The 288,358-nt window shown below is 45.2% G+C and overlaps 2 protein-coding genes across 3 annotated transcripts; one reads left to right on the plus strand and one right to left on the minus strand.

Annotated features, from left to right (window-relative positions):
* The first annotated feature begins 68,104 nt into the window (after nt 1-68,104).
* Nucleotides 68,105-183,056, plus strand: CHRFAM7A (CHRNA7 (exons 5-10) and FAM7A (exons A-E) fusion). 2 transcript variants are annotated; one of them, XM_053364980.1, is made up of 10 exons: nt 68,105-68,159; nt 74,119-74,258; nt 121,225-121,269; nt 133,353-133,462; nt 166,334-166,413; nt 168,617-168,784; nt 172,147-172,341; nt 178,907-178,993; nt 180,018-180,127; nt 182,286-183,056. In XM_053364980.1, the coding sequence occupies exons 1-10, from the start codon at nt 68,105-68,107 to the stop codon at nt 182,802-182,804; spliced, it is 1,509 nt and encodes a 502-aa protein (XP_053220955.1). In that variant the 3' UTR covers nt 182,805-183,056. The 2 variants fall into 2 exon arrangements, with proteins under 2 accessions (XP_053220955.1, XP_053220956.1); XM_053364981.1 differs by lacking the exons at nt 68,105-68,159; nt 74,119-74,258; nt 121,225-121,269; nt 133,353-133,462 and adding an exon at nt 139,483-139,551.
* Nucleotides 183,057-220,943: 37,887 nt separating this feature from the next.
* LOC128401664 (histone H2A.Z-like) lies at nt 220,944-221,600 on the minus strand. Its single transcript, XM_053364989.1, has one exon. It carries the CDS (start codon nt 221,485-221,487, stop codon nt 221,101-221,103), a length of 387 nt encoding a protein of 128 aa, XP_053220964.1. The 5' UTR covers nt 221,488-221,600; the 3' UTR covers nt 220,944-221,100.
* Between the last annotated feature and the right edge of the window lie 66,758 nt (nt 221,601-288,358).

The following is a 288,358-nucleotide window of genomic DNA, read 5'->3' on the forward strand; positions in this document are numbered from 1 at the left end:
TGAGTCAATGTTGCATTAACACCAAAGAACACGAAATGAAATAAGCGAAATCCAAGATTCTTCTTTCTATGCAGATAGAACCCAAAACAACCTGTTTTTCGTTGTTTTGGCTTATTGCACCGCTTTGCTATTTGTGGGGGAATGAACACCGAAAGAACAATTCAAGCTTATTCGTCCTCTTTCTATTGAGATGGAACCAAAACTCATATGCTTAATTTGGGCTGATAACAAACATTTCACTCTGCGATTTTTGGGTGAATGTGCATTCTAACCCCAAAAACAACAATTTGTAATAAGCACAAACAGAGCTTTATCATCTTTTCCTGTAAATGGAACCCAAAACGCCTTTTTGCTTTGGTTGCAGGTGATTCTGGTGCACATCCAAAAAACACCATGCGAATTGAAAGAAGCCCTATCGAAGCTTATTCGTCTTTTTCCTACGCATATGGAAGCAAAAAGACGCTGTTTTGTTTTTTGGTCTCATTACATCCACTTTGCGATTTCTGAGTCAATGTTGCATTAACACCGAAGAAGACGATGTGAAATAAGCGAAACCCAAGATTCTTCTTTCTATGTAGATGGAACCTAAAACAACCTTTGGCTGATTACACTTCGCTTTGCTATTTGTGGATGAATGATCACCGAAAGAAAAATGAAAACTTACTCGTCCTCTTTCTATTGCGATGGAAGCCAAACACCTATGCTTTATTTGAGCTGATAACAAACATTTCACTTTGTGATTTTTGGGTCAATGTGCATTCTAACCCGAAAAACAACAATTAGAAATAGGCCCACTCAGAGCTTTATCATCTTCCTTTTATACAGATGGAACCCAAAACGCCTTTTTGCTTTGGTTGGGGGCGATTCTGGTGCACACGCAAAAAAACGCATGAGAGTTGAAATAAGTCCAATCAAAGCTTATTCGTCTTCTTTCTATGCATATGGAAGGGAAAAGACGGTGTTTTGTTATTTTGGTCTCATTACATCCACTTTGCGATTTCTGAGTCAATGTTGCATTAACACCAAAGAACACGATGTGAAATAAGCGAAACCCAAGATTCTTCTTTCTATGTCGTGGGAACCCAAAAGCACCTGTTTTGCCTTGTTTAGACTTATTACACTTAGCTTTGCTATTTGTGGGTGAACGAACAACGAAAGAAAAATCAACGCTTATTCATCCTCTTTCTATTGACATGGAACCAAAACACCTATACTTGATTTAGACTGATAACAAACATTTCACTGCGATTTTTGGGTGAATGTGCATTCTAACCCCCAAAACAACAATTTGTAATAAGCCCAATCAGAGCTTTAACATCTTCTTTTTATGTAGATGGAGCCCAAAACTCCTTTTTGCTTAGGTTGGGGGCGATGCTGGTGCACACCCAAAAAACACCATGCGAATTGAAAGAAGCCCAATCAAAGCTTATCCGTCTTCTTCCTACGCATATGGAAGCAAAAAGACGCTGTTTTGTTATTTTGGTCTCAGTACATCCACTTTGCGATTTCTGAGTCAATGTTGCATTAACACCAAAAAACACGAATTGCAATAAGCGAAATCCAAGATTCTTCTTTCTATGTAAATGGAACCCAAAACAAACTTTGGCTTATTACACTTCGCTTTGCTATTTGTGGATGAATGAACACTGAAAGAAAAATCAAAGCTTATTCGTCCTCTTTCTATTGCGATGGAAGCCAAACACCTATGCTTTATTTGAGCTGATAACAAACATTTCACTTTGTGATTTTTGGGTGAATGTGCATTCTAATGCAAAGCACCTTTTTGCTTGGGTTGGGGGCGATTCTGGTGCACACCCAAAAAAACCCATGAGAGTTGAAATAAGTCCAATCAAAGCTTTTTCCTCTTCTTTCTACGCATATGGAAGGGAAAAGACGCTGTTTTGTTATTTTGGTCTCATTACATCCACTTTGCGATTTCTGAGTCAATGTTGCATTAACACCAAAAAACCCGAATTGAAATAAGCGAAATCCAAGATTCTTCTTTCTCTGGAGATGGAACCCAAAACAACTTTTGGCTTATTACACCGCTTTGCTATTTGTGGGTGAATGAACACTGAAAGAACAAGGTTATTCGCCCTCTTTCTATTGAGATGGAACCAAAACACCTATACTTGATTTGGGCTAACAAACATTTCACGGCGATTTTTGAGTGAATGTGCATTCCAACCCCAAAAACAACAATTTGTAATAAGCACAAACAGAGCTTTATCATCTTTTCCTGTAAATGGAACCCAAAACGCCTTTTTGCTTTGGTTGCAGGTGATTCTGGTGCACATCCAAAAAACACCATGCGAATTGAAAGAAGCCCTATCGAAGCTTATTCGTCTATTTCCTGCGCATATGGAAGCAAAAAGACGCTGTTTTGTTATTTTGGTCTCATTACATCCACTTTGCGATTTCTGAGTCAATGTTGCATTAAGACCAAAAAACACGAAATGAAATAAGCGAAATCCAAGATTCTTCTTTCTATGCAGATAGAACCCAAAACAACCTGTTTTTCGTTGTTTTGGCTTATTGCACCGCTTTGCTATTTGTGGGGGAATGAACACCGAAAGAACAATTCAAGCTTATTCGTCCTCTTTCTATTGAGATGGAACCAAAACTCATATGCTTAATTTGGGCTGATAACAAACATTTCACTCTGCGATTTTTGGGTGAATGTGCATTCTAACCCCAAAAACAACAATTTGTAATAAGCACAAACAGAGCTTTATCATCTTTTCCTGTAAATGGAACCCAAAACGCCTTTTTGCTTTGGTTGCAGGTGATTCTGGTGCACATCCAAAAAACACCATGCGAATTGAAAGAAGCCCTATCGAAGCTTATTCGTCTTTTTCCTACGCATATGGAAGCAAAAAGACGCTGTTTTGTTTTTTGGTCTCAGTACATCCACTTTGCGATTTCTGAGTCAATGTTGCATTAACACCGAAGAAGACGATGTGAAATAAGCGAAACCCAAGATTCTTCTTTCTATGTAGATGGAACCTAAAACAACCTTTGGCTGATTACACTTCGCTTTGCTATTTGTGGATGAATGATCACCGAAAGAAAAATGAAAACTTACTCGTCCTCTTTCTATTGCGATGGAAGCCAAACACCTATGCTTTATTTGAGCTGATAACAAACATTTCACTTTGTGATTTTTGGGTCAATGTGCATTCTAACCCGAAAAACAACAATTAGAAATAGGCCCACTCAGAGCTTTATCATCTTCCTTTTATACAGATGGAACCCAAAACGCCTTTTTGCTTTGGTTGGGGGCGATTCTGGTGCACACGCAAAAAAACGCATGAGAGTTGAAATAAGTCCAATCAAAGCTTATTCGTCTTCTTTCTATGCATATGGAAGCGAAAAGACGATGTTTTGTTATTTTGGTCTCATTACATCCACTTTGCGATTTCTGAGTCAATGTTGCATTAACACCAAAGAACACGATGTGAAATAAGCGAAACCCAAGATTCTTCTTTCTATGTCGTGGGAACCCAAAAGCACCTGTTTTGCCTTGTTTAGACTTATTACACTTAGCTTTGCTATTTGTGGGTGAACGAACAACGAAAGAAAAATCAACGCTTATTCATCCTCTTTCTATTGACATGGAACCAAAACACCTATACTTGATTTAGACTGATAACAAACATTTCACTGCGATTTTTGGGTGAATGTGCATTCTAACCCCCAAAACAACAATTTGTAATAAGCCCAATCAGAGCTTTAACATCTTCTTTTTATGTAGATGGAGCCCAAAACTCCTTTTTGCTTAGGTTGGGGGCGATGCTGGTGCACACCCAAAAAACACCATGCGAATTGAAAGAAGCCCAATTAAAGCTTATCCGTCTTCTTCCTACGCATATGGAAGCAAAAAGACGCTGTTTTGTTATTTTGGTCTCAGTACATCCACTTTGCGATTTCTGAGTCAATGTTGCATTAACACCAAAAAACACGAATTGCAATAAGCGAAATCCAAGATTCTTCTTTCTATGTAAATGGAACCCAAAACAAACTTTGGCTTATTACACTTCGCTTTGCTATTTGTGGATGAATGAACACCGAAAGAAAAATGAAAACTTACTCGTCCTATTTCTATTGCGATGGAAGCCAAACACCTATGCTTTATTTGAGCTGATAACAAACATTTCACTTTGTGATTTTTGGGTCAATGTGCATTTCTAACCCGAAAAACAACAATTAGAAATAGGCCCACTCAGAGCTTTATCATCTTCCTTTTATACAGATGGAACCTGTCAGCGCTGCCCAAGGTCCCAGCTCACACAAGACCAATGCTGCTTCTTGCTCAAGTTAAAAAGTCTTTATTGAAGTTCAGTCTCATTTCCAGACGTGCAGCGCGCAACGCTACATCTATCCATCAGACCGTAGAAGTCCCATCTGAATCTCCTCCCCCCTGACACCAGCTTAAGATTCTAGCCTTACTCCACCTCTTCCTCTGTTCCTTCTTTCTCTGGGTCCTTCTGCTAGTCGGAGTCTCAGCCCTCCGAGATTCTTCTGACGCTGATTCTCCCGACTCCTCCCCCCCTCTCTTTCGGGCTTTAGGACCTGGCTCCCAATCCGGGTTTTCTGCTGTCCCGCGCTCCTCCACATTTGAACTTGGCGCGCGCGCGCAGCCTCCCACTTTCCTTCTGACCGTTACACTTGTGTCACTGCTCCCCCTTTCGGGGAGGCTAGCTGGACCTGGCCTTCCCTCCGTCTCCCCACTCCCCGATGGAGGAGAAGCTGGTCCTGACTCACGTGACTCTTCCCCCCCACTGTGCTCTGGCGGGTGAACTGGCCCTACTCCTCCGCTACTCTTTTGGGACTCCCCTCTGGTTCCTTGTTTATGGATCGTCCCTCCTGGGATTCGCCTCGCCCTTACCATAGGCGCCCCCTCCTGGGAATCTTCTGATTCGCTGGAGAAGCTCATGGAATCTCTCGGTCCACTGTCATATTCCCCTACGCTCCCCTCTGATTCCTCTCCTCCGCTCTCTATTCGCTCTCTCCCCTGCTCTTCTGCTCCTGAGCCTCTGACATCCACCCCCCTCGAAGCCCCCCCTTCCCCCCTCCCCCTCTTCGGGTGTGGGTTCCAGGTGCTCCAGCGCTGGGGGTGTGAGTGCTGGCTTCTGTTCTTTCCCCCTGGTGTGCAACCGGCCAGCGGGATCAGGCCCCCCCACGATGGGTTCGTCGACGTCGACTTCCTCTGCTTCCATTTCTCTGCTGTCGTGCTCAAAACCAAGATCCTCCCCCCACACGTCCATGTCCACTTCTCCACCCGGTCCCTCGGGTGAGGCTGTGTGCAAGGGCCCCCTCAGCAGTTCCCTGCTCCACCCCACTTCTGGTTGAGTGTCCCACCAATAGGAGCGGTCCGTGGCAAACCCCGAGAGCGACCCCTCCGGGGAGCTCATCCCCGGCGTCGGCTCCTCGTCTGAGGAGAAACCTCGGAACGTGCTGGCTGACAGTGTGGGTGTGAAAAGCCAGTCGTCGAAATACTCCGCCGGCATGGGTCTGTGTGGGAAGATCGAATGGAACTCGTCTTTGAGATAGTGCTCCTTCACGGCGTAGCACGGCACCCACTCGTTGGCGCTGGCCGGAGTACCCTCCCTGGCGAGGAGATATTCAACTCCCTCTTCCCCCCATCTGGAGTCCAAAATCTCTGTGACCTCGTTGAGTGGCGTCGCCCTCTGTGGTCCCTCCCCTGTTGGCGATGGGCTACTTGGAGCTGGTGCGGTCCCTGGCGCCTGAAACCTGTGGGGCGCCTTGTAAGGCGTGAGCACTGACCTGTGAAAGACTGGGTGCATTCTGGAGCCCTCTGGGAGTGTCAACCGGTAGGCCACTGGATTGATTTGTGCCGCGACCTGGTAAGTTCCCAGCTGCTTGTGTCCTAGCTTCTTCTTAGCTAGCGTTCTGGCCGGCACTGCCTGAGCTGCTAACCAAACCCAGTCCCCTACCTGTATGTCTTCCCCAACCCTCCTGTGCCTGTCTGCCTGCATCTTGTAGGCGTGTTTCGCGAGTTCCAAGTGCCTTCGGAGTTGCTCATGGACCTCCTGTAACTCTGCGGCTAAGTGCTCTGCCCCCCGTGGCTCCCCCTCTGCCTCGGTCTCCAACCCCGGGAAGGTTCTGGGGTGGCGCCCATTGTTGGCGAAGAACGGTGTCACCCCTGTCGACCCATGCTTCGTGTTGTTGTAGGCAAACTCGGCTAGCGGTAGGTAGTCCACCCAGGTCGAGGGCTGTTGATTGGCGTAGCATCGCAGGTACTGCTGCATGATGGCGTTGACCCTCTCCGCTTGTCCGTTGGTCTGCGGGTGTCGTGCCGACGCTAAGTTGATCTTGACGTTCAGGATGCCCAGCAGCTTCTGCCAGAAGCTCGAGATGAATTGGCGACCCCGGTCGGACAGGATGGACCGTGAACTTTGAACACGTGGTCTATGAACAGCTTGGCGGTCTGTTCCGCTGTGGCCACCTTCGCCCAAGGAATGAAGTGCGCCATCTTGGTGAACAGGTCTACGACCACGAGTACCGCTGTTTTGCCTCGCGAGCTGGGCAGATCTGTGACAAAGTCCAGGGCCACTTTCTCCCACGGCTCGAGCGGCGTCTGCAGCGGTTCCAGCAGACCCGCCGGCTTCCTGTGTACTGGCTTGGCCCTTTGGCAGGTGTCACACCTGGAAACGTAATCCGCAACTTCTCCCCGCACCTTGGGCCACCAAAAGTCCCTGGTGACTAATTCCGCCGTCTTGTCCTTGCCGAAGTGCCCAGCGCTGGGCGCGTCGTGCAGCTGCTGCAAGACTCTCGCGCGAAGGTCGTCTCCCGGTACGTAGAGAGCCCCTTTGCGGAGGAGTAGTCCGTCGCGTATCTGGAACTCGTCGTCCCTCGCTGTGCCGTTTCGCACCTCCTCCATCTTGGTTTGCGCAAACGAATCCGCCTGTAGCGCGCGACGGACTGCGTCCAGGTCCACTGCGGCTGAAGCGCACGCCCACACCTCTGGTGCGAAAATGTGTTTGGCCGCTGCCGGTGCCGCTTCCTCGAGATACTGCGGCTTCCTGGATAGCACATCCGCCATGACGTTGCTGTCTCCCGGGATGTATTCTATCCGGAAATCGAAATCTGCAAAGAACTCCGCCCAGCGGATGTGTCTCTGGTTCAGGAACTTCGCCGTGCGCCAGTACTCCAGGTTCTTGTGGTCCGTGCGAACCTGCACTGTGTGTCTGGCTCCGACGAGGAAGTGCCGCCACGCCTTGAAAGCTGCATGAATGGCCAGCAACTCCCTGTCCCAGATGGTGTAGTTCTGCTCCGACGTGCTGAGCTTCCTGGAGTAGAATGCGCACGGTCTCCAGTCCCCTTGCGGATCTTGCTGCAACAGGACCGCCCCCACCGCTCTGTCCGAGGCGTCCGTTTCAACCCTCATCGGTTTGCTGGGGTTTACGTGTAGCAGCTGTTCTTTGGACGCGAAGAGACGCTTGAGCCTCCGAAAGGACTGCTCCGCCTGGTCCGTCCAGGTGAACTTCTTCTTCTTGGAGCTGAGGGTGTCCGTGATGGCCGCCGTCTCCTTCGCAAACCCCTTGATGAACTTGCGATAAAAGTTGGCGAAACCGACGAACTTCTGGACCTCCTTCCGGTTGCGCGGGCTCTTCCAGTCCAACACTGAGCGGACCTTGGCGCTGTCCATGGCAAGTCCCTTGTCGGACAGCTTGTAGCCCAGGAAATCCACCTCTGTCGTGTCGAACTGGCACTTCTCCAGTTTGGCGTAAAGTCTGTGCTCCCGTAGTCTCTGCAGGACCTCCTTGACGTCCTCCTCGTGCGCCTCCTGCGAGTCCGAAAAGATCAGGATATCATCTAAGAAGCAGACGCACTTCTTGTAGAGGAGTCCCGCTAGCACGTGGTGCATGAAAGCTTGGAAACAATGGGAGCCATTTTGGAGACCAAACGGCATGACTCTGTATTCATAGGTTCCTAAAGGCATAAACATGGCTGTCTTCCACTCGTCTCCCTCCCGCATGCGTATAAGGTTGTAGGCCCCTTGTAGATCCAACTTGGTGAAGATCCGTCCCTTCCTCACCGTCGCGAGCAGGTCGTCAATTTTGGGCATGGGGAATGCTGTGGGCTTTGTCCTGGAATTGATGATTCTATAATCCACTATGAGCCTCCGTTCGGGCGTGTCTCTCTTCTTCACGAAAAATACGGGACTGCCCCCCACTGCTTTGGATTCCCGGATGAATCCCCGCTTCAAATTGCGATCTATGAACTCCCTGAGTTCTTGCATTTCGTCTTCAGACATGGAGTACAGTCTCCTAGTCGGCAGCGTCGCCCCCGGCAGGAGGTCAATCTTGCAGTCGTAGGGTCTGTGGGGAGGCAGCTTGTCTGCTTCCTTCTCGCAGAAGACTTCCAAAAAGGCCTTGTACTTGTTGGGCACCGCTTGCACCATGCCTAGGTGTAGCTGCGGTGCGTCCTCTTGCCCCTCTTCTTCCTGGCAGGTCTGGATGCAGTGCGCTGCGCAGTAGGAAGAGCAGAAGGTCAATTGCCGCTGGTACCACGCTAATGCCGGGCTGTGCCTATCCAGCCAACTCATGCCCAACACTATGGGCGTGTCCGACAGGTGGGTGACGTTGAAACTGATGACTTCACGGTGGTTCCCAATTTGCATCACCAGAGGCGGTGTCTGCTGTACCACCTCTCCTCCCAGTATCTTCCTGCCATCTACCGTGACAACATTTAGGGGCGTCGTGGCTGGCAGGAGTGCTATGCGATGCTGCTTGACGAAGTCCACTCCTACAAAGTATGCCTTGCTACCAGAGTCAATGGTAATAGGGACCTCCAGGGTGAGCCCATCGGGCAGCTGGAGCGATGCAGTGAGTTGCACCACTGGTTTGGGTGGGAGGGGGTCTGTGGGCTGCAAAATCTCTGGGGACTGCTTCACTGACTCGCCTGGTTGAGCCCCAGTGCCTCTGTCTCCAACCAGGCTTCGTCGTTTCCCTGCTGCTGTTCCCCCTGCTGAATTGCTCCTTTTACAGTTGCTGAGGCTGCAGTGTGCTTCTGGAGCCTCTGGGGACACTCTTTGGCCATGTGCAGTGCACTGTCGCAGATGTAACACTTCCTGCTCCCTCTAGGAGCCTTCGCCTTGACTGCTCCTGGTGTTTGGGCTCTGCTTGCTGTCTGAGCCCTTGCACCTCCAATCTCCATGGGCTCCTCTCCCCTCCCCAGCGGGAGCGTTGATTGAGCACGCTCTGTCTCTCTGGGTAGGAAGGGAGTTGTTCTAACTGACGTGTGTGCTCTTCGTCCCTCCTCCCTGCTCCACGGGCGTTCTTCCAGGCGCACCCCAATTGCGAGCGCCCTTTGGACTACTTCTGAGGTATTTTGGGGTCTCTCCCCCCTCGCCAGCTCATCTTTCACGGCTCCATTCAGCCCCTCCCAGAACAGATCCCTGACGGCAGCTGAGTCCTTCTGCCAGCCCAGCACATTTACTAACCCAAAAAAGCGGGAATGATACTGGCGCACCGTCACTTTTCCTTGCCGCAATCCATGCATTTCCCTTCTAGCGACATCCACATCCACCGTTGATTTAAAGCAAGCGTCCATGGCTTCAATAAAGGCGCTTGAATCTTTGAGGGCGGGGTCATTTTCGCGTAACAAGGTTCGCAGCCACGACTTAGCTTCCCCATGCAGATGAGTGATTATGAAACCCACTTTCTCCTCCTCATCCCTAAAGTCTTTCCGATGCCATTTGAGTGCGAAAACTACTTCTGCTCTGAAGTTAGGGTACTGCTGCAGGTTCCCGTCAAAATGGGTCACAATACTCGCCCCCCTTTTCCCGAGGCCAACTCCCTCCGGCTTGGCTCCCAGCTGCCCCTCCTTTCCCCATCTGTCCCACCTGGCTTGGAGATCCTGGCAGAGCGCAGCTGTTTCTCCTTCCTTTTTCTTAGACGCAGCCAATTCTGCGTAGAGCGTTGAGACCGCTTCCTGCAGTTGCTTGACTTTCTCCTCTGTAGTCATCTTTGCCTATCTTCGTGAGCTTGCAGAGTTTTTTGGGAGATGGGACTTACTGTCAGCGCTGCCCAAGGTCCCAGCTCACACAAGACCAACGCTGCTTCTTCCTCAAGTTAGAAAGTCTTTATTGAAGTTCAGTTTCATTTCCAGACGCGCAGCGCGCAACGCTACGTCTATGCCTCAGACCGTAGAAGTCCCATCTGAATCTCCTCCCCCCTGACACCAGCTTAAGATTCTAGCCTTACTCCACCTCTACCTCTGTTCCTTCTTTCTCTGGGTCCTCCTGCTAGTCGGAGTCTCAGCCCTCCGAGATTCTTCTGACGCTGAGTCCGCCGACTCTTCTCCCCCCCTCCTTCGGGCCTTAGGACCTGGCTCCCAATCCGGGTTTTCTGCTGTCCCGCGCTCCTCCACATTTGAACTTGGCGCACGCGCGCAGCCTCCCACTTTCCTTCTGACCGTTACACTTGTGTCACTGCTCCCTCTTTCGGGGAGGCTAGCTGGACCTGGCCTTCCCTCCGTTTCCCCACTTCCTGATGGGGGCGTGGTCACCCCTGACTCATCTTCTCTCCCCGCTGGAGGAGAAGCTGGTCCTGACTCATGTGACTCTTCCCCCCCACTGTGCTCTGGTGGGGGGACTGGTCCTGATCCTCCGCTACTCCCTTGGGAGTCCCCTCTGGTCCCTTGTTTATGGAACGTCCCCCCTGGGACTCCCCTCGCCCTTACCATAGGCGCCCCCTCCTGGGAATCTCCTGATTCGCTGGAGAAGCTCATGGAATCTCTCGGGTCACTGTCATATTCCCCTACGCTCCCCTCTGATTCCTCTCCTCCGCTCTCTATTTGCTCTCTCCCCTGCTCTTTGAGACGTAGTGCTGCACGCTGCAGCTGTGGAAGTGAAACTGAACTTCAATAAAGACTTTTATACTAAACCACGAAGCAGCGTTGGTCTTCTGTGAGCTGGGACCTCGGGCAGCGCTGACAGTAAGCTCCGTCTCCTAAAAGTATTCCACCCTCGCAGCGTGAGTTGGCGCAGCAAAGGGTAACACTTGGTGTTTTGCAAGCTCACGAAGATAGGCAAAGATGACTACAGAGGAGAAGGTGACACAACTGCAGGATGCAGTCTCGACGCTTTATGCAGCATCCAAGAAAAGAGAAGAAGCAGCAGCAGCGCTCTGCCGGGATCTGCAGACCAGGTGGGACCGTTGGGACAAGGAGGGGTTGTCAGGACCCAAGCCGGAGGGAGTTGGCCTCGGGAAGAGGGGGGCCAGCATAGTAGCCCACTTCGACGGGAACCTGCAGCAGTATCCTAACTTCAGAGCAGACATAGTTTTCGCGCTCAATTTGCTTCGGAAGGACTTTAGAGATGAGGAGGAGAAAGTGGGCTTCATAATAACTCATCTGCATGGGGAAGCTAAATCGTGGCTGCACACTTTATGGCGCGAAAATGATCCCGCCCTCCAAGATTCAAAAGCATTTATCGAAGCTATGGACGCTTGTTTTAAATCAACGGTAGATGTGGACGTGGCCAGGAGGGGCTGAATGGGGCCATGAAAGATGAGCTGGCAAGGGGAGAGAGACCCAAAAGCACCACAGAAGTAGTCCAAAGAGTGCTCGCAATAGGGGTGCGCCTAGAAGACCGCCCTTGGAGCAGGGAGGAGGGACGTAGGGCAAACACACTAGCCAGAACAACTCCCTTCCTACCCAGAGAGACAGAGCGCGCTTAATCCACGCCTCCGCTGGGGAGGGGAGAAGAGCCGATGGAGATAGGTGGTGCCAGGGCTCAGACAGCAAGGAGAGCCCAAACACCAGGAGCAGTCAAGACGAAGGCTCCTAGAGGGAGCAGGAAGTGTTACATCTGCGACAGTGCACTGCACATGGCCAAAGAGTGTCCCCAGAGGCTCCAGAAGCACACTGCAGCCTCAGCAACAGTAAGGGGAGCACTTCAGCAAGGGGAACAGCTGCAGGGAAACGACGGAGCCTGGTTGGAAGCAGAAGCACTGGGGCTCAACCAGGCGAGTCAGTGAAGCAGTCCCCAGAGATTTTGCAGCCCACAGACCCCCTCCCACCCAAACCAGTGGTGCAACTCACAGCATCTCTCCAGCTGCCCAATGGGCTCCTCCTGGAGGTCCCTATTACCATTGACTCTGGTAGCAAGGCATACTTTGTAGGAGTGGACTTCATCAAGCAGCATCGCATAGCACTCCTGCCAGCCACGATGCCCCTGAACGTCGTCACGGTCGATGGCAGGAAGATACTGGGAGGAGAGGTGGTACAGCAAACACCGCCTATGGTGATGCAAATTGGAAATCACCGCGAAGTCATCAGCTTCAACGTCACCCACCTGTCAGACATGCCCATAGTGTTGGGCATGAGTTGGCTGGATAGGCACAGCCCGGCATTAGCATGGTACCAGCGGCAATTAACCTTCTGCTCTTCCTACTGCGCAGAACACTGCGTCCGGACCCGCCAGGAAGAAGAGGGACAGGGGGATGAACCACAACTACACCTGGGCATGGTGCAGGCGGTACCCAACAAGTACAAGGCCTTTTTGGAGGTTTTCTGTGAGAAGGAAGCGGACAAGCTGCCTCCCCACAGGCCCTACGACTGCAAGATTGACCTCCTGCCGGGGGCGACTCTGCCGACTGGAAGACTGTACTCCATGTCTGAAGACGAAATGCAAGAACTCAGGGAGTTCATAGATCACAACTTGAAGCGGGGATTCATCCGGGAATCCAAAGCAGTGGGGGGCAGTCCCGTGTTTTTCGTGAAGAAGAAAGACACGCCCCAACGGAGGCTGGTAGTTGATTACAGAATCATCAATTCCAGGACAAAGCCCACAGCATTCCCCATGCCCAAGATCGACGACCTGCTCGCGACGGTGAGGAAGGGACGAATCTTCACCAAGTTGGATCTACGAGGGGCGTACAACCTTATACGCATGCGGGAGGGCGATGAGTGGAAGACGGCCAAGTTTACGCCTTTAGGCACCTATGAATATCGAGTTATGCCGTTTGGTCTGCAGAATGGCTCCCATTGTTTCCAAGCCTTCATGCACCACGTGTTAGCGGGACTCCTCTACAAGAAGTGCGTCTGCTTCCTAGACGACATCCTGATCTTCTCGGAATTGCAGGAGGCTCACGAGGGGGACGTCAAGGAGGTCCTGCAGAGACTACGGGAGCACAGACTTTACGCCAAACTGGAGAAGTGCCAGTTCGACATGACAGAGGTGGATTTCCTGGGCTACAAGCTGTCCGACAAGGGACTCGCCATGGACAGCACCAAAGTCCGCTCGGTGTTGGACTGGAAGAGCCTGCGCAATCGGAAGGAGGTCCAGAAGTTCCTCAGCTTCACCAACTTTTATCGCAAGTTCATCAAGGGATTCGCGATGGAGACGGCGGCCATCACGGACACCCTCAGCTCCAAGAAGAAGAAGTTCACCTGGACTGACCAGGCGGAGCAGTCCTTTCGGAGACTCAAGCGTCTCTTCGCGTCCGAAGAACAGCTGCTACACGTAAACCCCAGGAAACCAATGAGGGTTGAAACGGACGCCTCGGACAGAGCGGTGGGGGTGGTCCTGTTGCAGCAAGATCCGCAAGGTGACTGCAGGCCATGCACATTCTACTCCAGGAAACTCAGCAAGTCGGAACAGAACTACACCATCTGGGACAGGGAGTTGCTGGCCATTCATGCAGCCTTCAAGGCGTGGCGGCACTTCCTCATCGGAGCCAGACACACAGTGCAGGTCCGCATGGACCATAAGAACCTGGAGTACTGGCGCACGGCGAAGTTCCTGAACTAGAGACACATCCGCTGGGCGGAGTTCTTTGCGGATTTCGATTTCCGGATAGAATACATCCCGGGAGACAACAACGTCATGGCGGATGCACTATCCCGGAAGCCGCAGTATCTCGAGGAAGCGGCACCGGTGGCAGCCAAACACATTTTCGCACCAAAAGCGTGGGCGTGCGCTTCAGCCACCGTGGACCTGGACGCGGTGCGTCGCGCGCTGCAGGCGGATTCGTTCGCACAATCCAAGATGGAGGAGGTGCGAAGAGGCACAGCGAATGACGACGAGTTCCAGATACGCGACGGACTGCTCATCCGTAAAGGGGCTCTCTACGTACCGGGAGACGACCTCCGCGCGAAAGTCCTGCAGCAGTTACACGGCGCGCCCAGCGCTGGGCACTTTGGCAAGGACAAGACGGCGGAATTAGTAACCAGAAACTTTTGGTGGCGCAAGATGAGGGGAGAAGTCGCGGATTACGTCTCTAGGTGTGACACATGCCAAAGGGCCAAACCAGTACACAGGAAGCCGGCGGGACTGCTGGAACCGCTACAGACGCCGCTCGAGCCGTGGGAGAAAGTGGCCCTGGACTTTGTCACAGATCTGCCCAGCTCGCGAGGCAAAACAGCGGTACTCGTGGTCGTAGACCTGTTCACCAAGATGGCGCACTTCATTCCTTGGGCGAAGGTGGCCACAGCGGAACAGACCGCCAAGCTGTTCATAGACCACGTGTTCAAAGTTCACGGTCCATCCTGTCCGACCGGGGTCGCCAATTCATCTCGAGCTTCTGGCAGAAGCTGCTGGGCATCCTGAACGTCAAGATCAACTTAGCATCGGCACGACACCCGCAGACCAACGGACAAGCGGAGAGGGTCAACGCCATCATGCAGCAGTACCTGCGATGCTACGCGAATCAACAGCCCTCGACCTGGGTGGACTACCTACCGCTAGCCGAGTTTGCCTACAACAACACGAAGCATGGGTCTACAGGGGTGACACCGTTCTTCGCCAACAATGGGCGGCATCCCAGAACCTTCCCGGGGTTAGAGACGAAGGGGGAGGGGGAGCCACGGGGAGCAGAGCACTTAGCAGCAGATTTACAGGAGGTCCACGAGCAACTCCGAAGGCACTTGGAACTAGCAAAACACGCCTACAAAATGCAGGCAGACAGGCACAGGAGAGTCGGGGAAGACATCCAGGCGGGGGACTGGGTCTGGTTAGCAGCCCAGGCAGTGCCGGCCAGAACGTTAGCTAAGAAGAAGCTCAGACAGAAGCAGCTGGGGCCTTACCAAGTCGCGGCACAAATCAATCCAGTGGCCTTCCGGTTGACACTCCCGGAGGGCTCCAGAATGCACCCGGTCTTTCATAGGTCAGTGCTCACACCCTACAAGGAATCCCACAGGTTTCAGGCGCCAGGGAACGCACCAGACCCACTCAGCAAATCACCAACAGGGGAGGGGTCACCGAGGGCGGCGCCACTCAACGAGGTCACGGAGATTTTAGACTCGAGATGGGGGGAAGAGGGAGTTGAATATCTCCTCGCCAGGGAATGTACCCCGGCCAGCGCCAACAGGTGGGTACCATACTATGCCGTGGAGGAGCACTACCTCAAAGACTAGTTCCATGCACTCTTCCCACACAGACCTATGCCGGCAGATTATTTCGACGACTGTCTTTTCACACCCACACTTTCAGCCAGTACGTTCCAGGGGTTCTCATCAGCTGAGGAAACGGCACCAGAAACAAGCTCCCCGGAGGGATCACTCTTGGGGTTTGTCACAGACCGCTCTTATTGGTGGGACAATCTACCGGAGGTGGGGTGGAGCAGGGAACTGCTGAGGGGGCCCTTACACGCAGCATCACCCGAGGTAACAGGGGGAGGGAAGGACATGGACGTGTTGGGGGAGGATCCTGGGTTCGAGCACAACTGCAGAGAGATGGAAGCAGAGGAGATCGACGTCGACGAGCCCATTGCAGGCGGGCCGGATCCCGCTGGCCGGCTGCACACCAGGGGGAAAGAACGGTATCCCGCACTCACCCCCACAGCACTGGAGCACCAGGAACCCGCACCCGAAGAGGGGGAGGGGGGAAGGGGGGGCTTCGAGGGGGGGATGGATGTCAGGGGCTCAGGAGCAGAAGCACAGGGGAGAGAGGAAATGGAGAGCGAAGGGGAAGAATCTGAGGGCAGCGTAGGGGAGTATGACAGTGACCCGAGAGATTCCATGAGCTTCTCCAGTGAATCAGAAGATTCCCAGAAGGGGGCGCCGATGGTCAGGGCAAGGGGGGTCCCAGGGGGGACGCACCAGAAACAAAGGGCCAGCGGGGACTCCCAAATCAGCAGCGGGAGATCAGGACCAGCTTCCCCAACAGAGCGTAGTGGGGGGGAAGAGTCCCATGTGTCAGGACCAGCGTCTCCTCCAGCGGGGAGAGAAGATGAGTCAGGGCTGACCACGCCTCTATCGGAGAGTGGGGGAACGGAGGGGAGGTCAGGTCCAGCTAGCCTCCCCGAAGGGGGAAGAAGTGACAGGAGCAGTGAAATGGTCAGGAGGAAAGTTGCTGGCTGGGCGCGCGCGCCAAGTTCAAATGTACAGGCGCGCGGGACAGCAGAAAACCCGGATTGGGAACCAGGTCCTAAAGCCCGCCGGAGGGAGGGGGAAGATTCAGGGGACTCAGCGTCAGAAGAGTCTAGGAAGGGCGAGACCCCGACGGACAGGCGGAACCAGAGGAGGAAAGAGCAAAGGAAGGGGTGGAGCAAGGCTAGAGTCTTAAACTGGTGTCTGGGGGGAGGAGATTCAGACGGAGTTTCAGCGGTCTAGAGTTTGAGACGTAGAGCTGCACGCTGCGGCTGTGAAAGCGAAACTGAACTTCAATAAAGACTTTCGTACATAACAACGAACCGGTGTTGGTCCTTTGTGAGCTGGGATCTCGGGCAGCTCTGACAGTGTTTTTTGGTGTTAATGCAACATTGACTCAGAAATCGCAAAGTGGATGTAATGAGACCAAAATAACATAACAGCGTCTTTTCGCTTCCATATGCATAGAAAGAAGACGAATAAGCTTTGATTGGGCTTCTTTCAATTCGCATGGTGTTTTTTGGGTGTGCACCAGCATCGCCCCCAACCTAAGCAAAAAGGAGTTTTGGGTTCCATCTACATAAAAAGAAGATGTTAAAGCTCTGATTGGGCTTATTACAAATTGTTATTTTTGGGGTTAGATTGCACATTCACCCAAAAATCGGAGTGAAATGTTTGTTATCAGCCTAAATCAAGTATAGGTGTTTTGGTTCCATGTCAATAGAAAGAGGACAAATAAGCTTGGATTGTTCTTTCGGTGTTCGGTCATCCACAAATAGCAAAGCGAAGTGTAATAAACCAAAGGTTGTTTTGGGTTCCATATACATAGAAAGAAGAATCTTGGATTTCGCTTATTTCAATTCGTGTTTTTTGGTGTTAATGCAACATTGACTCCGAAATCGCAAAGTGGATGTAATGAGACCAAAATAACAAAACATCGTCTTTTTGCTTCCATATGCATAGAAAGAAGACGAATAAGCCACAAATAGCAAAGCGAAGTGTAATAAGTCTAAACAAGGCAAAACAGGTGGTTTTCGGTACCCACGACATAGAAAGAAGAATCTTGGGTTTCGCTTATTTCACATCGTGTTCTTTGGTGTTAATGCAACATTGACTCAGAAATCGCAAAGTGGATGTAATGAGACCAAAATTACAAAACAGCGTCTTTTCGCTTCCATATGCGTAGGAAGAAGACGAATAAGCTTTGATTGGGCTTCTTTCAATTCGCATGGTGTTTTTTGGGTGTGCACCAGCATCGCGCCCAACCTAAGCAAAAAGGAGTTTTGGGTTCCATCTACATAAAAAGAAGATGTTAAAGCTCTGATTGGGCTTATTACAAATTGTTGTTTTTGGGGTTAGATTGCACATTCACCCAAAAATCGCAGTGAAATGTTTGTTCCATGTCAATAGAAAGAGGACAAATAAGCTTGGATTGTTCTTTCGGTGTTCGTTCACCCACAAATAGCAAAGCGAAGTGTAATAAGTCTAAACAAGGCAAAACAGGTGGTTTTGGGTTCCCACGACATACAAAGAAGAATCTTGGGTTTCGCTTATTTCACATTGTGTTCTTTGGTGTTAATGCAACATTGACTCAGAAATCGCAAAGTGGATGTAATGAGACCAAAATAACAAAACAGAGTCTTTTTACTTCCATATGCGTAGAAAGAGGACGAATAAGCTTGGATTGTTCTTTCGGTGTTCATTCACCCACAAATAGCAAAGCGGTGCAATAAGCCAAAACAAAGAAAAACAGGTTGTTTTGGGTTCTATCTGCATAGAAGGAAACAAACAAACACGAATTGAAATAAGCGAAATCCAAGATTCTTCTTTCTTTGTAGATGGAACCCAAAACAACCTTTGCCTTATTACACTTCGCTTTGCTATTTGTGGATGAATGAACACCGAAAGAACAATCCAAGCTTATTTGTCCTCTTTCTATTGACATGGAACCAAAACACCTATACTTGATTTAGGCTGATAACAAACATTTCACTGTGATTTTTGGGTGAATGTGCATTCTAATGCCAAAAACAACAATTGGAAATAAGCCCACTGTCAGAGCTGCCCGAGGTCCCAGCTCACAAAGGACCAACGCCGTTTCGTTGTTAAGTACGAAAGTCTTTATTGAAGTTCAGTTCCACTTTCACAGCCGCAGCGTGCAGCTCTACGTCTCAAACTCTAGACCGCCGAAGCTCCGTCTGAATCTCCTCCCCCCAGACACCAGTTTAAGACTCTAGCCTTGCTCCACCTCTTCCTTTGCTCTCTCCTCCTCTGGTTCCGCCTGTCCGTCGGGGTCTCGCCCTTCCTAGACTCTTCTGACGCTGAGTCCCCTGAATCTTCCCCCTCCCTCCGGCGGGCTTTAGGACCTGGTTCCCAATCCGGGTTTTCTGCTGTCCCGCGCGCCTGTACATTTGAACTTGGCGCGCGCGCCCAGCCAGCAACTTTCCTCCTGACCATTTCACTGCTGCTGTCACTGCTTCCCCCTTCGGGGAGGCTAGCTGTAACTGACCTCCCCTCCGTTCCCCCACTCTCCGATGGAGGCGTGGTCAGCCCTGACTCATCTTCTCTCCCCGCTGGAGGAGACGCTGGTCCTGACACATGGGACTCTTCCCCCCCACTAAGCTCTCGTGGGGAAGCTGGTCCTGATCTCCAGCTGCTGCTTTGGGAGTCCCCGCTGGCCCCTTGTTTCTGGTGCTTCCCCCCTGGGACCCCCCTTGCCCTGACCATCGGCGCCCCCTTCTGGGAATCTTCTGATTCGCTGGAGAAGCTCATGGAATCTCTCGGGTCACTGTCATACTCCCCTTCGCTGCCCTCAGATTCTTCCCCTTCGCTCTCCATTTCCTCTCTCCCTTGTGCTTCTGCTCCTGAGCCCCTGACAACGCTGTTTTGTTATTTTGGTCTCATTACATCCACTTTGCGATTTCTGAGTCAATGTTGCATTAACACCAAAGAACACGATGTGAAATAAGCGAAACCCAAGTTTCTTCTTTCTATGTCGTGGGAACCCAAAAGCACCTGTTTTGCCTTGTTTAGACTTATTACACTTAGCTTTGCTATTTGTGGGTGAACGAACACCGAAAGAACAATCCAAGCTTATTTGTCCTCTTTCTATTGACATGGGACCAAAACACCTATACTTGATTTAGGCTGATAACAAACATTTCACTGCAATTTTTGTGTGGAATGTGCAATCTAACCCCAAAAACAACAATTTGTAATAAGCCCAATCAGAGCTTTAACATCTTCTTTTTATGTAGATGGAACCCAAAACTCCTTTTTGCTTAGGTTGGGGGCGATGCTGGTGCACACCCAAAAAACACCATGCGAATTGAACAAAGCCCAATCAAAGCTTATTCGTCTTCTTCCTACGCATATGGAAGCGAAAAGACGCTGTTTTGTTATTTTGGTCTCATTACATCCACTTTGCGATTTCTGAGTCAATGTTGCATTAACACCAAAGAACACAATGTGAAATAAGCGAAACCCAAGATTCTTCTTTCTATGTCGTGGGAACCCAAAACCACCTGTTTTGCCTTGTTTAGACTTATTACACTTCGCTTTGCTATCTGTGGGTGAACGAACACCGAAAGAACAATCCAAACTTATTTGTCCTCTTTCTATTGACATGGAACCAAAACACCTATACTTGATTTAGGCTGATAACAAACATTTCACTGCAATTTTTGTGTGAATGTGCAATCTAACCCCAAAAACAACAATTTGTAATAAGCCCAATCAGAGCTTTAACATCTTCTTTTTATGTAGATGGAACCCAAAACTCCTTTTTGCGTGGGTTGGGGGCGATGCTGGTGCACACCCAAAAAACACCATGCGAATTGAACAAAGCCCAATCAAAGCTTATTCGTCTTCTTCCTACGCATATGGAAGCGAAAAGACGCTGTTTTGTTATTTTGGTCTCATTACATCCACTTTGCGATTTCTGAGTCAATGTTGCATTAACACCAAAAAACACGAATTGAAATAAGCGAAATCCAAGATTCTTCTTTCTATGCAGATAGAACCCAAAACAACCTGTTTTTCTTTGATTTGGCTTATTGCACCGCTTTGCTATTTGTGGGTGAATGAACACCGAAAGAACAATCCAAGCTTATTCGTCCTCTTTCTACGCATATGGAAGCAAAAAGACGCTGTTTTGTTATTTTGGTCTCATTACATCCACTTTGCGATTTCTGAGTCAATGTTGCATTAACACCAAAGAACACAATGTGAAATAAGCGAAACCCAAGATTCTTCTTTCTATGTCATGGGAACCCAAAACCACCTGTTTTGCCTTGTTTAGACTTATTACACTTCGCTTTGCTATCTGTGGGTGAACGAACACCGAAAGAACAATCCAAGCTTATTTGTCCTCTTTCTATTGACATGGAACCAAAACACCTATACTTGATTTAGACTGATAACAAACATTTCACTGCAATTTTTGTGTGAATGTGCAATCTAACCCCCAAAACAACAATTTGTAATAAGCCCAATCAGAGCTTTAACATCTTCTTTTTATGTAGATGGAACCCAAAACTCCTTTTTGCGTGGGTTGGGGGCGATGCTGGTGCACACCCAAAAAACACCATGCGAATTGAACGAAGCCCAATCAAAGCTTATTCATCTTCTTCCTACGCATATGGAAGCGAAAAGACGCTGTTTTGTTATTTTGGTCTCATTACATCCACTTTGCGATTTCTGAGTCAATGTTGCATTAACACCAAAAAACACGAATTGAAATAAGCGAAATCCAAGATTCTTCTTTCTATGTAAATGGAACCCAAAACAAACTTTGGCTGATTACACTTCGCTTTGCTATTTGTGGATGAATGAACACCGAAAGAAAAATCAAAGCTTATTCGTCCTCTTTCTATTGCGATGGAAGCCAAACACCTATGCTTTATTTGAGCTGATAACAAACATTTCACTTTTTGATTTTTGGGTGAATGTGCATTCTAATGCCAAAAACAACAATTGGAAATAAGCCCACTCAGAGCTTTATCATCTTCTTTTTATACAGATGGAACCCAAAACGCCTTTTTGCTTTGGTTGGGGGCGATTCTGGTGCACACGCAAAAAAACGCATGAGAGTTGAAATAAGTCCAATCAAAGCTTATTCGTCTTCTTTCTATGCATATGGAAGCGAAAAGACGGTGTTTTGTTATTTTGGTCTCATTACATCCACTTTGCGATTTCTGAGTCAATGTTGCATTAACACCAAAGAACACGATGTGAAATAAGCTGTCAGAGCTGCCCGAGGTCCCAGCTCACAAAGGACCAACGCCACTTCGTTGTTAAGTACGAAAGTCTTTATTGAAGTTCAGTTTCACTTTCACAGCCGCAGCGTGCAGCCCTACGTCTCAAACTCTAGACCGCTGAAGCTCCGTCTGAATCTCCTCCCCCCTGACACCAGTTTAAGACTCTAGCCTTGCTCCACCTCTTCCTTTGTTCTTTCCTCCTTTGGGTCCGCCTGTCCGACGGGGTCTCGCCCTTCCTAGACTCTTCTGACGCTGAGTCCCCTGAATCTTCCCCCTCCCTCCGGCGGGCTTTAGGACCTGGTTCCCAATCTGGGTTTCCTGCTGCCCTGCGCGCCTGTACGTTTGAACTTGGCGCGCGCGCCCAGCCTGCCACCTTCCTTCTGACCGTTACACTGCTGCTGTCACTGCTCCCCCCTTTGGGGAGGCTAGCTGGAACTGACCTCCCCTCCGTTCCCCCACTTTCCGATGGAGGCGTGGTCAGCCCTGACTCATCTTCTCTCCCCGCTGGAGGAGACGCTGGTCCTGACACATGTGACTCTTCCCCCCCCACTACGCTCTGGTGGGGAAGCTGGTCCTGATCTCCTGCTGCTCCCTTGGGAGTCCCCGCTGGCCCCTTGTTTCTGGTGCGTCCCCCCTGGGACCCCCCTTGCCATGACCATCGGCGCCCCCTTCTGGGAATCTTCTGATTCGCTGGAGAAGCTCATGGAATCTCTCGGGTCACTGTCATACTCCCCTACGCTGCCCTCGGATTCCTCCCCTTCGCTCTCCATTTCCTCTTTCCCCTGTGCTTCTGCTCCTGAGCCCCTGACATCCATCCCCCCTCGAAGCCCCCCTTCCCCCTCCCCCTCTTCGGGTGTGGGTTCCGGGCGCTCCAGTGCTGTGGGTGTGAGTGCGGGATACTGTTCTCTCCCCCTAGTGTGCAGCCGGCCAGCGGGATCTGGACCGCCCGCGATGGGCTCGTCGACGTCAATTTCCTCTGCTTCCATCTCTCTGCTGTCTTGCTCGAACCCAGGATCCTCCCCCAACACGTCCATGTCCTTCCCTCCCCCTGGTACCTCGGGTGAGGCTGCGTGTAAGGGCCCCCTCAGCAGTTCCCTGCTCCACCCCACCTCCGGTTGATTGTCCCACCAATAGGAGCGGTCTGTGACAAACCCCGAGAGCGACCCCTCCGGGGAGCTTGTTTCTGGCGTCGGCTCCTCAGCTGATGAGAAACCCTGGAACGTACTGGCTGAAAGTGTGGGTGTGAAAAGACAGTCGTCGAAATACTCCGCCGGCATGGGCCTGTGTGGGAAGATTGAATGGAACTCGTCTTTGAGGTAGTGCTCCTCCACCTGTTGGCGGTGGCCGGGGTACCTTCCCTGGCGAGGAGATATTCAACTCCCTCTTCCCCCCATCTCGAGTCCAAAATCTCTGTGACCTCGTTGAGAGGCGCCTGAAACCTGTGGGGTGCCTTGTAGGGTGTGAGCACTGACCTGTGAAAGACTGGGTGCATTCTGGAGCCCTCCGGGAGTGTCAACCGGTAGGCCACTGGATTGATTTGTGCCGCGACCTGGTAAGGTCCCAGCTGCTTGTGTCCTAGCTTCTTCTTAGCTAGCGTTCTGGCCGGCACTGCCTGAGCTGCTAACCAAACCCAGTCCCCTACCTGTATGTCTTCCCCAACCCTCCTGTGCCTGTCTGCCTGCATCTTGTAGGCGTGTTTCGCGAGTTCCAAGTGCCTTCGGAGTTGCTCATGGACCTCCTGTAACTCTGCGGCTAAGTGCTCTGCCCCCCGTGGCTCCCCCTCTGCCTCGGTCTCCAACCCCGGGAAGGTTCTGGGGTGGCGCCCATTGTTGGCGAAGAACGGTGTCACCCCTGTCGACCCATGCTTCGTGTTGTTGTAGGCAAACTCGGCTAGCGGTAGGTAGTCCACCCAGGTCGAGGGCTGTTGATTGGCGTAGCATCGCAGGTACTGCTGCATGATGGCGTTGACCCTCTCCGCTTGTCCGTTGGTCTGCGGGTGTCGTGCCGACGCTAAGTTGATCTTGACGTTCAGGATGCCCAGCAGCTTCTGCCAGAAGCTCGAGATGAATTGGCGACCCCGGTCGGACAGGATGGACCGTGAACTTTGAACACGTGGTCTATGAACAGCTTGGCGGTCTGTTCCGCTGTGGCCACCTTCGCCCAAGGAATGAAGTGCGCCATCTTGGTGAACAGGTCTACGACCACGAGTACCGCTGTTTTGCCTCGCGAGCTGGGCAGATCTGTGACAAAGTCCAGGGCCACTTTCTCCCACGGCTCGAGCGGCGTCTGCAGCAGTTCCAGCAGACCCGCCGGCTTCCTGTGTACTGGTTTGGCCCTTTGGCAGGTGTCACACCTGGAGACGTAATCCGCGACTTCTCCCCTCACCTTGGGCCACCAAAAGTCCCTGGTGACTAATTCCGCCGTCTTGTCCTTGCTGAAGTGCCCAGCGCTGGGCGCGCCGTGTAACTGCTGCAGGACTTTCGCGCGGAGGTCGTCTCCTGGTACGTAGAGAGCCCCTTTACGGATGAGCAGTCCGTCACATATCTGGAACTTGTCGTCCTTCGCTGTGCCGCTTCGCACCTCCTCCATCTTGGATTGTGCAAACGAATCTGTCTGCAGCGCGCGACGCACCGCGTCCAGGTCCACGGCGGCTGAAGCGCACGCCCACGCTTTCGGTGCGAAAATGTGTTTGGCCACCACCGATGCCGCTTCCTCGAGATACTGCGGCTTCCTGGATAGTGCATCCGCCATGACGTTGTTGTCTCCCGGGATGTATTCTATCCGGAAATCGAAATCCGCAAAGAAATCCGCCCAGCGGATGTGTCTCTGGTTCAGGAACCGCGCCGTGCGCCAGTACTCCAGATTCTTATGGTCCGTGCGGACCTGCACTGTGTGTCTGGCTCCGACGAGGAGGTGCCGCCACGCCTTGAAGGCTGCATGAATGGCCAGCAACTCCCTGTCCCAGATGGTGTAGTTCTTTTCCGACTTGCTGAGTTTCCTGGAGTAGAATGCGCATGGCCTCCAGTCCCCTTGCGGATCTTGCTGCAACAGGACCGTCCCCATCGCTCTGTCCGAGGCGTCCGTTTCAACCCTCATTGGTTTGCTGGGGTTTACGTGTAGCAGCTGTTCTTCGGACGCGAAGAGACGCTTGAGCCTCCGAAAGGACTGCTCCGCCTGGTCCGTCCAGGTGAACTTCTTCTTCTTGGAGCTGAGGGTGTCCGTGATGGCCGCCGTCTCCTTCGCGAACCCCTTGATGAACTTGCGATAAAAGTTGGCGAAGCCGACGAACTTCTGGACCTCCTTCCGGTTGCGCGGGCTCTTCCAGTCCAACACCGAGCAGACCTTGGCGCTGTCCATGGCGAGTCCCTTGTCGGACAGCTTGTAGCCCAGGAAATCCACCTCCGTCATGTCGAACTGGCACTTCTCCAGTTTGGCGTAAAGTCTGTGCTCCCGTAGTCTCTGCAGGACCTCCTTGACGTCCTCCTCGTGAGTCTCCTGCGATTCCGAGAAGATCAGGATGTCGTCTAAGAAGCAGACGCACTTCTTGTAGAGGAGTCCCGCTAACACGTGGTGCATGAAGGCTTGGAAACAATGGGAGCCATTTTGCAGACCAAACGGCATGACTCGATATTCATAGGTGCCTAAAGGTGTAAACATGGCTGTCTTCCACTCATCGCCCTCCCGCATGCGTATAAGGTTGTACGCCCCTCGTAGATCCAACTTGGTGAAGATCCGTCCCTTCCTCACCGTCACGAGCAGGTCATCGATCTTGGGCATGGGGAATGCTGTGGGCTTTGTCCTGGAATTGATGATTCTATAATCCACTACGAGCCTCCGTTCGGGCGTGTCCTTCTTCTTCATGAAAAACACGGGACTGCCCCCCACTGCTTTGGATTCCTGGATGAATCCCCGCTTCAAGTTGTGATCTATGAACTGTTCGGTGATTTATTTGTAGCTTTACCAGCCCCCGTGGGGTCCACACGCTTCCTCTGGGCGACTCTGCTCTCCCGGGGCTCCTCCGATTTCAGCAGAGTGTGAACACAGCGGAACTGAAGCAGTTGCCATGTGTGCGTAATAAATCAGGCTTAACGCACGGTGTCTTCTTTATCTTTAAGTCTTTATTCCCGTAGCAAAACAAACATCATAACTTTCCCGGTGACAGAGCACACATGTTTGCTCCTCTCTTGCACCGGAGCATAACACACACTGAGAGAAACACAGTAAAACACTCCCCTCAGTATTCTAAACCACGCCTCAGAATGTGAGACGTCACCCAGAACTTCTTAACCCTGTGAGTTCTGATTCTCTCCACACCCCCTCTCGAATCACTTTCTGAGAGGAGTTGTGAACACACATTTACAAACCTCTGAGTGTTCAACACCTTCCCTACTGCCTTTCGCTCCTTCCTGGCATTAATGTCAGGCACCTGTTGAACCTCCTCACAAATCTCAGGTTCGCACTGTGCGAAACCAACCCACGCATTTGTGACCTGAAACCTCTCAGGTGGAATTCCCTTTGTTGCCCGAGATGACCGCCTGGGCACAAACTGGGGTGCTCCTTCTGACCCACTGGGGCCAGCAAGTGCGTCTTCTTCATCAGACGATTCCCCCTCTGACTTGACACGTCTGTGAGCTTTCTCCATTATGCGAACAGGAGATGAGGGCTCACTCTTGGACACTCTTTTAACAACCTGTGGAGACGCCCTACTCTGTTCAGGGACTTGGTCCCCACCAGCAGGTTCAGGCTCTGGCTCTCCCTCCTCCTCAGAGTCAGACAGACAATCTGAGTGAACGTCAGGGCTCGCTTTGCGCCTTGCCCAACCATCCTGCTCATAGAACTCAGCCTGTTTACTGATCAGAAGCTTGGTCTGATTACCTTCTGGATATGCAAACCTCCATCCCTTTGTCGCAGGTTCATACCCACAGAAGATCATTTCCTGGTACCTTGGGCCACCCTCCTGCTGCTGAAACTTTGGTACAGGCACCAAGGCTCTTGCACCGAACGCACGGAGGAAATGCAGCTGCGGCTTCCTTCCGTGAAGCAGGAAATACGGGGTGTCACCTACCACTGCATTGTAACACCTGTTCATCGTGAAATTGGCCGTCTTGACCGCCTCCCCCCAAAAACTTTGAGGCAAACCAGAGTCACACAGTAGAATCTCTGTTGCTTGAACCAGAGCTTTACTCCTAAGCTCTGCCACGCCACTCTCCTGAGGAGAAGTCACCTTGTGACGTATCCCTCTCTGGCGAAAGAAACTCTTTAGAGCAGACCCAGTGACCTCTGAACCTCGGTCACACTTGAACCCCTGCACCTTGTTGGAGAACCGTAGTTCCACCTCAGCAACCCAATCTTTGAGCAGTTGCGTTGCCTCCTCCTTCGTTCTCAGTGTGAACGCCCATGAGTTGTGCGTAAAATCATCTGTCAGCACCAGCACCCACCTGGCCTTGCCCAGACTTGGCTGTGGCATACCAAAAAGGTCTGCATGTACAAGCTCGAAAGTCTTTGTGGTTACTCTCTCCACCCTGGGATAACTATATCCTTTGTTCTTGGCTTTTCTGCAAGCCCTGCAATTCAAAGGTTCACCACATTCTCTTACCCTGCACCCTTTGGTGCACTCTGATAACATCTGAATGTCTTCACAGGAACCATGTGACATTCTCTTGTGCCACACGCAAGCACACGAAACATGAGTGTGATCAGTGGCTTTCCCAGCATTCCCCTCACCCTCCAGAGGTGTTTCCAGAACAAAGAGGTTGTTCTGATTTCTCTCAACACATACTAGCTGCTTCCCCCCTCTGGAAATTGTACAGACATTCTTCTCAAAACCAACCATATATCCCTCCTGTAAGAGGCACGGTACAGATAAAAGACAATGTTTTATCCCCGGCGACACGTAGACTTCCAGCTGCGCCTGCAAGAAAGAAACAAACATGTTTCCCACATTAGTTACACGTCTCTGTGATCCATCAGCAAAACAAACTGTTTTCCCAGCTGAAACAGCTCTGCAGTTCCTTATCTTGACACCAGGTGTCTCTGCGACCAAATGAGCATTAGCAGCAGAGTCCACAACCCAACACAGCACTCTCTCCTCACTGGAGTTGTCCTTCTTTGTTGCCTTAGCAACAGACTTCCCGCTGCCCCTGCCCTTGGGGCCGTTGCAGGTGTTCTCCAAAACTGCCATTGAAGCAGTCAGCTGATAAGCGTCTTCTTCCCCCTCTGAAGCACGTCGCATTCTTTGCGCTTTCCCACGCCTGCCTCCTCTGCTGGACTGGTTGCCATGGAAACCTGGCTGGTTCCCATGGGAAGCGACCTTGGAAACATCCTGCCCTGTCTCCCTTGCTCTCTGTGGGCAGTTGCCACGCAGATGGTCAGGGGAATTGCAAACAAAACAATGCTGAGTGGAAAACTTTGCAAACTTGCCTTTGGTCTTCTCTGCCCCCCCAACCTTGCCAGCAGCGCTCCTTGAGGCTTTGCTGCTTCTGGGGACGTGGCCTTTGGCTTCTGCTGTGGTTACTCTGCAAACCCTCTCCAGCTCCTGCCAAACAGCCTGGGCACTCTCAAGACCCTTGGAATGGCCTGCCTGGCCTGCACCCCCACTCCCAGGTGCATAGTTTCCAGTGGAACAGCTGGCCACTGCTTCTCTCTTTTCTTCTCTCAGCCGCTCTCCAGCACACAGCCCATCATTTAAACGTGTGGAAGCATTGCAACAGCCTCCCAACACAGTCCCAGCCCCCTCTGGGCTTTCTGGGCATCCCTCAGCCTCTCCTGGGCTTGGTGCTTCCTCTGAGCAGCACTCAGCCCCCTCTGGTCTGGCTCCCACTGTCTGCCACGCGACCCAGGGCTTGCTCCCGTCCACCTTTTCAAAAGGGACTGCGTACGATTCATGGCTGTCTGCCATCTTCTCCCCCGGGGCCCAGCTTACTTACAGTAACAGCAGTAGCTTCTTCTCGCACCCGGGTCAAGCGCAGGTCTTCCCAGCGAGCCCTCTGCCTCAAAGTAGGCACAGCTCCAGCTGGCTTTGGCTGCAGTCTTGCGTCTTCTGCGTTTCCCCAGCGTCTCTTCGGCTGGCCGCACCACACACACCGGCACGAACTTGGCTTATCTCTGCTTCAAAGCGTTTGCTGATAACCCCATAACCTGTTCGGTGATTTATTTGTAGCTTTACCAGCCCCCGGGGGGTCCACACGCTTCCTCTGGGCGACTCTGCTCTCCCGGGGCTCCTCCGATTTCAGCAGAGTGTGAACACAGCGGAACAGAAGCAGTTGCCGTGTGTGCGTAATAAATCAGGCTTAACGCACGGTGTCTTCTTTATCTTTAAGTCTTTATTCCCGTAGCAAAACAAACATCATAACTTTCCCGGTGACAGAGCACACATGTTTGCTCCTCTCTTGCACCGGAGCATAACACACGCTGAGAGAAACACAGTAAAACACTCCCCTCAGTATTCTAAACCACGCCTCAGAATGTGAGACGTCACTCAGAACTTCTTAACCCTGTGAGTTCTGATTCTCTCCACATGAACTCCCTGAGTTCTTGCATTTCGTCTTCAGACATGGAATACAGTTTTCCAGTCGGCAGCGTCGCCCCCGGCAGGAGGTCAATCTTGCAGTCGTAGGGCCTGTGGGGAGGCAGCTTGTCCGCTTCCTTCTCGCAGAAAACCTCCAAAAAGGCCTTGTACTTGTTGGGTACCGCCTGCACCATGCCTAGGTGTAGCTGCGGTTCATCCCCTTGCCCCTCTTCTTCCTGGCGGGTCCGGACGCAGTGTTCTGCGCAGTAGAAAGAGCAGAAGGTCAATTGCCGCTGGTACCATGCTAATGCCGGGCTGTGCCTATCCAGCCAACTCATGCCCAACACTATGGGCATGTCTGACAGGTGGGTGACGTTGAAGCTGATGACCTCGCGATGGTTTCCAATTTGCATCACCAGAGGCGGTGTTTGCTGTACCACCTCTCCTCCCAGTATCTTCCTGCCATCGACCGTGACGACGTTGAGGGGCATCGTGGCTGGTAGGAGTGCTATGCGATGCTGCTTGACGAAGTCCACTCCTACAAAGTCTGCATTGCTACCAGAGTCAATGGTAATAGGGACTTCCAGGATGAGCCCATCGGGCAGCTGGAGCGATGCTGTGAGTTGCACCACTGGTTTGGGTGGGAGGGGGTCTGTGGGCTGCAAAATCTCTGGGGACTGCTTCACTGACTCGCCTGGTTGAGCCCCAGTGCTTCTGCTTCCAACCAGGCTCCGTCGTTTCCCTGCAGCTGTTCCCCTTGCTGAAGTGCTCCCCTTACTGTTGCTGAGGCTGCAGTGTGCTTCTTGATCCTCTGGGGACACTCTTTGGCCATGTGCTGTGCACTGTCGCAGATGTAACCCTTCCTGCTCCCTCTAGGAGCCTTCGCCTTGACTGCTCCTGGTGTTTGGGCTCTGCTTGCTGTCTGAGCCCTGGCACCACCTATCTCCATCGGCTCTTCTCCCCTCCCCAGTGGAGGCGTGGATTGCGCGCGCTCTGTCTCTCTGGGTAGGAAGGGAGTTGTTCTGGCTAGTGTGTTTGCCCTACGTCCCTCCTCCCTGCTCCAAGGGCGGTCTTCCAGGCGCACCCCTATTGCGAGCGCCCTCTGGACGACTTCTGTGGTGCTTTTAGGTCTTTCTCCCCTTGCCAGCTCATCTTTCACGGCCCCATTTAGCCCCTCCCAGAACAGATCCCTGACGGCAGCGGAGTCCTTCTGCCAGCCCAGCACGTTTACTAACGCAAAAAAGCGGGAGTGATATTGTCGCATCGTGGCTTTCCCTTGCCTCAGCCCATGCATTTCCCTCCTGGCCACATCCACATCTACCGTTGATTTAAAACAAGCGTCCATAGCTTCGATAAATGCGTTTGAATCTTGGAGGGCGGGATCATTTTCGCGCCATAAAGTGCGCAGCCACGATTTAGCTTCCCCATGCAGATGAGTTATTATGAAGCCTACTTTCTCCTCCTCATCTCTAAAGTCTTTCCGAAGCAAATTGAGCGCGAAAACTATGTCGGCTCTGAAGTTAGGATACTGCTGCAGGTTCCCGTCGAAGTGGGCTACTATGCTGCCCCCCCTCTTCCCGAGGCCAACTCCCTCCGGCTTGGGTCCTGGCAGCCCCTCCTTGCCCCAACGGTCCCACCTGGTCTGCAGATCCCGGCAGAGCGCTACTGCTTCTTCTTCTCTTTTCCTGGATGCTTCTACTTCTGCGTAAAGCGTCGTGACTGCATTTTGCAGTTCTGTCACCTTCTCCTCTGTAGTCATCTTTGCCTATCTTCGTGAGCTCGCAAAACACCAAGTTTTGCCCCTCGCTGCGCCAACTCACGCTGCGAGGGTTGAATACTTTAGTGAGACGGAGCTTACTGTCAGAGCTGCCCGAGGTCCCAGCTCACAAAGGACCAACGCCACTTCGTTGTTAAGTATAAAAGTCTTTATTGAAGTTCAGTTTCACTTTCACAGCCGCTGAAGCTCTAGACCGCTGAAGCTCCGTCTGAATCTCCTCCCCCCTGACACCAGTTTAAGACTCTAGCCTTGCTCCACCTCTTCCTTTGTTCTTTCCTCCTCTGGGTCCGCCTGTCCGACGGGGTCTCGCCCTTCCTAGAGTCTTCTGACGCTGAGTCCCCTGAATCTTCCCCCTCCCTCCGGCGGGCTTTAGGACCTGGTTCCCAATCCGGGTTTCCTGCTGTCCCGCGCGCCTGTACGTTTGAACTTGGCGCGCGCGCCCAGCCTGCCACCTTCCTTCTGACCGTTACACTGCTGCTGTCACTGCTCCCCCCTTCGGGGAGGCTAGCTGGAACTGACCTCCCCTCCGTTTCCCCACTTTCCAATGGAGGCGTGGTCAGCCCTGACTCATATTCTCTCCCCGCTGGAGGAGACGCTGGTCCTGACACATGGGACTCTTCCCCCCCACTACGCTCTGGTGGGGAAGCTGGTCCTGATCCCCCGCTGCTGCTTTGGGACTCCCCGCTGGCCCCTTGTTTCTGGTGCTTTCCCCCTGGGACCCCCCTTGCCCTGACCATCGGCGCCCCCTTCTGGGAATCTTCTGATTCGCTGGAGAAGCTCATGGAATCTCTTGGGTCACTGTCATACTCCCTCGGATTCTTCCCCTTCGCTCTCCATTTCCTCTCTCCCCTGTGCTTCTGCTCCTGAGCCCCTGACATAAGCGAAACCCTAGATTCTTCTTTCTATGTCGTGGGAACCCAAAACCACCTGTTTTGCCTTGTTTAGACTTATTACACTTCGCTTTGCTATTTGTGGGTGAACGAACAACGAAAGAAAAATCAACGCTTATTCATTCTCTTTCTATTGAGATGGAACCAAAACACCTATTCTTGATTTGGGCTAATAACATATATTTCAGTTTGATTTTTGGGTGAATGTGCATTCTAACCCAAAAAACAACAATTGGAAATAAGCCGAATCAGAGCTTTATCATCTTCCTTTTATGTAGATGGTACACAAAGCACCTTTTTGCTTGGGTTGGGGGCGATTCTGGTGCACACCCAAAAAAACCCATGAGAGTTGAAATAAGTCCAATCAAAGCTTATTCGTCTTCTTTCTATGCATATGGAAGGGTAAAGACGGTGTTTTGTTATTTTGGTCTCATTACATCCACTTTGCGATTTCTGAGTCAATGTTGCATTAACACCAAAAAACACGAATTGAAATAAGCGAAATCCAAGATTCTTCTTTCTATGTATATGGGACCCAAAACAACCTTTGGTTTATTACACTTCACTTTGGTATTTGTGGATGAATGAACACCGAAAGAACAATCCAAGCTTATTTGTCCTCTTTCTATTGACATGGAACCAAAACACCTATACTTGATTTAGGCTGATAACAAACATTTCACTGCGATTTTTGGGTGAATGTGCATTCTAACCCCAAAAACAACAATTTGGAATAAGCCCAATCAGAGCTTTAACATCTTCTTTTTATGTAGATGGAACCCAAAACTCCTTTTTGCTTAGGTTGGGGGCGATGCTGGTGCACACCCAAAAAACACCATGCGAATTGAATGAAGCCCAATCAAAGCTTATTCGTCTTCTTCCTACGCATATGGAAGCAAAAAGACGCTGTTTTGTTATTTTGGTCTCATTACATCCACTTTGCGATTTCTGAGTCAGTGTTGCATTAACACCAAAAAACACGAATTGAAATAAGCGAAATCCAAGATTCTTCTTTCTATGCAGATAGAACCCAAAACAACCTGTTTTTCTTTGATTTGGCTTATTGCACCACTTTGCTATTTGTGGGTGAACGAACAACGAAAGAAACCTATATTTCAGTTTGATTTTTGGGTGAATGTGCATTCTAACCCCCCAAAAAACAATTTGTATTAAGCACAAACAGACCTTTATCTTCTTTTTCTGTATATGGAACCCAAAACGCCTTTTTGCTTTGGTTGCAGGTGATTCTGGTGCACACCCAAAAAACACCATGCGAATTGAAATAAGCCCAATCAAAGCTTATTCGTCTTCTTTCTACACATATGGAAGCGAAAAGACGGTGTTTTGTTATTTTGGTATCGTTACATACACTTCGCGATTTCAGGGTCAATGTGCATTTACACCAAAGAAAACGACTTGAAATAAGCGACATCCAAGATTCTTCTTTCTATGTAGATAGAACCCAAAACAACCTGTTTTGCTTTGTTTTGGCTCATTACACTTCGCCTTTCTATTTGTGGGTGAACACCGAAAGAACAATCCAAGCTTATTCGTCCTCTTTCTCTTGAGATGGAACCAAAACTCCTATGCTTAATTTGGGCTGATAACAAACCTTTCACTCTGCGATTTTTGGGTAAATGTGCATTCTAACCCGAAAAACAACAATTGGAAATAAGCCCAATCAGAGCTTTATCATCTTCTTTTTATGTAGATGGAACCCAAAACTCCTTTTTGCTTTGGTTGGGGGCAATGCTGGTGCACACCCAAAAAACACCATGCGAATTGAAAGAAGCCCAATCAAAGCTTATTCGTCTTCTTTCTACGCATATGGAAGCAAGAAGACGCTGTTTTGTTATTTTGGTCTCATTACATCCACTTTGCGATTTCTGAGTCAATGTTGCATTAACACCAAAAAACACGAATTGAAAAAAGCGAAATCCAAGATTCTTTTTCTATGTAGATGGAACCCAAAACAACCTGTTCTTCTTGTTTTGGCTTATTACACTTCCCTTTGCTATTTGTGGGTGAATGAACACCGAAAGAACAATCCAAGCTTATTCGTCCTCTTTCTATTGAAATGGAACCAAAACTCCTATGCTTAATTTGGGCTGACAACAAACATTTCATTGAGGCTCTGCAACTACTAAAGAACCTTGAACTCGACCTCCCACCGGAATGGCAACCGACAAACCCACCAAGTGACAGCCCCAACCACGAGGAAACAACAGCAAACAACTGGACGACGGTACAGAAGAAAAAGAAACAACAGGAGCGGCACAACAATGCAAACCAATACAGGCAAGCATCATGCTCAGAACCGTCCCGCCGGCCATACGACACAAGAAACCAGACCAAGATTAACCAAACCAATTCATCGCAGATGGACAACCCTACAACAACAACAACCCCAGCTGAATGAAGCAACCAGGGAAAAACCACAAACTGAAGGATTGGTGATTTCCCCCCTCCCCCTCCCCCCCAAAACATAGATTTAGTTAACACCATCAACATCCCCCCCAGCCCCGCACCCCCACAGAAATCCCCACCCCAACACCAGTCCAGACGACCTCAACCACATTCCCCATCACCCACACCTTCAACATCCTCATACTCCATACTAAGGAAAAACAACTCCAACCTTAATAACACAACCCACAATCAGGCTAAAATCTGATACCCAACCAGCACTATGGTGGCACCAGAGCATACCAGCACCCACATCCCCACCCCAACACACCAACAATGTTGCTCATAACATTGGCAACATTGCTTATGAACCTTATACCTGACAGCGACGTTACAAAGTCACTTCACACTGTCTCGCTGATCACCCCCTATCGCAGACAACAGGGGGGGATGGCCTGTCCTTGAACATGGCCTTCCACACCAGCTGAGACCTAGGACCAACCGGCTAAATGCCAGATGGCCCAAAATACCCCAAACAAACACCTATATGACTACATATAGGAAACTCCCTACAACTTACCCCCTACTCTTTAACCCAAATCTCACTCTAATCCCACTAGCCCCCCACCCACCACACCCTAGGTCAGCGCAACCCCACTGGTTCTTTAAACAACACGAAGAGAGAGACACAAGACAACCCGAATGGGTTGGCAGGGAATCGCCCCACATAATAGATAAGCAAGATGGCTAACCTAAAAGCAATCACATTAAAAGTGAGGGGGCTGGGAAACCCCATCAAAAGAAAACGCATCACCTCATACATAAACACCATGAAACCACACATCACCTTCCTACAAGAAATACACAACCCACCCAAAGGCAGCAAACTCCTGAGCGACCCCCGCTTCAGTCAACAGTGGGTCGCACAAGGTTCAGGGAAAGCTCGTGGTGTAGCCATAATACTCAGTAGAGATCTGAACTTCACTGCCACAACAGTCCTCAAGGACAAAAAAGGCAGATTCATTTTCGCTAAAGGGACAGTAGATGGCAAAATCAAACTGACAATCGGCTCCATATATGCCCCAAACATGAAACAACTAGAATTCTTCCAGAAGACACTAAACAAATTCCTCTCCTTCTCTGAAGGGGAAGCAATCCTAGGAGGGGACCTCAATCTAAATATGAAAGGTATATCCCTGAAAGATATCCACCCCACAACCCCATGGGCAACCTTCCTCCGAAGGAAACCCCCAACAACTAGGAACTCTTACAAGTTACTAAAAATGCTAAAAAACAGGGGTCTCTACGACATTTGGGGTGAGCAAAACCCGGGAGACATCAGCCATACATTCCAATCGGGACGCCATGATACAGTGTCCAGACTGGACAGCATTCTACTCACACAGGGTCTGATCCCCTCAGTAGAATCAACAAACATAGGTAACATTAAAATCACAGATCACGCCCCAGTAGAAGTCATCGTTAAAATAGGAGAAGGAACACAAACCACCCCATCATGGTCCTTCAGTCCCATCCTAACTACAAACAAACAAATTAGAGAGAGTCTCACAAAAACCCTCCAAAACTACTTCAAGGAAAATGATGTAAACAATATAACAACCCCCCTCCTATGGGACGCAATGAAAGCGGTCACCAGAGGAGCTTGCATAAAAGAGAAAACATTCCTTAAAAAACAAACCTCCTCAAAAATTAGCAAAATAGAACAAGACATCACAGCCCTCTCATCACGCTACAAACAAACAGGATCTAAAAAACTCCTCAAACTTATAGAACAAAAAAAGGAGAGAACTAGACTCCCTAGAAATTAACAAAACAATGATCAACATTCTATACTCTAAACAACGTTTCTACGAATATGGAGGGAAAAACTCCAGATTACTAGCAAATAGATGTAGGAAAAAAGCACTCAAAACAAGAATACACTGCATCACCAAAAAAGACGGCAACATAACATTCTCCCCGAAGAAATAACCTCAGAATTTGCAGAATTCTACTCCAACCTATACACCTCCCATAACCCACCAGAGAAGGAAATCAGAACATTTCTAGCAGGACTGACCATGCCTACCCTAACTGATGAGGAACAGGAATTCATGGACAGCCCTATCACCCCAGAGGAAATAGATGCGGTCCTCAAAAACCTGAAACCACACAAAGCCCCAGGCCCAGATGGCTTCACAGCAGAATTCTATAGGAAATTCAAAGAACCCTTGATGCCCTACATGACCCGCCTATTCAATGACATCATAAAAGGGGGCCCCATCCCCCAAACCTGGACCCACTCCAAAATAGTCTCCATCCCAAAACCACTAAAAGATAGCCTTAAAGTAGGACTTCTGGGACGCCGCGGTCACAGACAAGGAGCGCGAGGCTGCTCTCCGGAGGGGTCTCGAACAACTTGGAGGTCTAGAGGGGTCACGAAGGCTCCGTGAACCCCGAAACCTCAGGAGGATTATTCTGAGGGGCAAACTCCCAGCGAAGCTGTGTGTGCTCGCCCGTGTTATTGCCGTTTAACAGGGCTGGAGCCGCAGCGTGAAGGGGAAGCAACAGACTCCATGTTGTGAAGCCTCAGGCTCCGTGTGAAAAGCGGCGGATCTCCAACAACAGCTGAAAAGCCGGGAAACTGCTACTAAGGATTGCGCAGAAAACATCGAAAAAATAACGAAAAATAATCGAGTTAAGGTTAAAGGAAATTTAACGGAAGAACCCAGCTTAAAAGAAATTTGTGGTGAAAGGAGAAGGAATCTACTGCTGGCGGTAAGAATAAAATGGAGTATAGCGACAGGCTGGGAGTGGAAAAGCATGAAGGCAAGAAAGTAGCCGCTAAGTGGGTGTGAAGGAAAGACCTCAGACACTAAGTAGAAAGAGTCGGAGGCAAAGCAACAGCGAAACCTCTTAATGGACTAGAAAGAAGGGAAAGAAATTCCTTTGTTGCATCGAGGTCGGAGATTACTATAGTAACGAACGGTGGGGGGTCTATAGATGGTCCGGCGTCCTTTTTGTATGCAACTTCCTGGAGTGCAGCATTTAAGAACAGAATGCAACGCTTTATTTTAAGTTCTGGTGTTAAACATATTTGAATTAAGGATAGAGACTGGCACGCACTTAACTTAATAAAAGGTTGGGAAAATTTGAGTGACAATAGAAGGACTGGAGAAGTGAAAAAACCTCTGAGGAGACTGAGGAGAAAAAGTGAACTGTTTGGGAATATTTGCTTCGTCATTTTCCTCTGCTTCATCTCCATCTCCCCGTCTTAAAGAGATACACTTCAATTAACAAACAGTATACTCCTCATAAGACTTTAAAGAATTAACCACGTGTCTTCATATATGCACCATGCAAAACTCTTAGAACTTGGATGTTGAAGCGTTTCCACATCGCTCCTTTCAATATTTTACTAAGTTACCTTCTGCAGTATTTGAGAGACATTGGCATTATCACTCACATATTTTGGGCTTTTAATTTGATTTTTCTCTATTGGTATTTTGCCTTCCCTTATTGGTTATGATATCTCTGTTGGTGGGGATACGGGCTATACCTTGTTGAAGAAATATAGGGAAGGCCAGTGATAACGGGAGAAACTGAGAAAGTTAATAATTTGTGTGGGTGAACCAAAGAAGGAAGAATATTAAATATACAAAATGAAAAAGGGGGTGGGAACGCCAGCTGAAAGAAGGCCATCTAGACAAGAAGAGGGGAAGGAGGGGAAAGAAATTAAAGACTATGATAGTTTGATGGCCGAAATAAGGAAAGAATTTAAAAATAATGAACATTACATTGAGAAAAAACTATTAGAAGTACAGGACACTCTGGACAAGAAATTGGAAAGGGTGGTGGGTGAACTGACAGGAAAAGTTAAAGATCTTTCAGCAAAAACTAAGGTACTTGAGGACTCAATGAAAAGGGTGCAAAAAGATACGAAAGACAGTAAGAAGGAGGTGGACAGGATTAGAATAGAAGTTAAAGAGATAGGAAAGATACAGGAAGAACTGCTGGACAACATGGCTATGACACAGATGAGACAAAGTCAGTCTAATCTGAAATTCAGAGGAATACCGGAGAATTTAAATGAAGACATTAGATCTATAATGGTCAAAGAGTTAGCAATCTGGTTAGATAAGAAGGAAGAAGAGATAAATTACTCTTTAGTAAATATCTTTCGGATAAGATCAAAATCAACTAAAGTCAAAGGAAAAAAATTGCCAGGGGATGTGATAGCCATGTTTAACTCGCTGGAAATAAGAAATGAAATATTGAAACAGAATTACAGCAAAAGGCTATATATTGAAGGAAACTCAATTATCATATTTAAAGAGATCCCTTCGAGATTTCTTAGAAGGAGAGATGCTTATAAAAAATTAACTAGTCAGTTGAAGAAAAACGGGATCCTATATAGATGGGAGTTTCCGGAAGGCATTTCATTCTATTTCAAGGAAAAAAGATTTAAACTGTCAACCACCTCAGAACTTGAAAAATTTGAAAGGAGATACGAGAAGGATTTCGGAAAGATAGTGGGGGGGGAGGAGACGGAGGAGCGGCAGGGGGAGGGGACGAGGGGGAGGGGTCGGAAGAAGAAGAAAGAGGGTTAAATCTAACAGAAGAAAGGGAAGAAGTAGAGAAAGAAGACAAGGAAAAGTAGTTCGCATACAGATTCTGATAACTTATAAACACTTTATAACAGATGGCTTTAAAAATTCTGACCTGGAACGTGAATGGATTGAACAATAAAAATAAAAGGAATCAGATTGCTCATACGTTATTGAAAAAGAACCTTGACCTAATCTGTCTACAAGAGACCCATGTAATGAATAAACACAGGAGAATTTTGAGTAATAAGAGATTAGGGATGGATTTTGTGACCGCTGATAGGGTTAAGAAAAGAGGTGTGGTATTATATATAAAAGAAAAATTTGATCCTGAGTTATTGTATAAAGATGATCAAGGGAGAGTGATTGTAGTACAGATGGTGTTTCAAGGAGAAAAAATAATTGTGGTTGGAATATATGCACCTAATGATAAAAAGTCAGCTTTTTTCTCTGAACTAGGTGATAAGTTAATGGAATGGATGGATCATAAAATGATATTAATGGGTGACTTCAACGGTGTGGTATCACCAAAATTGGACAAGTCAATAAAAAAGGAAGAGACTAAGGAAGGGAAATTACCCCGATCCTTTTTCGAGCTAGTCAACAATATAGAATTAATTGACGCTTGGAGATTTAAAAATCCCACTACAAAACAGTATACGTTTTTCTCAAACCCTAATCAGAGCTGGGGGAGAATAGATAGTATTTGGATATCGAAGGAATTGACGCAGAATTTAAGCAAATGTGAAATTCTAGCACAAACTATTTCTGATCATAATTCGGTATTTATGGAGATAAAAGGTAAAGACACTAGAGTAGGTAGATGGAGAATGAATGAATCTCTATTTAATGACCAAAGAATAGTAACTAAAGCTAAGGAAACAATTGAAGAGTACTTTAAATGGAATTTAAATGGGGAAACAGCTTTAGAGGTAGTGTGGGATGCAGGAAAGGCAGTCATGAGGGGCTTCCTGATCCAGAAAAACAGTCAATTAAGAAAAGAAAAAGAGAAAAAGAAAGAGCAGATTCTAAGTCAGATTATGGAAAATGAAAGAAAATTAACTATAAATCCCGGTGATGAGAATGTAAAACAAAACATAAAGATATTACAAGCCAAATTTTTAGCAATAACCAACCAGGAAATTGAATGGAAAATAAAAATGATGAAACAGAAGAATTTTGAATCAGCCAATAGGATAGGGAAATATTTGGCATGGCAAATAAGAGAAAGAAGGAAACAAAACATGATTAGTAAGATAAAGGATGGAGAAAGGATTGTAGAAGAACCAAAAGAAATAAAAAGGATTTTCCAGAAGTATTATAAAGATTTATATAAAAGAGGCAAAGAAACAGATTACGAAATAGACTGCTTTATGCAAGAACATCAGATGCTACAGATCTCAAAAGAAGAAAAAGAGTCATTAGATCAGACTATTACACAAGAAGAGATAAAGAGGGCTATAAAAAGGATGAAAATTGGAAAAGCGCCGGGGCCGGATGGCTTATCGGCTAAGTATTACAAGACACTAAGCGATCAAATATCCCCAATTCTATGTGAAGTGATGAATGGTATCTTAAAAGAGGGGAGGGTCCCGAACACCTGGAAGGAAGCATATATTACTTTGATCCCTAAAAAAGAGGTCGATATGTTAGAGCTGAAGAATTATAGACCAATTTCGTTATTAAACAACGATTACAAGCTGTTCGCAGATGTAATGGCAGAAAGATTAAAAAAGGTATTAAATAATAGAATCCATAAAGACCAAACGGGCTTTCTTCCAGGGAGACAATTGAGGGACAATGTAAGAAATGTGATAAATATTATTGAATATCTGGATACGAGAATAGATAAACAGGCCGCCCTGGTATTTATAGATGCCGAAAAGGCATTTGATAATGTTTCATGGGGGTTTATGAGGAAACGTTTGAAAATGATGGGGATGGGAGAAAAATTTAGAAAAGGTATTGAAGCAATCTACCATGAACAAAAGGCAAAACTCATAATAAATAATACTACGTCAGAATCATTTGATATACTTAAAGGGACTAGGCAAGGCTGTCCTCTGTCTCCTTTATTATTTATAATAGTATTGGAAATATTTAATAAGAGATTAAGGGAAACAACAGAGATTAAAGGAGTCAGAGTAGGAAAGAAGGAACATAAAATAAAAGCTTTTGCCGATGATATCGTATTAACACTGGAAGATCCAAAACATAGTGTAAAAGAAGCTTTAAAAAAATTTGAAGAGTTTGGTGCAGTGTCAGGACTTAAGATTAATAAGAACAAAACTAAAATGCTGGTTAAAAATTTGACAAAGGAAGAAATGCTAGATCTAGAGCAAAGGACGGGACTTATGACAGCTAAGAAAGTGAAATACCTTGGAGTATGGATTACGGCAAAGAATATTAATCTATATAAAGATAATTATAAGGTCACTTGGAGAAATATTAAGAAAGATCTTGAAATCTGGGGGAGAATGAGGCTATCCTTCTTGGGGAGGATAGCAGTGGTGAAAATGATTGTTCTGCCCAGAATGCTGTTTTTATTTCAAACTATACCCGTACTCAAAGGTTTAAGGCAATGCAAAGAATGGCAGAGAGCCCTGGGGAAATACATTTGGCAGGGAAAAAGACCGCGAATAAAAATGAAAATTTTGGTTGATAGAAAGGAAAGAGGGGGCTTTGCTCTACCGGAGTTGAGCATATATTATGAAGCGGCTTGTCTACTGTGGCTAAGAGATTGGATTAGATTGGAAAATAGAGATATATTGGATCTGGAGGGTTTCGATAATAGGTACGGGTGGCACTCGTACCTATGGTACGAAAAGGTGAAGGTGCACAAGGGCTTTCTAAATCATATTTTCAGGGGACCAATATTTCAAGTATGGGAGAGAAATAAAAATTTACTGGAAAGGAAGACTCCCTGGTGGATCTCACCAATAGAGGTGTTAACTATCAAGAAATCTAATATGGAAGAAAAAAATGCCACCTATGAAGATCTCATAAGTAAAACAGAACAAGGTATTAAACTTAGACCGTATGAAGAAATAAAAGACTCACTTACTGGTTGGCTGCAATACCACCAGGTGAATGATTTGTTAAAAGAAGATAAAAAGAAGGCAGGTTTTGAGGATAAAAAATCTAAGTTTAATGTGGAGGTTGTTGAAGGCAAGAGTAAAATATTGTCTAGAATATATGATATATTACTTGAGTGGTATACAAAAGACGAGGAGGTGAAGGAGGCAATGACCAAATGGGCGATAGATTTCGGGTATAATATTGAATTTGAAAGATGGCTGGAATTATGGAATAAAAATATAAAGTTTACAGCGTGTACGGCACTGAGGGAAAACGTATGGAAAATGATATATAGGTGGTACCATACACCGGTGAAATTGGCCAAAATGTATAGATTAAAGAACAAAAGCTGCTGGAAATGTGGTGAGGCGGAGGGCGATCTCTATCATCTATGGTGGTCATGTAATAAAGTGAAAGGCTTTTGGGAACAAATTTATAATGAGCTTAAAAAAATTTTCAAATATACTTTTCCCAAAAGACCCGAAGCCTTTTTGTTAGGAATTTTGGGTAAAGAAATTAAAAAAGAAGATAAGATAATATTCCTCTATGCCACTACAGCCGCAAGAATTATGTTGGCTCAAAACTGGAAAACGGAAGTTATACCTAATATAAATGAATGGCAGCTTAAAATGGTAAATTATGCAGAGCTTGCCAGGATAACAGGAAGAATACGAGATCAAGATGAACAGGAATTTCATAAAAATTGGAATAAATATTGGAAATATATTGGAAATAATTTGTAGATGATATTAGCGGGGATGGAGTAACACTAACAGCAGTTAATATATAAGATTAAAAACAAAGTACGTGATTATAGAATTTTTATTCGATACTTACCAAAAGGGTAGAGGGGAGTCCAAAGGTTTTTGTTTGTTTGTTTAGGGAAGGGATATAATAAACTATGTAAATGAAAGATATGTACATTTATATATATATTGTAATATTTATTGGCATGTTTATTTGTGTACATTACATTTATAAGAAACTGTTTATTTACAAAATTTGAATAAAAATGTATTAAAAAAAAAAAAAGATAGCCTTAAAGTAGAATCATACCGCCCAATCTCATTAATAAACCAAGACTACAAGATATTCACATCAATCTTGGCCAACCGCCTAAAAATCTTCCTACACAAGTTAATAGCCCCAGACCAGACTGGCTTTGTCCCTGGCCGCAATATAACAGACCCCATCAGGAAACTACTGAACCTGATCGAACACAGCAAGGCAACCAAACTCCCATTGACAATTATGTCCCTAGACATCCTCAAAGCCTTTGATTGCTTGGAGTGGAAATACATATTAGCAGTACTAACTAACATGAAATTTGGCCCCAACTTCCTACAAATCCTCAAACAAATATACTCCCAAGCCTCAGCAAAATGCAGAACTAACAATATGTATTCTAATACTATAGCTATCCAAAGAGGCACGAAACAAGGATGCCCACTGTCTCCCTTCTTATTTATCCTGGCTCTGGAACCCCTAGCAATCCGCATCCGAGCAGCCACAGACATCAAGGGAGTGGAAATAAAAGGCAGAACCTATAAATTAGGGCTCTTTGCAGATGACCTAATGGTCACAACACCAGACCCCATAAGCACAGCAACCTCCCTAATCAGAGAACTCAACACATTTGCAATGGTGTTGGGCCTACAGGTAAATTTTACAAAGTCAGAAGCTATGTGCTTCAACACCCCTCCTTACACCCAAAAAGAACTCATGAAGGTCACCAAAATAAAACTTTGCCACACCAAGTTCAGATACCTAGGGGTACAAATAACCAGAAACCTCAATAAATTGTACCTCCACAACTACAAGCCCCTGTGGTGACAAATTAACAAAGACCTAAAGAGATGGAATAACATGAATTTCACTCTCTCAGACAAAATAGCCATGATCAAAATGATCACACTCCCAAAACTAACCTACCTATTCCAAACCCTCCCAACCTGGATCCCCTCAACCCAACTTCGCAGTTGGCAGAGAAAACTACACTCTTTCATCTTCTCACATAAAAAACCAAGAATAAGCCCCAAATACCTGCACCTCCCCACCTCAGAAGGAGGATGGGGAATCCCCAACATAGAAGCATATTACCAACCAAATACGCCATATAATCCCATATATACTAGAAGATGAGACAAAACAATGGGTACACCTAGAGAGGGACACAATTGAAAACACCTGCACCACAACATACCCACTCCTCCCAAACAAACTAAAGAAAATTCCCACAACACTTAACAGGTACACACAGACCATGCTCAAAGCATGGAAAACACAAATAGGCAAACTATCCCCAACCCCATCCCCACTAATCCCCCTGGCGTACCACCCATTATTCCACCATGCAGCACAAAACCTCCAGATAAAAACCTGGCGAAGCAAAGGCTTATATCGCCTAATAGACTTTTATAAAAATAACAAATCCTTGTCAACACAAGAAATACAAGACAAACTAGAAGACACCCAAATGACCTGGTTAACACAACACCAACTACATGCCCTCTTAAACAACCCAACAGTAAAATCAGCAGCAACTAGGCCCCTGACAACCTTCGAAAACCTCCTCCTAACAACAAAGGGAAACGGTAAAGGGACGGTATCCGCAATATACAAAATACTACTCCAAAACCCCGCAAATCCCCTAGACGCAATCAAAAAATAATGGGAGAATGACATAGGCTATGAGATTAACCCCACTCAATGGACCAGAATGTGGTCTAAACCCCCCTTTAAATCCATATCAACGAAAAGAAAAGAACTCACACTGAAACTCACCTACAGGTGGTACCTAACACCAAGGAAACTAGCGCTAATACACCCAGGAACCTCACCAAAATTCTGGAGAGGGTGCACCTCCACAGGCACATACCTCCACATGTGGTGGGAGTGTCCCAAAATCCAACTGTTCTGGACAACAGCCATACAAGAAATATGTAAAATAACTAAGGAAGTAATAGACATCACCCCAGAATTGGCCCTACTAAACATCTTCCAAGACAACAATGCCCATTTACACCACAAAGAACTCATAACCCACCTGATCTCAGCAGCCAGAAACACCATAACCAGACACTGGAGAGACCTGTCAGGAGTAAGCATGGACCAATGGTACCAAATAGTATGGGAAACAGCCCTACTAGAAAAATTAACTAATAAACTGAAACTGACACGGGGACAAACAGAAGACACCTTCACCCCGGTTTGGCTCCCCTTTATCACATACACAGCCCAAGAGGACAATAATCCACCAACAGCATACAAATCAATATGGCTAACCTGATCCAAAACACCCACCCACCTCACTCACACACGAAAACAAAGATCACCACAGCCAATCACAATCACACCCTAGGCCACCCCAAAGGAACACAAGTGAACAACACAAGCACGCTGACACCAAACTACATACATTAGGCATAATAGAAACACCGCTACCCGACCCCACCCCCATCCACCTCCCCTCCCTCCACCCCCCTTTCTTTTTTTCTTTTTTTTCTTCTCTCCCTAATGCCTCAACAAATGAAACGGATTTGTAAAAATGTTACATGGAAAAAAAATACGAGGCATTACACTTACACTGTAAAACAAGAAAACCCTTAATAAAATATTTTAAAAAGTATAATTTGGCAAAATATTTGGACTTTATGTTATATATTTGTATAATTTGGAATATTTAATGTGATTTGATTAGATTGTTAAAATGGAAAACTTAATAAAAAATATTATATAAAAAAGAGAGAAGTGGACGTGCTTCTGGTCAACTCAGAGGAAGACCAGGCTGTTCTGAGGCCCCCAGGGCTTCGCTAGCAGAATGCTAATCTAATCAGTGGAAAAAAATATAACTACAGGTACCTGACAATGATACATTGGAAAAGCATGGAAGTTGATGCACCTCCAAATGCTTGAATTATCTCTTGCTTCTAGACTAATTAAAAGTATCACACTGAGCCCTTGACCCCTGCTTGACAGAGGAGGCTGGCAGCGCTTTGTGACACGGCAAGGGGGAGAGTCTAGGAGGCAGATCTTGAGCTACCTTCATTCTCTGTTGCCTGTGCCTGCTGAGTCTGTGCCTACATTGTCTCTAGTATTTCTTGCCTTTTGAAGATCCCCAGTTAAAATGTTGATGGTCTAAGTTGCTACAGTTGGCACCGTCAGCAGGCGGCTTCTTGCCCCAGTCCTTGGAAAGCAGGAGTGGGAAATGGCTACATGTAAAAATGAAAGAGTCACAGTCATTTTCCTGCCCACTTTGTCTGTGGCTGCACTGGAATGTCACCCCCAAAGTGTTGTGCCAGGGATATGTGACCCTTGGGCTGAAAAACGACCTTCAGCTCTGACAGCTGGAAGTGGAAGCATCATTCAAAAAGAGCAGCACAGCTGTTTTGATTTTCTGGAAGCTGAACTCCACTGTTGTTGGGTTTTTTAAAAGCTGACTTTCAGTCTAAATATGGTGTTCAGCCTGTGGATGTTCGGCTTGGATGAACAACCGATAAATAACAATAGATGCAAAGCCAGAAAGAACCAGGTGAACACCAAATGTCACACTAGGGGGCAGCACTGAACCATGGATTCTTCCTTCACCTCCTGCTGCTTGTTGAGGGTCTTGTAGTTTTGGTTTGAAGGATCACAATGGAAATATTAGTATATCTCACAGCTACGGCATAATAATTTCCAACATTGTGGGATGCAGATGATGAAAGCACCTGTGTGTCTTTAGGGGCTGGCTCAATCTTCCTCCTGATTCAGGTATTTTTCTTTCCCCAAACTGTGTTTATGTGCCCCTCTCTCCCTCCCTCCCTCCCTCCCTCCCTCCCTCCCTCTCCACACACATATACAAGAGAAAATATAATTCAACTCCAATCACACAGTTTCAGATGAAAGTATCTGAAAGGCTGTAGTCATGCCAAGGACAAATTTTCCTTTTCGGCCTTTTAAAGACTACATTGCAAAACACCCTTAGAAACTTAGGGAGCTGCCTTATAGTGAGTGAGACCAACGGTCATAGGAGCCTGCCCTGCCAGTGGCCTGCCTAGCTCATTACTGCACACAATGGCAGGCAGTGGCTCTGCAGGGTTGCAGACCAGGGGACTCTCTAAGCCTTACCTGCAGAGGCCAGTAACCAGGTCTGTCACCTTCTGCATGCCGAGAAGTTGCCCACCCGTGGGCTACAACCCTTTCCCTTAAAAAAAGTCAAATGTGAGCAGAGTGATGGAGGTAACTTCTACCTTGTCCAAGTAGGCACCTTCCTTCCTTCCTTCCTTCCTTCCTTCCTTCCTTCCTTCCTTCCTTCCTTCCTTCCTTCCTTCCTTCTGCAACTGAACACATGGGATCTGCTGTCTAGTTTGGGGCTGAATATGCAGCTTTCCCCCCTTCAAACCCACATGGGAGTTCAGTGCATAAACAGTAGTCAATACAATCCTTCTTGGGAATTTTTTCGTTTATCCAGAAGGATTATATCCACAATGGTATGCTGAAAGTGAGCAAAAAACACGAGAGGAATTGTCATACTACAAGGCAGTTATTGGACTACAGCTCCCACCCCCCGACTCTTGGCAATAGGAACTTGGGCTGATGGAACTTTAGGGCTGCAAAGGTTGAAGGATGACATCCTATACAAACTTGCCTGGGGCCAAACACATTCAGACATTCTTCTGGCTTACACTGTGCACAGGCTTACAGTGGAGCCTCCTTTCTTCTCTTCGTGCATGCCTTTGAAGGGAAGAGTGGGTCAACTGTGACCTGTGTTTGCTGATGGGGTCAGATTCAGGGAGTTGGACAGCGCCTTGTAAGCCATCTACCCCAAAGACATGTTCAACACAGGAAATCCAGAATCATGGCATTGTGGAAGTACAGATATGCTGGATGGGATGCTTGCACTCTGAATGCTATACGTAGGGCTGCCTCTGAAGATGGTTTGGAAAATTCAGCTTGTGCAGAATTTGGCAGCCAGATTGCTCATTGGGGCAAGCCAGTTTGGGCACATTACACTGATCCTGGTCTGACTGCACTGGCTACCAATTAGTTTCTGGGCCCAATTCCAAGTGATGGTTTTAACGTATAAAGCTTTAAATGTCTCAGGACTGCAATACCTCGACAGCCTCCCTGCATATGAACCCTGCAAGCATCTTCTGAGGCCATGCTTTGTGTGCCTCTTCATTGAAAGGTCCAGAGGGTGGCAACATGAGAACGGGGCCTTTTCTGCAGTGACTCCCTGTCTGTGGAATGCTCTCTCACTGGCAGCTTCTTTACGTATCTTTACATGGTAGGCAAAACGTTTCTCTATAACCAGGCCTTTGGTTGATTGACATTCCGTGGCCTTTAAAAAATATGTGTGTGTGTGACTTCCGGGACGCCGCGGTCACGGGAAGGAGCGCGAGGTTGCCCTCCGGGGGGTCTCGAACAACACGGAGGTCTAGAGGGGTCACAAAGGCTCCGTGAACCCCGAAACCTCAGGAGGATTATTCTGGGGGACAAGTACCCAGCGACGCTGCTTGGGCTCGCCTGTATGGTCGGCGTTTAACAGGTTTGGAGCTGCAGCAGGAAGGGGAAGCAACAGACTTCGTGTTGTGAAGCCTCAGGCTCCACGTGAAAAGCGGTGAACCTCCGACAACAGTAAAAGAAAAAGCTGGGAAATAGCTAAAACTATCAAGTAGATAATAGACAGAAAGTTTAATTGAAGAACCCAGCTGAAAAAGAACGGTATGGGGAGAAGGAGAAGGAATCCACCCCGGCGGTAAGAGCAAAATGGAGTATAGCGGATGACTGTTGGAGAGAGAAAGTAAGATAGTTGCCGCTAAGTGGGTGTAGAGGAGAGACCTCAGATACAAAGTTTAAACTACAAGAAGTCTGAGGCAATGTAAGATTGAAAATATTTTTGGACTAGAGTGAAGTGAAAGGAATATTTCTGTCCCACTTGGTCGGAGAGTGCTGTGTCAGCGAACGGCTTGTGATATATTGGCGGATTTTCTCTCTTTTTTTTTTTTACACTTAATTCTATGCCTGGTGTACTGGAATGGGGACTGATTTAATTAGTATATAAATAAGGACTTCTACCCTTCTCTTTGCCCATGTTTGAACAAAAGGGAGACTTTGGATATATATAGGTCAGTTAAACGATTGAAAACTGGACTGATAACAGGAGGAGGGGAGACGTGGAGAGGCAGCGTTTTTTCCGGCGAGGCTGGGGAGAAAAGTGAACGGCTTGGAGAAACTAAGAACGAAAAAAGCAAAAATACAACGGGCGTATGTACCGCCATTTCCCTCCTTGCCTCCTCCTGTTTTAATGAGATATATTCTATCATTTAAGTGGATGAAGCGGGTGAAGATGGAGGCTATGCTTTAGATTGAACCATAGCGGAAAGAGATTGGGAACTTTCGGAAAGAAAGGAAAATTATTAAGACTGTTTGCCAGAATTTTCTGCTTTATATGGAAGCCTTCTTTATTGTGGAGTGCTCCTCCATTCGGCCCCACCTTGCTCTCCTGGGTTCGTTCTCGGACTGAGACCCACCCCATACTTTCTGCAGAGGTTCAGAGAATTACTACGTGACTTTATCTATATACCCTTGTGACTTTGGTGGCTACTTTTCTTTATATTTTTATCTATTCCCCACTCCCTATTAACGTGCTCTACTTCCCACCCCCGTTTCCCTCTAATAGTGTGACTATTAATATTTAACGAGATCAACTGCTTGGCTCTGTGTGGAGGGAGACTTCTTGTTGAGGAGTCTTACAGAAGAGAAAAGGAATAAGAGGCGCCACCGTGTGGGAAGAAAGGAAACTGCATAGGAAGAAACCAACGGGAGGAACAGAGGAATCCAGCAGTTTATTATAGTGACTATTGGGGGGAGGAGTTTTTAATAACTAACTAATATAAGTTGACATACAAAATGAAAAAAGGGGTGGGAACTCCAGTAGAAAGGAGGCCAGCTAGACAAGAAGAGGGGAAGGAGGGGAAAGAAATTAAGGACTATGACAGCTTGATGGCTGAAATAAGGAAAGAATTCAAACATAATGAACAATATATTGAGATAAAGTTATTGGAAGTGCAGGATACATTGGATAGGAGATTAGAGGGGGTGGTGGGAGAACTGACAGGAAAAGTTAAAGATTTATCGGTAAGAACCAAAGTTACTGAGGATTCTTTGAAAAGGGTGCAAAAGGACATGAAAGACAGTAAAAAGGAATTGGACATGGTTAAAATAGAAGTCAAGGAGATAGGCAAGGTACAGGAAGAATTGTTGGACAGTATGGCTATGACTCAGATGAGACAGAATCAGTCTAACCTGAAATTTAGAGGGATTCCAGAGGAGTCAAATGAGAATATAAGGTCTAAAATGGTTAAAGAGTTGGCAATTTGGTTAGATAGGAAGGAAGAAGAGATAAGATTTTCTTTAGCAAATATTTTTCGGATAAAAACAAAATCGGCTAAAGCTAAAGGGAAAAAATTGCCAGGAGATGTAATAGCCATGTTCAACTCGCTGGAAATGAGGAATGAAATATTGAAACAGAATTATAGCAAAAGGTTATGTATCGGAGGAAACCCGATCATCATATTTAAAGAGATACCTGTGAGATTTCTTCGAAGGAGGGAGGTGTATAAAAAATTAACCAATCAATTGAAGAAAAAGGGGATCTTATATAGATGGGAATTTCCGGAAGGAATTTCATTCTATTTCAAGGATAAAAGATTTAAACTGTCCAGTCCTTCAGAACTTGAAAAATTTGCAAGAAGATACGAGAAAGAACTTGGAAGGTTGGCAGGGGGGAGGAGGTGGGGGAGCGACCAGGGGAGGGGGGAGGGGCGGGGGGAGCGAAGAGGAAGAGACAGAGATAATTTCAACGGAAGAAGGAGAAGGGGAAGAGAAGGAAGACACAGAACAGTAGCCCTAGCTTAGATTTGAGAACTTACTAATTGTATATAATCGATGGCGTTAAAAATACTGTCTTGGAATGTTAACGGGCTTAACAATAAAAATAAGAGGAACCTAAACCTAATCTGTCTACAAGAGACTCATGTAACAAGAAAGCATAAGAGAATTCTGAGTAATAAGAAATTAGGGTTGGATTTTGTAGCATCGGATAAGGTTAAGAAAAGAGGTGTGGTATTATACATAAAAGAAAAATTTGACCCAAAATTGCTGTATAAAGATGAACAAGGGAGAATGATAGTAGTACAGATCGTATTTCAAGGAACAAAAATAATTGTGGCCGGAATATATGCACCTAATGATAAAAAATCGGCTTTCTTTTCTGAATTAGGTAATAAGCTATTAGAGTGGATGGACCAAAAAATGATATTGATGGGTGATTTTAACGGAGTGGTGTCTCCAAATTTGGATAGGTCAACAAAAAAGCAAGAGATAAAGGAAGGCAAGTTACCTCGAACGTTTTTTGATTTGGTTGATAATATGGGGCTAATTGACGCCTGGCGGTTTAAAAACCCCACTACAAAACATTACACCTTTTTCTCAAATCCAAACAAGAGTTGGGGGAGAATAGATAACACCTGGATCTCGAAGGAATTGATACAGAGTTTAACTAAATCTGAAATTCTCCCACAAACTTTATCTGATCACAATCCGGTATTTATAGAGATAAAGGGTAAAGATGTTAGAGTAGTTAGATGGAGAATGAACGAATATATATTTAACAATCAAAAGATAGTAAGTGAGGCAAAAGAAACAATTGAAGAATATTTCAAGTGGAACCTTGATAAAGAAACAGCCTTAGAAACGGTGTGGGACGCACGAAAAGCCGTTATGAGGGGCTTCCTTATCCAGAAAAATTGCTATTTAAGAAAAGAAAAAGAGAAAAAGAAAGAGGAGATTTTAATACAGCTTATGGACCGACATACAAACGGTATCTGTACGTCGAGCACCCCCAGTACCTTCGCTAGCATCAGGTCAGGGGAGTGTTCCACCTACATCAAAAAATGACCCGGATTTGACTGAAGACCCGGCCGGACATATAAATCAAATGGTTTCATTGGCGACCTTTAGACCTCGCGGTGGGGCAGTCTCAGCTAATCCTGTGGAGTCTCCTACTGAAGTGGCTACCCTTGGGCTAGCCAGCGGGAGACCCGCTTTGTTGCCCCAGTCTGAACACCCCACTACCAACTTCAAGATTAGGTACCTCCAGCAGGTGCCTGCCACGCAAAGTAAAATAACTGACTTTTTTGTGGGGTCTGCCCCGCCTCCAAAGGACCCACTTCTCTCCCTGAAATGACAGCGAATTGAACACAACAGGAACTCCCCCCTATCAGTCCTCAGCTGGAACATTGCGGGCTGGAGGGGAAAAAAACATGAGCCAGAATTCTTGGAGTATATCAACCGGTTTCATATCATCTTGTTCCAAGAATCGTGGGAAGTAGAGAAAATTGTCCTAAATGGCTTTGAGCTTCTAGAACTCCCTGCCTGCCCCTCCCTGAAAGGAGGCCGCCCTAAAGGGGGCCTAATAATAGGCATCTCCCTCAACCTGCATTCTAAATTTACTCTAGTACAGGCCTTGCCTCCCTACGCCCTTACCGGGCTGATTGCGGGGGAAAAGATCTCGCTCCTAGTTACAAATGTCTATTTGCCACCTGGGGGTTCTTCCTTCGAACTGGGCTCTAAATGGGGCTCGCTAGAAGAGCATTTGCTCTCATGCTATGTTAAGTTTCCTAACACCCCGGCCATAATAGGTGGAGATTTTAATGCCTGTACAGCAGCAAACTGGGACTCGCTGACCAAAGCCAAATGGTGGGTTACCCCAAACCTTGATAATTATGACCTGGAACACATCATGAAGAGAACTTCTAAAGACCACAGAGTAAATGAGGCTGGAGTACTCCTCTATCAAATGGCCATCCGTTTGAATTTGGTCCCCTTAAATGGCACATGCCTCCCCGACATTCCAGGGGATTTCACTCACCTGTGCGTTAAATCAAACAGCGTCCTCGATTACTTGTTGGTCTCTAGGGATCTACTTAAGTGTATTTCCACTTTTAAGATCGAGAATGTACAATTTAGTGATCATCTTCCCCTTGTTGCTAAGCTTTCCCTGAACTGGCAGCTGGAGGCTCATAGACATCCGACTCAGATAGTAACCAACGAATCTCTCCAAGTAAGAGGAATCAAATGGTCGGAGACACAGGCCCAAAGGTACCTGGAATTCTTTCAAAAAGAAATCCTCGGGCCCCATCCCAACATAGGCGAGCATAGCACAGTGTTGAAGCGCTTCCACCATCATATGACTGATCTTACGTCCTTCTTCAGGTTACCACCCAAAAATTTAAATCGAAACAAGTATACTTACGGTGCCCCCTGGTATAATTCTCAGTGCAAACAAGCAAGACAGCGCCTCCGTGCTATATATAATGTATACAAGACCTCCAATGCATCTACTCTGCCAGCTAGCTATGCACATGCCAAGCAAGTTTACAAATGCACGCAGAAAATTGCCAAGCGTGAGTGGCAACATAATCGTTGGCAGGCTTTGATCACTGCTTCAAAACCACACAGATCCAGGGAATTCTGGTCTTTGATTAACAGAAGGGGGAGGAATTCCCCAAGAGCAGTCATCTCTGCACCGACATGGGAACTGTTCCTGAAGAGATGCTTCTCACAGGCAGATGCTCCCTCCGACCATCTGATGCACCTGTTTACCCACCTACCTATTTGGCCTCCCACCGATCCTGACGAAATAGCCATGTTAATAGCTCAGCTGAAACCGGGCAAGGCCCCCGGGCCCGACCTGATCCCTGCTGAAGCCATCAAACTACACCCAAAATGGTGGGCCGGCATCTTGGCCAAAACCTTTGATGCAATCAATGCTTCCGGTCTCATCCCCAAAACATGGAAGGAGGCCATAATAGTACCAATTCATAAAAAAGGTTCTCCAACGGAGCCGGAAAACTACCGTAACATCAGCCTCCTTTCGATCATAGGGAAAATTTATGCCAGCTTTTTGCTGACTAAATTATTGCGATGGGTAGACGAGACTAACCAGATTGGTCACGAACAAGCGGGGTTCAGAACTAAACGCTCTACAATCGATCATGCGATAGTTCTTTATCACCTGGCACGGAAGTACTCCTCCCCTCCCCGGGGCTACCTCTGTGCCGCCTTCTTAGATCTAAAGGCAGCCTTTGATAGCGTTCCTAGAAATATTCTTTGGGAGAAACTTGCGAAACAGGGCATTGATAGAAGACTTTTATGGCTCATAAGCCAGCTCCACGAAGGTACCCTTGCCAGAGTGAGACTCACTCCTGCGGGCGACCTCACAAATTCGATACCAATAAACAAGGGAGTGCGCCAAGGATGCATATTGGCTCCCTGCCTATTCAACCTATTTATCAGTGACATGTGAGCACCCCTAGTTAACTCATCTCCAAGTATACACGCGCCTAGACTAGCGGATTACCGCTGTCCACTCCTCTTATATGCGGACGACGCGGTAATTCTATCTTATACACGTGTTGGACTAACCAGAGCTCTGAAGATCTTTGCCACGTATTGTCAACTCAATCAATTAACCATCAACCATGCTAAGTCCAAGATTCTGATTTTCTCCAGAAGCCGGAGATTATACAAATGGAAGCTTGGTGGAGCAAAAATAGAGCAAGTCCTAAAATTTCAATACCTAGGAGTTATTTTTCAATACAATTTGGGGTGGAAAGCTCAAATTCAACACCTACTTAACAAGACCAAAACCTTGTCATATGCGCTCCTCCGATTCTTCTTTTCAGACGGAGCTTTGCATGTTCCCTCGGCCCTAAAGGTGTTCAAGGCAAAAGTGGTTGCCGTGCTTGCTTATGCTGCCCCGCTCTGGGCCGTGATGACAGATCTTGCTCCCCTTGAGACTCTGCAAAGCCAATTCCTACGTCGGCTCCTAATGCTCCCCCTGTGCGTAAGCAACGCAGCCATGCGACTAGAATTGAAGATCGCATCCTTAGAAACTTGTCTGTGGAAGCAAGTCTTCAATTACTGGTTATCATTGTGGCATAGATTACCAAACCATTACCTTGTCCAATGCTTATGGCGAGATGAATTCTCTAGCCTTTGGACTAGTAGAATTCATGCCAAACTCCTGAGTTATGGAATCTCTCCCTCAGATTCCCTAAAACTAGACCAAATCACTGCTCAAAGACTGATCCGCCAAAGACTGGATGACATCGACTTACAGCGAAATTATATGCTGGGGGGAGGTGTTTGCTCGCCCCAGAACATTGGTATCACTTTAACTTACTGCGTTCCATCATACCTCTCCTCCCTTTCGACTGTTGCCCATAGACTGGCCTTCACCAAAGCGAGGTTTAATGTTTTTCCCTCCAATGTCCTGAGACATAGATTCTCAAAGGGCCAAGCCCCCGCCGTGTGCGAATGTGATAAGGTGACGCCGGAGTCGCTCCAGCACATTATGTTCTTTTGCCCCTTGTTCAATGCGCCACGGGCAAATTTGTTGGGATCAATCATTCAGAAACTAGAGGGTACCCCACCAAAATTCCACCTTGCCCAAATCTTGCAGGACAAGGATACCCACACGACCCTGAAGGTGGCTAGATTCCTGGTCGCTGTCCTTTCCCAAAAGCGACGACAAGGAGCACTACAAGCTAATTAAGGCGTAGTATGCCTTTCCATCTTATAGTATTTTATTGTTATAGTGGTGTTTTAGCGACTGTTCTTTGTTTTTGTTTTTTGTTTTCTCTTTCTTTTCCCCTACGGCATAAGCTGTCACTTATGTGTTGTTTTTACCTGTATGGGCCTATGGCCGTAATAAATGATATCTATCTATCTACAGCTTATGGAGAACGAAAGACAGTTAGCTATCAAACCAGGTGAGGAGACAATACAACAAAATTTAAAGATACTGCAATCCCAATTTTCTATGATAGTTGATCAAGAGATTGAGTGGAAAATTAAAAGGATGAAGCAAAAGGATTTTGAATCAGCCAATAAAATAGGAAAATATCTGGCGTGGCAAATAAGAGAAAGGAAAAAACAAAATACGATCTGTAAAATAAGGGATGGAGAAAGGATAGTAGAAGAGCCAAAAGAGATAAAGAGGATATTTCAGAAGTATTATAAAGATTTATATAAAAGAGGCAAGGAAACAGATTATGAAATAGAGCGTTATTTGGAAGAGCACCATTTACAACAGATTGTCACTGAAGAAAAAGAATTATTAGACCAGATGATTACAGAAGACGAGATAAAGAAAGCAATAAAAAAGATGAAAATTGGGAAGGCGCCGGGGCCAGATGGCTTACCAGCAAAGTATTATAAAACATTAAGTGACCAACTATGCCCAATTCTATGTGAAGTGATGAATAATGTTTTAAAAGAAGGGAGGATTCCGAATACCTGGAAGGAAGCTTATATTACATTAATTCCTAAAAAAGATGTGGACACCTTAGAAGTGAAGAACTATAGGCCGATTTCGTTACTAAATAATGATTATAAACTATTTGCGGATATATTGGCAGAGAGATTAAAAAGAGTATTAAACAATAGAATTCACAAAGATCAAACGAGCTTCCTTCCAGGGAGACAATTAAAGGACAATGTAAGAAATGTGATAGACATCATTGAATATTTGGAAACCAGAATAGACAAACAGGCGGCCTTAATATTCATCGATGCTGAGAAGGCATTTGTCAGCGCTGCCCAAGGTCCCAGCTCACACAAGACCAACGCTGCTTCTTGCTCAAGTTCAAAAGTCTTTATTGAAGTTCAGTCTCATTTCCAGACGTGCAGCGCGCAACGCTACATCTATCCGTCAGATCATAGAAGTCCCATCTGAATCTCCGCCCCCCTGACGCCAGCTTAAGATTCTAGCTTTACTCCACCTCTTCCTCTGTTCCTTCTTTCTCTGGGTCCTTCTGCTAGTCGGAGTCTCTGCCCTCCGAGATTCTTCTGACGCTGATTCTCCCGACTCCTCCTCCCCCCTCTTTCGGGCTTTAGGACCTGGCTCCCAATCCGGGTTTTCTGCTGTCCCGCGCTCCTCCACATTTGAACTTGGCGCGCGCGCGCAGCCTCCCACTTTCCTTCTGACCGTTACACTTGTGTCACTGCTCCCCCTTTCGGGGAGGCTAGCTGGACCTGCCCTTCCCTCCGTCTCCCCACTCCCCGATGGAGGAGACGCTGGTCCTGACTCCCATGCCTCTTCTCCCCCACTGTGCTCTGGTGGGGGAACTGGCCCTACTTCTCCGCTACTCCTTTGGGACTCCCCTCTGGTTCCCTGTTTATGGATCGTCCCCTCTGGGATTCGCCTCGCCCTTACCATAGGCGCCCCCTCCTGGGAATCTTCTGATTCGCTGGAGAAGCTCATGGAATCTCTCGGTCCACTGTCATATTCCCCTACGCTCCCCTCTGATTCCTCTCCTCCGCTCTCTATTTGCTCTCTCCCCTGCTCTTCTGCTCCTGAGCCTCTGACATCCATCCCCCCCTCGAAGCCCCCCCTTCCCCCCTCCCCCTCTTCGGGTGTGGGTTCCAGGTGCTCCAGCGCTGGGGGTGTGAGTGCTGGCTTCCGTTCTCTCTCCCTGGTGTGCAACCGTCCAGCGGGATCAGGCCCCCCCACGATGGGTTCGTCGACGTCGACTTCCTCTGCTTTCATTTCTCTGCTGTCGTGCTCAAAACCAAGATCCTCCCCCCACACGTCCATGTCCTCCTCTCCCCCCGGTCCCTCGGGTGAGGCTGTGTGCAAGGGCCCCCTCAGCAGTTCCCTGCTCCACCCCACTTCTGGTTGAGTGTCCCACCAATAGGAGCGGTCCGTGGCAAACCCCGAGAGCGACCCCTCCGGGGAGCTCATCCCCGGCGTCGGCTCCTCATCTGAGGAGAAACCTTGGAACGTGCTGGCTGACAGTGTGGGTGTGAAAAGCCAGTCGTCAAAATACTCCGCCGGCATGGGTCTGTGTGGGAAGATCGAATGGAACTCGTCTTTGAGATAGTGCTCCTCCACGGCGTAGCACGGCACCCACTCGTTGGCGCTGGCCGGAGTACCCTCCCTGGCGAGGAGATATTCAACTCCCTCTTCCCCCCATCTGGAGTCCAAAATCTCTGTGACCTCGTTGAGTGGCGTCGCCCTCTGTGGTCCCTCCCCTGCTGGAGATGGGACTTACTGTCAGCGCTGCCCAAGGTCCCAGCTCACACAAGACCAACGCTGCTTCTTGCTCAAGTTCAAAAGTCTTTATTGAAGTTCAGTCTCATTTCCAGACGTGCAGCGCGCAACGCTACATCTATCCGTCAGATCATAGAAGTCCCATCTGAATCTCCGCCCCCCTGACGCCAGCTTAAGATTCTAGCTTTACTCCACCTCTTCCTCTGTTCCTTCTTTCTCTGGGTCCTTCTGCTAGTCGGAGTCTCTGCCCTCCGAGATTCTTCTGACGCTGATTCTCCCGACTCCTCCTCCCCCCTCTTCCGGGCTTTAGGACCTGGCTCCCAATCCGGGTTTTCTGCTGTCCCGCGCTCCTCCACATTTGAACTTGGCGCGCGCGCGCAGCCTCCCACTTTCCTTCTGACCGTTACACTTGTGTCACTGCTCCCCCTTTCGGGGAGGCTAGCTGGACCTGCCCTTCCCTCCGTCTCCCCACTCCCCGATGGAGGAGACGCTGGTCCTGACTCCCATGCCTCTTCTCCCCCACTGTGCTCTGGTGGGGGAACTGGCCCTACTTCTCCGCTACTCCTTTGGGACTCCCCTCTGGTTCCCTGTTTATGGATCGTCCCCTCTGGGATTCGCCTCGCCCTTACCATAGGCGCCCCCTCCTGGGAATCTTCTGATTCGCTGGAGAAGCTCATGGAATCTCTCGGTCCACTGTCATATTCCCCTACGCTCCCCTCTGATTCCTCTCCTCCGCTCTCTATTTGCTCTCTCCCCTGCTCTTCTGCTCCTGAGCCTCTGACAGCATTCGATAATGTTTCTTGGCGCTTTCTGATGGAAAACTTGAAAAGGATGGGGATGGGAGAAAGATTTAGAAAAGGCATAGAGGCTATTTATCATGAGCAAAGGGCAAAACTTGTAATTAATAATACTACATCAGAATTTTTTGACATAGCTAAAGGGACCAGACAAGGTTGTCCCTTGTCCCCTCTACTATTTATCTCAGTATTGGAAGTATTTACTAAGAGGTTGAGGGATACAGCAGAGGTTATTGGAGTTAAAGTGGGAACTAAGGAACATAAAATTAAAGCTTTTGCTGATGATATTGTATTAACATTAGAAAATCCAAAGTATAGCGTAAAAGAAGCCCTACAAAAATTTGAAGAGTTTGGTGCTGTCTCAGGTCTTAAGATTAATAAGAATAAGACTAAAATGCTGACTAAAAATTTAACCAAAGAAGATATTGTGGATTTAGAACAAAAAACAGGAATTACGACAGCAAAGAAGGTGAAGTACCTTGGAGTGTGGATTACGGCAAAAAATATTAACTTATATAAAGATAACTATGAGGTCACCTGGAAGAACATTAAGAAAGACCTTGAAATTTGGGAGAGGATGAGGTTATCTTTTATGGGGAGGATTGCGGTTATCAAATTGAATGTTCTGCCTAGGATGCTATTTTTATTTCAAACCATTCCGGTACTTAAAGGTCTAAAACAGTGCAGAGAATGGCAAAGAGCCCTGGCGAGATATATCTGGCAGGGAAAAAGGCCACGAATAAAAATGAAAATACTGGTAGATAGAAAAGAAAGAGGGGGCTTCTCCCTACCGGATTTAAGTTTATATTATGAGGCGGCGTGTCTATTGTGGTTGAAAGATTGGATAAGGTTAGAAAATAGAGACATTTTGGATTTGGAAGGCTTCGATAACAGGTACGGGTGGCACTCGTACCTGTGGTATGAAAAGGTGAAAGTGCATAGAGGCTTTCTAAATCATATTTTCAGAGGACCATTATTTCAAGCATGGGAAAGGAATAAAAATTTACTGGAAAGGAAGACACCCTGGTGGATTTCACCAGTAGAGGTGTTAACGGTTAAAAAAATTAATATGGAAGGGAAGAATGCCACGTATGAAGAACTAATAAGAAAAACGGGCCAAGGTATAAAACTTAGACCATATGAAGAGATTAAAAGCTTACTTACCGGGTGGTTGCAATACCACCAGGTAAATGATTTGTTGAAAGAAGATAAAAAGAAATCAGGATTTGAAGATAAAAAATCTAAATTTAATGTCGAAGTTGTGGAAAGCAAGAACAAAACATTGTCAAGAATCTACGATATCTTATTAGAGTGGTATACAAAAGATGAGGAGGTGAAGGAGACCATGATTAAATGGGCAGTAGATATTGGTCATAACATCGAATTTGAGAGGTGGCAGGAATTATGGAATGTTAATATGAAGTTCACGGCATGTACGGCATTAAAGGAAAACATCTGGAAAATGATATATAGGTGGTACCACACGCCAGTGAAATTGGCTAAGATCTATAGGTTAAAGAACAAAAGATGTTGGAAATGTGGAGAGGTAGATGGTGATTTCTACCATATGTGGTGGTTATGCAGCAAAGTAAAAGGATTTTGGGAATCGATTTACAATGAACTTAAAAAAATCTTTAGATATACGTTTCCCAAAAAGCCTGAAGCTTTTCTGCTAGGAATGACGGGGAAAGAAATCAAAAAAGAAGATAAGGTACTATTCCTATATGCTACAACAGCCGCAAGAATCATGTTAGCGCAAAATTGGAAAACGGAGGTTATACCTAACATAAGAGATTGGCAGGTTAAATTGACAAATTATGCCGAACTTGCTAGAATAACGGGAAGAATAAGAGATCAAGATGAACAGAAATTTCATGACAACTGGGTTAAATATGGGACGTATATTGGAATCAAATTTTAAAAGACACTGACAGGATTGGAATAAATCTAACAGTAATGGGTTATTTTTTAGAAGAGATAAAATACGTGCTTACAGAGTTTACTTGATTCTTACCAAAGGAGTGGAGGGGAGTCCAAGGCTCGGCAGAGCCTAAAATTATACTTATGATTTATGGATTGGTCATATTATGTGCAATCTTTATTTTGGATTTTGTATATGTTTATATGTATATAGGTATAATATCAATAAAAATTTAACGTGGAAAAAAAAACAATAAAAAATATGTGTGTGTGTAGGGAGGTTATTTGTTTTTCGTTTTATTATGCATTTTGTGTTCTCATTTTGTATTTTTATGTTGTGAACACTGGGCATGCTGTCTGTGGCTAATGGGAATTGGGAGTCCAGCCACATCATAGAGCATCCTCCTATGACTACTTGTTCCATAAAAGAACTCACCGTAATGCAATCTCAATTAAACCATGAAAATAAACTCTCAGCTCTTGATCAACTGATTCTAAATTTTGGCAAACTCGGTACTAAGAAAGAAAATTAACTATCAACTCTTGATCTACTGATTCTAAATTTTGGCAAACTCTGTACTAAGAAAGAAAAACGCAGGGAAGTTGCAGCCTCATTAAGGAGATGGGAATAGCAAAATGACCTAGCAGTCTCAATTATTTTGGTTAGTCTTTCAGACACCCAAACAGCTCAGCTCTGCAGCCCTTTCAGCAAGCAGTCCATATGCCCATGCCCTGCCTCTGGGCCCATAACCAGATGTTAGACCTTCTTTGCCAACTGAGTTTGTGCAGCGACTGGGGTGATGGAATAAAAACTTGCCCGTAATATCTTTGCTTATCTTTATTTTTAAATAATAATCAAACAGCTGGAAAACACCCCTTCTCACCACCTTTCCTCAACAGTATTCTATAACAGCACACACTACACCACTTGATCAACTTAAATACAGTTTTCAAATAATCAATTACCCTATCACATCGCTGCATTTGGTGCAGCAGGTAAACTCCCCCTGCTAATTAGTTAAATTGTTAAGATACCTCAGGTGTGCTGAATTGCCAAAAGCTCACAGATGTCCTGCCATGCAGGTTATAATTACAAGCACAGACCTTGGAGTAGAACCATTGACTTCATTAATATAAAAAACACCCAACAGTTTCTACTCCTACACACACACACCAGCAAGCTAGAGGCATCATCACATTCCAGGGATACATTGCTGCCAGAGAAAAGTCCTTGAAGGACTGGTGAGGAGCTGCCATGATAGAGGGCCTGATAGAGAGTCCCACTCCATGAGAACAAAGCTAGAGAAGAGGAAACAAGATGTACTGCTCAATGATAATAGTAAGACTTGAATTCTCTAACGACAAAGCCTCAGAAAGCTCCTCTATTCTATTTTTCTTATCTAAATATATGCATTTTTAAAAGGTACACTGTGACTTATTCAGAATTAGGCATGATAGTTGATAAATTGTAATGCTTAATTTATTGTATTATTCAGTGCAAACCCAAGGTGGTTATCACCGATGGAAGCGAAGGCTCAGAAAAAACTCAATATGGAGGCCAAATGGCTGAAATATTGGGAGATTTTGGAACAAGAAGGTGACAAATTGAAATTGCAGAGTTTTGAGAAATTAAAAGATAAAGTGCGAGACTGGCTTCATTATTATCAAATAAGGGAGGCTTACAATATGGATAAAAAAATTGGCTTCCAGGTGGAAAAATCAAAATTGGAAACAGAACTGTTAGATCCCAAAACTAAGATACTATCAAGAATGTATAACTTGCTGTTGAAATGGAAAATGCAGGATGAAACGGTTAAATCTGCTATGATTAAATGGGCACAAGATGTTGGACATGACATAATGTTTGCTGACTGGGAACAGTTGTGGACCACAGGTATGGAATTCACGGCATGTAATGCCTTAAGAGAGAATATTATGAAAATGATATACAGGTGGTACATGACACCAGTCAAGCTTGCAAAAATTTATCATTTGTCTGATAATAAATGTTGGAAATGCAAAGAGAATGAAGGTACATTCTTTCACCTTTGGTGGACGTGCCCAAGGATTAAGGCTTTCTGGGAGATGATCTATAATGAAATGAAAAAGGTATTTAAATATACCTTCCTGAAGAAACCAGAGGCCTTTCTCCTGGGCATGGTGGGCCAATTGGTGCCAAAGAAGGATAGAACTTTCTTTATGTACGCTGCAACAGCAGCAAGAATACTCATCGCAAAGTATTGGAAGACACAAGATCTACCCACCCTGGAAGAATGGCAGATGAAAGTGATAGACTATATGGAACTGGCGGAAATGACTGGCAGAATCCGAGACCAGGGAGAAGTCGGTGGAAGAAGATTGGAAGAAATTCAAAGACTATTTGCGGAAACATTGTAAAATTAATGAATGTTAAAATGATGTCGGATTGAAATGAAGCGGCCTTAGCAACAAGGTTAATAAGAATATGTAAAAATGGATTGATAACGGATGAAAATTTAAAGTTATAATATGTTGAGATATAGAATTAAGATAAAAAGAAAGAGGGTAAGGATTTGCTGAATTAACCATGTGAACGGGAATACAAAAAAGGGAGGTGTGAGGAGGTCGGGGAAATAAGTAAACGAAATCTAAGATATGAAAAGATTGATTTGTTTTTAACTATTTTCTATTTATTTTTTCTGTATTTTGCATTTTTTCCCTATGTATTTTTGTACTTTTTGTATCTTTCCTTTTTTTTCTTTTTTATTCTGTAACTTTCTTCTTTTTGTAAAACTTTAATAAATATCTTTTTTAAAAATTAAAAATATTGTATTATTCAGTGCAGAACTATTTACTTCCTGCCACATACAGAAACACTATGTGCATATATACAGAGAGAGAGAAAGAAAGAGAAAGAAAGAAATCTGGATCCACTCTCACAAGGGAATCTAAAACCAAGGCTATGAAAGTGCATTCATAATCTACTTTTCTGCAATTACTTAAGAAGCTACACTGGGGGAGAGGAAAATAGTCAGCACCCCCAATCAGAAATCTCAAGTAATACCACCAGTATTACAATGAATGTGTGTGTTTACATTTCAATTTGTTTTCCGGTTAAAAGCATGTAAGAACCATTTGAATCCTCTTACACTTTTTCCCAATCCGTCTTTCCCAAGAGTGCTTTCGAACTGCTAGGTGGGCGGGCAGGAGCTGGGACCGAAAGACGGGAGCTCACCCCGCCGCGGGGATTCGAACCACCGACCATACGATCAGCAAGTCCTAGGCACTGAGGTTTTACCCACAGCCCCACCCGCGTCGCTTCTTATGACCTTAGAGTTAGTTAAATGTAGTAATCAGGAGGCCTCTTAGCCAATCCACATCTTCTTGACTTCTTCCAGTCTCCTGTGGGAAATGTTTAGAAAGATAATCAATTGGGGAAGATCTTTGGGTTTTTTTGTCAGAAAGCTCCTTAATAATTCATAGAAAACTTTTGACTTTTTTTTTTTTGCTTCCAACAGTTACCACTATTGTTTTTTTTAAACCTTGCATGCTTGCATGCTATACCATGTTACCTTGTAAATATTGTTTGATATTTCTAAGCAAGCAATATTTTTCTTAATACTTTTCAAAGTAATTTGAATAATGCTTAATGTCTGTGCAATTCCTGTCATGACCCATAGGAAAATCCAGGTGTATATCACATTCTGATGAATTTTTTTTATTTTTTTTTATTTTTTTTTAAATATATTTATTGAAGTTTTCAAAAAAATAAAAAAGAAAGACAAAAAAGAAAAAAAAGAAAGAAGAAAAAAAAAGAAAAAGAAAAAGCAACAATTGAAAAATTTTACATTACTTGCTTTCCATACCCAAATTCCTTGACTTCCCCACACCTGCCCTTCTTGTATTCCAATTCCAATTTTTAGCTCAGCAAACTTTTGTCCCCACACTTTACCTTGTTTTCTCTGATTCATTTTAATTAACCAATTTTAACTTATAAACCTCAATCTTTATATTTCAAAACTTATTCTTAAAATACTTTTCCTAAATTCGCCCCATCAATTTAATTAACCCATTTTAACTTAAAAACCTCAATCTTTATACATCAACACTTATTCTTAACAATCTTTTTCTAAGGTCGGCCCCAAATCCCTTCCCCAAAATCCCCATTTTTATGTTAGTGGCAAAACCAACTTAATTAAAACAAAATATATTTGTACACCCTTTGGATTCCCGAAGCTCTACCACCCCCTTTCCCGATTTCGAACCACAACCAAAGTCCATCAGTCCATCTGCGATCAGCCTGGCGACCTCACATCCGAGGCACTTAACTCTCTCTCAATTTCTCTCTGCCGGTTTTTTTGATAGTCCTTTATTTTAAATTCCGAATCTCGAAGAGGCTCTGTTCCAATAAGGTCCATATTTCTTCCAGCCAGACCTCCATATTTAACAATGGAGCCGAAATCTTGTTTCTTACTTCTCATAAATCCAAATGTCCCAAAGGCTCCAAATTCCACATTAGCCAAATTTGTATTCCATATGTCTTCAGATCTCCATATGAGGAGATCTCTCCAATTTCCATTCTTCACTTCAAACCAAATTTTCATCATCCTGTTCTTATTTTCCTTTGTGTCCAACTTAACAGGCCTCTGGCTCTCCTTGATCATCTGCGACATCACAGCACCTCCATCTTTTTCCTTCAGATCTTCATGTTCCTCTTTAAACACATCCTCAGATGACTCAAATTCCTTTTCTTGTTTGGCTGTAAGGGTTTTTAGATCAATAACAACACTTCCCTGTTCATCTACAGGAACTTGAATCATATCTCTTCCAGGCTCAGCAACTTTATTTACTGTTCCCTTCATTATTGTGACATTCACAGTCAAAACATTCATCTGTTCCTGCAGTTTTCCCAGGAGCGAGAAGGTCTTTTCCAGTTCAGCCAGTATTTTTCCACTTACAGCCATTTTTGTAATGTCCTGAACCCCCTCTAGAGGGATTCTAGTTACTTAATGTCTTCCAATTCCCACCCAAAAGCCAAGTTAACCTTTCCTTCTTTATTTTAACAATTTGTTGCCAAATTGTAGCGAATATAACCAGCAAAGTCAGCAAAAACAGAGTTTCCCTTTTCTTCCAACTCTGACAGCTAGTTTGACAGCTGTCAAAGTCTTTATACCTCTTCCGCAGGCTCTCTCACCGATCGCTCCCGGGTCTTGGGGGAGGGGTGAATTCCGTTCTCAATGTTAGCTCTTATCCTCCAGCACAATCACTTAAATTGCCCCAACGTAAAGTTAATTGCTTTTCTCCACAAAGAAGAAAGGTATTCTCACAACCTTAGTAATAAAATCCTTGCTTTACGATGTTTACAAGACGGGTAGGCGGACTTCCTTTTAACACCTTGCCCGTTCGTGCCTAATTCCCAAAGATAAAATTTCCCTTTTAAGTCCAATTACCGTGTTACTCACGGGTCGTTACTTTTAATCCGAATGTTCAAAGGAAGAAGTTAGCGCTCTCCGTCCATGGCATGCGGCTTCACTCAGCAGGGGAAGCAGTCGAACTCACAGCACCACGCCGCTCTCCGTCCCCCGTTCCAGAGCCTTTAAAAAGGCTCCTTTGCGGGTCGGGGGGGCGCAAATGGTGCCCGCTGAGTCACCAAGTCCACAGGCTTCAGCGCCTGTGGTTTCTAAGGGTCCCCGCGTCGCCGCCGTGGCAGAACCCGACCCCTGTTGAGCCGATTCCCTCCGGAGCTCGGAGGGAATCCGCCATTAGACGATGGCGCCAACCCGGAAGTCCCTCTGATGAATTTTATTAATGAAATTTATACACTGCTTGATTGTAAAAAAGCAGTTTACAAAAAAACAAAACAATAAAATTATCAGTTAAAACACCTCTTTAAAACACTCAAAAGAGAAAATCAGCAATAAACTTAAAACAAATTAGAACATACATCAGGGGGTTTTTTTAGCCGGCACTGCAAAGGGTAGAGTGAAGATGCCTGTCTGGTGTTAAGAGACAGGGATGGTGGGATGTTTTAGAACATATGTGAGTAGTCTTTAGAAACATTTTTTTCCTGAAGAACTCAAGTAGCCTACAGACTGAATGCCCAGAAGCAGATTTTAATGAGGTGAATGGATCTTATTATTTGTATGTTTCAAACAGATGTTATACATGCATATAGTTTTATTGTTTTTTTAGCAAGTTTTTAGCAAGTCTTGTTTTTAATCAGTAAGCCACCTTGAGTCCCATCAGAGGAAAAGGTTGGGCATAAATAAATAAATAATCATAACCTTACCACCAAGTAAGTGAGCATCTTGAGTAGCTACTCTAACAAAAACTTCACCTGTCTATTTGTGGAGCCTGCATGCCAAAGGGCACAATAAACTCTTTCCTTTGAAGAAAAGAAAAGTTGCAGATTTATATTGTCAACATGGTTATAATGAAGTAGCCAGCGGGTGTTGAGTCCCAGTTACGTACGTTCAGGACTGCAGCCTTAAAGTGTCCGTGTGAGTTACAATTTAATTTTGAATTTATTTTATAGCAGATCTTTACATCGTGCAGCACACCGCACCAAGAGCGCCTCCAACGCTGTGAGAAGCTCCTCTCCATCGCTACGAAGCTGCCTCCGCGCAGCTCTGACAACCGGATCCTCGATGCCCATTTACGTTTACTCGGAAGCCGCTGTCACATTAACGGGACTCCAGATGGGCGTGCAATCGGATCTCAGGCTGAAAAGGAATGCGCCGAAGTCCTGCCAGTCTCCCTTGCACGCTGGCTCGGGAGGAAGCCCTAAACACATCCAACGGCTTCCTCCCCGCAGCGCCTCCCCCCCGGGAAGCGTGCGCCTGCCATGTGCGCCTGGCTCCGCTCTAGGTTGGGACCGACCTAGGTGGGCAGGCAGGCAGGCAGGCAAACGCCGCTACGGAAGCGCCGCCAACTCCCCCAGGCAGACTCTGGAGCGGGAAGGGACTGAGCCGGAGCCAAGCTGAGAAAGAGGGAGGGACGAGAGAGGAGGAGGCGGGGGCCAGCCTGGGCGCTCCCCCTATAAAGGCGGCTCTGCCCGGGCTGGGTGCTGCATTCTTGCCTGTCGCTGCTGCAGGATCAACCTCCTTCTGGCAACGGATGGTCCTCGCCGGTGAATCTACTCGCAAGGAGGGAAACCCGTCACGTGGGGAGAGGAGGGGGTGGTCGCGGAGGAAAGAAAGCAGAGCCAGGCGATTGGCATTCCTGCGCCGCGGCTGAGCCGGCAGCTGGCGGAGGAGAGAAGCGGAGATCAGCCCCGAGAGGAGGAGCCTCCATCTAGCCCGGCGCCGCCAGCGCGGGGCTCCACGGCCCGCCGCCTGCCAGGCATCCCCGAGCTTCCCGCCGGCCGCCTGCCCTTCCTCGCGCGGAAGCGCCGCCGCTTCCAGACCGCGGGAGACCCAGCTTGGGCTGCCGGGGCTGCGAGGATGGGGACCCGGGAGCTGTCCGTGGTGCTGATCCTCGCCGGGGGACTCGTGCACGGTGAGCCGCTGCCTCCGAGCGAGGAGCCGTCCTTGGTGCTGAAGGAGAGTTTGCTGGGGTGGCTTAGGAGTGTCCGGACCAGGACTTTTGGTCTGGACCGCACAGGTCTCACAGGCATTGCTCGCCCCCCCCCCCACATCGCCAAACACATGCATTCTGTCTTAGTTTGGATGATCTAGTCTGGATAGAGAGGAAGTTTCCTCTGAGCTTGAGGGAGCATTTCCACCTCCTGATATTTCCCCTGCATATTGGTATTTGTGTGGCTTCCAGAGAAGAGGGCGTACTTTGATGATATTTATGTTATTTATGTATGGTGTGTATTTTAAGACCCTTAGAGCCTGCCTTTTAATAGGGTTTTTGGTGTGGAGAACCCCTCCCTCCCTGAAAAACCTCCATAGTAATGATGTAAGTAATATGCTAAAGTAAAGAAAGAATCACAAAAAGAATATACTAGCCAAACAAGGACAAAGTATGGATTGCTTTCAGCATGCGTGATTTTGGACCTGCTCTGCATGTCTCTCTGGATAAAGCCTGGAATTGGCTCACCTGATCATTGCAGGGTATCAGGAAGGTGCTCAAGATAGTGGGCACCAGCAGGTAAGGTGAAAGATTTGTATTATCAACTCCTAATTCAGCTTGAAGATCATTAGGCGGTTGGGAACATGAGAGCCTAAAAGGACAAGAGTCTTTTGGCACTTTAAAGAACAACACATTTATGATGCCATAAAATTCCATGGACGAGTCCACCTTGTCAGGCTATCTTTATTGCAATTATAGCATTTATATCCCAGCCTTTCCTCCAAGGAGCTCATTATGGTGTACATGGTTCTTCCTCCTCCTTGCTGAATCCCCACAACAACCCTCTCAGGTTAGGCTGAGAGGAGCAGTGACTGACCAAGGCCCCTCAATGTACTTATGACTGAATGGTTGGAACCCTGGTCTCCCAGGTCCTAGGCCAATACTTTAACTGCTTCATCACACATGGTATTAAGTGTATATAAGCACTGAGTGTACATACACATGGCATTAGAGGTGGGTGGGTGATTGTAAACAGGGAGTTCAGAGGGAAATTGACTGCAGAAAAGTATAGGCAGTGATAATCATGTAACTAACAGAAGTAAGTCACTAAAGCTTTTCAGCATTTCAAAGTTATGTTCTAATATGGCTTTTTGTAACATTCTCAGTGATTTAGCCCCCCCCCCAATAGATTAAGGGCTACAGCAAAGCATTTTAAGTCCCATTGATTTTCCTTGGAGAGATTTGAGGATGCACTAACCTCTCCTGAAGTACTTGAGTTTGCATCAAGCCCAAGGTGTACAAATCTTGGCTTCATCAAATAGATACAAAGCCTGAAATCCAGTGCTTGAGAGTAAAGTTCTGTTGAATTCAGTGGGACTTAGTTATTTCCACACAGGTTGTAGTTGTGCTGTGAAGCTGAAAAACTAACTTAAGAGGAAGCCTGATTGAACTTGATAGGGGTTACTTCTGAGTAGACATACAAAAGATTGCACTGTTAGTGCAACTGTGTGAAAATGAATTAGGAAGACTAATTCCCTTTTTAAAAAGTATCCTTCAAAAGTTGAATTTCCACAAAGATACAGTTGGTCCATTCTTAGCATTTCTGTGAAGTTTAACATAAATGAAATGTATTATTAGAATAATAGATTCATAGAATTATAGAGCTGAAAGGAACCATGAGGTCATCTAGTCCAGCCCCTTGCAATGCAGGAATCTTTTTATCCAATGTGGGGCTTGAACCCAGAACCCTGAGATTAGGAGTCTCATGCTCTATCAACTGAGCTATGTTCATTTATATGGTTGTGTTTGTGTGTGTGTTTGGTGAAACTATATAAAGACACCAATACTTCAAGAGGAAACTTTGAAAATGTGGACATTAAAAAGAAAAAAGAAAAAAGAATGCTGAAAAGTTTGCCAGTTTTCAAATTTGTGTGAATCTTCATTTCAGTTCCTATCCTCACAGCAGCTTTTGATGCTCCTGCTGTACAATTTTTAAAAAAGGTGAGCACATGAAGTGTTCTGGGAAAGGATTCTCCCGTCAGATAACCAGTGACCAAGCAGCGCACCCAACCCCCTAAATAACTGCAAGACGGTTGTGGGGAATCCTCACTCCCCCTGTCTAAATTATTCATACACCCATTTGGGACCAAATCAACCTTCCTCATTGAAATGTTTCAATTTTGACTCAAAGCCCTTGAATGAGGGTCTAATTCTGACATGATATTTCCACATATGCAGATCCTTATCAAAATGCATGCATTTGTGTGTACATGGTTATGCTAGTGTGCATTTGTGACATGTGCAGGTGAGTTGATGTGGGATTGATGTTGTTATTTTCTATAATAGCCCCATCAATGAATATGACATTTGGTAGAAGTCATAAAATCAAATACAATCTGAATTTCAGAAACAGAGGGAAATAATTAAGGGAAGGAGGAAGGATGGGGAAGAGAAGGAGATGGAGATACAAGAACAGCAGCACTTTCTAACATATGCATTGGGATGACAAATAAAATGTGTGGTCCCTCATATTTTTCCTCCCCATCCCTTTTTTGTGTGTGTCATGCCCTTAGAGTGTAAGCTTGTGGGCAAGAACACTCTTACTTTAATTGATCATATCTAATCTGCTCTGATGGGACGCGGGTGGCGCTGTGGGTAAAAGCCTCAGCGCCTAGGGCTTGCCGATCGAAAGGTCAGCGGTTCGAATCCCCGCGGTGGGGTGCGCTCCCATTGCTCGGTCCCAGCACCTGCCAACCTAGCAGTTCGAAAGCACCTCCGGGTGCAAGTAGATAAATAGGGACTGCTTACTAGCTGGAAGGTAAACGGCGTTTCCGTGTGCGGCTCTGGCTCGCCAGAGCAGCGATGTCACGCTGGCCACGTGACCCGGAAGTGTCTCCGGACAGCGCTGGCCCCCGGCCTCTTGAGTGAGATGGGCGCACAACCCTAGAGTCTGCCAAGACTGGCCCGTACGGGTAGGGGTACCTTTAATCTGCTCTGAGAGCTTTTTCAGCAGAGGAGTACAAGGCTCTAAATAAATAAACAAACATTACAAAATGCATAAGTCAATGCATATACAGGAACACAATGTGAGGAATGACACCAGTTTGCCAAAGCTATCTTCTTAAGTAGAGAAATGTCAAATTGGTGAAAAGGCTAGTATCCAATGGTAGCCAAAAACCCTGAGCAGAGAGAGATCCGTTGCATCACTTGCCTTCATTCAAGCTACCAATGACAAGGAATGTTTGTAGTTACAGCAAGGTGTGCTTTAGAACTTCTTATAAATGCCAATCCCCCAAGTGGGCTTGCTCTAAGCGCAATTTTTTCTAACCAATCAGCTTTGAGCAGATATTGGTCATGCTATGGAGTTCCCAGTGAGAAACTCAATAGCAATCCCAGTGGGCTTGTTATCATAGTTGATCAGCTGATTGGCATTTCCAGCAAGCCTGCTTTGGGCAAGCATTAGCTGAGCTACAAAGTTTTCATTGGGAACTCTATAGCACAGCAGATCAAGTTTTTGGCTCTTCTAGCAAGGCCGCTTTGGGCAGGCACCAGCTGTGCTATGAAGTTCCCAGTTCCAGCCTGTTTGCAGTTGCCTCCAGCCAGCTGACTGGCACTGACTGCAAGCATTCCTCGCCAAGGAACAGTTGGGAACATTATAAGAAAATAGAAAGGGCCTGCTAGATCAGGCCAATGTCCCATCGAGTCCAGCATCCTGTTCTCACAGTGGCCAACCAGATGCCCCAGTGGGAAACCCACAAGCAGAACCTGAGCACAAGAGCAGCTCTCCTCTCCTGTGGTTGCCAGCAACAGCTATTCAGAAGCCTTGCTGCCTCCAGCTGTGGGGGTAGAGCAGGGCCATCATGGTGAGTAGCCAATTCTCCTCTAAAGCCATCCAAGTTGGTGGCCATCACTGCCTTCTGTGGGAGAGAGTTCCATAGTTTAACTATGTACTGTGTGAATAAGTACTTGCTTTTATTTGTCCTGAACATTCTTCCTCAGAAGCCACATCACCACCTGATGCACACTTGATGACACATATGAAGTCAGGTGTGAGGGGCAAGTAGGTGTGCTTTTGGGGGAAATTGACTTATTGGCCAAATTTGGAGCCCCACCAGGCCCAATTTAGCCTGTGGGGTGGATGTTCCCCACTTCTTCTGCAAGGGAAGTAATCAGGAGGAGTGTCTCCCACTGTTCAGAGGATGTACATGGAGAAAGCACTTGAGAAGAGATGGCTATGTTGTTTGGACACCGAAACTTCTTCTCACAACTGTAATCCTGTACAGACACAATGCATGCTAATAACCTTCACTTGGTCCAAAATGCAGTGTCCAGATTACTGGCAGTGGTTGCATTCAGAACTCTTATAACCCCCATTTTAAAACTGCTGCATTGGCTGCCAGTTGGTTTCCAGCCCCAATTTAAGGTGCTCATGCTAGTGCTTACAGCCCAAAGTCACTTGGGCCCCAAATACCTGAAAGGTTGCCTCCTTCCCTAGAGGCCTTCTTGGGTGCAGAGATCATCAGAGAGGCCTCTTGGCAGAAGTGCTGGTGGTGGTCCAGGAGATGGGGCATTCTCTGCTGCAGCCCTTAATTGCAGGATTCCTTTCCCATAATGATTGTGATTTCCCCCTGGGAGCTTATAGGGAAGGGCTGGTAATAACTCAGGTTAATAACAACAGCTGCAGCAGCAACCCAGAGAAGTGAGCTTTGCAGGGTCTACAGCAGCAGCAACTGACCACCTAAATATTTAGTATCATGTGCACTTGTGAGATCTGGCTCTGTTTCCTTTCCCCTGAATAATGTACACTTTGTCCAGACCCTACTGGATGGATTTATAGAAGCCAGGATGATTTTTTAAATGGATCTTGACAGGTCATTTTGACTCTAGCCAACCTCCCACTCCCACTCTTGTCTAGGGCTCTTTTTGCTGGTAATTCCCAAATTATCTCTGGCTGAAGGCATACTTTGTGTTCCCTGGTCATCCCCACTGGACCTCAGTGGTGTAGTTGAGCTTGGCTGCAGGAATAAGAAATCTCTCTCTCTCTCCCCCCCCCCTCTCTCTGTGTGTGTGTGTTGGAGTCTTCTTCATCTTTTTAAAGCCATGGCATCTCATCCAACCCTCATCCTTGATACAACTCTCAATTAAATGAAGCTTTGCGCCTTTCCAAAGATGCCTGATTTAGAAGGGCCAAGGAAGTGATCTGGTCCTAGGCCAATCTCTCTCTCTCTCTCTCTCTCTCTCTCTCTCTCTCTCTCTCTCTCTCTCTCTCTCTCTGCTTTGAACTAAAGCAAAATTAAAAGTCCACATCCAGATTCTGCACCAAGAAAAGAAGAATTCTGCAATCAAGATGAATGATTAAAACTGAGCAAAGTTGCATATTTCTTTCATTTTTTTGATAATCAGATTTTTTACTACTTTGGGAAAACTGCCAAGATCAGGCGAAGAGACAGAGATGGGGCACTGCTCCAAAGATGACTAGTGAGCTTTGGAACTGAGCAGGGATTTGAATTCAAGTCTCCCTATTCATTTTAATCACTATACCACACTGTGTCTTATTACTCTCACAGGGCAGATGCCAGGCTAGACTGAGAAGCAGTGGATTGCCTAAGGCAGTCTTTGCCAACTCTGGCAGCCTCCATTTGTTTTGCCTGCACTGGGGCTGATGGGAATTGTGGTTCAAAACACCATGGTGGAAGCACACCTGACATTACCTACAGAGTGCTTTGTGGAGTTGAGATTTAAATGGAGCCTTTCTGGCTCAAGGGTTGCACTCTGAGCGCTTGCCTGTCACCAGATCTCAGTAAGATTTTTCAGTAGAATGACAGTTTAGCTGTTTGGCTCTACCCACTGCTGATTTGAGCAGAGTTTTGAGCCTGTCAATGACATTGAGTTGACAGTGACATTTTTGTAAACTCCTCTCTATTTGCCTCTGTTTCTCCAGTGTCCCTGCAGGGAGAGTACCAGAGGAAACTCTACAAGGAACTCCTGAAGAATTACAACCCTTTGGAAAGGCCTGTGGCCAATGACTCCCAGCCGCTCACTGTCTCCTTCAGCCTCAGCCTCAGGCAAATCATGGATGTGGTAAGTCTTTTCATTTGTATAATCCAGATCTCAGTAACTGATAAGGTCTTATGTAGTAGCAGGTTCACTGGCAAACACTGGAACCAATTTCAGGGGGCTGCGGGTGCTTTGGCATCCACAATAATACATTTGTGGGACTGGGGCAACACAAAGTCAATGGGCAAAATTGAAGCCCTTCATTGCAGGGTTGAGATATTACCTGCAATGCAACTGGTCAGTTAGTTAAGTATTTTTATGTATTTACTTGATTTAGTTGCCCCCCCGCCCCCTGGCTACACCCATGCCACCTTATGAAATGCATTGGGCCGTAATAAATTGTCCATTGTACACCTTTAGAGTAAGATTACCAGTTTTTTTTCCAAATAATCTGGGGACGCTTTTTTTTAAAAAAAAAAGAGAGAAAAAAGTTATTTTTAAAAAGTTTTTTTTTAAAAAAAGAAGTAATATCTTCTGTTCTGTGGTCTCCTCTGTCGCGTGGCCTTCCTCTGGGCCCCGGCCTGCTCTCTTGGAGTACTAGCCACTGTGGAGTAGGCTTGGGTTGGGCTTGGGCTCAGCCATGTGTCCTTGCCCTCCCAGTGCTCTCCAATCTCTCCTCCTCAGTGGCGGCAGTGGCGCGGCGAGGTCGGGGCTCTCCTCTTTTTTCTCCTTCCTCTTTCTCTCTCTTCCTTCTCCTTCTCTTCTCCTCCTCTCTGCGTCGGCTCTGGGGTTTTCCTGGTCCCAGAGCACCACTGGGCAGCTCAATTTGGGTCATGGGGTGTGTGTGTGTGAGCAGTTCCCCCCAGTTGACGCACAAGGCGTCCCCAGGTTCCTGTCAGCAGTGGCAGTAGCAGCGGCAGTCTCAGCAGCCCAGAGCCAGCCTGGTAGTGCAGTTGGCTCTGGCTGGCTTCAGGGGCTGCTCACTGCCATGGTGCCCGCCATTTTGCCTTGCCGGAAGTCTCCATATGATGTGTCTTGTGCCGTTGAACCAACCACAACATTTATTCCCTATTAATAAATCTACAACACTTAAAATATAAATCCAGGTACATTAAATGAAATCTGGGGACGGATTTTGTCCGGGGACAGATTTGTAAATCCAGGGGCTGTCCCCGGGAAACAGGGACATCTGGTAACCATACTTTAGAGGCCTCCTCTCTCCTCCATTTCTGGTTTATGACTTTAAATAAGACTGTTAAAACGTTGCATTTCCATCCTCTGGCTTCTGCTCTATATATTCCATAGCAAATACTCTTGTGCTTTAATAGCAAGGCAATAAACTTTCTGTTATTTATAGGATGGATTAAGCTATTTTGCTCCTTTAAGTAGAATATTTTGTGGGTGGGGGGAACAATCTAAGAAAAATGATTAGAGTTATGTAGCTGTTTTTGTTGTCTAAAGCTGTGAAATTGTTTTTTCAGACACTTTGGGGAAAAACACTCCTGAAGTTTTTCCTCCCGGTGTGACACTAATAGAAATTCTGCAGTTGATCTGCTTGATGTGTGAATGACCAACAGGCAAGGGCAACGTCTGGTGATTCCTTATTCCTGGGTATATCAGACATAGGATTGCAAAATTTAACAATAGCCACAGTAGATGGAAATCAAGGGCAGGTTGTCAGCTGATTAGGATAACACTCTGCACCCACTTATTTATCTGGAGAATTTTTATTCAACCACCATTCCGTTGTCAAAATAATGCTCAATTTGGCTCACGTCATATTTAAACCCCCTGAAAGGCACCTAAGTTTCATGAAATCCATTAACAATGGCATCTTTTGCATACTAAATTGAGCAGGTGGCCAAGCATCAGGGATGCAGGAAGCTGTGGCCATCCAAATGTCAGACTCCAACTCCCATCAGCCCCACAAGCATGACCAATGACTAGGGATGATGGGACCAATAGTTCAACATTTTCCCCATCCCAGCCATGCACAGGGGTAGTAACAAATACATTTTTAAAAGTGCCACAGGGTTCTGTATTGGGCCCGTTGTTGTTTAACGTCTTTATAAACAACTTAGGTGAAGGGATTGAGGGGATGCTCATCAAATTTGCAGATGACACCAAACTGGAAGGGGTAGCTAATGCCACAGAAGACAGAATAAGGATACAAAATGACCGGAACAGATTGGAGAACTAGGCACAAGCTAACAAAATGAATTTCAATAGGGACAAATGTAAGGTTCTGCACTTAGGCAGGAAGAACCAGATGCACAAATATAAAATGGGGGACAGTTGGCTTGCTAGCAGTACATGTGAAAAGGATCTAGGGGTCTTAGTGAACCACAAGCTGGAACATGAGTCAACAGTGTGGTGAAGCAGCAGCAGCAGCAGCAGCAGCAGCAGCAGCAGCAGCAAAACAAACAAACAAACAAACAAACAAGCACTAATGCTATTCTAGGCTGCATCAGATCAAGGGAAGTAATAGTCTCACTCTATTCTGCCTTGGTCAGACCACATCTGGAATACTGTGCCCAATTCTGCGCACCACAGTTTAAGAAGGATGTTAACAAGCTGTAACGTGTGCAGAGTAACGTAATCAAGAGGATCAATTGTCTGGAAACTAAGCCTTATGAGGAAAGGTTGAGGGAGCTGTGTATGTTTAGCCTGGAAGATATGATTGCTACCTTAAAATATCTCAAGGGCTGTCACGTGGAAGATGGAGCAAGATATTTTTTTTTAATGCTCTGATGGGTGGGACTTGAACCAATGGCTTCAAGTTACCAGAAAGGAGATTCTGACTAAACATCAGGAAGAACTTTCTGGTGGTAAGAGCTGTTTGACAGTGGAATTCTCTCCCTTGGGAGGTTGTGGGCTCTCTTTTCCTAGAGGTTTTTAAGCAGAGGTTGGCTGGCCATCTATCATGGATGCTTCAGCTGATATTCCTGCATTGCAAGGGGCAGGACTAGACGACCTTTAGGATCCTTTCGAAGTCTTCAATTCTATGATTCTAAAGACAAGTTTTAGGAATAAATTGAAGTGGAATGTAGCAGTCCCCAATAATTCACCATTTAAGATCCCCCAAAGTAGAATCCACTGCTAGCCATAAACTTCCGAATTACTTTATCTCTCTTCTTTGCATACTTAGAAGGAATCATTGACTAGATTATTTGAGGTATTGCATGCCTCCTCTGACATGGATCCTGCTCCATTGCTCATCTGGTTCTCTCATAGCAAATGTCCTTTGGCCTTCTCATTCCTTCATCCCCTTGCTTGTTAATTCACAGCTGGATGTGCCAGGCATTCACATGGATGAGAATGGCTTCTGTGGGAAAAATGCCCCTCTTCAAAAGGAGAAGAAAATATGGGAAAGCAAACTGTTGCTAAAGTAGCAGGCACATTTGGCAGTGGAACCCAGAAGATAAATAAGCTGCTTATCAAAACTCTGCAGCCTCTCCTACTTACAGTAGCCTTAGGAGAAGCTCATCAAATCAACATTGTTCTTTTAATTGTTTGAGTTTTGTAAGCAGATTGGAGTGGGGGGGACCTATCCTTCCTATCTGTAAAGGGAATTGGGGGTTGCTTGTGCGTAAAGGGTGCTGCAGCTCTAGGCAACCTTGCCTGGCTAAACCTTTCCCTGGCTGGACAGCCTTTTCTCCATGGCTGTGTCAGTCACTGGCAGAATCCGTCAGTGGGCGTTTTCTGAACTTCTTCCAGCATAAAAATTCCTTCACCCCAAGTCTCCGCCTAGCCTCTCTGCGCGGAAGTCTCCTGCGCAGAGTGGGCGTGCCCAACGGAGGTCCTGGGCTCTCCCCGCTGCTCTCTGTGGAAGAGTCTCGGAGCCCTCCCTCCGCAGTCTCCCCTTGCTTCCTGGTGTCCCTCCTATTTCCTTCCTCAAAGGAAGCTTGCTCTCTCTCCCTGCTGGTCCCTTCTCCTGCATCGTTAGGGAGCCTTACCTCCACTCTAGGCTCCGATGGCAGTTCCCTGACACTATCCACCATTCTATTTTGAGATTTTTCCCTTGTGAAACCTCAATCCTCCTCAATTTGCCACCACACCAGGATGAAGACTCAAGACAATGAAATGTAGGTATTTTATTAAAATTTAACAACTTGAGGACCTGCAAAACAAAATCGATTAGCCAAATTCAATCAATGTAACCAAATCAAATTTGTGCAGGTAGTTTTTAATAGATGGGGGTAATTCAACCCACATCACCTGTGCAAGTTAAGAGCTACAGTTGGGGTATATGAGCCCACCAGGCACATCATGTCTCCCTTGGCCAACATTCACCCCATGTGTCTGCCTGGTCAGAGGGCACCCCTCCCCAGCACCTGGGGAGCAACAGCAACTAAGAGATACCCACACCCCAACACTACCTCAGGTAGGAGATTAATCTTTCCTAGTCTACATGCCAATTAGTGTGGAGGAGGCAAACAAGAGAAGACCCAAAGCCGCTCAGGATCTCCCCTCCCTTAAATCCACTACTCAGCCCCTTGGAAACAGACAACTTGCCTTAAGGTCCACACTGCAAAATGGGTGTCAAATTAAGAAGAAGATAGAGTACAGGTGGAGCAGGCTTAAATCCCCTGCCCTGCCTCTCCCCATTCGGCAAAATTGCCATCAGGCAATAACTGTCTCCATCTTGTCTTGTCATCTTCCAGGAGAGGATGGGTGCGGAAAATTTGCACCCCCCAATGGTGGAATGGCATTCTTAGGAGGCAAGTTGAGATTTATCAGTTTTGTTGTTGTTTTTAAAATTCAAACATATTTCTAACTAATGGTCCATCCCAAGCAGTTAAATATTCTACAGGCACAGCTTTTTATAAAACATTATCAATACAATTTGGAATAAAGGCACTTTCCCCCTCATCCCTCATGGGAAGGATCACAGGGTTGTTTTATTCTGGAATGAAATTTATCAGGAGTTATCAAAGAATACTAAACACATACTCCCACCTAGTGGTGGGAGGAAAAAATCCTTAAATAAGAGACACGGGGGAATGATTAATGGACTTCAATGTCTGTACACTAATGCGCAAAGCATGGGAAATAAACAAGATGAGCTTGAGCTCTTGGTACAGCAAACTAAATATGACATAATAGGCATCACTGAAACCTGGTGGGATAAGTCCCACGATTGGAATGTAATAATGGAGGGATACAATCTATTTCAGAGAAACAGACCAGACAAGAAAGGAGGAGGAGTGGTGTTATATGTCAGGGATGTGTATATCTGTGAAGAGATCCAAGATTTAGAACCTCAAAGCCAAAGCGACAGCATTTGGGTCAAAATTAAGGGAGAGAAGAATAACAGTGACCTCATTGTGGGAGTTTACTATAGATCCCCAAGCCAAACGGAGGACATAGATGATGCCTTCCTGGAACAGATGGCCAAGCATGCAAAAGGAAGGGAGATAGTAGTAATGGGGGACTTCAATTACCCGGATATTTGTTGGATGTCAAACTCAGCCGAGAGCATAAGGTCAAACAGATTCCTCACTGGCCTTGCAGACAACTTCATTGTCCAGAAAGTGGGAGAAGCAACAAGAGGAACAGCCATTTTAGATCTGGTCCTAACCAATGTTGATGACCTGGTTAGTGGGGTAGAAGTGGAAGGATCATTAGGCGCGAGTGTTCATGCTCTTCTGAAGTTTACTATACAGCGGAAAGGAGCAGCCAAGCATACTAGGACTCAATTTCTTGACTTTAAGAAAGCCGACTTCATAAAACTTAGGGAAGTGCTGGGTGAGATCCCATGGACAGTAATACTAAAAGGAAAGGGAGTTCATGATGGCTGGGAGTTTGTTAAGAGGGAGATAGTAAAAGCACAACTTCAGGCAATACCAATGAGATGGAAACATGGAAGGTGCCTAAAGAAGCCAGGGTGGCTATCTAAAGAACTTTTAACTGAGTTAAGATTTAAAAAGGATGTGTACAAAAAATGGAAAAGGGGGGAAACCACCAAAGAGGAATTCAAACAAATAGCCAGCACGTGTAGACACAAAGCCAGAAAAGCTAAAGCACAGAATGAACTCAGGCTTGCTAGAGAGGTTAAACGCAACAAAAAAGGCTTTTATGGGTATGTTCGTAGCAAAAGGAAGAACAAAGAAACAGTGGGGTCACTCAGAGGAGAAGATGGTGAAATGCAAACAGGGGACACAGAAAGGGCTGAACTCCTCAATGCCTTCTTTGCCTCAGTCTTCTCCGATAAAGAAAACAATGCCCGACCTGAAGAATTTGGAGCAAATGATTCAGCAGAGGAAACATAGCCCAGAATAACTAAGGAGATAGTACAAGAATACTTGGCTAGTCTAGATGTATTCAAGTCTCCAGGGCCAGATGAACTGCATCCAAGAGTAATAAAAGAACTGGCAGATGTGATCTCAGAACCACTGGCAGTCATCTTTGAGAATTCCTGGAGAACAGGCGAAGTCCCGGCAGACTGGAGGTTGTCCCTATTTTCAAAAAGGGGAAAAGAGAGGACCCAAATAATTACCGCCCAGTCAGTCTGACATCAATACCAGGGAAGATTCTGGAGCAGATCATTAAGCAAACAGTCTGTGAGCACCTAGAAAGGAATGCTGTGATCACCAATAGTCAGCATGGATTTCTGAAAAATAAGTCATGTCACACTAAACTGATCTCGTTTTTTGACAGAATTACAAGCCTGGTAGATGAAGGGAACGCAGTGGATGTAGCCTACCTTGATCTCAGCAAGGCATTTGACAAGGTGCCCCATGATATTCTTGTAAAGAAGCTGGTAAAATGCGGTCTTGACTATGCTACCACTCAGTGGATTTGTAACTGGCTGACTGACCGAACCCAAAGGGTGCTCATCAATGGTTCCTCTTCATCCTGGAGAAGAGTGACTAGTGGGGTGCCACAGGGTTCTGTCTTGGGCCCGGTCTTATTCAACATCTTTATCAACGACTTGGATGATGGACTCAAGGGCATCCTGATCAAATTTGCAGATGACACCAAACTGGGAGGGGTGGCTAACACCCCAGAGGACAGGATCACACTTCAAAACGACCTTGACAGATTAGAGAACTGGGCCAAAACAAACAAGATGAATTTTAACAGGGAGAAATGTAAAGTATTGCACTTGGGCAAAAAAAATGAGAGGCACAAATACAAGATGGGTGACACCTGGCTTGAGAGCACTACATGTGAAAAGGATCTAGGAGTCTTGGTTGACCACAAACTTGACATGAGCCAACAGTGTGACGCAGCAGCTAAAAAAGCCAGTGCAATTCTGGGCTGCATCAATAGGAGTATAGCATCTAGATCAAGGGAAGTAATAGTGCCACTGTATTCTGCTCTGGTCAGACCTCACCTGGAGTACTGTGTCCAGTTCTGGGCACCACAGTTCAAGAAGGACACTGACAAACTGGAACGTGTCCAGAGGAGGGTAACCAAAATGGTCAAAGGCCTGGAAACAATGCATTATGAGGAACGGCTAAGGGAGCTGGGCATGTTTAGCCTGGAGAAGAGGAGGTTAAGGGGTGATATGATAGCTATGTTCAAATATATAAAAGGAGAGAGAAAGGTTGTTTTCTGCTGCTCCAGAGAAGCGGACACGGAGCAATGGATCCAAACTACAAGAAAGAAGATTCCACCTAAACATTAGAAAGAACTTCCTGACAGTAAGAGCTGTTCGACAGTGGAATTTGCTGCCAAGGAGTGTGGTGGAGTCTCCTTCTTTGGAGGTCTTTAAGCAGAGGCTTGACAACCATATGTCAGGAGTGCTCTGATGGTGTTTCCTGCTTGGCAGGGGGTTGGACTCGATGGCCCTTGTGGTCTCTTCCAACTCTATGATTCTATGATTCTACATACTCAAATTTATTCCCAGTTTTCCCTACTAAATATGTGGATGTGTACTTTGAAGATATTTTGCCAAAAGGAACTTTTGACATGGATGCTGCCAGGAATTCTGTAGCACAGCAGTGTAAGCCATTTTAAAAATTTGACTATATCCTTATGCTATAAAAATACCTGAAATTTGGTTATTGCAGAAAAAAGTAACACATAAGTTACTCGCCTCTAAGGGACAGGAAGATCCTGTTCAATTGCATTCAGTATGGGGAGTTTTTTAGTTCATATAGTGTTCAGATTTGCAGGTATCTCTCTCCGTGCCACCTAGAGAAATATGGTTGTCAATATTTTAGGTTGGATGTTTAGGTTTTGCACACCCCGCCTTTAGTTGGATGTATTATTGAGATTTTTTTTATTGTTTACCTGCCCCTGAGGTTCTATAATAATTGGAAAACTTATAAATACATATTAAAGAATAATAATACTAATACAAAAACTTGCATTCAAGATACAACTTAGACTTGATATAGCAGAAGACCCAAGACAAGGGTCACCCATGAGGTTTTTCCTTGGTTTTGCTAATTTGCAGCTCACATGGCTAGGGCTGGCCCTGTCATTAGGCTGAGTGAGGCAGGGGCCTCGAGTGGCAGATGCTAGGGATTGTGGCAGGAGCCTAATTCAGCCTTACTTCACATGGACTAGCCTGCTCTGTGCTCCTTAAGCTAGCCACACAGGGTGCTGTTGCTCACCTGCCCTCAGAAGGCCAAACATGTCCTGATGGTTCCTGAGAGGGGATCTCCGCGCAGTGTGGGTACAGTGGCGGTGCCAGTCCAATGCTCCTGCTGCCACACCTGCACCATGCTGAGGTTGCTGTACCTCGCCTTCTCCCTCTCCAGAACTGGCAGTGATGTTCAGCATTGGTACTCAGAAAGCCATTCATGTGAAGAGAACATATTTTGTGCCACCCAGCTGATGGAGAGGTTTCTGGGCACCATTGTCATTTGTTTACCCCACCCCCTTAATCCAGAATAAAGAGCACTGGGATGTGAAAAAATAAGAATAATAAGAATAATTTTATTATTTATACCATGCCCATCTGGCTGGTTTGCTCCAGCCTCTCTGGATAGCTTCCAACACATATAAAATCATAAAATCAAATCATGTTGCAACATTTGGGACTTTTTAGTTTAGAGGAAAAGGCAAGTAAGAGGCAATATGCTAGAAGTTTATAAAATTATGCAAGGCATAAAGAAAGTGGATATAGAAAAGTTTCTCTCTCATGACACTAGAACTTGGGGATATCCAATGAAGCTAAAGGTTGGAAGATTCAGGATAGATGGAAGAAAATATTTTTTCACGCAGTACATAGTTAAACTGTGGAACTCCCGTGGGAGGCAGTGCTGGCCACTAACCTGGATGGCTACAGAAGTGGAAAGGGCAAATTCATGGCAGAGAGGGCTATCACAAGCTACGAACCACGATGTCAATGGCTCTGCCTCCAGGGTTGCAGGGAGTAATGCTTTGAATGCCACTTGTTGGAAAGCACGCAAGGGAAGGGTGCCTCTGTGCTCAAATCCTGCCTGCTCCCCCCCCCCGGGATCTGGTTGGCCACTGAGAGAACAGGAGGCCCTGCTAGATGGGCCACTGAGCTCTTTTTATTGAGAAATAACACAATAGTCTTAAATGGTCATCTTTGAAAAGCATTCGTAAATTGTATATGTCACTTTAATTGGAAATGTTTGAAGCAGAAACAAATGGAGCATTCCTTTTTAAAGAAAACACACACATCCTTTCAATCTGATTATAATTATTCCATGTATCAAGATTTCATCCTAACAGAAACACGTGACCTTTAAAACAGGTTACAACCACTCCATGTATCAAAGTTTCATCTCACTTCCTTCCTTAACAGCATAAAATTCTTGGTCAACAAATCATCTGTTTTATGCAAAATATTGATCCCTGAGAATTTTACAGCTTCTTGATCCATGTAAAAATAATAATGGCAAAACTTCACAGAGCTGGCTTCATCACCTGAATCATATTCCACCCATTATTACTGTATTTTCAGTATTTATCAGCTAACCAGGTACTGCTGCATAATTCTTGGCTGGTAATTTTAAAACCCCATAAAGTAAGTAAATGTGTTGTAACCGAGGGGTTGGCATTTGCATATCTGATCCTTAAGCCTTTTATGCTCTGGCACCTTTATTAGAACCACCTTTCATTCAGCATCATGTTTTGCACATCTGATTGACACTTGTGGGAAACAGGACAGTGGATGGGATGCATTCCTGGCTGGATCCAGCAGGACTCCTTTTCTATCCTTCTTAGCCTTAAGACAGGAATGGGCCCTCCATGCATCAAGGAAGAATACACTGAGCACTGCTTCTCTATCCCCTCCCACCCCCGTCTGTGAAAGACGAGGAAGCTGTGCAGTGCTTGGCTCTGGACAGGGGCAGGATATGTAGGACTCAGAGTGTTGTAGCCAATGTGAGGGAGTGGTCAGGCCAGGGTGTATAACTCCCACCCCAAATCACTTTGCTCTTTGGAATTTGAGCTCTGCTTCTGGCCTTCTGCCCAGATTACATGGCAAGGTTACTTGGTCCTGAAAAGGTCCAGGAGGGTGGCTGGCTTTGGGTGTCTCCCAAATTAGCCACTGGGGGTGGGGTGGATGGAGCTCTTTCTTGTTGCTGCTCACCTTACACCAGGGGCAGGGAACCCTTTTCAGCCCAAGGGCCACATTCCCTTCTGGACAACATTCTGGGGGCCACAGGCCATTGGTGGGCAGCACCAGAGGCAAAACTAGGCAGAGCAAGAGTGGCATTTTTAGCCTCTGCCCACAGGCCTCTTACTGCATGTGCTTGCACACATCTCTATGCTCGCCAGCATCCGAGGACTCTGCTTGAATGGAGTTTAAATGGTTGTCACTTGCACTGGGACCTCATGGATTATTTTATTATTTCAAATAATAAAATAAAACAATAAGGATGCATTCCAGCCTATTAAAAACTCTCATCTGCAGTGCAAGACAGGGCTGGGGAGTCGTGGGGCTTGGGAGGGAGCTTAGCTCAGGAAGTCTGAAGGGCTTGACCAAGAGGCCTGGAGGGCTGCCTTTGGCCAGTGGGCCGAGGTTCCACCTCCCTCTGCCTTCATACTGTATGTTTAAGGGGGATTAGAGATTAATGATGGGGGGGGGGACTAAATAGACAAGGGCCTTGACCACAACTGGCAGGCATTTCTTGTTCACTGAGGCAAAGCAGTTTGAGCATCTCACACGGATCCTGGCTCAACAGCACTGCTGCCAATTAGTTTCTGGGCCCAATTCAAAGTGCTAGTTTTGACCTATAAAGCTTTAAATGGCTCAGGACTGCATACTTGAAGGACCATATGAACCAACCCAGCCCTGAGATCATCCTCCAAGGGCCTTCCTTGTGTTCCCCCTCCATGAGAGGTCTGGAGGGTGGCAACACGAGAGCAGGGCCTTTTCCTATGGTGGCTCCCTGTTTGTGGAATGCTCTCTCCAATGGAGATTCGCCTGGCACCTTCATTATACATCTTTATGTGCCAACCAGTCTTTGGGCTGATTAATGTTCTATGTCCTTTTAAATGTGTTTGTGAAGGGAGCGGTGTTTCTTGGTTTGTTTTGTGCTTGTTTTTATTATGTATTTTGGGTTTTTATTTTGTATTTTTATGCTGTGAACAACCCTGAGATCTTTTGGTAAAGGGCAGTATAAGTAAGTAAGTAAGGACGCGGGTTGCGCTGTGGTCTAAACCACTGAGCCTAAGGCTTGCCGATCAGAAGGTTGGTGGTTCAAATCCCCATGACGGGGTGAGCTCCCGTTGCTCGGTTTCTACTCCTGCCAACCTAGCCGTTCAAAAGCACGTCAAAGTGCAAGTAGATAAATAGATACCACTCCGGCAGGAAGGTAAACGGCGTTTCCGTGCTCTGCTCTGGTTTGCCAGAAGCGGCTTAGTCATGCTGGCCACATAACCCGGAAGCTGTACGCCAGCTCCCTTGGCCAGTAAAGCGAGATGAGCGCCGCAACCCCAGAGTCGGCCACGACTGGATCTAACGGTCAGGGGTCCCCTTAACTTTAAGTAAGTAAGTCAATAAAAGAATAAATTGTGAGGAACTAAGTTGCAGTTAAGTCACTGATGAACACTCAAAAGCACCAGGATGGTGAGCAGGGAGTCTCCAAGTCGCTTATCTAGGGTCTGATACTTGGAGGCAGGGAAAGGGACCCACAGCCAGAGTTTTGGGGCTAGTGTGTGTGAGCTCTGTGAGGCATCCTTCAACCCAGCCAGAAGAAGGGGAGCCAGATGGGACAGAAGCAGTTAGTATATTGCTTTCAGCTCAGAATGGCATCAGACTTGCAGAGGTGACTCCTGTTTTGGGTAGGTTCCCACACACTGTTTGAATAGGAGTAGAGGAGCATAGAAAGATGCCTTAGACCAAGTCAGATTCACGGTCTATCTAACTCAGTATTGTCAGTGCTGAGTGGCAGCAGATATCCAGAGTTTGAGACTGCAGACACATCAGAACCTACCTGGAAATGCCAGAGACTGAACCCAGGAGCTTTTTAATGCAAACCAGGTGCCCTGCCACTGACTGATTGCCTTTTCCAAATCATTGCATATCTCCATGCTTTGTAAATATAATTGTGTTCCTAGTTTGTCTTATAGCAAGTGTCTCACCTCTTTATTAAGAGTGTAGGTGCAAATACTAGATTCCAGGGGTAAAAACAAATTATTATTATTTATTAAATTTGTATACTGCCCCATACCTGCAGGTCCCAGGGCGGTTACAACATGAAATCACAATATAAAAACAGAAAATACATAATAAAAAAACAAACAATCCAATAACCTGCCCCCGCCCCAACATATTTTCAAATCAGCCAAAGGCCTGGTTGCAGAGGTGTTTTTCCTGATACCCTAAAATATATAATGAAGGTGCCAGGTGAATCTCCCTGGAGAGAGCATTCCACAAATGAGGAGCCCCTGAAGAAAAGGCCTGTTCTCATGTTGCCACCCTGTGGACCTCTTGTGGAGGAGACACATGAAGAAGGGCCTCCGAGGATGATCTCAGGGTCCAGTACATATGAAAAAGAAAGGTTGGGCAAGTGCTTTCACACCCCACTCAAGCATTTTGAGAAACATCTGGCTGGTCAATGTAGCAAGTAGGATGTTGGAACAAGTGACTCTTCAGTTTTATCCTGCAAGCAACTTCCTGTGCCCTTGAAAAGGCCCACTTCTTCCTTTGTACTTAGACCTGGGTTTCATTGACCCCTTATAAAATTGTCAGTGACCATTACACAAAAACCTAGAAATGCAAAAGAAAAAAGTCAAGAAATATAAATATATAATAAACATTTATTAATAGTCAATTGCCATTATGACAAATCATAAAATGTAAAACCAACCAACCAACCAACCAACCAACCAACCAACAAACAAACAGGGATTTTGTTGTATTGTGGAATCAACTTGTTAAACATAGACACATCAGTGACAAGGCTGATGTACCCTGTAAATGTCCATGCCTTTCATTTCTGAGGCTCATAGTTTATTTTATTTTATTTTTTACATTATACCTAGTAAACTCCTTTCTCACCTCCTTTTGACACCTAGGATTTTATTCCCGCCCTGTGCGGTCCCATCAGCCCCAGCAGGGTTAATGACAACCACTTTGGGAAATCCTGCCTGTACTGCAAATGAAGCCAACAGAAACTGGATCACTCTGGCAGGAGGATCTTAAATGTGGTCAGTGTAACTGAGGACACAATTCCCTCCAGTAGCTCATCAGAGCTATTCAAAATGTAAAAAATTAGGTGGACATTGTGAATCAATTACTTTGATTGTTTTTTTAATGGGATAAAGCTGACTTTGTTAGCAAAGGGGCTATTTTCACAATTTCCAAATAATTATTTCTGTTGCTAATAATCCTTAATGGTAAAGGTATGATCTGCAGCAAATCTGCAAATGATCAGGCTACAAAGTTCTCTAGTTGTACATTTCCTAAGCAGGTACAGAGGCACATTGTACAGATTGTACATGACTGATTGCCATAGGCTACTGGGGCCAGATCATAAAACTTCCCCATTTAACACTAGAACTCTTACTAAAACAACAGAATCAGCAAATCCACATGCCATGGAATAGTTATGGTCACCATTAAGCAGCTAATGCTTAACAGAATTACTGCTCTGTGTGTAATTTTTATGCCTCGGGCATGCATGGTTCAAGTGTCCCTTGCTCATGTCAGTTCCGTTTTATATAAGTTTTTTTGGGGATTAAATATATCCAATTGCAAAGGAATAGCAGAGTGGGCTACCACATCAGAAACTAAGTGGAGGGCAGCTGCTAATTAGCATGCAACATTTACACATTATTTCCATGTATGGGGTGAGTTGCAATCTGGACATTGCTGGGGAGTAAGACTATTATACTGGGGAGTACTATTTCCCAGTGACTGATGCTGGGAAATAGTAATTGTGGCAAAAAAGGCAGAGGAGGAGGAGAGCTGTCCCCTTGCAAACTGGGTAGAAAAAACACACATTTATGGCCGTTTTGATTTAGGAAAAAGACAAGGGGGCTATAGACAGAAGCTTCTAAAATGGCACATGTGGTGGACGTGAGTGGGGATAAGTTTTGTTCTCTCTCTCTCAGCTCATGAGAACTCAAGGTCACCAGACGAAATTGGTCCTCCCTAGATTCAGTACAGAGAAAAAAGGACTCCTTTGCACAACGTGCCATTAACTTGTGGAGCTTGTTTCCACAAGATGTAGCAATGATGGCCACTGGCTTAGATGGATTTAAAAGGGACTTGGACAACTTCACGGAGGAGAAGTCTTTTGGCAGCAGCCTGAGTTTCCATGTTCAGATGCAGTGTGTCATTGAATACTCATTTTTGGGAAGCAACAGTGGGCAGAGTTGGAGCCTTTGTGTCCCACTAGAAAATAAGTGGAACAGAAATCTAAAACAAAAGGGATCCCTTACGGTCCAGTGTCCAGACTCACAAATCTTAGCATTGGATTAAGAGGGATCTGTGGACCCTAAGACATAGACATACACGCATTCCCCCCACCTTAGGATGCAGCCACTTGGGGAGCCTTTTGCATCAACGACAACGGAGACAACCCCCACATTTAGTATTACTATGCTTCCTCTAGCTTCTGCCTTCTAAATGACTTCCTGCCTACATAATCCCCCTCATCCCCAATTACACCACCATGACATTTCCAGATATGTCAGATCTATTTCCACAACCAAAGTGTTTCTCCCATAAATGGGGACACTCCTGCAGGAATACTGTTAGCATTACAATTGTAATTTTAACTGTTTGAACTTTTGGTACGGTTCTGCTCAATGCTCAGCTCCCCCTGCTCTGGACACTCTGTTCTCTTGCATGCCAGCCTCTGTCCAGAGTCCTGAAGTTACCTGCGCCACTTGAAACTTCTGACTGATGCTGTAGACTCACTGCTAGTTTCTGACTGTTTCATAGGGATGGAGGAGAATTTCATTCAACCCACATTTAAAATGAACTAAGCTAATTTGCAATTTCCAATCCTATTTGCAAATCAGAACACAGTATTGATCAGATTACTCATATAATACTCATATAATATAATTTGCAGTGCTGTTTCAGGTTTGTTTTCAAGTTTCTAAAATGCATATATAAATGTATATATTCTACAGTGTAAATGTATTTTAGGAGACTAAAATACATGCACAATACATATTGTAGATGGAAATGACATGCGAAATGTGTCTATTCAGAAAAATTCATACAAAAATGTGACCTTTTAAAGGAAAGATAAACAATTTAAATGTGAAAGTACAATGTTTTTCTAAAAAAACTGCAGAAAACGGGGTAGGTTGAGCTCTGCATTCCTATCATGAAACAGGAGTCTGGACAATTTCTAAAGTTCTGTCTTTGCTGCTGGGAAGTTTTTCTTCTGTGGGCTTTGACACTAAACAAGAAAAGATCTAACCTAAAGTGGGTTTTTTAAAACAACAACAACAACAACAACAACAACAGGATGGTGGTAATATTTTTTGAGGCAGGCATGTATGGAGGAGTTTGTGAAAATAACTCTCAATTCTTCTTTTCTTACTGCATTTTTAGTGGATGTTCCTTCTGACAAAGTGATCGATCAGCTTCCTTAACACTCTGGACAAATGCACTGCAGGACATGTTTATCTCCAGAGCAGCTTAACAATCTTTTTATAGGTTTGTTCTTTGCGTAGAACTGTTTTCTAGCATTACTTAGCTCTGAAGCCTCAGGAAGATTCCCAGGGAATCTTCCATCATGCTGTATGAGAACAAAATCCTTGTTCAGATTGATGAGATAATTGCGCTGCTAAAAGGCACCAGTTAAATGTAGCCCAAGCAGGTAATGGAAGGATGATGAATGGAGGGCAGGCAAACAATCACTGACTGACAGAACAGGGATGCTACCTCCTGGATTTGCTTTTCTGGGCATGCAGCCACCTTTGGTTAGCTGTGCAAAATTTGATGGCTCTTGTCCAGGTACTTAAAAGATCTGAGGTCACAGATCCATGATACAAATTTGCATGAGATATACATGCAAATTTAGGCTGACTTTCAGAGGGGGAGAAGCCAAACTCTCAGGGGTTAATTAGCCTCTGGGCAGTTTAAGTTGTCAGGTGGGTGGGATCTCACTGGCACTGTATTTTGCAGGGCACCCAGCTGCCCTGTAAGCAAATTAAATAAATACCTAAATAATAATAAAACAGTTAGGTTTAAAAAGGAAAGAAAGAAAATGGGGGAGAGGCAGGAGATCTGGGACCCAATACAAAGGTTTTGGAGTAGAGTCCCCTTGGGTTGTGTGCCTAGAAACGTCTTACCACTCTGAAAGCTAAAACTGTCGACAGAGCTGTGTGTATTCTTATTGCTATTAAAAGTAAAAAGGTAAAAGGTAAAGGATGGTTTACCTTTTGGTTAAGTCCAGTCAGATTTGACTATGGGGTATGTTGCTCATCTCCACTTTCTGGCCAAGGAAGCCGGCGTTTGTCCACAGACAGCCTTCTGGGTCATGTGGTCAGCATGACTAAACTGCTTCTGATGCAACAGGACACTGTGATGGAAACCAGAGTGCACAGAAATGGCATTTATCTTCCAGCCACAGCAGCACCTATTTATCTACTTGCACTGGTGTGCTTTTGAACTGCTAGGTTAGCAGGAGCTGGGACAGAGCAATGGGAGATCACCCCGTCGTGGGGATTCAAACTGCTGAGCATCTGATTGGCAAGCCCAAGTGGTTTAGACCACAGCACCACCTGCCACCCTCAATTAGTGTTATAAAACATGTTTAAAGTCTATACAATTTTGTAAGCACTGGACAGGAATTATAAAGGAAGAGAGTCTGGAGGTTTGTGGTCTAATGAAATATGACACAAAAGGAAAAAGGGATGTGAAGAATCATAGAATCATAGAATCATAGAGTTGGAAGAAACCACAAGGGCCATCGAGTCCAACCCCCTGCCAAGCAGGAAACACCATCAGAGCACTCCTGACATATGGTTGTCAAGCCACTGCTTAAAGACCTCCAAAGAAGGAGACTCCACCACATTCCTTGGCAGCAAATTCCACTGTCGAACAGCTCTTACTGTCAGGAAGTTCTTCCTAATGTTTAGGTGGAATCTTCTTTCTTGTAGTTTGGAACCATTGCTTCGTGTCCGCTTCTCTGGAGCAGCAGAAAACAACCTTTCTCCCTCCTCTATGTGACATCCTTTTATATATTTGAACATGGCTATCATATCACCCCTTAACCTCCTCTTCTCCAGGCTAAACATGCCCAGCTCCCTTAGCCGTTCCTCATAATGCATTGTTTCCAGGCCTTTGACCATTTTGGTTGCCCTCCTCTGGACACGTTCCAGTTTGTCAGTCTCCTTCTTGAACTGTGGTGCGCAGAACTGGACACAGTACTCCAGGTGAGGTCTGACCAGAGCAGAATACAGTGGCACTATTACTTCCCTTGATCTAGATGCTATACTCCTATTGATGCAGCCCAGAATTGCACTGGCTTTTTTAGCTGCTGCGTCACACTGTTGGCTCATGTCAAGTTTGTGGTCAACCAAGACTCCTAGATCCTTTTCACATGTAGTGCTCTCAAGCCAGGTGTCACCCATCTTGTATTTGTGCCTCTCATTTTTTTTGCCCAAGTGCAATACTTTACATTTCTCCCTGTTAAAATTCATCTTGTTTGTTTTGGCCCAGTTCTCTAATCTGTCAAGGTCGTTTTGAAGTGTGATCCTGTCCTCTGGGGTGTTAGCCACCCCTCCCAGTTTGGTGTCATCTGCAAATTTGATCAGGATGCCCTTGAGTCCATCATCCAAGTCGTTGATAAAAATGTTGAATAAGACCGGGCCCAAGACAGAATCCTGTGGCACCCTGTGGCACTCTTCTCCAGGATGAAGAGGAACCATTGATGAGCACCCTTTGGGTTCAGTCAGTCAGCCAGTTACAAATCCACTGAGTGGTAGCATAGTCAAGACCGCATTTTACCAGCTTCTTTACAAGAATATCATGGGGAACCTTGTCAAATGCCTTGCTGAAATCAAGGTAGGCTACATCCACTGCGTTCCCTTCATCTACCAGGCTTGTAATTCTGTCAAAAAACGAGATCAGGTTAGTCTGACATGACTTATTTTTCAGAAATCCATGCTGACTATTGGTGATCACAGCATTCCTTTCTAGGTGCTCACAGACTGTTTGCTTAATGATCTGCTCCAGAATTTTCCCTGGTATTGATGTCAGACTGACTGGGCGGTAATTATTTGGGTCCTCTCTTTTCCCCTTTTTGAAAATAGGGACAACATTTGCCCTCCTCCAGTCTGCTGGGACTTCACCTGTTCTCCAGGAATTCTCAAAGATGACTGCCAGTGGTTCTGAGATCATATCTGCCAGTTCTTTTAATACTCTTGGATGCAGTTCATCTGGCCCTGGAGACTTGAATACATCTAGACTAGCCAAGTATTCTTGTACTATCTCCTTAGTTATTCTGGGCTGTGTTTCCTCTGCTGAATCATTTGCTCCAAATTCTTCAGGTCGGGCATTGTTTTCTTTATCGGAGAAGACTGAGGCAAAGAAGGCATTGAGGAGTTCAGCCCTTTCTGTGTCCCCTGTTTGCATTTCACCATCTTCTCCTCTGAGTGACCCCACTATTTCTTTGTTCTTCCTTTTGCTACGAACATACCCATAAAAGCCTTTTTTGTTGCTTTTAACCTCTCTAGCAAGCCTGAGTTCATTCTGTGCTTTAGCTTTTCTGACTTTGTGTCTACACAAAGAAAAGGAGAAAAGGAAAAAGAGCAAACTTAGCAGAGGACTCTTAGTTACACTTAGCACTCCATGAGAGGGGGGGTCTTGTCCAGCCCAGGACCTCCAGACACACTGCCCAGGCTTGTGCCTTCGGGAGGTCACTTTGCTGCTGCTAATGCAGCAGTTTGACTTCACCCCCCCAAGGTTCACTCCATTGTCTCTTGAGGCGGACAAATGCCAGCAATGGATGGCTCCCATTTAAAAACCTACCAGTATGTTTCTAAGCATCATTAAAAGTACTAGTTAAGACCTACCATATATCAGCAGTGGGGAACCTCCAACCCACAGACCTAATTCAGCCCACCAACCTCCTGCCAGGTCTATGGTTAAGCCACACCCACCTGCTGTAAACCTGACATCACTGTTGATGTCACATTTTATGTTAGGTGTGGAGCAGGTAAAGACACAACAGAGCCAAAAGTGGGGTTTGAAAGCAAAAAACAACCAGTGGATCATTAGAGTTTCTGAGCACAGTGCTATGCAAGCCCTGACCATCAGCTGACCTTTCACTGGTGAAAATCTTTTCAATCAGGTCTTTGCCCCCAAAGCTGACATTACAGCCATTGTAAATGTGTTGCCCATCCTGCTCCATAGTAGCAGGAGATTGCAGGAGGACACTGAGTTCCTTGAGGTCAATCAGCAGCTTGCAGGTGTATATAAGGACTCCATTTCAGCTAGCTGCTCGCTGGAACAACTTTGGAGCTCTGTGTTCCTGGAGCTCTGTCTGAACCCCACAGAAACCACATCTTTCATCACACCCCTGTTGGACCTTGCCTTGCATTTCCACACCACAGAACAGGAAACAAATTATGCTTTGATATGCTCCGTGCTCACTCTGGATGCACACAGACACACAGATATATGTCATGTACACCATCCATCTACACATCTGCAAGAGCAAGACTTATGTATGAAGCACACCATGCTCTTTACAGGAGTCTTCTCAACTTGGTACCCTCAAGATGTTGTAGATTGCAACTTCCACCATGCCTGACCATTGACCATGATGAGTGCAGCTGATGGGAGTTGTAGTTAGCAGCATCTGGAAGGAACAAGGCTGTGAAGGGCTGCTTTATATAGTATTATACATGCACATCTGCTTTGCAAAACATTCTTTGCAACTTCTAAAAAATGTTATTAATACCCATACACTTATAGTTATTTGAAACTTCCTGACTTCAAAATGAAAATATGAGTTTAGCTTTCAATACTAACTTTCAATTTATGTGTGGAAGTGCAAATACAGTTTCCACAGATACTGCCTGACTATTTTATTTACCTAATAAGCAAGATAATTTGCCTTGCAGCAATAAAAAAGATACATTAGTATGTAGCAGATCAAACCTTTATTATTTGTTTAAAATGTATAAACTATGGTCTTCGAGAGAATGTGGGAAATTTTCAAACACTGGAGATCTGTAGACTTTGACTATCTGAACTTCCTTAAAATCTTCTGAGCAGTGCTTGGCAGTGCATGCAGGGCTGTGGGGGGGGGAGGGGGGATCAGCCATGACAATGTTGCTCTGCTTTGTGAGACAACAACATTGGCACAGATTTTCATATTCAAATGCAGACATGAAATATGCAAATATGTCTAGGAGACATTGTTGACCTGCTTTCATATGATTTTTTAAAACAATATTTTAGAGATGGCTATTGAAAACTTTTGTTTATTGTGCAAAAGTTGTTGTGTCTTTAGCAGCTTTTAAAATTCAGTTCATTTTGCAAAACCCTTCCAAGTTAAGGAAAGTCATTCGAGTTTCCTTGCAGAACTTGTAACAAGGGTTTCTGCCTGCTGCCTCCCACTCCTGACTAGTAGAAAAGCCTTATTTGCATATGTCTCACACAGCCTGACACCTTCCAGATGTCTCCACTCTGGAATGAAAGTCTGACCTAGAAGGAGCAAAACCTGTCATTTTTTTAAGGCAAGGAAGCAGCTTCAAAGCTTAGCTGATGCATTCTTGCAAACATGTAGCTGGAAATGTTCCTGTTTGTTTCTGGTTGTGAGGAAGGGAGGGGTTTCAAGGTTTTGCCACAAGTCTCCATGCAGTCCCACTTCTCTTCCTTAGATGGTGTCATTTCCCCCTGCAGAATCACAGGCTTGACTCTGAAAAGAGGTTCTATTTGGCTGCCATCTTAATAACCATTGATTAAACATCTCTTCCATGCTGTACGTACATGGGGGGGGGGGTTAGACAGATATGTCAGTTTCAAGTTCCTATTTTTTCCAGTCATGAGTTCAATTTACCCCATTTCCACATTGGTCAGAGATTTGGGGTTTTAGGTGTGTATCAAAAATCATGGGGTGTATTGGGTGTTAGGGGAGGGGTAGCACCTCTGGTGGGGGACACATTGTGCACCTTCTGGGATAGTTTGCCCATCTTTGGTTGGCACCCTGCACTCATCTCTCACCTGTGGCTCCTGGAAGCTGCCAGCATGTGACAGCAGCCACACCTCGGAATGGCTTTGACTGGCTGGCTAAACCTGGTGAAGGTAGCCAATGGGTCTCAAACCCTCGGTGAGTTAGGGACTACCCCAGCATGTGAAGACAGGCTCCAGTGGATGGAGTGGATGAGACCAAGAGTGGGTCAAGAAGACAGTTTCTGCAGGTGCTACAGAGGGACATGGGCAGATGGGGCTTGTCAACCTGGAAAGGTACCTCATCTAGGAGAAGGAAAATTCTGATCATAAACCTCCACTGCCTGCAAGATATCTTTGGGAAAAGAAAAGGCTAAGGAGTAAACCCTACACAAATCTGGAGTGGAGTCCCCAAGAAGTTTGGATAGCTCCTTGTATACATCCTTCTGGCAACTCTTGCAGCCAAGCTGGTGCCAAACATACTGCTCTGCTTTCCTTTAGACCACATCAGCAAGGCCAAGAGGGTGGTCTTATTGTCTGGGCAACCAAGGACCTCCAGACACACTGTCCAGACTTGCATCCTGAGGAAGTCACTTTGGTGCTGCTAACACAGCAATTTGACTTCATCTCCCTGAGGCATACTCTATTGTCTCTGAAGGCAGATGGATATCAACAACAACAACAAAAATACATATTTATGGGTGCATTTCTGCTAATATGCACATTTTTTTTAAAAAAAGGGGAACAGCACTGCAAATGTCAGAAAAATGCAATGAAATAGAACTGCAGTTCAAGAAGTGCAAATTAGCTTGGGTGCAAATTAAAGCAGGGGACAAATATCTTCCCCCTCCTCAGTCATACCCTACCTCATGTGTGGAGAACCTATGCTGAACTACAACTCCCATCATCCTTGGCTACTGGGCATGCTTATTGAGGCTGATGGGAGTTGCAGATCAGCAACATCTGTGAGTTTTCTAGATCTGCCCTAGTCAATACTTTTCAGTGAACTCCTGTGGGTTTTTAAAAACTTAGGGGATCATTGATAAGAAGACAAATAATAGTCAGCAAATAAAGGTTGTTCACTATCTTCCCCTTGAATAGCAGTAGCTTCTAAATAGAGGGTACATTCTAGGGCACACACAATTTTCAGCACATTTCCCAACAAACCTGACTGGGATCCACTGAACTGATCCCACACTCTAGAACAGGACTGCCATTGTGATAAATCCCATATAGCTTTCTTCACCTCTTGGGTGGGCGCCATTGCCATTATAAGAGAAAAGGGGTGGTATTCATGGTGAGTTCCAGCACCTCTTTTTCTAGAAAAATAACACTGATTATAAGAAGAGCCTTCTGCGTCAGACCAAAGATAAATCTTGTCCATCATTCTGCTCTCACAGTGACCAATCAGATGCCTAGAACTTGAGTACGATATTGCACTCCTCACTTACAGTTCCCCAGCCATTGGTATTCAGAGGCATACAGTGGTGGTATCATGGCTAATCCTATTTTAAATTCATCCAAATTGGTGGCCATCACTGCCTCATGTGGGAGCAGATTCCCACTAGAATTGGCTGCATGAAGTAACACTTTAATGCGTCTGTCCTGAATCTTCCAACATCTGCCAGATGTTGTTGGACTCCAGCTCAAATAATTTCTGACCATTGGCTCTGCTTGCCAGGGCTGATGGGAGTTGGACTCCAACTCAAAAGCATCATGTTGGCTACCTTTACTCTGGCGGATATCCCAAAATTCATTGTAATGCACAGAAGCATCCTCAAAGCAGAGGAATACCTTGAAGAAAAATGGATACAGAATGCATTCCTTAAGGGTATTCAGTAGCTGAGTAAACATCAGTCACCTCAGGTACAAGCCAGAACAGGATCAGCAAACTTTTTCAGCAGGGGACCAGTCCACTGTCCCTCAGACCTTGTGGTGGGGGTCAGACTATATTTTGGAAAAAAAAATGAACGAATTCCTATGCCCCACAAATAACCCAGAGATGCATTTTAAATAAAAGCACACATTCTACTCATGGAAAAACTATTGGAGGGGGAGTTCCAGCCGGTGGCAGAGGACAGAGTGACTCCAGCAGACATAGGTGTAAAAACCCAAACTAAAGCAAAGACTTTATTACAAAACAATAAACACAAACTCTGGTGGGTGTTATTCCTGCAGGCAGGCTACAAAACTCAGCTTTTTTCTTTTATAGCAACGGCCAGTTGCAGCCAATTAATCCCAGAAACTTCTTAAAGGTATACACACATGTTTCTGTGCCGAATGTCCCCTAACAAAAACATGCTGATTCCCAGACCATCCGTGGGCTGGATTTAGAAGGCGATTGGGCCAGATCCAGCCCCTGGGCATTAGTTTGCCTACTCATGAGCCAGAGGAACCTCCACTAGGAACCAATAAATGAACATTTTATATCTAAAGATGCTGAGAATAATTAAACTGAAAGTACACAGAAAAAGCAGATAAGAGATAATGAACTGATTAACCTCCTGGTTTTAAGCACGATAACGTTCAAGTAAGTAACAGTAGCTCTCTATATGAGGTGAGACAGAGCCACTGTACCATTGGCAGCCTGCCATTTTCTTAATACTCAAATGAAACATCTCACACTGCTCTCATTATGGGATGTTGTTTTGGAGGCTAGAAGGCTCCCTCTAAGAAGCCTGCATATGGTTATTTATTGGTGCATTTACATCTAACCCTACTGAGCTCAGAGTGGCATTTTATTTTCATTACACCCATCCAGGAAGCAGGTTTATATGATATAGGGTGGCTAAAGATGGACATTAACCAAGTCAGTGTGGTAGTGAAGGTAGTGAGATAGGGAACCTTTGGCTCTCCAGATAGTGTTGGACTACAATTGCCATTACGTTGACCATTGGTCATACTGGGTGGGCACTGCAGGGCTACAGGTTCTCCATTCTTGTTATACTGAATCAAAATAGGAACCTGAGCGGCTTGCATTGTCCCCCACCCTCCACTAGGACTCAAAGAGCACACAAACAAGCTGAGGAAGGACCTGATTTTCCAGTCAGTGGAAGCTAAATTGGTACAGTGCTGATTGGTTGGCCCCTTGTGTCAATCATGAAGCTACCTTGCCTCATTCTCAGAGTTGGACTCTGCTCAGTGCTAATTGGCTAGTCCTTGTGTCAATTATTATGTGGGCTGTTCACAGTGCTATCTGGCTGGTCCTTGTATCAACTGTGAAGCTACCTCTCCTTCTCAGAGCAGGGCTATGCATAACACTGATTGGTTAGCCATTATGTCAGTCTTAAAGCCAACATCCATCCTTGTCAGAGCACTTTTCCAAGTGTTACAAAATAGAGAAGGGAAGGCTTCCTATTTCCTGTGCACCAGGGGATGGGTGCCTCTTCCAACACTGTGGAGAGAGACAGATGGAGATAATCAGAAAAGGATGGGGGAATTGCATTTTCTGAATTCCTCTTCGGTTGGAGGAGGAACCTGGTTCTCACCTGTAGTTTGCCTGGTGGTCTGGCACTCGCTTGCTCCCCTATGGAATGTGAGGGCGGCTGCTGCGACCCCTCAATCCCGTTCTTGGAAGCACAGGCTATTCTGATAATTGGGTTTTTTAAATTGGGCACTGTGGTCTAAACCACAGAGCCTAGGGCTTGCCGATCAGAAGGTTGGCAGTTCAAATCCCCGCAACGGGGTGAGCTCCCATTATTCGGTCCCTGCTCCTGCCAACCTAGCAGTTTGAAAGCATGTCAAAGTGCAAGTTGATAAATAGGTATCGTTCTGGCGGGAAGGTAAATGGCGTTTCCGTGCGCTGCTCTGGTTCGCCAGACGCGGCTTAGTCATGCTGGCCACATGACCCGGAAGCTGTACACCGGCTCCCTTGGCCAATAAAGCGAGATGAGTGCTGCAACCCCAAAGTCGTCTGCGACTGGACTTAACAGTCAGGGGTCCCTTTACCTTTACAGGTGTGTGCTAGAGACAGTGAGATAAGAAACTGCAAAAATGAACCAAGCCACAAGGATTAAAAAAGTTTGGATTGAGAGGGGTTTTCATTCAGTGAACGAGACGATGGGAGGAGGGGAGCCTACAGTTTGCTTATATCAAAGATTTTCTCTACATTTATGATACAGCAACTCTCCCTGGAATACAAGTTCTTTTAAAAAATATCTATACAAGTGAGGAAGGAAGAAATTGGAATAGAATATGGAATTTAACAAAACTGGAACTATGTCTGTGAGAGAAAGGAACTGAGAGGGAAGGGGGGGGGGGACACTACGCTTTGAAAATATGGAGCAAGGTCCTCCCTAACCTCCATTATCCACAAAGGAATGTGTTTGAGATAAGGACAATTGGCCATAAATCAGCGGTAAGCAAGAAATGTGTCTATCAGCTGCAGGAGTAGAAGCTTTTGGATTAACTATTTGCAATCTGAATTCAGACCATTCTTCCTATGCTGGAAATATGGCGAAGATGGCTTGTTTATTAGAAGCCAAATCATGGGACGAAGTGATGCAGTGACTTTTGGAAACTGCGAGATAACTGCTTTTCCCGAGGCATGACGGGAACCATCAACAGTTGTAGGAATGAAGAATATAACACAATGGACGGGAAAACATCAAGGGGGGGGGAACTGTCACACACAGAAAAGAATAAGGATTACATTTAGAGTTCCTCACCTGAAACTTTATAAATTACCTATTATACCAACATGAATGAAATCACAAGATTGCAGCTGTTATATAAAGGATTATTATATCTGAATGGAATGGAATGAAAATTATTAAGATTTTGGAACCCCACAAAAATGCATAATAAGTACAGTGGTACCTCAGGTTACATACGCTTCAGGTTACATACGCTTCAGGTTACAGACTCTGCTAACCCAGAAATAGTGCTTCAGGTTAAGAACTTTGCTTCAGGATGAGAACAGAAATTGTGCTCTGGCGGCACGGCAACAGCAGGAGGCCCCATTAGCTAAAGTGGTGCTTCAGGTTAAGAACAGTTTCAGGTTAAGAACGGACCTCCGGAACGAATTAAGTACTTAACCTGAGGTACCACTGTAATCAAATCTAGCACGCAGGGAGGCCAGTTTGATTAAATTATATAATTTGACATTGGACTAATTGGCATTAATAATTGCATCAATTGGATAAAATTGGTACTGTTATAATGAGGCTGATATTGGAACAATATTGGAAAATCAATAAAAACATATTTTAGAAAATGAAATAGAGAAGGGAAGCTTTCTTTAAATGTGCTAAACAAATGGAAAGTGATATGATACAGGTTTTTGGGGAAGAAAAACTCTGTCCAAAAGTAAAGCCAGAAACACAGGGACACCAGCACAGGCATGAACAGAAATCTCACACCCAGCCTTCCAGAAGCAGCTCCTGTTTGCTTACCCATTTCAGAGAACAGCCACGCTTGCCACATGGAAGTTGTGCCCACCCCATTTCCTAAGGGCGTGTGTTGCTTGTTGGATCAACCACACCTGGAATACTGTGTCCAGTATTTAAGAAGGATATTGAGAAGCTGGAATGTGCCCAGAGCAAGACCACCAAGTTGATTAAGGGTCTGGAAACCAAGCCTTATGAAGAACAGTTGAAGGAGCTGGGTGTGTTTAGCCTAGAAAAGAGGAGACTGTGAGGAGATATGGTAAGTGGAGGTTGGGTGGCCATCTGTCATGTATAATCTAGTTGAGATTCCTGCACTACACAGGGTTGGACTAGATGAGCCTTAGGGATTCTATGATTCTAATAATCTGCTTTTGATCAATTTAATTCCACCGATCCTTTTAAGCAGTGCTGTTGCCTTAATCATTTTATCTTCTGCTTGTAGCATTTTGGGTGTGACTGCAGCCTCATGCTGGCCATTCATTATCAGACCACCTTAAGGTGCTTTTTTTAATATATATATATATATATATATATATATATATATATATATATATAATCTGACCAGATTGGGACACTTGATTCTGGAGGGAGAGAGTCAAAATGCAATACTACATAGGTTTACTGCGCTCAATAGGACTTGCTCCTGGGTAAGAGTGCATAGAACTGCAGCCTTAAACAAATGCACAGCTTTTCTCTCCCCCCACCATTGAAATCAGTGAGACTTAAGAACATAAGAATCTGCAGGATCAGGCCAATGACCTATCTGGACCAGCACCCTGTTCTCACAATGGCCAACCAGATGCCTGTGGGAAACCCGCAAGCAGGACTTGACCACAAGAGCACTTTCCCCTCCATGGATTCCAGACATTCAGACGCATTAGAGCTTCTGACCATTGAGGCTGAGCCATCGTGACTCCTAGCTATAGACAGCCTTATCCTCTATGAATTTGCCCAGTCCTCTTTTAAAGCCTCTCAAGTTGTTGGCCATCAGTGCCTCCTGTAGGTGTGAGTTCCATAGTTTATCTATGTGCTATGTTTCTTTTATCTGTTCCGAATCTTCCAGCATTTAGCTTCATTGGATGGTCATGTGTCCACCTTCTCCATGCAATGAATAATTTTATAACTTCTCTTATGTCAGCTCTCACTTGCCTTCTCTTTCAACTGAAAAGTTCCCAGTGCTGCAACATTTCCTCAATGGGAAGTTGCTCCATTGCCTCGATCACTGAGCTTGCCCTCTTCTGAAACTTTTTCAACTCTACACTATACCAATGAGTACCAATGATTTTTATAATGGCACTACCATATTTGCAGTTTTGTTTTCAATTCCAAACCTTGAATTTAATTACCCCTCAAAAAGCAAATATTAGCAAGATGCTTCTATTTATTGCTCAGAAATATGGAAACCCCTCCCCTGTTCATTTTATTCTGATTTAAGTGAAGGATGAAGTAGCAATGTATGAGAATTTCGCTGGAAAAGGCCACACTGTTTAATGCTTAAACACCTCTTTCCTGCCCAGAGTTCATTTTATTGTCCATGCAAGAATGCTGGCACTCAACTCTGTTAGACAAAATTTATGGCCTCCCATGCCTGACTGGCCACAATGAACATCCCTTCATTAATTATTTGGTCTTAACCTATTACTGCAATTAACTGTGCAACAATTTAACCTGCAAGTTGGAGGATCATTACTTGGTCAATGACTGATGGAGGAGAAAGGGTTAGCATTGCTTCAGAAAGGGCTGGAAGAAAGCAGAAAATAAAAGTAGAGTAAATTAAAAGCTGCTCTCATCAGCTAAATGGGTTCACTGATAATTTCACAGCAGTTCCCTTGCATCCATAATTCTTCTTCCTTGATTTATGGCATGCATTAGCCAAAGACGACAGTTTTCATCCTATGGGCAAACAAACAAATAAGAGCAGGGAGCCAAGAAGTCATAAAGAAGCTTCCTCAAACTGAACCAGAGCACTGAATCCATCTTGCACACATTTGTCTGCTTTGAGAGCCAGGAATGTTCTTAGGCTCCAACTCCCATCAGCTCCAGACAGCATAGCCAATGGCCAGGCATGATGGGAGCTGGTGTCTAATAAAATCTGGAGGGCTACAAGTTCCCAAGTGTTTCCCCCTCAAATGACGGTTCTTCTCCAGAAATGCAGGGCCATTCTCCAGAAATGCAGGGCCCTTGCCCTGTGCATTACTATTTAAACTTTCAGTAGGGTTCTGATCAATTCTGGAGCTATACTCTAGGCCAGGGGTAGTCAATGTAGCATCTCCCAATGTTGTTGGACTAGAACTCTCATCGTCCCCAACCAGCATGGCAAATGATCAGGTATTATGAGAGTTGTCATTCAAAAATATATGGACAGCAGCACATTAGCTCCCCCTGCTCTTGGCTCTTTGTTCAATTGCATGTTAGCCTCAGTCCGTGGTCCTGAAATTATATTTGCCACTTGAGACTTCTGACTGATGATGTAGACTCATTGCTACTTCCTGTCTGTTTGATAGGGATGGAGGAAAATGTCATTCAATCCACTCTTGGCCAGGGGAAAGCAGCATGATACCTTCCAAATTTCATACAATCATAGAGTTGGAAGGGATCCCTGCAATGCAGGAATCTTTTGCCCAACCTGGAGCTCAAACCCATGATCCTGAGAGATTAAGAGGCCTATGCTCTACCAACTGAGCTATTCAGGCATTTGGACTATAACCTCCATCAGGTCCAGGCAGCATAGCTGATCGTCTAGGATAATGGAAGCTGGAGTGCAGTATCATCTGAAGGGCTACAGGTTCCCCACCCATGCGCTAAGGTTTCAGGATGAGGTCTTTGTCAGCTCAGCCTGGTGATGATCAGTAGATGTGGCCTGGGACTGGGAGGGAGGAGGGTTAGAGTTGAAGTTATTGTGGTTGGGAATACAAAAACCAGTGAGTTTATATTCAGGGCTTTTTTCTAGCTGGAACTCACCAGAACTCAGTTCCAGCACCTCTCAGGTGGGTGCCATTGCCATTCTAAGAGAATGAGGGAGGCATTCCGCCACCTCTTTTTTTTCTAGAAAAATAGTAATGTATATATTGAACTATGTACAGAATTTGTATATTGCACAACACACAAACAGTACCCTATATGTATACATTGCATGTGCCTGATATGTGATCCAACAACTGTAATTGTTCATTTTAAGAAATGTAGATTTTAACATAACCAAACAAGTCCAGCTGATGTTGGAGGCTGCTTTTTATTGAGTTAGACCCCCTTGGTCCATTATTGTCTATATGGCGGCTCTCCACAATTTCACACAGAGATTATTTCCCCATCTGGAGATTCCAGGGATTGAACCTGGGACCTTCTGCATGCCAAGCAGATGTTCAACCACTGAGCTATAACACATCTCCAATGAAATGTGCAGATTGTTGTTGTTGTTTAGTCGTTTAGTCGTGTCCGACTCTTCGTGACCCCATGGACCAGAGCACGCCAGGCACCTCTGTCCTCCACTACCTCCCGCAGTTTGGTCAGACTCATGTTTGTGGCTTCGAGAACACTATCCAACCATCTCATCCTCTGTCGCCCCCTTCTCCTTGTGCCCTCCATCTTTCCCAGCATCAGTGTCTTCTCCAGGGAGTCTTCTCTTCTCATGAGGTGGCCAAAGTACTGGAGCCTCAGCTTCACGATCTGTCCTTCCAGTGAGCACTCAGGGCTGATTTCATTAAGAATGGATGCGTTTGATCTTCTTGCAGTCCATGGGACTCTCAAGAGTCTTCTCCAGCACCATAATTCAAAAGCATCAATTCTTCGGCGATCAGCCTTCTTTATGGTCCAGCTCTCACTTCCATACATCACTACTGGGAAAACCATGGCTTTAACTATACGGACCTTTGTTGGCAAGGTGACGTCTCTACTTCTCAAGATGCTGTCTAGGCCTGTCATTGCCCTTCTCCCAAGAAGCAGGCGTCTTTTAATTTCGTGGCTGCATGGTGACAGCAGCCACGAAATGTGCAGATTAGCCCACATCAAGATGTTTAGAACATTCCATCCCTATTTGTACCATATACTTTTTTCTAATGGTGTCACCTGGGTATTTGCAACTCTGCCTTGCAGGTAGATTGGTGGGTGATACATGAAGTGAGACCTGTTCTTGAGCTTATAAATTCACTGTGTTATTCTGAATGAATACTTCTTTACACAAAGCAATTTATCCTACTGTCAGCGCTGCCCAAGGTCCCAGCTCACACAAGACCAACGCTGCTTCTTGCTCAAGTTTAAAAGTCTTTATTGAAGTTCAGTCTCATTTCCAGACGTGCAGCGCGCAACGCTACATCTATCCGTCAGATCGTAGAAGTCCCATCTGAATCTCCGCCCCCCTGACACCAGCTTAAGATTCTAGCTTTACTCCACCTCTTCCTCTGTTCCTTCTTTCTCTGGGTCCTTCTGCTAGTCGGAGTCTCTGCCCTCCGAGATTCTTCTGACGCTGATTCTCCCGACTCCTCCCCCCCCTCTTTCGGGCTTTAGGACCTGGCTCCCAATCCGGGTCTTCTGCTGTCCCGCGCTCCTCCACATTTGAACTTGGCGCGCGCGCGCAGCCTCCCACTTTCCTTCTGACCGTTACACTTGTGTCACTGCTCCCCCTTTCGGGGAGGCTAGCTGGACCTGGCCTTCCCTCCTTCTCCCCACTCCCCGATGGAGGAGAAGATGGTCCTGACTCACGTGACTCTTCCCCCCCACTGTGCTCTGGTGGGGAAACTGGCCCTACTCCTCCGCTGCCCCTTTGGGACTCCCCTCTGGTTCCTTGTTTATGGATCGTCCCCTCTGGGATTCGCCTCGCCCTTACCATAGGCGCCCTCTCCTGGGAATCTTCTGATTCGCTGGAGAAGCTCATGGAATCTCTCGGTCCACTGTCATATTCCCCTACGCTCCCCTCTGATTCCTCTCCTCCGCTCTCTATCTGCTCTCTCCCCTGCTCTTCTGCTCCTGAGCCTCTGACATCCATCCCCCCCTCGAAGCCCCCCCTCCCCCCTCCCCCTCTTCGGGTGTGGGTTCCAGGTGCTCCAGCGCTGGGGGTGTGAGTGCTGGCTTCCGTTCTCTCCCCCTGGTGTGCAACCGGCCAGCGGGATCAGGCCCCCCCACGATGGGTTCGTCGACGTCGACTTCCCCTGCTTCCATTTCTCTGCTGTCGTGCTCAAAACCAAGATCCTCCCCCCACACGTCCATGTCCTCCTCTCCACCCGGTCCCTCGGGTGAGGCTGTGTGCAAGGGCCCCCTCAGCAGTTCCCTGCTCCACCCCACTTCTGGTTGAGTGTCCCACCAATAGGAGCGGTCCGTGGCAAACCCCGAGAGCGACCCCTCCGGGGAGCTCATCCCCGGCGTCGGCTCCTCATCTGAGGAGAAACCTTGGAACGTGCTGGCTGACAGTGTGGGTGTGAAAAGCCAGTCGTCGAAATACTCCGCCGGCATGGGTCTGTGTGGGAAGATCGAATGGAACTCGTCTTTGAGATAGTGCTCCTCCACGGCGTAGCACGGCACCCACTCGTTGGCGCTGGCCGGAGTACCCTCCCTGGCGAGGAGATATTCAACTCCCTCTTCCCCCCATCTGGAGTCCAAAATCTCTGTGACCTCGTTGAGTGGCGTCGCCCTCTGTGGTCCCTCCCCTGTTGGCGATGGGCCACGTGGAGCTGGTGCGTTCCCTGGCGCCTGAAACCTGTGGGGCACCTTGTAAGGCGTGAGCACTGACCTGTGAAAGACTGGGTGCATTCTGGAGCCCTCCGGGAGTGTCAACCGGTAGGCCACTGGATTGATTTGTGCCGCGACCTGGTAAGGTCCCAGCTGCTTGTGTCCTAGCTTCCTCTTAGCTAGCGTTCTGGCCGGCACTGCCTGAGCTGCTAACCAGACCCAGTCCCCTACCTGTATGTCTTCCCCAACCCTCCTGTGCCTGTCTGCCTGCATCTTGTAGGCGTGTTTCGCGAGTTCCAAGTGCCTTCGGAGTTGCTCATGGACCTCCTGTAACTCTGCGGCTAAGTGCTCTGCCCCCCGTGGCTCCCCCTCTGCCTCGGTCTCCAACCCCGGGAAGGTTCTGGGGTGGCGCCCATTGTTGGCGAAGAACGGTGTCACCCCTGTAGACCCGTGCTTCGTGTTGTTGTAGGCAAACTCGGCTAGCGGTAAGTAGTCCACCCAGGTCGAGGGCTGTTGATTGGCGTAGCATCGCAGGTACTGCTGCATGATGGCGTTGACCCTCTCCGCTTGTCCGTTGGTCTGCGGGTGTCGTGCCGATGCTAAGGTGATCTTGACGTTCAGGATGCCCAGCAGCTTCTGCCAAAAGTTCGAGATGAATTGGCGACCCCGGTCGGACAGGATGGACCGCGGCAGGCCGTGAGCTTTGAAAACGTGGTCTATGAACAGCTTGGCGGTCTGTTCCGCTGTGGCCACCTTCGCGCACGGAATGAAATGCGCCATCTTGGTGAAGAGGTCTACGACCACGAGTACCACTGTTTTGCCGCGCGAACTGGGCAGATCTGTAACAAAGTCCAGGGCCACTTTCTCCCATGGTTCGAGCGGCGTCTGCAGCAGTTCCAGCAGACCCGCCGGCTTCCTGTGTACTGGCTTGGCCCTTTGGCAGGTGTCACACCTGGAAACGTAATCCGCAACTTCTCCCCGCACCTTGGGCCACCAAAAGTCCCTGGTGACTAATTCCGCCGTCTTGTCCTTGCCGAAGTGCCCAGCGCTGGGCGCGTCGTGCAGCTGCTGCAAGACTCTCGCGCGAAGGTCGTCTCCCGGTACGTAGAGAGCCCCTTTGCGGAGGAGTAGTCCGTCGCGTATCTGGAACTCGTCGTCCCTCGCTGTGCCGTTTCGCACCTCCTCCATCTTGGATTGCGCAAACGAATCCGCCTGTAGCGCGCGACGGACTGCGTCCAGGTCCACTGCGGCTGAAGCGCACGCCCACACCTCTGGTGCGAAAATGTGTTTGGCCGCTGCCGGTGCCGCTTCCTCGAGATACTGCGGCTTCCTGGATAGCGCATCCGCCATGACGTTGTTGTCTCCTGGGATGTATTCTATCCGGAAATCGAAATCTGCAAAGAACTCCGCCCAGCGGATGTGTCTCTGGTTCAGGAACTTCGCCGTGCGCCAGTACTCCAGGTTCTTGTGGTCCGTGCGAACCTGCACTGTGTGTCTGGCTCCGACGAGGAAGTGCCGCCACGCCTTGAAAGCAGCATGAATGGCCAGCAACTCCCTGTCCCAGATGGTGTAGTTCTGCTCCGACGTGCTGAGCTTCCTGGAGTAGAATGCGCACGGTCTCCAGTCCCCTTGCGGATCTTGCTGCAACAGGACCGCCCCCACCGCTCTGTCCGAGGCGTCCGTTTCAACCCTCATCGGTTTGCTGGGGTTTACGTGTAGCAGCTGTTCTTCGGACACGAAGAGACGCTTGAGCCTCCGAAAGGACTGCTCCGCCTGGTCCGTCCAGGTGAACTTCTTCTTCTTGGAGCTGAGGGTGTCCGTGATGGCTGCTGTCTCCTTCGCAAACCCCTTGATGAACTTGCGATAAAAGTTGGCGAAACCGACGAACTTCTGGACCTCCTTCCGGTTGCGCGGGCTCTTCCAGTCCAACACTGAGCGGACCTTGGCACTGTCCATGGCAAGTCCCTTGTCGGACAGCTTGTAGCCCAGGAAATCCACCTCTGTCGTGTCGAACTGGCACTTCTCCAGTTTGGCGTAAAGTCTGTGCTCCCGTAGTCTCTGCAGGACCTCCTTGACGTCCTTCTCGTGCGCCTCCTGCGAGTCCGAAAAGATCAGGATATCATCTAAGAAGCAGACGCACTTCTTGTAGAGGAGTCCCGCTAGCACGTGGTGCATGAAAGCTTGGAAACAATGGGAGCCATTTTGGAGACCAAACGGCATGACTCTGTATTCATAGGTTCCTAAAGGCGTAAACATGGCTGTCTTCCACTCGTCGCCCTCCCGCATGCGTATAAGGTTGTAGGCCCCTCGTAGATCCAACTTGGTGAAGATCCGCCCCTTCCTCACCGTCGCGAGCAGGTCGTCAATTTTGGGCATGGGGAATGCTGTGGGCTTTGTCCTGGAATTGATGATTCTATAATCCACTATGAGCCTCCGTTCGGGCGTGTCTCTCTTCTTCACGAAAAACACGGGACCGCCCCCCACTGCTTTGGATTCCCGGATGAATCCCCGCTTCAAATTGCGATCTATGAACTCCCTGAGTTCTTGCATTTCGTCTTCAGACATGGAGTACAGTTTCCCAGTCGGCAGCGTCGCCCCTGGCAGGAGGTCAATCTTGCAGTCGTAGGGTCTGTGGGGAGGCAGCTTGTCTGCTTCCTTCTCGCAGAAGACTTCCAAAAAGGCCTTGTACTTGTTGGGCACCGCTTGCACCATGCCTAGGTGTAGCTGCGGTGCATCCTCTTGCCCCTCCTCTTCCTGGCAGGTCTGGATGCAATGCGCTGCGCAGTAGGAAGAGCAGAAGGTCAATTGCCGCTGGTACCACGCTAATGCCGGGCTGTGCCTATCCAGCCAACTCATGCCCAACACTATGGGCGTGTCCGACAGGTGAGTGACGTTGAAACTGATGACTTCACGGTGGTTCCCAATTTGCATCACCAGAGGCGGTGTCTGCTGTACCACCTCTCCTCCCAGTATCTTCCTGCCATCTACTGTGACAACATTTAGGGGCGTCGTGGCTGGCAGGAGTGCTATGCGATGCTGCTTGACGAAGTCCAACCCTACAAAGTCTGCGTTGCTACCAGAGTCAATGGTAATAGGGACCTCCAGGGTGAGCCCATCGGGCAGCTGGAGCGATGCAGTGAGTTGCACCACTGGTTTGGGTGGGAGGGGGTCTGTGGGCTGCAAAATCTCTGGGGACTGCTTCACTGACTCGCCTGGTTGAGCCCCAGTGCTTCTGTCTCCAACCAGGCTCCTCCGTTTCCCTGGGGCTGCTCCTCCTGCTGAATTGCTCCTTTAACAGTTGCTGAGGCTGCAGTGTGCTTCTGGAGCCTCTGGGGACACTCTTTGGCCATGTGCAGTGCACTGTCGCAGATGTAACACTTCCTGCTCCCTCTAGGAGTCTTCGCCTTGACTGCTCCTGGTGTTTGGGCTCTGCTTGCTGTCTGAGCCCTTGCACCTCCGATTTCCATTGGCTCCTCCCCCCTCATCAGAGCAGGCGTGGACTGAGCGCGCTCTGTCTCTCTGGGTAGGAAGGGAGTCGTTCTAACTGACGTGTTTGCTCTTCCCCCCTGCTCCCTGCTCCACGGGCGTTCTTCCAGGCGCACCCCAATTGCGAGCGCCCTTTGGACAACTTCTGTTGTATTTTGGGGTCTCTCTCCCCCCCCCCCCAAAAAAAAAAAATCCTTAAATAAGAGACACGGGGGAATGATTAATGGACTTCAATGTCTGTACACTAATGCGCAAAGTATGGGAAATAAACAAGATGAGCTTGAGCTCTTGGTACAGCAAACTAAATATGACATAATAGGCATCACTGAAACCTGGTGGGATAAGTCCCACGATTGGAATGTAATAATGGAGGGATACAATCTATTTCAGAGAAACAGACCAGACAAGAAAGGAGGAGGAGTGGCGTTATATGTCAGGGATGTGTATACCTGTGAAGAGATCCAAGATTTAGAACCTCAAAGCCAAAGTGAGAGCATTTGGGTCAAAATTAAGGGAGAGAAGAATAACAGTGACCTCATTGTGGGAGTTTACTATAGATCCCCAAGCCAAACGGAGGACATAGATGATGCCTTCCTGGAACAGATGGCCAAGCATGCAAAAGGAAGGGAGATAGTAGTAATGGGGGACTTCAATTACCCGGATATTTGTTGGATGTCAAACTCAGCCAAGAGCATAAGGTCAAACAGATTCCTCACTGGCCTTGCAGACAACTTCATTGTCCAGAAAGTGGGAGAAGCTACAAGAGGAACAGCCATTTTAGATCTGGTCCTAACCAATGTTGATGACCTGGTTAGTGGGGTAGAAGTGGAAGGATCATTAGGCGCGAGTGATCATGCTCTTCTGAAGTTTACTATACAGCGGAAAGGAGCAGCCAAGCATACTAGGACTCAATTTCTCGACTTTAAGAAAGCCGACTTCATAAAACTTAGGGAAGTGCTGGGTGAGATCCCATGGACAGTAATACTAAAAGGAAAGGGAGTTCATGATGGCTGGGAGTTTGTTAAGAGGGAGATAGTAAAAGCACAACTTCAGGCAATACCAATGAGACGGAAACATGGAAGGTGCCTAAAGAAGCCAGGGTGGCTATCTAAAGAACTTTTAACTGAGTTAAGATTAAAAAAGGATGTGTACAAAAAATGGAAAAGGGGGGAAACCACCAAAGAGGAATTCAAACAAATAGCCAGCACGTGTAGACACAAAGTCAGAAAAGCTAAAGCACAGAATGAACTCAGGCTTGCTAGAGAGGTTAAAAGCAACAAAAAAGCCTTTTATGGGTATGTTCGTAGCAAAAGGAAGAACAAAAAAACAGTGGGGTCACTCAGAGGAGAAGATGGTGAAATGCAAACAGGGGACACAGAAAGGGCTGAACTCCTCAATGCCTTCTTTGCCTCAGTCTTCTCCGATAAAGAAAACAATGCCCGACCTGAAGAATTTGGAGCAAATGATTCAGCAGAGGAAACACAGCCCAGAATAACTAAGGAGATAGTACAAGAATACTTGGCTAGTCTAGATGTATTCAAGTCTCCAGGGCCAGATGAACTGCATCCAAGAGTATTAAAAGAACTGGCAGATGTGATTTCAGAACCACTGGCAGTCATCTTTGAGAATTCCTGGAGAACAGGCGAAGTCCCGGCAGACTGGAGGAGGGCAAATGTTGTCCCTATTTTCAAAAAGGGGAAAAGAGAGGACCCAAATAATTACCGCCCAGTCAGTCTGACATCAATACCAGGGAAGATTCTGGAGCAGATCATTAAGCAAACAGTCTGTGAGCACCTGGAAAGGAATGCTGTGATCACCAATAGTCAGCATGGATTTCTGAAAAATAAGTCATGTCAGACTAACCTGATCTCGTTTTTTGACAGAATTACAAGCCTGGTAGATGAAGGGAACGCAGTGGATGTAGCCTACCTTGATTTCAGCAAGGCATTTGACAAGGTGCCCCATGATATTCTTGTAAAGAAGCTGGTAAAATGCGGTCTTGACTATGCTACCACTCAGTGGATTTGTAACTGGCTGACTGACCGAACCCAAAGGGTGCTCATCAATGGTTCCTCTTCATCCTGGAGAAGAGTGACTAGTGGGGTGCCACAGGGTTCTGTCTTGGGCCCGGTCTTATTCAACATCTTTATCAACGACTTGGATGATGGACTCAAGGGCATCCTGATCAAATTTGCAGATGACACCAAACTGGGAGGGGTGGCTAACACCCCAGAGGACAGGAACACACTTCAAAACGACCTTGACAGATTAGAGAACTGGGCCAAAACAAACAAGATGAATTTTAACAGGGAGAAATGTAAAGTATTGCACTTGGGCAAAAAAAATGAGAGGCACAAATACAAGATGGGTGACACCTGGCTTGAGAGCACTACATGTGAAAAGGATCTAGGAGTCTTGGTTGACCACAAACTTGACATGAGCCAACAGTGTGACGCGGCAGCTAAAAAAGCCAATGCAATTCTGGGCTGCATCAATAGGAGTATAGCATCTAGATCAAGGGAAGTAATAGTGCCACTGTATTCTGCTCTGGTCAGACCTCACCTGGAGTACTGTGTCCAGTTCTGGGCACCACAGTTCAAGAAGGACATTGACAAACTGGAACGTGTCCAGAGGAGGGCAACCAAAATGGTCAAAGGCCTGGAAACGATGCCTTATGAGGAACGGCTAAGGGAGCTGGGCATGTTTAGCCTGGAGAAGAGGAGGTTAAGGGGTGATATGATAGCCATGTTCAAATATATAAAAGGATGTCACATAGAGGAGGGAGAAAGGTTGTTTTCTGCTGCTCCAGAGAAGAGCACACGGAGCAATGGATCCAAACTACAAGAAAGAAGATTCCACCTAAACATTAGGAAGAACTTCCTGACAGTAAGAGCTGTTCGACAGTGGAATTTGCTGCCAAGGAGTGTGGTGGAGTCTCCTTCTTTGGAGGTCTTTAAGCAGAGGCTTGACAACCATATGTCAGGAGTGCTCTGATGGTGTTTCCTGCTTGGCAGGGGGTTGGACTCGATGGCCCTTGTGGTCTCTTCCAACTCTATGATTCTATGATTCTATGATTCTATGATTCTATGATTCCCCTCGCCAGCTCATCTTTCACGGCTCCATTCAGCCCCTCCCAGAACAGATCCCTGACGGCAGCTGAGTCCTTCTGCCAGCCCAGCACATTTACTAACCCAAAAAAGCGGGAATGATACTGGCGCACCGTCGCTTTTCCTTGCCGCAATCCATGCATTTCCCTTCTAGCGACATCCACATCCACCATTGATTTAAAGCAAGCGTCCATGGCTCCAATAAAGGCGCTTGAATCTTTGAGGGCGGGGTCATTTTCGCGTAACAAGGTTCGCAGCCACGACTTAGCTTCCCCATGCAGATGAGTGATTATGAAACCCACTTTCTCCTCCTCATCTCTAAAATCTTTCCGAAGCAAATTGAGCGCGAAAACTACTTCTGCTCTGAAGTTAGGGTACTGCTGCAGGTTCCCGTCAAAATGGGTCACAAGGCTTGCCCCCCTTTTCCCGAGGGCAACTCCCTCCGGCTTGGCTCCCAGCTGCCCCTCCTTTCCCCATTTGTCCCACCTGGCTTGCAGATCCTGGCAGAGCGCAGCTGTTTCTCCTTCTTTTTTCTTAGACGCAGCCAATTCTGCGTAGAGCGTTGACACCGCTTCCTGCAATTGCTTGATTTTTTCCTCTGTAGTCATCTTTGCCTATCTTCGTGAGCTTGCAGAGTTTTTGAGAGATGGGACTTACTGTCAGCGCTGCCCAAGGTCCCAGCTCACACAAGACCAACGCTGCTTCTTGCTCAAGTTTAAAAGTCTTTATTGAAGTTCAGTCTCATTTCCAGACGTGCAGCGCGCAACGCTACATCTATCCGTCAGATCGTAGAAGTCCCATCTGAATCTCCGCCCCCCTGACACCAGCTTAAGATTCTAGCTTTACTCCACCTCTTCCTCTGTTCCTTCTTTCTCTGGGTCCTTCTGCTAGTCGGAGTCTCTGCCCTCCGAGATTCTTCTGACGCTGATTCTCCCGACTCCTCCCCCCCCCTCTTTCGGGCTTTAGGACCTGGCTCCCAATCCGGGTCTTCTGCTGTCCCGCGCTCCTCCACATTTGAACTTGGCGCGCGCGCGCAGCCTCCCACTTTCCTTCTGACCGTTACACTTGTGTCACTGCTCCCCCTTTCGGGGAGGCTAGCTGGACCTGGCCTTCCCTCCTTCTCCCCACTCCCCGATGGAGGAGAAGATGGTCCTGACTCACGTGACTCTTCCCCCCCACTGTGCTCTGGTGGGGAAACTGGCCCTACTCCTCCGCTGCCCCTTTGGGACTCCCCTCTGGTTCCTTGTTTATGGATCGTCCCCTCTGGGATTCGCCTCGCCCTTACCATAGGCGCCCTCTCCTGGGAATCTTCTGATTCGCTGGAGAAGCTCATGGAATCTCTCGGTCCACTGTCATATTCCCCTACGCTCCCCTCTGATTCCTCTCCTCCGCTCTCTATCTGCTCTCTCCCCTGCTCTTCTGCTCCTGAGCCTCTGACACCTACGTTTTTAGCTTCACCCACCTCCTTGTTTACTATGTGTGCCTGCAGGGAATTCTGAATAAAGCATCCACAATAGATTGCCAAACCACAACAGAACAGCCATTTTGACACCAGCATGGTGTGTGTGCGCTGCAGTATGTGTTCACTACAGGCCATTTTTTATAGAAGTTGTATCTGTAGAATCTGTAGCATGAGGAGCTAGTCCTGTATAGCAGGTCCCTCCCTTTCCCGTGTCACCTTGTATTGAACTCCACATTCTGTTTCCTCACAAAGTCTTTAATTGACTCATCTTGTTCTTCATCAGAACCTTTCCAAAGAAGATTATTTGAGCATTTATCTACCTTTGCAGGGAAGTATTTTTTGCACACATTATGTGGCAGGAGAATTGCAATTCAGAGAAATGCAAATTTCAAAGGATGGCTGCATTTCAGTTCACATGTTCTTTTGGTATTGAAACTGTTGCTGATGTTCTATGGCAAAGGGATAACACATGGTTTGGCCTTTGGAAGATGATTTCCTGAGGCACTGTGGTCTTTCTGCTCATTAAGATGTTGTGTGCAGCTGTGGGCCCCCCTCCCGCTGGCAACAACAACAACAACCCATTGGAATTATTCACCCTTCAATAGTCATCTTATTTGTTGCCAATATGAAGACTGATATTTTTGCAAAAGGAAAATCCATCCTGTTCATTGTTTGGCAGGCAGCAGCATTATTGGTTGCACTTCGGCCTGCTGTGATATTTTTATGTCTGGGTAACAAGGGGCTGGAAGATTCATTTTGAGGGAAGGGAATCTTTGGTGCAGTAATCTGAGTGGGAGCTATTATGCCCAAGAATGCTCTCTTACACATCCCGAATTTTAAAAGTCATGAAATGCACAAGGGAGAGAGTGAGCAGCAACTGCCTGGAGTTGCTTCTTCGTCACTGATGCTCACTTGTGAGCTCTGCCAAACTGTACAAATTAGTGATTCAGGAACAAGAGTAAGGTACATGGTTCTCCACTCCCATTTTTCTTGATGCCTTGTCATGACATTTGAGTCATGGGGCTCTTAAGAGCTCATGTAAACTCAGGATAACTCCCTGAGAGAAGAAAAAACAATAATCTAGGCACTTGAGTCTTCATTCTTTCAGTTAGGCAGACAGACAGCCATTTGATTTATATCCCAGTCATTGGCTGGACCAGAGCCCCCAAAGCAATGTACAACAGTCATTTTTAAAATGCAGTGGTTAAGCTACAAATCTTTCATTTTAAAAATTAAAGCCATGTAAGGGATGGGCCCACAAGAAAATGCATTGGGGTGGGGAGAGACGAGAGCCTTTGAAAAACAGAATGATAAAAGGTGATATATACTCAGAGAAGAAGAAAGAAATGAAAGTTAATGGCTTTCCACACTTGTGTTATTTATTTTATTTGTCTCTCACCTTTTTCTCCAAGGAGCTTTTCATGCTTCTCTCCCTCATTTAATCCCCACAACAACCCTGTGAGGTAGGTTACACTGAGAGAGGCAGTGATGGGCCAAAGGTCACCGCAGTCATGGCTGAGTGGGGATTTCAGTGGTGCATGTGGATTTGCCTCATGCCCCCCCACTTGGGGAAAGAGACCTCAAGGTGGTCTTTTTCTTTGGCACAGGGCCTGAAACCAGGTGGGCCTGAGAGATCAGTGGGAGTGTGCAGGCTAGTCTGGTATTTAAGGCTACTCCGCCCACTCTTCTACACTGCCCTCCCTCCTTCCCTTTATAGTGTGGGCTTTGGCTAGCTGTCTTTTATGGTGCTGAGTAGAAACGGGGGTGGGGAGCTCCTAATTGGCACTTGGGACTTCCTGCTTTTGCCTGTTTCACACTGTTCAGTTTGTGCTGATTTGACATTCTTTGCCTTTTTTGGCATTCAGTGCAGCAGGTGAGGAAAGGTGAGCCCTTAATTCATGGCTCCCCTGAGACATGATGGGGAGAGTAAGGGGTACTCCTGTGTCATCACCCACAGGTGGAGGCTTGCAGCTACTTGGTCTGCACATCATGGTGAACCCTGGACAGCAGGGATACACTTCCCCCACCCTCGGCTGAGGAGCAAATAACCCGCTGGCTTACAAACCCAGCTTCCCTCTTATGGCATCTTTGATTCCTCCCGTACTTAGTTATTTGGCTGATTGATAGAGTCTCTGATTCATTATATTTCAACCTAATAAGTTGTCTTAAGTCTTCTTCCTGGGAAAATGGAGGACCTTTTAATTCTTTGGAACATGAATGGAGAAGGAAAAGAGCAGCAGGAGGGCCAGCTCTGAGTTGATCCACAGGCAGGTATGGGATGGTGTCCTCATCTCCTTGCCTGCCCTCCTCTCCTGTTTCCATCAGAGGGCAAGTAGTACGTGGGGGAAAAGGAAAAACAAAATGAATCCAATATAACACATTTTAAAACAAAGCAGCATTCCTGTAAATAAAAACACTACAGGCAGCCGGCAGACAGGTCAGACTAAGCACAAAACCTGGACAAATAAGTGAGTTTTGACCTGGCACCAACATCACAAACATTATCCAGTGGATGAGAAGTCTCTCTCCCTTGTGGCCACATCACAAACTTCACCCAGTGACGGGGCAAGACCCACATGGTGGATCTGAAGACATGGGCAGGCTAGCGTTGTGAGAGGTGCTCCTTCAGCTATTTGAGTCCCACTTCACTTACTTACCAGCCCTTCAAGCACAAGGCTCCAGGGCAGGGGACAACAATATAAAAATACACCCACCCTGCCCATCACTATATCTCTGCTTCTGCCAGGAGCTGGAGTCAGGTATAGGTCAGCAATGAAAAGCATGGTGTATGTGAAGGTAGCTCTTTATTCAAAGGAACCAAAACAACGCAGGTCTAGTGACCCCAGCAGCTCTTCCCAGTAGGTCTTGCCTCAACAAAGCAGTGGTGAGGACTGAAGTCCCCAGCTTCCCACCACTTTCTAAGGCTTCTGCTCTCCAGGGTCTTTCCCAAGCATTCACAAACTGTGTCTGTGCACAACCAGTCTCTGTTCTGGGAGAACAGGGGGAAGGGGAGCTGGTTGTAGCAGGAGGGGGAGAGTCCCTGGATTCTTCAGCAGTCTGTCTCAGCTCTGCTTCTTGGCCATTCTCCTCTCCAGCCTTGGAGTATGAACTGCTCTCTGTCACAGCCTCTTCCTGCTCCATAAACCCTGTTACCTCTTCTGCTTCAAACACCTTCTCCTCCCAGTCTGCTCCTTCTTCTCCCTCTGACCACTTATCATCATCCCACCACCACTTCTTCCCCTAGGGGTTCCCTACCTGGTGCCTCCCCCCACTCCTCTGCATCCAGCCAGTCCAGGACATCGGCTCTACTCTATCTCTCCTAGGTGTCAAAGGCCAGGTTAATGAGGTATGTCTTCAACGTATGAGCAAAGCAATACAATGAAGTAGCCAGATGCACCTCAATGAGGAGGAGATTCCACAGCTTAGCGGCTGCCACAGAGAATGCCCTGTCCTTAACTGCCACCCACAGACTTTTGAGGGTGGTGAAATAACCAGGAGAGCCTTCTCAACTGATCTTGACACAGTCTCAAACCAAGATGTGCTCCCCTAAGCCCACATCCCCAGCACACTCACACTCCTGTCTCAGTGACATCTATGCTGGCTTGCTCATGTCCACAGAATGGAAGATGGCAGGATCCCCAAGAACATGCTCTATGGGGAGCTGGCTTTAGGCACCAAGCCCATTGACAGACCACCTCTGGATTATAAAAAAAGTCTGCAAATGAGATATGACAGCTGGCAACATTAACACTGCCATGTGGGAATGCCTTGCAGAAGATGCAGTGCCTCAGTCAGGTCATGTATCTACAGCAGTGACCAGAGATGGAATGACTAGTGGGAGGAGCACAGAAAGAAGAAATGCCACAGCACAACTGCATCAGCACAACCGGATGCCTTCACCTGCCCCAGCTGCCAGAAAACATCTCTCCCGTATCAGTCTCTACAGCCCCAGCAGGTTCTGTAACTCTCCAATAGTTTGACTTCACCCCCAAAGCCACACTCTTCCATTGTCTCCTAAGACAGATCGATGCCAGCCAACCCCCCCCAACCATTGGCAGATTGTCTGATGTTCATGGAAACTGGAGTCCAAGAACATCTGGAGGGCTGCTCACCCCTCCCATTCTGCTTTAAAGTTAGCACTGGCACCTTGAATTGGTTTCAGAAGCATCTGGGCAGCCAACGTGGAGCTTTTCTGGGGATGTCATTAACCAGGCAGGTGTTCAAGGCTTAATGGATTCATCCCCTTGGAAAGCAGGGTTTTCATTTATTCCATTTTTTTACTCCCTTCAATAGCCATTTGCTTGTCTGATGAATTACACACATTTCTGTATGCATGGAAAGTAATAATGTTGCCATTAACATGGATGAGGTATGGTTGTGAATCGCTGTGGTAACAAGCCACACCTTTAGGAAGCCATTATGAACAAAGCCTTCAAGGAAACAGAACACAGATAAAGAGTGATGGATTGTTTTCCTCAGGCATCAATGGGAGTCCTGGTGGTAAAGAAAGTCTATTTTCACCAAGGTTCTTAAATAACCATTTGGCTGAAAGGCAGTGCTTATTTGTCACAGATGGACTGTGGGTACAGCTGCTGTTAACCTTCGTGGACAAAATATCCACCCAAGAGGACACCTGAGCTGTGAGGCACAGACGCCAAATTGACCTGCAAACCCAAATCCAGAGGCTAATTTGCTTGGTCTGTTGCCCATATGGAACCTCTGTATTTTTATTCATTGTTAAGCGGGGCGGGGTGGGTGGGTGAGATCCAGCTATACATAGGTATGCATGGGCAGATGCTGGACCCAGCTGTGGATGGGTCGGTCGGTATTCACTTGTTGCCATCACTCCTCTGTAACATAGATTTCTCCGTCTTAATTATGATGGGTCTAGATCAGCTCTTCTTTTTGTCAGGCCTCTGTCTTCACTTGGTCTCCCCACATGTAGGGCTGGTGACAGCAAAAGCCTCAGAGGATGACCTGTTTGCTCTCATTCTAGTTTGGGGCTATTCCTGAGAGGCAGGTGGTAAGATGGAGTTGAACCAAAAGTTCTCCTATGAGATTTTTTGTATCTCATGGGATGAGATACATCAACATATCTTTCAGCCTCTCCCTCCCACCGTCTAAGACCACCCCCCTTTTTATAAAGAGTTCTTGAGGATTTGGATCTTCTGATTCTGCTATGAACTGACTCTTTCCACACCTTCTGGACTAGAGTAGAACTGATTCAGCTTTTCTGATGCAGTGAAGAAGCAAAGAAAATGAAAACTGCATTTTTTTTAAAAAATGTGCAGTTTAAGAGAAAATGTATTTAGAAATTTACCTATTTAAATAAATTGTGCAGTTGTTTTTTTATAAATCTTATTAATACAGAAATGTAGTGGAATGGAATTATAAGTGGACACATGTGGAAGTGATCCTTATTTCTTAGCAATGTCAAGTGTATACCTGGCAAGGGTGTGTGGCCAGTAGACACAGCAGCATTAGAGTACAGGATGGGTGAGCACCATCAGTCCCTCTCATGTCTCCACTTAATATATGTAAACATCCCTAGTTTCTCCTGGGCTTTGTGGATTCAGCTGGTGGGGAGCTAATTTGTTCAATGTCTGAAAGCAACTCTCAGCCTAGGATAGGGGTAGCCAACATGGCACTCTCCAGATGTTTTTGGACTCCAACTTGCAGCAGCCTCAGCCAACATGGCTAACAGTCAAGGATGATGGGAACTGTACTCCAGTAACAGCCGGAGCGCACCCTGCTGGCTGCTTCTGGTCTCCAAGTTCACCCGATGACTTCTTCAGAGAAGGGTTGGGCAGGAGGCAGAGTGGAATCTCTGGGTGCTTTACAGTTGATCAAGGAGTGTTTCTGGACTTACAAATTGTTTAACAATGATGACTTTTGCCGCTGCAATTAAGCAGCTGAAATGAAGAATGCTAACCAGGAATGGGCTTTCTGTGCACAAGGACTGTGGTCCCAGTTAAGGTCTGGCATGGCAGACAATAACTTAGGTTCAGAATGTGCGCAAAGGAACCCAGTTCATTCATTCTAGCTGTGTGCTTTTTGCACCTCCAGTAGATCTATTAAAAACCCCCAGAGTTGATCTGAAAATCCTGAACCCATCCCTGCTCTAGAGGATCTGGTTGAGCTGCCACACAGGATAACCCATAAGCAATAAATAGCCTGATGCCCTGTATCAACGAGAATGATAATTCACATTAGTCAGTGACCTATTTCTGAAAGTGCTTGATGCAAGGTATTATGAAGGAACTAGATGCCTTTCAAGCAGGATCCTTTGGTTTTGAGCAGGCAGCTATTTGAGATTCATAGCAGAGGAAAGCTATTTCAATAACTCTTCATAACAGCTTTTTAAAAATAAAAATAAAAAGAACAACAACCAACATTGATTTGTTCCTTTCCTTTCCTTTGGCAGGATGAAAAGAACCAAGTTTTAACCACCAACATTTGGCTACACATGGTGAGTGTTAAAGTTTAGAAGTTTCCTTTAAGAGGGTGATTTTATCAGTAACTTAGGAAGTTCTCATATGCCAAGAACTAGCTCCAGATTGTCTACACTGGCTAGCAGTTGCTCTCTGGGACTTCAAGCAGGGGACACCCCAGCCCTTCCCAGAGATGCTGGGGATTAAACCTGGGACCTTCTGCATGCAAAGCAGAGGCTCCATCATGGAGCTACAGCTCCTCCCTTTAAAAGAAACATGTGGGCACCATGGAAAGTGAAACTGCAGAGACCCAGAAGGCTGCTATGTATCAAGCCAGACCAATGGTCCATCTAGTTCAGTATCATCCACACTGACCTGCAGCAGCTTTCCAGTTTTCCAGACAGGAGTGTTTCCTCAGTCCTACATAGAGATGCTGGGGATTGAACCTGGGACCTTCTGCATGCAAAGCAGATGTTCTACAGTAAAAACAGCAAAAAGACCTTAAAGGCTAACAGAATATAACAAGCCCAATATTTGCTCCTTGTGATTGGTTTAGTGAATGAATTCATTTAATAAAATATTGATTCTTTTCCATTGTAAGATATATATCAGAGAGTGTCAGACATTAACTGCTACTGCATGCCAGCTGTCAAATACGGTCAGACATGCTGAGTGTGTGTCAGTAAGTCAGCTGTCCACTCTTGTGAAATCCCGAATACTATGGTAGGCCAGCTATCAGATGTTGTCCCAAATGGACAGCATTGACTTTCACCTTCCTCTGGTGGCGCCACAACTACGATGTGTAATGGAAGGTGAGAGGTGGGGGGCGGGCGTGCCAAATGTTGGTGTTGTACAGAGCACCACTGAAATTTGAAAACCCAAGGTCTGCCACTGACATGGATAGTACACACATCAAATGAGCAAACATCCCTTAATCAAAAGCGAGGAGTGCTCACAAGGACTCCTGAAGTCGTCTGAATCTGGAAGTTAACTTCATAAATTTCGACTCTCTTTTCCCATCCCTCCACTTTTTTCACTGCCTTCATTTCCTTCTGAAATATACTTGGAGTTGAGTGTTGATTTCATGCTCTTTACTTCAGCTCATGGTCATCAGTGAGTGAATGAGTTTCCCCCCAAAACCTCTGGCTATATATACATTATTTACACAATGGGTCCCGCATGATTGGCTGATTCAATTCCCCTCCTGGAGCCTGATTGGGCTGCTCCTGCAGCCCAGTCAGGTTGCTGATTGACTTCCTCCTGGACCCAGATTGGGCAGCTCCTGCAGACCAATCAAGTTGCTGCCTTCTAGGATCTTACCTGCCTATTGTTCTAGGATCCAAGCTCAGTACATAATACCTTCAGTATCAACCATCAGTTACATCAAAGAGCTCTTTACTCAAACTGACTGTATTTCAGATGTTGCACGGTGCATTGAGCAGCAGGACACAGTGACATAACGGTGTTACTAGAAATTGACATGAAGTGTATTTACACAACTCCATTTTAAACAATTTGAGGGGAGGGTTACAGGATGCAGAACAGGGGACACTGCGGAAGATAAAGAACTATTCAACTGGAAATGCCAAAAAATGGGAATTATTTTCATATGTGGTGGAAACACCAGTATATTTTAAAAATGGGAAAAAGTTGATAGTTTAATAAGAGACCAGCTACATATATGCAAGGTTCCTCCCCTTTCTTTTTACAGTCCTCCCCAGTACCAAGTACTGTTTTTGCTGCCCATGGCATCCATTATGTGCTGGCACTCACAGCACTTTTATCAACGTATGATTTAAAAAAACACTGCATTGTAAGGAATGGACACAAGGAACTTGTCTCTTATATGTTGAAAGCATCAAGGTTACTGTATGCAAGCAAGTGAAGATTACAAACCAACCAATCAATAGAATGGATTGATAAACACTGGGAATTTGTGTCAATGACAACATTAACACATTTTATAAAAATAAACCAGAAAAAGACTGGCAAGATATTTTTGAAACAAACTAGGAAGCATTTATTGAATAACGAAGACAAGGCTTTTGCACTACTTTGAATTAGATTATTTGAAATATGAGTATACAAGCTGGATTTTTTAAAAACATTTTTTTATTAAAGATTTCTTGGTTTACAAAAGTATGTGCAATGTCAAGTTACATTTTCTACATATCAGTTTCTTTTTTTATAAGATATTTATTAAAGTTTAACAATTACAGAAAAAAGAAAAACAGAGAATAATATTAAAAAAAGATTACAATACTTCAAAAATAAAGAAAAATACAACACTAAAGCGAAAAAAGAAAAAGAAAAGAAAAAAGAAAAAACTCAAAAACAATACAACTAAACAATAACATTTAAAAAACATTAACATCCAGTATTTTCATATCATTATCTTTCATTTACTTATTTCCTTGACTTCCTCACGCCTCCCTTTTTGTATTCTGTTTCATAATTGTTCCAGCAAGTCCTTTCCCTCTTTCTCAAATTTTGTTCCTTAATTTATCTTAACACAATTTAACCTTAAATTTTACACTTTAACCCATTAACAGTCCATTTTTACTTAATTCTTTGTAACCTTTCTGCTAAGACCATGTAAATCCATTCCAGCATCTTTCTAACATTCATTAATTTTACAGTGTTTTTTAAAGTATACTTTAATTTTTTTCCAATCTTCTTCCATCGACTCTTCTCCCTGGTCTCGGATTCTGCCAGTCATTTCCGCCATTTCCATGTAGTCCATCAGTTTCATCTGCCATTCTTCCCTGGTGGGTAGATCTTGCGTCTTCCAGTGCTTTGCAATAAGTATTCTTGCTGCTGTTGTGGTGTACATAAAAAACGTTCTGTCTTTCTTTGGCACCAATTGGCCAACCATGCCCAGGAGAAAGGCCTCTGGTTTCTTCAGGAAGGTATATTTAAATACCTTCTTCATTTCATTATAGATCATCTCCCAGAATGCCTTAATCTTTGGGCATGTCCACCAAAGGTGAAAGAAAGTACCTTCTGTCTCCTTACATTTCCAGCATTTATTATCAGGCAAATGGTAAATTTTTGCAAGCTTGACTGGTGTTATGTACCACCTATAGATCATTTTCATTAAATTCTCTTTTAAGGCATTACATGCCATAAATTTCATACCAGTGGTCCATAACTGTTCCCAGTCAGCCATCATAATATTATGTCCAACATCTTGTGCCCATTTAATCATAGCAGATTTCACCGTTTCATCTTGAGTATTCCATTTCAACAGCAAGTTATACATTCTTGACAAATTCTTAACTTTAGAGTCTAACAGTTCTGTTTCCAATTTTGATTTTTCCACTTGGAAGCCTATTTTTTTGTCCAAATTATATGCCTCCATTATTTGATAGTAATGGAGCCAATCTCGCACTTTATTTTTTAATTTTTCAAAACTCTGCAATTTTAGTCTGTCTCCCTCTTGTTCCAAAATTTCCCAATATTTCGGCCATTTAGCCTCCATATTGAGTTTTTTCTGAGCCTTCACTTCCATTGGTGACAGCCACCTTGGGGTTTTATTTTCAAGCAGATCCTTGTATCTTATCCAAACATTAAACAGTGCTTTTCTAACAAAATGGCTTTTGAACGCTTTATGTGCTTTGACCTTATCATACCACAAATATGCATGCCAACCAAATACGTTATTGAAACCTTCCAAATCCAACAAATCAGTGTTTTCAAGAAGCAGCCATTCTTTCAGCCAACAAAAAGCGGCTGATTCATAATAAAGTTTTAGGTCTGGCAGGGCAAACCCACCTCTTTCTTTTGCATCTGTTAATATCTTAAATTTTATACGAGGCTTCTTGCCCTGCCAGACAAATCTAGAGATATCTCTCTGCCACTTCTTAAAACAATCCATTTTATCCACAATTTGCAATGTTTGAAACAGAAACAACATTCTTGGCAATACATTCATTTTTATCACAGCAATTCGGCCTAAAAGCGATAACTTCAAATTTGACCATATTTCTAAATCCTTTTTCAGTTCAGTCCAACATTTTTCATAATTATCCTTAAATAAATTCACATTCTTAGCAGTCATGTTTACCCCTAAATATTTCACTTTCTTAACCAGTGTCAATCCTGTCTCCTTCTGAAATTTATCTCTCTCAATCTCAGTTAGATTTTTCTCCAAAACTTTTGTTTTCATCATATTCAACTTAAAACCTGCTACCTGACCGAATTCTTGAATCAATTCTAATACTCTTTTAGTACTTGATTCTGGCTCCTGTAAAGTCAATACCAAATCATCAGCAAATGCTTTCAATTTGTACTGTTTGGCTCCTACTTGTATACCTTTTACCATTTGGTCCCTTCTAATCATATTTAACAAAACTTCCAGGACCGATATAAAAAGCAATGGAGAGATTGGGCAGCCTTGTCGTGTTCCTTTCTCGATCTTAAATTCTTCCGTCACTACATTGTTTACAATTAACTTAGCCTTTTGTTCTAAATAAATTGCACCTATACCGTTTCCAAAGCCTTGACCAACCCCCATCCCCAATAGATTCTTCTTCATGAAACTCCAGGAAATATTGTCAAAGGCTTTCTCTGCGTCCACAAAAATCAAAACTGCTTTAGTATTAATCTTCACTTGTAGTTTTTCTAAAATATTGATTATATTCCTCGTATTGTCAGACAAATGTCTACCCGGGAGAAAACCCGCTTGATCTTTATGAATTTCTTCTGCTAGCACCTTTTTTAATCTTTTGGCCAAAATGTCTGCAAAGATTTTGTAATCCACATTAAGCAGTGATATGGGGCGGTAGTTCTTAAGCTGCGTCTTTTCAGTCTCTGTTTTCGGTATAAGTGTAATGTATGCTTCCTTCCACGACTCTGGCGCCCTTTTCCCTTCCATTATTTCATTACAGACTTCCTTTAAAGGTTGTATTAACCATTCTTTCAAAGATCTATAATATCTAGAAGTCAGTCCGTCCGGTCCTGGAGATTTACCTAATTGCATATTCTGAATGGCCCCTTCTACTTCCTGTTCCATTATTTTATAATCCAACATTAATCTGTTTTCTTGGGAAATTTTTGTAGTCCATTTATTTTCAAAAATTTATCAATGTCCATTTCTTTCTGCTTCTCCTGTGTATATAATTGTTTAAAGTACCTCTGGAAACACTTTCTGATTTCCACTGGATTCTGTATATTTTTTCCTTCCACTTCCAGATTCGTAATAGTATTAAGTTTTTGTCTTTTTTTCAATTGCCAGGCCAACAGTTTCCCACACTCGTTTGCCGATTCAAATGTCTTTTGTCTCATCTGTTTAATTTTCCATTCTATTTCCTGATTCATCATTTTCATATATTGTACTTGGTATAACTTTATTTCTTTCAAAATCTCCTGAGACTTTGGTTTCGCCCTCAGTTTCTTCTCTCCTTCCTTTATTCTTTCCAGAATTTTGTTTTTTTTCCTCATTTTGCATTCTCTTCTTAATTGCATTTTGTTGTATCAAGAATCCTCTCATGACGGCTTTGCTTGCATCCCAAATTACTCTTTTTTCCACAGTTGTGTTCATGTTTATCTCAAAGTAGTCTCTCAAAGTTTTTGGGGCCTTTTTAGTAAATTCTTCATTCCTAAACAAAGAGTCATTCATCCTCCATCTAAAGGAACCAGATGGCATCAATTTCATTTCCATCTTCACAGCATTATGGTCAGAGCTGGTCTTAGGGCAAATTTCAACTTTACTTATCTTCGGAGCCATTCCTCTGGTTACCCAGATTTGGTCAATTCTTGTCCATGTCATTTTAGCCTCGGAGAAGAAAGTTCCCTCTCTTCCCAGAGGATTCTTCGTTCTCCAGATATCAATTAAGTCCATATTTTCAGTCATATCAAAGAAAGTTTTGGTAGTCTTCCGTCCTTAGTAACTATTTGTCTTTGTGCCTTATCCATGTTTGTAGACACTACACCATTCATATCTCCCATCAAAATCATATTATAATCCAGATAGTCCATCAGTGTCTCATGTAACTTTAAAAAAAAGTCCGATTTCCCTTCATTTGGTGCATAAATGCCTATTATCAAGAATTTTTCTCCTTGTGTTTGAATTTCAATTGCAACAAATCTTCCTTGATCATCTTTAAATATAAATTTAGGTAATAAACTCTCCTTTGCATAGAGGACCACTCCTCTTTTTTGACTTTATCCGATGAAATAAATTCTTGGCCTAATTTTTTGTTACTCAGTAGCTTCCTGTGTAAGCTTGTCACATGTGTTTCTTGTAAACAAATCAAGTCCAATTGCTCTTTTTTCAACAAATGAAACACTCTCCTCCTTTTTTCCGGGCTGTTCAGTCCATTCACATTCCAGCTCAAGGCCCGCAGCGCCATCCTGTGATTACTTTGATACCCCCCCAACTGCCCCCAGAGCTTGTTCCTCTTCTGTCGGTAGTAGTGTTGGTACGTTCACTGGGGAGTCCAATCCAAAGGACAATGTTGATATGTCCAAAGTTCCCTTACTTGGTGATATTCTCTCCCCTCTTTGTTCCGGTCCTCTGTCTGGTGATCCTCTGTTCAGTGTTGTTGGCTCTTTTCCAATTCCCTTGTGTAAATCCTCTTTGTGCTTATACAGGAACTTTGTTTTGTCTTCTACTGATCTTATTTTTATTTTCCTTCCTTTAAAACTAAATGACAGGCCTTGAGGGAATTCCCACCTGAAGTTGATTTCGTTCCTTCTCAGCAAAGCGACCAAATCTCCAAAATTGAACCTCAAGTCCAAAAGATATTTAGGGATATCTTTAAATATTTCCACTCTTGACTGGTGTATTACCAGAGTCTTCTCGTAATGCCAACTCAAAATTTTATCCCTCTCTTCTTTAGATTGGAGGGTAATCAAACAGTCTCTTATTCTGTTTTTCTCCTTCTTACCTCCTCTTCCAAGTCTGAAGGCTCTCACGTTTTTAAACTCGTCTTTTTCCAAGTCCCGGTCCCAGTAGGTTGCAAATTCCTCCGTAAGATAGTCCACCAGAGTGTCTTTCTCTAGTTCAGGTATTGCTCGAATCCTCAAATTTGTCTGTTTCTCCTTAAGCTCAGTCATAGACAGCGTCAGCTTATGATCCTCCACTTGCTTCTGCAGATCTGGAACCTCTGTTTCCAGTTGAGTAACCTTCGCTTCCACAGCACCGACCTTTTCCTTAACCTCCTCTGCAATCTGCCGGGTTGAATTGGACTCCTTAACCAATTTCTCAATTGCTTCTGTGTTAGAGTTAACTTTTTGTCCCAAACTATTTATGCTTTGTGTATTTTGATCCAATTTTTTATTCCTTTGTTCCAATGAATTATTAATTTTACTCAGAGCAAGTGCCAGAACTTCTTCCAAAATCATTCCTTTTGGTTTAGAATGCATCAATGCAGCTGCAGATGAGGCAGGAGGGCCAGATGTAGAGGCTCTTCGAAAAGACTTCCCAGACCTTGTTGTTTTTTCTTGTATTGAGGGGTCTATTTTTTCTTTGCCATCTGCCATAACACACAAACCCTTAAGGTCAAACACAGTCCCAGAGTCTTATCTTTAAAATTGGAAAATTCCACTCCTTACAGCAGTTTCAAAGTCCTCCTCTAGAGGGAAATAGTTATTGTTTCTCTTATGTTAGTCCAAAGTATCCTTTTTTTAAAAAGTAAAATTAAAAATTAAATTGCAGTTGCACCTATATATTTAGTATCTAATCTTAACTTTAGGTCAGAAGAAGGTAATTTGTATCTTTTAAACCGGGGGAAAGTAATTGAAACAAAGTTTCACTTTAGTTTCACTATTTCACTGACAGTCAAAAACACAGTCTGTTCCCAGTCAAAGCGGAGCTCCGAAATGCAGAGATTTTAATGGCTGCCGTTCCCAGGTTCCGAGTGATGGAGAATTGATTTCTCCCTCTCTTTTTGCAGGCAAATAAAGTCCAGAATCTCTCCCCCTTTTCCCATGCTTCCAGGAAGGGTTCGCTATTTTTGTACTGGAAATTTAAACGTTTAAAGCAGACTTTCAGGCTTTAGCTTGTGCCTATTTGCTTCCGACTATTTACAAAAAGAGGAAGGCGGACTTCCTGTTTTGCACCTCCCCCCGTTCGTTGTCAAATTCAGCTTTTAATACTCCAATTCTTCACTTTAAAGGTAAAGGCAAAGGTACCCCTGCCCGTACGGGCCAGTCTTGACAGACTCTAGGGTTGTGTGCCCATCTCACTTAAGAGGCCAGGGGCCAGCGCTGTCCGCAGACACTTCCGGGTCACGTGGCCAGAGTGACAAAGCTGCATCTGGCAAGCCAGGCGCCGCACACAGAAATGCCGTTTACCTTCCCGCCAGTAAGCGGTCCCTATTTATCTACTTGCACCCGGGAGTGCTTTCGAACTGCTAGGTTGGCAGGCGCTGGGACCGAACAACGGGAGCGCACCCCGCCGCGGGGATTCGAACCGCCAACCTTTCGATCGGCAAGCCCTAGGCGCTGAGGCTTTTACCCACAGCGCCACATTCTTCACTTTACTCACGGGTAATTACTTTTAAGTCCAATTGTCCACAGGAAAAAGTCAGCGCTCTCTGGCGACGGCTGTGCGGCTTCTCTCCGTGAAAGTAGCAGTCAGTTCGCAGCACCGTGCCACTCACCCCACTTCGCTCCGGAGCCCCCAGATGGGGTTCCCCGTGAGTAGGGGAGGCGCTCTTGGTGCCCTGCCGAATCCCACGTTCCCAGGCCTTCTCCACCTGGGATTTCTAAAGGGTCTCCACCTTCGCCGCGGCGGGAGACCCGATTCTCGCGGAGCAAGTTCCTCCGATCAGGGGAACTCCGCCATTCGCCGATGGTGCTGACCCGGAAGTCTTCTACATATCAGTTTCATTTGTTGAGACATTAGTGTTACATTAGGAAGAAAATGGGGAAAGCATGATGTGAAGACAAGGGCTCTCTGCCCCTCTTGTTTTCCAGCAACTGGCGCTCAGAAGCATTTCTGCCTCTGCTGTGGAGGCAGACCAGAGCCATCCTGGAGAGGAGCCTTTGACAGCCAAGATCTCCTCCATGAATTTTTCTAATCCTCTTTTTTATAGTTTTTATTAAAGATTTTCCTCTGTAACAAATAAACAAAAAGGGGTACCTATAGTGTTTCCACTTTCAATTCATAGTCTTTTTCACATTTCATTTGCATTCAGTATGAGACACTGTTATATACTGTACGTTATTTGGGGGGAAACTGAGAGGAGGGGGAATAATGATCTTTTGTTCTGTTGCATAGTGCTTGTGCAGGGTTTTTATGTCAGCCTCATATGGTTAAGTCCTTTATTCATATATTTATTTTTGTTACAAAGCCATCTAGCTCGGTAGCCATTACTGCCTCCCACGGCAGTGAGTTCCATGGTTTAACCATGTGTTGCATAGTTAAACATATTGGCTGATTGATACTGATGAGACAAAAAAAGAAGTTTGTCTTTTGCTGCCATTGCATTTAAAAGAAGATGTGGAAAAGGCACAAGTTATTTATAAAAGTAAGAAAACTTTTCATCAGCTTTAAAAACTGGTCCCAGAAGAACCCAGGCAGTTTAATCAAGGACAGATTTATCAGTGTCACAAGCACTGGGAGAGACAAGAGCTAATCACTGGGCATCCTGACTGGAGACGACCTCCAGCAGTTGACATCTGTAGAGCTGGAGGGCACACAGGAGCACCGCTTTGGTCATTTGCTGCTTTGACAGGGTTGTAAACAGCATACTGAGTTGCAAAAGAACTGCCCAATACAAACGAAAGGAAAAAAAATAGTGCAGATTGGAGCTAAACAAGAGGTCAAATTTCCCTGGAATGAGGCTTTCATGCATTGCGTGGAGCAAAACAATCATCTGGGGGAAATGTGTGACTTTCTGAAGCTAAAACTAATGATTGGAGCACTGGTGTGAAATTATAGGAACCTGCCTTAGGTGATCTCCACTTAACCTTGCGCAGAAGCTGGCTGGGTAGTACAAATCAGTACAGGATCTTCAGCCCACCATGTTTCTTTGTCCCCCGTTGTTTGAGGTAGGTAGCTCACAAGGCTGCAGTCAAGACAAACACAATGCAAAGGAGGAGGAGCCTTGCAAACGTTTAGGGCGGGAATGTGGCCTGCCAGGCTCCTCTTCTGGCCCACAGGATTCTCTCCAAGCCCTGCCCCTCATGAGTCCCACACCATGCTCTGTTCAAGTGCTCTTGCCTGGCTGGAAGGTGGCCTCTTGCTTGCCTTTGTTTATGTAACTGCTAAGAAAAGCCTGCCTTTCAGGGATCATATCGTGAACTGAAATGTGAGTAAACTTTTTGTTATTTTACTCAGGAAAACTCTTGAGTCTTTATTCTTTTAAGAGGGATAAAAGGGGACACCAGGAAATAATCTTAACTAAGAGATTCAAACAAATCTGCAAACTAGCTTCCAGCTAAATTAAGGGGAATTTGCTTTGTGAGTGAAGGAAGGATAATATTTATTCAATATATCCTTTCCTACAATCCTTAACATTCCTACAGCGACAAGGGTGAGCCAGCAGTAAATAACCAAGCAAGCTGGAGTTAACTCTTTATTAGCAGAACAGGATCTGCACAGGAGTGTCAGGCTTAATGAGCACAGCAACTCAGGTTAGGCTCACCAGGTTCCACCCATCATTGTGGGTGCCCAGCGTACACATGTGACATCTCACACATGTGTGACATCACATGCCACAATGGGAGGGCCTGATGTGTAAAAGGTCCAGACAAGGCTGGGAAATGACCTTGTATGAAATGTTGGAGATTCACTGCTGGTGAGAGTAGACCAGTCTTCTCCACCTGATGCTCTCTGAATGAAATCAGACTATGTAAGAGCTTCCACTCTCCCACTAGGGATCTCAAGGGTCTTCAGAGCCCCAGGACTTAACTTTCCTTCAGAAAACAACATGTGAGCTCTTCACTCAGATGCCCTTCTGAGATCTGCTTAGCTAAGCACTCTTGCTTCTCCCTTAAGTCCTCTATCAGGTGTGTAAGAAGCCACTTGCTTTCTTCAGCTAACATGGTTAAACATGGTTAAACAGGAAGTAGTGATGTCCACCAACCTAGATGGCTTTAAAAGAGGATTAGACAAAGAGGAGAGGGCTAGTGATGGCTACTAGCCAGGATGGCTCTGCTCTGCTTCCACAGTGGGAGGCAGCAATGCTTCTAAATGCCGGTTCTGGAAGCCACAGGAAGGGAGACTGCTCTTGTACTTGAATCCTGCCTGTGGGTTTCCCACTGGGGCATTTGGTCAGCCACTGTAAGAACAGGATGCTGGACTAGATGGCCATTGGTCTAATCTAGAAGGCTCTTTTATGTTCTTCTTTGACTCACCACTGGGCTGGCTAGCTCCAGAACTGCTGGCTTTTCCTTTCTCTCCTGCTGTGTCCTAAGTCACTGTGGCAATGCTTGCTAAACAGCCTAGCTCTTTCCTCTTTCCTTATTCTACCACTCCACCTCCATCCTTTCTCCTCCGCCCAGCTTGAGTCCTTCTATTAATGTGCCACGCACCACACCTTCATCCTCCAGCTGGCTGAGCATTGCTTCTTCTCTGGCCTAGCCTAGCCTCTCCTGGTTTGTTTGGTTCATCTCTCTACAGCTGACCATCAGGCTGACATCATGAGTGGGGGGCTGGTGTGCCAGCCACTTCCTGCGTGCTACAGTTCCCATTATCCCTTACCAGTAGTCGTACTGGGGCTGATAGGAACTGTAACTGAGCAACACCTGGATGACACTTGTTGGGGAAGGCTGCAGGAGAGAAGCTAGATGAACAATCTGAGGCAGCTTCCTGTTTCCTCTGTGGGACCTTTAATATATATATTCCAATTTCATGCTTGAGATGGCACAAACTGTAAGTCACAAGCAGAGTGGCATTTCTTTTACAGGCTGCTGTGTGCAACTGGGTGACCTAAAAATAAAATTTTAATGCCTTCAGTTGTTCTCCCAACCCTCTACCCCCGCCTCAGTTGCTAAATGCACAATTTGTAGAATCTGGGGCTTTTTTGCAAGTAAAATGCCACTTCTTGAGAGTTCCAGGCAAGACATTCATCTGAGTCCTAACTCTGCCATACTCTGGAAGGAACAAGCTACTGCTAGTAGAAAATTAAATTAACCTGTGCGTGTTTGCTTATTATTCTTAATTTTCCAGTATTGGACAGACTACTATTTACAGTGGAATATGTCAGAATATCCTGGAGTGAAGAATGTCCGTTTTCCTGATGGCCAGATATGGAAGCCGGATATCCTTCTATATAACAGGTAGGCTTACATGGTGCAAAAGGTGGGAATTGTTGTTGTTGTTGTTGTTTATTCTTTGTAAGCCATTTAGGGATTCACTTGAATGAAAAATGGCATAGAAATCTAATAAATCAAATCAAATAAATAAATAAATAATCAAAATGGTGTGTTCACGGGGGTGTGTGTATCTGCTGTAGACCTCCAAGCAAGACTGAAGCGCTATGTCCAAGCAATTTTTTATCCCTGTGATTTCCCTAGGAAAACCCTCATTTTCTCATAAATTGGTGGAAACAGCAATCTATGGAAAACCTGGTTGCCATTTGCTCTGATTCAGTGGTAAAACAGGGGCTTTCCCAGGGAAAGCACCAGGATAAAAAGCAACAATGCTTGGACAAGGAGTTTTAAAGCCGAGACCTATGTGGAAGTCTGGAAGAGTCCTAAGTGTGCTCTTTCAACCTAGCACAGCAAATCCACTTTGGTTTTGAAAGTGATGAGTAAATGCATTGAAAAGTGTGGGATGAATGAATGATGATCAGGAACCCAGATAAATACCTGCAAGCAAATCAGGATGTATAAGTTCCTTACAAACAAATGACAATGAATTCTCAAGAACAACCAGACAAAGCCAACCCATCATGCAAACTTCATGCAGTTCTGGATGAAAGCCGAATGAACAGGTTGTCCAGAGAAACTGGAACTGCTGTTCAAAATTCTTACTTTTTTGAATTTTCTGATGCAGTTTGACAACCAAAAATGTGTAGTTCAAGAGAAAGAATGCACAAAATGTATACTAGTGCCACTGGTGTGCAAAAATGAATAATATTGGGGGAAATGGATTGCAAAAATGCATCTGTTGGACAAAAATGTGTGTGTTCAGAGAAATGTGCATGAAATTGCATACAGATTCTCATGTAGCTTTTTTTTTTGTAAATGCTTTTTATTAACTTATTATTACAGCACATACACACACGGCATGTGGAAAACAAACTACAAAACTACAAAAGAAAACACAAAATAAATGAAAAACATATAATGGTACCTCTGGTTACATACTTAATTCGTTCCGGAGGTCCATTCTTAACCTGAAACTGTTCTTAACCTGAAGCACCACTTTAGCTAATGGGGCCTCCTGCTGCTGCCGCGCCACCGGAGCACGATTTCTGTTCTCATCCTGAAGCAAAGTTCTTAACCCGAGGTACTATTTCTGGGTTAGCAGAGTCTGTAACCTGAAGCATATGTAACCTGAAGCGTATGTAACCCAAGGTACCACTGTATACCCATATATCTGCAAGTATCTGCATGCGGACTTATGTTAGCCAATCTTTAATTCTTATTCTAATTCTAGTAGATTTCATTCCTCCTCAAAGCAGGTCTGATTTTAAACTTGATAAACTGTTTCTTTCTCATTTCATCTTTTCTACCCTTCTCCATATGTTGTATTTGTGAACCTTATTTTATTTTGCAAAAATTATTCCAAGCAAGTCCAGGTTTTAATTTGAGGGCACTGTTTTTGGTTTTTTAAAAAAATCTCTGTACTTTCCCTGCTCTTTTTGAAATTTTTGTTTAGACTGTTCCCTAATTGCATCCGTCAGTTTTGCCAACTTAAGGTAATCAAATAATCTCTCTTGCCACTCTTTTGTGTATCACTCTTGTGTATCAGAGTGATAAAAGCTTCTTCCCATGATTTTGTTCTTTCCCCCTTTTTCAAAATTCCATTCATGACTTTTTTTCATCGGATCTGACAATATGTCTTCTAATTTTTTGTAATACACTGCAGATAAACCGTCTGTACCTGGTGACTTTCTTGTCTTTGCTTTGGAAATTGATTGTTGCACCTCCATCATGGTTACTGGGGAGTTAGAATATATTAGGAAAAGTGAGGGCGATTTCAATAGAAAGGTTTCAGCTTAAGAATGGACCCCCGGAACAAATTAAGTTCGTAACCAGAGGTACCACTGTATTCCTTTCTCTCTCTCTTCTTTGGGTTATATTTTGTTGGATGTAGAAGCCTTGAATCACTGCTTTGCTTGCATCCCATACGGTATTTATATCAGTTCCCCGGTTTAAGTTGTTATCAAAGTATTCTATTGAAATCACCCTTACTTTTCCTAATATATTCTCATTGTTTAGGATGTTTTCATTAATTTTCCATCTTCTTCTTGTTTTTCTTCCTTCTCTTATTTCCAGCATAGTTAGATTGTGATCTGATAGTGTTTTTGATTGAATTTCTGCTTTTTTATCTTTAGTAATAAGTTTTTTGAGACCCACATTTTATCAGTTCTCCCTGCAGAATGTTTTGCTTCTGAACAGTGTGTGAATTGTTTCTCATTTGGGTGTTTAACTCTCCATGCATCTTGAAGATTGAAGTTTTCTACCGGTTGGAAGAAGGTTAACGGTAATCTCTCTTCTATACTTTCTCTCTCTCGCATTGTGCTATCCATATCGAGTGAGGTAACACAGTTTAAATCTCCTAATAATATGATCTTTTTGTCACAATAGTCCAGCAATTTATCCTCCAGTTTTTTGTAAAATTCCGCCTTCTTATCATTTGGTGCATAGATTCCAATGATAATTATTTTTTCTTTTTGATATGCCACTTTTATTGCCATCATTCTCCCTTCTTCATCCTTAAATAAAGGCTCTAGGTTGAATCTTGAGTTTGCATATATAACTACCCCTCTTTTCTTAACAACATCTGAGGAAATAAATTCATCAACTAGTTTTTTTAGTAATCAACACTCTTTTATATTATATTATATCCCATTTATTTTTTCAAAGTAGATGGCGATGAAGAAGAGTTTGTATTTGACATCCCACTTTATCCCTACCTCTCTAGGTTCCCCTTTTCCCCACAATTCCACCCTCCTAATGTCTTCCTCCAAAATTTCTCTACCTCACTTTCTGTTGTAAATCTTTTTCTACTTTGCTTAAAGGTAAAGGAAATATCTTCTGGAATTCCCATCTGAGGGGGGTGTCATTCTTTTTCAATGCCTCAGCTAAGTATTTATATTTTACCCTATTCTTTAGCAATCTTGCAGGAATTTCTCTTAGTATTATAATATCTTTATCATCAATTCTCAGCCCCCTTTTCCTGTTAGTTTGTAGGATTTTATCTTTTAGAATTCTTGAATTCAAGAACACAAGACAATCTCCTGGCCATTTATTGGACCTCACAAACCTTGATTTGACCCTGAACACTTTGTCCATACAAATAGAGAAATATTCTTCTTGGATTTCTCGCCATTTTGCCAGCTCCTTTATTATCAGTTCCTCGATACTCTCTTCTTGTCACTCTCTTATTCCTCAAAATCTCAGCATCCGTTCTCTCTGTTGCATCTCCTGTGTCACAACTGCATCCAGCATTGTTTCTTGCATCTTTTTTTAATTCCACAAGATCTTCCTTCATTTTCTCTTGGCTTTTCTTCATCTCTTTGCACTCATTCTGGTTCTTTTTCAATGCTTTGTCCGACTTATTGGATTTCATTTTTAATTCTTGCCTATCTGTGTCTAATTCCTTACTTTTGTCAGAGAATTTTTCAATCTGTACAGAGAGGTCCAGAACTATTTTTGAGTTCTGCTCTATCTTATTTCCCATTAAATCTAATTTTACATCTAACGCTTTCATATTTTCATTCATCTCTTTTTTCATACCCAGTATCAGTTCTTTAATATCTAAATTGGGCTTGATCTCTATTGTGGAAGGGCTTCTTGATTGTGTTCCAGGTGTTGCCAAGGTTACACCTGTTGCCAAGGTTACACCTGTTACCTGTTTTTTCTTTGTTATCATGTTGCTATTTATGTATTATCTATATGTTCCCCTTGTGAATTGGTTCTTTAATACCTTATTCTTTTCGTGGTAGTTTTATAATTAAGAGTAAGAAAGTGAAAAGTTTCTTCAAGTTCTCATCCTATGTCTAATCTAGTTTTCTATGTTCTTTATGGTTTCTCCCTATTTTCCTCCTCCTCCTCTTGCTGTCTTCCCTCTATTTTTATTATTTTAGTCTTGAATTATGGAGAGAGCTGTAGCTGAATCGCTCAGGCTTTCGAGGCTGGGGTTCTCCCTCTCTCTTGCCACTTTACTAAGTGCAGGAGCCATTGAAAAACCTCTTTTTGTGCCGCTTGGCTCGGTCAAAGCTCATAATCCTTTTCTGAGCCCTTTTAGGGGTATTGTGTTGCCTTCACTCCCCCTTTCACTCTTTTCTATGACTGATTCATCCTGACAAGCTCACTGGATGAACTCACGACCTTTATGTGATCGCGACTGATCCGGAAGTCTCTTTAAGCGTCACATGCAGCATTTTAAAAAACTGCAAAGTGATGGGGAAATGAGATTAAGTGAATTGAAGGTTGAAAAAAAATGAGGGATTGAGAGAAACTGAAATTAACACATCTTTCTATCTCTACCAGTGGATAATCAAGTTATGGTTTGGCAAACTGCACAGAATTGTCACTTAATTGTGCAATATGGTTGCTGTTATTATGATTCTTTCATTTCAGCCTTAATCACAAAGTCACATTGCATTAGGAGAAAGAGCACTTAATTTTGATTCAATGTAATTCACGTCTATACCAAGAATGTCATTTCCTTAATATAACGCAAACAATCTCGCCAGAAGAGGCTTTTACACTGAATAATAAACATGTACCTCATTTTTGAACTAGAAAATCTCATTAGAACTTCATAAGATTTCCTGTAAAACATTTTTCACAAGTGGCCCTGGGTTCAGATAACAGCTCCAAGACAAATAGAAGTAATTCATGTCAATTTTTCTTTTTTTGAAAGTTAAAGTATGGCCCACAGCTCAGATGCAGAGCACACACTTTGCATACAGAAAGTCCCAAGTTCAACCCCTAGCATCTTCAACTGACCAAAAAAATAAATGGTCTGGAAACCAAGCCTTATGAGGAAAGGGTGAGAAAGTTGGGTCTGTTTAGCCTGGAGAAAAGAAGACTTAGAGGTGATTTGATGGCCACCTTTAAATATCTGAAGGAATTTCATGTTGCAGATGGAGCAAGCATGTTTTTGCTGCTCCAGAGGATAGGACCCAAACCAATCAATTCGAATTACAAGAAAGGAGGTTCCAACTCACCATTAGGAACAACTTTCTGATGGTAAGAGTTGTTTGACAGTGGAAAGGACTCCCTCAGAAGGTGGTGGACTCTCCTTCATTGGAGGTTGCTAAGCAGAAGTTGGATGGCCATCTGTCAGGGATTCTTTACCTGTGTTGTAGTTCTGGACAGCCAAGAGTTAACACTCCAGAAGCATTCACTGGGTGCATTGCCCACATGACCTGGGCATTTTCCTTTGATCTGTGCTCTGTGGGGGCTGAGCTCTCTCTGGAGAGCAGTCTGTCTGAGAATGCGAGCAAGGTAGTTTCGTTTTTGTTAGAGACAGTGTGCTGCGAACATGCAGCTAGATTCTGTGGGTTTTCTTTTCTGTTTGTTATGCTTCTAAATAAAGAGTGTTAGAATAGAAGCACTGGTGTCGAGCTGAGTTATTGAAGACACCACGTTGACACAGAGAAGCCATTTTACTCTGTGTGTGAACTCTGCTATTATCCGGCAACTGAGAAGAGTGGCAGCGCTCGAGTGGAAGCGTGTGGGCGCCATTGGAGTTTGTCGGAGTGGCAGTAAATCAAATTTATTGCAGGGCTGTTGCAGCAGACTCAGTGGGTCAAAGGATTTATGACCCACAAACTTTAACAACCTGGGATTCCTGCACTGCAGGCGGTTGGACTAGATGAACCTTGGGGTACCTTCCAACTCTACAATTCTATGTAGCAGGCTGTGTTGAGATCTGGGGTGGACCCTTCTCTGCCTGAGACCTTGGAGACCTGCCACAAATCAGAGAAAACATATGGATTACCCACACTTGTTTTTTGCCCCGCTCTTTCTAGGCACATGTTCAGTATCAATACACCAAGCTCTCCCCGTGAAAACCTGCTCTTTAGCACTCAATTGGAGCACATTTGAGTTTTCCATGGATTGCCGTTTTCTCCCATTGAGCTTTAAGGAACGTGTTTTCCTTGGGAAAGCTCCAGAGGGGGGGAAAGGCTGCTTGGACATGGACCTTTAAAGTGTGGAGCATGCCTGGAAAGAGCAGAGGAAAGGTAAGTGTGGATAAGCCCTCAGTACAAGACTGGTTTATATGTCAATATGTTTGGTGAGGCTGATGATAACCATAATCACAAATAATGCATAGTTTTTGTTTTGTTTTGTTTATAAATTATAAACTGGGGATTCCATAGCAGTGCACAAAGATATTAAGCCAAGCCTACATTTGTGTGCCCCATTCTTAACCCTACTTATCTGGGAGTGAGCCCCATGAAATCCCGAAGGACTTAGTTCTGAGCATTGCACTGCTTGTTCTTTGGGGTTATTAACTGTGCTCTTGTGTGTTTACCTTAACGATCAGCATCTATCACAGAAGGCTTAACTGAATGAAGAGGGAGGGAAAATTCATTGCTGAAATGCCCCACTTTTTAGCCTCCCTGTTGCTCCAGCTCAGTCTGGGTGACCCTTTCTGTTAGGCAGAGTGAGGCAGCAGCCCCAGGGAGCAGGAACTCAGTGGCAACTTGGTAAGGTTTGCAGTCTAGATATAAATTATTCCAAAATGGAGGGGATGGTCTTGTCCAAGAGATAAGCCCACATAAGTAGTGCTTAGATCAGGGGTCAGCAAACTTTTTCAGCAGGGGGCCGGTCCACTGTCCTTCAGACCTTGTGGGGGGCCGGACTATATATATTTTTTTAGGGGGATGAACGAACTTCTATGCCCCACAAATAACCCAGAGATGCATTTTAAATAAAAGGACAAATTCTACTCATGTAAAAACACGCTGATTCCTGGACCACCCGTGGGCCAGATTTAGAAGGTGATTGGGCCAGATCTCACCCCCGGGCCTTAGTTTGCCTACCCATGGCTTAGATGGACACATGATCAAACAACGCTCCAGCTTTAAATATCTGGGTATGTGACCCCCCCGGCAGTTGGAAATCCCTTATAGAGGCAGCAAACCTTCAGCTTGGAGGGCAGCTACAGCAGTTCTAAGCCTAGCAGATCTATACTGATCACTCCTGTGACATGTACAGGCACTGGTGGAGGAAGAGGGAATGGGGGGAGCACACTGCCCCGGGCAGCGCGATCCCGGTGGGGTTCCATAGTGGCTGCCCCCCCGGGCTGGGCGCCCTGCCCCCACAGGTGGCACACCCTGCCCCCAGAACGCACACCCCACCCCTTTGGGTGGTGCCCCCGCCCCCAGGATGTGCGCCAGCCCCGCCCCCACTGCTCTCCGCCACCGTGTACAGGCTGTGCTTCTGCAAATACTGGTAGATGGGAAGTGCAGTTATTGGGATGCAAGAGTTGGGTGCTCAGCATGGAACCCCTGTGCTCTTTCAAACTTCCTTGCTGAATGCTGAGAAACGGCAAAGCTCTCTCCCTCTGTGTGTGCACATATATAAAAACATCTGAGGCACATCATTAAAAAACTTATGCCATAGCTTCCCCAAAGCTGCCTTCTCATCTCCTGCTGTTTAGCTGGCAAATTGCCCTTTGGAAATGATGTTCTGCATTCATGGCTGTCCATGCTCATTTATCTTGCCAAGCTGGACACTGTATCCATGCACAGTGACTGATATTTATGCGCTGGAGTGAAGTGCCTGCCTTGTGACTGCGTGTCTGAGAGTGGGATTAAGCTTGACAGGGTGCTTAAATATTCCCAGGTCGCTTGTCTTCTTGCTTTTCACTCTTTTGTTCCTTTGTACTCTCCAGGGACTTTTTGCATGCAAAGCAAATGCTCTACCACTGAGCTACAGCTACAGTCTGCTCAGGAAGGGAGGTCCCTGAAGACAAGGACCACCCTAAACCTGGAGCAGACACTGCCTGGCTAACATCCTTAAAGGTGAACTACCAGAACTGCATTATAATTTGGAGCCTGCCTTTGTGAGGATACAGAAAATTTGCTTTCTTTGGTCCTGCCTTGGCTAGACTAAAAACATAGAATAATATAAGCTTTTTGGGGATGTCAGTTCTTCTTGGGTAGCCTTTGCAGGATCAAAGGGATCCCTGCTTCTCTTTAGCAATTCAACACATTTCCATAGCAGCATAGCCCTTGATTCATCTGGAGTCTGTGTTCTGCACTGAACCGTTTTTTAATTTATTACTGGCTTTGAATAGCTGAAGATCAAAAGCCCCTGTTAGTTTTCATATGATTTTACATGCTACCTTTGGTGAAAGCAAAAGTGCCACAGTGCAAGTGGGGGTGAGGCTGCTTTAAGATTCCCATTCATCCTTCATCTTAGGCTGTGAGTGGATTGGACAGCAATCCCTTGCCCTCTAACAGAGAAACAAGTCCCTTTCAGCTTGGTGGGGTGCACAAAAAAACCTCAGCTGCAGTCAGGCAACAAGCTACTTAGTGCAAATTTGAATGTGGGGGCCCTGGGAACAAGGTGGGACCTTGAGCTGGTCACTCTCTCTCCTCCTAACTTACCTCACAGTGTTGTTGTGGGGATTAAATGAGGACTGGGAGAACCATGTATAGCACCTTGAGTCCTGCAACATCTGGAGAGCTACAGGTTCCCCAGGCCATGTTAATACCAAGGCTGGGGAACCAGTGACACTCCAGATGCTCCAACATCCTGTCATTCCCAGCCAGCATGGCCATTGTCAAGGCAGATGGTCAGGGATGATGTTCATAAGCTATCCCTGTTTTAGATAGAGGAGGATGGATTCCTTCCTGCCTCTGCTAAAACTTTTCAAATTGGTACTGGACATTTCTGGACATTACTGGTGCGTTTCTTTGTGGCTGATTAGCTGCTCTCCCTGTGCAAAGGTCAGAGGGGGCAGGGTTTCTGTTGAGGCAGGGGATTAGCTGTGGGAGGAGCTTATCAGAGCTTGCAGGGCAGCAGCTGAAGAAGGAGCAAAAGAGTTTTCTTGTGTGTGTGTTTCTTTGTGGCTGATTAGCTGCTCTCCCTGTGCAAAGGTCAGAGGGGGCAGGGTTTCTGTTGAGGCAGGGCAGGGTTTCTGTGGGAGGAGCTTATCAGAGCTTGCAGGGCAGCGGTGCGCGCCTAGCGCTGTGCGCAGTTTGATCCATCTTTTAGATTTAGGGGAGCTTGTCTCAAACCTTTGTTGGGGGAGACCTAGGTTTTTTCTTCACACTTTTTATGATGGAGGACCGCTGTAGCCACCCCCAACGACACGTTCTCAAGATGGAGGGTGGGGGAACAGCTGCAGTCGCCTGCGGTTCCTGCGCAATGTTTGCCATCTTGCCAAAGGTTGCAGGCAGCTTTACCTGCAGCAATTGCATGTTGATTGCCCTCTTAAAAGACAAAGTCCAGCAACTGGAGGAACGTGTAGCTACGCTCCAAAGAATTAGAGAGCTGGAGCTCTTCTTGGAAGCAACAGAGCACACCGTCTCCACCAAGGAGGAGACAGGGGACTCCCCTGAGAAGGAGGCTAGTTCACCAACACAGGAGCCAGATATATGGAGAAACGTGACTCAAAGAAGTAGGAGGCCCAGGGTTCGCTCTGATTGTTTAGAAATACACAATCGCTTTGAGGTCCTCTCCCCTACCGTGGAAGACGAAGAACAGACTCCATTTGAGGATCTCTCCCTCATTACAGTTGATCAGGTATATGAAGGCGAGCAGCAAAGTCAGTCCTCAGGAAATGTGCAGGCGACCTTGGAACGGACAGCTCACGGAAGAACCCCAACCAAACCGAAGAGGAGGCGTATAGTGGTGATAGGGGATTCCCTACTGAGGGGAACAGAAGCAGTGATCTGTGGGCCTGACAAGATGTCTCGGGAAGTGTGCTGTCTCCCCGGGGCTAAGATCCAAGATGTAACTGAACGACTCCAAGGAATCATAAAACCCACTGACAAATACCCCTTCCTCTTGGTTCATGTGGGAACCAATGACACTGCAAGCAATAGCCTCCAGAAGATCAAAAGAGACTATGAGGCTCTGGGCAGGAAATTGAAGCAATTAAATGCACAAATTGTCATCTCATCTGTCCTCCCAGTTGAACGACGTGGCCCAGGGAGAGAGCGAAAAATAGTGGAAGTGAACAGCTGGCTTCGCAAATGGTGTAAACAGGAACGGTTTGGATTCTTAGATCACGGAATGCAGTTTCTTGAAGATGGACTTCTGGCAAGCGATGGGCTGCACCTCACAACGGTTGGGAGGAATGCTTTTGCCAAAAATCTCAGAAACCTCATCAGGAGGGCTTTAAACTGACTAATGTGGGGGAGGGAGACAGTGCTACTGAAGGTAGGAGTCTATCAATTGATGAAGATGATCATCTAAATGTCATAGACCAAATGGAGCAAACAGCACGCAGACCCAGTGGTGGGGAAAAAAAAATCCTTAAATAAGAGAAACGGGGGAATGATTAATGGACTTCAATGTCTGTACACTAATGCAATAGCATGGGAAATAAACAAGATGAGCTTGAGCTCTTGGTACAGCAAACTAAATATGACATAATAGGCATCACTGAAACCTGGTGGGATAAGTCCCACGATTGGAATGTAATAATGGAGGGATACAATCTATTTCAGAGAAACAGACCAGACAAGAAAGGAGGAGGAGTGGCGTTATATGTCAGGGATGTGTATACCTGTGAAGAGATCCAAGATTTAGAACCTCAAAGCCAAAGTGAGAGCATTTGGCTCAAAATTAAGGGAGAGAAGATTAACAGTGACCTCATTGTGGGAGTTTACTATAGATCCCCAAGCCAAATGGAGGACATAGATGATGCCTTCCTGGAAGAGATGGCCAAGCATGCAAAAGGAAGGGAGACAGTAGTAATGGGGGACTTCAATTACCCGGATATTTGTTGGATGTCAAACTCAGCCAAGAGCATAAGGTCAAACAGATTCCTCACTGGCCTTGCAGACAACTTCATTGTCCAGAAAGTGGGAGAAGCAACAAGAGGAACAGCCATTTTAGATCTGGTCCTAACCAATGTTGATGACCTGGTTAGTGGGGTAGAAGTGGAAGGATCATTAGGCGCGAGTGATCATGCTCTTCTGAAGTTTACTATACAGTGGAAAGGAGCAGCCAAGCATACTAGGACTCAATTTCTTGACTTTAAGAAAGCCGACTTCATAAAACTTAGGGAAGTGCTGGGTTAGATCCCATGGACAGTAATACTAAAAGGAAAGGGAGTTCATGATGGCTGGGAGTTTGTTAAGAGGGAGATAGTAAAAGCACAACTTCAGGCAATACCAATGAGGCGGAAACATGGAAGATGCCTAAAGAAGCCAGGGTGGCTATCTAAAGAACTTTTAACTGAGTTAAGATTAAAAAAGGATGTGTACAAAAAACAGAAAAGGGGGGAAACCACCAAAGAGGAATTCAAACAAATAGCCAGCACGTGTAGACACAAAGTCAGAAAAGCTAAAGCACAGAATGAACTCAGGCTTGCTAGAGAGGTTAAAAGCAACAAAAAAGGCTTTTATGGGTATGTTCGTAGCAAAAGGAAGAACAAAGAAATAGTGGGGTCACTCAGAGGAGAAGATGGTGAAATGCAAACAGGGGACACAGAAAGGGCTGAACTCCTCAATGCCTTCTTTGCCTCAGTCTTCTCCGATAAAGAAAACAATGCCCGACCTGAAGAATTTGGAGCAAATGATTCAGCAGAGGAAACACAGCCCAGAATAACTAAGGAGATAGTACAAGAATACTTGGCTAGTTTAGATGTATTCAAGTCTCCAGGGCCAGATGAACTGCATCCAAGAGTATTAAAAGAACTGGCAGATGTGATCTCAGAACCACTGGCAGTCATCTTTGAGAATTCCTGGAGAACAGGCGAAGTCCCAGCAGACTGGAGGAGGGCAAATGTTGTCCCTATTTTCAAAAAGGGGAAAAGAGAGGACCCAAATAATTACCGCCCAGTCAGTCTGACATCAATACCAGGGAAGATTCTGGAGCAGATCATTAAGCAAACAGTCTGTGAGCACCTAGAAAGGAATGCTGTGATCACCAATAGTCAGCATGGATTTCTGAAAAATAAGTCATGTCAGACTAACCTGATCTCGTTTTTTGACAGAATTACAAGCCTGGTAGATGAAGGGAACGCAGTGGATGTAGCCTACCTTGATTTCAGCAAGGCATTTGACAAGGTTCCCCATGATATTCTTGTAAAGAAGCTGGTAAAATGCGGTCTTGACTATGCTACCACTCAGTGGATTTGTAACTGGCTGACTGACCGAACCCAAAGGGTGCTCATCAATGGTTCCTCTTCATCCTGGAGAAGAGTGCCACAGGGTGCCACAGGATTCTGTCTTGGGCCCGGTCTTATTCAACATTTTTATCAACGACTTGGATGATGGACTCAAGGGCATCCTGATCAAATTTGCAGATGACACCAAACTGGGAGGGGTGGCTAACACCCCAGAGGACAGGATCACACTTCAAAACGACCTTGACAGATTAGAGAACTGGGCAAAACAAACAAGATGAATTTTAACAGGGAGAAATGTAAAGTATTGCACTTGGGCAAAAAAAATGAGAGGCACAAATACAAGATGGGTGACACCTGGCTTGAGAGCAGTACATGTGGAAAGGATCTAGGAGTCTTGGTTGACCACAAACTTGACATGAGCCAACAGTGTGACGCGGCAGCTAAAAAAGCCAATGCAATTCTGGGCTGCATCAATAGGAGTATAGCATCTAGATCAAGGGAAGTAATAGTGCCACTGTATTCTGCTCTGGTCAGACCTCACCTGGAGTACTGTGTCCAGTTCTGCGCACCACAGTTCAAGAAGGAGACTGACAAACTGGAACGTGTGCAGAGGAGGGCAACCAAAATGGTCAAAGGCCTGGAAACGATGCATTATGAGGAACGGCTAAGGGAGCTGGGCATGTTTAGCCTGGAGAAGAGGAGGTTAAGGGGTGATATGATAGCCATGTTCAAATATATAAAAGGCTGTCACATAGAGGAGGGAGAAAGGTTGTTTTCTGCTGCTCCAGAGAAGCGGACATGGAGCAATGGTTCCAAACTACAAGAAAGAAGATTCCACCTAAACATTAGGAAGAACTTCCTGACAGTAAGAGCTGTTCGACAGTGGAATTTGCTGCCAAGGAATGTGGTGGAGTCTCCTTCTTTGGAGCTCTTTAAGCAGAGGCTTGACAACCATATGTCAGGAGTGCTCTGATGGTGTTTCCTGCTTGGCAGGGGGTTGGACTCGATGGCCCTTGTGGTCTCTTCCAACTCTATGATTCTATGATTCTATGATTTCTACCTATCCCCTTCTCCCATCGAAGCCCAATCCTCTAGCATTGGCACCACGTTGGCTCAACAGGGCTTTGAAGAATGCTGCACATCTTATCTAGGATCTGTGTCCAAGACTAGAAGCACTGTTGATTGGACACTGCAGTTGAGGAACCACGCCAAAGGCTCTGAGCAACTGACACTATCTTCCCATCTCCTGCCATGTCCCAGGTCCAAGACTGAAAGGATAAAACAATCAAGACATCTGTTTTTGCACCACATCAAAAGTATGCTTTTCTTCCACTTCCGGAGGCGGCGCAAAACCGTGATGGCGGACCTCTTCGAGCTCTGAAGAGGGGCACCGCAGAAAAGGGTTGCTCGCGACGGCGCAGCGGCAACCCATCAAGATAAACCACGGGCAGAGTGAGTCCGTGGCCGTGGGACCCGGCGGGCACCTGGAGCGACCCCGAAATCACAAAAGGAACCCCGTAAGGGGCTCCGGAGTGAAGGAGGGGGAGCGGTGCTGTGGGTTCATCGCTCTTTCTGCGGAGGCGAAGCCGCGCGGCTGTCACGGATGAGCGCTGACCTTTCTTCCAAGAAACATCGGGCTGAAACATCAAACCCGTGAGTAAGGACCTAAGATTCTACAAATCAAATCGGAAAATTTGGCTAAAAACGGGAGACGAGAAAGAGGAAGTCCGTCTTCCGACACTGCTTTCAAGATCAAAGCAGACGGTCTAAAGAGCGGAAAGCGCTGTGAACAGGGAAGCTTTGAAGCTTTAAATCGGGACTTTCGTGCACATTTGAATTTTACTTTTAAAGAATAAATACAGCATAAAATTGACCTGGAGCGGACACCCCAAGGGCAAGGGAAGACTCTAACCCCAAATTCCCGGGTGGCCGGGTAAAGTTGTTTAAACTGCGGAACTGTTGCAAGCTTCCAGATACTTTTGTAACTGGATAGTGTAATTTTGAGCTCACCTAGCTGAAGTGGATACAATTGCAGGCACCTTGCTGGAACTTTGTTATATGTTTAAAAGGGCTCTGCAGGACCTTTCTTTTAGCGTGCTGGAACTAATTTGCTTTTAAAATTGTTTTTAAAGTTGGAACAAAGAGACTTTAATTGCGGAAAGTTACCTTCTTCTTACTAAAACTTTGGTGGCACTCCCCCTAGAGGACATTGGGAATATAGAGGCCTGGGAAAGTTTCTCTGTTTACCTTCTCTCAATAGACTGTTTTTAATTCTGGACTTGCCTTTCCCATGGGATTACAACACTTGACCTTGAACGTTGACTGATGAGTGGCACAGGAAAGACAAGAGCAGCCAAAGCTAAGGAAGCTAAGGAGAAAGAGAAAGCAAAAAAGCAAGCACAGCTTTTGCAAACAACTTTAACTCAGGGACGTAGATTATCAGTTCCAGCTGTGCTTGCGACACAAAAAGTAGAAACCGAAAAGCCTGAAAAATCTGAAGAGGAAGATATGGCAGCAGGAGGAGCTGAGGCAGTACTGAAACAAGTTTTGGAACAATTGTCAGCAATAAATCAAAAAATTGATAACCAATCAACAAAAATTGACCAAGCAACATCCTCGATCCAGAAATTGACAGATCAGGTTTCCCAACATACCCAAGCAATTGAAAAATTGCAAGGAGCAACAGAAGAGAATCGTAAACTGGCAGGGGAAGCCGTTCAAATTGCAACATCAGCTAAAAAAGAAGTCGAGGAAGTTAAAGCGGAAGTCAAGCCTCTTCATAAACAGATAGGGGACCAACAAACCTATCTCTCGTTGGTGGAATTGAAAAATCGCGAGACCAACCTCAGACTAAGGGCAGTCCCAGAAATTGAACAAGAAGATTTGAAAGGACTTTTGACAACAGAGTTTACAAAGTTCTGGGACTTAAAAGAAGAAATTGATTTCAAAATTGTATCGGCTTTTCGGTTGGGAAGATTAGTAAGAAAAGATAGATCCAGAGACTGCTTAATAGCTTTGAGATCAAGGGAGGAGAGAGACAAAATACTAGGCCTACACTTCAAAAACTCAATTGTGATACAAGAGAAAAGGGTGGAAATTTACCGAGATATTCCTAAACAGTTATTGGACTTGAGAGCCACCTACTCAGATTTGGCTAAGTTGCTGAGACTCAACACAATTCCTTACAGGTGGGAGTTCCCACAAGGGCTATCATTCACTTACAAACAGAAGAAGGTTAAAATAAGATCACCAGAGGACTTACAAAAGTTCCAGCACGATCACGGAGAAGACCTCCAAAAAGAAGCAGCAGCTAATTGGCCTATACCCAACCCAGGTGGAGCAATACCTGCACCTTCGGAACCAGAGGAGAAAGAAGATACACCGCTCTAGGTGTAGCAGAATAGTTCAGGATGTCTCTGCGGCTACTCAGTTGGAATATAAATGGCGGAAATTCCCCCGAGAAAAGAAGGAGGTTATTTCACATATTGAAGAAAGAACAATTGGACATTATTTGCCTACAAGAAACCCATGTGACCAGGCTCCACAGGAAGGTTTTGGTAAATAAAAGATTAGGCCAAGAATTTATTTCGTCTGACAAAGTAAAGAAAAGAGGAGTGGTGATCTACGCTAAGGAGAGCCTGATACCCAAATTTCTATTTAAGGATGAACAAGGAAGAATTTTGGCAATTGAAATTCAAACCCAAGGAGAAAAAATATTGATATTAGGAATTTATGCCCCAAATGACGGGAAATCAGAATTTTTCAAGAAGCTGCATGAGACGTTGCTGGACTATCTGGATTATGCTAACATCATAATGATGGGAGATATGAATGGAGTGGTGTCTACACATATGGATAAGTCTTACAACCAAAACTTAACATCAGACGGCAGACTGCCCAAAACTTTTTTCGAACTGACTGACAATCTGGATTTGATCGACATATGGAGGACAAAGAACCCCCTAGGTAAAGAAGGAACTTTTTTCTCTGAGGCCCACCTGTCTTGGTCAAGGATCGACCAAATCTGGACCTCCAGGGGGCTGGCACCCAAGACTAAAAAGGTGGAAATCTGCCCAAAAACATGCTCCGACCACAACGCCTTGAAAATAGAACTTAGATTAACTCAACCCGGTTCCTTCAGATGGAGAATGAATGACACACTACTAAGAGATCAAGAGATTGTGAAAAAGGCCCAAAAAACATTAAAGGACTATTTTGAGATAAATCTGAATACTACAGTTGAAAAAAGAACGATCTGGGACGCAAGCAAAGCTCTTATGAGAGGGTTTCTGATACAACAGAATTCAATCAAGAAAAAACTCTGGAACGGAAAGAAGGACAAAATATTGGAGAAAATACACCAAGGAGAAAAAAAACTGAGAACCAAACCAAAGTCCAAGGAGGTGCTGAGAGAAATTAAATTCCACCAAGCAGAATACTCAAAATTGATTAATCAGGAGATTGAATGGAAAATAAAACAGATGAAGCAAAGATCTTTTGAATCAGCAAATAAATGTGGAAAGCTGCTAGCTTGGCAGCTGAAAAAAAGACAAAAGCTAAACACGATAACAAATCTAGAGATTGATGGAAGGATCGTACAGAAACCAGAAGAAATTAGGAGGTGCTTCCACAGATACTTCAAAGAACTGTATGCACAGGGGCCCCAGAAAGAATCAGAGATAGATCAATTTTTAAAGATAAATGGACTATCAAAAATAACTCAAGATAAAAGATCAATCTTGAACTCTACAATAACCTCACAGGAAATTGAAGGTGCCATTCAGAATATGCAACTAGGCAAATCTCCAGGCCCGGATGGACTTACCTCCAAATATTACAAGGTTCTGAAGGACTATTTGATACAACCTTTGTTGGAGGTATGTAACCAGATTATGGATGGGAAGAGGGCACCAGAAACGTGGAAAGAAGCCTTCATCACATTGATACCTAAGTCAGAATCTGAAAAGACTCAGCTTAAAAACTACCGTCCCATCTCACTCCTAAATGTGGATTACAAAATATTTGCAGACATTTTGGCAAATAGACTTAAAAAAGTCTTAAATGAAGTAATTCATAAAGACCAAGCTGGCTTTCTCCCTGGTAGACATTTATATGAGAACACTAGAAACATCATTGACATTTTAGAACTTTTGCAGACTAACAGGAACACAAGGGCGGTGTTAATCTTTATTGATGCGGAGAAAGCATTTGACAACATATCTTGGATGTTTATGAAGAAGAACTTGGAAGGGATGGGAGTGGGACGGGGGTTTGAGAATGGATTACATGCAATCTATTCAGAACAAAAAGCTAAATTAATAGTGAACAATGTGGTGACGGAGGAATTTAAAATTGAAAAAGGGACACGACAAGGGTGCCCTCTATCCCCTCTGTTATTTATTTCAGTCCTGGAGGTGCTATTGAATATGATCAGAGAGGATCGGTTGGTACAAGGGATAGAGGTCGGAGTGAAACAATATAAACTGAAAGCTTTTGCAGATGACCTAGTTTTGACACTGCAGGAGCCAGAATCCAGTACAAAAAGAGTTCTCGAACTTATATCTGAATTTGGTCGGGTGGCGGGATTTAGGTTGAATAAACAAAAAACTAAGGTTCTGACCAAAAATTTAACAATTACAGAAACAGAGGGGTTTCAGAGAGAAACAGAACTGAATGTGGTTAAAAAAGTGAAATACCTTGGGATCTATTTGTCCTCCAAGAATTTGAATTTATTTAAGGATAATTATGAGAAATGTTGGTTGGAAGTTAAAAAGGATTTAGAAATTTGGTCAAGATTGAAACTTTCCTTGTTGGGAAGAATTGCAGCTATAAAAATGAATGTGTTGCCGAAAATGTTATTTTTGTTTCAAACCTTACAGATCGTGGACAGAGTGGATTGCTTTGGAAAATGGCAGAAGGATATATCTAGATTTATCTGGCAGGGCAAAAAGCCCCGAATAAAGTTTAAAATATTAACAGATTCGAAAGAAAGAGGGGGGTTTGCCCTGCCGGACTTGAGGTTGTATTATGAAGCTGCAGCCTTCTGCTGGCTGAAAGATTGGTTTTTGTTGGAAAACACCGATGTCCTAGATCTGGAAGGTTTTAATAATGCTTTTGGATGGCACGCATACCTATGGTACGACAAGGTTAAAGCACATAAATTGTTTAAAAGCCACATTGTCAGAAAAGCAATTTTCGCAGTCTGGATGAAATATAAAGACTTACTAGAGAGTAAAACTCCGAGGTGGCTATCACCAGTGGAGGCCAAGGCCCGAAAAAGACCCAATATGGAGGCCTATTGGCCGAAATATTGGGAATTGACTGAAAAAATTGGAGACAATTGGAAGTTGCAGAGCCAGGACAAACTAAAAAATAAGGTGCGAGATTGGCTACATTATGCTCAAATTCAAGAGGTTTTCAAAATGGACAAAAAAGTTGGTTTCCAGGTGGAAAAGTCGAAACTAGAGACAGAATTGTTAGAACCAAAGACAAAGCTGTTATCTAGAATGTATAACTTGCTGCTTATGTGGAATTTACAGGATGAGACAGTTAAATCTGCTATGATTAAATGGGCACAGGATGTTGGACACAACATTATGTTTGAAGACTGGGAAAGGTTATGGAACACCGGAATGAAATTCACGGCCAGTACGGCCTTGAAGGAAAACATTATGAAAATGATATACCGGTGGTACATGACCCCAGTCAAGTTAGCTAAGATACATCACCTGTCTGACAATAAATGTTGGAAGTGTAAGGAAGCAGAGGGGACTTTCTTTCACCTCTGGTGGACATGCCCAAAGGTTAAGGCTTTCTGGGAAATGATTTACAATGAGTTGAAAAAGGTATTTAGGTATACCTTTCCCAAGAAACCAGAGGCCTTCCTGTTGGGCATGGTAGACCAGAAAGTGTTAAAGAAGGACAGAACTTTGTTTATGTATGCTAGTACAGCAGCAAGAATACTCATCGCAAAGAACTGGAAGACACAAGATTTACCCACGCTGGAGGAATGGCAGATGCAGTTGATGGACTACATGGAGATAGCTGAACTGACCGGCAGAATCCGAGATTTGGATGTAGAAACAATTGAGGTGGACTGGAAAAAGTTTAAAGACTACTTGCAAAAGTATTACAAACTGTATGAATCTTAAGACGGTGCATGATTTGGAAATGATACGCTTTAGCAATTATGATTAAGTAAATAGTAAACTAAGTGATAAAAGAGAAAAGGAGATAATATGATATTGAACATGTTACGTTTATTTTAAAGGTATAAAAATTGTGACATAATACATTGAATATAGATACATAACATGTAAAAGTTACAATAAGGTATGACATAAGGTAACAAATTGCTGACATTGTTAATATAAAGAACGCAGAATCGGAAGGGGTGGGGAAGTCCAAGTTGGGATTTTTGTTAAAAAAAAAAAAATGGTTTCTTGTAAACTCCTTATTTGTTTGTAATGTATAAAATTTGGAAAGAAACGTAATAAAAAATATTATAAAAAAAAAAAAAAGTATGCTTTTCTTCCACCATTTTTCATCCATTGTGGTGCAACACAACTCTGTGGTCACCCTGCTGCCTTGTGGAGGTTTCAATTCTCTCTGCCATATGTCTGTTGATTGAATGCATCCCTGCTGGGTACAAAGAAACCACTGCTTCTCTCCATCTCAAAGAGCATCTTTCTTTGGATTTCCCATCTACTTAGAATAGCCAATATGTCAGCTGCAGCTGCGCCTGCCTCCTCCTTCCATCCACCCACTTGATTAATGTTGCTCTTCCAGGTGGTGTTGACTCGTATTATTGCTTTCACTGTGTGTGGAGAAGATGGGTCTTCTGTCACCCTCCTGAATGCTCCTTCTCTCAAAGCTGACAAACCCACTTTGCTTTTGACATACTCTGAGAACCTCTCCCTGCAGTGTGCTTTATGTTAAATGATTTGGGATGAACCCTGCTCTAAGGTTCACTGTGCCTACCACGTCCATCTGTCAAGTCCAATGGCTGTTTTAAGCTTAAGCATTTTGGTCATGGCTTGGGTTCTGCATAGATAAGTTTCGGAGGAGAGGAAATCAGAGTCCTCTGAAACCTTTCAGGTGTGAGATGGGTTAGCAGATGTTCAGAGCAGGTGTTCTGTTCTAGATTAATCTTGTTGAAATCATTTGCCCCCTTGTAAATTTGGTTTCTCTCCAGGTTAAAGAAAACTGAAGGCATACCATAGGGGCTTTGTGCATTGGTCAACCTCTACAGTGATACTGAGACAGTGAAACACAGTAAAGTACACAACTTTTGAACACAGTAAGAAGATACAGTTTTGACTGACAGGCAGAAGACAGTGTAGAGTCATAGAACTGTAGGAATCTACCCAAGGGTCATCTAGTCCAACCCCCTGCAATACAGGAATCACAGCTAAAGAATTCCTGACAGCTGGCCATCCAACCTCTGTTAAAAAACTTCCAAAGAAGGAAAGTCTATTATCTTCTGAGGTAGTCTGCTCCACTATCAAAGATCTCTTACCAGCAGAAAGTCCTTCCTAATGTTTGGTTGGGATCTCTTTTATTGTCATTTGAATCCATTGATTTGGATTTAATGCTCTGGAGCAGCAGAAAAGAATCCTGGTCTATTTTCCATGTAAAATCCCTTCAGCTGTTTGAAGATGGTCTCATAACTCATAATTTATCCTGAGTGTCTGGTACTCAAACCTCCCTGTATGCGGGGGTTCTGTTTTCGGTTTATTAATTGCATTGATAGATCCATCCTATATAAGAATTGCATTTGCTGGATCTGACAAGCACTCTGCTTCTCTTTTTGACCAAGCTGATGCCTCTAAGAAGCCCACAAAGAAGGAGGGGAAAAGATTTTCTCTGGCTGTTAGTCTTCAGCCACTGCAGTTCAGTGACATAAAGCCTCTGATTATCATGCCTAAGGCCCCATTCACATCATTTAAAGCACAATGATTCCTCTTTAAACTCTTGTGCCTTCCCCCAAAGAATTATGGGTGCTGTAGTTTGTAAAAGGTGCTGAGAGTTGTTAGGAGACCCCTTGTTCCCCTCACTGAGCTGCAATTCCCAGTGGTTTAACAGTCAACCCCTCCTCACAGGGATCTCTGGGACTTATAGCACCGGGAAGGAAATAAGGGTCTTTAACAACTCCCACCACACTTTACAAACTAGAGCTCCCAGAATTCTTTGAGGGAGGCCATGACTGTAGGGGATGATATTAACTTTGTTGCAAAAATGGATTGTTGCTTCAATCAGCCCTGGTAAGTCTATCCTACAGGAGGATTTTAAAAGGAACAATGGTGGTTCCAAGCTAAACGCATGCCTATGCTAAAGGCATTTTGGCAGGCTCCCTTCATTTCTCTCCAGTAATTGTTAACATGCACATTTGCCAATTTGTCAACTTCTGCAAGGGTCATTTCTGAAGGGTTGACACTCTGATTTTTTGAAGTCCCCTCCATGTGGCTCTCAATCCCATTAGTGGAGCAAACACTCAACTGATGAGCGCGATGGCATGTGCATAGAGTGGATGGAAGCTGAATTCACCAAGTCACCTCTGTGGTTAGGAGTGTCTTATGCAAGCTTTGTCACTCCCTGCCAGAACTGAGCCACTTTCTTACATGTCCACCACGTATCTGGATTAGAAGCTAACATTCCGCACCCTCTTCAACAGTTGGATGAGTAGGAGGAGCTAATATGCACTAAGTAGAGGCATGAGGTGCCATTTTTGCACTATTCATAAATCAGTCCAGATTTTCGGTGAAATGTTTGCGTGACCAAGCTAGGGCACCTATGTGTGTGAGTGTGTTAAATCTGCTCCACTTCCATAAGAGTTTTTTCGGGAAATGAGACCCAGAAACACAGAGCGACCAATTTCTTCTTAACGGAGCTTCTCAAAGAGTCCTGTGCTTCTCCAGCTGTGAAATCAGAAGAGGGCAAAAGAAATGTAGGGGGCGACCACACTTGAAACACTCTGGCCACCACACCTTGTGTGTGTGTGTGTGTGTGTGAGAGAGAGAGAGAGAGAGAGAGAGACAGCTGGAAAAGTTGCATAAAATGCAAAAGAAATAATCAGGATGCTGCAGCAACTACATCAACAATAATTCTTTTATTTGGAGCTTTTTAATTTAGAAAAAAGGCAAGAAAGTGGGAACATGATAGAAGTGTCCATGCATGGTGTGGAGAAAGTAGGCAGAAATAAGTTTTTATCTTTCCAAAGGGGGGTGGATGTCATCCAATGAAACAGACAAAAGGAAGCACTTTCTTTGCATAGTGCATAGTTGGACCATGGAATTTTCCACCACAGTATGTACTAGTGGATATCAACAACTTGGCTTTAAAAGGGGATTAGACAAATTCATGGAAGATAAAGGCACTTGATGGGATGGCAGCACAGGAATCTTTTGTACAATATGGGGTTTGTACCCACAACACTGAGAGTAAGAGTCTCATGCTCTACTAACTGAGCTCAAGTGCAATACTGTCATACCTTGGATCCCAAACGCCTTGGTACTTGTCCGTTTTGGCTCCCAAATGCCAAGCGAGTGTTCCGGTTTTCGAACGTTCTTTGGAACCCGAACATCCGACAGGGCTTCTGTGGCTTCTGATTGACTGTTACACTGAGAGTAAGAGTCTCATGCTCTACTAACTGAGCTCAAGTGCAATACTGTCATACCTTGGATCCCAAACGCCTTGGTACTTGTCCGTTTTGGCTCCCAAATGCCAAGCGAGTGTTCCGGTTTTCGAACGTTCTTTGGAACCCGAACATCCGACAGGGCTTCTGTGGCTTCTGATTGACTGTAGGAGCTTCCTGCAGCCAATTGGAAGCTGTGCCTTGATTTCTGAACGTTTTGGAAGTCGAACGGACTTCCGGAACGAATTCTGTTCAACTTCCGCATGTACCACTGTACATGCTTTCCCCATCCTCATTTAATCCCCCAACAACCCTGTGAGGTAGGTTATAATGAGTGGCACCAGGAAGAATTTTCTGACTGTACTTCCAGGAGGAAAAGATCCCTGGCTAGTTGTTGGCAGAGATACGGTAATTATGTGGTGATTAATAACAACCAAGACATAAAGGGAGATAGGGAGATAAAAGGTTAACCTGCTCTGAAGAAGACTGTTCTTCAAACTGAGGACAATAGGTTTGTGCCCAGACACCAATAGTCTTGAAGGTTAGCATCAGGTCAGCTAAGCCTCCCCTGTTTTAACTACTTCTGGAATTGGGACTAGCTGTGATTTGGGTAATCTGTCTGCCAATTAAACTTCACCTAGAAAGTGAATTGAATGCTGGCATAAACATACATTAACTAACATTAACCAGCAGGCTGAAAAATAATACGAAAGTGTGTCTAATTATTTGAGATTAAGAAAGATTACAAATGGATAAGGTTTCTCTGCTTATTAAGAATGGTTATTTTATATTACTTTGAAAACCATCCTTTCTTTGGGATGCTGGCTACAGAAGTGAAGCTACATTCCTGAGCATGGGAAGCCACTTCTGTCTTAAAGAGACATACACAAGTTTTCAAGTTTTCAAGGCAGAGATGGTTAAGGTGGAGACCAATATGGCAAAGATATTGCCCAATATCCCACTGTTGGTATCATGTGACAATTATAGGATGAGCAACTGAAAGAGCTCAGAGCTAAGATGTGTAAAATGCTCAGACCAAATAATAAACCGGGCCTTTGGGGGAAAATACTGATCAAGATTGCCTGGGCAGGAGAGTGAAATGGTAGCAGAGGATGGAATCGATAAGACCTCCACCTGCCTGGAGGAGTGAAATAGACAAATGACAGAGTTGTGATGCCAGAGGAGTGAGATGAAACTATTGACAGAGATAGTAAGAAACATCTTGAGATGGCAAAGATCGAGCCGAGAGAGAAAGGATCCTGTGTACAAGTTGGGGTGACTTCAGAGGAAAAACCTGGCAAGCCTCTAGCAATTATTCTGGAAAAATAATGGAAGAACAGGAAATGGGAGGAACTTTTTTCTAAATAAGGATGGGAAATCATGATCAACAGGAAATGGTATTGGAAGATATGGCATGAATGAATGAATGAATATACAACAAATAAATAACTATTGGTTATTATCCGAATAATGGGTGTTGGAATTCCTTGAAGATAAAGCCATTATATTGGACTGGAAAAAGACTATTCTCAACATTTAGCAACAATAACAATTGAAGAGCCCCCTTTGGACTTTTTGTGTGGAAAAGAAAATGAATGGGGTTGAAGATTAGGAAAACACTGTCTAGCAGATTGAGGAACAGCTGGATATTACCTTGGAATATAGCTGGATGCCATTCTGGAGTGAAAACTTTGAATAACTTACACACATAATTGACAGATGGTGAATCGGAAGTTCTCTTTATTTATTTTCCTTCTCTATTGCTTTCCTTTTCTATTCCCTTTTCTTTATTTCTTGTGCCTTTTCTTTCTCCTATGCATTCTATTTGCCTATGTTTTGTTTTTTGAGGTCCTCTATTCTGGGTTAAGGAGAGTACACACAGGAAGGTGATGAATGTTGGGTGAAAGACCCTGCGTGAGAGGCAGGGAAGGGAAGATTTCCCAGGGTGGGAGAAGAAAGGGAAGCTCCCAGGTGAGAGGTGGGAGGGGCCACACCCTTTGTGTGAGATAAGGGTTAAGATCTACCTCTGACAGAGGGCTTTGTATTTTTTTCTTTTTTGTTATTTCTTTTTTTCATTTTTATTTAGACTAGTCTGTTTTTTGAATAAGAAAGTTGGCTTCCAGGTGGAAAAATCCAAATTGGAAACAGAACTGTTAGAACCCAAAACTAAGACTTTGTCAAAAATGTATAATTTGCTGTTGAAATGGAATACTCAGGATGAGACGGTTAAATCTGCAATGATTAAATGGGCACAAGACGTTGGACATAATATTATGTTTGCTGACTGGGAACAGTTATGGACCACAGGTATGAAGTTTACGGCATGCAATGCCTTAAGAGAGAATATTATGAAAATGATATACAGGTGGTACATGACCCCAGTCAAGCTTGCCAAAATCTATCATTTGCCCAATAATAAATGTTGGAAATGTAAGGAAAACGAAGGTACATTCTTTCACCTTTGGTGGACGTGCCCTAGGATTAAGGCTTTCTGGGAAATTGAATGAATTGAAAATGAATTGAATGAATGAATTGAAAAAGGTATTTAAATATACCTTTGTCAGCGCTGCCCAAGGTCCCAGCTCACACAAGACCAACGCTGCTTCTTCCTCAAGTAAAAAAGTCTTTATTGAAGTTCAGTTTCATTTCCAGACGCGCAGCGCGCAACGCTACGTCTATGCCTTAGACCGTAGACGTTCCATCTGAATCTCCTCCCCCCTGACACCAGCTTAAGATTCTAGCCTTACTCCACCTCTTCCTCTGTTCCTTCTTTCTCTGGGTCCTCCTGCTAGTCGGAGTCTCAGCCCTCCTAGATTCCTCTGACGCTGAGTCCCCTGACTCTCCCCCCCCTCCTTCGGGCTTTAGGACCTGGCTCCCAATCTGGGTTTTCTGCTGTCCCGCGCTCCTCCACATTTGAACTTGGCGCGCGCGCGCAGCCTCCCACTTTCCTTCTGACCGTTACACTTGTGTCACTGCTCCCTCTTTCGGGGAGGCTAGCTGGACCTGGCCTTCCCTCCGTTTCCCCACTTTCCGATGGGGGCGTGGTTATCCCTGACTCATCTTCTCTCCCCGCTGGAGGAGAGGCTGGTCCTGACTCATGTGACTCTTCCCCCCCACTGTGCTCTGGTGGGGGAACTGGTCCTGATCCTCCGCTGCTCCCTTGGGAGTCCCCTCTGGTCCCTTGTTTATGGAGCGTCCCCCCTAGGACACCCCTCGCCCTTACCATAGGCGCCCCCTTCTGGGAATCTTCTGATTCGCTGGAGAAGCTCATGGAATCTCTCGGGTCACTGTCATATTCCCCTACGCTCCCCTCTGATTCCTCTCCTCCGCTCTCTATTTGCTCTCTCCCCTGCTCTTCTGCTACTGAGCCTCTGACATCCATCCCCCCCTCGAAGCCCCCCTTCCCCCCTCCCCCTCTTCGGGTGTGGGTTCCGGGTGCTCCAGCGCTGGGGGTGTGAGTGCTGGCTTCCGTTCTCTCCCCCTGGTGTGCAACCGGCCAGCGGGATTAGGCCCCCCCACGATGGGTTCGTCGACGTCGACATCCTCTGCTTCCATTTCTCTGCTGTCGTGCTCAAAACCAGGATCCTCCCCCCACACGTCCATGTCCTCCTCTCCACCCGGTCCCTCGGGTGAGGCTGTGTGCAAGGGCCCCCTCAGCAGTTCCCTGCTCCACCCCACTTCTGATTGAGTGTCCCACCAATAGGAGCGGTCCGTGACAAACCCCGAGAGCGACCCCTCCTGGGAGCTCGTCCCAGGCGTCGGCTCCTCATCTGAGGAGAAACCCTGGAACGTGCTGGCTGACAGTGTGGGTGTGAAAAGCCAGTCGTCAAAATACTCCGCCGGCATGGGTCTGTGTGGGAAGAGCGAATGGAACTCGTCTTTGAGGTAGTGCTCCTCCACGGCATAGCACGGCACCCACTCGTTGGCGCTGGCCGGAGTACCCTCCCTGGCGAGGAGATATTCAACTCCCTCTTCCCCCCATCTGGAGTCCAAAATCTCCGTGACCTCGTTGAGTGGCGTCGCCCTCTGTGGTCCCTCCCCTGTTGGCGATGTGCTACGTGGGGCTGGTGCGTTCCCTGGCGCCTGAAACCTGTGGAGTGCCTTGTAAGGTGTGAGCACTGACCTGTGAAAGACTGGGTGCATTCTGGAGCCCTCCGGGAGTGTCAACCGGTAGGCCACTGGATTGATTTGTGCCGCGACCTGGTAAGGTCCCAGCTGCTTGTGTCCTAGCTTCTTCTTAGCTAGCGTTCTGGCCGGCACTGCCTGAGCTGCTAACCAGACCCAGTCCCCTACCTGTATGTCTTCCCCAACCCTCCTGTGCCTGTCTGCCTGCATCTTGTAGGCGTGTTTCGCGAGTTCCAAGTGCCTTCGGAGTTGCTCATGGACCTCCTGTAACTCTGCGGCTAAGTGCTCTGCCCCCCGTGGCTCCCCCTCTGCCTCGGTCTCCAACCCCGGGAAGGTTCTGGGGTGGCGCCCATTGTTGGCGAAGAACGATGTCACCCCTGTAGACCCGTGCTTCGTGTTGTTGTAGGCAAACTCGGCTAGCGGTAGGTAGTCCACCCAGGTCGAGGGCTGTTGATTGGCGTAGCATCGCAGGTACTGCTGCATGATGGCGTTGACCCTCTCCGCTTGTCCGTTGGTCTGCGGGTGTCGTGCCGACGCTAAGTTGATCTTGACGTTCAGGATGCCCAGCAGCTTCTGCCAGAAGTTCGAGATGAATTGGCGGCCCCGGTCGGACAGGATGGACCGCGGCAAGCCGTGAGCTTTGAACACGTGGTCTATGAACAGCTTGGTGGTCTGTTCCGCTGTGGCCACCTTCGCGCACGGAATGAAATGCGCCATCTTGGTGAAGAGGTCTACGACCACGAGTACCACTGTTTTGCCGCGCGAGCTGGGCAGATCTGTAACAAAGTCCAGGGCCACTTTCTCCCATGGTTCGAGCGGCGTCTGCAGCGGTTCCAGCAGACCCGCCGGCTTCCTGTGTACTGGCTTGGCCCTTTGGCAGGTGTCACACCTGGAAACGTAATCCGCAACTTCTCCCCTCACCTTGGGCCACCAAAAGTCCCTGGTGACTAATTCCGCCGTCTTGTCCTTGCTGAAGTGCCCAGCGCTGGGCGCGTCGTGCAGCTGCTGCAAGACTCTCGTGCGAAGGTCGTCTCCCGGTACGTAGAGAGCCCCTTTGCGGAGGAGTAGTCCGTCGCGTATCTGGAACTCGTCGTCCCTCGCTGTGCCGTTTCGCACCTCCTCCATCTTGGATTGCGCAAACGAATCCGCCTGTAGCGCGCGACGCACTGCGTCCAGGTCCACGGCGGCTGAAGCGCACGCCCACACCTCTGGTGCAAAAATGTGTTTGGCCGCTGCCGGTGCCGCTTCCTCGAGATACTGCGGCTTCCTGGATAGAGCATCCGCCATGACGTTGTTGTCTCCCGGGATGTATTCTATCCGGAAATCGAAATCTGCAAAGAACTCCGCCCAGCGGATGTGTCTCTGGTTCAGGAACTTCGCCGTGCGCCAGTACTCCAGGTTCTTATGGTCCGTGCGGACCTGCACTGTGTGTCTGGCTCTGACCAGGAAGTGCCGCCACGCCTTGAAGGCTGCATGAATGGCCAGCAACTCCCTGTCCCAGATGGTGTAGATCTGCTCCGACGTGCTGAGCTTCCTGGAGTAGAATGCGCACGGTCTCCAGTCCCCTTGCAGATCTTGCTGCAACAGGACCGCCCCCACCGCTCTGTCCGAGGCATCCGTTTCAACCCTCATCGGTTTGCTGGGGTTTACGTGTAGCAGCTGTTCTTCGGACGCGAAGAGACGCTTGAGCCTCCGAAAGGACTGCTCCGCCTGGTCCGTCCAGGTGAACTTCTTCTTCTTGGAGCTGAGGGTGTCCGTGATGGCCGCCGTCTCCTTCGCGAACCCCTTGATGAACTTGCGATAAAAGTTGGCGAAACCGACGAACTTCTGGACCTCCTTCCGATTGCGCGGGCTCTTCCAGTCCAACACCGAGCGGACCTTGGCGCTGTCCATGGCAAGTCCCTTGTCGGACAGCTTGTAGCCCAGGAAATCCACCTCTGTCGTGTCGAACTGGCACTTCTCCAGCTTGGCGTAAAGTCTGTGCTCCCGTAGTCTCTGCAGGACCTCCTTGACGTCCTCCTCGTGCGCCTCCTGCGATTCCGAAAAGATCAGGATGTCATCTAAGAAGCAGACGCACTTCTTGTAGAGGAGTCCCGCTAGCACGTGGTGCATGAAAGCTTGGAAACAATGGGAGCCATTTTGGAGACCAAACGGCATGACTCGGTATTCATAGGTTCCTAAAGGCGTAAACATGGCCGTCTTCCACTCGTCGCCCTCCCGCATGCGTATAAGGTTGTACGCCCCTCGTAGATCCAACTTGGTGAAGATCCGTCCCTTCCTCACCGTCGCGAGCAGGTCGTCAATTTTGGGCATGGGGAATGCCGTGGGCTTTGTCCTGGAATTGATGATTCTATAATCCACTATGAGCCTCCGTTCGGGCGTGTCTCTCTTCTTCACGAAAAACACGGGACTGCCCCCCACTGCTTTGGATTCCCGGATGAATCCCCGCTTCAAATTGCGATCTATGAACTCCCTGAGTTCTTGCATTTCGTCTACAGACATGGAATACAGTCTCCCAGTCGGCAGCGTCGCCCCCGGCAGGAGGTCAATCTTGCAGTCGTAGGGCCTGTGGGGAGCCAGCTTGTCCGCTTCCTTCTCGCAGAAAACTTCCAAAAAGGCCTTGTACTTGTTGGGTACCGCTTGCACCATGCCTAGGTGTAGCTGCGGTTCATCCTCTTGCCCCTCTTCTTCCTGGCAGGTCTGGATGCAGTGCGCTGCGCAGTAGGAAGAGCAGAAGGTCAATTGCCGCTGGTACCACGCTAATGCCGGGCTGTGCCTATCCAGCCAACTCATGCCCAACACTATGGGCGTGTCCGACAGGTGGGTGACGTTGAAACTGATGACTTCGCGGTGGTTCCCAGTTTGCATCACCAGAGGCGGTGTCTGCTGTACCACCTCTCCTCCCAGTATCTTCCTGCCATCTACCGTGACAACATTTAGGGGCATCGTGGCTGGCAGGAGTGCTATGTGATGCTGCTTGACGAAGTCCACTCCTACAAAGTCTGCATTGCTACCAGAGTCAATGGTAATAGGGACCTCCAGGGTGAGCCCATCGGGAAGCTGGAGCGATGCAGTGAGTTGCACCACTGGTTTGGGTGCGAGGGGGTCTGTGGGCTGCAAAATCTCTGGGGGCTGCTTCACTGACTCGCCTGGTTGACCCCCAGTGCTGTTGTCTCCAACCAGGCTCCTCCGTTTCCCTGGGGTTGCTCCTCCTGCTGAATTGCTCCTTTTACAGTTGCTGAGGCTGCAGTGTGCTTCTGGAGCCTCTGGGGACACTCTTTGGCCATGTGCAGTGCACTGTCGCAGATGTAACACTTCCTGCTCCCTCTAGGAGCCTTCGCCTTGACTGCTCCTGGTGTTTGGGCTCTGCTTGCTGTCTGAGCCCTGGCACCTCCGATCTCCATCGGCTCCTCTCCCCTCCCCAGCGGAGGCGTCGATTGAGCGCGCTCTGTCTCTCTGGGTAGGAAGGGAGTTGTTTTAGCTAATGTGTTTGCTCTTCGCCCCTCCTCCCTGCTCCACGGGCGTTCTTCCAGGCGCACCCCAATTGCGAGTGCCCTTTGGACTACTTCTGTGGTGTTTTGGGGTCTCTCCCCCCTCGCCAGCTCATCTTTCACGGCTCCATTCAGCCCCTCCCAGAACAGATCCCTGACGGCAGCTGAGTCCTTCTGCCAGCCCAGCACATTTACTAACCCAAAAAAGCGGGAATGATACTGGCGCACCGTTGCTTTTCCTTGCCGCAATCCATGCATTTCCCTTCTAGCCACATCCACATCTACCGTTGATTTAAAGCAAGCGTCCATAGCTTCAATAAAGGCGCTTGAATCTTTGAGGGCGGGGTCATTTTCGCGTAATAAGGTTCGCAGCCACGACTTAGCTTCCCCATGCAGATGAGTGATTATGAAACCCACTTTCTCCTCCTCATCCCTAAAGTCTTTCCGAAGCAATTTGAGCGCGAAAACTACTTCTGCTCTGAAGTTAGGGTACTGCTGCAGGTTCCCGTCGAAGTGGGTTACTATACTGGCCCCCCTTTTCCTGAGGCCAACTCCCTCCGGCTTGGCTCCTAGCTGCCCCTCCTTTCCCCAACTGTCCCACCTGGCTTGCAGATCCTGGCAGAGCGCAGCTGTTTCTCCTTCCTTTTTCTTAGATGCAGGCAATTCTGCGTAAAGCGCTGAGACTGCCTCCTGCAGTTGCTTCACTTTCTCCTCTGTAGTCATCTTTGCCTATCTTCGTGAGCTTGCAGAGTTGAGATGGAACTTACTGTCAGTGCTGCCCAAGGTCCCAGCTCACACAAGACCAACGCTGCTTCTTCCTCAAGTAAAAAAGTCTTTATTGAAGTTCAGTTTCATTTCCAGACGCGCAGCGCGCAACGCTACGTCTATGCCTTAGACCGTAGAAGTTCCATCTGAATCTCCTCCCCCCTGACACCAGCTTAAGATTCTAGCCTTACTCCACCTCTTCCTCTGTTCCTTCTTTCTCTGGGTCCTCCTGCTAGTCGGAGTCTCAGTCCTCCTAGATTCCTCTGACGCTGAGTCCCCTGACTCTTCCCCCCCCTCCTTCGGGCTTTAGGACCTGGCTCCCAATCTGGGTTTTCTGCTGTCCCGCGCTCCTCCACATTTGAACTTGGCGCGCGCGCGCAGCCTCCCACTTTCCTTCTGACCGTTACACTTGTTTCACTGCTCCCTCTTTCGGGGAGGCTAGCTGGACCTGGCCTTCCCTCCGTTTCCCCACTTTCCGATGGGGGCGTGGTTATCCCTGACTCATCTTCTCTCCCCGCTGGAGGAGAGGCTGGTCCTGACTCATGTGACTCTTCCCCCCCACTGTGCTCTGGTGGGGGAACTGGTCCTGATCCTCTGCTGCTCCCTTGGGAGTCCCCTCTGGTCCCTTGTTTATGGAGCGTCCCCCCTGGGACCCCCCTCGCCCTTACCATAGGTGCCCCCTTCTGGGAATCTTCTGATTCGCTGGAGAAGCTCATGGAATCTCTCGGGTCACTGTCATATTCCCCTATGCTCCCCTCTGATTCCTCTCCGCCGCTCTCTATTTGCTCTCTCCCCTGCTCTTCTGCTCCTGAGCCTCTGACAACCTTCTTGAAGAAACCAGAGGCCTTTCTCTTGGGCATGGTCGGCCAATTGGTGCCAAAGAAGGACAGAACGTTTTTTATGTATGCTACAACAGCAGCAAGAATACTTATTGCAAAGTATTGGAAGACGCAAGATTTACCCACTCTGGAAGAATGGCAGATGAAGATGATCAACTGTATGGGATTGGCAGAAATGACTGGCAGAATCCGTGACCAGGGAGAAGAGTCGGTGGAAGAAGACTGGAAGAAATTTAAGGACTATTTACAGAAATATTGTAAAATTAAAGAATGTTGAATGATGTTGGATTGAAATTAAGGGGTTTCCAGGTTTAATGTTTTGAGATAAGGATTTGCTGAGTAATTAATTTGAATTGGAATACAAGAAGGGGAGGTATGAGGAGGTCAGGGAAATATGTCATTGAAAATTAAGTATTGAGAACTGTATGTGTGTGTTTTTTGTTTTTTTCTTTTTGTTTGTATAAAATTGGAAACTTAATAAATATCTTTATTAAAAAAAAAAAGACAGTGGAACGGACTCCCTTGGAATGTGATGGACTCTCCTTCCTTAGAGGTTTTTAAGCAGAGGTTGGATGGCCACAAGTCAGGGATGGTTTAATTGAAATTCCTCTGTTTGCCTGCATTGGACTAGATGACTCCTGAGATCCCTTCCAACTCTACAATCCTATGATTCTATGACTGCCCAAAGGTGAGAGGCATTGAGCTTCCTGGCCGAGTGGGAGGATTTGATCCCTGGTTTCCAAGTTCCTAGTCTGAGACTCAAACTGCTATACCACCCAGGCTTCACACCTTGCAGTAAACCATGTTTTATTTTTAAACTGGACTAAATTTGCTTTTCTTCATTATTCATTTTAGTGCTGATGAGCGCTTTGATGCTACATTTCATACCAATGTTTTGGTGAACTCGTCAGGATACTGCCAGTATCTCCCCCCAGGTAAGAATGGTATTTTGCCGTGTGAAAATTCTGCTTTCAGGGAACCTGGTGTGTTTTCATAGATGAGGAGAGGAGATCAGGAATCAGTCAGACAATAGGCAGACAGAAGTCCCTTATTCAGCCATAACAGCTTTTGCCACCACCTCAGTAATGTCAGGATGGAAGAAGAAAGACATTCTTCTTTGGCTCAGATTAAATGCAACCCAAGATAGAGAAAACTCAAAGCATCAGTGGTTGCCTTTTTATTCCCCATCATTTAATGAAAAATGAAATTGCATTCAAAAATTATGCAAGGAGAGAGAAAATTTAGTTGATTGGGTTGGGTGGAATATTTTGTTTGTGTGTGTCATGTTTTTCTTTTTCTTTTGAGGTGGCCAAGGGGTGTTTGTGACTGTCCTTCCTTTCATTCTTCAAATCATTTCGCCAGCTCTATGCAGCCTTCCTGGTGCCCATGTGTCAGTCAAATCATGAAGTGCCTCCTTTTTCAGATCAGGAAGTCTAGACAGCCAGGGAGGCTGCAAAGTGCTGGAGAAAGACCACTCCCACTCCTGGGGTGAATTTATAAGCCAGTTCTTCCCCAAACTTCCCCCTCTTCTTCACTGTGGCACCCTCCCTCCCTATGCAGTGTGGGTTTTGCTAGTCACCCGTAAAAGGGACTGAGTAGGATTTTCTTTTTTATAGCTCCTCATTGGTCTTGGAATTCCTCTTTTTGCCTGCTTCATACAGTTGGGAGTACTGTATTCAGAATGGCATCTAATTTCTTTCCATCTGGTGTCTGGTTTGGGTAGGAAAGAGAAATTAAAGATCTAGTGGGCTAAAATCCTGAGGCATTTATGCAGTGAGGGCACTATTTGGCCACCCTGCACAGCATTTGCTTGGCGGGTTATCGGGGATGCCCTGTGGGCTTTGCATGTGCACCAGGATGAATGATAAGCCAGCAGAGCCATGATGTGCTTGTCAGGTTAACAGACCCAAGGTCTTGGCAGCAGGGAGGAAACATGCCCAGGAGTTGGGAGGGAGATGATTCCTTCCTTCTTAGGGAACTTTTCTGCTTGGACTATGTTCAATTTTGGTGAATGGGTTTTTTCTGCAGATCCTCTATATTGCTATGTTTTAAATGGATATAACCTTTCCCCACTTTAGTCATTGTGCCTTGGGTCCCCTTTATGGGTGTGATAGAAATGCTTCCTGGAAATAGACACACATGCAAATACCTTGGTCACAGAATTCATCTGCAATGAGCAGATGAATTCAACATTATCCCCAATACTGTATTCAAAAGAAGCTAGAAAGAATATTCTGTTCTTTAATAATGAAAATGGAAGCCTCTTTCTCAGGGGAATACATTTTTGAGAAATTGGAGGACAGATTTCAGCACAAGTGAGAATGCTTTCTTGGTGGTGGTGGCCCCCAGATTGTGGAACGCCCTCCCTTCTGAGGTGCGCCATCATGGAACTGTTTTTGGCATCATGTCAAAGTGTTTTTCTTTACCCAGGGCTTTGGGTGAGTGGATGTTTACCCTGTTGGTGTGCTTGGGTTGCCCTCCAGTTTTGCTGCCCTTGCAATGGTATCAAGCTTTGTAGTTTCAATGAAATAGTTTGAACAGTTTGTATGTTGTTTTAAATTGTGATATTCCATGAGCCATTCAGTGATGGACAGGCAATAAACATACATAAATAAATCTTATGAGAGTTCATTTTCTAACCATATGAATTTTTCTGGCGTCTCAATTCACACAAGATCATTTCAGTGTGTTGAATTCACTGAAGGTGTGAATCAGTCACAACTGCAAATAATCATCTGAAGTGATGCCTTTGTTCCTGCAGCTGCAATGGATCTGTGAGGTTCACATTTGGAAATACCTGAGGTTGAGCATTTATGTGCGTATGAAATAATTCAGTGGTGGGTGGGTGGCTGGGTGTAAGTGGAAATGTTGTTTTGTGAAATAAAAGCGAAATGAACAACAATCCTCAAATGAGAGAGTACAGAATGTCGCTGTTTTGATAACAACGGTGCTGACCTTGATACCCTTATTTTCATTCAGCTTTTGGGGAAAACACTTTCAAGCAGATCAGTTGTTTTAAATGTCAGAGGGTGGGGGCATTTTCCTGCGAGCAGCTATACAAAAGGGAGAGAGAGAATTGCTGAGAAATGTCTGCTCATATATATACATATATTCCCTTCATCCGAAACATCCATCTAGGAATATTCAAGAGTTCTTGCTCCATAGATGTGCGCTGGTTTCCTTTTGATGTCCAGAAATGTAAATTGAAGTTTGGATCCTGGACTTACGGTGGATGGTCTTTGGATTTGCAAATGCAAGAAGCAGAAATATCTGGATACATTTCAAATGGCGAGTGGGATTTAGTCGGTAAGCTGTATGGATATTCCTAAATGCAGTTGCCTTCAGTTCAGTCAGGGAGATTTGCTTCCAGAGATGGAACTGATGTGCCTTAGAATGAACCTTGTCAGTGGCATCGGGATACTCTCTTGGGTCCTGTTTAAATGTTTAGCTGAGCCTTTTTATGTCAATCTTCAATTCCATCTGAAACACAAGTAGTGTTAGATCATTGTCATCATGTTCACACACATTTCTGTTCCTTGGATTTTCAGATTGCGGGAAAGTGCTCCAAGGATTAGGGAAGGATCATAATATTCCTTGAACAATACGAGGGTGGGCCGGTCCTCTCTCCTACATGTTTAATTTAAAAATAAAATAGGATGCTAGCCCTCAGTGGTCCAGTGCTTTGCTGGAAGAACCTTAGAAGAGCCTGCTGGATCAGGTCAATGGCCCATCTCACCCAGTATCATGTCAACATGGTTTTCTTTGCCCAGGCTCTTCTTTACTTAGATGTCTGTCGGAAACCCTCAAGCAGCACTTGACCACAAGAGCACTCTCTCCTCCTGTGATTTCCAGCAACTGATATGGAGAAGCATTGCTGCCCTTGACAGGAGGCAGAGCATAACCATCCCTGCTAGTAGCTGCTGATAGCCCTCTTCTGTGTATTGATCTAATCCTCTTTTAAAGTCATCCAAGTTGGTGGCCATCACTGCCTCCTGGGGGAAGAAGGTCCAGAGTGCTGCATGATGAAGAAGTACTTTTTCTTCCAACATTCAGCTTCATGGCATGTCCATGAGTCTGGCAGAGTAGAAACTTTATTAATTGTTTTATTACTCTCCCTTCACCATAAGTTCCCAGAATGTATCGTAGCAATTTATAATGAAATATTCAGAACAGTTTAAAGGAAAGTAAACTAAAACACAGTAAGCTTTTTATACTGAGTTGGTCCTTTAGTTCATCTATCTCAGTGTTTCCCAAACTGACTGGCAGCTGCTCTCCAGGGTTTCAGGTGAGGGGATTTCCCAGTCCTACCTGGAGATGCCACTGGGAATTGAACCTGTGACCTTCTTCGTGCAAAGCAGATGCTCTACTGCAGAGCTACAGCTCTGTTTGAATGAAAGGGCTTGGGGGTAAGACTTGCAAAAATTGGCTAAGGGATTTGGGCCTTTCTTCTCTAAAGCACCTAAAGGATAAGCAGAATCTCAGTTAATGCTCTTATACATTGCCTGCATTATCAGTGTTTAATTCTCATAAGCCTGAAGATGAATTTAGCCCCTTGCATCATACAAGTCTTCAAAACAGGCTAAACAGTTTGAACATGCTGCTCTGCACCACACACTTATCTGGAGTTTGCATTGCCCAGGTAGATGCAAACTGCAGCCCAGTGAGAGTGATGTAATAACTGAGAAAGGGCACAGGTGTTGGGTGAAATCAGGCCCGATCTTTTTTGAATACAGAAAGTAAGCAGAGTTGGCATGGCAGTAGGGTAAGGATCACTTCCTCCTTCCCCTCAGCCCCTGCCATTGCAAAGGCACCTTACTGGGTTGGGGAAGTGCCAGCCTCGCTCCATGGGAATCACACAGCATTGAACTCTGTTGAGGTGTAAGCCAAGCATCCAGGTTCTCACTGGGCATCCAGAGACAGAGATTCCAGTCAGGCAGAGGCCCCAGCATGCGCTTAGGGCATCCCTCAGCCAGCACTCCCCTCAGGCCCCTTATGGGGGCCCACCTTTCCAATGCTATTATTGCCCAATGTCATTTCTGCCAAATTATACAGAATTCATTCAATGCTAAACATAAGTCCACTTGGGGAAAGGTGACCCCCATCCCAACCAGTGGAGCAATTGAGATCGGGAGGGGAAAATCCTTTCCAGCCCTGTCAACCAGTGGCCTAGAAGACCCAGTGAAATTGTAATTTTCATGGCAAAACGGCGATCCCTTTCCTCATGAGATCTCACAGGGGGATCCCTATTCTGCAAGACCTTAGAAGTGTACTGCCAAGGAGATGTAATTCTACCTCCCTCTTGTTTTCTTGGCTTCTGGTCACCTTGTGTGCAGGTCACACCCAGAATGAGGCTAACAGACCATGGCCTTCCCCCAAGGAAACCTGGGAACTGTAGACTGGTGCGGGTGCTGAGAAGTCTCTTGTAGAAGTACATCTCCCAGGTGTTTCTAACTCTGAGGAAAGAGAGTGAGTTACCAGGGTGAGGAAGAGGAGCCCATTGTTCATACTGATGCCCTGTCTCGTGAGCCATTGAGGCTACAAGTCGGAGTAACATCTGGGTGATCACCCTCCACTGATGGCCACAAAAGTTTGCCTTCCCCAATACGTCTCAGTACAAATCTTGGTCATTTGGGGGTTAGCAGCACTGCCTGTAGTATTAGCAAACCAAATTAAAACAGAACAAAGAAGCCTCTTCTACCAAGGGATGGCCTACACATAGCAACAGCAAAGCTTGACAAAATCCAGGCAGTTTCCTCCACCGACCACTGACCATAGCTAGATTTGCTTAGCTTCAGCAAGGTGGATACCTCAAGAGTATTTTGACCAGGAAGGAGTAACATTTTTTTGCTACTACGTAGTGGCTGAGTGATCAGGGGTGCTATGATTGGAGTCAGCAGTGAGTGGGACCTGGGTTCACCTGTTGGTTAAGCCCTGCTAGCTCTGCATCATCCTAAGAACATATGAAGAACCCTGCTGAATGGCCCATCTAGTCCAGCATCCTGTTCTCACAGTGGCCAACTAGATGCCAGACAAGCAGGGCATGAAGGCAACAGCATTCTTCCTACTTGTGATTTACAGTTACTAGTGTTCAGAGGCCTGCCACTGACAATAGTGGAAGCAGAACATAGTCACCATGGCTAGTAGTCACTGCTAGCCTTATCTTCCCCCTTACAGATGTGCTCCTTCAGCTGCTAAACCTCTGCTTGGTGGGGTGATGGGAGGCAGAGCAGTTTTACATGTGGGGGGAAGCACATGGGATGACTCTCCTGACACACACTGTCATCCCCATCACAATCATACTGCTACTCTGACTTGTAGCCTCAACGGCTTACCAGACAGGGTGCCAGTATCACACAACCAAAGCAGTATTTGGTAGGCTGGAGAACGATAATTTCTGATGACAGATAATCATTTATTTGTATCAGTTGCTGTCCTTAGCTAAGCTCCCTGAATGGGGAGGCAGCAACCTTTGGAATCAGGTAGTGATGTTGGTGGTAACAGAGGGGCGGCTGAAGATCCATGTGGGCTTCAGTGAAGTTCTGCCAGGGCCACAGATGGCCTGGGAGCCATGAGGTGCCCACATCTGCTCTCAGCAATAACCCTGGGAGACTTTTCTTAGTAATTGCTTTGGTGAAATTCACAGGAGACCTTTTGTCCCACCCCCACAGGTGTTCCTGGGAAAAGAACCGAATCTTTCTATGACTGTTGCAAAGAGCCTTATCCAGATGTGACCTTTACGGTGACGATGCGACGGAGGACTCTGTATTATGGGCTCAATCTTCTCATCCCCTGTGTGCTGATCTCAGCTCTTGCCCTTCTCGTTTTCCTGCTTCCAGCTGACTCTGGGGAGAAGATTTCACTCGGTAAACATATTATTCTATTTGTTTATAAGCAAAGCTATTTTGCATGCTGTCAGGGGCTCAGGAGCAGAAGCACAGGGGAGAGAGGAAATGGAGAGCGAAGGGGAAGAATCCGAGGGCAGCGTAGGGGAGTATGACAGTGAAGATTCCCAGAAGGGGGCGCCGATGGTCAGGGCAAGGGGGGTCCCAGGGGGGACGCACCAGAAACAAGGGGCCAGCGGGGACTCCCAAAGCAGCAGCGGGGGATCAGGACCAGCTTCCCCACCAGAGCGTAGTGGGGGGGAAGAGTCACATGTGTCAGGACCAGCGTCTCCTCCAGCGGGGAGAGAAGATGAGTCAGGGCTGACCACGCCTCCATCGGAGAGTGGGGGAACGGAGGGGAGGTCAGTTACAGCTAGCCTCCCCGAAGGGGAAAGCAGTGACAGCAGCAGTGAAACGGTCAGGAGGAAGGTTGCCGGCTGGGCGCGTGCGCCAAGTTCAAATGTACAGGCGCGCGGGACAGCAGGAGACCCGGATTGGGAACCAGGTCCTAAAGCCTGCCGGAGGGAGGGGGAAGACTCAGGGGACTCAGCGTCAGAAGAGTCTAGGAAGGGCGAGACCCCGACGGACAGGCGGAACCAGAGGAGGAAAGAGCAAAGGAAGAGGTGGAGCAAGGCTAGAGTCTTAAACTGGTGTCTGGGGGGAGGAGATTCAGACGGAGCTTCAGCGGTCTAGAGTTTGAGACGTAGAGCTGCACGCTGCGGCTGTGAAAGTGAAACTGAACTTCAATAAAGACTTTCGTACTTAACAACGAAACGGCGTTGGTCCTTTGTGAGCTGGAACCTCGGGCAGCTCTGACACATGCATTTTCAGCTTAAATGTCACAGTCAGTTTCTGGCAAGGAGAAAGTAGTTACAAGTGGAAACTCTCAAGAAGTCACAGAATGCATGGTCCAGGGATAGAGAGAGAAGGAAGATGAATGAAAAGGGGACAGAACCTATTCATGGCACAATCACAGAAGGAGGGATACTGCAGTGCAGACTGTATATGTACCCTGGAAATGGGATGGATGAATCTGTCAAATGCAATTTCTTTCACTTTCATCCCCCCCCCCCATTCTGAAGTTCAGTTCACTACATTTCTGCACCAGTTGGCATTTTTTAAAAAGAAGGAAATGTGTCTGTAGTTCTAATGCAGATTTTAAATTCATCCATTTGTTGCATGAATTTTGGCTAGACATTTTTCAAGTATCCCCACCCTCATGAGGGATATTGTACTATTTTTCTGCTAATGTATGTGTGGGATGTGTGGCTGAGTAGGGACAACAGACATAAAGTGTCTCCCCTCCCTCTCCTAGGATGATGTTGGCTGCACCCCATTCCATGCCTCGTTAACCCTAAATCCAGGCAATAGCAGCACCCCGTACCTCCACCACCTGCCCCCTCTGACCCAGAAACATGGTGCTGCTGTTTGTTCTTTGCACAGCCACTCAGTCCCACCACAGGAGAAGTCAAGATACTCCAACCGCCTTCAATTAGGGGAAGGTGTGAGAGGGCTGTGTGGGTGTGGGCAGGTGTGCCATTGGGCCCCCCAATTTTTTTCAAGGAAGGGACCTCCTCAAAATTCCCTGGTGGCTGTGCGTGCACAGTTTAAGAAAGGTATTGACAAGCTGGAAGGTGTGCAGAGCACGATGACCAAGATGATCAAGGGTCTGGAAACCAAACCTTATGAGAAATGATTAAGGGAGCGGGGTATGTTTAGCATGAAGAAGAGAAGACTGAGAGGTGAACTATCTTGAAATATCTGAAGGGCTGCCATATGGAAGATGTAGCAAGCTTCTTTTTTGCTGCTTCAAAGGGCAAAACCTGAACCAATGGATTACAAGAAAGGAGGTTTGGGCTCAACAATAGGAATGACTTTCAGATGGGAAGAGATTTGGTTCTTTGGTTATAATTATTTCTGCATTGCAGGGGGTTGAAGTGCATTACCCTTGGGATACCTTCCCACTCTACATCTCTATGATGGATTGTAGAGGCCTTGTAATTTGTCCTCCAAAGACCACAGGCCTCTGATATAGGCCATTCAATTGTCTAGAATTCTCCTTGTGGAGTTCACAAGAGCTCTTCGTGTGGATTTTTTATCACGATCATCATCATCACCACCATCATTATAGGAGAGCAATGGAAGATATCTATATCATCTATATCTATATCTATATCTATATATCTATATCTATATTATCTCTCTCTATATAACTTAAATGAAGCTTTAATTCTTTTTTTAAAAGTCTACTGTGGCTGAATTTAAGAAAAAAGCAAACAAATAAACAATCTCAGGCTCTCAGTGCCCCACAGGCACTTCTTGCAACAGTCATGAACCCAGGGAAATATAGATGTAGGAAAAGAACAGCAGACTCCCCACCCCCTCAAAAATTGCAGGTTTTGAAAGGATCAAACTGTGTACATACCATGAAAGCACATGACATCCCCAAAAGAATCCTGGGAGCTGTAGTCTGGGATTTCAAGCTCTGTGAGGGGTAAACTATAGTTTCCAGGGATTTTTTTTTGGGGGGGGGGAGGAGTCGTGCTTAAAATGTATGGTGTATACACAGCCCCAGTCCATCATCTTGGTTCAAAATGGCATCCAACTGTATCCCAACATAGAAGAAAGCCTGCTTCTTGATCTCAAAAACAATCATGTAAAATTTGCTTCTGGTTTTTTAAGAAGTGTCCAAATCCATAGTGAACAAATAACTTTCAAAAATATATTGTAGAGAAACAGTTATTCTGTAAAAAAATAAAGGTACTGAATCCCAAGCCGGAATTAAGATTGCTGAAAGAAATATTAACAACCTCAGATATGCAGATGACACAACCTTGATGGCAGAAAGTGAGGAGGAATTAAAGAACCTTTTATTGAGGGTGAAAGAGGAGAATGCAAAATATGGTCTGAAGCTCAACATCAAAAAAACGAAGATCATGGCCACTGGTCCCGTCACCTCCTGGCAAATAGAAGAGGAAGAAATGGAGGCAGTGAGAGATTTTACTTTCTTGGGCTCCATGATCACTGCAGATGGTGACAGCAGCCACAAAATTAGAAGATGCCTGCTTCTTGGGAGAAAAGCAATGACAAACCTAGACAGCATCTTAAAAAGCAGAGACATCACCTTGCCAACAAAGGTCTGTATAGTTAAAGCTATGGTTTTCCCAGTAGTGATGTATGGAAGTGAGAGCTGGACCATAAAGAAGGCTGGTCGCCGAAGAATTGATGCTTTTGAGTTATGGTGCTGGAGGAGACTCTTGAGAGTCCCATGGACTGCAAGAAGATCAAATCTCTCCATTCTGAAGGAAATCAGCCCTGAGTGCTCACTGGAAGGACAGATCCTGAAGCTGAGGCTCCAATACTTTGGCCACCTCATGAGAAGAGAAGACTCCCTGGAAAAGACCCTGATGTTGGGAAAGATGGAGGGCACAAGGAGAAGGGGACGACAGAGGACAAGATGGTTGGACAGTGTTCTCGAAGCTACTAGCATGAGTTTGACCAGACTGCGGGAGGCGGTGGAAGACAGGAGTGCCTGGTGTGCTCTGGTCCATGGGGTCACAAAGAGTCGGACACGACTAAACAACTAAACAACCACAACAATGGGCATTTGTTCAGGGTTAAACTTTTGTTCTTGCTTTGTTTGCTATTATTGGGAAAGGATGCATCTGCAAAAGATGGCTCACATTGGCATCTTTCCCTGTGCAAGTGATGAGCAATGAAAAAAAAGTGCCAAAGGTCACAATTCACAACCCTACAAAAATACACAGAAGGGAGGAGAAACATTCTGGGCTCTTTCCAAGTCAATAATGAATATGATAATAGTAATAGTAGTAGTAGTAGTAATGCAATTAAGGCTGCACATATAGGAAACAAAGGAAGCCTGCTGTCAGGACTGGAGTCAGATGCAGGTCAGCAAGAAGAAACAAGAGTTTATCCGAGAAGCTAACTCTTTATTCAAAGAAACGGCATACAATTCAGCAATACATCCCAGCAAGTATTGCCCCAGTAGAGCAGTTGCCAGGACTGAGGTTCCCCACCTTCACTCACCTCCAAGCCTCCTACTTTGCCAGAAGTTTCCCAAGCAGTCTCAAACTGCAATGGGGCATCTCCAATCTCTGTTCCACTCTGTGCATTACTCTGTGTGTCCTTGGAGACAAGTGGGGAGGGGAGCTTGTCACAGTAGGACAATCTGTATTCTTCTGCAGCCTTTGCCCCACCCCCACCTCTGCTTCAGCCTCTGAGTCAGAACTGCTCTCTGTCACAGGCTCTCCTTGCTCACCAAATCCTGTTGCCCCTTCAGCCTCCAACAACTCATAGAATCATAAAATCGTAGAGTTGGAAGGAACCTCAAGGGTCATCCAATCCAACCCCTGCAATGCAGGAATCTCAGCTAAAGCATCCATGACAGATGATCATCCAACCTCTGCTTAAAAACCTCCAAGAAAGGAGAGTCCACCACCACTTGTGGCAATCTGTTCCACTGCTGAACAACTCTTACTGTCAGAAAGTCCTGCCCTCCAGAGCAGGAGAAAACAGCTTGTTCCCTCTTCCTTGTGACAGCCCTTGAGATATTGGAAGATGGCTGTCATATCTCTCTTATTCTCCTCTTTTCCAGCCTAAACATACCCAGCTCCTTCAAGCACTCCTCGTAAGGCTTGGTTTGTAGACCCTTGATCATTTTGGTTGCCCTCCTCTGCACACATTTCAGCTTGTCAACATCCTTCTTAAATTGTGGTGCATGCCCAGAATTGGACACAGTATTCCAGATGTGGTCTGACCAAGTTAGAAGAGAGTGGTACTATTACTTCCCTTGATCTGGACACTAGGCTTTTGTTGATGCAGCCTAGAATAGCATTGGAATTTTTTTGCTGCTGCATCACACCATTGACTCGTGTTCAGCTTGTGGTCCACTAAAACCCCTAGATCCTTTTCAAATGTACCACTGGCAAGTCAGGTGTCCCCCATCTTATATTTATGCATCTGGTTCTTCCTGCCTAAATGCAGAACTGTACATTTGTCCCTATTGAAATTCATTTTGTTAACTTGTGCCCAGTTCTCCAATCTGTTAAGGTCATTTTGAATCCCGATTCTGTCTTCTGCATTATTAGCTACCCCTCCCAGTTTAGTGTCATATGCAAATTTCATGAGCATTCCCTTAATTCCTTTGTCCAAGTCTTTTTAATAAACACATTGAACAACAACGTGCCCAGGACACCACCATGCAGCACCCCACTTGTCACTTTTCCCCAGGATGGTGAGGAACCATTAATGAGTACTCTTTGGGTTCAGTCAGTCATCCAGCTACAAATCCACCTAAAAGTTACCTCGTTCAACCTACATTTTACTAGCTTCCTCAGGGGGGACTTTGTCAAAAGCCTTACTGAAGTTAAGATACACTATGTCCACAGCATTCCCCAGATCCACCCAATTTGTAACTCTATCAAAAAAAGGAATGAGATTCATCTGACATGACTTGTTTTTGAGAAACCCATGCTGGGTCTTAGTCATCACAGCATCCTTTTCTAAGTGCTTACAGATTGACTGTTGAATTATGTGTTCTAGGACATTTTATGGTATTGATGTCAAGCTCACCGGTCAGTAGTTACCTGGTTTTTCTGCCTCCTGCCTTTTGAAGTTGGGGACATTTGTCCGCCTCCAGTCTGCAGGGACCTCACCTGTTCTCTAAGAATTCTCAAAGGTCATAGACAAAGGGTCTGAGATTACACCCGCAAGCTCCTTCATCAGGTTGATCAAGTTCATCAGGTCCTGGAGATCTGAATTTATTTAAAGTAGCTGAGTGCTCTCTTACCACCTCTTTTCCTATATTGCGCTGCAGCTCCCTCCTTACATCAATTATTCTGTTATCGCCAGGTTGGGCATCACTTTCCTTTTGGGTGAAGACAGAGGCAAAGCAGGTGCTGAGCAGTTCTGCTTTCTCTCTGTCACCCAATAGCGTTTCTCCATCTTCTCCATACAGAGGACCTACAACTTGCTTGTTCTTCCTCTTGGTTCAAACATAGCCACAGAAACCTTTTAAATTATTTTAAACCTCTCTTGCAAGCTCATTCTGAGCTTTAGCCAGCCTGACCTTCACCTTGCAACTGTTGGCTAGTTGTGTCTACTCCTCTTTTGTGATTTCCCCTTTCTTCCATTTCTTACACATCCTTGTTGGAATTGTCTGCCTTTGGAATTGTCTGCCTTCAATATTTCTCCTTATAGAATCTCCCATCCTTCTTGGACTCCCTTTTCTTTGACTATTTCTGACCACAGGATCTCACCCACGTGTCCTAGTGTTATATGAGAGGGTGAGGCTTTTCTTTATCTTCTCTCTATATATCATGAATAATTTTATAAACTTCTATCATGTCACCTCTTACTTGCCTTTTTTTTCTAAATAAAAAAGCCCCAAGCTCTGCAACCTTTCCTTGTAGGGGAAGAAATACATATTTTCATTAGTATGTGAGCCTCTTAATAATTTCATTCCTCTTTTCCTCAACCCCGAGAGTGCCTTTATGTCCTGATTCCATACCAATACTTTGCCTTTCAGGAATCACCGTTTTACTCTCCCTCACAGTGTTTATGCTCCTGGTGGCTGAAATTATGCCAGCGACATCTGATTCAGTGCCATTAATAGGTGAGTAACAGCAGTATTAATGTTCAGTGAGCAATTGTATATTCAAACTTGCAACAAGGCCACAATAATATAGATCAGGAATTGTGTGTGTTCAGTAGATTTACTGGTTTAGAAGTCTTGGCTTATGGTTTGGGGGTTGGAAATTGCACAGTTGGCAAATATTCGGTGAGGAAAGAAATTACAATGCTTAAAAGTAAAAGGTTTATGCTGTGGTGCTGGTAGCCAATTAAGTGGTTAATTCTACTGCCATGACCCAGAGCCTCCAACATCTAGGGGCTTCTAATCTCTTCATTCATTCTATAATAAGAGAGTCAGTGTGGTTACACCAGGGTTCAAATCCGCATTGGGTGACCTTGGGTCACTGCCTCTCAGTCTAACCCAACTCACAGATTTGTTGTGAGGATAAAATGGAGAAGGGGAGAACTAGAGACACCACCTTGGGCTCCTTGGAGGAGAGGTGAGGTATAAATGCAATGAATAAATAAAAGGAATTAAATACTGCACATGTGCAGAAGTATTTCCTGTCTTGCACTCATCCTGTGCTTACTTTCTGGCAGGATAGAATAAAATGCCCATATCCACAGGGGGCTCTGTGCACTCCATCCTTTGGATCCAGGATGTAGGGCTATCCAATAATTGTGGAGTTGGAAGGGACTACAAGGGTCATCTAGTTCAACTCCCTGCCATGCAGGAATCTCCCCAATGTAGGGCTCAAACCCATGATCCTGAGATTAAGTCTCATGCTCTACCAACTGCACTGTCCTCTCTCCCGTGGCTTTCCAGACTGTCCTTAGACTCAAGCTTCCATCAGTCCCCAGCCAGCATGGCCAATGGCCAGGAATGGTGGGAGTTGTAGTCCAACAGCGTTTGGACTACAATGTTAGACTATTAGGTGAATGACAGCTATTTGAAGTGGCAGTGCAGCCTAAATTCTCCCCATAACCTGGTCATTATTTCCTCCTCCACCTCCTCCTCCTCGTCCTCCTCCTCCTCCTTTTCATCTTCTTCTCCTCTCCATTTGCAGCACAGTATTTTGCAAGCACCATGATTATTGTCGGACTTTCAGTTGTGGTTACCGTGATCGTTTTGCAGTATCACCACCATGATCCAGATGGGGGAAAAATGCCCAAGTGGGTAAGAGCCCAGATGATGCATATTTTCCTCTCCCTGTCTATATATAACTGAAACCCTGCAGATCACAGTCCTGCTACAGGAGCAGGCAAGTCATTCTTGTTCCCCAGATATTAGTTGGATGAGGCAGCAAACGGAAATGGTTTGATAGCACATATGTCTTTGCAAGCATAGTTCAGCATAGTTCAGCCATACATCAGAGATGGGGGACCTGTGGCCCTTCAGCCACCATGGCCAATGGTCAAGGATGATGGGAGATGGAGTTCTGGAGGCAACAGGTCAGGAGCATTGCTAGTGAGTGGCTCAGGGGACCTGAACCTTGGATTTTTCTGCCTGGTCCCTGGTCTCCTATCCTTCTAACTTCAAAAAACATTTCTAAAAATCTTTACTTATGAAGTGGCTGGACGTGCTTCAAACTGCAGTCAGATCTCAGCCATTGGAGCAGATTCTACTCATCCCAAACAAACATATGTATGCATTTGTGTCTTCAGACTTCTATGTTGTCAAATGAAAGGATGTTAGGCTGTATGGATGTTAGGCTGTATGGACTAAGGCATCAAGGTCCATCATGATGCCCTCCCATAAAAATGATCTCAGGACTTCTGCTTGAGACCTTTGTGAGCTATTACCAGTCAGGGCTGAGTGTGCTAGGCAAGATGGACCATTGATTTCGCTAATCACCAGGTAGTTTCTTAACAAACAAACAGTAGAGAGGATGAAGACAGGATATTCAAAAGTGGTTTATGAGTTTCTGTGAGATCTTTTTTTTTGCATTAGGTGATATATATATATCCCCAACATCTGGTTTAAGAATAGCTCTTAAACATTCCTGCTCTGAGAGAGTTTGAAATGTCAATAAAAAATGCAAAACTGAAGATAATTAAAAATAGTGTGTTAAATTTGATTGAAAACAGTATTTTGATTTTGGAGAGTTTGAGATGAAAACAGGAGGAAACTGGGCAAATTGCAAAGCCTAGACATTATTGTCTTAAGAGAGAGAGAGAGAGAGAGAGAGAGAGAGAGAGAGAGAGATCTGAACAAAAAGGTTTTTGTAAAGTAGTTTATCTGGAAGACACTTTGCACATGTGTGGCTCAGAGGCCAATGGGGAGGTTTGATTTCACAAGACCCTGGCTCATACACAGGGCCAGCCAAAAACATTTTGGCCCCTGAGGTGGACCCCAAAATTGAGCCCCTCTCCTCACTAGGGAAGAAAGGGTGAGGGAAGAACTATATCAGGAACGGGGCGGGGAGGGGAGAGAAAGATCTAAATTGGAATCTGCTGCCCCCGTGGATCCTGCTGCCTGAGGCGGTTGCCTCATCTTGCCTCATGGGTGGGCCAGCCCTGCTCATACATTCAGCTAGGACAGTTTGGCAGTAGAAGAAGTAGAGAAGCAACAGCAGCCTTTTTGTAGCATCCAGTACAACCTGGGCCATCCAAGTGTGTACCTAATTAATATGATCTTTCCCTCACTCTTTTGAGGGGAGAATTGTGTAAGCTGGCCTTCATGTGACTGGCTAGTCATGTAACTAGCACATGTGGCCCTCCAGATGTTGCTGAACTAAAACTCCCACCATCCCTTACCATTGGCCATGTTGGCTGATGGAAGCAGGAGTCAAATAACATCTGGAGGGTCACAGGTAGGGATGGAAAGAATCATAGAACTGTAGAGTTGGTAGGGACCCCAGGGGTCATCCAGCCCAATGTCCTGCAATGAAGAATCACTGCTAAAGAATCCCTGGCAGATAGCCATACAACCTCCATTTAAAAACCTCCAGTGAAGGAGGGTCCACCACCTTCTACGGTAGTCCATTTCATAGTCCAACAGCACTTACTTTCTTCCTAAAGTTATCTAGCAACATCTGGAGAGCCACAGGCGCCCATCCCTGTTTCAGCTGGATATTCTAGGCATTGAACCTGGCACCTCCTGCATGCTAAGAATGTGCTCTTCCACTGTGCTTTGGGCTCCCCTTTAAAGACTGCTCCTCCTCCACACTCTTGTAGTGCTAGCCCCCAACTGAATGTATGAACCAGAGTGGAGTGCAGGCACAGGGCTCATTGGTCAATGACCTTACCATTGCTAGACAAGCAAGTAACATGCAAGGGGCCAGATATCTTCCAAGATATAATAGCTACGGTGTGTTTTTATACATGTTTCCCAGACCAGAATCATCCTTCTCAACTGGTGTGCCTGGTTCCTGAGAATGAAAAGACCAGGGGAGGACAAAGTGCGACCAGCATGCCAGCATAAACAGCGTCGATGCAGTATGTCCAGCATAGATGTAAACACTGTGAGTGGGCAGCAATCCAGTAATGGGAATATGCTCTACATAGGCTTCAGAGGCCTGGAAGGTGTCCATTGCACCCCTACCACTGATTCCGGTGTGATCTGTGGGAGAATGACTTGCTCCCCGACTGATGAAGACAACCTCCTTCACAGTGGACATCCGTCTGAAACTGACCCAGAACTGGCAAAGATCCTAGAGGAGGTCCGATATATTGCCAACAGGTTTCGAGACCAGGATGAGGCAGAAGCCATTTGCAATGAATGGAAGTTTGCTGCTTCTGTTGTGGACCGCCTCTGTTTGATGGCTTTTTCGGTCTTCACAATAATTTGTACCATTGGCATCTTAATGTCGGCCCCCAATTTTGTAGAGGCTGTTTCTAAAGATTTTGCTTGACCTGCACTTGTGGACTTGCAAAAAAAGTTTTTTTTATGTTGGCAATCTATTAAAATATGTTAAGTAGCAATAGCATATTCAGTGCACTTGGCTTATATAGGATGATTGGATGCAAACTTCTTTTGGGAGGTACAGTCTAAGAAACGGACAGTATCAGTGTTAATAGCCTTGGCAACTGCTGGGGCCTTCTGTATACTGCACCATCTCCCCAATTTACCAAATCTGGTGCCCAGAATAAATTATTTAAGTCTATTTGCATCTTCTTTGCATTGTTTATTTTTATGTTCCTATATGCCTTCACACTTTCCCACCCCACATGTTAGATACTGTCTTTATTTCAAAAGAGATGAGAACCAGAGGCCATTGGGATGGCAAATTGAGCACCAGGTCCTCATTTCCATACATGGAAAGCTAGCATACCTGGAGTACATACAGAATATAGGCAACTCTGATCATTTGTGTTCCTGCCAAATGGTTACCAGATTTGGTCTTGATGACTACTGATAGGAACAGTGGAGGCTGGCCCACTGGGAGGCAGGGGGAATTGCCCCACCAACCTCAGCCTGCCCTCAGCCAGCCCCACCTGCCTTCCTTCCTACTTACAAGTAGTCAAGGGGCTTGCCTTGTCTGCCAGCTCCATCCTCCTTGATCTCAGTATTGCCCCTTTTACGTCTCAGCAGTAGGGAGGAAGACTGGGACAAAACTATTAATTGGTTCTGCCTGTCATTGGCTCTGGCTCCACATCCTGTTGGCCTCTCCTCCTTCCACCCCACAAATCCCAATGGACAGCAATCTCCAGTGCATAGGAAGGACTCCTGCGTGAGTGCCTAAGGGCCCCGCTCCTGCCACTCACCACTTGGCCCAGGGCGGGGCCTGACAGGCCTCATAAGGACGGTTGCTGCTACTGCTGCTGCTGTCCAGGAGGACTCGGAGGGGCGCAGAGTTCTTTTTAAAATGTTTTGAAATTTTCTTTTTCCCTTTTGAATTTTTTTTTTGGGGGGTGGTGGGATGGGATGGATGTTTGGTTGGGCTCAGGAATTTGTTTGATTTTGATATGATTGTAATTTTTACAGTTTTTTGTTAGTATTGTTTTATTTTGAGTTTTATTTTGTTCTTAAGGGGAGGGCTGCCGGGGAGTGGGTCCCAGCCAACAAAATGGCTGGGGCATGTTCCACAGGGGGGATGCACTGGGACAACCGATCTCAGTGATCACGGGTAGGAGGAGAAGTTATGCTAAGACCAGACAGTGTCATTACAGAGGAGGCAGGTTTAGTCGTTGTTTGAGGACTATCCCTGCCTCCGGGTCTGGTCCTGACCGGACGGATACTAGAATCAGCAAGGGATACCCACATGACCTGAAGGTGCTGCTGTGCAATGCTAGGTCAATGATTCATAAGACCACTGCCATCCATGACTTGATCATGGATGGAGGACTTGACCTGTCATGTGTAACAGAGACTTGGTTGGGTGAAGCAGATGGGCCTGTCCTTGCCGCTGCTTGTCCACCAGGTTTCTCTTATGCACAGCAACCCAGGCCTTGTGGGCGGGGAGGGGGGTTGCAGTGATTTTTAGGAAGTCACTGGTTTGCACCAGGCATCCTATTGGGAACACCCAGTTCTCTGAGTGCATATTCTGAAAGTTGGGCAATAGGGGCAGTACAGGATTCCTTTTGGTGTACCGACCTCTCCGCTGCACCAAGGATTCCCTGCCCAAGCTGCTTCAGGTCGTGGCAGATGTTCTCCTGGAGACACCTAGTTTGGTTGTCCTTGGGGATTTTAACATCCATGCCGAGACGACCTTACAAGGGACCGATTGGGACTTTGTGGAAAGCATGGCCTCCATGGGGCTGTCCCTGAATAAGTTTGGCCCAACCCACAGCCGCGGACATGCCTTAGACCTGGTGTTCACCTCTATGGATGTTGGTGATCTGACATTAAGTAAAAGCAAAACGAAAGAAGTGCCATGGTCAGATCACTTCCTGGTGCAAATGGACTTCTCCACGACCCTTCCCCTCTGCAGGGAGGTGGGACCAATTCGGATGGTCCACCCCCGCCACTTAATGGATCCAAATGGTTTCCAGAGAGTGGTAGGGGATGCTTTATCCCATGTTGATGGCCTTTCAGCTGATTCCCTGGTGGCCCGTTGGAATGCGGAGTTAACCAGGGCTATCGACTGTCTGGCTCCGAAGCGCCCTCTCTGATTGCATGGAGCCCAGCCAGCCCCGTGGTTTCTGAGGGTGATGAAACAATCGATGAGACGGCTAAAGTGCCGGTGGCGGATAACTCATTCTGAAGCTTACACGGGTTAGAGCTCAATGTCAAGCCTACCAAGTGGCGGTAGCGATGGCGAAGAAGACTTTCTTCACTGCCTCTATTGCATCTGCAGAAAACAGCAGCAGGAGACTCTTTCAGGTGGTTCGCAATTTAATGGAACCACCTGTTACTTTGGGGCCTAGTACGGGCCACATGATCTCCCACAATGATTTTGCAAAGTTTTTTGTGGATAAAGTTACTCAGATTCGAGAAGAGGTAGACTCTACCGTGGGAGCAGGGCTGGGGAGGGAGAGTGCTGGAGTCCTGTCTAGTCAAGTTGCGTGGGATCAATTCCAATCTGTTACCTCCGAGGATGTGGACAGGCTACTTGGAGGAGTGAAACCAACCACCTGTCTCCTTGATCCTTGCCCACCCTGGCTTATAAAAGCTAGCTGGGAAGGGCTGGGCGATGGGCTTCATGGGTGGTGAATGCTTCTCTCTGTGAGGGAGCCTTCCCAGACCCGCTGAAAGAGGCGGCTATCAAACCGCTTCTTAAAAAACCATCTTTAGATGCTGCCAATTTGGCCAACTATCGCCCAGTCTCAAATCTTCCATTCTTGGGCAAGGTGATTGAGTGAGTGGTTGCTGAACAACTCCAGGCATGCCTGGAAGAAGCGGACCATTTGGATCCCTTCCAGTCGGGATTCAGGCCTCATCATGGGACTGAAACTGCCTTGGTTGCACTGGTCGATAATCTCCGGCGGGCTAGGGACAAAGGTGAGAGCTGTTTCCTAGTTCTGCTGGATCTCTCAGCGGCTTTTGACACATTGACCATAACATCCTTCTGGACCATCTAGAGGGGCTGGGAGCTGGGGGCACTGTTATACAGTGGTTCCGCTCCTTCCTCCTAGGCCGTGTTCAGAAAGTGGTGGTGGGGGATGAGTGTTCAGACCCCATGGCTCTCACTTGTGGGGTGCCTCAGGGTTCTGTCCTCTCCCCCATGCTTTTCAACATCTACATGCAGCCGCTGGGAGAGATCATCAGGGGGTTTGGGCTGGGTGTTCATCAGTATGTGGATGATACCCAGCTCTACCTCTCTTTCAAATCGAAACCAGTGAAGGCGGTGAAGGTCCTGTGTGAGTGTCTGAAGGTGGTTGGAGGATGGTTGGCGGCTAACAGATTGAGGTTGAATCCTGACAAGACAGAAGTACTGTTTTGGGGGGACAGGAGGCGGCCAGGTTTTGAGGATTCCCTGGTCCTGAATGGGGTAACTATGCCCCTGAAGGACCAGGTGCACTGCCTGGGAGTCATTTTGGACTCACAGTTGTCCATGGAGGCACAGGTCAATTCTGTGTCCAGGACAGCTGTTTATCAGCTCCATCTGGTATGCAGGCTGAGACCTTACCTGCCCATGGACTGTCTTGCCAGAGTGCTGCATGCTCTGGTTATCTCTCGCTTGGACTACTGCAATACGCTCTACATGGGGCAACCTTTGAAGTTGACCTACAAAGGTGAAACTACAACTAATCCAGAATGCGGCAGCTAGACTGGTGACTGGGAGTGGCTGCCAAGACCATATAACATCAGTCTTGAAAGACCTACACTGGCTCCCAGTACGTTTCCGAGCACAATTCAAAGTGCTGGTGCCTTTAAAGCCCTAAACGGCCTCGGCCCAGTATACCTGAAGGAGCGTATCCACCTCCATCGTTCTGCCTGGACACTGAGGTCCAGCGCTGAGGGCCTTCTCCCTTGCTGTGAGAAGCCAAGTTACAGGGAATCAGACAGAGGGCCTTCTTGGTGGTGGCGCCCACCCTGTGGAACGCCCTCCTGTCAGATGTCAAGGAAATAAACAACTATCTGACTTTTAGAAGACATCTGAAGGCAGCCCTGTTTAGGGAAGTTTTTAATGCTTAATAGGTTATTGTATTTTAGTGTTTTGTTGGAAGCCACCCAGAGTGGCTGGGGAAACCCAGCCAGATGGGCGGGGTATAAATAATAATAATAATAATAATAATAATGTTCAGCACTGAGTTATTCTTTGCCTTCCCCCTCCCAGGAAGTATGCTACATCATGACAAAGTAATGATCTGGTGGGGACTCTTGTTACAAAATGGCTGCACCCCTTTTTGCCCCCAGAAGCCTCCATCACAGTGACACTACATCACCAAGTAATGTAACATCTGAGGGGTTTTGAGGTGAGAAAAGTGTGGTCACCAATGGGGCTTCTGAGAGGAGCTCAATAGTAATGTGAAGTAATGGTTCCCCCAATTTTACCCCCTTGAAAATTGCCAGGTAGCATTCAGCCCCGCTTTTCCATGTCTCCTGTGCTCAAATTTAGGTGTGAAGCTTTTTGTGGATAACCTTTGGTTCAGCCTTCTTAAAAACCACATTTTAACAGCTCTTTTTGGCTCAATAATGCTATTTGGCTCTGTCAAAACACCTTCATGTTGAACCAGATGCTAATGGGCCTACATTAGGTCAGACCCATCACATTTATTTATTATTTGATAGTTGACATTATAGTTTATAAACCACCCCAGAAAGGCCTCTGGAAGCCGTGTAGAGAACATAAAAGGGAAAGTACAATAACTATAAAACAACCAAATAAAAACAATGTTTGAACAGCAGGTGGAAAAATGTACACAGACTCAACAGCAAAAGCAAACAGCTCCCTTAAACCAAGCAATTTGAGAAGGGACAGACTAGTACTGAAGGCTCAGCAAACGAAACTAAAGCAAAGCTCAGGGCAAAGCAATGCAAAGTTTAGTTCAGGTTCTAGCTAGCGCCCTGGAGAGCGCTCCCATGCAGGCTCTCAAGTTGGAAAATTGTATGAGCAGGTTCAAATGTTGCTTCAGCTAGAGTCCCAGAGTGATACCTGTCTGGATGGTTAGCTTTTTTAGTTAAAGGGGCTTTGCCTGCTTAAGCAACCATCAGCTTCACTGGGATGGTGGCCCCTGTGGCTTCATTGGGACTTCTGGGCAAAAAGCCTTGGATGATGGGAGTACAACCTCCTCACACTGGGAGATGGTAGAGAGATGGGCTCTTGGTGCAAAGAGGCGTCACTTGGGCTCATCACTGAAGCTGGTTCTTCTTCCTCCTCTGACACTTCACTCATGTACATGGCTTCATATCCTGAATTTTGTCCTGGTTCATGATAAAAATCTTATTGATGACAAAGGTCTGAAGGCATATCTAACCACACTTTCTGAAGCAAAGCATGTCTGTTTCAAGTCAATGCCTGGGAAGTCAAGTCAACCACGTGGGAAGGAACCTCATGTCCATTGCCCTGAGCTCTAATCTATAAAAAGGTCAGGATATAAACGCATCATGAATAAATAACTGATGTGGCATTTGAAATCTTACTGAAAAAATATTCTTACTCTCAATAATCTATTGGCTTTCCTCAATATTCGTTAAAGATTTTGCTCAAAGAAATGCTTCCAAGTCTGATTTGAAATTCCACTGACAACTGTGGGAACTAGACCGCCCTAGGTAAAGGTAAACAAGGTAAAGGACCCCTGGACGATTAAGTCCAGTCAAAGGTGACTATGGGGTTGTGGCGCTCATCTCGCTTCAGGCCGAGGGAGCCACCGTTTGTCCACAGACAGCTTTCCGGGTCATATGGCCAGCAGGACTAAACCGCTTCTGGTGCACGGAGGACCATGACAAGTGCCAGAGCTCACAGAAATGCCGTTTACCTTCCTGCCAGAGTGGTACCTATTTATCTTTGACATGCTTTTGAACTGCTAGGTTGGCAGGAGCTGGCACAGAGCAACAGGAGCTCACCCCATTGTGGGGATTCGAACCGCCAACCTTCCGATCGGCAAGCCCAAGAGACTAGACCGCCCTAGTCCCACCCAAAGTTATGTTAAGTTCCTAACTGAAATTAATTTGATTTTCTGCAAAGTTCCACTGAGATTTTGTTAAAAATGAGAATGCCTGCAATTCAGCTTTGAACTTCACTTTGAGCCAAATTATGTTGAAGATGTTGGTTATGTCTGAATATACTGAACACATCTGAAGGCAGCCCTGTTTAGGGAAGTTTTTAATGTTTGAAGTTTTATTCTGTTTTTAATATTCTGATGGAAGCCACCCAGAATGGCTGGGGATACCCAGCCAGATGGGCGGGGTATACATAAATTATTATTATTATTTATTATACTGAACAAGGTCAAGAATGAATGCGTAGTGCTGCAAAAACAAAAATACAAGAAAAAGGGGGGAGAGCTGCAAAATGCAGAGTCTGGCCACTTATATAACCAGTAATTGAACTCATCAGTGAGTAGCATGGGGAGATGTGGGCAATTAAATGCCGCTCCTTGTTTTTGTTCCCAAATACCTGATCACAACCACATGTTCTGTGACTATGCAATTCTGCCTTTTGGGGTGGACTGTCATTCAGTAGTAGAGCGCTTGTCTTCTGTGCAAAAGCTCCCCATTCCGGTCCCCACCATTTCCCTGTAGGAATGGGAATGTCCCCTGTCAGAAACACTAGAAAGCCACTGCCCATCAATGTAGACAGCAATGAACTAGACCAGGGGTCAGCAAACTTTTTCAGCAGGGGGCCGGTCCACTGTTCCTCAGACCTTGTGGGGGGGCGGACTATATTTTGAAAAAACACACAGGAATGAATTCCTATGTCCCACAAATAACCCAGAGGTGCATTTTAAATAAAAGGACATATTCTACTCATGTAAAAACAAGGTGATTGGGCCAGATCCAGCACCTGGGCTAGACTGGTGACTGGTGACTGGGAGTGGTCGCTGAGACCACATAACACTGGTCTTAAAAGGCCTACATTGGCTCCCAGTACATTTCCAAGCACAGTTCAAAGTGTTGGTGCTGACCTTTAAAGCCCTAAACGGCCTCAGTCCTGTATACCTGAAGGAGCATCTCCACCCCCATCGTTCTGCCCGGACACTGAGGTCCATCTCCGAGGGCCTTCTGGCGGCTCCCTCACTGCGAGAAGCCAAGTTACAGGGAACCAGGCAGAGGGCCTTCTCGGTAGTGGCGCCCTCCCTGTGGAATGCCCTCCCACCAGATGTCAAAGAGAACAACAACTACCAGACTTTTAGAAGACATCTGAAGGCAGCCCTGTTTAGGGAAGCTTTTAATGTTTGATGTATTAGAGTATTTTAAAAAAATTTGGAAGCCGCCCAGAGTGGCTGGGGAAGCCCAGCCAGATGGGTGGGGTACAAATAATAAATTATTATTATTATTGTTGTTGTTGTTGAGGTTATTATTATTATTATTATTATTATTATTATTATTATTATTACTGTTTTTGGTGTATAAAGGCCTTTACAGCTAGGGACCAGAATACAGTGGTACCTCAGGTTAAGTACTTAATTCGTTCTGGAGGTCCGTTCTTAACCTGAAACTGTTCTTAACCTGAAGCACCACTTTAGCTAATGGGGCCTCCCGGTGCTGCCGCACCGCCGGAGCACAATTTCTGTTCTCATCCTGAAGCAAAGTACTTAACCCGAGGTAATATTTCTGGGTTAGCAGAGTCTGTAACCTGAAGCGTATGTAACCTGAAAGATCACCTCACCCATTATAAAGCCAATTGATCACTGTGCTCTGCAGGCGAGGGCCTCCTCCAGATACCATCTTACCAGGGTTGCTGAAGGCTGTGTGGGGAAATGAAGATACCTCATCACTTTCCCCATGCCAATAGCTGATGGAGTCAAAACAACCCCCATTTCAGAGAAGCTTCAGAAATGAAGAGTGATTGCCATTTTGGCTGCCATTTATCTTCAGCATCCGTCTCAAATGCCATGGGGGTGGGGCACAGGTGCTGCAATCCTAATTTTCCCAGCTGAGCCATGTCGGAGCCAGCCGTTACAAATGGCGCTTGTTTAGCATAAAATAAAGACACAGAGAGCCAGCAATATTTCTATGGACGGAGGGCAGCTCATTCAGACATCTTCTCCCTCTCCGGTCACTTTTATTATCCTTTGTTCTCCCCAGCCGCATGGCTGCATTCCAATGTCTCACGTTACCTCATCCGGTCATGGCTCCCCCCCCTCGCCCCATTGGTCAATCACTGCTCAGAGGAAATACAACTCTTTTTAAAGTCAATACATTCTAATACATTGTAAGGCACGGACATGCTGGTCACCGAGGTCATCAAGGCACCAGGTGGCGCTACAAGCCTTTGCCATGACTTCCTGGCTCCCAGGCACAGCAGCAGCAGCAGACTGACCATCTCATCACCTCCCAGGCACCTGGCAGTGTGCAACCTGGGAGCTGTTTCTGTCAAAGGACCCTTGGGTGTGAAAGTGATGGCCAGCAGAACTTCCCCCACCATCACTAATGGGAAATGACTTGGCTTGCCTTTCATTGCGGAGTTGATCGGCAACTACAGTTGCCAGAGGATTTTATCGTGAATGAGGGCGGTGACAGATGAAGTCCCCAGAAGAAGAAGGAAAGCCCTTTGTAACTTTTTCTTCTGCCATCTCCCAGAGCCTGGTGGGGAATCCTTGGGAAAAGGAGCCCCTCCCTTCTTTAGTAGACCCCAACACACGCTTGGATCAAAGAAAATTACCCCCCCCCAGTGGGGATTGCAAAGCAAGTGCTATAAAAGATACTTAACTCCTGGATGTCACTGAATCTAGGGATTTAGAGAGAGACTCATGCCACGTGGCCAGAGGCAGTTTTAAGGGAGCACAATTGGTTCAGCCACACCGAGTGTTGTACTGCACGGGGCGCCACCACAATGCTGTAGAATGGAGGTGCCCCCACCCGGAATTTTAGCATCACACTGGGCACCACTCAGATCTGAGAGCCCAAAGTCTGCCACTAACAGGGCATTAGACTTCCTAGGACAGGGATAGTCCATGCAGTATCCTCCAAGTTTCTAACCTCTTTGGCCTCCATGCTGGCAGAGAGGGTACCACATTAGAAATCAATGGCCACCGCCTGAATCCCAAGAGGGGATTATATGGACCTTTAGTGCTCACGTGAAATAACCTGGCTTCCATTCCCTAACCTGGCATAGACACCTATGGATATATTCTATATAGACATCTATGGATATATTCCTGAAGACTGGGGACTAACAATCATTGTGCAAAATGCAAAACAACAACAACAACAAAACGATCCTGCCAACTATAGACCAGTCAGTCTTCTCAACATAATAAGTAAATTGTACGCAAGACACTTGCAGAGGAAATTCCAATACTGGCTGCAACAAGAAAACATAGAATCATAGAGTTGGAAGAGACCACAAGGGCCATCGAGTCCAACCCCCTGCCAAGCAGGAAACATTCTTGCAGATGAGCAAGCGGGATTCTGAGAGGGTCGTTCGACCATCGACCAATGTTTAGTTCTCCAACATCTAATAGAGAAGTACTCATCTAGTAAAACTGCTTCTCTTTCTGTGGCCTTTATTGACTTCAGAGGAGCTTTTGACTCTATTTCCAGAACAAAGCTATGGGAAAAAGTGGAGACCTCCACACTAGATAGACGCCTGCTATACCTAATACACATGTTACATGAAGGGGCCTCATTAAAAGTGTGTTGTACCTCCCAAGGCCACTTACCCAAATGCAATAGAAACCGAGAAAGGAGTCAAACAAGGATGCATACTGGCCCCATCCTTGTTCAATTATTATATAAATGATATGATCCCTTATTTTCCGCAATATAAATTTCCATCCTCCAAAACTTACAGGAAATCCTATTTCGGTGCCGCTTTACACAGATGACACTGCAATCCTCTCTAGAACACTGATTGGCCTTAAAACAGCCATGAAAACACTCACTGCATATTGTAAAGAGAGCCAATTGGATCTCAACTGCCAAAAACCCCAAATCATGGTCTTTGCCAAGAGGCCCAAGTCATGTGTATGGTAAGTACATCGACGGACATAAGATTGAGCAGGTCACCCACTTTAAATACCTGGGTATAGCCCTTCACTCACCAGGAAGCTGGATGTTGTTGGGTTTTTTAAGTCAAGATTTCAACAGCCATCAAAAATTTAAAATTCTAGGTGTAAAAGGCCTCTTTAAAAAACCTAACATTGAAATATTAATTTCTAATCTTTACAATAAACTCGTAAAACATGACAGTTTGTCCTAATATTACAGAAGGGCAGCCAGGTTTAAGTTTCCTTAGTAGGTCTATGGCTGAGGTACAATTTGAACCTGGAATTCTTGATTTCATAGAATCATAGAATTTGTAGAGTTGGAAAGAACCCTGTGTCACTTGTCCAACCCCCTGAATGCAGGAATCAGAGCTAAAGAATCCCATGCAATCTGTGTTTGAAAATCTCCAATGAAGGAGAGTCCACCACTTTCCAAGAGAACTGGTTCCACTGTCAAACAGCTTTTACCAACTAAAACTTATTTCAAATGTTTTGTTGGAATCTCCTTTCTTGTAATTTGTATCTGTTGGTTCAGGTCCTACTTTCTGGATCAGCAGAAAACAAGATCCTTTCATCTTTCAATCTTCTCTTCTCCAGGCTCAGCATACTGAATTCTTCTAACCATTCATCATAATGCTCAATTACCCCACACTTTATCATTTTGATCTCCCTCCTCTGCAACATTCTTCTTAAACTGTGGTGCCCATGACTGGACATAGTCCCCACATGGGGACTGAAACAAGCCAGAATAGAGAGGTAATATGACTTGATCTGGACACTAGACTTCTGTTGATGCAGCCCAGTATAGCATTAGCTTTTTTGCAGCTGCATCACACTGTTGACTCATGTTCAGCTTGTGGTCCACCAAGACCCCTAGATCCTTTTCACATATGCTACTAGTAAGACAGGTGTCTCCCATATTTGTGCATCAGCTTCTTCCTGCCTAAGAGCAGAACCTTACATTTGTTCCTATTGAAATTCATTTTGTTAGTTTGGGCCCAAGGTCTCCAATCTGTTAAGATCATTTTGAATTCAGATTCTGTCTTCTGCCATATTAGCTACCCCTTCCAGTTTGGTGTCATCTGCAAATTTGATGAGCATTCCCTCAATTCCTTCATCTAAGTATTGACATGTATTGACACTCTTGACATGAGCCAACAGTGTGACGCGGCAGCTAAAAAAGCCAATGCAATTCTGGGCTGCATCAATAGGAGTATAGCATCTAGATCAAGGGAAGTAATAGTGCCACTGTATTCTGCTCTGGTCAGACCTCACCTGGAGTACTGTGTCCAGTTCTGGGCACCACAGTTCAAGAAGGACACTGACAAACTGGAAGGTGTCCAGAGGAGGGCAACCAAAATGGTCAAAGGCCTGGAAACGATGCCTTATGAGGAACGGCTAAGGGAGCTGGGCATGTTTAGCTTGGAAAAGAGGAGGTTAAGGGGTGATATGATAGCCATGTTCAAATATATAAAAGGATGTCACATAGAGGAGGGAGAAAGGTTATTTTCTGCTGCTCCAGAGAAGCGGACACGGAGCAATGGATCCAAACTACAAGAAAGAAGATTCCACCTAAACATTAGGAAGAACTTCCTGACAGTAAGAGCTGTTCGACAGTGGAATTTGCTGCCAAGGAGTGTGGTGGAGTCTCCTTCTTTGGAGGTCTTTAAGCAGAGGCTTGACAACCATATGTCAGGAGTGCTCTGATGGTGTTTCCTGCTTGGCAGGGGGTTGGACTCGATGGCCCTTGTGGTCTCTTCCAACTCTATGATTCTATGATTCTAAGTAATTTACAAAGATGTCGAACAAGATATGTAGTTGAGAACTCAGTCTCTTGACCTCAGGATTTCACCAGGCCCCAAAAATCCCCTGCTATATTTTTTGCTTCTTTGGCTCAACTTTTGGCCCGAATCCCTTGCATGAGTTGAGTTCAGAAGCCATCAATATCCCTTGCTGCAGCGTCACAAACTGCATAATTGAATTGCGAAATGATGTATGCCAGGAACTGTCACAAATCTATAGCCCCTTTCCACAGATGGTAGCAACATTGATTTCCTATTCTCCTCGGGGGGAGAGGGGAGGAAACTAGACATGCCATAAAAACCATTTGAAAATGTTCCCCTTCTCCTTAAATAAGGAATATGTCAAATCTATTCATCTGACTGAAACTCAAGCGGCATGAGTGAATGCAATAGATCAAGGCCTATGGCAGAGGAACCTAACTTTAAGCCTTGACTTGAGGCTGGAATGAGACTTGTTTTAAAAATTCTAGTGGTCCACCCTTGACAATATTGGAAGAATAATGAGAAAGGATACAATTTAGGGTCCCTTTTGCATACACAGGGAATCAGACCCTGAAGGGTTATGGGGAGGGGGGAGGAGCAGCTGTTCTCAGTGGCTGCTCCACTATCCCACCCCAAATTATGAAATTCTTCCCACCAAAGATCCACCAAAGTCCAGATTTGAGTAACTGGTTTTTCAGAGTCTGACCTATGAGGATGAAGTAGAACAGGGGTCAGCAAGGCTTACCGGGCATGGGCCGGATCACTCCCATAGAGATCCTCTGTGGTCTGGGCCAGTGCATCTGCGCATGTCCGCGGCACTGGAAATCGCTTCTGTGCATGGCCAGATACCAAAAATTGCACCTGCATAAAAGCGATTTTTGGCATCTGGGCATGCGCAGAAGTGATTTCTGGCGCCACGGAAGACAGTCCTCACACCGTGCTGGGCTGCTTTAGTGCAGCACGTGGGGACTCGCCGACTGGGTGGCTTGGTTCGGGGGCGGCTTGTGGGATGGTTAAATGGCCTCCGTGGGCCACTTCCGGCCCATGGGCCTTAGGCTGCCGACCCCTGAAGTAGAGGAACAAAGGAGAAATGCCATCAGATTAAATTGAATTGTGCTCTGTTTTGCTGTAGGGTTGTTGTTTGCTGCTTTGCTTTTTGTTATCTTGGGACAGGGCAGAATGATATAATCATAGAAGCAAGGAGTTGTAGAGTTGGAATGAACCACAAGGGTCATGGAGTCGAATCCCCTGCAATGCAGGACTCTTTTGCCAAATGTAGGGGCTTGAACCCACAAACATGAGATTAAGAGTCTCGTGCTCTATCAACTGAGCTATCGCAGAATATAAACAGAGATACACACAGAAAGAGTGTTGTAGGTTCAGGGGGTCAGGCTGCACGATGCTTTGAGTCCCTTCCAATTCTTGGGGTCCTGTACTCATCAAGGGTTAAAATCTGATGGAAGAGTCTTTGGTTGAACTAGGCAATTCTAAGATAATGACTCAGCTTGCTAGCTAAGTACCTTCATTAGTATTACCCTGTGCTGGAGGATAAATAGGTGGGCTCCTCCCTCCCCCCTGGGTGGCAAATAGAAGGACAACAGCTAGGTTGGTTGTGTGACAGCTGGGTTAGAAAGCAGGCTTGCTCTGTATGTTGCCTCCTAAGCTGTGACTAAGCAGGAAGCCATCTCTGCTGGGGTTTTGATGCTATGAGCCCCTCCATATAAAGCCATTATTTCATCTTCCTTATGATCTTTCTTCCCAGCCCCATGAGAATTAAACACTTGCAATCCTTCAGTATGTCTCTGATTTGTGCTGTGTTTAACACAGGATGATAAAATGGCTGAGACAGTTGGAACAAGAAACAGATGTCCAAAGGTTGCATTTAGAAAAAACCCATGGATGCCAGCTCTATTTTTCATCAGAAGAGTGGTCCAGAGGAAACCATGTGCTAATATATTTCAGTTATCACATTGCAAAAAAAAAAAAGGATGCAATCAGGCTGTTATTTTCTGGCGAAGTGCAGAATGTGCCCTTGCTGAGTTAGCAAAGGCTTGGAAATATGTGAGGATGGAAATGACAGTTAGTCACCAGGAACCATTATTTATAGAGCTCATTGACTAAATCTGCTTGGAAAGAGAGGGTGGACAATTACATTAAATATCTCAAAGAAGACAAAGGTCTCCCACAGTCCATCCAATAACTCCAGATGGCTTTAGAGCTCTTTCCAGGGGATGGATACAAAATAGAGAGCTGGCAGAAAATATTCAGGTCTTAGGCCAGCCTAACTGCAGCCCAGTGCCCCCCCCCAGTTGCTTGGGATTCCAATTCCCAGCAACCTCTACCTGGCCAAGGAGGATGGGAGTTTTGGTCCAGAACATCTGGAGGACACCGGCCTGGGGGAGACTGGCCTTTGTTTTGTTCTGCTCTTGTAGGGCCTCTAGGGACAAGGTGCTCTCTCCATGCAATTTTCAAGACAACCCTGCCAGAGAGGTCAGACTGACAGGTAGCAGCTGATCTTCCTTCAAGCTTCATGTACAAGTTGGATTTAAGCCCAGATCTCTCTGCTCTTAATCCAGCACACTGACCACTACACTGCATTGACTCATTCAGATGGCACTTGTACTCACCAATGTAATTCTTAGCACTCTCACCCAAGTTGCTATGAGATTCAGAACAATGAGTTGCCTTCTTGTGAGGTGTGCAGCAATGATGTATCACTTGAACAAGGACAGCCAACATCTGTGATTCATAAAAAGAATGTATATCAGATTGGGCAATGGCTGAATTTTAAACAGCCTAGTAAAATAACAGTTAAAGCTCAACTAATCCACATGTGCTCAGTAAACTCCTACAAGGGTTAAAGAACTTATGTACTGACATAAACCAATTACTCATTTTGGAGACACTTTTCTGAATTTCATGGCTTTGCCACCAGTGGTAAGAAAAACACATAAAACAAGGTCACTAATTATGGCACAAGGGAAACTCATGAACTGCAGTCCTTAGTCTCAATTCTGACTATACTTTTTAGATGTCCTTGGAGAAAACTTGAATGGGTAATGCACCTCCAAAGAAGTGTGACTAGCCCAAGGTCACCCAGCAGCTGCATGTGGAGAAGTGGAGACACAAACCCGGTTCGCCAGATTACGAGTTTACCACTCTTAACCACTACACCACACTGGCATGTCTCGGGAGGGGTGTGTGTTGTCAACCCCTCCCACCATTGCACTCACCACAGCAGCAGCATCACTTATGGCCCTCCACATGGGGCAGCATTTTAGCAGGGGGGCCAGCAACACTTTTGAATGGGCAGCTGGTTCAACTGCCATTGACAATGCTTATCTGCCATTTTAATTTACCCCAAATGCAGTGGCTTGGAATGCACATCCCTGCCACTAAAATGGCCTTTGAGGGGCCTGGCAAGGAGAACAGTAGAGCAGCAGAACAGGGTCAGGCGGGTGAGGTGCCCATCCAGGCAAACAAGAGTCATTATCGGAGCGCAGGGAAAGTGTTCCGAGGTGCAGGGAAAGTGTGCAGCCAGGAAGAAACACTAAAAGGTAGCATTTTTGCTTTTGCAAAGTGGGGCTGGTGAGCAGCATGGCCTGGGGGTAAGGGGTGGGGCTGAGGCGGACTTATAGCCTCGGGGAAGTCCTGGGAGCCAGATGAAGAGGCTTAGACTTAGAGGGTGGCATTTCACCTCTGGGCATAAGGTTCCCCTTCCTTGGGGTAGAGGATACTTAAAGGTAAAGGTAAAGGTACCCCTGCCCATACGGGCCAGTCGTGTCCGACTCTAGGGTTGCGCGCTCATCTCACTTAGGAGGCCATGAGCCGGCGCCGTCCGATGACACTTCCGGGTCACGTGGCCAGCGTGACGAAGCTGCTCTGGTGAGCCAGCACCAGCGCAGCACACGGAAACGCCGTTTACCTTCCCGCTATAAAGTGGTACCTATTTATCTACTTGCACTTAAGAGTGCTTTCGAACTGCTAGGTGGGCAGGAGCTGGGACTGAAAGACGGGAGCTCACCCCGCCGCGGGGATTCGAACCGCCGACCATACGATCGGCAAGTCCTAGGCACTGAGGTTTTACCCACAGTGCCACCCGTGTCCCTAACTTACCCAGGGTTATTTTTCTAGAAAAAGAGGTGCCGGAACTCACCCTGAACACCTCCCTTGTTCTCTTAGAATGGCAATGGTGCCCACCTGAGAGGTGCCGGAACTGAGTTCCGGTGAGTTCCAGCTGAAAAAAAGCCCTTCTTATGACTGATCACATGCAAAAGTTTCATAGATCGTAAATGTCTGATCTGCCAATGCATACTCTTCCTTGTGGAAAACAAGAGGGGACTGGTAATAATGTACTAATTTCCAGTGAGGAAATCATTGGGAAAATTTTTATTTATAACTGCTGCTTTGGAAAGGTCACATAGATTGCCTTACTGTATACATGTTTCCAATTTTCTAGGAGAAAAACAAAATTAAAATTCAAGCCCAGAGTATGTTGCCTGGATGGTGGTCATTGGGGGTGGGGAGGGAGAGGATTAAACCAGCTAGCTTGAACTGTAAAATCACTACAAAATGCATTTCATATCATTCAAACTTGTTATCTTTCTTTAAAAACCCAGATAGCAGCTTTCAATAGCATATTACAGTAATATCCATGCTGTTTCTCTCATATGCTTATGGTCCCCCCCATTTTTTAATTGATTTTCCAAAAATTTAAAACAAACAAACAAACAAACATACATACATACATCCTCAAATCCCCTTGGTTGAATTTCATTATATATTATTTTAACAGTTTTCCAAAATCGATTTTCTCATAATATTAACTTGATCACTTAACATTTTTCATTCTTTCTAATTTAGCTTTAAACATCTTAAATCCTATCCTTACATATTTAAATCCTAAACCTATCTATTATTTGCAAGCTTTTCCAATTAAGTTATCTTAACATATTTAGCTAAATAGTCTTTAAATTTCATCCATTCTTCCTGGTACTCCTCCTCCTTCTGTTCACGGACTCTTCCAGTCAGGTCGGCCAGCTCCAAAAAATCTATCATCTGCCAATCTTTCACTCTTGGTACTTCTTGTCTTTTCCAATTCTTCGCTAACAAAATTCTTGCTGCAGTTGTGGCATACAAAAATAATTTATTGGGCAATTCCAAACCTGTTATTCCAAGAAGAAAGGCCTCTGGTTTCTTAGTAAGTGTATATTTCAACATTTTTTTCAGTTCATTATAACTCTTCTCCCAGAAGTCTTTCACCTTGGGGCAGGTCCACCACATATTAAAAAAGGCACCTTCTTTTTCTTTACATTTCCAGCATTGATTATCACTATTGTGATAAATCTTTGCTAATTTTACAGGGATTAAGTACCATCTATACATCATTTTCATAATATTTTCCTTTAACACCGTACATGCAGTGAACTTAGAATCATAGAATAGAATCATAGAATCATAGAGTTGGAAGAGACCACAAGGGCCATCGAGTCCAACCCCCTACGAAGCAGGAAACACCATCAGAGCACTCCTGACACATGGTTGTCAAGCCTCTGCTTAAAGACCTCCAAAGAAGGAGACTCCACCACACTCCTTGGCAGCAAATTCCACTGTCGAACAGCTCTTACTGTCAGGAAGTTCTTCCTAATGTTTAGGTGGAATCTTCTTTCTTGTAGTTTGGATCCATTGCTCCGTGTCCGCTTCTCTGGAGCAGCAGAAAATAACCTTTCTCCCTCCTCTATGTGACATCCTTTTATATATTTGAACATGGCTATCATATCACCCCTTAACCTCCTCTTCTCCAGGCTAAACATGCCCAGCTCCCTTAGCCGTTCCTCATAAGGCATCGTTTCCAGGCCTTTGACCATTTTGGTTGCCCTCCTCTGGACACCTTCCAGTTTGTCAGTGTCCTTCTTGAACTGTGGTGCCCAGAACTGGACACAGTACTCCAGGTGAGGTCTGACCAGAGCAGAATACAGTGGCACTATTACTTCCCTTGATCTAGATGCTATACTCCTATTGATGCAGCCCAGAATTGCATTGGCTTTTTAGCTGCCGCGTCACACTGTTGGCTCATGTCAAGTTTGTGGTCAACCAAGACTCCTAGATCCTTTTCACATGTACTGCTCTCAAGCCAAGTGTCACCCATCTTGTATTTGTGCCTCTCATTTTTTTGCCCAAGTGCAATACTTTACATTTCTTGACCCCTTTCTTCCACAATCTTTCCCACTTCAAACATTATATTATGTCCCACATCTCTTGCCCAGTCTATCATTACTGATTTAACTTGTTCATCCTTTGTATGCCACTCCAACAGTAAATTATACATTTTAGACAAATTTTTAACTTTAGAGTCCAACAACTCCATTTCCAACTTAGATTTTTCTGAAGCAAAACCATTTTTCTTATCTAATTTGTACAGTTCATTAATCTGGTGATAATGTAACCGATTTAACTTGTCTTTAATTTCATAGAATCATAGAATCATAGAGTTGGAAGAGACCACAAGGGCCATCGAGTCCAACCCCCTGCCAAGCAGGAAACACCATCAGAGCACTCCTGACATATGGTTGTCAAGCCTCTGCTTAAAGACCTCCAAAGAAGGAGACTCCACCACACTCCTTGGCAGCAAATTCCACTGTCAAACAGCTCTTACTGTCAGGAAGTTCTTCCTAATGTTTAGGTGGAATCTTCTTTCTTGTAGTTTGGAACCATTGCTCCGTGTCCGCTTCTCTGGAGCAGCAGAAAACAACCTTTCTCCCTCCTCTATGTGACATCCTTTTATATATTTGAACATGGCTATCATATTTTGGTCAAATTTGGTCAAATGGTTTTAATTTATAACTTTCTTTGTCCTCCACTAGCAAATCTGAATATCTCATCCACTTGGTGTCTATATTTAACTTTTTCTGGTCCTTCACCTCCATTGCTGAAAGCCATCTGGGTGTCTTCCTTTCCAAGAGATCTTTATATTTTATCCATACATTGTACAAAGATTTTCTAATTACATGGTTTTTAAAAGCATTATGGGCCTTTACTTTATCATGCCATAAATATGTATCCCATCCAAACACATTGTCAAATCCCTCCAAATCTAAAACGTTGGTATCTTCTAGTTGTATCCATTTCTTAATCCAGCAAAGCGCCGCAGCTTCAAAATAGATTTTCAAATCTGGCAGGGAAAATTCCCCTCTTTCTTTAGAGTCTGTAAGTAGTTTATATTTAATTCTTGTCGTCGTCCCCCCGCCCGATGAATCTAGATAAAACTTTCTGCTGTTCTTTAAAACATTTCACAATCTCTATAATTGGGAGGGCTTAGAACAGAAATAACATCTTTGGCAATACATTCATCTTAACAACTGAAATCCAGCCCATTAATGACAATTTTATGCTTATGTTTTAAGGCAGATCTATTCTTTTTGAGGGATGCGGGTGGTGGGTGGAGCCTAGGACTTGCCGATCAGTAGGTCAGCGATTCGAATCCCTGCGACGGGGTGAGCTTCTGTTGCTCGGTCCCTGCTCCTGCCAACCTAGCAGTTCGAAAGCACGTCAAAGTGCAAGTAGATCAATAAGTACCGCTCCGGTGGGAAGGTAAACGGCGTTTCCGTGAGCTGCTCTGGTTCACCAGAAGCGGCTTAGTCATGCTGGCCACATGACTCGCCGGTACGCCAGTTCCCTCTGCCAGTAAAGCGAGATGAGCGCCGCAACCCCAGAGTCATTCACGACTGAAACTAACGGTCAGGGGTTCCTTTACCTTTACTTTATTCTTTTTGAAGTCACAATATTTCCAGAACTTTTATCATTTACCTCATAGTGTTTGCCAAAATAGACATTTCCTTGTTAAATGACTTTATCTCATGTAATGAGGCATAGGGGGGAGTAGGAGAGAAGGCATGGAGAAGTAGAGAATCATTTGAAGGGATTTGGTTTGAAGATTGTCCTTTTTAAAAAATCAAGCTGCTTAAGGAAAATAAATGAAGGCCGCTGGGATGGGGTGGGGGTGGGGAATGATAATAAATCTCTAGTGACAAGTTCTCATTGGACCAGAAATACAGTTAAAATGTAGAAAAATTAAAATGGTAATGGGATTAGGAGAAATTTAATTCCCAACTCAGAGGCATGATCTCTTCCTATGCGGATGGCGGGCGTGGGACGGGACAAAGTTTTAGGATGTAGTCTTCAAGCAGGGAGGGGTGGGACCACAAGGGTGGTCCATGCACCTCAACCTCATGCACTGTCTCATAAGAACCTGGGAGGAGCCCGATGGCTCAGACCACTGGCCCACCTAGTCCAGCATCCTGTTCTCAAAGTGGCTGATCAGATGCCTTTGGGAAAACTGCAAGCAGGATCTGAGCACAAAAGCAGATGTCCCTTCCTGCGGCTTCCAGCAACTGGGATTCAGAAGCATTGCTGCTTCTGACTGTGGAGGCAGAGCAGAGCCATCCTGGTTTGTAACCATTCACTGGGCTTTCCTCCATGAGTTTGTCTAATCCTCCAGGTTAATGGTCATCACTTCCTGTGGAGTGAGTTCCATAGTTTACCTATGTGGTGTATGAAGAAGTATTTCCTTTTACCTGTCCTGAATCTTCTCCTGTTGGAGGTGTCAGGCCTCTTAATACCAGTTGCTGGGAACTTCAGGCAGGTAAGGGAATGCGGATGGGCTCAGGTGCTGCTTGCAGAATTCCCACAGAGGCATCTGGTTGGCCACTGTGTGGACAGTGTGCTGAACTGGACGGGCTGTGGAACATCCTCCCATCAGATACCAAGCAAATAAATAGCCATACAACTTTTAGAAGACATCTTAAGACATCCCTGCTCAGGGAAGTTATTTATGTTTGATGTTTTAGTATGTTTTTATATGTGTTGGAGGCTGCCCAGAGTGGCTTGGGCAACTCAGCCAGATGGGCGGGGTATAAATAACACCACCACCACCACCACCACCACCATCGGCGGCAGTGGTCAAAGGCAAGAAATGGTGTTGAAGATAGAGGAAGATTTGAAAGTGTTGTCTCTAGCAAGAAGAGAAAGGGTCGTTGGGGCATTCAAAGAAGACAGCAAAACACAGAGGGCAGGGCACAGCTAGTCTTCACTGCAACCACACACTCCCCATATTCCATGTTTTTGGCTGCACATGAAAATAAATGCTGCCTTGTGTGGCATGACTGAACTGTATGGAGATAGGCCTCCTTCTTGCAGAGATGTTCAATGTGTGTATGGGGACTTACAAGATGGGTAGGATTCATTCTTCTCCCCCCTGTGAACCACATGGGCTGCATATCTGAACTCAGTGGGGAGTATATGTATAGGATTGCCCCACAAGTGGTGGGGAGATCACAAATGGCTGGGGATGAAATGAGGCCTTCCTGCCTCAAACTGGTTGTCTCTGAAGGTGCTCAAGTACCCTCTGCTGATGCTTAAACAGATGGGGACAATCTCTTCCAAGACCTACTGACACCCCCCCCCAAATTCTCTGTAAGGCAGGAAAAATAAAAACAGCAGTATTGATTCCCTCACATGAAAACAGAGCACAACTGTATCAGAAATATCTTGAAGACTCATATAATTAGTATGAATGTAAATAAGTATTTACATTCTCCAGCCTTCTGCTCTCCACAGCAATGGAACAATCAGTGGCTTTATATTTTGCTGACAGACAGGGAAATCTTTCTAAAACACATTTACATTTCAGATGGAGTGTAAAACGATTTACACACTATAGTCTTTAATATTTCTCACTCTGGTTTGTCAATATGAGGCATGTGAAACAGAGTAAATAGAGAAATAAATTGCACAAGCAAATAGCTTATTTTAAGCCCCATGCACCAAAGGAAATATTTTTCTCTCTTTCTAGAGTTTCATTCTGCCTTGCCAGATTGGTTTTTGATGACAGTTTAAGTTTCTGGTTTTCTTAAACAAGAAAACAAGGTTAGGTTGGAGCAGAGAGAAAAAAATATTTTCAGTAGATTCCATTCTCTAGAACAGGGGGTCTGAGAAACCAAAGCAACTTTCACATTTCTTTTAATCACAGATGCAGCTGTTGACATTCCTCTTTAGTTAAGTGCTTAGCCGCAGTATGAGAAGAAACAGCACCTCAACTCCTGGGCTTCAGCTCAAACTCCTATCAAGGGGAGAGACCCTGGCTCAGTAGCAGAGCACATGCTTTGTGTGCCAAATGACCCAAATCCAACGCCAGGCACCTTCAGTTAAAATGGATGATGCTTATAAAGGCCTCCAAGGCTGGCACAAGACATTCTGCCACCTGAGCAGAGGCAGACCAGCTGCCTCTGCTTCCCTATACACAGTGACAGCTGTAGCCCCCCATTAACCACCTGCCCCCACCTCTTCCTCTAACCTCAGCACTGTCTTGCTCTGAAAGACATGGCATCCTTCCTCCTGCTCTCCAGGGTTGCCTCACTCCAAACACCTCACTCCACAGAAGGTCCCTTCCTTGGACCAAGGAACGGGTAAGGGAGGCAGGGATTTATGAGCACTAGAGCCACTCTGCTTCAGTGGAAGGGTGCTGCTGCTCTTAGAGTCCTAGGCAGCTGTATCTGGGCTGGAGTAGTGGCTGGTTGACCAGCAGTTCCATTCACCACAGCAACACTTAATTGGCCAGCTGGCAAAACAGCACTGAGTGGTTCTCTTGGTGGGTGGAGGTGGCAGATGTGAATGAGCCAGGGGACCCTGACTCATGGCCCTCACAATCTGCCACCTGCGGCAAAGGGTTCCACTTGCCTAATGGGTTGGCGAACAGGTGCCTGTCAGAATACAGAAAACCTGCCTAGATGGTCCAGTGGCCTGACATGGTCACCTGCTGATGCTCCTCTTTTCAAGGGACATCACTCCCCCTTTGCTGACACATGGAAGTGCAAGGAAAGGGTTGAAGGTGGAAGAGAAATTATTAACAATGGCCACATAATGATCATTCTGTACACATTTTTGAAGATGGCTTTAAAGGGTTTTATGATACCTTTATGACTGAGTTTTAAAGAGGGTAGATTATATTACTTGTACAGCAAAGCATAAATCTTTTCTCTAACCAGTCGCCCTCTTCCAAGTTCTCTGTCGTTTGGTGTAAGTATTTTGACGATGATATGGGGAAGAATTGGCTGCCATGCCCTTCACTAGTCTCATTCATATTCCCCTGGCTTTAATTACTCCTGTCAATTCTTCATGTTTCATTACCTTCACTTCAGATTTTGTCTGTATAAACATTTGGGGAATATATCTCCCCCTCCTCTCAGTGCTATCATGAAATGGTATCCAGCCATCTGGATGTGTAACCTTCTTGTCGTCAAAGAGCTGGTGTACTTATTATGCAGTCCTTAATACCTAAATTATCTGTTTCCTGCTCTTCAAGCAAAAAGAGGATCTTTCATGGCAGAGTAGTAGTTATGGAATGAACTTTGATGCCCTTTGTGGGAAATAATTATATAGCATTTAGCCATAAATAACAAATCATTTTCATTTTCTTCACGGTGATTGAGGTGTATCGACAACTTCAAAAATAGCTTTTAAAAAATTGGGGAAAAATATTTAATAGAATGTTCTGCCTCAGAATGAAACTGATTGTGCTTATTATATATCATTTGCAAATCTAAACACTATCAGCAACACTGAATAGCTGGATATGCAGTTCAGAGATGATGGGAATTCTAAGCCAAGTGATGATCCCTCCAGACTACAATTCCCATCATCTTTGACCATTGGCCATGCTGGGTGGGGGCTGATGGGAGTTGGAGTCCAACAATGTCTGGAGAGCCAGATGTTCTCCATCCCTGGAGTATAGGTAATGGGAAAGCAAGTGTTATAAACTAAACAAGCCAAATCATTGCAGTCCAACAGAAGGGAAAGTAGCTGTCACCATATTTGGCCATGTGTTTCTACCTAAAGAGACATGAAAGTTTAAGAACACAAGCTGATTACATCCCACCTTTAAAAGACCCAGTTCTTCTGTTCCTCAAGGAGCTACAGTATACTCCATGCAATGAACTTACACTCAAATGTAATGGAACACAATCACATGTGCTGACTTGAAAATAGAGGGAGATTTTACAGAGAAATCACTATTATGTGCTAAAGAGCTGCTAGCTGTTATAGGAATGTGATAAGGAATTTACTAGCATTATAATCTCAAATGGACAGAAGTAATTTAAAGAGACTGTGATTCATAGCTAGATAGAGAGACAGAGATGCTCCTTGGAATCTTTTAATGCTAGTCATTTGGATGTCTTCAATGAGTATTCAGAATCAAGTTCATGAGCATGGATGCTCATTGCTTATTAGATGGTAAGCATCATATGATGAGATGTTGGTGAGAGTAAACCGCTATCACAAATGAATGACCAAAGACGGGGCTCTTACTGAATTCAAGATCCATTTCTCTGAACCACACCAAGTTTCTACAGTCTCGGGGGGGGGGCACCTGTCAACTCACACACAGGGTGGGTCACGATCTTGTGAAGCAGCAGTGAGGGCAAAAACAATGATGGCAGCCAGTGAGGTGTGTTGGAGGAGAGGGAGTCAATGGCCTTACTGGTGGTTGTTGCTGTGAGTCAGAAGATGATACATGCACTACAATGCAGAGCTGATGATATCATAATCCCACCCCAATCTGAGCATGGCTGAACAGCTGAACTCCGCCGCTAGCAATGTAAGCATATGGGGACTCAAACTAGAGCAGCCAGTATCCAGTCTCTAGAGCCTTCCTTCATGCAGCAGCTGCACTCTGGCTCTTCAGGAGGTCAGGTAGATGAGGCCGTAGGGCAAGAATGAGAAATTTGTGACCTTCTAGATGTTGTTGGGACTCCAAATCCCATCAGTCCCATTCAGCATGGCCAATGGGCAGAGGAAAGATGGGAGTTGGGGTCCAGCAGCAAATGGAGGGCCACAGAAGAGAATCAGATGATCTCCTGGCTTGCACAGTGGCAGCTGATTTTGCAAACTGATTGGGACACACCAGGCCCCATAATGCCTTAAAGCCAAGCTAGCTTATGTCCAAACAGCTTACCTTTAGCACTACCACCCTGCCTGCCTGTGGTCTTTGCCCCTTTCCAACCCTATGTTTGTTTTTTTGGAATGCAGCCTTCAATTTATTCTTTATTTTTTAAAAAGATGATTGGATTCTATAGGTTTAAAAAGCTAAAAATGAAAACATAAAGTATAATAATTAAAAGGAAACACCACAGATCCCCCCACTCTCCCATCTCTGTAGCCCTCGGTGGTACTGTTCAATTACATACAAGTCATTTAAAAATTCTAATGCTTGTTGGTTTCATTTCATTGTGCAACTACAAGTAATCAGAATGAGTCTGGGTAGAGTTTCATTTGCCATTGTAGTGGAAATTGTGGGTGGAAAATATGAATCACTGTGTGTGGAGTAAATAACAAAAGAATCAGCTGGGTGCCTGGATTCAAAACACAGGGGGGTAAACTCACTCTCCAATGCTAAGTGAGTTTAACATGCTTTAGAAGGTATTATGCAGCAGAAGGGAGAAATTGAAACACCATGGAAAATGGGATGGGAATTCAGAAAAAGATAAAATTATGTATTGAAATATATATGTTAAACTTTTGAAAACTTAATAAAAATATATTTTAAAAAAATGCTTTACTTACAGATTTGAAGGTCAAATTCATGCATTTATCCAAGCAGCAGCAAGGAGAACATAGGCAGAAACTATTGATTAGAAAATACAGAAAGATAGTTTCAAACTCATGCTCTAAGCTTGGAGCTTGCTTAGGCACATCTTCCTTGGTGAGTTACAAGGCACGGATGAGAGAGAGCAGCAAAAGAAGGCTTCACTTCCTCCCTTGTCAGAGAAGGGGTGTGTGTGACTTAGCTGAGTCTAGGAATCCAGTTGTATTGTCTTAACTACTTTGTGCACTAACATAGCACACATGCATAGTTATGTTTGACTACAATTTCCCAAAGAAATGAAGAGAAAGGCCAGCAGCCTGTCACAGCAATGCTATTTGATGTTCATTTGTTTATGCTATGGTATCCATATCTGTGGCTGAATGGATGATAATTTGTCTGTCCCATGATTGTCATTAATATATGAAATAAAAGGCCACCAAATTATAAAGAAAGTGTCTGGCTTCTCTGTGCTTATAGCAACATGGAGATCGTGTGTTAGCCCATTTCCAGATGTTTTTGTATGAATCCTTTTGAATTCTTTCCATTTTGGAGCAATGGATAGACAGGTTGCAGTTAATAGATAAGTTAACAGCTCTTTTGTTTCACATTGTTTATTAGCACCCTCAAAGATAGGTAGTAAAAGGAGTTGTGGTGTAAGTTCAACATGACCAAGTATGATGTTTTTGTATTTCAGATCCAATTTAATCTCAAAATGTCTTAATTTCCAGGCACTCCCACTGAAGGTGAAGGAACATGCCCCTTTGTGTACATACTCTGTTCTGACTCTGTCCTTATTGCTGGTCTTTTGCTTCTCACCCGCCTGACCTGTTACCTAACCTCCAGCCCATCTGTGGGTCACTTCTCACTGCCCTCCTGAGCTTTAGCACCTGAACTGGTCCCTCGCTGCAGCCCATCAGGGAGTGTGATAGGAATTGGTGCCCCACCTCATTGGTCCCCACAGGGGTTGTAGAACCTCTGACACGGATCACAAAAATCCATGGAGTGTTCATTACCACCCTGTCTTCTGGTGAGTGAATAATCCTCACCCACAGCTACAGCTGAGCTACAATAGATCTCTAGTGTAGCTCTAAACGCAGGGAAGGGAGAGCCCTTGCTTCTGGCCAGCAACTATACCATTTTCTGATGCTCATTTCAGGCAGAGACTTAATATGGGTGAGAGCAATACTTCCCTCTGGCCTGCCTCAGTAAACATGAGAGTGAGGTAATAGGACCAGATATGTGTCAGAATGAGTAATCCTTGAGAGGTCTGATATTATTGACTCTCCAGGGTTTCAAACCAGAAATTCTGCAGCCCCATCTTTTGATGTGTAACAGAGACTTGGTTGGATGAAGCAGATGGGCCTGTCCTTGCTGTTGCTTGTCCACCAGGTTTCTCTTATGCACAGCAACCCAGGTCATATGGGCAGCAGCGTGGGGGTGTGGGTTGCAGTGATTTTTAGGAAGTCATTAGCTTGCACCAGGCGTCCTGTCGGGGAGACCCAGTTTTCTGAGTGCATGTTCTGGAAGTTGGGCAATAGGGATAGTACGGGATTCCTTTTGGTGTACCAACCTCCCCACTGCACCAAGGATTCCCTGCCCGAGCTGCTTCAGGTCATGATCGATGTTCTCATGGAGACACCTAGTTTGGTTGTCCTAGGGGATTTTAACATCCATGTCAACACAACCTTACAAGGGGCCACTTGGGACTTCGTGCAAAGCATGGCTTCCATGGGGTTGTCCCTGAATGAGTTTGGTCCAACTCATAGTTGCCTTAGACCTGGTGTTCACCTCTATTGATGTGGGTGATCTGACATTAAGTAAAAGAGAAACAAAATAAGTGTCATGGTCAGATCACTTCCTGGTACAACTGGACTTCTCTGCGACCCTTCCCCTCTGCAGGGAAGTGGGATCGATTCAGATAGTCCACCCTCGCCACTTAATGGATCCAAATGGTTTCCAGAGAGTGGTAGGGGATGCTTTATCCCATATTGATGGCCTTTCATCTGAGTCCCTGGTGGCCCGCTGGAATGCGGAGTTAACCAGGGCTATCGACTGTCTGGCTCTGAAGTGCCCTCTCCAATTGCATGGAGCCTGGACAGTGCTGGTCCTGAATGGGGTAACTGGGCCCCTAAAGGACCAGGTGCGCAGCCTGGGAGTCATTTTGGACTCAAAGGTGTCCATGAAGGTGCAGGTTAATTCTGTGTCCAGGGCAGCTGTCTACCAGCTCAATTTGATACGCAGGCTGAGACCCTACCTGTCTGTGGACTGCCTCATCAGAGCGGTACATGCTCTAGTTATCTCCCACTTGGACTACTGCAATGTGCTGCTCTACATGAAGCTACTTTTGAAGGTGACCTGGAAGCTACAACTAATCCAGAATGCGGCAGCTAGACTGGTGACTGGAAGTGGCCACCAAAATCATATAACACTGGTCCTAAAGGATTTACATTGGTTCCCAGTACATTTCTGAGCACAATTCAAAATGTTGGTGTTGACCTTTAAAGCCCTAAATGGCCTCTGCCCAGTATACCTGAAGAAGCGTCTCTACCCCCATCATTCAGCCTGGACACTGAGATCCAGCTCCGGGGGTCTTCTGGTAGTTCCCTCACTGCAAGATGTGAGGTTGCAGGGAACCAGGCAGAGGGTCTTCTTGGTAGTGGCACCCGCCCTGTGCAATGCCCTCCCATCAGATGTCAAGGAAATAAACAACTATCTGACTTTTAGAAGACATCTGAAGGCAGCCCTGTTTAGGGAAGTTTTTAATGTTTGATCTTTTATTGTGTTTTTAAAATTCTGTTGGGAGCCGCCCAGAGTGGCTGGGGAGATCCAGCCAGATGGGCGGGATATAGATTTTACTACTACTACTACTACTACTATTATTATTATTATTATTATTATTATTATTATTATTATTATTAGACATGGGTTTTATCCAAGGCAGTGCTAAGTTAAAGCAACTTAGCAGTATACTTTGCTCTGCTTGTGAAATGTTTGCAGCAGTGGAATGTTATTTAGCAAGAGAATGCATGAACAGTTGCTGATAACCTTGTAACACAACTGGCGGTGGAATTCCACAAAGAAGAAGAAGAGTTTGGACTTGATATCCCGCCTTTCACTCCCCTTAAGGAGTCTCAAAGCGGCTAACAATCTCCTTTCCCTTCCTCCCCCACAACAAACACTCTGTGAGGTGAGTGAGGCTGAGAGACTTCAGATGAGTGTGATGAGCCCAAGGTCACCCAGCAGCTGCATGTGGAGGAGCGGAGATGTGAACCCGGTTCACCAGATTACAAGTCTACCACTCTTAACCACTACACCACACTGGCTCCCACTAGGTGAACTGCTGTGTTGGATTCCTCTGTTGTGCAACAGGCCTTGTGGCACAATGGGCCAGGTCGTCTGGCTGTTAACCAGAAGGTTGGTGATTCAAGCCCACACAGCTGTGACAGCTGTAGGCAGGATTCCTGCATTGCAGGGGTTTGGACTAGATGACCCTCGGATCTCTTTCAACTCTACAATTATATAATTAAAGCTCACCTGCCTCTAGCACAAGAGCTCCTGCATTAGCAGAGAACATTGGATAAGGCATTGCTAAACAACCATTGCTAAATCTGTCAACTTTTGTAAGTCCTTTCTTGAATGGCATCTCACCCAGCTTTCCCCAACTCCAGATGTTGTTGGACTGCCAGCTCCATTGGCCTCAACCAGATTAGCCAGTGGTCTGGGATTATGGGGTTGCAGTTCAACAACAGCTGGAGGACATTGGGTAGGGGAGGCCAATCTAAGGTGAAATCTCTTTAGCTTAAGTTCTATACTGCAGTCACTTATGCTGCTTTTGAGTGGCCGTAGCAACATCAGAAGCTGATGAATCTTCATTTCATGTCTGCATTCAGAGCCCTAAACCAGATCCTCCCAGCTGATTGGTACACAAAGCACATCTGATTCCTTTTTCACAATTTCCATTTAATTCCTTTTCAGACATCCGGGCATTCATAAAATTTTAAAATTACCGAGAGAATCTTGGGAGTGGGGGAGCTATCACATTTTATTAGCTTGGCAACAAAGGACTTTTTATAACTGAAAAAATATACTCTGCATCACACTTTTATCTCCATAGTGAGGAATTCATTATTTGCGTTGTGGTAGCGTATGTTAGGCAGTCAGAGGTCAGGCCCAGGGCTGTGTACTGAAGAGCCTCCCGCTCTCTGTATCATGATAAGTCTCATAAAGTGCAATGTGGCTTATAAACAGATGCAAAGTTTCAAGTAATGTGAGCTCATTATCAGCCACCTGATGAATAACTTTCTCCAAAACTTAGGGAATTATCGGTGTCTCTGTGGTCCAGCCAGCTTGCAGGCCATGAATATACTGCTTTCCTTTATTATATCATCTCTTAAATACAGTCAGGGATATTTCAATTCGGGAACCCTTGACACTGATTGCTATTTTGAGGATTAGAAGACATTTTAACACTTTTTTAGAGGGAAGCTATTATAACAAAAAGGTATCAGAAATATTTCCATGAAATTAAAATGTCAGAACACAATGTAGCCAAAATTTATAAACTTTCCAGAACTTTATTTGAAAATTCATTCATTTGTGAAAATTGATGTCTGTAAAAGGTTGGCTGCATCACTGATAGATATCCTGATTAGTTTAAAAATTAAACTAATTGGGTTTATTGCTCTGTGATAACATAGGAACATGTAGGAAGTGGCCTTCTAGTGAGTCTGATCTTTGGTCCAACTAGCTCAGCACTTTCCACACGGAGTGGCAGCTGCTCTTCCGGGTTTCAGGCAGGGTTCTCTCCCAGTTCTGCCTGGGGATGCCAGGGACTCAACCAGAGACCTTCTGCATGCAATACTGACGCTCAGCCGTTGAGCCCTTCCTTAAGAATGGGCAGCCTTTTGCTGTCAAGGGTCCCATTCCCCCAGGCGGAAGTTGTGGGGCTGCATGCCAGCAGGGGGCCAGAGGCAAAGGGTTCTGGAAGGACTCATCCAGAATAAAGACTGCTCTGTTTCAGTTTTGACCATGGCTGCCTCGGATTATAAGCCACCATGGTCTGAGGGAGTTATATTCAAATAAGAATAGAGACAAAAGCAGGTGAAAGTAATTGTTTTCTAAATTTAGTGTGCTGCACACACACACACGCACACACACACACAGCAGAAGTCTACCAATTTGTTCTCAGACAGCTTTTTTTGGGGGGGTTCTTCTTTTCCCCAAGCTCTATGATCATTGGTGTTTTTTATTATTATAAAAAATCAATCCATGTTTAATAAAATAAAATACTGACCCTTCCACTTGTTCTCAAATTAGAAAGAAAGGAGGGCACTTAGGATAATAGAATTGTAGAACTGGAAGGGACCCTGAGAATCATCTAGTTCAACTCCCTTAAATACAGGAATATGCAGCTGTCCCATATGGGAATCAAATGTATCAGCACCTGCTCCAAGCAACTGAACAGTCCAGGAAGTTCAGCTGAACATTAAGAAAATTAAGCAGGAAACAAACAGGAAGGAACCCTGATGGGATGAAATAATATGTCCCATTAATAACTGTACATAGGATTGAAGTGTTGGTGGTTGTTTATAGCATGATAGTTGCCTCAGATACAGTTCATTCCAGCAATGTCAATGGATTCAGAATTTCAGAATCCTACATCCAATACAAGTTGAGCACCAAATTCAATTAGATATTTGAAACCAACTGAATTCAACACCAGACAGCTCTCACTACCATTTCCCCACTTAATAAATACTAATATTATATAAATATATATATATATATATATATATATATATATATATATATATATATATATATCCCACCCTCCCCAGCTGAAACCGGGCTCAGAGCAGCTAGCAACATTGAAATGTAGCCTTACTGGACTTTACCGATTGGTTGGGTGAGCGTTGCTCTCAGACGGGAGGGAGGAAGTCAAATGACACCGAAGTTTGGTTCAGAGAAAGAGTTTATTCTGCTCTCCGGATAGCAGAAGGCAATTGCGTGGTCAGTCCACAGCAAGTCCAAAGAAATGAGAAATTTCATGCAGTATATATATCCTCCAGGCACCCTCTCTCCCCTTCCCCAGGAATCCAACCACATCAGCTTATACACGTAAGTTGACATCCATGACCATAAACAGATATTCCTGTTCCGGTACTCTTGACCATAAAAGGTTGTTCCTGTTCCTATACTCTTATCTTGGGGCAGGAAGGTCACCAACTCTAAGAGCACTCCTGGCGCCATTCCCGGGTCTCTTGTCAGACCTGACAAGGTCTGTGTGGCAGTGTGTAAGATAAGACCCAGATGTGCCATCCCTGCTCCACTCGGAACTGGCAAGGCCATCCATTGCCGTCACGGACTGATAAAGGAGAGGGCTTTGAGCACTTGTTTATACAGCTGGGTTTCTGTTTTTGCATTAGCTCAAGAGCTCAAGTTAAAGCATTTTAGAAATGCTCCCTTGGAGAAGGAAAAATGTGGATTTTGGGTCCCGTTTCAGACTGACTGCACAGAAACCCATTCCTTCAACATTCTAAAATCATTTCATTATAAAATCAATTCAAATCAGATTAATGGCAACCATTGGGCTAGAGTTCTGTGAGGATTGCCAAAGGAGGGGGTCAGGCTGTGCCCTGGCCAAAGGCCAGGTGGAACAGCTTTGTCTTGCAGGCCCTGCGGAAAGATGTCAAGTCCTGCAGGGCCCTAGTCTCTTGTGACAGAGCGTTCCACCCTGTAGGTAATATTGCTGAAAGCCATGCAATATTATAACTGGTTCTTTTACAGGAAAGTTTTACGTTCCATTAAAGTGTGTGCCCACATTGTGCCCATAGTACTAACCTCACTTAAACAAAAAGTCTGTCTTAAATAATGGGTAAACATATCTGCATAGTATGCTCCACTTACTTTCACCACCCACTTTGCCTGTAGAATACCATAATCTGAGAAAAATCACAGACTATTAATTTATGAATGTATTTACCGGTAAGTTTTGGCTCAAAGAAAAGAAAAGAAAAGAAAAGATGCTGTTATTTTCCATATCTACCACCCCTCCTCCTGCGTTTATTTCATCTGAAGGGAAGAAACAGCAAATTTCAGCAGATAATCTACGGTAGTGAAAAACAGTGGTTTTGCTAGTAGAACAAGTTTGATGTTCATGAAGAAGAAAGTAGAGTTCCCACCTTTGCTCTGGCAAAATACAGGATGGGGGGGGGCAATTTTGACATAGTCCCCCCCATTCTGAAATGACTTAGAGCAATCCATTACACTCCATTGAAGCCTAACTAGATGTCCCTTCTGTTGCGTGTTGAGTCCCACAAGCCACCCCCCAACAAATTCACACTTCACACATCAATTTTTGTTTAAGGTTTTTGGCATAATTTTGGCCACAACTTTATTCAACATACAAACATGTGAGTGGTTGCTTAGGCATTGGTTATGACTATCTGTCCTTGCCCTCAGGGACAGAGCTGGCCTTCCGGACACCAGCGGAAGCCAGCGTGGGAAACAAGTATTGGGTGAGAAAATGAAGCTGGGCATCAGTCCCTCACTTCTCACCCTCATGTTCCTTTGGGGCTTGCACGGCCCAAGTCCGACTCCGGGGACAAGGATGAAAAGAATGGCAAGCCCCTGGATTCCTTTAACGGAATTCCCTTTCCGCACCATTTGGAGGGGTAGGCACTTACCCCTCCAAGAACCAATTTAACCAATGCCTAACCGCCAACCTTACAAGTTGTGACGATTTGCTACGCAGTAGGCAAAAACCAAATGGCACCAGCCAATCAGCCAAATGGCAAAATTCCTACCAGGCCCCCGCTCCAAGGCGGACGACCCCATGACAGGCATAGCAAGGTCAAGCGAACACTAAACCCCCCTTATTAAAGGGAGGGAGGGCGGGTGATCCGATGCAAACCGGCCAAGAGGACGCCCACGTTGGGCGTCCTGAATTTAAGGACTCTGACCCCTCCTACAAATTAGCAACAATCCAAACTCCCCAGCAACCCAATTTAACCTCTTAAATGCTAGGGTTCTTCCAAATCTGCCCAGTCATGCAGGGTGGCCTGTTCCCCCAACCGCAACACGTGCTCTCTGTTATGGAGAACACGCTGAACTGGTCACACACACGCCTGCACATGAATTTGTAAATTTGTCTGTGTTTTGCCACTCAGAGCTGAAATGCATGACCTTCCACACACATGCAGTACGGTACAGCGATACGGGCAGGCTAGGGCAAAAAATAAATAAATGGGGGGCATATTCTGATGAGGGGATGAGCTTTGTTCCACATATTACATTTCTGAAAGAGAGAGAAAGTATGGGGCGGGGGAGAGAGAGCAAGCCCCAAGTCATCTAGCCACAAATACAATCTATAATTTAACCATTTAAAACATTAGCTGCAAAAACATTAAAGCACAAAAACCCACACAAAATAACTCCACACCAGCAGTAACAGTGGTTCCAAATTGATCAAGAAAACAAACCAAAGATGAAGGCGGGGGTGGGGAAGGGAGAGCCGCTGACCTGCAGGCCAAATTTGGCTCTCCCCCTCTTCCTGTTCATTCGTAGAGGCTTATTTTGGCCAAGTCATGCCCGCCTACCCTACATGATACATGGCTTCAGGCGGGGCAACATCTCAACACGGCAGGCCCATCATGAGCTTCTCAGGCCCTGAGGATCAGTAGATGTGTGGCATCTGCAAAGCCCCAGGCACAGTGCTGCATCTTTGCCTGGGCACTTTGATGTCAAACCACCTGGTAGGGTTGCCATATGTTCTCCTTTTCCAGAACATGTCCTCTTTTTCATGATGAGAGTCATCATAGAGATCGCCAAATGTGTCCTCTTTTTTTGCTCTTCCAAATATGTCAACCCTGCGACCTGGACAGCAATAGGTCACCTGATGCCATCGCTCCACCTACCTGCTATGCTTTGCTCATGGAGGCAGGGGGATAAGAATCCAGCCCACCTGCTGGATCTAGTTCCTCACTCCACTCTAAAAGCAGTAAATTGTTCAAGAAGGGGCAAGGCAGGTCTCCCTCAGTCTGCTTTCTGAATGGGGCAGGGGCATTCAAGTGTGTGCATGTATATTCATTCAGAAGAGTATCAAGGCATTCACTCCCCACTGACAGAGGAAGTGGAACCCTGAAGAAGGACAACAACTTTTTCACAAGGTGTTCCCAAAAAATGTGAACAGGGACAAGATGTGGGCTGTGTTTTTTTTCAGGAACTGAGGCCAAAATATATGGACTGTTCTTCGGCAGTTTATTCATTGCTCCTGTCTCCTCTTGACAGGGTGAAAAGACAGACACCAGGAGCACTGGGAAATGTGATTTTCCCTGTGCGACTTACTTGGATCAGGATCCCATCTCTCCACCTGACCTGCACTCAACACATTATAGAAGGGCAAAGGGAGAGATACCACGAAATTGTCCACCAACCTTAGTGGAGCAAAGCAAGGAGAGTGAGAGAGAGAAAGGAAGATAACAATGCATAATAGGAAGCCTCATGGTGTTTGAAGAACTGATTTCAGGCAGCAGGCAAATTGGGTTGTCCATCAGAGGTCCACCCGTTTTGATTTACTCTTTTCTGGAACACAAAAACCATGGGGATATGTTATTCGGGGTCATTCAGACGGCAGGTCAGCAGAAGGAAATAATAGTAGAGATTACGATAAAAAAGGAAGTACATAGCAAACACAGCCAGGACTTTCTCCCCCTTTGTTTATTCCCTATTTATCAATGTCAAAAAGAGGTTATTTCATTTAAACTTATTTGTTCTTTTAAAAGCATATTTAAAAGCATATTTGTGGAGGGAAAATATCAATGATAATGGCATTATTTGTCTTGTCAGAGATAATTCAACAGATGATGACTCATGTTTAATAATGTGAAATGGTTGTTATAATTTTAACTTGAAAAAATGTTATTATACATGTAACTTTAGAGGGTACCTTGAAAAAACAAGTGAGCACAAGGAGAAGAGGTGAGGTAGTCCCTGCCCATTTAACAAGAATGCAAGCACTCGCAGTGTTCCACAGCTGAATCCAAGGCTTCTCCCATCTTCCCAAGGTTCCAGTCCCTTTGACACAGCTGAGACACCCACATTTCTCCTGCGGCTGGAGATGAGCAAAGGTTTACTGTGAGACTGTTGTGTATTGAGTCAAAGGATTTTATATCTGTATTATTATTGTCTGTATTTGCATTAGGGTAAAGTAACTGCCTTTTGGTTCCAGAGGGTACAGCTACTATTGGTTCATTTAAGCTGCTGTATTTGGATCCTCTGTCTTATTGGTTTCCTCCAAAAGGCAGGACTGTGATTGCCTGATATTATTTTTTTTGAAATAAATGTTTATTAAAGTTTTACAAAACAAAAAATTCATCATTTCACATAGATCATTCCATTAATTAAAATCCACAGAAAAATCAGAAAACAAAAATATATAGCAAAAAAAGAAAAATAGAAAAAAGAAAAATCCACTTTAAAAAGTTACAAAATTCCTTATCCCTCTGTCCTGACCTCCTCACATCTCCCTTTTTTGTGTTCCTCTTTATTCCAATCTGATTCAGCAAATTCAAACCCTTCTTCAAACCATGCTTACAATTTATGTTTTTCTAATTATTATGTCCCAAGTTTTCATTATCTTAGCCCATTCCTCATCTTATATACTAAGACATAATTTTATTCTGTTCATAACCCCCTTCTCCTTTTTAAAAATCTTCTTTTCATTCACATTTAACCAAATCCCACATGCCCTGTTACCTTCGCTTCCCACATCATGTTAACACTCAAGCATTTTGCAATATTTTTGTAAATAGTCCTTAAACTTTTTTCCAGTCCTGTTCCATCAATTCTTCTCCCTGGTCCCGGATTCTGCCAGTCATTTCAGCCATCTCCATGTAGTCGATCACTTGCATCTGCCATTCTTCCACGGTGGGTAGATCTTGTGTCTTCCAATACTTGGCGAGAAGTATTCTTGCTGCTGTTGTTGCATACATAAAAAATGTTCTGTCTTTCTTTGGCACCCGTTGGCCAACTATGCCCAAAAGGAAGGCCTCTGGTTTCTTGGTAAAGGTAAATTTAAGTACCTTCTTCAGTTCATTATATATCATTTCCCAGTAAGCCTTAACCCTTGGGCATGTCCACCAAAGGTGAAAGAATGTTCCCTCAGCTTCTTTACATTTCCAACACTTGTTGTCAGGCAGGTGATAAATTTTTGCAAGCTTAACTGGGGTCATGTACCACCTGTAAATCATTTTCATAATATTTTCCTTTAAGGCAATGCATGCCGTAAACTTCATACCGGTGGTCCACAACTGCTCCCAGTCAGCAAACATAATGTTATGACCTATGTCCTGCGCCCATTTAATCATTGCTGATTTAACCGTTTCATCCTGTGTATTCCATTTCAACAGCAAGTTATACATCTGTCAGAGGCTCAGGAGCAGAAGCACAGGGAAGAGAGCAAATAGAGAGCGGAGGAGAGGAATCCGAGGGGAGCGTAGGGGAATATGACAGTGACCCGAGAGATTCCATGAGCTTCTCCAGCGAATCAGAAGACTCCCAGAAGGGGGCGCCTATGGTAAGGGCAAGGGGGGTCCCAGGGGGGACGCACCAGAAGCAAGGGGCCAGCGGGGACTCCCAAGGGAGCAGCGGAGGATCAGGACCAGCTCCCCCACCAGAGCGCAGTGGGGGGGAAGAGTCACATGAGTCAGGACCAGCCTCTCCTCCAGCGGGGAGAGATGAGTCAGGGCTGACCACGCCCCCATCGGAAAGTGGGGAAACGGAGGGAAGGTCAGGTCCAGCTAGCTTCCCCAAGGGAGGGAGCAGTGACACAAGTGTAACGGTCAGAAGGAAAGTGGGAGGCTGCGTGCGCGCGCCAAGTTCAAATGTGCAGGAGCGCGGGACAGCAGAAAACCTGGATTGGGAGCCAGGTCCTAAAGCCCGAAGGAGGGAGGGGGAAGAGTCAGGGGACTCAGCGTCAGAGGAGTCTAGGAAGGGTGAGACCCCGACTAGCAGGCGGACCCAGAGAAGGAAGGAACAGAGGAAGAGGTGGAGTAAGGCTAGAATCTTAAACTGGTGTCAGGGGGGAGGAGATTCAGACGGAGCTTTGGCGGTCTAAGGTTACAGACGTAGCGTTGCACGCTGCGCGTGTGGAAGTGAAACTGAACTTCAATAAAGACTTTTATACTAAAGAACGAAGCAGCGTTGGTCTTGTGTGAGCTGGGACCTCGGGCAGTGCTGACAACATCCTTGACAAAATCTTAGTTTTTGGTTCTAACAGTTCTGTTTCCAATTTTGATTTCTCCACCTGGAAGCCAATTTTTTTGTCCAAATTGTAGGCCTCTCTTATTTGATAATAATGAAGCCAATCTCGCACTTTGCCTTTTAATTTCTCAAAACTCTGCAGTTTCAGTCTGTCACCTTCTTGTTCCAAAATTTCCCAATATTTTGGCCAATTGGCCTCCATATTGAGCTTTTTCTGAGACTTAGCTTCCATAGGTGACAACCACCTTGGCCAACATATCTAAAACAGTCAAGAACCACAACAACAGCTTCTCTGAAGCCATGTAACACTTAAATAAGGTTAAGACTTCAAATATAGAATTTTGGTTTGTTAGAAAGCTTGATGGGCTCCAGCTTCAAGGTTACAGAAAGGCAAAAAGTGTTTCACAGATGCAGTCCACTGGAAATCCACCAACACTGGACAACTGAGCATTTGAGTCCCAAGTTAATAAGGAATCCCATGTTCCTTCTTTACACAGTTTTCTGCTGTCCTTTCTTTCCAATCAGAGATTTATGGATATGTGGAATTACACCTCCACCAGCAATTGTTGCTTTGATTAGGGAATCCAGTTCTTCATCACCTCTTATTGCAAGCTGTAAGTGACGGGGAGTGATTCGTTTCACCTTCAAGTCTTTGGATGCATTTCCTGCCAATTCAAGAACCTCAGCTGTGAGGTACTCCAAGATAACAGCACTATACACAGCAGCTGTAGCTCCCACACGTCCATGACTGGTAGTCCTTGATTTTAGATGCCGATGAATACGACCCACCGGAAACTGTAAGCCAGCCCTTTGCGAACGGGACACTGTTTTGGTCTTAGTCTTGCCAGAGTCTTTCCCAGCTTTGCCGCCAGCCATCTCGAACGAGGCCTGCTTCCCCTCCTGGAAGGCGCTTCACAGACGTTGAAGGGAGCTCAATGGACGTCTTTCACCCTCCCAATTCTTCGGCGGCGGCTTCCAATTCAAAACTGCGTCCGTGATTGCCTGATATTGTTCCCTCCAAAATGTATCCTTTCTACCTCGTTCCCTGTCCCTATAAATGTAGCTCTCCCCTCCTCAGTTCTCAGTCTTGTTTGCTTTAATAAAGAAGTGTTACTACAGAACTGTCTCCAGCATATTATGTCAAGAGAGCTGAAATCACAAACCCCACGTCACAACAGAGACCAACTCCTGCAAGTGTCAGATTGGAGTGACAATACGCAGCCAGCGATGTGGGGCAGGTAGGCAGGATCCCAGCAAGGCTTTGACTGAGGCTTTGCAGGCATGTTGATTAGCCTGGCGTCTCCGTATCTGTGGCCTCCTCACAGAGAAAGGGTGATTCCTCTTTGACTCAGCACATTGAGTCTTCCATCCTAAAGGTTTTTGTAAAAATAAACTTGGGTTAACTTGTATGGAGCATTATGAAGCCTTAATTAAATTTTATGAAGAATTTTGGCACCCTGAGGGGGAAAGGTATGATAGGCAGAAGTGCTAAGAACAGTGAGAATGAGAAGAGCCAAAGGAGGAAATGAACTGGGAGCTTGCTGAGAAAAAGAGCTTTTTTTTTTTTAATTGGGTTTTATAAACAAGAATAATGTTATACAAATAAGTATACCAAGTTTTCTCATGTTGTTTGTATATCACAAAAATAGCATAATAAATGTGGAAAAATATCTACAACTTATGTTTCATTATTAGTGGTCAATGTATAAGTTCTTGGTTCATGAATTGATTTAAACAAGTAGGAAAAAGGAGAAAGGGGGGCAGAGGGGGGAATGGTGAATGGGGTGGGGTTGGGTGGTTATGCTTCTATTATTCTACTTGGGGGGGGGTTCTGTCAGCGTTACTTGTATGGGTTCTTTTACTATTCACTCGTTTCATCTGACGGCTGAGTTAGAGGGCCCTTCCATTTTGGTAAGCCCACCTGCTGGCTGCAGGACCAGGAACGTAAGGAGAGCCTCCTGGATGAGGCCAATGGCCTATCTAGCCCAGCATCCTGTTCTCACAGTGGCCAGCCAGATGTTTCAACAGGGAACCGCCAAGCAGGATTCAAGCACAAGAGCCCCCTCCCCTCCTGTGGTTTTCAGCAACTGCCATTCAGAAGCATTGCTGCCTCCTAGCATGGACTGATCCCTCTTCTCCATTAATTTGTCCAATCCTCTTATAAAGCCATCTGAATTGGTGGCCATCACCGCCTCTTGTGGCAGTGAGTTCCATAGTTTTAACTTTGCACTGCTGCAGTTTAACTATGCTCACCATGCGCCTGTTGCTCTTGTGGGGTTGCATGGAGGTGAATGTGCCTGAGAATGGTTGCCTGTCCCTGAAGCAGAGTCTACATAGGCTTGAATAATAGAAATTTAAAAATGGGCTTCCCTTCATAGGATGCAATAATAATTTTGCAATGCACTGAGATGAGCAGTTGGGGGTGGGGGGTGGAGAGAGAAATAATAAAACAGGTTGCTAGTTTTGTGAATTTAAATCAGCTACTTAGTTTGCCATACACAATAAATACTTCCAAAGACATGAATTTATTTATGGTATCACAGGCTTCTTTGACTGTTCACTAAGGGAACATTTATTGTCAAAAGTATATAATCAGGGCTCTGAATGACAAAACACACACAGACTGTGAAACTCAAAATGGATTAGTTTCCCTTACTGGATGCTTATAATAACTCACAGTAACGAATATGGATTGACTCTGACTGCACTCAGTATTTTCATTCCTTTTACAGGCACTGATGTACCTCCCAAGTAATATATGTATCTGAAAGCATCTTGTGAGGATATGGCTGCAGCATCCGATGCCCACATGGGAATAAATCGTACTGACCCCAGTGCAACTTGCTTCAATGGAAGCAGGCACAGGGTTGCCCTGTTTGCTTTCTTGTTCTTTTAAATAGAAAGCATCACGTGTAGCATCTCATAGGAACTTTGGAAGCTGCCTTAAACCAAGTCCACCAAGCGCAATATTGTCTACAGTGACTGATGGTGGCTGTCCAGAGTTTCAGACAGGGATTTTTCTTGGCAATATTTGGAGATTCTGGAGATTGGATCTGGTACCAAACATTAGCAGTCTCTGGCAAATTTTGTATAACAACTTCTATTAATTTTTAATTACAGTGGTACCTCAGGTTACAAACACTTCAGGTTACAAACACTTCGGGTTACAAACACTTCGAACTTTACCTCAGGATGAGAACAGAAATTGAGCGGCGGCAGAGGGAGGCCCCATTAGCTAAAGTGGTACCTCAGGTTAAGAACAGTTTCAGGTTAAGAACGGACCTCTGGAATGAATTAAGTTCGTACAATGATCCAAAATAGCCACATTATCACAATACCAAATTACAATGCAATTGTAATTGTAATTGTAAACAGCCAATTATGCAAATAACAAATTAAACAATTTTGGGTGACTTCCCATGTGCTGGATTGAAGGGTACAAAGTTCTTATTTCTTTCTGCTTCCATAGTCTTGATTATTCTAATTACAACAGCTCTGATCTTGATCCTTTATTTTACAACCACTAGTTCCATGACTTTCATTTGTAACTGCATATTTAATAAATTTTATTTCTGCAAGAGGAGTTTATGTCCTGCAAATTTCTTTGTGAGATGTTTATTTTCCCTTTATTTCTTCATTCTTCATGTTGTAATCCATATACGGCTCTCTGCTTCCACTTTTTCTCTCTCTTCTCTTCTTTGCTCACAAGTGTTGCATTTTTCCATGTCAAACGCCATCTTGTTTATCAAAGCCTAACAAAAGGTCTGGCATCCCGCCATAGCCCCGGGTAGTTCTCCAGCTTATCTTTGGCATCCCACATTCAGCAGCTAACAAACTGGCATCCCAGCAAAGCTATGGTAGATCTTCAAAATTAAAATTAAAATTAAAATTAAAATTAAACAAACAAGATGAATTTTAACAGGGAGAAATGTAAAGTATTGCACTTGGGCAAAAAAAATGAGAGGCACAAATACAAGATGGGTGACACCTGGCTTGAGAGCAGTACATGTGAAAAGGATCTAGGAGTCTTGGTTGACCACAAACTTGACATGAGCCAACAGTGTGACGCGGCAGCTAAAAAAGCCAATGCAATTCTGGGCTGCATCAATAGGAGTATAGCATCTAGATCAAGGGAAGTAATAGTGCCACTGTATTCTGCTCTGGTCAGACCTCACCTGGAGTACTGTGTCCAGTTCTGGGCACCACAGTTCAAGAAGGACACTGACAAACTGGAACGTGTCCAGAGGAGGGCAACCAAAATGGTCAAAGGCCTGGAAACGATGCCTTATGAGGAACGGCTAAGGGAGCTGGGCATGTTTAGCCTGGAGAAGAGGAGGTTAAGGGGTGATATGATAGCCATGTTCAAATATATAAAAGGATGTCACATAGAGGAGGGAGAAAGGTTATTTTCTGCTGCTCCAGAGAAGCGGACACGGAGCAATGGATCCAAACTACAAGAAAGAAGATTCCATCTAAACATTAGGAAGAACTTCCTGACAGTAAGAGCTGTTTGACAGTGGAATTTGCTGCCAAGGAGTGTGGTGGATTCTCCTTCGTTGGAGGTCTTTAAGCAGAGGCTTGACAACCATATGTCAGGAGTGCTCTGATGGTGTTTCCTGCTTGGCAGGGGGTTGGACTCGATGGCCCTTGTGGTCTCTTCCAACTCTATGATTCTATGATTCTATGAAAAGCCATAGCCCTCATTGTGATTCATTAGGAGCTTGATGCTTTAAGCATATCAATATTATCTCACGGTTCCATATATTTTGTAATAATCCATAAATATTATCTTGTTCTCAGTGATTTCCTCTTGCTTTTTATCACTCCATTAACTCTCATGGGGAGGTTTGCCGAATCAATAAAGCAGCAAACATGGTATATAAAAAGAAAGGGTAAAGGCTCCCCTCCCCCAACATACCACACTTCATTACGAATAAAATCTTCTTCTCTCCAGATCAAAATGTTGCCGCTCAGTGCCTGATTCATTTAGCAGATTATCTTGTCTCATTAGTCCAGTACACGTCTGTTAATTAGATCCAATTTCTTTCCAATAAACAGAAGAACCCCTGCCTATAATGGTGTGTCGGAGGGTTACCAATAAGCAAATTGCTTTGCACTCAGTGCCTCCTGCATCCTGTCTCCGTGTCAGGACGAGAGTCAGGTATCAGATGATCTGCGAGTGGAGCTCACCCCCCCGACCCTGGAGGGGGCTTGCAAGGACAATTACCCTCATTCATCCTTGTTTGCGATCCGCTGTCAGTCTCTGCTAACATGGGAGCTGCCTCCATTATGGCAGGAAGCACCGAAAGTCCAGTCTCTGGCAAATTTTGAACAGATGGCAAACTTACTTTCTCAAGCCACCTGACCTATGCAAATGGAATGGACTGGACAGCTCATTTGGGGCTGCATCAGTTTTAGTATCTCACTCTCTGTGGAGACAAATGACTCTGTCCTCAAAGTGCCCAGGAAGCGAATCATAGAGGTGTCCCATGCTCCATCTTCTGATATACTTGTTGACACCCTGAAGAGCTTCACTGGCCAATGGATGGAAGAAATGAAGAAGACCCTCTTCTTGCCATTCAGTAGGTACCCGTATGGGCTCTAGCATGTGTTTGGTCATCTTCATAGTGTTACTTCCGTCACCTGCACCCTAGTGTGTTTCATCACATGTAGCTCCACAGTGCAACCGCATCTATGGTCCTCCACATCTTGCTGTTCCATAGCAAGGCAGGATCTGGGCAGGATCACTAGTTGTATCTGCTGGAAAATCCCCTAGAGCATTCAGGAATCCGTTGGAGTTCATAAGTCTCCAAGGACAGACCACCCTGACAGGTCTCCCGTCCCCACAGGGGAAAGTTGGTACTGTTAGCCCAAACGTCAACTGGAAGTGGTCTGTCCATGACAATGGGGTCACCGAAACCCTCCCTATTTCCAGACCATTAACCTCAACACCAAAGCAAAAATCAGATTGAGGGTATGCCCCCTACTGTGGGTCAGGTTGGTGACCAAGTGAGACAATGTCACTGGTGAATCCTGCAAATCTTGTTGCTGTATTGTTATTTTAAAACCCAGCAATGCAAAGATGTATTTGCTTATTCACACAAATTCACCCCACCCTCTCTCCCACACATAAATCCTGCTACTTTATCTCCCTAGGAGAATCACTCTCCAACCAACGTAAGACCTCATTGGCAACTAATGCCCTTTAAAAAGAGAAGTTACTTGCATGAGCATCAGGATGAGCTAATGGAGCACTTTGAAAGTAGGCAGAAGGTAAAGCCGTTACTCTTGGTGCTTTCTTAGCAATTCTTTTACAATTCCTAATCTGACACTGGGGTGATGATGGTGGTAGCAAATATGGATTAATGCTTCATAATTAAAGAATCTTTTCAGAGATGTTTCCTAGAAAAAAGATCTTTCCTCTTTTCTGAAGGGAAATAAGAAAAGTCTGTTCAAACTGTATTATCGAATAAATGAACCTCCTGAAATGTGGATTAAACCCAACATGCATTTGAAAGCCCACAGAAGAAATTGGGGGATGTTTAAAATGACTGTAGTGCATAGTTCTGTGGAGAAAGTGATCATCTGAGCATTGTCAAGTGGCAAGCATAAGAATCACCTGCCACCTCTCTAGGGCTTTTAAGCAAAATAAGTATTTGGAGGAGGAAAGGGCAGGTGCAGGAATGTAACATGTGGGGTGGGGAGGGGGATGAATGGAGAGGAGCTCAGAAGTAAAGCACGTCCTTTGCATGTACAAGGTGGTGGGTCTGATCTTCTGCATGGTCAGCTGGGTCAGGTGGCAGGTGATGGGAAAGACCAGTCAGAGCAGGCAATACTGGGCTAATGGCAGTGATGTAGCAAGGCAGTATCAAATCGTGGTCTTAATGGGCTTATCAACCCCAACCCACCTGTGTATCTAGATGATTAATCAACTAAAAATTCCTGAATACATGAACAACACCCTCATAGAAAATATATATTTATCGCACACAATAGACCCCTCTCTCTACCTCTCAGAGAGATTAATCATTCTGTGAAGGTTTCTTCTTTTTAATAGATCTTGCCAAGGTAACCAGTTTTGAGTTAACACATGAGTGGGATCTTTGAGGAAATTTACATTTTGATGTGCCCTGCCATCTGGCATTTTTTAAAAATTCATTGACCTAGTCATGCTTTTGCCTTCTGCATGACGTGTCACATTTTAAATAATTTACATCACATGCAAAAGAGCCAATACATAATCATCACATAGGAGGAATAGGAACCAGTAGCCAACAGTTGCAGGGTGAATGTCAGGTGGGCTAAAGCTCAGAATGCGCTCCGGCTTGCAAGAGAGGTAAAAAATAATAATGAAGGTTTCTTTGGCTATATGCAAAGCAAGAGGTAGAACAAGCAAGTGGTAGATCCTCTGCCTGTAGAAGATGGAGAAATGCTACTGGGGGCAGAGGGAGGCAGAAATGCTCAAAACCTACTTTGCCTCTGTCTTCACTCAAAAGGAAAGTGATGCCCAGCCTGGAGATAAGAGAATAAATGATGGAAGGAAGAAGCTGCAGCCCAAGATTGGAAAAGAGGTAGTAAGGGAACACTTAGCTAATTTAAATGAATTCAAATCACCAGGGCCTGATGAGCTGCATCCAAGGGATGTTATCTGGGAGCCTCAGTCTAATCTTTGAGAATTCTTAGGGAACATGTGAGGTCCCTACAGACTGGAGACAGGCAAATCTCTCCATTTTCAAAGGGGGCGGGGAGAGCAAAATATGTACAAGGAGGGTGAGTTTGGTCAGAATTGAGTCTACACTTCCAGAGTTAACGCTAAATACATTACTGCTGTTAAATGAGCCACCAGAGCCACCAGAGGACTGTGAAAATTTCTGTCCCAGGCTTTTTAGGTTCATCTACCCATGTACTATCTGAAACCAAAGGGACTCATTGGTTGCCAGATGTGAAATATATTGGCATTATTTCCAGCTCTCCTTCCCCATTACAATGCAATTACAAAGACACAGAAAGAAAAGAGATGAATAGGTGATTTATCTTTGGCAGTTGATAAAGCAAACTAAATAAATGCACAAATCACAGGCTCATAAATGGTGGGATGTCATGCTAGAGAAAATTCATATTGATCTTCCCTTTAATAAACCAACTGTTTCCTATCAGCAGAAAATATTTTATCTGGCAGAAAGATTATGATGGGGAGGGGGTGGGGAGAGAGCGCGCTCTGTCATAGATTAGTTAGTACAGTACTGGAGATAGAAAAAATCCTAAACAAAATCAATAAAGTAGGGCTGTGGCTGTGGGACTTGACTTGCCACACATCACTTTAAGATTATGTGGAAATGTATGAGTCCTCAAGGGATAATAAAATCCTGCAAACAAGGCTTCATTTTATCAAAAAGCTGCCTGGTTCGGAATGTGGGAATGCCACGACTTCCTTTGCCATGTCAAAATGCCCTTTCAGCTATGCCTTCCACACTTGACCAGCAGCTGATGGTAGGTTTTAGGGACAAACAAATTTCAGTTTCTCTCAGTTTTAAATTTCTCCAATCTTTATTTCAGTTTGTCTCATTTCTGCATCAACTTGGTTTTTTTTGTTAGATATACAGAAATCTTACGCATTTTCATGCACATTTCTCTGAATGTATGCATTTGTGTAAGCAATTTTCCGAATAAATAAACAAATCTGCTTCACAGGAAACTCTGGGAAGAAATCTGGGAACTGTTCTCCAATTGGAGAATAGCCTTTACCAAAGGTGTCCTGGGCTTTGAAGACACTCGAACTCAGGATGCAAGGGAGAAACATGCTAAGAGGAAGGCATGCTTGGCAAATCCACACCGTGATCAACTCCCGCCCAGAAACCAATGTTCCCAATGTTGTGAAAAAAATCAGGGTGCGAGGCTGCTCAGCCACCCAGCTCATCAGGCTAAGCCCATGGGTCCCTGCGGAACAAAGGAGTCCAGCCACCAACCAGAGCAAAAAGCTGTAGATCAAAGTTTATTGTGCAACAGGTTCAAAGAGGAATTGAACCCCGAGAACGGGGTGACAAGGACTTTTAAAAGTTCCTATCTTATCCCAGCATACAGTTCGCGAATGGCAGGATTCCCTTGAGGTCATCGCCTCAGGCTCTACATCGCTTACTCAGGAGTGAGATTCTATTCATATGCCCCCCCCCATTCCATAACACCACTATGGAAGGATGTGTGGATCCAGAATTGGCCTCCACAGTCACTTACGGACTCATTGTTAAAACTGTGTTTATGGAAGACAATCTTACTCGGCTACGAGGGATTGCCAAAGAAGAAGAAGAAGAAGAAGAGGAGGAGGAGGAGGAGGAGGAAGATGATTTTCACTAATACACACAACTAGTGCTGCACAGTAATGTGTAGAATCCATACACCAAAAAATCATTTGATGCCATGCCAAAGTCACATTTTCCTCTGAAATATTGATTCATAATGGCCCCTGGCATCTAAATAAAGACTGCTGCCCTCACCTCAGGAAGCCTTGTGATGAGTTTGGGGACAATATCTCAATAGGTGGCTGGACCTATTCCTCCCAAATGGGTGCCTGGTACCCAAACATGGAATGTAAAACATGTCCCGTAACATGGCATGATGTTCCCAGAGTAATGAACAGATGAGTGGGGAGAGGGTGGAGGGTGGAGAAGTTCAGGTATTAGCCAATGAAAGATGAGTAATATACAAGGTGAACTTTGCTGTGATAAATTATCTTTATTTCCTCACCCCACCCCCACCCAGGAAGTTCATTCATACGAAGATTTCATTATTCATACCTTCCTCCATTTCGCCACTGAATTCTGTGCAGATCTGAGCATCAGCTACCACAGGTCTATGTGTCTATGTCTGGACTGAGTACAGTGCAAGGTTATCATTTCATCTTGTTTTTGAATTAATTATATATTTTTTGGATTTATTTCAATCTACACCAGAGAATAACACTTTACTGGTAATGACTTTGTAATCATATACTTGTAATCATAGACATATTCTTGGCTCAGGGCTTAGCCACACCCACCTTTCCTCTACACTTTGAAGCTTTGTGTCCAAGTGCTTTTTTGTGCTCTGGCGCTTTGCCTGCTGAATCAGAGCAAACAGCAAAAACCTGAGTAGCCGTTTGCTCTGATTCAGCTTTAGAGTGCAGGTTTTCACAGGGAAAGCTCTGAAGGATAAAAAAGGGGTGGGGCATTTGGACACAAAGCATTAAGGCATGGAACTGTGCCTGGAAAGAGCAGAGCAAAAGGTGAATGGCACAGCTGGATCCTCTATTTCCTTATTGGCAGATGTGACAACTTAACATTTTGAAACTATGTTTTCTGTCATTTCTTTTTTCCTGATACCCACCTGTTTGTTATTAACATTCAGTTAAAAACAAACAAACAGGTCCAGCACCCCCACTCCTCTTTTAAATGATAAGTAGCAGCTCCCTCGTCAAGGCTGGGGTGGAGCAGGGCAGAGGCAAGGCCAGCGCATTAAAGGTGCATCTATGGGATGGTTCCAGCACTCCCTTCAGGGCATCCATGCAGCCTCAAGCTCATGTCCCACTCCCCACCCTTGTTCTGTCCAAGCAAGCAGCTGTCATGCTGGTGATTTAGCTGGGATTCCTGCATTGCAGAGGGCTGGACTAGATGACATTGGAGGTCCCTTCCAGCTCTACTATTCTATGTTTTTAGGTATTGGGAGGGCAGCTTTGTAGCTCCACCATATGCACTTCTACCATTTTTGGGGGCTGGGGAGGGGGGCAGTAGTAGAAGCTGATGTACCTTTCATCTTTCTGGTGTATTCTCTATGTTTTCAACAACAAGAATTTCAGTATCTGCTGTGACAAATTCACTCACAAAAGTCCCTGGGCCTTCTTTTGAAAGGAAGTTGCTAAGCAGATCTTCTCAGAAACATAATGCAATTAGCATTCACTGTATGCATTTCACACCTTGTTCTTGACAAATGTGACCCTGAGTGCTGCATGAGAGTCTGACTGAAAAAGTTCAGTATTCAACTTTGCGTGCTTTAGAAGTGTTTCCATTTAAGCGAAACAAATGATGGGAGGATTCCATCCCCACAATCATTTGATCGAAGAAGACATGTAAAGAGCATCCCTCAAAGTCCCCAGACAGCCACACACTGGTCCTCCTGAAGTACACAATATAAAAACCTGTACATCAAGAAGATAGGGAAACAGGGAATTAGAATTTGCTTCAGTTTTGCTTGAATAAAGTGCCTGGGGCAGGAGACTCCTCCCTCCCCCTCTGTTGTCACCAGGAGAGTGTCATTTGAGGTTGATCAGACTGAGGTATTTCCATGACAAAATGTTACATGGAGAGATGAGGGGGCAATCCTGTCTAGGAGCCCTTCCCAAGACCCCAACTCTAGGATTGGCGGTGCGGGTGGAGGTCAGAGGAGCCTTGCAGGTTTCTATGATTCTCTGCTGGGATAAAGGAAGGCTGTCTTGTCCTGACCATGACCAGAAGTGATGGGGCTACCTGAGCATGGCATAGTCAAACCAAGTTTCAGGATCTGGGACAGCTCTAGCAACTGAACAACTGAGTTTTTTTTTAATCTGTTTTGGGCTTGGCTACCCCTCCCAAGGCAGAGGATTACCCTTACTGAAGATGGAAGAGTTTTGAAGGAGTCGTCCTCTCGCCCATAGCCCAGCACTCCTCAGCAGCTACAGTGTTCAATTAAGACCCCAGAGACCAGGGTTTTAGTCCCCACTCAGCCACAAAGCTCACTAGGTGGCCTTGGGCCAGTTGCTGCCTTTCAGCCTAACCCACCTCACAGGGTTGTTGCGAGGATACAATGGGTAGAGGGAGAACCATGAACACTGTCTTGAGCTCCTCAGAGTAAAAAAAAAAGGGGCTATAAATTCAAAATGCAACTAAGAAATCATCCTGATACCATTAACTTCTCTCAGTCTTGTGGCTGCTCCTCTTCTTCATTGGTGGTATGAGTCTGAGAGCTTCCCCTGCTGGAAGGTAAACTCACCTTCCAATTTTGATATTGAGCAATGGGACCTCTTTCTTTTCTACCGGCACTGCTGCAGCTTGCAGTGTTTGCTAGCTCACCCCAAATTTCAGTTCTTTTGCTCAGAGGTAGGATCCTATGTCCTGCCAGATGTTGTAGGACTGCCCTTGCCATCTTTCATGGACATTGGCTGTGCTGGCTGGGGCTGAGAAAGTCCAGCAACATTTGGAGGGCCACTGGTTTCCCATCTTTGACCTAGTCATTTTGTCCCCATCAGGGTTACACCCAACAGCATTGTTTGCTGCATCTTGACTCACACACCAACATAGCTATGTAGATCTACAAATGTTCACTTATGAGGGAGGGGTAAATATTTTCAGGCTGACCAGAGAATCTGTGAGGCTTCATGATAATCTGGAAACTATTTCTGAGGAAGTATGTGTGGCGTTTGCCCACTCATTATGGAGATGTCGTACTGGGGGAGAGAAAGGGTTAATAGGCTGACCAATAAGAAAGCCCAGGGGTGGAGACGAACTGTGTTTAAGGCTCAACACAGGGGTTTGGGCAGTTAGGTGGGTTGGTTTCTTGTAGGTGGGAGGCACAGGAGTCAGAGTGAGTTAGAGACAGAGGGGAGACAGAGAGAGTGAATCGGATTACAGTGTTTCAAAGTATTTAAAGCTTGTTTGCGTTCACAATAAACTGGAATCTTTGTTAATACGTTACAACCTGACTGAGTCTGAATATATTACCGGGAAACCTGGTTGATGGCAGTGGAAGAGATAAGCTGTGGTGGTGCAGGGTCAATAGTGTTAGGATTTTTATCTCACCAGTTGCTCAGCAAGTAGCACTATGGTTGTTTATATCATGTGAGTGTCTGAGAGCATGTGAAAGGAAGTCTCAGTACTGTTGTTGTTCTGTACTGCTGCTGAGTACTGCTGAGTACTGCTGCGGGAGGCAGTGGAGGACAGAGGTGCCTGGCGTTCTCTTGTCCATGGGGTCATGAAGAGTCGGACACGACTAAACGACTAAACAACAACAACTGCTGCTGAGGGAGAACAGACATGCTGATGGAGTCTCTGTATATAGACTGTGAAATAAAGTAGTTTATAGCTACTGATTGTCTCTTTCTTCTGCAATGAGATGCCAGAAGACGAGCTTGCTCCTCTCTGGAGGGAGGGGTCGCTTATCACTGGTCTCTCTGGACTGAGGGAGATTTACAGCCAGAGAGTGACCACCGGAGAGACGCCCGGTGTCTTGGGAAGGTGGCGGCGTTTTCCCAACAAATAGTCCGTGGAATGACTGGGGCCCCTGTGCGAACGCCACAGTATGTAACCCACAAGGTGTTTTTTTCTTTTCTTTTGAAGGTCAAATGCCTTAGCTGTCAACGTTGTTCATGTCTAGCAACTGATTTTAAGTACCCAGTTTCAGGTTATTTGAAGAATTCAGAGAACTATTAACAGAGGAGATTGACTGTACAGTGCAGGATAGAAAGATTTGGAGTTTCATTCAAACTTTATCAGAAGAGTCCATTTTTGATTATGTTGATATCAAAGTTCACCAGAAATATTCCCAAAATGCAGCCAACCTCAATCTTTCATTCCAAATGTGTGTGTGTGTTTGTGGAGAGAGAGAGAGAGAGAGAGAGAGAGAGAGAGAGAGAGAGAGAGAGAGAGAGAAAGAGAATACCACCCCTCACCCCTGATGTTGGTTGGTGTACAACAAAAACATTACAAAAAGTGTAACTCCTATAAACATAACTTAGAATTATTATAAAATTGACTGCCTCACTTTCCTAAGTTTAAACCACCGAATAGACCTGTTGGTATAAAAAGGTTTCCATGAGACATCCGACAGTAGCCAGGATGCCTGCTAAATCCCTGTGGGAAGAGCATTCCACAGTGTGGAGCTGAGGACACCAGGGCCACCTCCATACTGTACATTGAAGGCACTAGGATACCACTTTAAATAGCCCTGATTTCACCCAAGGAATGCTGGGAGCTGTAGTTTGTTAAGGGTGCTGAGGGCTGTTAGGAGGCTCCTATTCTCATGGGACTTAATTTCAGGGTTGTGGGTTAGAGTCCCATGTTGGGCAAAAAATTCTTGCATTGCAGGGGGTTGAACTAGATTACCCTTGTGGTCCCTTTCAACTCTACAATTCTATGATTCTAAGCTACAATCCCCAGAGTGGTTTAACAATCAATCCATAGCCATAGGGAACTCTGGGAATTGTAGCTCTGGGAGGAGAACAGGGACCTCCTAACCACTATCAGCACCCTTAACAAACCATGACTCCCATATTTCACCAGGATTTACTTAAGAACATAAAAGCCCCATGGTGATATAAAATGGGGAGTCCGTCCCTAGGAGAGGACAGAGACTGAACCAAGGACTTTCTGCATTCAAACCATATATTCCAGCATTGAGATTCTGCCTTCTGTCTCCAACCTTGTCTTTTAAAACAGACATATCTGTAAATTCATAGACGAAAAGGTAGTGGACCTCAGGAGTAGGTACTGAACAAGATGTTCCAGGTCTCTCTGTCTCCCCCTTGGATTCTGCCTTGACCACGACCCCTCTGGCCAAGGCTCAGCCCTCCTCAATCCTGTTCTCTGCCCTCCTTGAGTGCTTTGGCTTGGCTGGGGTGTGTTATTGAACAGGAAGAATGTAATGCCTCTCACTAGCAGGAATGAAGGTTCTGGGTGTGTTGAAACCTCTTACTTTTGTGCGACTGGAATGTCACCTGGTGTACAAAGGTAAGAATCACATTCCTTAGTCTGGTCACTTTGCCCACTGCCTGCCCAAGGGCAACACAGGCCTAAGGCTGGAGAGATTCCCCACCTCTGTCATGCTGCATTTTGCTTCCAAAGTGTTGCAATTGTACAGCATCTTAATATACAGGATAGCCCATTTAAAGGACTTGCATTCTTTTTATTTCTTTTGCCCTATGCTGACTTTAATTGTCTCCATCTTTCTTTGCAGCCCATAGATAAAAGAAAATGTTTATCTTAGCAATGGGGAAAAGGGTGAGTTTAGTGATAAAAGACTAAGGTGACCAATTCATGATATAAGAAAAGATTTTTTTCTAAAATTGAGAGAGAAATCCATCTTACTTTTTTCTTATGAATTCTATTTGCAATCACATTAAAATAGATGGGGACACAATCGCCAATCTTTTTTCTTTCCTAATTATCACATCTCACCACCAACAAGACTGGCATATTTACAAGGCTTGAAGATGGCCTCTAAAAAATTCATTATATCCTTGATGACCACTTCCACACTCTAAACTAATCTGTAGTACCATCCAAGCCTATTGAAATGCCGTGCTTTATGGTGTGTAGAAAATAATCTATCGCTGCACCTCTAGACTGCTTTGTAATGATGGAAGTGTCATCTTGTAGTAGCAGCAGTCCATGAGCCACGGAACATGCAAAAAGTATATTATGACAAAATACATCATTGTTAAGTTTATTTTCTCATATTCTAGCTATTGATTTTCTGCTAGCATTGCAAGTTTGTGAGGTGTGGGTACCAAATGATATGTGATTATTAGTGGGGTTTCACAGAACTCACCAGCTCTGAAATCAATTGTATTATTCTGGTGCAGCTTATGTTCATTTTGACAGGGCTTTTGTAGAAGAAAGTCCTAACGCACAGGGTCCTCATAGGTCAAAACTGTCTTTCTGCTGCTGTCCTTCATGCCTGTAACACTCTCCTGAAGCACCAGAGAGTCTCTCCCTCTCCCTTTTGTCAGTCCTCTCTAAGTCTTCATTCCTACTTTAGGATGACCTAAGGAAAGAGATGAAGCTAGGGCATCTGTTTTGCATGCATCCCAGGCATTTCTCAGTAGGTCTAAGGCCACATTCCCTCAAAGAATTCTGGGAGCTTTAGTTTGTTGAGGGTGCTGAGAGCTCCCCTCAGAGCTACAATTCTCAGTGATATATCCTGCTTGACAGGAAACTCTGGGAACTGTAGCTCTTGGAGGGGAAAGGGGATTTCCTAACAAGCACCCTTAACAAACTACAGCTCCCAGGATTCTTTTGGGGAAGCCATGGCCATTTAAAGTGGTGTCATAGTGTGGATGTGGCCTAAGAGGAATGATCCTGGCCTGAAACTCTGAAGAGCTGCTGTCAGTCAGTGTAGGCAACACTGGACTAGATGGACCACTATCCCCACTTTTCCTTCAAGGAGCTCAAGGTGGTGCACATGGTTCCCCTCCCCTTTGTTTAGTCCCCTCAAGAACTCTGTGAGGCGGCTTAGGCTGAGAGGCAGCTTCAGGGCCAAGCGTGGATCTCCCAGGTCCCAGACATTCCTTGTATATGGTCACCTCAGTTTTCATGCAGTTGTGGAGCACAATGCTCAGGTACAGTGATGGATGTGATCAGTTCTGAAACCAGTTACCCATGAATAAGGGCAATTATTGACAGGATAACTCATAACTAAGAACAGGCCAGAAGCGATTCTTTTTTTAGTACTGCCATATGGCACTAATGAATTATATCAAGGAGTCTTTGAAGCACATATGATGTATACACAGCTTCCCCTCATCCTCCAGATACAACGCATCACAGGATCATGTTAAACGAATACGAGAATCTTTCACATATTAACATGTCATAGAGATAGATAAATGATAGATAGATAGATATAGATGATCTAGAGATAGATAGGATTGCTTAAGAGATGGACCTCATGAGCCAATGACAAGGATCTCCTTGAGCAACCATTTCCTCCGAGGTGCTTGCCAAAAGGCAAACATTGCTCCAGACGGAATAATTGGCAAAGGCAAGACTTCAACAGGTAACAGATGTCCAGACGGAATGAACTTCCCTGGAGGATTCCCTTGAGAGCTTGTAGGGCAGCAGCTGAAGAAGGAACAAAAAGGGTTTTCTTGTGCGTGTTTCTTGTGGCTGATTAGCTGCTCTCCCTGTGCAAAGGTCAGAGGGGGCAGGGCTTCTGTTGAAGTAGGTGATTAGCCTAGCGGCACGCACAGTTTCATCCATCTTTTAGATTTAGGGGAGCTAGTCTTAAACGTTTGTTGAGGGAGACCTAGGTTTTTTTGGGGGGGGGGATTTATTTGTCCTGTCTTCACGCTTTTTATGATGGAGGACCGCTGTAGTCAGCCCCAACGACACGTTCTCAAGATGGAGGGTGAGGGAACAGCTGCAGTCGCCTGTGGTTCCTGCGCAATGTTTGCCATCTTGCCAAAGGTTGCAGGTAGCTTTACCTGCAGCAATTGCATGTTGATTGCCCTCTTAAAAGACAAAGTCCAGCAACTGGAGGAACGTGTAGCTACGCTCCAAAGAATTAGAGAGCTGGAGCTCTTCTTGGAAGCAACAGAGCATACCATCTCCACCAAGGAGGAGACAGGGGACTTCCCTGAGAAGGAGGCTAGTTCACCAACACAGGAGCCAGATATATGGAGAAACGTGACTCAAAGAAGTAGGAGGCCCAGGGTTCGCTCTGATTGTTTAGAAATACACAATCGCTTTGAGGTCCTCTCCCCTAGCATGGAAGACGAAGAGCAGACTCCATTTGAGGATCTCTCCCTCATTACAGTCGATCAGGTATATGAAGACGAGCAGCAAAGTCATCCCTCAGGGAATGTGCAGGCGACCTTGGAACGGACAGCTCACGGAAGAACCCCGACCAGACCTAAGAGGAGGCGTGTAGTGGTGATAGGGGATTCCCTACTGAGGGGAACAGAAGCAGTGATCTGTGGGCCTGACAAGATGTCTCGGGAAGTGTGCTGTCTCCCCGGGGCTAAGATCCAAGCTGTAACTGAACGACTGCAAGGAATCATAAAACCCACTGATAAATACCCCTTCCTCTTGGTTCATGTGGGAACCAATGACACTGCAAGCAATAGCCTCCAGAAGATCAAAAGAGATTACGAGGCTCTGGGCAGGAAATTGAAGCAATTAAATGCACAAATTGTCATCTCATCTGTCCTCCCAGTTGAACGACGTGGCCCAGGGAGAGAGCGAAAAATAGTGGAAGTGAACAACTGGCTTTGCAAATGGTATAAACAGGAACGGTTTGGATTCTTAGATCACGGAATGCAGTTTCTTGAAGATGGACTTCTGGCAAGCGATGGGCTGCACCTCACAACAGTTGGGAGGAATGTTTTTGCAAAAAATCTCAGAAACCTCATCAGGAGGGCTTTAAACTGACTAATGTGGGGGAGGGAGACAGTGCTCCTGAAGGTAGGAGTCTATCAGTTGGTGAAGATGATCATCCAAATGTCATAGACCGAATGGAGCAAACAGCACGCAGACCTAATGGTGGGAGGAAAAAATCCTTAAATAAGAGACACGGGGGAATGATTAATGGACTTCAATGTCTGTACACTAATGCGCAAAGCATGGGAAATAAACAAGATGAGCTTGAGCTCTTGGTACAGCAAACTAAATATGACATAATAGGAATCACTGAAACCTGGTGGGATAAGACCCACGATTGGAATGTAATAATGGAGGGATACAATCTATTTCAGAGAAACAGACCAGACAAGAAAGGAGGAGGAGTGGCGTTATATGTCAGGGATGTGTATACCTGTGAAGAGATCCAAGATTTAGAACCTCAAAGCCAAAGTGAGAGCATTTGGGTCAAAATTAAGGGAGAGAAGAATAACAGTGACCTCATTGTGGGAGTTTACTATAGATCCCCAAGCCAAACGGAGGACATAGATGATGCCTTCCTGGAACAGATGGCCAAGCATGCAAAAGGAAGGGAGATAGTAGTAATGGGGGAATTCAATTACCCAGATATTTGTTGGATGTCAAACTCAGCCAAGAGCATAAGGTCAAACAGATTCCTCACTGGCCTTGCAGACAACTTCATTGTCCAGAAAGTGGGAGAAGCAACAAGAGGAACAGCCATTTTAGATCTGGTCCTAACCAATGTTGATGACCTGGTTAGTGGGGTAGAAGTGGAAGGATCATTAGGCGCGAGTGATCATGCTCTTCTGAAGTTTACTATACAGCGGAAAGGAGCAGCCAAGCATACTAGGACTCAATTTCTTGACTTTAAGAAAGCCGACTTCATAAAACTTAGGGAAGTGCTGGGTGAGATCCCATGGACAGTAATACAAAAAGGAAAGGGAGTTCATGATGGCTGGGAGTTTGTTAAGAGGGAGATAGTAAAAGCACAACTTCAGGCAATACCAATGAGACGGAAACATGGAAGGTGCCTAAAGAAGCCAGGGTGGCTATCTAAAGAACTTTTAACTGAGTTAAGATTAAAAAAAGGATGTGTACAAAAAATGGAAAAGGGGGGAAACCACCAAAGAGGAATTCAAACAAATAGCCAGCACGTGTAGACACAAAGTCAGAAAAGCTAAAGCACAGAATGAACTCAGGCTTGCTAGAGAGGTTAAAAGCAACAAAAAAGGCTTTTATGGGTATGTTCGTAGCAAAAGGAAGAACAAAGAAACAGTGGGGTCACTCAGAGGAGAAGATGGTTGTCAGCGCTGCCCAAGGTCCCAGCTCACACAAGAGCAACGCTGCTTCTTCCTCAAGTTAAAAAGTCTTTATTGAAGTTCAGTTTCATTTCCAGACGCGCAGCGCGCAACGCTACGTCTATGCCTCAGACCGTAGAAGTCCCATCTGAATCTCCTCCCCCCTGACACCAGCTTAAGATTCTAGCCTTACTCCACCTCTTCCTCTGTTCCTTCTTTCTCTGGGTCCTCCTGCTAGTCGGAGTCTCAGCCCTCCTCGATTCTTCTGACGCTGAGTCCGCCGACTCTTCTCCCCCCCTCCTTCGGGCCTTAGGACCTGGCTCCCAATCCGGGTTTTCTGCTGTCCCGCGCTCCTCCACATTTGAACTTGGCGCGCGCGCGCAGCCTCCCACTTTCCTTCTGACCGTTACACTTGTGTCACTGCTCCCTCTTTCGGGGAGGCTAGCTGGACCTGGCCTTCCCTCCGTTTCCCCACTCCCCGATGGAGGAGAAGCTGGTCCTGACTCATGTGACTCTTCCCCCCCACTGTGCTCTGGTGGGGGAACTGGTCCTAATCCTCCGCTACTCCTTTGGGACTCCCCTCTGGTTCCTTGTTTATGGATCGTCCCCCCTGGGACTCGCCTCGCCCTTACCATAGGCGCTCCCTCCTGGGAATCTTCTGATTCGCTGGAGAAGCTCATGGAATCTCTCGGGCCACTGTCATATTCCCCTACGCTCCCCTCTGATTCCTCTCCTCCGCTCTCTATTTGCTCTCTCCCCTGCTCTTCTGCTCCTGAGCCTCTGACAATGGTGAAATGCAAACAGGGGACACAGAAAAGGGCTGAACTCCTCAATGCCTTCTTTGCCTCAGTCTTCTCCGATAAAGAAAACAATGCCCGACCTGAAGAATTTGGAGCAAAGGATTCAGCAGAGGAAACACAGCCCAGAATAACTAAGGAGATAGTACAAGAATACTTGGCTAGTCTAGATGTATTCAAGTCTCCAGGGCCAGATGAACTGCAACGAAGAGTATTAAAAGAACTGGCAGATGTGATCTCAGAACCACTCGCAGTCATCTTTGAGAATTCCTGGAGAACAGGCGAAGTCCCGGCAGACTGGAGGAGGGCAAATGTTGTCCCTAATTTCAAAAAGGGGAAAAGAGAGGACCCAAATAATTACCGCCCAGTCTGACATCAATACCAGGGAAGATTCTGGAGCAGATCATTAAGCAGACAGTCTGTGAGCACCTAGAAAGGAATGCTGTGATCACCAATAGTCAGCATGGATTTCTGAAAAATAAGTCATGTCAGACTAACCTGATCTCGTTTTTTTGACAGAATTACAAGCCTGGTAGATGAAGGGAATGCAGTGGATGTAGCTTACCTTGATTTCAGCAAGGCATTTGACAAGGTGCCCCATGATATTCTTGTAAAGAAGCTGGTAAAATGCGGTCTTGACTATGCTACCACTCAGTGGATTTGTAACTGGCTGACTGACCGAACCCAAAGGGTGCTCATCAATGGTTCCTCTTCATCCTGGAGAAGAGTGACTAGTGGGGTGCCACAGGGTTCTGTCTTGGGCCCGGTCTTATTCAACATCTTTATCAACGACTTGGATGATGGACTCAAGGGCATCCTGATCAAATTTGCAGATGACACCTGTCAGAGCTGCCCGAGGTCCCAGCTCACAAAGGACCAACGCCGTTTCGTTGTTAAGTACGAAAGTCTTTATTGAAGTTCAGTTTCACTTTCACAGCCGCAGCGTGCAGCTCTACGTCTCAAACTCTAGACCGCTGAAGCTCCGTCTGAATCTTCTCCCCCCAGACACCAGTTTAAGACTCTAGCGTTGCTCCACCTCTTCCTTTGCTCTTTCCTCCTCTGGTTCCGCCTGTCCGTCGGGGTCTCGCCCTTCCTAGTCTCTTCTGACGCTGAGTCCCCTGAGTCTTCCCCCTCCCTCCGGCGGGCTTTAGGACCTGGTTCCCAATCCGGGTCTCCTGCTGTCCCGTGCGCCTGTACATTTGAACTTGGCGCGCACGCCCAGCCGGCAACCTTCCTCCTGACCGTTTCACTGCTGCTGTCACTGTTTCCCCCTTCGGGGAGGCTAGCTGCAACTGACCTCCCCTCCGTTCCCCCACTCTCCGATGGAGGCGTGGTCAGCCCTGACTCATCTTCTCTCCCCGCTGGAGGAGACGCTGGTCCTGACACATGTGACTCTTCCCCCCCACTACGCTCTGGTGGGGAAGCTGGTCCTGATCCCCCGCTGCTGCTTTGGGAGTCCCCGCTGGCCCCTTGTTTCTGGTGCGTCCCCCCTGGGACCCCCCTTGCCCTGACCATCGGCGCCCCCTTCTGGGAATCTTCTGATTCGCTGGAAAAGCTCATGGAATCTCTCGGGTCACTGTCATACTCCCCTACACTGCCCTCGGATTCTTCCCCTTCGCTCTCCATTTCCTCTCTCCCCTGTGCTTCTGCTCCTGAGCCCCTGACAACACCAAACTGGGAGGGGTGGCTAACACCCCAGAGGACAGGATCACACTTCAAAACGACCTTGACAGATTAGAGAACTGGGCCAAAACAAACAAGATGAATTTTAACAGGGAGAAATGTAAAGTATTGCACTTGGGCAAAAAAAATGAGAGGCACAAATACAAGATGGGTGACACCTGGCTTGAGAGCAGTACATGTGAAAAGGATCTAGGAGTCTTGGTTGACCACAAACTTGACATGAGCCAACAGTGTGACGCGGCAGCTAAAAAAGCCAATGCAATTCTGGGCTGCATCAATAGGAGTATAGCATCTAGATCAAGGGAAGTAATAGTGCCACTGTATTCTGCTCTGGTCAGACCTCACCTGGAGTACTGTGTCCAGTTCTGGGCACCACAGTTCAAGAAGGACATTGACAAACTGGAACGTGTCCAGAGGAGGGCAACCAAAATGGTCAAAGGCCTGGAAACGATGCCTTATGAGGAACGGCTAAGGGAGCTGGGCATGTTTAGCCTGGAGAAGAGGAGGTTAAGGGGTGATATGATAGTCATGTTCAAATATATAAAAGGATGTCACATAGAGGAGGGAGAAAGGTTATTTTCTGCTGCTCCAGAGAAGCGGACACGGAGCAATGGATCCAAACTACAAGAAAGAAGATTCCACCTAAACATTAGGAAGAACTTCCTGACAGTAAGAGCTGTTTGACAGTGGAATTTGCTGCCAAGGAGTGTGGTGGAGTCTCCTTCTTTGGAGGTCTTTAAGCAGAGGCTTGACAACCATATGTCAGGAGTGCTCTGATGGTGTTTTCTGCTTGGCAGGGGGTTGGACTCGATGGCCCTTGTGGTCTCTTCCAACTCTATGATTCTATGATTCTATGATTCTATGATCTAGGGAAATATCTCTATCTATTCCATGTTTCAGAGAATGAGAGCCTGTGAGTGGGCCATTTTGATGGTATTAAGGGGAAATACAAGCTCTTGCCCTTTGCCTTGCTCTTTCCAGGCCCAGGTTTGCACTCTAAAGCTCTGCATTGGAGAATGCACAGGAACTTTCCCCAGAAATACCCACTATTTAAAGCTGAAGCACAACAAATGGCAATTCAGGTTTTTTATGTATTGCCATTTGCTCCGATTCAGTTTTAAAGAGCGGGGTTTTGTGGGGGGGGGGGACTCCGGAGCAAAAAAAAAGAGTGCTCAGACATGGAGCTTTAAACCACAGACTGTGCCTGGAAAGCATGGGGGAAATGTAGGTGTGGACAAGCCCTCACTTGCGGGACAGGGTGTGGCATCAGAGGGCTCCCCCAAACATAATGATCAACATAATGATCCTACCAGAAAGATATTAATAATGGCAGCATCTTTTGTCACCAGGTATCATGGATGGTTTTCCCAGTAGTGATGTATGGAAGTGAGAGCTGGACCAGAAAGAAGGCTGATCGCCGAAGAATTGATGCTTTTGAATTATGGTGCTGGAGAAGACTCTTGAGAGTCCCATGGACTGCAAGAAGATCAAACGCATCCATTCTTAAGGAAATCAGCCCTGAGTGCTCACTGGAAGGACAGATCGTGAAGCTGAGGCTCCAGTACTTTGGCCACCTCATGAGAAGAGAAGACTCCCTGGAGAAGACACTGATGCTGGGAAAGATGGAGGGCACAAGGAGAAGGGGGCGACAGAGGACGAGATGGTTGGACAGTGTTCTCGAAGCTACAAACATGAGTCTGTCCAAACTGCGGGAGGCAGTGAAAGACAGAGGTGCCTGGCGTGCTCTGGTCCATGGGGTCACGAAGAGTCGGACACGACTAAACGACTAAACAACAACATCATGGATGTTGAATAATGAACCCCATTAATACCTACTCACTAGTCCTGGAATTCGTCTCATAATGAAAACTGAAATGAAAACTAAGTGGGGGAGGCCCATTCACTTCAATTTTTCACTTTCCCAAAACGAATGTGTGCCCCCAGTTCATGGCACTTTAGTTAAGATCCAGACTTTACTGAATTTAACCTTACAATTCTACAAGACGGTGGGTGTTGTTCTTTTGGCAAACAAAATAAGTGTCTAAAGACAAGGGGGCAACCACAACTTCTTCTTTTTTTATATAATCTTTTTATTGAAATCTTGAAAACAAAGTCAAACAATACAAAGATATTGAAAAAAAAAGTTAATAAATGCCAAAAATAATATCAGAGAAGAAAAACTGAAAAGAAAAAAAAAGAAAAAAACAACACCTATAAACATAAAACAAACAAACCAACATAACATCACTCAATTGACTTCCTTCCATCTCAGTTTAGGCAACATAAACTCATAGCCTATCTGCAGTTGTATTATATCAGCTCTTTACATCGCAGGTTTTAAATTCCGCCCACTGTGATTTTGGTAATACCTAGATTAATTTCAATGTAACTTAAAAATTTACTCCAGTCGTTCGTAAACTTTACATTTTTTTGATGCCTGATTTTTTGTGACATTCTAGCTAATTCTATATACTCGAATAGTTTCATTTGCCATTATGTCAAAGGCAATCCTTGCAGCCGCAAGGATGCTGCTTGCCCGGAGCTGGAAAGATGATGATACCTTCGAGGGTGGACTGGCAGAGGAAATTATTGGACCATGCAGAGATGGCAAGATTAACTGGGAAAATCAGAAACCAGGAGGATCAAAACTTCAAAAGAGAATGGGACAAATATAGAATGTATCTGATAACTCTTGCAATGATACGTAGACTATGGATATAATGGAGGACTGTTAACTAGATGGACTTACAATATGCAGTTGAAAAAGTTACTTAAAGATATGTAAGTATGGGCAGGTGGATTTGGCATATATGAGGGAAGCATCCTCCATTCCACTGTTCTTGCAATTATCTGCATTTCATGGCTTCCCAGTCAGGAATTGGGAGGGACTTCTCCATCCTTGGTAAGTGAGCCTTTGATATATGAACACAATATTCACACCCAGGTTCTGCTGTGCAGCATTCACCAAGGCCTAATGGGCAGCCCCAAAGACCCCCAAGCCAAGGGCTGTAGAAGGCCACTCAAGAGGTGCCAGTCTCAAGGTGTCTGTCAATTAAGTTCTTAAATTCCCTTACCTACCCACACCGAATGCAAAATAAACCAAATATATGCATCACAAGCATACCAAATAACTCTACAGTCTGGAATAGGCAAAGAAGAGGAGTCTCAAGGCCCCGAAAAATTTCCTACCCAGTCCCCGGAAATGGTGATTAGCAAAAAGCCACACTGCAGAGGGAGGGAGCAGACTTAAATAGCAGCCCAATTGCTTCCCTCCTATTGGGCACTCCTGCCCATGTGACCCCCAAGACCCATGGGAGGAATGAATTTGTGTCTTCTCTCAAGACAAGCTGTGTGGCAACTATAACCCTGTTAAAGGGCAGGAGTGACATTCTGCAGCCTCCCTGGGTTCCTGCACATTTTGAGAATTTTGTGGCATCCTTGGCTGGCCTTTCCTGTCAGTGTGAAAAGCTGGAGAGGTTGCCTCCCATGCTGCTGACTGTTTGCTTTCATTTTTAAACAAATCAGTACAGGGTTTTTTGTTGTTTTTTTTAAGATAAAAGGAAAGGCATCTCTTAAAAATTAAACTAGCCTGTCCACCAATCTTGGGTTCTGACTATTTAGTCTCCTGAACACCTCACATTTCCATCTCAGGTTCACAGTGGAAGACTTTGTGAGGTTATTCCTCCCATGAGGCTTTTGCTAATCTGGAGGTGTGGGAATTCAGGGAGACTGCAGAGAGTTGGGAAAATGTTTAATGGAAATAATAATAACAACAACAACAACAACAACAACAACAACAACAACAACAACAACAACTTTAATTTGTATCCTGCCCTCCCCGGCCAAGACTAACATCAAATATATAACATCGGTATAAAATCAAACAATAATTACATTACCTCCTAAAAACAAGTCAGGATCAAATTTAAATCTAATTAGATGGCTTTCTGCAGGATTAGGGTTGGGAACAGTAAATGTTCATCAGGCCCAACTGTTTGTGCTGTTCTTATATGAGCCTGTGAGAATGCTGGGAGGCCTCTTTCATACTAGTTCTTTTACAAAAAGAGAAGGGGTGTCAGGCTGAGCCCTGACCAAAGGCCTGGCGGAACAATTCCATCTTGCAGGCCCTGCGGAAAGATGTCAAATCCTGCAGGGCACTGATCTCTTGTGGCAGAGAGTTCCACCAGGCCAGGGCCAAGGCTGAAAAGCCTAATCTCCCTGGGGGCTGGGATCTCCAAGCTGTTATTATTTGCAGACCGTAAGGTCCTCCGTGGGGCGTACCAGGAGAGGTGATCCCGACGATCACAACCCACTGACCACTCTCAACCATCTTGCTACTATGATATAAGCTCAGCCCTGCACCTTCTGAAATTCCCAAGAAATCCCAAGCGCTCTGTGAATGCTCCAGAAATATGGGAGCATCTTCCAAATAGGAATAAGCTTTCAAGAAACTGGAAGACAAATTTCGGCACAGCATTAATATCTAAAATATTCTAAGGACTGAAAGAGTGCAATATAAATGCAAAAATATTGTGGTTATGGAGTGAGGAATTGGGCTTCTTCCTCCAAGAAAGTCAGCATTCAGTATCTAACATTCTTTAAGCAGGCACAGAGGTGTGCTAATGTATTTGAGTTCACACTGCTTAAAGTTAATTCAAAAACAGGTCTATGATTCAGTTGGTCAGCTTCTCTCCACAGCACTGTTCTGGCCATCACTGTCATGCTGAAGGCACACAGGTCTATCTTTTCCAACTCAGCTGACACTGGGGAAGCAATTTCCAGAATGATTTCATGCCAGCATGCTATTTTGTTAGAACACCAGAAAACTTCCCTCTGTGTGTTTTTGGAGGTGTTTTTGGAGAAAGGGGGCTGTTTTAAGCTATTCCATTTTACTCTTGCAGTGAATCATATCTATGAGAGCCCCTGTATGTCTGCGTCCAGATCTTCTCTTAAAAATCAAAGCAAGGAGGTAGGTATGTGTCTCATGGCATAAGTATTTTAATGTATTTTTAATTTTTGTTGGAAGCCGCACAGAGTGGCTGGGGAAACCCAGCCAGATGGGCGGGGTAAAAATAATAAATAATAATAATAATAATAATAATTAGCTGAGCAGCCTGAATGAACACCAGAATTTGTGTCCCAACCACACACAAAGATCGTTCTCACCCCATTGGAACAACCCTAAGGTTGGAGGAGGAGGCAGAGTGGAAGGAACCAGCAGAAAGAAAAGTTAGAATTACTCAGATCCAGCTCTAGCAATGGTATAGGGCAATCAGGTCAGATTATATGTTGTTGTTGTTGTTGTTTAGTCGTTTAGTCGTGTCCGACTCTTCGTGACCCCCTGGACCAGAGCACACCAGGCACTTCTGTCTTCAGAAGACAGATTATATAGGAGTACATATGAAATGACCTTATATCAATTAATCGATCCATCTAGCCTAGTGTCATCCGCTCTGACTGGCAGCAGCTCTCCAGGTTCTTGGGTAGAGAAAGGCTTTCCCAGCAGCTGCTTCTTGGTTCATTTGTTGGTTTAACTGGAGCTGCCAGAAACTAAGCTTCTCCCAAACCCCTTTCCCTCCCTCCATTTGGTATAAGATTCCAAGCCCCTTGCAGGGACTGTCTCAGTTTGCTTGGGTGACCTGAAAGCCTCCGTCTAAAAAGATATCAATGCACTAAGAGGTTGCATGTTCCTGTAAAGCAAGGGGGAGGGGGGGAGCCATAGGCCTCAGGGCCACATGGACCTCCCCAGGCCTTCTTCCCTGGTCCTCAGGCCACACACCCTCCCCAGACACACCTCCATTCCCCAGGTTGCTTCCCTCGCGGCCTGGGCTTCACTTCTTCCTTGAGTGTTGCCTGGCTAGAACAAGTGCATGAAAGAAGGATCAGGTGTGTGTGTGTGTGTGTGTGTGTGAACCTGGTATGACAAAAATGTAAAATGTACATTCCTTTCTCTGTCTACTTTTGCATCTGGCTCCACCAACCACTGCCATGTGGCCCCAGAAGTTTGCCCAGAAGAGAAGATGGCCCTCGGAGACTTCCGGTGGAGTGCGATCTTGCCGCAAGCGAGGGATTTTTCGGAGAGAAAGATCCCAGCTATTTCGGGTGGAAAGGGGGTGTTACAGGGCGCAGTAAACCCCCAAAAAGCCTCTGGAGGGTGTCCAGGGCTTCAGGTTCCCAGCAGTGCCATTGAACTGCCCGTCTGGCCATCAGGTAGCCCCTAAAAAGGGTGAAGAGTACGGCGGAACGGGCTATCGGGCTATCGGGAAGCCATTGCTGCACTTGAATAGCGAAGCCCCGTGCTTGCAGAGAACAGTGCTCCGCTCTCAAAACCAAGGAATTTGGACCTATTTGAACTAAAATTATAAGATTTGGATTTAAAGGAAGCTCCAGAATATTAAGAATTGTTTTCTTCCGAGTTCGGCTTTTATCTGGGATCAGCTTTGACGCAGCGATACAGCAGAGCAGGAAAGCGAAAGTAAGTTGCCTCTAGCGGCTATTGTTTCCGTTTCTCCCATAACTTTTAAGGAACTATCTGAAACTTTCTGAAACAAAGTTGAAGTAATAAGTAAACTGTGCCAGCTTAAAAGAAACCTAAGTCATATTGTAAAAGGGAGAACAGAAAGTAATCGGGTTTAATTTGAGATTTTTGATGGAACGGAGGAGATAAAAGAGGGAAGCCTTGGGTCTTTGAACTCTTTTTTTTTTCTTGAAGACAAGCAGCCTTCGACTCCACAGATAGAGGGCAATCTGAAAGGGCCACAACCCTAACGTCTGAGATTTAATATATTTATATCCTTTTGTTTGCATTTTTCCTACTAATTGGACTAAAAATTTTTGCGGACTGAACGTAATGGGATTTATTAATTATACCTCCTAACCAAATTTTGGCCCCTAGTGGCAGAAATTGGCTACTACAACTTGTTTTTCTGGGACTCTTCTTGACCAGTGGAAAATTTTTCGAACTGTCTTTGTGTATACAATCTCTGGTTTCTGCAACCTTGACATCTCCCAGTTCCTTTGTACCCTCTTGATGGAATTTTCCTCTTGGGATGTGTTAGAGTGAAGGAAGCCGACTTGCCTGCAGTTAATTTTTGTTTATTTTACGACTCCACCAATTAGTGGAAGAGATTTATAAGGAAATGGAGAAGGCCACACTCACATTATAGAGGATACTTTCCTACCTCTCTTTTGGATTACAAATTTGGGTTTTAAACCAGTTTGGTGATAAGACCTACAATCCTTTCTTTGTATAACTATTATTTAACTTGGATTCGTTGGATCTGGAACTTTATAAGATCTACAATATTAAAGAAGAACTATATCATTTGGATTATAATTTGGATTACAATTGACACAAATAAAAAGGAAAGCTGAATTAAGGATTAGCCTGATTGGGGGCAAGAAGACTGGTTTTCATCTGGGACCGTGATATCGGAAAGAGTTCGACTAATTTTGGGTTTATAAGACATATTTGCCTTTTAAATATTCAATGTATTTATTGTATATTTGAATCCAAGTTTTGTAATTTGATTTTACCGTGTGGATTTGGTTAAAGGGGGATTATACTTAAAGATATTTGGTAAAAATTTCACACCAACAAAAGAAAGGGATGGAGGGGGGAACACCAACTGATAGGAGAGCATCTAAACAAGAATCTGACTTTAGAGCAGAAATATTGAAAATGTTTGCAGAAATTAAACAGAGTGAAAAGAACTTGGATATTAAATTGGAACAAGTGAATAAGAAAATGGAACAAGTGGATAATAAAATTGGGAAAATGGACAAAAAAATTGATGAGACAGTGAACGAATTGAAAGGGCAAATAAAAGAGGTGTCCAAAAGAACACAATCTGTGGAAGAGGGCCTGAAAAAAACTAAATTGGAGATGAAGGAGGTGAAGCGGGAGGAAGAAAGACTGAAAGTGGAAATAACAGAAATTAACAAATCCCAGGAGGAAATTAAAGATACAATTGCTATGAATGAACTGAGACAGAGGGAGGTTAATTTGAGGTTGAGATCGGTGCCGGAAATGCAGAATGAGAATATTAAAGAGAAGTTAATAGCAGAAATTGCGAAGTGGCTGGAATTTCCAGTGGAAGACGTGGCAAAAACAGTACAAAACGCATTTAGAATGAGAGTAAGAACAACAAAGGCAAGGAAATTCCCAGGTGACTGTCTAATTACATTTAAAGACCGGGAGATGAGAAATTTGATACTACAGAAGAACAGAGAGAAAAGATTATATATTGATGGGAATTATATAATTATTTTTAAAGACATTCCGATAAGGCTGTTGAAACGAAGAGACCCGTATAAGCCACTGGTACAGATACTCAAGAAAAATAAGATTGATTTTAGATGGGAATGAATATAAAGTGAAAGCTTTTGCCAACGATCTGGTTATAACGATGGAAGAACCATTAGAAAGTGTTAAGGAGGTATTGGAGGAAATTGAACAATTTGGGATGGTGGCCGGGTTCAGATTGAATAAGAAAAAAACTAAAATAATGGCTAAAAATATGGAGCGAAGTAAGATAGAAATAATGCAACAACAGACGGAGATAGAAGTAGTGAAGAAAGTAAAATATTTGGGAATATGGTTAACACCTAAAAATATTGACCTGTACCAGAACAACTATGTCCAAATGTGGAAAGGAATAAAGAAGGACCTGGAGGTGTGGAGTAGAATGAAACTGTCCTTTTGGGGCAGAATATCTACAATTAAGATGAATGTGCTACCAAAGATGCTATTCTTATTTCAGACAATCCCCATAATTAAGGGGAGTGGAACCTTTAAAGATTGGCAAAAAGTGATATCAAGGTATATCTGGCAGGGCAAGAAGCCAAGAATAAAATATAAACTACTTACAGATGCGAAAGAAAGAGGAGGCTTCGCCCTGCCAGATCTGAAATTATATTATGAGGCTGTGTGTATTTGTTGGTTAAAGGAATGGATTAAGTTAGAAAACAAGGAATTACTAGATCTTGAAGGTTTCGATAATAGGTTTGGGTGGCACGCTTATCTATGGTGTGATAAGAAAAAGGTTCATAAAGGATTTGGAAACCACATCTTCAGGAACTCGTTAATAGAAGTATGGGACAGGTACAAAAATCTTTTAGAACCAAGGGTTCCACACTGGTTATCTCCATTGGAGGTTATGTGTATAAAGAAAATTAATATGAGAGGTAAATGGGCCACATATGGAGAATTGGTAATGAAAGAAGGAGGAAAATGGAAATTAAAACCATATGAACAAGTTAAAGATTTTGTATATGATTGGCTACACTACTTTCAGGTAAATGAAATGTTTAAGAAAGATGTAAAGGAATATGGGTATGCAGAAAAAGACTCCAGGTTCCAAATAGACATAATCAACAGTGACTATAAGACTTTGTCAAAAATGTGTAAGATACTGTTGGAATGGTGTACGAAGGATGAAGAAGTTAAATCAGTAATGATACACTGGGCTAGAGATTTTGGATACAATATTCAATTTGAAGATTGGGAAAAACTATGGAAGGAAAATCTAAAATTTACTGCATGCATGGGACTGAAGGAAAATGTGACCCTAACCCTAACCCTAACCCTAACCCTGAAAATGTTTTATAGATGGTACATTACACCGGTAAAACTAGCTAAAATGTATAAAACAGACAATAAGTGTTGGAAATGTAAAGAAAAGGAGGGAACATTTTATCATATGTGGTGGGAATGTAAGAAAGTTAAGAACTTCTGGGAAGGGATATATAATGAATTAAAAAAAATGTTAAAATATACTTTTGTTAAGAAACCAGAAGTTTTTCTTTTAGGAATCACAGGGAAAGAAATAAGAAGAAAAGACTGTAAGCTATTCCAGTATGCAGTCGCGGCAGCAAGAATTCTACTAGCCCAGAAGTGGAAACAGGAAGAAACACCGACAATCCAAGATTGGAGAATGAAACTAACAGACTATGCGGAACTGGATAAACTGACTGGAAAAATAAGATATACTAAAAACCAAAAGTTCATCGAAAATTGGGGGAACTTTGTAGATTATCTGAAAAATGTATGTGATTTACAAACAACGCTAGTGGGGTTCCAAGAAGCACTGTAAAGGTTAAGATGTATTGTTTGGGAAAATATATATTGGAAGAGGTGAAAGTTAAAAGGCAATGCAACAAAGGAAATGCGTTTTCGTTAGGGGTAAATATGGATGATTACCAGAAAAATCGAAGGAAGTCTCAAAAGTATAATTTGTGAAAATTTGGTCAAAAATGTATAATTTTGGTTGAAAATAATAAAAAGTATATTAAAAAAAAAAGAAGAGAAGATGGCCCTCAGGCTGAAAATAGTCCATTGCCCCAATACATTGTTGTGTAGCACCCTGCTTGTGGTTAACGCTTAGCTGGAATGAAATATTCAACGCAGCAATAGAGAGATTAAAATAATAATTTATTTGTCAGACAAATAAATGTGAGGCACAGTGGTATATGGTTACCAAGCTCTGGCCTGCCCTCCTGCCATTATGGCCAGCACTTATATTTCCTCAATCCAGCCCCCTTTCTCCTCCCTTTGGCTGCCTCTGTCCAATCAGCCTGGTTGAAATTCCTATTGGCTGTTTGCTAGAACCAATCATAAAAGATACACCCATTTCCTATTACCTTTTATGGGAGACAGAGAGCTATATTTTCTTCTATTTATAAATGGCAAATAAGTAGTCATATATCTTACATTTACCTTGACCAGGCACCTTAATTACCAGATAACCTTTGGCCCCTCTTGCCCTATTCCCTGCAAAACAGATGGCTAATGGTTCTAATTTTTATCTTAAACAGATATTTTGGGTTCACCTCCTCACACACCATCTATGAAAGATCTCCTTCTTTGGAGGTCTTTAAGCAAAGGCTCGACAACCATATGTCAGGAGTGCTCTGATGGTGTTTCCTGCTCGGCAGGGGTTTGGACTCGATGGCCCTTGTGGTTTCTTCCAACTTTATGATTCTATGATTCTATGAAATAAGAATCTAACATTTCTTACTTTCTAAATCCTTTGCATAATTACATTTAAGCCAATATATTTCATAACATATATAGTTTTTTTGAAGAAAGGGAACTTAGTAAAAGCTAAGCTAAATTCTAAGTTTTCTAAAGATTCAAAGCAGTTTCAGAGAGCTGCTTTGCCTAGTCCAGCTGCTGTGTGGCTCAAGTCTCTAATGGGAGGCACAATAATTCTTACTATTTACCAACTCTTAATTGTGTTTTGCAACTTGATTATTCTGTAATTTGTATGGTCAGTATGACCTTTTGCTCCTAGCCTGTAATTTCCTTTTACAACCCTGAGACACTGCTATAGATCAGGGGGGCCCTTGATCAAGAAGATAAACAGCTGCCAGAGTATGGTTTCTGCCTGGCATGAGAGATACAAACATTTACAAATATATTTTTTAAGCTCATTTTAAAATACAAATCTTGATCAGATGCCTCAGTTGTGGGCTGGGGAGACTCCATGGATGAAGGAGCTGGGCAAGGGAAAGAATGGCTCCTAACTATGGGCTGTTAGTATAAGAAAGGAAGCTGCTCTGTGCTAGGGGGCAAATGGGTGGGCCTCCCCCCCTTCCACCCTGGCTGGTAGTGAGAAAGATGGCAGCCAGCATGGTGCATTGGTGAGCTGGGCTAGAGTCCTGAGATCGAGAGCCATGCCTGATTTCTTCTGGAATCCAAAGCTGGGACTATGGGAGAGGCAAGACCTTCGGCACTGTTAATGCTGTAGGCTCAGGTTGTATAAATGTGTAAATCAACCACATAACATTAAGACCCCACAGACTCCGCTGTCCCTCATTCCAAGGAAACCAAACCCTGGGTAGGTGTCTGGAACCCCTGTAATCTTGCACCCCTTGGAGGTTGCCGGGGGTGCGAGCAACAATATGTAATTAATCAGAGTTAAAAAGCTTGAAAGCGGGAGCTACCACACCAGCCATCGTCTGTTTCAATCATGCATCGATTAGCTTTCCAAAAAGGTAAAATAAAACAGTGGTAAAGAAATAAAGGTTACTTCACATCAGCCAACAGGGGCACCAACTCCTGGGGACCCAACGCTCTCTCTTCCCCCATGTTCCAAAAAATCAGGGCCAAGCACAGAGCTGAGTGTGCTTCAGTGGATGGATCCTCCTCCTCCTCCCATGGAGGGGAAGGAAGGGGAAAGCAGCCCCTGGCCAGTGGCAGCAGGAGGAGCAGCCACCTGCCATTGAAGCCATGCTGCTGCCACATTCCTGGCTCCTCTGACATCCTGACATGCATTGGGATGTCACAAGTTGGTGCCTCTGTTATCAAAGATGTCTTCAGATTCTACATTACATGACTGGAGCTACCTTTGTCACATCCTTGTACAAGATAGAGAAGAAAGAGAATGAGGAAGAGGAAGGGCTGGAAAATCCATGCTTCATGGGAAACCCCAAAGTTTACTTTCCCTGGCTGTTAGTCTCAACCCGGCCCTCTACTGGCTGGAGACATGCTAGGTTGCTTATACACAACAAATAGTTCTGCTTGAGATCTTCCTGTTGTTTTTCTTGGTGTCATTTCTGGAGAATCCCTCTACTTTCCACTCAGCAATGGGCAAGACCTTCCTGCATTGATCATTATTGCAACCTAAGATCCCATTTCCTGCTCTGGTGTTTGCTCTTGAGTCATTGATTTTCCTTCCTTCCTTCCTTCCTTCCTCACTCACTCACTCACTCACTCACATACAGCATCACTTATTCACTGCTGCTTTCTGATGCTCAGGGAGAATTGTTTCCACCATCTAGGTGGTGAATAATGAGCTACATGTGGAGAGTATTCAATGCTTGATGCCTAGAATTCCTGCTGGGCTCAGTAGTTTTGCTATTCACTGGTTAGACATAGAAAATCCAATGTTCCTTTCCTTTTAATGGGATTAATAAGACAACACTGAACTCAGCTCATTATTCAATTCCATTGCTGCCAAAGGTCACTCCTACGGATTTTTGGAGACAACAAACTCACAGAGATGAAACTATGTCAATGTGAACGTTTGAATATCGGTGCATTAATTAAAATGGAATGTGTTTCTTTTCTTGCTTAGTTAACACTTCTGCTGCGCTGCTAGCAGCTAAGGAGGATATGAGAGAGCACAACAGAACAAAAATAAATATATATGTTATTATGGAGATACTGACTTTCTGATGGAAGTGCAGAGGATCTGTAGTGGAGTAAGTGGAAGGATGCCAACTTGCCTTCCCTTGCTATCTTTTCCTTTCCATTCCAAAAAAAGTTTTCCAATCCAATGAAAGTCAGAATTCTGCATGAGTTCGGGGGGGGGGGATAACAGAGTAAAACAGGGTGATTTGGGGTCTCTCTTCCTTCTTTGGTCAAAGCATAATGTCAATAAACAACTTCCAGTTGGATCGGCCCACTCCTCCCCCCCAAAAAACTCATGTTGCTCTACTGCTTCTGTATTTCTGAACCTTATAGTGCTTTATTTTCCCATATCTCTATATTTCTCTAGGTCCATCAGCTTTGGAAGAAGCATAGGAGCAAAATAAAATATTTGAGGGGGCTGGGCCCCCCAAAGTTGATGGGCATCACCTGGCTGTGAGTTCTGAAGGCCACTCCCTGCAAGGCCCTTTCCACCTGGCTTAGGGGGCGGGGCCCAGACTCAACAGCTCTACCAAAGAGACTCCTGGGAGACTGGAGGGACGTTACCTGGCTGTGAGTGCTGAAGAGCCCAGACTCACTGGAACAAACTCTGGGGTTGGGGTAAATGTAAAAATGTAAAAAATGCTTTAAAATGATTTAATTTGTGGCATTTTAAATTTTGGTTTTATGGTTTGGTTTTTGCTCTGTTGGGGGTGGGATAAACGTTTAATTGGGGCTGGGAATTAGTTTAATTTTTGCATAACTGTGATTTATTTTTTTTTTAAAAAAAACATGTTTCTAGGCGACTTCCGGTTGGTCGCCCGCTAATGGCAGTCGGGAGCTCTTTCGGCTGAAAGAGCCCCAGTGCTTTGAAGGCCCAGAAAAAGTTAAACATGGAAATCAAATGGTTGAGATATTCAGATTTATTATTGGAGGATAATGAAAGATATAAACTAAAACCATTTGATCAAGTTAAAGATAAGTTAAATTGGTTACATTACCACCAGATTAATGAATCGTATAAATTAGATAAGAAAAATGGTTTTGCTTCTGAAAAATCTAAGTTGGAGATGGAGTTGTTGGATTCTAAAGTTAAAAATCGGTCTAAAATGTATAAGTTATTGTTGGAGTGGCATACAAAGGATGTGCAAGTTAAATCAGTAATGGTAGATTGGGCAAGAGATGTAGGACATAACATAATGTTTGAGGATTGGGAAAGATTGTGGAAGAAAGGGGTTAAGTTCACTGCATGTACAATGTTAAAGGAAAATATAATGAAAAATATGTATAGATAGTATTTGACCCCTGTCAAACTAAGAAAGATTTATCATAACGGTGATAACCTATGTTGGAAATATAAAGAAAAAGAAGGAACTTTTAATCACCTGTGGTGGACCTGCCCAAGGTGAAAGACTTCTGGGAAAAGATTTATAATGAATTGAAAAAGATGCTGAAATATACATTTATAAAGAAACCAGAGGCCTTTCTTCTTGGAATAACAGGTTTGGAATTGCCCAAGAAAGATGTTAAATTATTTTTGTATGCCACAACTGCCGCTTGAATATTACTAGCTAAGAAGTGGAAAATGCAGGAACTGCCAACTGTGGAAGAATGGCAGATGAAGATGATGGACTTTTTGGAGCTAGCCAACCTTACTCGAAGAGTCCGCGATCAGAATGAGGAGGAGTATCAGGAAGAATGGGAGAAATTTAATGACTATTCAGCTAAATACGTCAAGTTAAATTAATTAGAAAAAGCTTGCAATTACCAGCTAGGCCTAGGATTTAAATATGTAATGCAAGGAATTATTATGTTTAATGCTGAATTGGGAAGAATGACTGATGTTAAGTGATTAAGTTAAGATTTTAAGAACTTTGATTTGGAAAACTGTTAAAATGATATTCATTGAAATTCAACTAGGGGGATACGAGGAAGTCACTTAACAATTTTAAGATTAGTTTTAATAAGGTTATGATTTATGTTTGTCTGTTTATTTGTTAGTGTGTTTTTTAATTTTGTGAAAACCCAATTTTTTTTGAAAAAACAAAAAAAAAACATGTTTCTATTATTTTATATAGTTTGTATTCTGTTTTGAAGGGGCGAGGGTTGCCCAGGAGGGGGCCCCAGCCAACAGAATGGCTGGGGCAGGTTCCACAGGTGGGGACGCACTAGGACACCTGATCTCAATGATCACGGGTAGGAGGAGGAGTTACGCTAAGACCAGACCATGTCATTACCGAGGAGGCAGGTTTAGCCATTGTCTGAGGACTATCTCTGCCTCTGGGTGTGGTCTTGACTGGAAGGATACTGGAATCAACAAGGGAAACCCACATGACCTTAAGATGCTGCTGTGTCAATGATTCATAAGACCACTGCCATCCATGACTTGATCACAGATGGAGAACTTGACCTGGCATGTATAACAGAGAATTGGTTGGATGAAGCAGATGAGCCTGTTCTTGCCGCTGCTTGTCCACCAGGTTTCTCTTATGCACAACAACCCAGGTCATGTGGGTGGGGAGGGGGGTTTGCAGTGATTTTTAGGAAGTCATTAGCTTGCACCAGGTGTCCTGTCAGGGAGACCCAGTTTTCTGAGTGCATGTTCTAGAAGTTGGGCAATAGGGGCAGTACAGGATTCCTTTTGGTGTACCAACCTCCCCGCTGCACCAAGGACTCCCTGCCCGAGCTGCTTCAGGAGACACCTAGTTTGGTTGTCGTAGGGGCTTTTAACATCCATGCTGACAGAGCCTTACAAGGGGCCACTTGGGACTTCGTGCAAAGCATGGCCTCCATGGGGCTGTCCCTGAATGAGTTTGACCCAACTCATAGTCGCCTCAGTGTTCACCTCTATTGATGTGGGTGATCTGACATTAAGTAAAAGCGAAACAAAATAAGTGTCATGGTCAGATCACTTCCTGGTACAACTGGACTTCTCCATGACCCTTCCCCTCTGCAGGGAGGTGGGACTGATTCAGATGGTCCGCCCCTGCCACTTAATGGATCCAAATGGTTTCCAGAGAGAGGTAGGGGATGCTTTATCCCATGTTGATGGCATTTCAGCTGAGTCCCTGGTGACCCGCTGGAATGCAGAGTTAACCAGAGCTATCTACTGCGCCCTCTCCGATTGTATAGTTTCCCCCAGGGCAATGAAACAATCACTGAGATGGCTAGAGTGCAGGTGGCAGAAAACTCATTCTGAATTGGACTGGACATGGGTTAGAGCTCAACATAAAGCCTAAAAGTGGCAATAGCGATGGCAAAGAGGACCTTCTTCACCACCTCTATTGCATCTGCAGAAAACAGCAGCAGGAGATTCTTTCAGGTGGTTCGCAATTTAGCGTAACCACCTTTGCCATCAGGGCCCGGTAAGGACCCCAAGATCTCCTGCATTGATTTTGCAGGGGGCGTGCAGGTGTGGAGGACTCCCTGGTTCTAAATGGAATAACTGTGCCCCTGAAGGAACAGGTGTGCAGCCTGGGAGTAATTTTGGACTCTCAGCTGTCCATAGAGGCACAGGTGAATTCTGTGTCCAGGGCAGCTGTCTACCAGCTCCATCTGGTATGCAGGCTGAGACCCTACCTGCCTGCAGACTGTCTCATCAGAGTGGTACATGCTCTGGTTATCTCCCACTTGGACTATTGCAATGTGCTCTACATTGGGCTACCTTTGAAGGTGACCTGGAAACTACAACTAATCCAGAATGTGGCAGCTGGACTGGTGACTGGGAGTGGCCACCGAGACCATATAACACTGGTCGTAAAGGATTTACATTGCGTCTCGATTGTTGTTGTTGTTAAAGCACAACAAAATATATTTGTTTTTAAAAGCTATAAACTTAATTTCCTTTTTTTAAAAAATCTCACATTACTTTTTTTTAACAAAAGAACAAAAACTCAAAGATCTCCAGAACTTCAGGCAATACCTTGGTCCACCTTACATTGTTGGGTCTATTGGAGAAGACAGCCACTGAAACGGAAAGGCTAGCAAGTAGCTGCAAAGTTTAGAAAAATGTACAAGTCAGAATACGTACCTGTCAGGGAACTGCCATCTGAGACTAAGGAGGTGAAAGGGCTCATGGAGGGTGAGAGAGACCATTCAGCGGAGGAGGGGACCAGCAGGGGGAGAAGTGGAGTTCCAAGGGAAAGTGAGTCGGAGGGAGGGCTCAGAGACACTTCAAGCGGGAGCAGCGGGGAGATTTCAGGACCTCCTGTAGGGACACCCACTCCTCGGCGGAAACTGTCACGCCGAGAGTCCAGAAGACGCGTTTCCGTTAAGGAGCTTTTATGCTGGAAGAAGTTCTGTAAACGCCCACTGTCCGATTCAACGAGCGATTGATGGAGTCATGTTTAAGGAGCTCCATCACAGACAGAGGTTTGGGGACTTAGCCAAACTCTGAGGGATTAGGATTTTACGCACAAGCAGCTCACCATCCCATCACAGCAATCGGACAGTCCCTGAAAGCAGCTTGTGCAAAGAGGCATCATGAGTAACCCAGCCGGAGCCGGAGGAGCAGCAGGAGCTGGAGAGGGTCCAAGCCTGGAAGAAAGGTACAGAGTGTTGGAACTCCAGCTAGCAATGCAAACGGCGAGGCTAGAAGAAAGGAGGGCGCAGGATGCAGAAAAGGCAAAAGGCGCTACACTAGCAAGAAAGATGCCAGGAATGGTGCAGAAGTTTGGGGGGGACCCCAGGAACTACCAAGCCTTTAGGACAGAGATGCAGTATGCTCTCGAACTGCAGTTTAACGACTTTCCCGACGAGGCATCGAGAGTGGCGTTTGTGATTGGCCATCTCGAAGGAGGGGCGAGAGATTGGGTTAGACCCCTGATGGCAGGGAATAGTGACATGCTGAAGGACGCGAGGAAGTTTTTTCGCGCCATGGATTTGATGTTTTCCAGAGAGATTGAACAGGGGCTGGTGCGCAGACAATTGATGGCGTGCAAACAGGGGAGCCGATCGGTTCGTGAGTACTGGACTGAGTTTACAATGTTGATACATAAATTGGGGTGGGACCTATCGGCGGAACCCATTCAAATGCTCTTTGAAGAGGGGCTTTCTTCGGCGGTGAAAGACGAACTTTCCCGGGCGCCCAGGGCGGAGTCTATGGACCAGCTGACCAAATCAGCGCTGACCATTGGAGCACGCCAGGAGGCAAGAGCCTTGGAGAAGCGGGAGGGGAAAGGAGAGCGTTGGAGGGATTTCCGCATTCCAGAGATTCCAGAACCAAGTTTCCCGCCAGGAGAGCCGATGGAAGTTGGAACAGCGCGCGCGCGCGCAGTTTCAAATCCCAGTGAAGGGAGGAAGAAGGAGGGAAAGAGCGCCAAGAAATGTTATCTCTGCCAGCAGCCAGGTCACTTTGCCAGAGTCTGCCCGCAAAGAAAGGAATGGCAAGGGATGGCGGGAGCTGTTGGGGGGAAGGAGGAGGAAGTCCAGGAGCCAGTAAAAGCCAACGCCTGTCTGCCTCTGTCAGGGCACTGCAGACAGGCCAAGGAGCAGTAAAAGTGCCCACTCCGGAACCTCCAAGACCAGCCCTAGTAATAGAGGTGTTGCTAGAGCTGGCAAACGGATACCCACTAAAGACTAAGGCGCTGCTGGACTCAGGCAGCTCCTGTAATTTTATGAGCAAGGAGTTTGCAGCTGAACACCAGATACAGACACTCCCTTTAAGCAACCCCCTGCAGGTCACCACGATCGATGGGAGGGAGCTGCTGGGAGGAGAAGTCAGCCTACAAACCGTCCCAATGGTTATGAGGGTGGCCAGGCACACTGAGAGGATAGCGTTCAATGTGGCCACCCTGGGAGGGGCTCCAGTCATTTTGGGAATGAGCTGGCTAGCGTTGCATGACCCGCTAGTGGGCTGGCATCAGAGAGTGGTCTCCTTTGGGTCAGCACATTGCCTGGAACACTGCAGAGAGGGAAAGGTGCCAGAAGGGGCAAAAGCCTTTCTAGCAGGGACGGAAGTGGCGGACAAAGGGAAGGTGCCCAAACAATACGCTGACCTGAGCAAGGTCTTCAGTGAAAGGGAAGCAGATAAATTACCACCGCACAGAGACTTTGACTGCCAAATTAACCTGGTCCCTGGGGCCCAGCTCCCCGTGGGCAAGCTGTACGCCATGTCAGACAGGGAAATGCAGGAGTTAAGGGAGTTTATTGATAAAAACCTGAAGAGGGGCTTCATCAGAGAGTCCAGAGCGGTGGGGGGGAGCCCAGTGTTTTTTGTGGACAAAAAAAACACGGATAAACCGAGATTGGTCGTGGACTACCGGGCCCTAAATGCCGTGTCAGAACCAGTGACTTTCCCCATGCCCAGGATTGATGACATTTTGACCAGGGTGAGGAAGGGAAAGATATTCACGAAACTGGACCTGAGAGGAGCATACAACCTGATACGAATAAAGAAGGGGGATGAATGGAAAACCACCATGTTCACCCCTTTGGGGGCGTTTGAATATCTCGTTATGCCATTCAGATTACAATCAGGCTCCGCCTGTTTTCAATCGCTCATGAACCACGTACTGGGACCTTTGCTCTACAAGAATTGCGTGGCCTTCCTCGATGACGTGCTGATATATTCAGAGAATGAGGAGCAGCATGTAAAGGATGTCAGGGAAGTGCTGAGCCAGCTGCAAGCAAACCAGTTGTGGGTGAAATTGGAGAAGTGTCAGTTCCACACCAAGGAGGTGGAATTCCTGGGGTACCGCTTATCAGACAAGGGATTAGCCATGGATCCAGGCAAGGTCCAGGCGGTGCTGGAATGGAAGACACCGAAAACGAAAAAAGATGTGCAAAGGTTCTTAGGGTTTGGGAACTTTTACCGTAAATTCATCAAGAACTTTGCCCACTTAACGGCTCCCATCACGGACTGTCTAAGCAGCAAGAAGAAATTCGTTTGGACGGCGGAGGCGGAGCACGCTTTTGAGGAATTGAAAAAGGCATTCGCTTCGGAAGAACAGCTCCTGCATGTGGATTTACAGAAACCCATGAGAGTGGAAACTGATGCCTCAGACCGGGCGGTGGGGGCGGTGCTGCTTCAGCCAGGGAGCAATAAGTCGGAATGGAGACCGTGTGCCTTCTTTTCGCGTAAGCTGAACAAATCCGAGAGGAACTACACGGTATATGACCGAGAACTACTCGCCATTCACGAAGCGTTCCGGAGATGGAGACACTTACTAATTGGCGCACAACATAAGGTGCAAGTGTGTACGGACCACAAGAATTTGGAGTATTGGAGAACGGCACGGGTGCTCAACCAACGACAAGTGAGATGGGCCCAGGAGTTCTCCAAATTCCATTTTGAAATTTGCTATGTGCCAGGTCCAGAAAACATCAGAGCGGACGCTCTCTCTCGCAAACCTGAATATTTGGAGGGGGAGGGAGCGCCGGAAGAGAGACATATTATCCCAGAGGACCACTGGGTGTGTGGTGCGGCCTGGGTGGGGCAAAGAGAACTGGTAGAGGGAACGGTAAATGATGAGTACGCCCAGGATAAGCTCAGAGGTCTAAGGAGAGAGGGAGAAGACCCCGGGGGTTTTGAAGAAAGAAACGGGGCATTGTATTACAGAGGGGCGCTATATATACCCGAAGGGGAATTGAGGGGGAGAGTACTCAAACAGCTGCACGACAATCCCACAGCGGGGCATTTTGGGCAACACAAGACCATGTGGTTGGTGACCAGGGAGTTTTGGTGGCCCAAGGTGAGGGAGGATGTACGGGAGTATGTGAGAAGGTGTGACCAATGCCAGAGAGCCAAAGGAGAAAGGCGGGCACCAGCGGGGTTATTAGAACCGTTACCCACACCAGAACGACCGTGGGAGGCGGTGTCGATAGATTTTATGACTGATCTGCCCAAATCCCAGGGGAAAACCGCCATACTAGTCGTAGTAGACCTGTTAACTAAGATGGGTCACTTTGTAGCTTGCTCACATGCAGTCACGGCGGAAGAAACAGCGAAATTGTTTGTAGAACATATTTTCAGGCTGCATGGCGCCCCCTTGAGGGTGGTTTCCGACAGAGGGAAACAGTTCACGTCCAGATTCTGGAGGAAACTTATGAGCTTGTTGCACGTAGAGGTCAACTTTTCGACTGCCAGGCACCCTGAGACCAATGGGCAGGCGGAGAGAGCAAACGGTATCCTCCAACAATACCTGAGGTGTTATGTCAATGACAGAGAGAACGATTGGGTCAAAAAGTTGGCACTAGCGGAATTTGCTTACAATAATGCAGAGAATGTGTCCACCGGGATGAGCCCCTTTTTGGCTAATTATGGGTGCCACCCCAGGGCGTTTCCAGGGGAAGGAGGGGAAAGATGGAGTGTTCCGGCCGCGGAACTTTTTGTAGAAGAAATGGAAGCGATCCATCGTCAACTCCAACTCAACTTAGAAAGGGCCAAGGAAGAATATAAGAGGCAGGCAGACAAGAGCAGAAGGGAAGGTGAAACAATTAGGGTGGGGAGTCGGGTCTGGCTATCAACCCAAGGGTTGCCGTTCAAGGGGGGTTGCAAGAAATTGAGACCCAAAAGATTGGGACCATTTGAGGTCATCCAACAGGTCAACCCAGTGGCGTTCAGACTCCGGTTACCGAACCACATGAAACTGCACCCAGTATTCCACAGGTCATTACTGTCACCATACAGGGGGGAAGGTGAAGGGGTATCCACACGGGGGCCAGCCATAGAAGAAAGGGAAAGCCGCAACCATGTGGCGGAAATCATCGACTCCAGGTGGAAGGGTAATCAGGTGGAGTATTTGGTCGCGTGGGAAGGGGAACCGGAGTCGGAAAACACCTGGGTGAAGGCAGAGGAGGTCCGTGACGAGATCTTGATCGAAACGTTCCACCAAAGGTTCCCCAGGAAACCTCAGCCAGTAGCGAGGTTTCGGAGGGAGTACTTTGGCACCACCGACGATGAGGAGGAACTGGAGGGATTCAGGGAATCGGAGTTGGAAGGAGGAACAGACTCCGATGAGGAGGAGTACTTGGAAACCGGAGACAGCAAAGGGTGGAGGGAAGTGTTCGAAACTTCGGAAGATGAGGGAGGTTCCTTCAGGGGTTTTGCTCCCTCGCCTCCCGCAGAGGAGGGGAGGGAAGGGGGTGAAGGGGGCCCTGGAGGGGAGGTGGATGTCAGGGAACTGCCATCTGAGACTAAGGAGGTGAAAGGGCTCATGGAGGGTGAGAGAGACCATTCAGCGGAGGAGGGGACCAGCAGGGGGAGAAGTGGAGTTCCAAGGGAAAGTGAGTCGGAGGGAGGGCTCAGAGACACTTCAAGCGGGAGCAGCGGGGAGATTTCAGGACCTCCTGTAGGGACACCCACTCCTCGGCGGAAACTGTCACGCCGAGAGTCCAGAAGACGCGTTTCCGTTAAGGAGCTTTTATGCTGGAAGAAGTTCCGTAAACGCCCACTGTCCGATTCAACGAGCGATTGATGGAGTCATGTTTAAGGAGCTCCATCACAGACAGAGGTTTGGGGACTTAGCCAAACTCTGAGGGATTAGGATTTTACGCACAAGCAGCTCATCATCCCATCACAGCACCCCTTGACGACCTCTAAATTATTTTAATGTAAGAAAGAGGAAGAGAGAGACTAACCCCCACTCTCCCACCCTTCATAAAGGAAATGAAGGAAAGTGATGTCCGTTTTTCTTCCTCCTCAAGAGACCCTGGCCATATTTGTTTGCAATTTGCCAGGTTAAATCCACCGGGGGGGGGGGGGCTTCTCTGCCTGAGTATGTCATCCACTTTGGCCCAAACGGCAGAATGTTATATGTATACGTGGTTTGACTCTACAATCAGCACATTCACTAGTAAAGCGGTAAAGTGAAAATATTTCAGAGTTGGAGCATCTCTTAAGCAGTTGGGTCACATCTCAGTTGTATATTTCAGCTGGCAGTTGTAATTTATAATAAGCAGTTTAAAAAAAATTGGAGATTTAGCTGACCTTTGCATTTCTTCTGCTATTAGGCACTTGACCCTCTGTTCATGTCCCTCGAAGGTTTCTCAGTCCCCGGGGTGGAAAAGCAGCCGTTATCTCCCCCCCCCCAATATAATATGATAACCAAGATTTATGGCTGGGTTATTGTTTATCACCACATAATTATCTCTAAGCTGTCAACAGGAGACCTCTAGCCTGCCATGATTCCTCACCAGAAGTCCAAGTGGCTTAGCTTTTCAGAGATGGTAGTATAAAGAGCACTTTTCAACCAAGTGTGAAGAGTGAAGTACTTCACCATCCTTGTGCTATGGTCTTGGGATGACCAGGAAATATATGATAAGGTTCTTACCACTTAAGGCTAATGGTGTCTTTGACTACTTGCACGCCTCCCCTTAGGGATAGCCGGTCTTTTTCAGCAAGGGATGAGACACTTCATCTGATCCAGGAGCAGCTACTTTCAACTGTCTTCTTCTTCCTGGCTTTGATTCTTTATGAATTCACAGAGCAATCCCCTGTTGAAAAAATTGTGGGAATGTTCAGGGAGGCAGGAGAGGATATATTGTTTATTAATATCCTTCCTAACTTGTGCTAGCAAGTTCCATAACTTAGCAGAGTTTTGCATTCCCCTTTTAAATGTACAGCAGATAGCTGGTTGCAGGCTTGTTTAAGCCTCTCAATATTAGATTCCTGGTAAGTTCTCTTATATCCCTCTTAAAAGAATAAACACACCACAATCTTGTGTAAAATATATAAAAGTAGTTTACTCACTCATTCACTTCACAGTTGGATCCCTGAAGGCAGACTTAGTTACAAAGTATATATATGCGGATCTATCCCATATAGAGATAGACCCAGTGTCCTCTGTTGGCTGGAAGCCAACAGAGCATTTCTAGCTAAAAGCTGCTGCTCCAATGGAGGAAGTCAAAGATAGAGGGGGGTCTGCATGCCCTGTCCCTTTTGTTACCTGGACAGGTAAGGTCATGCCCACCTCTTGTTGTTGTTTAGTCGTTTAGTCGTGACCGACTCTTCGTGACCCCATGGACTAGAGCACGCCAGGCACTCCTGTCTTCCACTGCCTCCCGCAGTTTGGTCAGACTCATGTTTGTAGCTTCGAGAACGCTGTCCAACCATCTCGTCCTCTGTCGTCCCCATCTTCTTGTGCCCTCAATCTTTCCCAACATCAGGGTCTTTTCCAGGGAGTCTTCTCTTCTCATGAGGTGGCCAAAGTATTGGAGCCTCAGCTTCATGATCTGTCCTTCCAGTGAGCACTCAGGGCTGATTTCCTTAAGAATGGATACGTTTGATCTTCTTGCAGTCCATGGGACTCTCAAGAGTCTCCTCCAGCACCATAATTCAAAAGCATCAATTCTTTGGCGATCAGCCTTCTTTATGGTTCAGCTCTCACTTCCATACATCACTACTGGGAAAACCATGGCTTTAACTATACGGACCTTTGTTGGCAAGGTGATGTCTCTGCTTTTTAAGATGCTGTCTAGGTTTGCCATCACCTTTCTCCCAAGGAGCAGGCATCTTTTAATTTCGTGACTGCTGTCACCATCTCCAGTGATCATGGAGCCCAAGAAAGTAAAATCTCTCACTGCCTCCATTTATTCCCCTTCTATTTGCCAGGAGGTGATGGGCCCAGTGGCCATGATCTTCATTTTTTTGATGTTGAGCTTCAGACCATATTTTGCGCTCTCCTCTTTCACCCTCATTAATAGGTTCTTTAATTCCTCCTCACTTTCTGCCATCAAGGTTGTGTCATCTGCATATCTGAGGTTGTTGATATTTCTTCCGGCAAGCTTAATTCCAGCTTGGGATTCATCCAGCCCAGCCTTTCGCATGATGAATTCTGCATATAAGTTAAATAAGCAGGGAGACAATATACAGCCTTGCCGTACTCCTTTCCCAATTTTGAACCAATCAGTTGTTCCATATCCTGTTCTAACTGTAGCTTCTTGTCCCACATAGAGATTTCTCAGGAGACAGATGAGGTGATCAGGCACTCCCATTTGCCATAGTTTGCTGTGGTCGACACAGTCAAAGGCTTTTGCATAGTCAATGAAGCAGAGGTAGATGTCTTTCTGGAACTCTCTAGCTTTCTCCATATTCCAGCGCATCTTTGCAATTTGGTCTCTGGTTCCTCTGCCCCTTCGAAATCCAGCTTGCACTTCTGGGAGTTCTCGGTCCACATACTGCTTAAGCCTGCCTTGTAGAATTTTAAGCATAACCTTGCTAGCGTGTGAAATGAGTGCAATTGTGCGGTAGTTGGAGCATTCTTTGGCACTTCCCTTCTTTGGGATTGGGATGTAGACGGATCTTCTCCAAGCCTCTGGCCACTGCTGAGTTTTCTAAACTTGCTGGCATATTGAGTGTAGCACCTTAACAGCATCATCTTTTAAAATTTTAAATAGTTCAGCTGGAATACCATCACTTCCACTGGCCTTGTTATTTGCAGTGCTTTCTAAGGCCCATTTGACTTCACTCTCCAGGATGTCTGGCTCAAGGTCAGCAACCCCACTACCTGGGGTGTACGAGGCATCCATTTCTTTCTGGTATAATTCCTCTGTGTATTCTTGCCACATCTTCTTGATGTCTTCTGCTTCTGTTAGGTCCTTACCACTTTTGTCCTTTATTATGGCAATCTTTGAATGAAATGTTCCTTTCATATCTCCAATTTTCTTGAACAGATCTCTGGTTCTTCCCATTCTGTTGTTTTCCTCTATTTCTTTGCATTGCTTGTTTAAGAAGGCCTTCTTATCTCTCCTTGCTATTTTTTGGAAATCTGCATTCAATTTCCTGTATCTTTCTCTATCTCCCTCGCATTTTGCTTGCCTTCTCTCCCCCGCTATTTGTAAGGCCTCGTTGGACAGCCACTTTGCTTTCTTGCATTTCTTTTTCATTGGGATGGTTTTAGTTGCTGCCTCCTGTATAATGTTACGAGCCTCCATCCATAGTTCTTCAGGCACTCTGTCCACCAAATCTAAATCCTTAAACCTGTTCCTCACTTCTACTGTGTATTCATAAGGGATTTGATTTAGATTGTATCTTACCGGCCCAGTGGTTTTCCCTACTTTCTTCAGTTTAAGCTTGAATTTTGCTATAAGAAGCTGATGATCTGAGCCACAGTCAGCTCCAGGTCTTGTTTTTGCTGACTGTATAGAGCTTCTCCATCTTTGGCTGCAGAGAATATAATCAATCTGATTTCGAAGCTGCCCATCTGGTGATGTCCATGTGTAGAGTCGTCTCTTGTGTTGTTGGAAAAGTGTGTTTGTGATGACCAGCTTGTTCTCTTGGCAGAACTCTATTAGCCTTTGCCCAGCTTCGTTTTGAACTCCAAGGCCAAACTTGCCAGTTGTTCCTTTTATCTCTTGACTCCCTACTTTAGCATTCCAATCCCCTATAATGAGAAGAACATCCTTCTTTGGTGTCATTTCTATGAGGTGTTGTAAGTCTTCATAGAATTGGTCAATTTCAGCTTCTTCAGCACCAGTGGTTGGATTACTGTGATGTTAAAAGATCTGCCTTGGATTCGTATCGAGATCATTCTATCATTTTTGAGATTGATCCCAGTACAGCTTTTGACACTCTTTTGTTGACTATGAGGGCCACTCCATTTCTTTTGCGGGATTCTTGCCCACAGTAGTAGATGTGATGGTCATCCGAACTGAATTCGCCCATTCCTGTCCATTTTAGTTCACTGATGCCCAGGATGTCAATATTTATTCTTGCCATCTCATTTTTGACCACATCCAACTTACCAAGGTTCATGGTTCTTACATTCCAGGTTCCTATGCAATATTTTTCTTTACAGCATTGGACTTTCCTTTCGCTTCCAGGCATATCCGCAACTGAGCGTCCTTTCGGCTTTGGCCCAGCCGCTTCATCAGCTCTGAATCTACTTGTACTTGTCCTCCGCTCTTCCCCAGTAGCATGTTGGACGCCTTCCGACCTGAGGGGCTCATCTTCCAGCGTCATAACTTGTATATGCCTGTTGTCTTTGTCCATGGAGTTTTCTTGGCAGGGATACTGGAGTGGCTTGCCGGTTCCTGCTCCAGGTGGATCACGTTTGGTCAAAACTCTCCACTATGACCTGTCCGTCTTGGGTGGCCCTGCACGGTATAGCTCATAGCTTCTCTGAGTTATTCAAGCCCCTTCGCCACGGCAAGGCAGTGATCCATGAAGGGGTACACGCCTCTAGTCACATGCAAAAGGAAGTATGTCCCAGCCAGGAGGAAACAGGAAGTTTTCGACTGGCTGGACCAAACATTCCCCCCACATGTCCACTCTAGGAAAACAAGGAATGTTGTACTTGACTGCTACTTCTGTATCACATCCCACAAAATTATATTGTATGGAGTCAACATTGTAATTGTTGCGGCTACAAGCCTAACATTGTGCAAAGGATTTGAGTTGGTCAATTTGCACCAAAGGAAGTCAGAAAGCTATTGTGCAGGTATTAGAATACATGCATGTATTCTTGTTTTTAAAAGAAATAAAGAAAAAATAACACCTTCTGCAAAGCATTGCTAAAACAATTATTCATTATCAGCCAGGAAACTCAGCATCTAATCTGGCTTTTTGGCAGGCAGGCAGGTTTATTTTATTTTAAAAATGAGGTTGTTTGCGAGCAGCAGAAAATAAGCCCAAATCTCTTGTTCCATGCACATCCCTAAATGTTGTTCCGTTACTGCTATTGAAAGCAAGGAGTATGATCAGAAATGGGATGCATATTCACACTCTCTCCAATTTGCAGCAAAACTCCTTAATATTCTACTGCCCCTTCAGATGGAGTCAGCTCTCTGAATGTTTTTTTTTTTTTCAGAGGAGGGGAAAGAGAATGTATATCAGCTAGTAGCAAAAATAATAATAAAAAAATGGACTAATATCAGTAGCAGACTTGGAATGTCATGTAACACTAATTATCATTGCAGAGGGTTGGCCTAATGAGATCAGATTGCCCCAACAACAGAAGACACACCATGTTCTCCTTTTTGCAAACTGGGTGTAAATTGTATAGAGGTTTGAGTTACATGTGATCTGACATCACTGACAGGAAGGATTTTTATTCCCCATAAAGTCTACTGCTTCAACTCTTCTAGGGATTAAGTTTTTACTGCCCAGCTCTTATGGAGCACAAAGGAATCAAACTCCCCTTTCCTATCTATAAATTGAAAGCAACCACCTTTATGTTTTGACATGGGAGCACTGCTTTCAAGACATCAAAAGCAGAGTTGACAACATGCCCAGGGGCTGGGGAGAACAGAGGCAGCTGTGTACAAACTTTTAACTGCTACCTGAGTTTGTAACTGGTAAAACTTTGCTGTGCATGATGACAAAAATTTACATCTGCCTATGAGGTTCCTCTCCTCAAGGGGGAACCATATTTGCCATACCTCCAACTCCTCCTCTGGATGGTAGAGCCTGTTGGAGGAGTTGGGAATGACCAAATGGTCTCTGTGGCCAATCAGGCTGGTTGGGGAGAAAGACTAGGCTTTATAAGCCAGCTCCTTCCAAAATGCTTCCCCTTTGCTTCATGCAGTGTCTTCCTGTTGGAATATGGGCTTCTGCTAGTCAGCTGTTTGGGGGCTGAATTGGAATTTTTTTTGGGAGTCCTTGTTTGGGCTTGGGGCTCCCTTTGTTTGCCTACTTCATACTGCTGGGAACATTCTGCAGAAGTGGCAATTTTGATTGACTTTTGGTTCAGGGTTTTGTTTTTTACATCTGGTGGTGTACTCAGTGTACTCTTGGGGCACCCAGTGCCAAACTGATTTTGGGGGACCATGGGATACCCTTAATTCTTGGCACATGGAGCTGGCAGAAGGCCAAACCTGCAGGGCCATGCGTTGCATGTCAAGGTCAGCCAAGGCTCTGGTATCAAGGAGGAAGGCCACTGATTGAGCCTATAGACCTGCTCAGAAGAGCAGAGGGAGATGATCTTTCCAGCTTAGGAAACTTTCCTGACCAGACTATTTTGTTGTTGCTGTTGATTTATTTGCAGATCGTCTTGTTGGCATCCATCTGTCTTGAGAGGCCATGGAGTGCACCTCCAGGGGTGAAGTCAAACCACTGCATTAACAGCACTAAAGTGACTTCCTTGGGGCGCAACCTTGGGCAGTGTGTATAGTTTTACAATATTGCAATAAATAAATCCCTCTCCTGTTGTGGTCTCCTGAGTCTTCTTTATGAGTGCTCTGACGATGTTTTTAAATTAACTCCTCCCCACTAGTGACTGCCTCTTAGTCTAACTTACCTCACAGGGTTGTTGTGAGGATAAAACGGGTCAGGGAGAGAACCATGTACACCACTTTGAGCTCTTTTGAGGAAAGCTGCAATATAAATGTAATTAATAAATGTTGAAGAAATACACACACATAAACATATATATGAATATATGTATATACGTATGTATCTGTATATCTGGGTATATCATTAAAGTACTCCAATCTACATCAATGTAGTTATGTGCTCCCTACTTTTCTGAGTATTCTAAAGACATCATTTCCCAGGGTTGGGATTCCTTGTAGATTACAGGAGATGTTTTTACAGGATCTGATTTCTTTGGAAATGTATATGTTGAGATGCAGATAAACAGCATAGTGCTTCTAGCAAAGCAATAGTCCTGCTCCCTCTACATCAGTTCAGGGGAGAGAGAAATAGAGAGTGAGACAGAGAGTGAGCGCTGCATGCCAAGATGGTGAGGATTTGATTTACATACCACGTAATAAAATTGGCCTTGGGTAAGTGGTTTACCAAGTATAAAAACCAGTTGCGCAAACATTTAAAATATAGACATCTATAATAAACAGATAAGACAATTGCACTAAAATGACACAGCAATTAAAACAGGAAGCTTGGATTGGAAGATCCAGAGAATGCCTGCATAAACAGGTGCAACTTCAAAAGCCAGCAGAATGCCAATACAGATGGTGTGGGATGGGTTTTAATAGGCAGGGGAGGGTATATTAATTGCAATTCATCCCTTCAGGTCTCTACATGTGTTGGCTGAAAAGAGTTTTAAAATCCATCTTCTGCAGCAAAAATGGAAAGCATAGGAATTAGACTATAAAACCTTGTTTTGAACAAGTCCAGCTACACAGTAATCTTGCTTCCCCCTCCGTACCCTGTTTAATAAAGAATCAGGCAACAACTTATAAAGTATGTTTAAAAACAATCTTCTACTACTACTTTGGTGATCACTTGTAGCCAAGTAAGATTGTCTTCCATGAATATGGTCATAACAGTGTGTCCATAAGTGACTGTGGAGGCCAACTCTGGAACCACACATCCTTCCACAATGGGGACATACCTGTAAGGACCACCTGCTTGTGGAGTTCCATGATAACATCAAGGAACACTGGACATCCATTACAGTGGTACCTCAGGTTAAGTACTTAATTCGTTCCAAAGGTCTGTTCTTAACCTGAAACTGTTCTTAACCTGAAGCACCACTTTAGCTAATGGGGCCTCCTGCTGTCGCCGCTTCGCCAGAGCATGATTTCTGTTCTCATCCTGAAGCAAAGTTCTTAACCTGAAGCGCTATTTCTGGGTTAGCGGAGTCTGTAACCTGAAGCGTATGTAACCCGAGGTACCACTGTACTATATTCCATATATGGTAATTATAATTATAATATAATAATAATATGATATGATATGATATGATATGATATGATATGATATAATATGATATAATATAATATAATAATGCAGTACTAAATATATCCATTATTGTAGCCTGTGAACAAACTATTGGATTGGTTTGATGAGAATGGTAGTGAGACTGAACACATTATTGATAAGAAAAGGAAGGCCTTTCAGATCTGGCAAAGAGATAGAAACTGTACCACTAAAAAAAAACCCTATGCCAACGCTAAGGCTGAGGTTCAAAGAAGAACAAGAGAACTAAAGAACACCTGGTGGACAAAAAAAAGCTCAAGAGATCCAGCACTTAGCCGACACTCATGATGCACAGAGTTTCTTTAAAGCCACAAAGACCATCTATGGGCCAATAAATCATGGCATATGCCCCTTACGCTCAGCAGACGGTACCACACTTCTAAAAGATAAGCTATTGCATTGCTCTGGAAAGAACATTATCAGCATCTCTTTAACCACAACTACCCCATAGCTACTGAGGTCCTCTCACTAATAATAATACTAATACTAATACTAATAATAATAATAATAATAATAATAAATTTTATTTATATCCCGCCCTCCCCAGCCGAAGCCGGGCTCAGGGCGGCTAACAACACTAAAATAGTGCAACATTATAAAAATATTATAAAAATTAATTAAAATCAAAATTGATGGCAACCATAAACTAAAGTTTTGTAAAGATTGCCAAAAGAGGGAGTCAGGCTGCGCCCTGACCAAAGGCCTGGTGGAACAGCTCTGTCTTGCAGGCCCTGCGGAAAGATGTCAAGTCCTGCAGGGCCCTTGTCTCTTGTGACAGAGCGTTCCACCAGGTTGGAGCCGCAGCCGAAAAAGCCCTGGCTCTAGTTGAGGCCAGCCTAACCTCTCTGTGGTCTGGGACCTTCAAGATGTTTTTATTTGAAGACCGTAAGTTCCTCTGTGGGGCATACCAGGAGAGGCGGTCCTGTAGGTACGAGGGTCCTAGGCCGTATAGGGCTTTGAAGGTTAAAACCAGCACCTTAAACCTGATCCTGTACTCCACCGGGAGCCAGTGCAGCTGGTATAGCACCGGATGAATGTGATCTCGCAGCGAAGACCCCGTAAGGAGTCTCGCTGCGGCATTCTGCACCCGCTGGAGTTTCTGGGTCAGTCTCAAGGGCAGCCCCACGTAGAGCGAGTTACAATAATCCAGTCTGGAGGTGACCGTCGCGTGGATCACAGTGGCTAGGTCAGGGTGAGAGAGGTAAGGAGCCAACTGCTTAGCTTGGCGGAGATGAAAAAATGCCGCCTTTGTTATAGCTGCAATCTGCGCCTCCATGGAGAGGGAGGTATCGAAGATTACACCCAAACTCTTAACGGATGGTGCTGACACTAATTGCACCCCCGCAAGAGGTGGGAGTTGCCCCCTCAATCCCATATCGTCCCGTCCCAGCCAGAGGAACTCTGTCTTCGAAGGATTTAACTTCAACTGGCTCCCACGTAACCATCCAGCCACAGCTTCCAAGCATCTGATCAGTGTGTCTGGGGCCGAGTCAGGATGGCCATGCATCAACAGATAGAGTTGGGTGTCATCAGCATACTGATGGCAGCCCAGCCCAAAACTCCGGACAAGCTGGGCGAGGGGGCACATAAAGATGTTAAAAAGCATCGGGGAGAGTATTGCACCCTGGGGCACTCCACACACCAAGGAGTGGCGGGATGACAATTCCCCCCCAAGCGCCACCCTCTGTCCCCGACCAGAAAGAAACGAGTGCAGCCATTGAAGGACTGTGCCCTGGATCCCCACGTCGGCAAGGCGGTGGTCCAGGAGTTCGTGATCGACCATGTCAAAGGCTGCTGACAGGTCTAGAAGAATCAGCAGCCCCGACCCGCTTCGATCCAGCTGCCTGCGGAGATCATCTGTTAGGGAGACCAGAGCCGTCTCGGTCCCATGACCAGCGCGGAAGCCGGACTGGAATGGATCCAGAGCCGATGTTTCATCCAGAAACCTACCAAGCTGTTCAGCAACCGCTCTCTCAATCACCTTACCCAGGAATGGAAGATTCGAAACCGGGCGGTAATTGGATAGATCTAAGGGATCTAATGATGTTTTCTTTAAAAGCGGGCACACCACTGCCTCCTTCAGTTCCCCTGGGAATGTCCCCGTGCCAAGGGACAAATTGATGATATCCCCCAGGGGGGCCCGCACCTCGTCTGGACACGCTCTAATCAGCCAAGATGGGCACGGGTTGAGAGGACAAGTGGTGGGCTTTCCAGCTCGGAGGAGTCTGTCCACATCGGCTGGGGATATCCGGTCAAAGTGGTCCAATACTGGACCCGAGGACAGTCGAGGGGCCTCCAGTTCCTTTATTGTATCCAAATTGGCAGGGAGGTCATGGCGGAGCAACAGGACCTTCTCTGCAAAAAAGCTCGTGAATGCCTCACAGCTGTGTGTCAAATTGTTATTTAAATTTGACTGTCCTTCGAGGGACGTTAAAGACCGAATTATACTAAATAATTGCGCCAGGCGAGAGCTAGTGGATGCAATGGAGGCCGAGAAGTAGGACTTCTTAGCGGCCTTCACTGCCATCTCGTAGGTTTTCATAAAAACCCTATAAGATGTTCTTGAAGCTCCGTCACGGGCACCCCGCCATACTCGCTCTAGCCGTCTGAGGTCCCGCTTCATTTTCCGGAGCTCCTCGGTAAACCAGGGAGCCCGATTTCTGCGGGGTCGCAGAGGGCGCTTAGGTGCGATCTCATCGATGGCTGCCAGGAGCTGGGTATTCCAGCCCTCAACAAGCTCAGTCAATGAATCGCCAGGGGGAGAAAGGTCCCGCAAGGCTTGATGGAATCTATCAGGGTCCATCAGCCTCTGCAGGCGAGCCCAAATCGGCTCGCCACCTAAGCAGGGTGGGGGTGGAACGTCAATCCTGGCTTTCAGAGCGTAGTGATCAGACCATGGCACCTTCATCGAAGGAAACATGATCACATCTATACTGACGCATGTGGCCTGCTTGATGTGTGGGGCCCGAAACAAACTGGGAGAGCCCTAGTGTCGCCATGGAAGACACCAGGTCCAGAGCCTGTGAGGAGGGAGTGGCATCAGCATGGATGTTGAAGTCCTCCAATACCAATAGGTTAGGGAACTCCAAGGCCCAGCCGGCCACCGCCTCCAGCAGGCCTGACAGGGTGGCTGCTGGTGCACTAGGTGGCTGGTACACCAGCCAGACAGCCAAGCTCACCTCGGAGCCCTACACTAGGCCAACACATTCAATGCTGGGGATCGATGGCGATGGTAGAGCCCTGAAAGAACAAACTTCCTGGATTAATAATGCCACCCCTCCCCCCCGCCCACAGTCCGCGACTGGTGGAGGACGGAGAAACCCGGGGGCGCCATCTCTCGTAAGGTAACAGTATCCCCTTCGCGCACCCAGGTCTCCGTCACACAAGCCAGGTTGACCCCCTGCGAGATGAAGAAATCTCGCAGGGTAGCGGTTTTGTTGCCTATAGACCTGGCATTGCACAACACCAGTGACGGAGGTGAGTAATCCTTGCTCACCCTACCCTCGTCTCTCGGGATGGGGCGCAGATTGGTACGAGCATATCCGTATCTCGATCCCCTTCGCCTATGACATCTGCCCCCACCGCCATACCTCCCTCGCCCCTCCACAGTAGGAATCCCAAGCCTCATACTCGCCTCCATTTACAAAATATAAAAGCAAGCAAACAAAAAACAATTACACCAAAACAAAACCAATCCCCACCCCACTCAACAACCATCCCACCCCAACCCAAAATAAAACAAAACAAAATAAAAATACATGGATAAAAACCACCGTTTATGGTGGTACAACAAAGTAAAAAGTAAAAACACTTTTAAAACACTTTAAAATATATAAAAACATTTTAAACATTTGCTGCAGCAGCACCAGTGTCCTTAAAGTTGTGGCGGTGGTGAGTGTGGGCCCCGCCCCCTGGCCTGGTGAAGTGGGTTTGCAGGGGGAAGAGCCCTCCCCACAAACTCACGGCGAAGCGGCAGCAGCAATGTCCTGAGGCCTCCTTGGAGCCTTATATGCTGAGGTGGAGTATGGGGCCCGCCCCCAGGCCCAAGGTGGAGAACAGGTTTGCAGGGGGAGCGGTCCTCCCCAAGACTCACTGGCAAAGCGGCAGCAGCAATGCACCAACAAGCACAAAACAACCCCTCTGCAGTGCCACAAATCCAACTTAATGATGTAACATTGGAATACGTCAATCATTTCTCTTACCTGGGCAGCTATCTTTCTACAACGGCCAACATTGATGCAAAAATGCAGCATCGCCTGAGCTCTGCAAGTGCAGCTTTCTCCCAACTGAAGAGCAAAGTGTTTGAGGACTGGGACATTCACAGGGAAGCCAAAATGCTTCTTTACAAAGCTATTGTACTACCAACCTTACTGTATGTTTGTGAAACATGGACCACTTACAAATGCCATCTTCAACTCCTTGAAAGATTCCCTCAATGGTGTCTCCAAAAAATTCTACATGTCACTTGGGAAGACAGGTGAACTAACGCCAGTGTACTGGAAGAAGCAAAGATCACCAGTGTTGAAGCAATGATTCTTCAACATCAACTTCGTTGGACTGGTCATGTTGTGCGGATGCCTGATGATCGTCTTCCAAAGCAACTACTCTATTCTGAACTTAAAAATAGAAAGCATAATGTTGGTGGTCAACAAAAGAGGTTTAAAGACTCTTTCAAGAGGTTTAAAGACTCTTTCTGTCCCAACTGTGGAAGGACGTGTGGATCCAGAGCTGGCCTCCACAGTCACTTACGGACTCACTGTTAAGACCTTGTTCATGAAAGAAAATCTTACTTGGCTATGAGGGATCACCAAAGAAGAAGAGGTTTCTGGGCGAGAGTTTATAAGTGGTCCATGTTTCACAAGCGAACTAATGTTGGTACTACAATAGCTTTGTAAACGAGCATTTTGGGTTCCCTGCAAATGTGAATTTGTTAGGTTTCCCTGCTGATTTCCCACAGATGGAACCACTTGTATTGTAGCAGGATGCCTCTAGAACTCAGAGGTCTCTGACTGTATTCACTCTTTTAAAAATTCAGTTTCTTTCACAGACAGACCTTACACCAGTCCCCATCGTTAAGTAAGAGCAGGGACTGACACCTTCTAATGACCTCCCTTGTTGAGAATGTATCAGTTAACCCATCTGGAGCAATTATGCAGCAAACCTCCTAACAATTCACCCTCAGGACCAGTTGTAGGCTTCCCAAGAGATAGTGGTTGCCCACTGTGGGAAATGAGACTAGAAATGTATTTGGTCTACCAGAGCTCTTCTCAGATTAGACATGTTATTCTTGCACCTGAAGAAGGAAATCCCGCAAGTTTCTCTCATTTTTGCATGGCCGCAATGTAGCCTACTAAGCAAAAATAAGAAATGCACCACACCATTTCACAGAATTATGTAATCATAATGCAGGAATCTCAGCTAAAGCATCCATGACAGATGGCCATCTCACCTCTGCTTACAAACCTCCAATGAATTTAGAGAAAAGTTAAGGAAGACGTTCCACGATAGAACTTATAAAAAAATGGACAAAAAGTTTTTCTCCCTCTCTCTGGAAAAAAGACCTACTTCACACAGTGCACAATTAAACTATGGCCACCAACTTGGATGGCTTTAAAAGAGGATTAGACACATTCATGGAGGAGAGGATAAAGCTGTCCTTGTCTACCAGCTAGGAGGGCTGAGCCTCCATGGTCAGAGGCAACAACACATCTGAATCCCAGTTGCTGGAAATTGCAGGAGTGCAGAGTGCTTTTGTGCTCAGGGGCACTGGGAGAACAGGATGCTGGATGAGATGATCCACTGGCCTGATCCAGCAGCCTCTTCCTATTCTTCTTGGCCTCTGGCTTGCCCACCACTAGCTTGCAGCACCGGAAGGTGGCTTATGAGGGAATGCAGCTGTCAGTCTCACAGACCTTTCATGCCCCGGTACATATTTAAGATATTACTTCTTGCAATCGCAGTTTTCTGTGCCCTAGATTAGTTGGCAGAGGAAATGTAAGTTTCCATCAAACCAATAAAACAGGAGGCTCCTTATTTAACGGCCTGCTTCTCAGATCAGCTCACACATTCAGCCCAAATGACTGGCTCAGCATCCTGGTCAAGAGCTGAAACTGTCATCAGAGAGCTCCACGTCACTCGATCAGGGACAGCCCCTCAGCCCCACTGCCTGTATCACTTGATTCAAGTTGCCATGGGAACCAGCTCCAAGATGGAGATGCTTTATACATTTGGAGCCCAGCCAGAGACTCCTAGTCAGAAGCAGAAAGCCAAAAAGTAATAAATAAATAAAATAAAAATGTTGTAACAAATTAAACTGTGTTGTTCTTTATGATGTTTAATTGATGAGGGGAGCTGGCCACAGGATTTTAATTGCTGCTGTACAAGGGCTTAGAAAATGATTTGCAATTGTTTCAGCTGAATGCTGAGATAAATTTCTCTGTGGTTGATGTGGGGGAGGGAAGTGTTCAACACGTGCCAGCATGATCTTGATTCCCACCTGGCTTCTGTGTAGCTGAGCAGAGGGGGAAGCAAAGGCAGAGGACATTCTGGTGCTGGGAATATAGAGCACGGCTGGGGAGGGGGCACACAGGAAGCTGCCTTCGACTGAATTAGACCCTTGGTCTATCAAGCTCAGTATTGTTTACACCGACTGGCAGCAGCTCTCCAGGGTTTCAGACAGGAGACATTCCCAGTCCTGCCTGGAGATATGATGGGCTGGACCTGAGCTGTTCTGCATGCAGAGCAGATGATCTGTCACTGAGCTCTGGCTGTTATGGACGAAAATATTTCACAAATGAGCATGGGAACAGTGTTGCACATGAATGCATAGAGCTTGGCATCCCAATAGAATGAGCTGGTGGTCAATGTTGCGACAGGAGAACTCACTCTCGTATATGTCACAAACAGGAAAAAGGGACTTCATGCAAGCAGATGGTTCAAGTTAACAAGACACTTCATTGTGGCAATTGGGGGGGGGGGGAGGAGGATGAAGTGGTACATCAGGTTCACGTGGGATGATTCCAAAGGACATCCCATTTCAGCCATATACAAAATGTGCTATGTTGCATTTATACTACAGAGATGGCATTGTTCCTACGTATTCTGTAGCCATGGAACACTGAGGCTCAGCTATAAACCTCAGTCTCAGATCAGTCAGTGAACTTGTAGCACATAATTCTCAAGGAGAAATAATCACCAAGGTGGGGAGAAAATACAGGAATACATTGTAATAGACTAGCATCTCGAACACTGACTCTTCAAATTACTCTCATTTATTTATCAACTCTATTTGGAAAGCTGCAAACATTCAAGAAGGTAATAGAGAGTAGAATATTCTTTGCACAGCTAATCTGTTTTTCTGGGACTGAAGCTTAATAAGATGTTGTGGCACAGTTACCCCAGTGATGTAAGAGACATGTAGTCTTCTCCGTTTCTTTCTTGAAAATAATTTGAATAAGCCATGTGGAGGAGTTTCCTTTTGTGATACAGAGGAGCTAATTTCTTCCAAATCCTTTGATTAAAGCAATCAGTCAGTATCCCTTCAAGAACAGTGTTGGGGATGGAAATATTTTTAATCTGCATTTCTTCAAGGGAAAATATATTCAAAGCTTGTTTTGATAATCTGTTTTCCATTTGCTGAACCCTGGGAAAGCATGCATTTTAAGTCTAGCACTGAATCCAGCCACAGCTAGTGATTTGAGGACACATCCAAGAAATTTTGCTACTCTTCTGCAAAAGCTATTGCCTTCTCATGAATTCCTTGGTGTTGGGAGTGCCTTGTTTGCTTTAATGACATTCACTGAATTGGTTCAGGAATCTTTGAACTACAACTGAATGAACTATGTGTGAATTACGGTAAGTTTTTGTGGCAGAATTTTTAACCCTTTCTAGTTCAAATTCATTCTCTTATGTGTGTTCCCTCCCCCTTTTTGACTCCATAGGCCTTTAAGCTTAAAGATCATAGAATCATAGAATCATAGAGTTGGAAGAGACCACTAGGGCCATCGAGTCCAACCCCCTGCCAAGCAGGAAACACCATCAGAGCACTCCTGACATATGGTTGTCAAGCCTCTGCTTAAAGACCTCCAAAGAAGGAGACTCCACCACACTCCTTGGCAGCAAATTCCACTGTCGAACAGCTCTTACTGTCAGGAAGTTCTTCCTAATGTTTAGGTGGAATCTTCTTTCTTGTAGTTTGGATCCATTGCTCCGTGTCCACTTCTCTGGAGCAGCAGAAAACAACCTTTCTCCCTCCTCTATGTGACATCCTTTTATATATTTGAACATGGCTATCATATCACCCCTTCACCTCCTCTTCTCCAGGCTAAACATGCCCAGCTCCCTTAGCCGTTCCTCATAAGGCATCGTTTCCAGGCCTTTGACCATTTTGGTTGCCCTCCTCTGGAAACTTTCCAGTTTGTCACTGTCCTTCTTGAACTGTGGTGCCCAGAACTGGACACAATACTCCAGGTGAGGTCTGACCAGAGCAGAATACAGTGGCACTATTACTTCCCTTGATCTAGATGCTATACTCCTATTGATGCAGCCCAGAATTGCATTGGCTTTTTTAGCTGCCGCGTCACACTGTTGGCTCATGTCAAGTTTGTGGTCAACCAAGACTCCTAGATCCTTTTCACATGTACTGCTCTCAAGCCAGGTGTCACCCATCTTGTATTTGTGCCTCTCATTTTTTTTTGCCCAAGTGCAATACTTTACATTTCTCCCTGTTAAAATTCATCTTGTTTGTTTTGGCCCAGTTCTCTAATCTGTCAAGGTCGTTTTGAAGTGTGATCCTGTCCTCTGGGATGTTAGCCACCCCTCCCTGTTTGGTGTCATCTGCAAATTTGATCAGGATGCCCTTGGGTCCATCATCCAAGTCGTTGATAAAGATGTTGAATAAGACCGGGCCCAAGACAGAATCCTGTGGCACCCTGTGGCACTCTTCTCCATTGATGAGCACCCTTTGGGTTCGGTCAGTCAGCCAGTTACAAATCCACTGAGTGGTAGCATAGTCAAGACCGCATTTTACCAGCTTCTTTACAAGAATATCATGGGGAACCTTGTCAAATTCCTTGCTGAAATCAAGGTAGGCTACATCCACTGTGTTCCCTTCATCTACCAGGCTTGTAATTCTGTCAAAAAACGAGATCAGGTTAGTCTGACATGACTTATTTTTCAGAAATCCATGCTGACTATTGGTGATCACAGCATTCCTTTCTAGGTGCTCACAGACTGTTTGCTTAATGATCTGCTCCAGAATCTTCCCTGGTATTGATGTCAGACTGACTGGGCGGTAATTATTTGGGTCCTCTCTTTTCCCCTTTTTGAAAATAGGGACAACATTTGCCCTCCTCCAGTCTGCCGGGACTTCGCCTGTTCTCCAGGAATTCTCAAAGATGACTGCCAGTGGTTCTGAGATCACATCTGCCAGTTCTTTTAATACTCTTGGATGCAGTTCATCTGGCCCTGGAGACTTGAATACATCTAGACTAGCCAAGTATTCTTGTACTATCTCTTTTTTTAAAATAAAGATATTTATTAAAATTTCCAATTTTTTATACAAACAAAAAAGAAACAAAAAATTAAAAAAACATATAGTTCAAAAAACATACTTTTCAATAACAAGTTTCTCTGACCTTCTCATACCTCCCCTTCTTGTATTCCATTTCAGGTTATTTGTTCAGCAAATCCCTAACTTAAAGCATTTCAGCTTATAATATCACCTTATTTTCCTTTTTTCCCCTTTCATCCATGTTCCTTTATATCATTACAGCTAGAAACCACACAATTTCAATCCAACATCATTTAACATTCCTTAATTTTGCAATATTTCTGTAAGTAGTCCTTAAATTTTTTCCAATCTTCTTCTGCCGACTCTTCTCCCTGGTCACGGATTCTGCTCGTCATTTCTGCCAATCCCATACAGTCAATCAGTTTCATCTGCCATTCTTCCAGAGTGGGTAGATCCTGCGTCTTCCAATACTTTGTGATGAGTATTCTTGCTGCTGTTGTAGCATACATAAAAAAAGTTCTGTCTTTCTTTGGCACCACTTGGCCGGCCATGCCCAAGAGAAAGGCCTCTGGCTTCTTCAAGAAGGTGTATTTAAAAACCTTTTTCAATTTGTTATATATCATTTCCCAGAAAGCCTTAATCCTGGGACATGTCCATCAAAGGTGAAAGAATGTACCTTCATTTTCCTTACATTTCCAACATTTATTATCGGGCAAATGATAGATTTTTTGCAAGCTTGACTGGGGTCATGTACCACCTATATATCATTTTCATAATATTCTCTCTTAAGGCATTACATGCCGTAAATTTAATCCCGGTGGTCCACAACTGTTCCCAGTCAGCAAACATAATATTATGTCCAACATCTTGTGCCCATTTAATCATTACAGATTTAACCGTTTCATCCTGAGTATTCCATTTCAACAGCAAGTTATACATTTTTGACAAAGTCTTAGTTTTGGATTCTAACAATTCTGTTTCCAATTTAGATTTTTCCACCTGGAAACCAACTTTCTTGTCTAAATTGTACACCTCCATTATCTGATAATAATGAAGCCAATCTCGCACTTTATCTTTCAATTTCTCAAAACTCTGCAATTTCAGTCTGTCCCCTTCTTGTTCCAAAATTTCCCAGTATTTTGGCCATTTGGCCTCCATGTTAAGTTTTCTCTGAGCCTTAGCCTCCATTGGTGACAACCACCTTGGAGTTTTATTTTCCAATAGATCCTTATATCTAGTCCAAACATTAAACAGTGCTCTCCTGACAACATGGTTTTTGAAAGCTTTGTGTGCTTTAACCTTGTCGTACCACAAATATGCATGCCACCCAAATACATTGTTAAAACCTTCAAGATCCAAAATGTCTGTATTCTCAAGAAGCAGCCAGTCTTTCAACCAGCAGAATGCTGCTGATTCATAATAAAGTTTAAAGTCTGGCAGGGCAAATCCACCTCTTTCCTTTCTATCAGTTAGTATCTTAAATTTTATTCTAGGCTTCTTGCCCTGCCAGACAAATTTAGAAATGTCTATCTGCCACTTCTTGAAACAGTCCATTTTGTCCAAAATTTGCAATGTTTGAAACAAAAACAACATTCTAGGCAATACATTCATCTTTATAGCTGCAATTCGATCCAACAAGGAAAGCTTCAAATTTGACCAAATTTCGAAGTCTTTTTTCACTTCAGCCCAACATTTTTCATAATTATCTTTAAACAAATTCCCATTTTTAGCTGTCATATTAATCCCCAAATATTTCACTTTCTTAACCACAGTCAGACCTTTTTCATTTTGAAACTTCTCTCTCTCAATCGGTGTTAAGTTTTTCTCAACAACCTTGGTTTTTAACTTGTTCAATTTGAACCCTGCAACCTGACCAAATTCTTGGATTAATTCTAAAACTCTTTTAGTACTAGATTCTGGCTCCTGTAGTGTCAAAACTAGATCATCTGCAAATGCTCTTAATTTGAACTGTTTAGCTCCGACCTGTATACCTTTAACCATCCGGTCCCTTCTAATCATGTTCAGCAAAACCTCCAGGACCGATGTAAAGAGCAGAGGGGAAATTGGGCATCCCTGTCGTGTCCCTTTTTCTATCTTGAACTGTTCTGTAACCACATTATTTACAATTAGTTTGGCCATTTGTTCTGAATATATTGCACCAATACCATTCTCAAAACCATGGTCTACCCCCATACCCTGTAGGTTCTTTTTCATAAAACTCCAAGAAATATTGTCAAAGGCTTTCTCCACGTCCACAAATATCAAAACTGCCTTAGTATTTATGTTCACTTCTAGCTTTTCCAAAATGTCAATTATATTCCTCAGGTTATCAGAAAGATGTCTACCCGGAAGAAAGCCCGCTTGGTCCCTATGAATCTCCTCAATCAGTACTTTTTTCAGTCTCTTAGCCAAAATGTCAGCAAAGATTTTGTAATCCACATTTAATAGGGATATGGGACGGTAGTTCCTAAGTTGAGTCTTTTCAGTCTCTATTTTTGGTATTAGTGTAATATAGGCGTCTTTCCACGATTCTGGTGCCCTTTTCCCCTCCAAGATTTCATTGCAGACTTCCTTCAATGGTTGCAATAGCCACTCTTTCAAGAGTCTGTAATAGCAGGAAGACAACCCATCCGGTCCTGGAGACTTGCCTACTTGCATATTTTGAATGGCACCTTCTATCTCCTGGTCAGATATTTTACAGTTCAACATAAGTTTACTTTCTTGTGAAATTTTTTATAATCCATTTATCTTCAAAAATCGATCTATGTCCATTTCGTTCTGTGGCCCTTGTGCATATAGTTGTTTAAAATACTTCTGGAAGCAGTTTCTAATCTCAATTGGGTTATGTATATCTTTTCCTTCCACTTCCAGATTTGTAATTGTATTTAATTTTTGTCTTTTTTTCAGTTGCCAAGCTAGTAATTTCCCACATTTGTTTGCTGATTCAAATGTCTTCTGTCTCATTTGTTTAATTTTCCATTCTATTTCCTGGTTCATCAATTCCATGTATTGTACCTGAAGTAACTTTATTTCTTTCAGGATCTCCTGTGACTTTGGCTTTACTCTCAGTTTTTTCTCTCCTTCTTTTATTTTCTCCAGAATTTTATCCTTTTTCTCATTTCGGCTTCTCTTCTTTATTGCATTCTGTTGAATCAGAAACCCTCTCATCACGGCTTTACTGGCATCCCAAATTACTCTTTTTTCAACATTAGTAGTCATATTTATTTCAAAATAATCTCTCAATGTTTTTTGGGCCTTTTTATATACTTCTTCATCTCTAAATAGAGTGTCATTCATCCTCCATCTAAAGGAGCCGGGTGTCATTTGCTTCATCTCCATCTTTACTGCATTATGATCTGAGCAAGTTTTAGGGCAGATTTCCACTTTTTTTATCTTTGGTGCCATTCCTCTAGTAATCCAAATTTGGTCAATTCTAGTCCAGGTCATTTTAGCTTCAGAGAAGAAAGTTCCCTCTCTCCCTAAGGGGTTCTTAGTTCTCCAAATGTCAATCAGGTCCATATTGTCAGTCAGTTCAAAAAAAGTCTTTGGTAATCTACCATCTTTGGTGATTAACTGTCTTTGTGCCTTGTCCATATTTGTAGAGACAACTCCATTCATATCTCCCATTAAAATTATTTTATAGTCCATGTAGTCCAGGAGAACTTCATGCAACTTCTTAAAAAAATCAGATTTCCCCTTGTTCGGTGCATACACCCCTACAATCAGAAATTTCTCTCCTTGAAGTTGAATTTCAATAGCCAAATATCTTCCTTGTTCATCCTTAAAAATTTGTTTCGGTGAAAGTTTCTCCTTTGCATATATCACAACTCCTCTTTTTTTAACCTTGTCAGATGAAATAAATTCTTGTCCCAATCTCTCATTAATAAGCAACTTCCTGTGTAGCCTCATTACATGTGTTTCCTGTAGACAGATCAAATCCAATTGTTCTTTTCTTAATATATGAAAAACACTTTTTCTCTTTCGAGGGGAATTCAGTCCATTACAATTCCAACTTAGAAGTTGCAGAGCCATAGTGAATTACTTACTCCTCCCACCAACTGCACCAAGTTGTTCTTCTTCTTCTGTCGGTGATGTATCTTTCCCCGGTTCAGGAAGTCCAAATGATAAGTTTGCTATGTCTCGAATTCCTTCTGATGCAGTTGGCTCCTCTCCAGCTTCCACCCCCTTCTGTAGATTCTCCTCGTGGTCATTCAAAAATTTGTCTTTATCATCCACTGTCCTTATTCTTATTTTCCTTCCTTTAAATTTGAAAGATAGGCCTTGGGGAAATTCCCATCTGAAGAGAATTCTATTTCTTTTCAATAGGTCCACCAGATCTCTGTAGTTTAGGTATATCCCTGAAAATCTCCACAAGAGAATCTTCAATTTCCAGAGATCTTTGATACTGTAGATTCAAAATTTTATCTCTTTCTTCTTTTGTTCTTAAAGTAATCAGACAGTCCCTTGCTCTATTCTTTCTTTGTCTTCTGCCAATCCTAAATGCACTCACTATCTTGAATTCTTCCTTCCCCAGGTCTTTTTGCCAAAAGTCTGTAAATTCCTTTGTAAGATAGTCCACCAAATTGTCCTGCTCCTTTTCTGGTACTGCCCTGAGTCTTAAGTTCCTCTCTTTCCCTTGGAGTTCTATTATAGACAAGGTCAAGTCATGGTCCTCAAGTTTCTTGTATACCGGTGGTATCTTCTCCTGGACAGCAGTTTCAATCTCCTTCGCTTCCTCAGCTAATTTCCGAGTCAAGGCCGATTTCTCTAATAACTTCTCAATAGACTGTGTATTAGAGTTCACCTTCTTTCCCAGTTCAATTATACTTGTAGTGTTCAGATCAATTTTTGCTGAGGCCTCAGCTACTTGTTTATTTGTCTCTGCAACCTGTTTGGCTAGATTTTCCAGTGATGCATTAATTTTACTAAGTGCCTGAGCCAATGGATCTTGTGATGACATAGCCTTTAGCCTTTGTTGTAAAGCCGCAGCTCCTGCTGAACTTACTGCTCCGGATGTTGAGGCCCTTCTCTGCTGAGCAATATCTATTTTGTATTGTTTTCCAGACCTGAGCGTCTTTTCTTCCGTCTGTTCTATCTTGCCCTTCTCATCTGCCATAGCACTCCCATACACAGTCCAAGGTCAGTCTCACGCCTAGTCACTTTGTTTTGGAAAGGAATTTTCCAGGCTCAGTTGTTTAGTGGCTTGGTGCTTGCTACAACATAATCTCCTCTAGGGGGACACACTTCCAATTTCAGTTGCAACAAATATAGTCCTAGTAGCTCCCCTTTGTTCTCTAAGTATACACAATTTCAATCAAAAGTTACTTTTATATCCAAATCCGTTCTAAAAGCAGTTGTATCCTTTCACAAAGTATCAATATTCTTTGCCCTTAGCACTTTGACAGCTGTCAAACGCAGTCCGTTCCCAGATTTTAGAGGCAGCAGGTAAAACTTTGCTTCTCACTGTCTTTGCAGGAAATTAATGCTCCAAATTCACCCCTCCATCCCTGCTAAGAGGAGGGGGATCCTTCTTTTTTGGTGGTGGATTTAAGGTCTTTAAAAAACGTCTTCCAAAGTTACTGCTTTGCAA

The sequence above is a fragment of the Podarcis raffonei genome, chromosome 14 (genome assembly GCF_027172205.1).
Source record: "Podarcis raffonei isolate rPodRaf1 chromosome 14, rPodRaf1.pri, whole genome shotgun sequence".
Taxonomy (NCBI): domain Eukaryota; kingdom Metazoa; phylum Chordata; class Lepidosauria; order Squamata; family Lacertidae; genus Podarcis; species Podarcis raffonei.

Bases quoted from the DNA above. Each gene is read 5' to 3' on its own strand.
- CHRFAM7A (XM_053364980.1), top strand. From the start codon at position 68,105: ATGGGGACCCGGGAGCTGTCCGTGGTGCTGATCCTCGCCGGGGGACTC. The intron at 68,160-74,118 runs GTGAGCCGCTGC...CTGTTTCTCCAG, and splicing joins CGCCGGGGGACTCGTGCACG to TGTCCCTGCAGGGAGAGTAC. The intron at 166,414-168,616 runs GTAAGAATGGTA...ACATCCATCTAG, and splicing joins CTGCCAGTATCTCCCCCCAG to GAATATTCAAGAGTTCTTGC.
- LOC128401664 (XM_053364989.1), bottom strand. From the start codon at position 221,487: ATGGCTGGCGGCAAAGCTGGGAAAGACTCTGGCAAGACTAAGACCAAA.